At 43.9% G+C, this 288,358-nt stretch overlaps 1 protein-coding gene across 1 annotated transcript; it reads right to left on the bottom strand.

Annotated features, from left to right (window-relative positions):
* Positions 1-52,462: 52,462 nt before the first annotated feature.
* LOC309559936 (discoidin domain-containing receptor 2-like) lies at positions 52,463-259,319 on the bottom strand. Its single transcript, XM_082263409.1, has 18 exons — positions 259,127-259,319; positions 165,822-165,922; positions 102,712-102,854; positions 101,204-101,306; positions 92,453-92,681; positions 89,790-89,937; positions 77,956-78,061; positions 76,139-76,325; positions 74,897-75,143; positions 74,640-74,741; positions 73,363-73,520; positions 71,446-71,644; positions 70,923-71,167; positions 68,367-68,488; positions 64,078-64,275; positions 55,458-55,692; positions 55,213-55,362; positions 52,463-53,144 (listed from the first exon to the last, which is right to left on the bottom strand). Exons 3-18 carry the CDS (start codon positions 102,773-102,775, stop codon positions 53,004-53,006), a joined length of 2,634 nt encoding a protein of 877 aa, XP_082119535.1. The 5' UTR covers positions 102,776-102,854; positions 165,822-165,922; positions 259,127-259,319; the 3' UTR covers positions 52,463-53,003.
* Positions 259,320-288,358: the final 29,039 nt, after the last annotated feature.

Below are 288,358 nucleotides of genomic sequence, written 5' to 3'. Positions count from 1 at the left end.
GGCTGGATTCATCTCTTTTTCATGGATAGTGTAGGACCCACTGATAATGGGGTACTTTGACGCAGTAGTGGGCTTGAGCACGATATGGCCATATGGTGGGACCAAACCCCCATTTTTATTTATGGATTGTCTTCAGATTTGGTAGTTATTTCTTTTGCATTTGCGCGCTATTCTTTTTTAATATACATGTCTTTTGGTTCATAGCTGCAGCAGCTTTAGAAATACATGGGTATGCTGCCCCAAATTTCTTGCCTGTTTATTAAGTAATGTCCTATCACTCGTCAAGGCTTTTTTGTAGGCTTTTTTTAGAGTAGTGGAAGAAGTTGTCTTAAATCATCCGTCGCTTTTTGAAAGCTGGTTAGGTCAGTGCAATTTCGCCTTGCCCGAAGGTACTGGCCAAATGGAATGGACCGGACCAAAGTTTTTTGGATGGAAGCTCGAAGCGTGTAGGATGGGGTTTCCAGCAGTGGGTTTGCGATACAACCCACTGTGGAAAACAACATCCTCACCCTTGTAGATCTCCACATCCAAAAAGGTGATGTGATGTATATCACAATTCATGGTGAAGTTTAAATTGAATTCGTTTTTGTTCATTCTGTCCATAAAATTATGGAGAAGTTTCGTCGATCCATGCCAAAGCATGAACACATCATCAATGTAGTGGACCCACATCATGATGTGGTCCGTGTACATCCACATTGCATCATCATTGAGCAAAGCTTGTTCCCACTCCCCCAGGTACAAATTGGCGTAGGATGGGGCACAACATGTGCCCATCGCTACGCCTTGCACCTGGAGGTAGTGGGAACCGTTGAAAGTGAAGACGTTGTGTAACAGTATAAATTGAAGGATGGACAAAATGAACTCCCCGTAGGCATCCAGACTTTGGTTTTGTATTAATGCATGTCTGACCGCTGAGAGGCCACGGTCATGCGGGATAGAACTGTACAGTGCCTCAACGTCTATTGTCACCAATAGACAGTCTTCAGGGGCACATGCGTCTTGTATTCTCTGTAAAAAGTGTATGGTATCTTGTACGTAGGAAGGTAATTGGACCACGAACGGCTTCAAAAAAGTGTCGATCAGCTTCCTGACATTATCTGACACCGACCCTCGACCCGAAATAACTGGTCGCCCTGGTGGATTAGTGGCGTCCTTGTGTATTTTGGGGAGGGCATAAAAAGTGGGTGTAATTGGAAAGGCTATACGAATATATTCCCAGGTGTGCTTCGGAATGATTGCATTTAGGTACGCTGTGTCAACTATTTTATAAAATTCCAGTTGATATTTGATGACAATATCTGCTGGAATTTTCCTATACCAGTTCACATTCTTGAGGATTTTTAAGCACATGGTGATATATTGAGAGTTGTTCATAATTACCACGTTGCCGCCTTTGTCAGCTTGCTTAATCGTGATAGATTGGTTCGCTTTGAGTTGCTCAATAGCTTGCCTTTGGTCTACTGTAATGTTTGACTTCATAGGTTTTTTGATATTAAGTTTCTCTACTTCCTTTGTCACGAGTTTGACAAAGGCGGCAACGTGAGGGTTTGATGTTTGAGGAAATTTATCTGATTTCTTTTTAAGGGAAGTGCCTAAACTTGTCGGTGTAGGTTTTTTGGGGTCAAGACCCGCCAACAAAGAAGGCAAGTCAACTCTATCGATGAGATCATCGTTTTCCTCAAGAAGTGAAATGAGTGTATCAAGTACAGGGTCTTTTTGGGATTGCAAGGTCTTAGTGGAATTTTCTTTGTCAAATAAAAGTTTAAAGTTTAATTTTCGGGCAAATAAATGCAAGTCTTTGATAAAGTCGAATCTGTCTAGTTTCATGCTGGGGCAGAAGCTGAGGCCCTTAGAAAGGACCTCAATTTCGTCCGAGGATAAATTATAATCAGAGAGGTTGATAACTGATAGATCAGTGTGAGAAGAATCATTGGTAGGTGAGGCTGAGGATGTTGGTGATGGTGCCGGTGTAGAAATTAAATGGGAGTGGTTGGGGTGAAGTTCGGTGCTCTTGAGTGCATCAATTCTAAAAAAGTGGCATCCTGTAAATTAATTGTGGAAGCTAATGAGGATAGTGCTGGATTTGGATTTGGAGGATGTGCGTTTGTGTTGGGGTGCACGACGTTCGGAAGTGAACTTGTGTTTTGTTCGGATCTCTGTGTGGTGGGTTTAAAAAGGGATAAATTTGTGCCAGAGTCATGTTGAATACTAGATTTTTTGGTGGAGTGTCCTGCATTGCTCTCTTCTTGGTATGTGCGTTTTGTTGTTTTTTGTTTATTCATGTTTTGAGGCATAGTTTTAAATGTCCCTTTTGTGGGAAATGAGGGAAGAGAGGGAGCGGAACGTTGCTCTCTCTGATTGGACGAGTGAATCAGAGGTTTGGCAGTGTTCCATCTTTATGCTTTTTTCTGATCAAAAGCGATGGTATCACGTCCAAGCTTTTGTTGTTTTTTGATAAGAATGTTACGATTAAACACTTCCAGGTGCTCTTTTTTTTTTTTTTTTCCAAAAAGTTTTTATTGAAAGAATTATAAAAATATTAAGAATACATACAGTCTCTTATAAATCAACGTATAAACAGTACGTACAATGTACAGCAACATAGCTTATTTTGAAAGTTGTTACAAACAAAAAAAAAAAAAAAGACAAAAAAAAAAAACTGAGAATAAACAAATGTAAATGTAAGGCACGTATTGAGAGGTTCGACCTTTTAAAAAACGGGAGACTCAACAGGAGTGTCCATCAATAATAAGTCAATAGAGAAACTGAAGGCAAAGCGAGTGTCAACTTGAAGCTTAGTTTTGCCAAATTGGAAGAACTATTCTAACCATAGAACAATAAGGTATGGAACTGTAGTCAAATCTCGGTGTGTGTGAGTTTGAGGTACAACACAGGGGGTATGTTGCAGGATATCAACTGAATTGTTAGAGAAATGTTGATATGATAAAAAAAAAAAAGGAGGAAAAATGATAAATATTTAAGACTATATGTAGGAGTAAGACGATTTGGTGGGAGGTGTCCACTCCGGGGAGAAGAGGACACCTATTCATCAAATTTTGGGGGAAAAAAAAAACGTAGGGGGTGGGGGGGAGGAGGGAAGGGAAAGGAAGGGGGAAGGAGGGTAAGGAGTCATCGGTCTCCACCTTGCCAGTCTGGGGAGTTAGAAATGTTATAAAGACCGATAGTGAGTGATGGTAATATGTGGGGTTGGTGTTGGGCTTGCCGCGTTGTGCTCTGTAAACCCCTCTCACTTACAGCCCTTGTTTAGGGGTGAGAGGGGCTTACCGTTGTGCTACCAATCTTGGTGTGTGTGTGAGAAGCCAAGGGTTGCCATGATGCATGAGGCAAAGTATTCGATAGAGAGAAAGTCACGGGGTGGCAACTGATGGAACAGCTGTAGAGGTGGGAGTGTCGGCTGGAGATGTATGGCTTTGCGGGTCTCGAAATGACTTCCAGGGAGCCCAAGTGTGAGCATAGGAGACCGTTCTATCTCGAGCGATCGCAATAAGCTCTTCTAATCTAGCAATTTTGTCCATTTTGTTTAGCCATTCCCGTTTATGTGGAGTTATATCCGATTTCCAGTGGATCGGTATACATGCTTTGGCTGCATTGAGTAGGTGAGGGGAGAGAGATTTGCAGTACCTGTGAGGTGGGATAGTAGTATAGTTTAGGAGATATTGTGCAGGAGAAAAAGGAATATCGATATTTAGGTCTTTCGAAATGGTATCATGGATAGATAACCAGAATGGTTGTATTTTTGGGCAGGACCAATAGATATGGATGAGTGTCCCTATATCAGAGTGGCATCTCCAGCAAATGTCAGTGATGTCTGGGTTGTATTTATGTAGGATTGCAGGTGTCCTGTACCATCTCGTTAGCAGCTTGTAGCAATTTTCTTGTGTGGAAACATTGAGGGAACTTTTGTGGGCAATATGGCATAGATTTTGCCATTCTTTTTCAGACAAGGAGAGGTTGAGGTCTGATTCCCATCTGGGCTTAGCTTTATTGGTGTGTTCTTGGACCTCTGAAACCAGGAGATTGTATGTTACCGAAATTAGGTGGCGTTTTGGTGTGGTGCTTATACAAAGCTTCTCGAATGGGGTAAGGTCTCTGGAAAGGGCCCCATTATGGTTCAGGGATTGGAGAAAGTGTCTAATTTGAAAGTAGGTCCAGTTGGGTATGGGGGAAGGCAAGGTGGGTGACTTGATCTGCAGGCGTTCCAAGAGGGATCCTTTGTCGAAGAAGCGGAAAGCTCCGATGGAGTCATCCTTCCAGTATCCTCGTAGGAATGAAGCGGACATACCCGGAGGAAAGTCTGGGTTGTGTTTGATTGGTGTCAGGGGACCTGGGGTTGAGGAGATAGATGCTTGTTTGCAGGTATCTCTAAAGGACGTTAGGGTGGTATTCAAGAGGGGATGTTTCTTTACGGACATGGGTGTGTGTTCAGGATTGAGCCACAGTAAGGTCTTGAGGGGAATATTGCAGAAGGTTTTTTCAAGTATTACCCAATCTTTATTGGGTTCATGGAGAAACCAATCTAAAATTCTAGTTAGGTGACATGCCCAATAATATTTTTGTAAGTCTGGTAGGCCAATGCCTCCATCTAGTTTGGGTTTGGAAAGTAATGTGAAAGAGAGCCTGGGTTTTTTTTGGCACCAAAGAAATTTGGAACATAAGGATTTGAAGGAGTTGAAGAAGGATTTTGGGATTTTAATGGGGATAGCTTGAAGGAGGAATAATAGGCGTGGTAGGACATTCATTTTAAGGATGGCGGCTCGTCCGAACCAGGAGAAATGTGGTCTGGACCATTTCTTAATGTCGTCTTTGATTGCTTGTAATACTGGGAGAAAGTTAGTGGGGAACAGATCGTTCAGATTATTCGTTAGGTGAATGCCTAGGTATTTAATGGAAGATTGAGCCCATTGGAATGGAAAGTTAGACTTGCATTGGTCTACTAATCTTTTGGATAGGGTAATGTTGAGGGCGTTTGACTTTGAGAAGTTTATTTTGAAATTGGACATTTTCTGAAAGAATTTAAATTCTTGTAGAAGTGACGGGATGGAGAGGAGAGGGTCGCTAAGAAACAGTAAAATGTCATCGGCAAAAGCCGCTATCTTATACGTATGATGGGAGATGGTAATTCCAGAAATGTTTGGGTTTAGGTCAAGTGTACGTAAAAAAGGTTCTAAGGTAAGGACAAACAGAATTGGGGATAGGGGGCATCCCTGCCTAGTCCCGTTTCCTATGGAGAAGGCGTCTGATAGGCTTCCATTGACTCTGACACATGCCGTAGGTGTGGAGTACAGAGACAATATTAGAGTGATTAATCGGTCCGGGATGCCAATGTGTTGCAGGACTTGTCTCATGTAATTCCAGTCGAGCCTATCGAACGCCTTCTCGGCGTCGAGGGATAGCATAAAGCCCTTTACTTTATGAGAGGTCATCCAGTGATGGATGTTAATGGCTTTGACCGTGTTGTCACGAGCTTCGCGGCCGGGGACGAATCCCACCTGATCTTTGTCTATTAGTATCGGAACCAGGGGCAGTAATCTATTCGCGATAATTTTGGCGAAAAGTTTGATGTCGACGTTAAGTAGAGAGATGGGTCTGTAGTTAATTACTGAGGTTGGGTCCTTATTTTCCTTTGGTATCACTGTTATATGGGCGTCAAGCAATCTGTGATGGGGATATGGGGGAGAAGCCAGTGAGTTAAAGGCTTTTAGTAACGGAGATGATAGAAGGTCTGTGAAGGTTTTGTAATATGGGGCTGTGAAACCGTCTGGGCCTGGGCTTTTGCCTGCTTTTAGTTGAGAAATAGCTAATTTGAGCTCTTCCTCTGATAGGGGCTGTTCCAGGTTTTGGGATTGGGAGTTATTAAGAGTTTTAGTGCAGGATTTCTGGAGGAAATCTTGTATGAGGGAATTCTGGGTTTGAATCGGGATTGGATGATCTAGATTATAAAGCTGGGTGTAGTACTTCTCAAATTGGGTTGCGATGTCTGGGGTTTTGACAAAGGTGTTTCCTTGGGTGTCTTTGATCGAATGTATGGAGGACTTTGCTCTTTTTTCTTGGAGGGCTTTGGCGAGGAATTTACTACTCTTGTTCCCGAACTCGTAGAATAATTTTTGTTGGAGGAGAAATTTACGTTTTATTTTAATGTGAAGCTCGTCTAGGAGGAGTTGTCTGTTATGTACTAGTTCAAGGTATGTGAGATGTGCTCTGGTGCTTTTGTGATTTTTTTCTAGGTTTTGAATTTTGTTAATTATTGCTCGAGTATGTGCTTGGTGCGCTTTCTTCTTTGAGGATTTGAGAGAAATAAGAACTCCTCTTAGTGCACATTTATGCGCTTCCCAAATTGTGATGGGGGAGATATCGCTAGTGGTATTTTCAGAGAAGTATTCCGCAATCTTTTTCCTCAGATACTGGATGTCGGGTTCATGAGTGAGAAGCGTCGAGTCTAGCCTCCAGAACTTGTTATACGAGAAGTCTCCAGGGATTGCGATTGTCAGGGATACTGGGTGGTGATCAGAGATTAGCATTGGTTCAATTGTGGCCTTTTTGATCAGGGGTAGGTCTTTTTGTGATAGGAAGAGGTAATCTAACCTGGAATATCTTTGGTGAGGAGAAGAGAAAAATGTGAAGTCTTTTGTGGAGGGGTTTAGAGTACGCCAGGTATCGTGTAGGAGTAGTTCTTGGAGGGATTGACGAATTTGTTTGAGGGCTTTGTACGGGAGGGATGATGTGCCTGAGGAGGAGTCTAGGATAGGATACAACGCTACGTTGAAGTCCCCTCCCAGGATTGTGATTCCCTTTTGGTTTTCAGCCAGTAAGGAGGCAATTTTCCTAAAAAATGGTACCTGCGCAGAGTTGGGGGAGTAAATATTAGCTAGAGTGATGGGTTTTTGTGCCAAGAATCCTTTCAGGATAATGTATCGCCCGTCAGGGTCAATGAGGGAGTCAGTACATTTCCAATCAAGGTTTTTAGATATGAGAATTGCAACTCCCTTCGTTTTTCCTAAAGGATTAGTGGCCAGGTAAGCTGTGGGGTATCTGAAGTTGCTAAGTTTCGGGGTGTTTTTTGAAAGAAAGTGAGTCTCTTGAAGGTATACTATATCCGCCTTTGATTTGTGCATAATCTCGAGGACTTGGCTACGTTTCTCGGGTATATTTAAACCTTTTACGTTTAATGACACAACCTTAATTTGGAGTGAATTGGAGGGAGTCTGTGGAGAATTCATCATGAAGTTGGATCAGGTACCTACCACTGGGGGGTGTTGTGGGTGTGGTCTGGTATGGTAGGCTTAATGTGTCTGGGAGGTAGAGACCGATGTGGGAAGGGGATGGGGGGGAGAAGGATGTAGGAGGATGGGGAGGTCAGAGGGGAAGGGGGAGAGGGGTGGGATAATTAGGAGGAGGGGGAGAACCGAAGTATAGAGTGTGAAATACAATCACACCTATCCAAATATACAGGTATCGGAAGTGTTGACAGATGAGGTGATCAGATCAACTCTGTCTGTCTTGTGGGGTGAATGGTTGGTAGTCGATCGAGGTACGTGAAAATGACGGAAACATGAGCCGGCCGGCTCGAGAGGTAAGGGAAAGAAAGAATTTGATGATCTTTCGTGTTATCAGGAGTAGAGGTGAAGGAAGTGAGATTATGGGTATTCAGGAAACAGACCCAGCAGAGACATTAATGCAGGGAGGGGATAAAAAATTGACTAGAAGCCGTTAGGGGAGAATAAAAATATCATATGCATCATGGGGAGCCCGGAAAAAAAAACAAAAAAAGAATTGGGAGCCACTAGGTATGTCAGGGTTATGGGGGGTGAGATAGGTGGGTCAGTCAGCACACTGCCGATTGAGGTGGTGTAGCCTTGATCGCAGGTTGTGGTAGAAGCGGTAAGTTGGATAGGTAGGGAGTGGAGAAAGACAAAGACATTGGCATGAACATATAATACTTTGAACTTTCAATGATACCATAAAATATTATACCATATATTATAACATAATGCCATAAAATGTCTGATTGGATTACATCGAAATAGTCTGAAGTGTGCATGGTAAGAAGAGGTTCCCTGGGAATCCTCTCCTGGGTGTGGGGAGCGAGCGTCAGAGAGAGAGGGGAGCGATATCACTTACTCCTTTCTGTATAGTAGAAGACCGGGCAAATGGGAGTGTGCTTTTAGGATTGAGACCATGAGTGGCACGAGACGTGTGGTAATTTGATCCGGGATGTTCTTGCCCTCCCTTCAAGGTGGACGTTCGAGGTGTAGCTGTCTATGGACAATGCTTGTACACAGGGCGAGGCTACTTTAGAGGTGTGTATATGTAAAGAAGGTTTTTTCCCCCTTTTTTTTTTTTTTTTCTTTTTTCCTTTTTTTTCTCTCTCTGAAAATCCGTCCCTTTTCTTTCCAAGGGGCTTTTATTTTCCCCTCCTCCCTCTCTCATCACTCTCATCCTGAAAAGAGGTTTCAGAAGCAGGGTACATTTTACCCAAAGCATATCATGTGTGTCATAAGTAAGAGATGAAAACATTCAGTTAGGGCTAAATAGGTAAACCCCTTAGAATAAACTCTATAATAAAATAAACTCGGCCCCAAAAAAAAAAAAAAAAAAAAGTTAAAAAAAAAGAAGCAAAAGAGGGGGGAGGGGAAGTGGAGGGCATGTGGAGATATGGTGGACAGTGGCGTGGTAGTCTCTGTTATAAGGAGTGCATTTAAAGAGGAGGGGTACATCCATTTACTTAGGTTGTTCGTGTGGTGTAAAGTACATTACCCATCCTTAACCACGATCTTCGGGAATAGAAGGAGATGTGTGTGTCCGGATGAATATAGGTTGAGGTGATGTTGCTGGCGCAGATCCGGGCTTCTGTTCAGGTGCAGTTCAAAATCTGTTGGGAAGAAGCAGACGGGGGCAGGTAGAAAGTGTGGACAGGGCTAGAGAGAGAAAGCGAAAAAGTAAGAGAAAGGGCATGGGGGGGGGGGGGTGACAAAAGGTGTAGGAGAGTCAGACCATTTGGGATGAGGTACTTTATTCTTGTCTTGGGCGACGGTGCGCTGGGGAAGCTGTAGGGCTCAGGAAATCTTGGCTCCTGTGTAGGTTGGATGAACCGTTGCTAGACGATGATGTTCTGGGACGTCTGATTTGGAAGTCATCCCTTTCCGGAACTGCATCCATTGAATTTGATCTTCGCAGCCTTTGGGTGTTGAGAGGTCTGTACCAATCAGGCAGGTTAATGTGCGGTATGTTCAGTGCGTTGCAGAAATTAGCGAGTTCTTCCGGGACCCTCAGGTTGATGGTACGACCGTTTGCCGAAGCAGATAGGCAGAACGGGAATTTCCATCGGTACTGGATATTTCTGGATCTTAGAGAATCCAATAGGGGTCGCAGGTCTCTTCTACGTTGTAGGGTTATCGGCGAAAGATCCTGGAAGATTTTTATTTCCGTGCCATGGTAGGTGCTCTTTTAGTTGTTTTTCTTTAACCACTTTACCACCGGAGGATTTTGCTGTCTTCCGTCCAGGCCACTTTTTGCGATTCGGCGCTGTGCGACTTTAACTGACAATTGCGCGGTCGTGCGACGCCGTACCCAAACAAAATTTACGTCCTTTTTTTCCCACAAACAGAGCTTTCTTTTGGTGGTATTTGATCACCTGTGCGATTTTTACTTTTTGCACTATAAACAAAAAAAGAGCGTTTATTTTGAAAAAATAACAATATTTTTAACATTTTTTTTATATGAAATTCCCCCCCAAAAAATGTAAAAATCAAATTTCTCTAGAGCTCATCGACAGACGTAGTCCTCGGTGATACACCACCTTCGGGTTATGTTACCTCCGCAGGAGCAGGACTAGACAGGAAATTAAAAAGCTCTGGCCACACCCTAGGGGCAGTCCCAGAGGGTATATCCTCTCTCTCTCTGCCTCAGCAAATCAGTTATTTTCTGTCTAGTTAGGAGTAAGGACCTAGATACCTTGCTGGGATCTTAGGTCCTGGCAAGAATTTTTTTCTAAAAGGATTTTTAGACAGCTTTTTTTCTCCAGTGTTCCTGTGAGATCTTCAAGCAAGAAAGCTGAACTGGGCGACGGGCTGGATGTTGAGATCCGGTGGTCACCCCAGTTCAGCCTACGAGCGCGTGCAGGCCATAGCTCCGCGCTGGGTCGGCCGCGACAAAGTCCCATTAAAAGGACTGAACCCGCGAGTTAAACGTCTCGCTGAAACGCCAAAGACCATGAGTCACGGCGTCCGTATCGGTCGACAGCCCTCCCGCCCCGGTGGAGAGGGGTACTGTCAGGAGTTGGTGCCCGCCTGGTTCCGGTATGGTGAGTAGTATGTTCCCCCTTTTTCCCTGACGGGTTTTGTGGTGAACGCGGGCCCCTCTCTGTATGGTAAGAAAGAGTTCTTTCTATCCTATAACATGTCACAAATCCTCCTACTTTGAGTGTGATTTTATGTGTGCAAAAAGCCAGGAGGCTTGGTTTGGGAGCTAACAATCTATTGTATACATGTTTTAAAGATGTAATCTGTGGCATTCTGGGAATCTTATGGGTTAAGTATAAGCTACCTACCAGTCAGAAGCCACGGACATGTAGACTGCCTTCCAAATCAGATCTCCAGCTATTAGCAGGCCTCCCGAACGGCCATGCGGTCCGCCAGGGCCGGTACCGCCAACCACGCCATATCCCCATGCAGAGAGAGTGTTGTGTGCCCTGCAGCACACCGCTAGTCAGCACAGGCCGCCGCCATTTTTTTTGCTGGATCGCACGAGCCGCCATTTTGGCGTAGCCTCGTGTCTCCAGCATGGGGGCGGCCATGTTTGAGGTGATCCTACACCTCGTGGAGCTTGGGGGAGGCGCCGGAAGGCGTGCAGAGGGGCGGAGCCGCCTCCCTTCTTCCTGGGCAGCCAGCCAAAAGACTTCCTGTTTGTCAAGACAGCGCTGTAAGCTGTTGCAGTTTAACTCTGAGCATCAAGTGGTGAGCCTGGGGGTCTATCTCTCTCTCTCTCGATCGATAGGGATCCCTAGCAGGTAACACTAAGGGGCTTTTTTGTGGCGCTGGGGGTCAAAAAAAAAAAAAGTTTTTTTTTTCTTTTGAATTATATTATCCAGGAAGTAACTGGAGTTATCATGGACCCTGCCACACATATTCCCCCACCTGTTTCCCTCGAGGGGGCCTCGGGACCCGCCGGTGCACAGAGTATAGAGTCATTTACAGCAATTTTGGAGTCTATGGTGGCTCGGGTGGAGGCGGCCTGTCAGGGACGGGGGTCAAGGAAGCGACCCCCGCCTACCCCTATACCATCTGACACCTCTGACTCAGATTCAGAGATGGTCACGGCAGTTGCAGGTTCCTCTGCAAGGGCTGTTATCCCAGGTAAAGCCCCCTCAGACAGTGAGGAGGACGCTTCTTCTCCTGCTATAATTCAGGAAGAAGCATTGGTGGACGCACTAGTTGTGGCAGTGCAAGAAACCTTAAAACTTGAGGCTTTACCGGCAGAGGCAACTGAAACAGAGAGGCCTTTCGGTACTAATAAGCCCATCAAGATGGCGAAGGCTTTTCCGGTACCTAAATGTTTTGGTAATCAGATTAAAGGAGAATGGGAGCATTCTAAACGTACCTTTACTATTTCCAAGCGTATTGCTAGACGCTATCCGTTTGAGGAATCCATCATTAAGAAATGGACGGTACCACCAGTCGTGGATCCGCCTATTTCCAGGCTGAATAAAGCCACGGTTATTCCAGTGGAGGACACTTCGTCCTTTAAGGATCCGGTGGATCAAAAGATAGAAGCAGAGTCCCGCACTATCTTTTCTCTGATAGGGTCAGCATTTAGACCAGTAATTGTTATTGGTCTAGTTTCCCAGACACTTACGGAATGGGCGAAAATGGTACGCCAAGATCTTAGGGGAAAAGATATTCCCCAGGAGACATCTGATTTGATGGAACAGATCATACAAGGGCTACGGTTTATCTGTGACGCAGCCTTGGACACAACTCCCTTATTAGGGCATGCATCTAAGTTAGCAGTGATCCTCAGACGTGTGCTGTGGTTAAAATGCTGGTCAGCTGACCTAGGTTCCAAAAAGACCTTGACCAATCTCCCCTTTCAGGGGAATCGTCTATTTGGGGCCAACCTAGATGAAATCATTAAGGATGCCACTGGGGGCAAGAGCACTTTCTTGCCACAGGCTGCAAAAGCTAAGGGACCTCGCAACAAGCGAGGACCTTTCTTTACCGCCCATAAAGGGCGCCCGGCTGGTACTAGCGGGAAAGGCAAGACTCCTCCAGGAGGATTCAAGAAGGGCTGGTCGGACAAGCAGAGGACCAACCCAGCCAAACCCGAAGCAAAGGAGTACACAGCCTGAAGGTGCGCCCCCACCCGGTTTCAGGGTGGGGGGACGTTTTCACCGGTATTCAGGACATCAGATCGAGCATCAACCACTACTACCGGTGCGATTCTTCCCTTCCAACATTTAAGTACCACAGGAAGCGGTAGTTACCGTTCCCTGAATAGATCTTTTCCTTTACCCTTTCCTAAGATTAGTCCCGATACCTCACAGGAATCGGATCTGGTTGACCAGATAGGCCAAGTAGCCTCTAGTCGGGTGACTTCGGTCCCTGAGGTTCAACCAGAAAAGATCACCCTTCCTGATAACTATCAGGTATCTGATAAATGTGTGGAAACAGAAAACGACCAGACTTTCTCGGATGGTCGGGGCCAGATAGCTCTAGGGACGCCTGGTTCAGATCCAATCAGCGCCAGTGGTCCTAGAAATTCTAGGCTGGCCTCCTCAAGCCGGCCTGGCCGACTTGGACATGCTAGTCGCAGACGTTCCGTGGGAACTTCGTCTCAGGGAGTGTCTGTGGTCTCAAGGACCAAGTTACCTTCGTGCTTTACAGTCGCTGGTTTTAATGGCCTGGCCATTGAGATCCAAGTACTGAAGGACAGAGGGTTGTCTACTTCAGTCATTCCTACCCTTATTAAAGCAAGGAAAGCGACTTCCAGCAAAGTCTATTATCACACATGGAAGATTTATATTGCGTGGTGCGAATCTTTAGGATTTCCTCCACGTACCTATTCGGTGTCTCGAATATTGGCCTTTTTGCAACAAGGGGTTGAGCAGAAGCTAGCCTTGAGCACCATCAAGGGTCAAGTTTCAGCATTAGCAATCTTCTTTCAGAAGCCGTTAGCTACCAAATCCTTGGTGCGGAATTTCATCCAGGGGGTGCGGCACCTGGCTCCTCCAGTCCGCGCGCCCTTACCGCCCTGGGATCTTAATTTGGTTTTGTCGGTTCTACAGAAACCTCCCTTTGAAAACATCAGGGAGATTCCCTTGCTTACTTTATCCCAGAAGGTGGCCTTCTTGGTGGCTATTACTTCTGCTCGCAGGGTGTCAGAACTGGCTGCATTATCATGCCAGTCACCATACCTAGTGATTCATAGGGATAAGGTAGTACTTCATCCTAAGCCATCTTTTCTTCCTAAGGTGGTTTCAGATTTTCATCTGAATGAGGATATTGTACTACCTTCCTTGTGTCCTCAGCCCAAGCATCATCGGGAACATGCGTTGCATTCCTTAGATGTGGTTCGGGCAATCAGGGTATACCTGAAAGCTACGGAATCTTTCCGTAAGACGGATTCACTTTTTGTGATCACGGATGGCCCCAGAAAGGGTTTGCCTGCATCTGCCGCGACCATTGCCAAATGGATTAGACAAACGGTGGTACAGGCTTATTCTATTAAGGGTCAGAGTCCTCCGTTCCCTGTTAGGGCGCACTCCACTCGAGCGCTCAGTACTTCCTGGGCCTTTCGCCATCAGGCGTCAGTGGTCCAAGTATGTAAGGCGGCCACCTGGTCGTCGGTACATACCTTTACTAAATTCTATAAAATTGATGTGACGGCATCGGCGGATGCCTCATTTGGCCGCAAGGTTTTGCAGGCCGCAATTTGAGGAGACCGGTGGTCTACCTCGAGAGTTTTTTTCTGTTTGAAAATTTTTTTGTTGAGTCTCATCATTAAGGATGAGCATTGTAAATTTCTAGTTGGCACCGGTTGGGCCTTCTAGATTGGGATTTGATTTCCATTTTCCCACCCCTCAGTTGTGATACTGCTCTGGGACGTCCCGAAGGTGGTGTATCACCGAGGACTACGTCTGTCGATGAGCGCTAGAGAAAAATGGATTTTTGTAAAATCTTACCGTAAAATCCTTTTCTCTTAGCTCATCGACAGACGTAGTCCCCGCCCCTCTGTTTTGGAGTTGGGTTGGGTTAAATTCTCTAAGCACTGCTTTTTCACATAACTGATTTGCTGAGGCAGAGAGAGAGAGAGGATATACCCTCTGGGACTGCCCCTAGGGTGTGGCCAGAGCTTTTTAATTTCCTGTCTAGTCCTGCTCCTGCGGAGGTAACATAACCCGAAGGTGGTGTATCACCGAGGACTACGTCTGTCGATGAGCTAAGAGAAAAGGATTTTACGGTAAGATTTTACAAAAATCCATTTTTTTTTTAATTTTTGGCCAATTTGTTTTCTGCTACCTATGTTTGGTAAAAAAAATCGCAATAAGCGTATTTTGATTGGTTTGCGCAAAAGTTATTGCGTTTACTAACTAAGGGAAAGATTTTTGTCATTTTTGGTGTTTTTTTTTTTTAACGCGTAATGGCGGTGATCTGCGATTTTTTTTTTTGCGGGACTGCGACATTGTGGCGGACAGATTGGACCCTTGACTGACATTTTTGACACTTTTGGGGGTACCAGTGACATTACTGCAGTAATCAGTGCTATACATATGCACTGTTACTGTAAAAATGACACTGGCAGGGAAGGGGTTAATTTTATTGGAGAGGGAGGGGTTAATGTATGCCTGGTGCTTACTGACGTGTGGGGGGGGAGGTGACTGTGTGACAGAAGGACAGATCGGATGTCCAGCTATGCTGAACACTCCGATCTGTCAGTCCCTGTCACTATGGAGATCCGCCCGCTCTGTTTACACAAGCGGGCGGATCTCCTCACTCGATTCCCTGACGATCGGCGATCGCCGCTGCTCCTCCCCTGGCCCGACTCCCGCTGTGAATGAAAACAGCGGGAGCGCACCTCCGGCGGCGCGCGAGCGCCGCCTACAGGGGGAGGAGTCCAGCGACGTAGGTCTACGTCGCTGGACGGGAATGAGCCACTGTGCCGCAGTAGCAGCACAGTGGCTGGTTTGTTTCAGGTCCGAATCACATGGGCGGAAGCCCTTACCACTCTTCTGAAAAGTGATTCACAGAGGAAGGTGCAGCAGCAGTTGCCAGGCAGGCGATTTTGCTGCCTCTTTAATACGGTTTTTCTTTTTTTGACAGTCAAATAGGGAATTTGTATGATGCTGTACGGCAGAGGCAAAAAATATACCCCCTGTAGCTAGGCTTGAGGTTGCGGATCGATTCACTGGAATTGTTTGTATTTGGTTACGGTACTGCCAATCAAATGTGGGGGGAAGGGTATACCTTTTGCCATGACTTGTGTCAACCCAGAGCAGCTGTATGATATCTTTTAGGTTGGAGGTTGAGGAAAGGGCTGCCCGTGTGAAAAAGAGGCCCTTATGAGGGTCAGGATTCAGGAATTGATTTTCAGCACCAGAGCTTGTAGGCACCCTAATATGCCCTTATTAACCACTTGCCGACTGCAGTGGCGGCTGGTGAAGTTTTAAGATGGGGGGGCGCAAGACCCCGCCCTTCTATTTTACCCCTCCCATTTCTCAGAAGCCCCACCCCTTATCGACTCCACCCATTTTGTCCCCTGTATTTTGCTTGCGTGAACAAATTCTCACAATGTATCACATATTAAGGGGTCTCTCAGTACTAGTATATCCAATAGGGAGCAGGGGCCCTATTATGGGATATACTGTGAGAGACACCCTATTATGGGATACACTGACTGAGAGTGGCACAAACCCCACAGTACAGACCCCCTAGCACAAACCCCACAGTACAGACCTCCTAGCACTAATCCCACAGTACAGACCCCCTAGCACAAACCCCACAGTACAGACCCCCTAGCACAAACCCCACAGTACAGACCTCCTAGCACTAATCCCACAGTACAGGCCCCCTTTCAATGTAGTGACCAGCGTACATGCCCCCTTTCAATGTAGTGACCAGCGTACATGCCCCCTTTCAATGCAGTGACCAGCGTGCCCCTTTCAATGCAGTGACCAGCATACATGTCCCCTTTCAATGCAGTGACCAGCGTACATGCCCCCTTTCAATGTAGTGACCAGCGTACATGCCCCCTTTCAATGTAGTGACCAGCGTACATGCCCCCTTTCAATGTAGTGACCAGCGTACATGCCCCCTTTCAATGTAGTGACCAGCGTACATGCCCCCTTACAATGTAGTGACCAGCGTACATGCCCCCTTACAATGTAGTGACCAGCGTACATGTCCCCTTTCAATGTAGTGACCAGCGTACATGCCCCCTTTCAATGCAGTGACCAGCGTACATGCCCCCTTTCAATGCAGTGACCAGCGTACATGCCCCCTTTCAATGTAGTGACCAGCATACATGCCCCCTTTCAATGTAGTGACCAGCATACATGCCCCCTTTCAATGTAGTGACCAGCATACATGCCCCCTTTCAATGTAGTGACCAGCATACATGCCCCCTTTCAATGTAGTGACCAGCATACATGTCCCCTTTCAATGTAGTGACCAGCGTACATGCCCCCTTTCAATGTAGTGACCAGCGTACATGCCCCCTTACAATGTAGTGACCAGCGTACATGTCCCCTTTCTATGTAGTGACCAGCGTACATGCCCCCTTTCAATGTAGTGACCAGCGTACATGCCCCCTTTCATCCATCCATGATGATATATATAATGATATCTGCACACTCTGGTCTGGGCCCGGCCTGGGTAACTTGATAAATCTTGCACCATGACCTGCCTGTACCTACCTGTTCTGGCCTGGGTCCATCCATCCATCATGGATGGATGGACCCAGGCCAGGCCAGAACAGGTAGGTACAGGCAGGTCACGGTGCAAGATTTATCAAGTTACCCAGGCCGGGCCCAGACCAGACTAGTGCTGTGCTTCATCATGGATGGCGGCAATGGCATTGGCAATTTGGCATGGCAATGGCTGCTTGCTGGCTGGCTGGCATGGCAATGGCTGCTGGCTGGCTGGCATGGCAATGGCTGCTGGCTGGCTGGCATGGCATTGGCTGCTGGCTGGCTGGCATGGCAACGGCTGCTGGCTGGCTGGCTGGCATGGCAACGGCTGCTGGCTGGCTGGCTGGCATGGCAACGGCTGCTGGCTGGCATGGCAACGGCTGCTGGCTGGCATGGCAACGGCTGCTGGCTGGCTGGCATGGCAATGGCTGCTGGCTGGCTGGCATGGGCTGCTGGCTGGCATGGCAACAGCTGCTGGCATGGCAATGGCTGGCTGGCATGGGCTGCTGGCTGGCTGGCATGGGCTGCTGGCTGGCTGGCATGGGCTGCTGGCTGGCTGGCATGGCAACAGCTGCTGGCATGGCAATGGCTGGCTGGCATGGGCTGCTGGCTGGCATGGCATTGGCTGCTGGCTGGCTGGCTGGCATGGGCTGCTGGCTGGATGGCATGGCAATGGCTGGCTGGCTGAGGCCTGAGGACTCACTTACCGTTACCGCCGCGCTGCTGCACACAGGTCTGGAGACCTGGTCTGGATTCGGATTCCGGATGGATGCACGGTCTCGTCTCTGCAGTACCACTGCCGCCGACGCCGTCCCGTCCGTCCACGTCCACGAAGAAGAAGGCCCGGCCCGCCGCCACCCGATCCGACTCGCCGAGTCCTGGACTGGTCTCCGACTCCGTCTCCTCTTCAGTGAGTCCTCCTGCTCCAGGCTCCTTCCTGTCACGGTGAGTGGTGACTGGTGGTGAGTGCGGAGCTGCGGATGGGACCGACCACCGTCCACCGAAGTCTTCTCCGCTGCTGCTGGGCTGGCTGCGCGACACATTCGGGCGGTCGGGTGGCAAGGAAGTCAGTCTGAAGGCGGATTCCGGAAGCGGTGATCTTGACGCCGGCTGATGTCCCACTGTGATTGGTCCAGGCTGGAGACTGGACCAATCACAGCCAGGATATCACGAAGGTGGGGGTGGTCAGGCGTTCCTTCCGGCGCCCAGGTTACGCCCCCAGAAGGCAGCCAATCGGCGCCTTTTCTGGGTCGTAAACCCCACCCCCCCTTTAGCCACCACATAGGTCGGCGAGTCCTGCGAACCGATTTTTTTTTTTTTTGTAACTTTATTGTTCTTTTTGTCTTTTTTTTTTTCTCCTTTTTTTTTAGGGGGGCGGCGCCCTGGCGCCCCCTATGCACGGGCCGCCACTGGCCGACTGCCTAACGCCGATCTACGTTGGCAGTCAGCCCCTCACAGGCAAAGTGACGTAGGGCTACGTCACTAGCTTGTGAGGGTCTTGGGAGCGAGCGCGCGCCCCCGGAGGCGCGCTCCCGCTCCCGCGTGGTCACGGACCCCCCTGCGCGTGTGACCAGCGGACCCGATGTCCGCCGGTCACTCGGCGATCGGCAGGGGAGAGGGAGAATGTCAGGCAGCTTGTGTAAACAAGCCACCTGTCATTCTCCTCGCTGTAAAGACACTGATCACACGGATCTAGTATGTAGATCCGTTGATCAGTGTCCTTACAGCTCAAGCCACAGCCAATCACAGTAGAAAGCACACCCCTAGGGATACACACAGCCCCTCCCTCCCAAATAAAGTTAACCCCTTCACTACCAGTGTATTTTTACAGTAACAGTGCATATGTATAGCACTGATTACTGTAGAAATGTCACTGGTAACCCCAAAAGTGTCACAAATGTCAGTCAAGGGTCCGATCTGTCCGCCCCAATGTCGCAGTACCGCGAAAAAAATCGCAGATCGCCGCCATTACGCGTTAAAAAAAAAAACAACAAAAATGACAAAAATCTTTCCCTTTGTTAGTAAACGCGATAACTTTTGCGCAAACCAATCAAAATACGCTCTTTGCGATTTTTTTTTTACCAAACATAGGTAGCATAAAACAAATTGGCCGAAAATGTTAAAAAATTTTGATTTTTACATTTTTTTGGGGGAATTTCATATAAAAAAATGTGAAAAATATTGCTATTTTTGCAAAATTGACGCTCTTTTTATGTTTATAGCGCGTGATCAAAAAATCGCACAGGTGATCAAATACCACCAAAAAAAAGCTCTGTTTGTGGGAAAAAAAGGACGCCAAATTTGTTTAGGTACAGCATCGCACGACCGCGCAATTGTCCGTTAAAGTCACGCAGTGCCAAATCGCAAAATATCCCCTGGTCGGAATGGGGGTAAAATCTTCCGGGGCGTAAGTGGTTAACAATTGTCCGTTAGGATCACTTTGTTTCCTGGTCCAAATTTGACTTAAAATATTGTGATAATATGTACTTAAACTTATGTAGCACCCTACAGGTAGGTGCTAGGCAAAATATATAGTGGGCCTTGTCTGCCTAACAGCAGGGCTGTGATTTGTTTGGTATGGTGTCAGGACTTCCAGATGTGCCTGCTGAGGGGAGAAGTATCCCCACTGGCTCCTGTGAGAGGCTTCTCATAGGGCAGTGTGGGAAGCCCAATCAGGGGACACATCCCAGCTTGTAACTACCCCAGAAGGCAGATTAGGCTGCAAAGGATTCTGGGAGTGGGTATAAGTTTTGGGGGAAGTGCGTGACAGATTGTCTTTGGCAGGGGGAGAGTCCCAGGAAGGAGAGTGCGGCTGTCTCTCCTCCTGTCTGAGGAAGGTGGATGTCTTGGGGTGTCGCCTGAGTGTCCAGAGAGTGCTGAGTTGAGCTGAGGGGATCCGGTGTGCCTAGAGCTTGCGGAGAGAGAGAGGTTCAGTCCCAGGAAAGCTTACACAGGTCGTGAGTACTGAGGATTGCCCCTGGGGTTCGCCTGAAGTGTTAGAGGGGACCACTCCGGAAGAGGTTTTGGGATCCAGTGTCAGCTACCTGTAAAGGGGGTGCCTAGGTAGAGGACCGTGAAGTTGCAAAGGGGGTACCGGCAGTCTGGGCCCTGAATTGCACAGAGAGTGTCAGTGAAGCGACAGTTACACAAAGTTCTACAAGATACTACCTCAAGCTGTACCTAGCGGGGGGACAGTATTTAGTGACTTCTACAGCACAGCAGTGTCAGGAGTTCTACAGCTCAGTCTTGGATCTACAGGACTATAAGTCGGGGATTCAACGCTTCTTCAGCTACTCAGAGAGTTCTCAGAGTCAGTGAGCGTTGGCTGGCGCCGGTTGGTGTCAAGGAAGCGCCAACGGCCATTTTTCAGTAATAAAGTCCCATGTGTAATTAGTTTGAGCCACAAGGAGTATCCCACTCATTCCCTTCTCCCATCCCTTTTAAATCAAATAAAAACCACAAACACATGGGCTGTAGAGAGTACCGGTTCTAATGGCAGACCCACATCAGGCCACAGGCCTAGAAACCTTGCTAAACTTATATAAGATGACTTATTCTACTGATGCTGGAAAAAAGTTATACTGTATAGGGAAAAGTTTGCAACAACGGGTTGAGGGAAAGAAAATTGTTTGATTCCAGTGTTGATGGGGGAATCCCTCCCACTGCGCTATTCAGGCAGCAAGAGGTTTCTTCGCCATCATAATACAATGATTACTGCTGCCAGCTATAGCCAATGGCAGTGATTATATAAAAAGAACTACAAAAAAAACAATAGATCAACTTCAGTACAACCAGCCTGCCCATAGATGGATTGAAAATTATCCTGTTCCTGCTAAACGGTCCAATTTTTGATCCATCTCTGGCTGGCTTTAATAGCAGAGCCCTTTACCTAAAGGAAGGATGTCGCAGAGTCTAGCATCCTTGAACAGGGGGTGTGATAAGTCCCAAATGACAAAGTCCTCTCAGACCATCTGGCTTCCCCAGAAGGGGAAGCAATGTAGTAAAAGCCTTGCAACTACATGCCAAGCCTTGATGGTCAAACACCAAAGGGAATACAGAATACGGAAGACCACTTCTCCCAGTAATGGCTACCACTCTTCTAGCTTGGCTCCCTGGCTCCTCCTCCCAGCCTATGTACATAAAACGTCAGAGCCGAGGAGGAAGGTTCTGTACAGTGTAGTCAAAAGGGAATATGGAAGACCACTTCTCCCAGTAATGGCTACCACTCTTCTAGCTTGGCTCCCTGGCTCATCCTGCCGGCCTATGTACGTGAAACGTCAGAGTCGAGGAGGAGGGTTCTGTACAGTGTAGTCCGCTCTGTGGTGAGGGCTCGTGCAGGCAGCCAGCAGGGAGAGTAATACCTGCTGCCATGGAGAGATACAGTTGCGGCTGGCATGTGAGAATCTGGGCACCATACAAGCGATGTCGGTTTGGTGTCTCAGGTGCGCCTCGCTAGCACTTCCCTGTCAGGCAGGTTAGTGGAGCCAAGTGCTGGAACCTGCAGGTCCAGAATGGTTGGGAGGCATGGGTAATGCAGTAGACAAATTTGGCAGCCGCAAGGCCTTAGGCGATCTCCTAATTTGCCTAATTAAAGAGTCGCCTCTGCTGAGCCCCATCTCGATCCAGCGATGTGCATGAGAGCAGCTACTCTCCGGGGTTGCTCTTTCCTCATTTGCCAGTGAGCGAATGAGGCGAGAGTGGGGGTTGGGGTTGAGCCACACCCTGTGTGTGCATGAACACACTGCATGGCTTGGGAGCGTGCTTGCTCGAGTGCCCCCATAGCAAGGGGCTTGCTTTTATGGGCATTTGGCAGAAAGGAGGAGCCAGGACTACTGACAGGGGACCCAAAAAGAAAAGGATCAGGGCTTTTCTATGCAAAACCTTTGCACATAACAGGTAGGTATAACATGTTTGTTAATTTTTTTTATCTTTCCTTCAGAAACACTTTAGGACACCAGGAGCCTGTTTTAGCTCCCCTCTGGGGATACAGAGAGCAGTAATACCCAACCTTTCCTTTCATGTTGCATATTAAACTGTTCTGTACAACACCTGCATATACTTTGATGGATTGTCTTAGACATTTAAAACAATAAAGCAAAAGCAGCTTGTCAACAGCTTTCAGTGTAAATAATGTGTCACACTGCCCGGGATACCATGAAGAATCAGAAAAACACATCATTGTTTGCCGAGGAACTAAAGGATTGTGCTCGCCGCTGCCACCCACTCTGGATTTTTAGATGTTGAGCATCCAAAGGTCATAGCCCATTGTACCCTTTGGTTTCAACAGAGTTGATGAGACTTTATCCACCCTGAGGATCACATGGGCTTAATGAGAGATTCAAGTAGTAGTGTGACCCGCCCTGACAATTAAATGCTGGGTTGTTCGATTTCGTCAGTAAGAAGTTGGCATCTATTGCAGTTTCTGTATATTGCATTCTCGGCTTCTGTATTACAACTCCTGACAAATGACTAACTTTTAGCTTCTTCTCTCTCCCAGGGACCCTCTATATATGTGTCTTACATTTAAAGGTGAGATCTATCAGTGAGATTTTTGCGCTGAGTTCTCAGGTCTGCACACTTAACGTAACAGGGGGAGCTGGAACACACTAAGGTGGGTAGGAACACCCAAAACTCCCAGGTGGACAGGAACAGTTGGGAATTATGAAAGGGAGATCTCACTGTTAGAGTATCTATGACTTATAAAGATCCTGGGGCTGACTCGCCTGGTCCAATTTACAACCAAATATGACTTTTAAATGAACTGGCCCTTCAACCAAACACAATCTATTACCAAATTGGAACATGTATTTAATTTCAGGACTAAACATGCTAAACAAGTCAAACAGATTGCTTCTGTAATGTTACCTATTGCTCAGTATAAACACATTCATAGATGTGCATAGTGCTCACCTCTCCTGCAGATTTTTCACCCCTGAAACGTGGCTAAAAAAATCTTTTGTCGATGTTTCTCGTAAACATTTCTAGTAAGCTTAATGCAGAAATTTCATAGTTTCTAATAAATTTAATGCAGAAACAAGTTTAAAGAAAGCAATTTGTCTAGCTATTTGTCTGTTAACTCCTTGCCATGGTGCCCCTCAGGACTTTACGCCCGCTGTGCCCATCATGAGGGGCTCTTACCTAATATTTTTTATTATGGAGAATGTAACAGGGGGGAGCTGGAACACACTAAGGTGGGTAAAAACACTCAAAACTCCCAGGTGGACAGGGACAGAGATGGGAATTATGAAAGGGAGATCTCACTGTTGGAGTATGTATAAGGCTCCTTTCACACACTCCGTCCGTCGGACGGAGTCCGTTTTTTTTCAGCGGGGGATTGATAGAAGCGTATATTTCTAATGGAAAGATATTCAGTGGGAAAGGTATGGAGATGACAGGATGGGGTGACCAAGAATCAAACAGATCAGGTGACAATAGGCAGCAGATATAAGTCAACAGTATGAAATTTGCTTTAGGGAAGTAAATTGTGCTTCAGGTTAGTACATAATGCAAATCAAGTGCAGACAGAAAACATCATTAATTAGTCATACAAAAGGCAAGAGGAAATAAGAATGAAATTAAGTTATGTTACATTTATTTAACCTTTAGGACCCTTTTCACACTGCTCTGCAGGAAATGTGTTTGTCTTGCGATTTTCCTGTGTTTTAGCTGCATTTTTGGGTTGTCCATATTTTTATATTTTTAACATGGATTGTTTCTTATGTCTTCATCCCTTTTGGTTCTGATGAAGGGGGAGTCTTTGAGCCCCTGAAATGTGTTGGCTGATATGTGGAAGAAACATATAGACTGTTGATACTGGTGTGGCGCTCTTATTCCTTCTGCACTTCAGTGAACAAATTTTTTTTGAGCTGTCACAGGAACAGGAGGTGAAGGGAAATAATCCAATAGGGAAACCTGTTCTGGTGACAACTGTTTAAGTTTCTGTAGCGAGATGTCCTTTTATTTCCAGATATCGTAGCCATTCCTTGCTCTATCCCAAATTTAAAGGAAAAAAAAAACATACATTTTAGGATCCAGACATCTCTGCCACACAGTACTGTCTAGTCCAGAAACTCCACACACTACATTGTATTTGACCAATATATTATGGTCTAAAGTGGGGTACACACTAGTAGAAAATCTGCTAGTGTGTACAAAACTTTCAGCAGCCAATGCCGACATTTTCAACGAAAAAAAACGGAGGGACAAACACCGACATTTTTATCGTCCGTCCCCAGACGACAAATTTTCGTTTAATGTGTATGTCGGACGTGAAAAATCAGATACGAAAGACCGCGCATGATCTGAAATTGCTGACAACCCGGAAGTCTAGGAACAAATGTCCCAAAAAAAAAAAAAAAAAACGGACGAGAAATTTTGTGAACATTTATGCACTGTCAACTAAAAACGGTTATGAAAGCTTAGCAAGAGAGAGAAAAATCGGAGGATATTTCGTCTGATTTCGGTCATGTGTGTACGGACCTTAAGACTTTTCCTAGGCTGTGACTGCACAATAAATTAGCAGCAGCACACTGATAAGCTTATTATTCTACTAAAGCCGGCCATACATCAATCAAAATTCAGCCGGTTCAGCAGGAACTGGCCGAATTTCAATCCATGCATGGGCACCCTAGTGGAATGAAAGAGAATTGCACAATCTATAGCCCACCTTACCTTGGTGGTAGTGTGTAGGGGATTCTGGGAGCCTGCTCTATTGTGGTCATAGCTGGACAGCACACATACCATTCTCATTATTACCTAATCTGTGTGATATGAAAATAATATTCATGAAACTTATGATGGCTAAAGTGCATACAATACAAGATGAGACTCTCATGTAGATAAATGAGAAGTCAATGTATTTAAACAGGGTTCCACTATATGATCAATACATATAGAGCACGTATGACAAACACACGGCCCGCGTGCCGAATGTGGCCCTCCTGGCCTAGTCATATGGCCCTCATTCCTAGTTCTGCAGCTGGAACATGGCCAGAACTCAATTTGGCCACTCTCACCCTCTGCTCCCACTCCCCGCTTCCTCTTCCCACTGTCAGGTAAATTATTTTCCCGGCATAGATCTACCATCTGACTCCTCGCGCTTTACATTCTGTGTGCACAATAAGTCCTTATCTGATCGAAGACCACCACATTGGCTCCCGTTGCTATCAATCTGCCCAGGGAGGAGGGAGCCAGCAGCGAGAGCTGCTGCTCTCGTGTACATCGCTGGATCAGATTAGGTTCAAGTAAGTATAAGAGAGAGCTGAAGGGAATTTTGCAGCACAGAAGGTTTTTCACCTTTGAATGCGTTAAGGTGAAAAACCTTGAAATGGTTGTATAGCCTACACATTTTTTACCCTAATGCATAATTTGCATTAAGGTAAAAAAATGTTTAGGCATCAGCATCCCCCCCTCACCCTTATTTACCTGAGCCCTCTTTCGATCCAGCACCATGCACATCTGCAGCCCTTCTCTCCCCTCACTTCCAGGTCTCGTTGGCTTTGCTGGGGCACCAGGAGCCATTGGCTCCCAGTGCTGTCAATCAAAGCCAGTGAAGGGGGGGGGGGCAAGTCCCTGTTGTCTGTGTTAATAGACACAGCAGCAGGGCTTGAGTTTTCGAGCATGCACTTTGGCAGAATTTCAGATTAAGCCTTTTGTTACATGTTCTAACACTGGAGTGTTACAGTACCCATGTGGGCTCCAATATGTGGGCAGGACTAAACGTTCCCTTCAGGTTCGACCCAATGAACACATCAGTGATATAGGAAAGCACTTTAGGCAACATTCTGTATCTAAACAATATTTGTTGGTACACAATAAAGACCCCCACAAATACCATTTTTTAGGGGAAAGATAAATACAGTCCTCATTGGAACGGGAGCTCCTTAGTGAGGGAGATCTCTAAACTTGAGATGTCCTGGATACATAAAGTTAAATCATATGTTCCCTTTGGGTTGAACATAGATGTGGATGTCAATGCCTTTATAGACTGAGGTTTATCTTGTTGAGTAACAAATTCTGATTATGGTGTATAATTTAAAATTATGTTGTCATTTTAGATTATGGTATGTGTAATTTGTAAACTCGGTTTAAGTCTCTGTATATAGTCCTATAAATTGAGATGATATTAAAATCCAATTCTTTTTATTTGATTTGTATTTATGTTTTAATAAGTATGTTACGCAATTATGTTCATAATTGAACTACCATATTTATCGGCGTATAACATGCATTTTTTCCTCCTAAAAATGGAGGGCAAAGCAGCAGTGCGTGTTATACGCCGATATATAAAAAAAAAACGAAAACCCCCCCCAGGCAGCGCCGAGAGGCAGAGGGGGGCGGGCCGGGCAGAGGAGGAGGAAGGATGAGCGGTCGCTGTCAAAGGAAGTCACACCTCCTATGATAGACAGCACAGTGACCGGGACGTGTGACGTCTATCATAGGCGCTGGGACTTCAGATGAGAGCGGCCGCTTGTCTTCCCTTCTACTCGGCCCGCCCCGCCCCTGCTCTGTGTAATGGTGCTGGTGAGGCTGCAATAAATGACACTGCTCTGGTGAGGCTGCAATAAATGACACTGCTCTGGCGAGGCTGCAATAAATGACACTGCTCTGGCAAGGCTGCAATAAATGACACTGCGCTGGCGAGGCTGCAATAAATGACACTGCACTGGGGAGGCTGCATTCATAGGCACTGGTGAGGCTGCATTGCTGGACACTGCGCTGATGAGGCTACATTCATGGGCACTGGTGAGGCTGCATTTGATTAAAAGAAAAAGTTCTGAGTTCAAAGCTGTTTATTTCAAATGTAAACTTTTTCCCTAAAATTTCCCTCATAAAATTGAGATGCATGTTATACGCCGGTGCGTGTTATAATCCGATAAATAAGGTAATTGGTTTAGTGCAAATTGGGGTTAATATTTAAAAATAGTCTATTATACAAATGTATTAATTTTTACTAGTGATTAAAGGGTTTGGTTTTATTATTGATGACTAGGGGTTCCCTGCATTCAAATGTAGGGATTATGTGTCCCCCTGTTCATTTATGAGACACTTCCTGTCCCTGTATTTGGGTGGTTATATGGTAAAATGAAAAGTCTTTTTGTAAATGTTTTTATTTAAAATAAATTATTAAATAATTAATTTAATTTTTGGCTAGGAGTTGGTGATTTATGGTGTATACATTAATGAATTATAGGTTCCTATATTTGGCTTCGTGGTCTGATCCCGAGAATGATTTTCTACGATCTGTACATTGATGGCCATGGATTGATTTCGATTTGCGACTTCCTTACTCTTTGCCAATGGTGGTAATATAATTTTTGCCTCCTTGTTTTAAGTAGATGGGTTTTTTTAATTTTATGAGTATTTAGGGGAGATAAGGTTAATACGGATGGGATAACTTCCTTTGTCTAAGATGGCAGAATTCGTGAGGACTGCCCGAGGCTCAGACCGAAGTGCGGTTGTTGTGCATTTTAGTATTTAATGCGGTGAGTCAGCACGCTGCCCGTGCCCCAGGACAATGTCAGATTGTGACGAAACACATCGGGTTTAGTGACGTGCTAACGTCACCTCGCTGCCGTGATGCGAGAAGGAGGGGCAAGTGTGTACTAGCCAGCCGGCTTTGCTGTTTCCATGCAGTTACATTCCGCACCACTGTTAGTGCAATCTTTTAATTAGCGATTAAAGTTTGCAATGTTTTTACATTATGGGGAGATTTTTATTACTTTTTTGGGAAGTGTCACTCTATGAGATTTTCTGAAGTTGGACCATTTGCCGTACGGGTTTCAAGGGAGACCTTTTCATTTATTGGTATCCCCTCTGGAGAAACAAGGCCCAGGCTGGGTTTAAGTCACAAGCGCTATTGACCTCTTTTTTGTAAGAGGATGAGGTCCAGATCATCGGTTTCGGCAGATCATCAGAAATCGGCAGGCGTTTATTTGCTTTGGTGGAGGATATCACATTCTGGGTGGTGGAAGGTGTTAATACCACGTAGAAGATCTATCTGGATTATCTTGTTTGGACACTATTTTGTTAAATATTTGTGCACTGGTTTCGCATCACTGGTGTGGAAGGACTCTTTTCCCCCTTTTTCTTCTGTTTTTATTATTGTTTGTTGTCTTTATTGCACAATTTCTTTAATGATTTACTGTATATGATTCAAGTCTTTTATGCACAGCGCAACTGCATTTTTAAATTGTTTGCTTTTGTGTCTATCTCACATTTGAGTTGTTGCTTTTTGAATATATTTTTTATAGCGCAGTTTTTTTCTTCCCCTTTTTTAATGTTACCAACAGTGGTCTATACATCCACTGTATTCCATCCCCAGGGCCCCTAATAGGGGGGGGGGGGGACCACCAGTCGTCCTGTAAGGGGCCTTGGCACACAGGGGTCCCCAACATCACAGGGAATCGGTGCGGTTCGGGCGGAGGACAAATTACAGAAGGAAGCCCTGTGTGGTTCTCTGCAGCAGCTGAAAGTTAGTTTCACCCCCTCTGGCCAGCTTTCAGCTGCTGCAGGGAAAGACACAGACACAGGGCATCATTCCTGTAATTGCTTCTCTGACACCAATCCCCCTCCCTATTCTGCCTGTTTCTGATCCCCCTATCCTCCCTGTGTACTCCCCTTGCACTGTGCCCCCCCCTCCTGCAGCGCTGCAGGCTTCCCTGTCCTGTAAAAAAATAAAAAAATAAAATTGTAGAAAAAAAAATAATAATTAAACAATGTAATAAATAATTTAAAAAAATGTAAAATAAAATAATTGTAAACATTTTTAACATTTTTAAAAAAAATTCTTTTGATTTTTTTAATTGATTTTTTTTTTTGTTTTTAAATGTAAAAAACAATTTAAAAAGGCTAATTCACGCAGGTTCTCTGTTATGTTTGTATCCACTAATAATGATTTTAGTGTATTTTTAGTGGAAATACTGACTTGATATATTTTAGGGGGGGAGGGGGCTGCCAGGTAGGCTGTACGGGGCCCCATGATTTCTAACAGCAGCCCTGTCCATCCCAATAACATTTTCTTCTACTGACTTACAATGATCCATTCATAGGAGAACAGAAGGGATGCAGTGACAGTTTATTCATTTGTACAGGTACAAGCAGTGTTACACTCACATTAATACTGTACATACCACTACTCCCCATAGATGCAGATGGGACAAAGAGCACATGGACATATATGTTTGATGCAGCTCTGCGGAGTACCTTTTATCCAGTGTAAGACTTCTTGAAAAATTAATTTGTACATCATTATCCGAAAATGTCAACAATCATTTAAAGCGTATCTAAACCCAAAATCAAACATTTACTATATATTGCAGTTTACCAATCCTTAGATATGGTGACTGTTACTTTTCTTGTTTTATGCACACGTCCTGTCTTAGGATGGCTACACTCAGTCCTCTACGTTATCTATGGAGAAGTAATGTAGCCATCTTTGGACAGCAGCGTTGTCAACCTCTGGAGAGGGAAGTGTTAGATGGACTTGTAAATTCATAATAAAGCCTTACTCCAGTTAACTGTTTTAGGTAGTTACAGAATTTTTTTTTTGTTCCTTTTGGAATAAAAGCTTTATGTAAATCAATAAGGCTTCTTTTATACTGATCAGTTTTTATAGCGCTTTTGTTCAGCTTAAAGCTGGGTTCACACATATGAGATGCGGGAACTTGCGCGATTCCTGTGCGGGTTCCCGCATCTCATGTCTATCGCAGAAAGTTCACGCTGCCCTATGCGAAGTGCTGTGCGTGTCAATACAAAGTTAATGACATCCCCAGATTGGTTCGCAGATCGCGTGGTGAATGTGAAATGGTGCAGGAATCGGATTGCATAGGTGTGAACACCCATGTGATCCGATTCCAGTGTGGGCCAAAAAAAGGGTCCTGTACCATTTTGGTCCAAATGAGATATGAATTTACCCATACAATCTGCATGGCTGAATTTGCATTGCACAGACATCACATGTGATCTGCATAGCAATGCGAATCAAATGCAATGTCTGACATCACAATAGTGTGAACCCAGCCTAAGGGCCCTGTCACACTGATCAGCTTTTTAGTTAAAAAAGCAGAAGAAAAGCGGAAGAAATAGGCATCCATTTAAATCCTATGAAACTCTTTAAATTGTTCAGTTGCATTTCGGTTGCATTTTTAAAATTCCTGCTTGCTGCATTTTTGGCACGGGTTAGGTGCGTGTTTTAGCCCTCGTTCACACTAAACGTGGCTTTTAAGTCATGCGAGTACATTTGGACTCACACGATTTCAAAGCTGCATTTCAGTCCGACTTTGGGGGCGTCTTGAAAAACATCTGTGTGGTTTCATGCACAGATGTCTATTGAAATCACTCCCGATGTCGCTAAAAGTGGTGCAGGAACTACTTTTGGAATTCATTGTGGTGCCGGAAAGTCGGTGTCGCACAGTTTGGGACATTCAGATTGCTGGCAATAGGCTGCAATTTGACACGCGATTTGACACGCGATTTGACCTGTCAAATCGCATGTCAAATTGTGCCTATGTGAATGGGGGGTGGGCTTAATGTCCCTTTCCCATTGATCAGTTTTTAATGTGCTTTTGTTTAGGTGTGAATAAAAGCTTACCATTGTAAGCAGCTCTATCAGTGGTAAAAGGTTTATCCCAACCCTTAAACTGCCACTTTTGCTGGACAGCTTGGTCTGTTAAAGTAAGATGAATTATAACAGATTTACTGGATCAACAGGTGAAAATAAAGGGAAGAAGCCTAAAAAAAAACCAAAGCATCCACCACATCTGAAAACTTTGAAAAAGTTGCAATATAATAAATGTTTGCTTTTTGGGTTTAATACAAGTTTATCATTTACATAACTATGTGTTATTAAGCAGAACCTATAATCAATCCACCAAAACAGAGATTTATTTCCCAAATCGCAACAAATGGCTCAGGGTTGGGTAGATTGGAACCAAAACAGAGAATTATTTCCCAAAAAACAATAAGAAATGATTCAGGGTTGGGTAGATTTTGAACCCATTACCGTCCCCTTTATGTGGGTAAATCTTATTTATTTTCTGGTAACAAAGATGTGCAATTAGGTGATCATTAAACCTGAGAATATGCTGAATATGAATATGAAAATGAATATGCCCTTTTGATTCCTGTTCATTGTCAGGTATATCTATGGAATACAATGTGATGAATGTGATGTTCTCTGCACAGAAACATGTTTTGATTCTCTGTTTTTTGTAGGATTAAGATAAACCTAAAATATTAAATGAAGGGCGATCCTTAAAGATTAAGACGTTGAGTCAAAGATTCTTTGGCAAAGATTTATTTTTTTGCTTACACAATCCACAGGAGCCTTATGGTGACATCTCTAATGTTCACAAAACCCTTACTTGGTTTAGTGAACTAGTTTATTTACACCCTTTAAAGCAGATCTCCAACCTAACCCTCAAGTTTTTCACAGTTGTACAGGTTCCTCTCCTGAACTGCTTACTGTGATTACATTACATATTGTAAGCTTGTCCCAATGGGCACTAGAAGCAGCAACAAGTAAGAAGTAGCTCGCTCATTTCCTGGCTGGAGGACATCTAACATCAACTAACTTTTTATTTCCATGGTGCTGGTACAAGGTCATCCAGTGTCTAGGTTGAAGATTGGAAACCACAAAACTACAAACACTCCCCACCCCTTCCCACCCCTGGAGAAGTAAAAAGGGGACAGAGCAATAGTAGCACATGCCAAAATGTATGCAATGTTTGTTGCATGCATTTAAATAGTATCTATGCTTGTAGCTACTTTGCAACAAACTGAAGAGTTGTACACAAGGGTGCACAAATATGGAGCTGAGAGTGGCTAAGGAAAAAATGTCTTTGCATCGGTGGTGTCACTGAAAGGAAAATATGCCCCTGCATTGGCGGTGTGACTGGAAGCAAATACCATCCCAGCATTGGTGGCACAGATAGAAAAGAACAGTCCAGCATCACCCAGCATCAGTGGTGTCATTGAAATGAAAACATTTCCCAAAAAGAGCTCAGTAGTGCATATCATGCAAGGCACAGGGCCCAGAAGCTTGTACTGCACAAAGCACGGGACTTATGAGTGTAAGTTGCGTAAGGGTGGGTATCACATGGGGCACAGGGTTTAGGAATGAGTCTTTACATCTAGAGAAAAATAGATTTCATCTTAAAATACGTAATGATTCCTTCACAGTAAGAGCGGTGAATATGTGGAATAGACTCCCTCCAGAGGTGGTTCTGGCCAGCTCAGTAGATTGCTTTAAAAAAGATTCTTTCCTAAGTGTGTATAATATATACATGATACTAACATTTATTGGTAAAGTTGATCCAGGGAATATCTGGATCCCCCCCTCTTGGGGGATCAGGAAGGAATTTTTTCCCCTGCTGGAGCAAATTGGACCATGCTTTGCTGGGGTTCTTCGCCTTCCTCTGTGAGTATAGGTTTGTGTATATGGGATTGTATGATTTCTTTTTTTTATTGGTTGAATTAGATGGACTTGTGTATTTTTTCAACCTGACTATGTAACTATGAGTATTGCGCAGGGCCCAGCAGTGTCTATACACTATAGTACAGAGCCCGCCTCAATCCCCAAACTACGAAGCCCCCCCCCCCCTACAGTGCAGAGCCCTTTTTTTACTCCCCACCCCTTCACTACAAAGCTCTCACCCTCTAGTACAAATATCTTCCACCAACCCCCACCAGCTACTCGCTCAGTCCTCAGTGCAGGAGATGCAGCTGCCACAAGGCTGGACTCTGCTGGCATGTTCTATGTTAGGGGCATCCTGTGTGAGCCTAGGAAAGGCACACCGCCACTTGTCATATACACAAAAGCCAGCAGAGGAAGCCAGCTTTGGTGTTTACAATAAGTCACAGGGGTGAGTACAAGGACAGTGGCGAAGGTGCCACTCTCAGAAAAAAAGCCCCGCTGGAGAAAGTGACACTACTGTCAGTGAGGTGCAGGGAGAAGGGAGCGATTTAAGGTTACAGCATGCTCCCCTTTTACATAGCAACACTGCACCCAAGTCTTGCTGTCGCAGGCCCACCCCTATCATTCATTGGATTTCAGTTTTTCACTTGTGAGGGCTCAGTATCGCATATGGGCATTACCACAGATTTACCACAGCAGGAAGCTATGTACAGAACAGAACAGAACCTGGATGGCCGTTCCCTCTAGCCATGATATGCCTGCATTACATAGAAAAGCATATACGTATACCAATTGATGATGTCACTGGGTCTAAAATATATGTAATAAAAACAAAAAAAGTTTTATATAAAGTATACAAAAAATGCACAAAGGTATATATCACAATAAATCGAATACAATAAGCTAAAATACGGTGTGATGAAGTGCGAAAACCAGTAAGGTGTTTAAATTAATAAATAATAAATTAAAGTGGCCAAGTGCATACAAAAGAACATATAAATAAAATAAATATGTATAAATGACAAATATAAGTGCAGAGTGTCAAAGGACTGAACAAAATATTGAGCAAAAAAGGTGATCAGTGCTGATAAATACTAAAATCTAAATTAAAGTGACACAGTGCCAACAACAATGCTTAATATGACTAGTGGAAAAAAATGAATAAAATCAAATAAAAGTGGCTGAATAGTATTGCTGGTGGTGATCAAATAAAGTGCCAAAGTGACATATTTAGTCCATATAGGTGACAAAAATCTTCATAAAGAGGTAATGAAAATGAACCCTTGTGGTGGGTGATAGGTGAGGTGCTCGGTGACCCCTAGGGTAAGTAGCCCACTCACCGGACGTACCCACCCCACGCAGGGGTAAAGAGCGGGTATATGGGTATGGATATTAATCCTTCTGATGGGTCCTGTTCCCCTCTGGAGGTCATTGGGTAAGGGTATATCAGGAGTTCCCAGTAGGTCCTATGGAAAGGCCCAGGAATCAAGGGGGTCCGCTCTCTTATGGGGTATGTACTCCGGTGTCAGCCAAGCGTAGCGGGACCAGGTATGGGTAGATGGGTCATGTAGGGCAAAAAGATGCCAATAGTGTAATACTGCATAAACTCTTTATTGATAAAAAGTAGATAGATGCGTACTCACAATCGAAGAATGTAATACAGGCATAACACAGAGCTTTGGAACACAAATGCCGGAACCAGAAGTGATGCGATGGCGCTGTACGCGTTTCGTCATCCAACGTCTTCAGCAGCTTCGGGTCACCTCGGGTCATCTCCCTATTGTGTATTGTGGTTACCAGGCAACAGATGACACGGACACATTCAGAGTCCGGTCTGTGGGAATATTAGATGCATTGGGTTACAAAAATATGGCGGACAATCCAATATATAAGGGATAAGTACATAAAGTATATTAGCATAAAAGTCTGATTGGATGTATTTATATAGATAAGCACTAACCCGGATATCCCTGCATAGTTAGAGTGGTTATCAAATAGATATATATCTATGCTGGTCAAATGTGTATATAACTATGCTTGGTAAAATCACATATAAACACGGCCAGGAGAAATAAATATACAATCATGACAATTATAAATTAATAAGTCTAAGTAAGATATACATGATTGAAAACAAAGAAAAAAATATGTGAATATGTGTATAAAACGTGTATGTTATAAAGAAAGGCTATTGTGGGAAGGAGGACACCTAGTGGATGGTTGAGAAATTATAGTGTAGTTGTATAAATATAAATAAACTAGGTGCATGCATCAGGTAACAGAGAATGGATGGTAGAGAAAATAGCTTTTGATATTTAAAATGACTAAAAAAATATTTAGACATAAATTTATGCGATAAATATATGTATGACGGACCTAACTATAAGTAAAATAAATAAATAAAACGATAATATTAATAAGATGGAACCATATGGGAAGGTATAAAATCTCTATATATTATAAATGTGTGGGGTCAGAGGAGGCAATATAAATATATATTAAAATAATAATATTGTATAGTATATTATATTAAAATCAATAGTAATAAAAAATTATTAAAACAAATTTTATATTAAAAAAAAATATTAATAAAAAATATATATATGTAAGGGGCATGGAGGTTAAAAGTTGGAAATAAAACAATTGAGATCTATATCCAAATTCAAACCTTTGGGCTGAAGTGTATTGAGCCTATATACCCAAGCTGTTTTGTTTCTAGAGATTTTAATATTTTTATTTTCTCCCCTCCAGTGGCCAGAGATGGAATCTATTCCAAAAAAGGTAAGACCACTAAGGATCCTTGTTTTGTGCCTCCGCAAAATGTCTGGAGAGGCTGTGCTTAGGAAAGCCTTTTCTTATATTGTTTATATGCTCTCGTATTCTGACAAAAAATAAAAAATAAATAAAAAGATTAAAATCTCTAGAAACGAAACAGCTTGGATATATAGGCTCAATACACTTCAGCCTAAAGGTTTGAATTTGGATATAGAACTCAATTGTTTTATTTCCAACTTTTAACCTCCATGCCCCTTACATATATATATTTTATTAATATTTTTTTTAATATTACATTTTTATTACTATTGATTTTAATAACGGGCATCACTAAATGGCGGCCCGCGGTCCGTTTCAGGCCCGAGCTGCTGCTCTACCAGGACCGCCGCGATCAGCTGCTGGTTTTCTTCCCTGCCTCTGCTGCTGTCATTAGCAGAGCAGGGCGGGAGGCGGGACTGGGGGCGGGACCGGCATTGAATGGAGGGAGGCAGCTGCCTGAATTAACCTTTCAGGCTGGAGGTGATTGGCTGCTGTGAGGCGGAAGGTGATTGGCTGCTGGGAGGAGGGAGGTGATTGGCTGGGAGGCACACAGTCGGCTGCCTCTCTGCATGCGGTGCTGCTGTTCCTCTGCCTTCCTCGAGATTGTCCCGCCTCCTGCTCTCTGCTCTGTGTAAGGTAGGAGAGTGAAGGGAGGACAGGGCTGTGAAGTTGTGAAGGATGATTGGGGAGCAGGGGTCATGTACAGGGGGGTAGTGTGGTGTGTGGGGATTCATGTAAAGGGGAGCAATGCTGTGGGGGTGATATGTAAAGAGGGTAGTGGTGTGTGTTGATGTAAAGGGGGGCAGTGCTATGGGGGTGTATGTTAACAGGGCAGTGCTGTGTATGTGTGTGAGGGTGATGCAAAGCTCTGTGGGGGTGATATAAGGGGGCAGTGGTGTGGGGGGATGTGTAAGAGGGGCAGTGCTGTTGGGGGGATATGTGAAGGGGACAGTGGTGTGGGGGGATGTGAGAGGGACAGTGGTGTTGGGGGGATATGTGAAGGGGACAGTGCTGTTGGGGGGATATGTGAAGGGGGCAGTGGTGTGGGGGGATGTGAGAGGGACAGTGGTGTTGGGGGGATATGTGAAGGGGACAGTGCTGTTGGGGGGATATGTGAAGGGGACAGTGCTGTTGGGGGGATATGTGAAGGGGGCAGTGGTGTGGGGGGATATGTGAAGGGGGCAGTGGTGTGTGTGGGGGGTGGTGATGTGAAGGGGGATAAGCAGCTGCACAGAAAACGTGCAGGGGTACAATTGACTCTTAAACGCAATGAAATACAAGGTGCGGTTTCTCACACATGGAAATTGCATGGTGCAAACGCACCATGCAGTTTCCATGCGACAGAGTTTTAAAAAGGTGCCAGGGCCTTTTTCCAGCAGAAAACGCAGACACAACAGCCCATTCAAATGAATGGGCTGTCGTGCCTGCACACCTGGGCTGTGATGTAAAGAATCCGAGTCATCATGCAAAAATGCAATCTGGACCTCTGCTGGAAGAAAATTTTACTAATCGGACCTCCATGAATTTTAATTCACTACCCCTGCTATACAATATTATTATTTTAATATATATTTATATTGCCTCCTCTGGCCCCACATATTTATAATATATATAGATTTTATACCTTCCCATATGGTTCCATCTTATTAATATTATCGTTTTATTTATTTTACTTATATTTAGGTCCGTCATACATATATTTATCGCATAATTCTATGTCTAAACATTTTTTTAGTCATTTTAATATCAAAAGCTATTTTCTCTACCATCCATTCTCTGTTACCTGTTGCATGCACCTAGTTTATTTATATTTATACAACTACACTATTATTTCTCAACCATCCACTAGTGGCACTTTTCCACTGCATGGAACCGAACGGTTCGGCTCGCTTTTGTGCTTTTCCACTGCATGGTACCGCATGGTACGGTGTAGGAACGGTTCGGTACGGCACGGCGGCGCTTTTCCACTACATGGAACCGAACGGTACGGCTCGCTTAAACAGTACCACCTTGGTTGTGGTTCCAAGAGGGCCGTACCGGTACCATATCCCACAATCCTTTGCATGCAGCCTTGACTGTTTGTCACTACTAGCCACTGATTGGTCAGAGAATTGTTGTTATCCCACCCACTTACTTTACTACTACTTTAGTGGAAAAGCAAACCATACCGAACAGTTCCAACACCGTACCATGCGGTACCATGCAGTGGAAAACCAAACCGGGCCAAGCAGGGCAGAGTAGAGCCGAGCCGGTACTTGTAGTGGAAAAGTGCCATAGGTGTCCTCCTTCCCATATTATCCTTTCTTTATAACATACACGTTTTATACACATATTCACATATTTTTTCTTTGTTTTCAATCATGTATATCCTGACTTAGACTTATTAATTTATATTTGTCATCATTGTATATTTATTTCTCCTGGCCGTGTTTATATGTGGTTTTTTCCAAGCATAGTTATATAAACATTTGACCAGCATATATATCTATGCAGGGATATCCGGGTTAGTGCTTATATATATAAATACATCCAATCAGACTTTTATGCTAATATACTTTATGTACTTATCCCTTATATATTGGATTGTCCGCCATATTTTTGTAGCCCAATGCATCTAATATTCCCGAAGACCGGACTCTGAATGTGTCCGTGTCATCTGTTGCCTAGTAACCACAATACACAAAAGGGAGATGACCGGAGATGACCTGACGCTGCTGAAGACGTTGGATGATGAAACGCGTACAGCGCCGTCGCATCACTTCCGGTTCCGGCATTCGCGTGGAGCGCATTGCGTTCCAAAGCTCTGTGTTACGTCTGTATTACATTCTTCGATTATGAGTACCCATCTATCTACTTTTTATCAATAAAGAGTTTATGCAGTATTACACTATTGGCCTCTTTTTGCCCTACATGACCCATCTACCCATACCTGGTCCCGCTACGCTTGGCTGACACCGGAGTACATACCCCATAAGAGAGCGAACCCCCTTGATTCCTGGGACTTTCCGTAGGACCTACTGGGCACTCCTGATATACCCTTACCCAAGGACCTCCAGAGGGGAACAGGACCCATCAGAGGGATTAATATCCATACCCATATACCCGCTCTTTACCCCTGCGTGGGGTGGGTACGTCCGGTGAGTGGGCTACTTACCCTAGGGGTCACAGAGCACCTCACCTATCACCCACCACAAGGGTTCATTTTCATTACCTCTTTATGAAGATTTTTGTTACCTATATGGACTAAATATGTCACTTTGGCACTTTATTTGATCACCAGCAATACTATTCAGCCACTTTTATTTGATTTTATTCATTTTTACCCACTAGTCATATTAAGCATTGTTGTTGGCCCTGTGTCACTTTAATTTTCGATTTTAGTATTTATCAGCACTGATCACCTTTTTTGCTCAATATTTTGTTCAGTCCTTTGACACTCTGCACTTATATTGGTCATTTATACATATTTATTTCATTTATATGTTCTTTTGTATGTACTTGGCCACTTTAATTTATTATTTATTCATTTAAACACCTTACTGGTTTTTGCACTTCATCACACCGCATTTTAGCTTATTATATTCTATTTATTGTGATATTTATCTTTGTGCATTTTTTGTATACTTTATATACCGGTCCTGCCAATACATCACCATATTTCTAGTAGGCAGCGCCATTCCCATACTCTTACTTTCACTTTTTATAGCCTACGGCTATTTTTCTGGGAGGCTGCAGCCTACTCCTATACCCATCACATATTCCACAGCGCTGAGTCCAACACCTTCATAGCCGAAAGATTGCTACAGCGTGGGCCTAAATTGCCAAGAGGACATACCTTGACGTCCTCCCATTCTCGCACACCTCAGGGGACCTCTTTAGGACTCGGCTGATCACAGAACGGAGAAATAGGGCTGATCATGGCCCTTTACCACGTGATCAGCTGTCAGCCAATGACAGCTGATCATGTGAGTTAAACAGAAGCCAATCACTGTCTTCTGTAAGAGGGACATCGGTTCCATGCTGTCCCCACCAGTGCTGCCAATCAGTGCCCATTAGTGCTGCCAATCAGTGCTCATTAGTGCCACCTATCAGTGCAGCCTCATCAGTCCCTACCAGTGCAGCCTCACCAGCGCACATCAATGAAGGAGAAAAATTACCTGTTTGGAAAATTTGATAACAAACAATAATAACTGTTTTTTTTTGTTTTTTTTCAAATGTTTCCGTATTTTTTTTTATTTATTTAGCAACAAATAAAAAACCCAGTGGTGATTAATTACCACCAATCGAAAGCTCTATTTGTGTAAAAAAAAAAAGATAAATATACAGTATCTCCCAAAAGTGATTACAAGCCTCATATTTTTGTAAATATTTTATTCTATCTTTTTATGTGACAACACTGAAGAAATGACACTTTGCTACAATGTAAAGTAGTGAGTGTACAGTTTGTATAACAGTGTAAATTTTCTGTCGCCTCAAAATAACTCAACACACAGCCAATAATGTCTAAACCGCTGGCAACAAAAGTGAGTACACCCCTAAGTGACAATGTCCAAATTGGGCCCAATTAGCCATTTTTCCTCCCCGGTGTCATTTGACTCCTTAGTGTTACAAGGTCTCAGGTGGGAATGGGCAGGTGTGTTAAATTTAGTGTTATCGCTCTCACTCTCTCATACTGGTCCCTGGAAGTTCAACATGGCACCTCATGGAAAAGAACTCTCTGAGGATCTGAAAAAAAGAATTGTTGCTCTACATAAAGATGGCCTAGGCTATAAGAAGATTGCCAAGACCCTGAAACTGAGCTGCAGCACGGTGGCCAAGACCATACAGCGGTTTAACAGGACAGGTTATATTTAGTACAGGACTTGCCATGGTTGACCAAAGAAGTTGAGTGTACATGCTCATCGTCATATCCAGAGGTTGTATTTGGGAAATAGACATATGAGTGCTGCAAACATTGCTGCAGATGTTGAAGTGGTGGGGAGGCCAGCCTGTCAGTGCTTTAAATTAGTCTGCATGGCTGTCGTCCCATAAGGAAGCCTCTTCTAAAGATGATGCACAAGAAAGCCCACCAGCAGTTTGCTGAAGACAAGCAGACTAAGGACATGGATTACTGGAACCATGTCCTGTGGTCTGATGAGACCAAGATAAACTTATTTGGTTCAGATGGTGTCAAGTGCATGTGGGGGCAACCAGGTGAGGACTACAAAGACAAGGGTGTCTTGCCTACAGTCAAGCATGGTGGTGGGGGTTGTCATGGTCTAGGGCTGCATGAGTGATGCCCGCACTGGGGAGCTACAGTTCATTGAGGGAACCATGAATGCCAACATGTACTGTGACATACTAAAACAGAGTATGATCCCCTTCCTTTTTTGAGACTGGGCCACAGGGCAGTATTCCAACATAACAACCCCAAACACACCTTCAAGACGACCATTGCCTTGCTAAAGAAGCTGAGGGTAAAGATGATGGACTGGCCAAGCATGTCTCCACACCTAAACCCTATTGAGCATCTGTGGGGCATTCTCAATGGAAGGTGGATGAGTGCAAGGTCTCTAACATCCACCAGCTCCGTGAAGTTATGGAGGAGTGGAAGGGGACTCCAGTGGCAACCTGTGAAGCTCTGGGGAACTCCATGCCCAAGAGGGTTAAGACAGTACTGGAAAATAATGGTGGCCACGCAAAATATTGACACTTTGGGCCCAATTTAGAAATTTAGACTTAGGGGTGTACTCGCTTTTGTTGCCAATTTAAACATTAATGACTGTGTTGAGTTATTTTGAGGGGACAGCAAATTTACACTGTTATACAAGCTGTACACTCACTACTTTACATTGTAGCAAAGTGTAATTTCTTCAGTGTTGCCACATGAAAAGATATAATAAAATATTTACAAAAATGTGAGGGGTGTACTCAATTTTGTGAGATACTGTAGGTATAGTGTAGCATGGTTGCACCATTGTCATTCAAAGTGCGACAGCGCTGAAAGCTGAAAACTGGCATGGGCAGGAAGGGCGTATATGTGCCCAATAAGCAAGTGGTAATTATTAATGTGGCTAGTAGACTATGTATTCTGATATTCACATTTATGTCATTTGTTAAAGTATGCATGCATGTAAAGACAAGATTTTGTTTCCATTTTGGATAGAGTGGGCCAGCGTTAGAACCTCTGACAGGTTTTTAAAGCCGCCTGTGCCCCATTTTGCAGGATTCTTATTTTATTGTAATGGAAAATTAAAAGAAATTCAATATATTTAAATCATCACTACAACAGCAATAAAGCTTAACTTTTAATAAAGGGGATGCTTGTTCCAGACAACAATGGACAATGGAAACAGTCAAGTTTGACAGGGATGGGTACAAAGACCCCAATGCAGAGCCTGTGCTGCCAGAGCCATGCACCCATCACTGCATATCTGTTAAACTTGGCTGTGTGGGGTTGAGTCTGTACAGCTGAGGTGTGTCCAATTTGGGCTGCCTGCATGCAGCTCATTATTAGGACAGAGGAGTAAACAACCCTATAGGGTTGCAAGCCCATGTGAATGAGCCCAAAGAGGAGAATTTCCCCTAGTTTGGAGACATTTTCCATGACTCCCTGATGTGTCTCTCGAACAGGGAGTGTAGTAGGGAAAACATCAGGTGTGTTAATGTACAAATAAGTAAAAAAAAAAATGTTGCTCTGCATAAACTTTAACCACTTTACCACCGGAGGATTTTGCTGTCTTACGTCCAGGCCACTTTTTGCGATTCGGCACTGTGCGACTTTACCTGACAATTGTGCAGTCATGCAACGCCGTACCCAGACGAAATTTGCGTCCTTTTTATCCCACAAACAGAGCTTTCTTTTGGTGGTATTTGATCACCTGTACGATTTTCATTTTTTGCGATATTAATTAAAAAATATCGACAATTTTGAAAAAATAACAATATTTTTCAACTTTGACAGTTAAAAAATATCCAATATATTCAATTTTTGTCATATATTTAGGCCAAAATGTATTTAGCTACATGTCTTTGACAAAAAAATTCTCAATGACCATATTTTTAACCGCTTTATGACCGGAAGGTTTTACCCCATTCCTGACCAGGCCATATTTTGCGATTCAGCTCTGCGTTACTTTAATGGACAATTGCGTGGTCGTGCAACACTGTACCCAAATTTTTCCCCACAAATAGAGCTTTCTTTTGGTGGTATTTGATCACCTGTGCGATTTTTACTTTTTGTGCTATAAACAAAAAAAGAGCGACAATTTTGAAAAAATAACAATATTTTTCACATTTTTTATATGAAATTCCCCCCAAAAAAATGTAAAAATCTAAATTTTTTATCATTTTAGGCCAATTTGTTTTCTGCTACATATTTTTGGTAAAAAAAAAATACAATAAGCGTATTTTGATTGGTTTGCGCAAAAGTTTTTGCGTTTACTAACTAAGGGAAAGATTTTTGTCATTTTTTGGTGTTTTTTTTTTAACGAGTAATGGCGGCGATCTGCGTTTTTTTTGCGTGACTGCGACATTGCGGCGGACATATCGGACCCTTGACTGACATTTGTGACACTTTTGGGGGTACCAGTGACATTACTATAGTAATCAGTGCTATACATATGCACTGTTACTGTAAAAATGACACTGGCAGGGAAGGGGTTAATTTTTATTGGAGAGGGAGGGGTTAATATATGCCTGGTGCTTACTGACGTGTGTGGGGGGAGGGGACTGAGTGACACAGGGACAGATCACAGGTTCAGCTATGCTGAACCCTGCAATCTGACCCTGCCTGTCACTTAGGAGATCCGCCCGCTTTGTTTACACAAGCGGGCGGATTTCCACACTAGATCCCCGACGATCGGGGAAGAGCAGCGGTGATCACCGCCGCTCCTCCCCTGGCCCGACTCCCGCTGTAACTGAATACAGAGGGGAATGTCTGGTGACGTAGGTCTACGTCGCCAGACGATAACGAACCACTTTGCCGCAGTACAGTCAACGTGACTGGTCGGCAAGGGGTTAATATCTGAGCTCTGTGTCTACAGAGCCTTTTATTGTCCACAATTTCTTTTTTTTTTAACATATGAATTATTATTTATTTAGTTTGGATTTCCTACTGTTAGAAATCACAGGGCCCTGTACAGCCTTCATGGCAGCCCCCCCCCCCCCGCCCCAAAATTTATCAAGACAATATTTTCACTAAAGATACACTAAAATCATTATTAGCAGACACAAACATAACCGAGAACCTGGGTAAATTAGCCATTTTTAATTGTTTCTTTACATTTGTTTTAAAAAAAATTATAATTTTTTTTAAAATGTTAAATAATCTAAAAAAGGGTAAACGAAAATAATAAAAATTTTTTTTATTACAATGTTTATTATTTTTTTTTACAATTTGTTATTTATTCTTAGGATAGGGAAGCCTGCAGAACTGGAGGGGGATCGGTGTCGGAGAAGCAATTACAGGAATGATGCAATGTTTCTGTGTCTCTCTGAAAGCTGGCAGGAGGGGGGAGAAACTGGCTTTCAGCTGCTGCAGAGAGCCACACAGGGCTTCCTTCTGTAATTGCCCCTCTGCCTGACTGCACGGTTCCCCGTGCTGTTGGAGCCCCACTGTGTGCAGAAGGACTGGTGGTCCAGCCCCTATCAGCAGCCCTGCTGGTCACAGACAATCTTCTTGCAGACTTCCCAGGCTAATTGTAAGATGTAATTCACTCCCCTCTGGGTCTGTACTAGTTAGATGTTCTTGCAGCAGCTCCAATGATAACCTCAGAAGAGTAATATTTGTGAGATAACTACCTTAAATGTCTTCTATTCATTCAGAGAAGTGGCAGCTTTATTCATCCATGGTATCCTGGATAGGTAATTGTATAAAAATAAAGCTCAGTACAGAAACCTAACAAGGAAATATAATTTCTGCTACCTGCACACACAACAGGTTTATTTTGTTGCTAGCTATGAGAAATGTGTTTGTTGAATCCTTAGACAGGGTTTATTTTTTCACTGGTCAGGCTGCATGCTTACCCGCATATGGCACCCTAAGCTATGCGATAATGACTGAAGGAAGCAGATCTAAACCTCCAATTTTTGCATTTCTTCATCAAGGAAGGATGACTCATGTGCGGGCCTGATGTCGTATCTTTCATCATCAAGGGAAATTGAGTCTTAGCGCTGGCTGTAACAGGATGGCTCATGTACTTTAACCTCACTGGCGGTCTGATTATGTCCAGATTTCTGTGCTAAAAGCAGCACATTCTTTTGCATGGAAATCTGTTGTTTTATATTTAAAAACTCACCTTCCCAGCCGATGCAGGCACCTGACTTCTGGTTCTCTTCCCTGCGAGGCGTTACGATGCAGGGGGTGGAACCGGCGGCAACTTCAAAAGTGTAAATACACAAATGACATTAAACAAATTTGTGATTCTAACGGATTACACTTTACCATGCCATTTCACCACAGGATTGATCCTGGTGACTTTCCCAGTGCCCTGCCTGTGCTTTTCCAGTTCTTTGTGCCTGGAAAATTGAGAACGACCTTGGAGTCCAAAAAGCTTTCTTTTTGTGCAAAAGCGATTTTAGCTGTCGCTGTTTTCCAGTTTGTCTAAAAGAACGCTTTTTGGACGCCATGGTCATTCAAAATTTTCCAGGCACAAAGCACTGGAAAAGCACAGGCAGGGCACTGGAAAAGTCACCAGGTGCAATCCTGTGGTGAAATGGCATGGTACAGTGTAATTTGTTAGGATCACAGCTTTGTATCATGTCATTTGTGTATTTACACTTTTGAATTTGCTGCCGGTTAAACCCCCCTGCGTCGCAACGCCTCGCAGGGAAGGGAATCGGAAGGCAAGTGTCGGCAATCGGCCATACACAGAGCGGGGAGAAAGTGTGAGGATGGCGGGGGATCGCAGGGAAGGTGAGTAACATTGCGGGGTAATCCCGAGTGTGGCTCGGGGGTTACCGTTTTTGGTACTGAATGTTAACCCCGAGCCACACTCGTGAATACCGCCAGGGAGGTTAAGGTCTTCTTCCTGTATTTATCTTTTGAAATACCGGATATGATTTTTTGATGTGACTCTGACGTTTTTTACCTGCTTCCTACTATCTACCTCCTGACATAACCTCAGCCTATCCTCTGGTTCCACCAATAATCCTCTGGCTTATATATTACTTTTCTCCTATATCCAGCTATCTGCTCTAATTTTTTTTTCTATTCATTTCTAGTGTCTGCCTGGCTTAACTTCGACTTCCTGTCCTGACCTTGGCTTTCCTTCTAATTATTGCTGGAGTTTCTCTGCTTTGGCCTTGGCTTTTCCTCAGATGGTTGCTGGTGGTTGTCTACATTAAACATGGCTTCTCTCCTGCTTCCTACAGTTTGCTGCCTGCCCTGGCCTTGGTGTTTGTTCTACTCCTTGCTGGCATCTGCCTTTATTGACCTGGACTTATCTCCTTGTTCCTAATGTTTCCTGCTTACCCTGACCTTGGCTTTCCCTTTAGTCCTTGCTTTTGACTGTTGCTCTCAGACTTTTCTGTTGGATCCTGCTGTTTTCCGTCTGTCCTGACCTTGGCTTTTTCTTTTTATAACTCTTAATGGAGTGTGCCTGCTCTTGACCTGGACCTGTCTACTTGTTTTCTCTTTTGGCAGTTTGCCTTTTCAAAAATGGGACACAGATGAAAAAAACCCAAGAGAGCTTTTTATCATTCCCTGCTTTACCCAGAATGAAAAACAAATGTCTTGGCTTTAGAATACTGGAGTTACTTCTTGGTTTGTTTCTCAGTACCTGCTGTTTGCACTCGTCCTTATCTTAGCTCTTCTAATTTGGCTTGCCAATTATCTGCCCTGACTTTAAATTGACTCCTGGTTCATGCAGTTTACCACCTAACCTGTTTTTTTTTCTGCTCACTGCTGGCTACTGCCGGTCTTGATTTTGGGTTGTATCCTGGTTCGTGCTGTTTGTTGCTGATTCTAATGCTGGATAATCCTCTGGTGCCAGTTTTCTGCTGCCTCCTTATCTCTGGCCTGAACTTTTGGCATTATACATTGCCAGTTATAGCCAAGCATGTGATACAATTTCAATAATATAGTTTATGGTGTCATTATCATGTTCATTTTTGATCTGATTGACAAGTCATAGAGATACAAGATACTCAAATAAGATTATTTGTTTAATAGAGTGATGAGGTGATGAGAAAAAACCAACACTCAGTTATGTCCACATATCAGGCTCATTTATTTCGGCAATACAGACTCCATTGCACTTCAGTCCAGTCTGGCTACAGGTAAATAAAGATTAATCAGGGCTCACAGATAACTAGCTCAAAAAGAAAATGGAGTTTTCCCATAACAACCAGACTGCAGCTGTCAGTTCTTAAGTGCAGGTTAGAAAATGAAAGCCCGTCATTGGTTGGTTGCCACAGGTGACAGCCATATTCTTTTTCTCTTGATGCTAGCGTTTTTTTTTTTTTTTTTATAAGCCCAACTATCTACAGAGTGACAGTAGTACAGTATTAGCAATTACACAGACCCTGCCCTCCCGCCCACCACATTTCCAGGTCATAACAGCATTTTATCATTTCAAAGACCTTACAACAATCATGTGTAACACAATAACAAACAAAATCCAGTGTGGGAGAAAAAAAAAGCAATCTTATTATAAAATAATAACAAAAGTGAGAAGGCAATAGTAGCATAACGAGAGATAGTTTAGGGCTTTGTCTCCCCTTGGATGACTGCCAAACTCTTGCGTGGAATAAAGGCGACCATATTGTTCTCGGAATCAAAAAAGATGATTGCAGTAGCTTAGCAGTGAGTCAGAAAGCAATAGAGCTTTGACAACTTTAATACTTTCTAATTTATTGACAAGCTGACAATTGGTTACCACCCTTTAGTGTCACATACCTGCACCAATTGAAACCTAATATATTAACCTACACAGTGAATATCAGAACCGTGCACATTTCTTCTTACTCATTAATAAAGCATATGTAATTTGCAAATTAGGATTTATTTTTGAAATCTACTATATGAGCATAGGCTCATTTTGGTAGACAAATAGTGCAGCTCTGCAAAGAAACCAATCAGCTTCCATGTTTTATTCTCAAAGCTGAATTTATAAGCTGATTGGCTACCATGCACTGCTGCACCAGATTCTGAGAGCTACAGTTTTAGTAAATCTCCACCAAAGATAATTTTTTTTTTGCTATACAGTAGTCCCCAAGCCCCAAGGAATATTTTCCTGTGGGTTGATAATACCTACCTATTTTATGGATGGGAGTCCTAAAAATTATTAGACATGCTATTTACTCTTTTGGTGTCTATAGAAAAGAACATCTTTTAGAGGTTTATGAAACAATGTGCACTCATACCTGTGGAACAGATTTAAAAATTATCGGCCATTTCTATTCTATGACAACCCTCCTTGAACAATGTCATTTGTCAGGATTGAGTCTACCAAACAACGGTAGTTGTATTTACAAAGGGGTTGAGGGAACCCCTCTACCTCCAGGTTAATTTGTAAAGGCCTCATGCTTATAATAGAATGTCTTTAAAGAAAATCTAAATTTTTTTTATCCATTGTTTGTAATATGTGATCAGTTTAATAATACTAGCATTGCTCTTTACATTTTTCTCCTTTGATAGATATACAAGGACATTCTTCCTAATTATTAATGAAGCACAGTGTCTGTTCTTCATTCTCAACCACCCCCCCCCCCCCAAAAGAAAAAAAAAAGTCAGATTAGACTGCTGAAAAACAATATACTGTACCCTCAATCTGATTTATCATGTACTTGATTCTGCCTTGGCAGTCATTCAGCAAGAGTGCCAGGGGAGTTGCTCAAACATACAGAAAGTTCTACTTAATATTACACTACAGTTTTTCTTTACCAATGCAAAATGTGTACTTATTGAAAACAAACTATTATAAATATTAGGCTACTTTTAAGAATGTCTTGATCAAACTCACAGGTTTTATATAGGTTCACCCACATGAAAAGAGAAATCTGTTTCATTGTGGTCTTGCCCTGGCTAGCTACTGTGTCACTACTGTACGATGTACATTAATCATTTTTCTTTGGACCAGACATATATCCTACTAAAAGCAGTAGTATGTAGTGCAATTCAGACCCAACTATTTGAAGCAGTCCAGTGGGACATACAAAATGCCTTCCAGTTGTTACATGGGTTATCTCAACAGTATACAATCAGCCTACCTATAGATTGTTAGAATCTTAGCCAGCTTAAATCAGAGAAACTAATTGGTCATCATGGGATCTGCTTTCATGAAAAAGACCCTAAGGACAGCTGCAGAAATGTACTTTTGCTAAAGATTTTGCAAATTGAACGCAAGGGACGTGTCTATACTAACCAGCTGTTATTACTGATCCTAACTTAATAACTAGTCTTTCTACCCACTTATCACTTCAAAAGAAAATCCTGGATGAAACCAAAACAAGTGGCTGCCAAAAAATAACTATGCCCAATATAACCATCAAAACCTTGAGCACAACCAGGAAAGAGACAAACAACCCTAAAATATGGAGATGTTACTGGGTTTTCCAAACTTCCATGGTCCAAAATTCTACTAAGCAAAAAGGTTAAGTCTTGTGGCTGCAATATTCCTCTACTTCGGGCAGGTGTATTTTAAAGAAAATCTGTACTGAGAGGCTGCCACTAATGGCCTAATTAAAACACTTGTTGCCTGGATGTCTTTGTATCTAGCATTTTCTGAATCACTGACCTGAAACACTCTGTCAGCTGGTCTGCATTCTGGTTGCCAAACAATGACTTAAAAGTTGTTAAAGCCACTAAATCAGCATGATTCCAGGGAACTATAAATTTTAGAAAGAGAGGTGAGCAATAGCCTATACCAAGGATCTTCAAACTATGGCCCTCCAGTTGTTCAGGAACTACAATTCCCATCAAGCCTAGTCATGTCTGTGAATGTCAGAGTTTTACAATGCCTCATGGGGTGTGTAGTTCCGCAACAGCTGGAGGGCTGTAGTTTGAAGTTCCCTGGCCTATACATTTCTCCTCCAAATGGTTTTCTTTCATTTTAATGTTAACTTACTATGGTAACACAATTCCAATTGTTCAAGTCAGGTGTAAATTTTAGACTTGCTTTAGGAGTTGCCCTTTGGAGTTAACCTTTAAAAGTTTTTTGGGTGTATGGAGATTACTCGAAGCATTGAAACAGAGTACAGCTCCTATTTTTCTAGAACAGATTAGAAAAGGAAGAGTAGTATCCAATGCTGCAGACAATCGCTCGGGTGGTATTACTAATGTCACTAGCTTTATTGCCATAAAAAAACAGAGAACAGCATTCGGTTTTCACCACTTTAACCGACTACACATGTTAGGCCCTGTCTGCACCTTAGTTAGATTGTTTTTCATGGCCATCACAGTATGTGGGGGCCAATTTTGATGTAATGTTTTGTTATAATGTTGCTAGATAAGACTCGGGCATAATTGAAGGATTTGAACCCTTCTTCATCCACATGATCATAATTAATGGTGTTACTGTACTGTATAATTAAATGTGTTACTGTACAATCCTTTACCATCAAAATTATTAGTAGTCTTATGTTTAGTTTTGTAATTAAATCTTAAGAGGTCTTTTTAAAGGAGATGAATCTAAAATTTTGAGTGCAATAAATGGAAAATATTTATCCTGTGTGTGATGAAACTGTATTTTTAAGAAATTATAATTTATAATAATTCTAACATGTAGCCTGCTTTAGAATGGCCATTCCTAAATATAGATTTTTATAGGGAAATGCACACTAATCAGATCCATATTACCTTGTTGCCATTAGAAATATACTCTTTGCCACCAAAATGGTGTCATTTTATTGCATGTAATGTTGCGCAAAAACAAATGTGTTAAATATAATAGTAATCCATTTCATGTGGCAATATGAACTACACATACAATTGAAATATACATTTTTACATTTCTCTTGACCATCCAAAACGATCCCCTAAAGGATTTTATCAAGTTAGCCCACCTTTTGGTCCTTAGTATCACAAGACACATATAACACACTCACTCATACACACTCAAATAGGCAGTAAATTACAGTGTCCTTTGTTATTTAATGCAAGGGTTCATTGGGTTCTCAGAATTTGTTTTCAGCTACAATTTTGTTGGTTGTATTTTAATTGTATATCTCCTTTTGGAGAAATGGCACACCTGCACATACTGTAGACTGCAGTACAATGATGCATTGATGCTTGAAATCCCAGGACAATCAAACACTTATACCTTGGATACAACAGATCTGACACACTTAACACCCGCGGTCCCAGAAAACAATACACTGACCCTAGTAAACCAGGAACAATTGCAGACTGAAAGTTGGACTCTAAAAACAATCGTTTGTAGTCCTAAGTGACACACTGACACTTGAGTCTGGTACACACTAAGCCGATCAGCTGGTCATGCCTAACTTGATTAATCAATCATCTTGGGTACATTCAGCCTGCCCATACATGGTTTGAATATTGGGCAGTTCCTGCTGAACCGGCCTAGATTCAAACTGTCTATGGCTGGGCTTAAGTTGGATAACAAAGTAAAATACACTGACACTTGGGATCCCAAACAATGGCACACTGAAACATAAGGATCTAGAAAAATAACAGGCTGACAAAAAAGGGTCAGTCAGAACAATGACACTCTGTGGTTTTTGTACAATGACATGCTGACATTTGGGGTCCCTGAACTATAGCATCCTGACATTTGGAGTCTTTGTATAATGGCATACTGACACTTTGAATGTCTGTACAATGGCACACTAATATTCAGGGTCCTAGGACAGCGGTAGAATGACACATGGGCTACTATTACAATGGTACATCAACACTTAGGGTTCCAGAACAATGCCATGATGACACTTTGGATCCAAAGTTGGTTTCCCAGGATAAGGACACTTGGAAACCAAGCACAATGACTCACTGTCACTTGGGGTCCCTGTAGAGTGACACACTGACACTTGGCAATCACGTATAATGGCACACTGACACTTTGGGTCTTTGCACAATGGCACACTGACACTTGGGAGTCCTTGCACAATGCCACATTGACATTTATGGTGTCTGTACAATGGGGCAGAGACACTTGGGGGTCCCTTCACAAGGGCACACTGATATTCGGGGTTCAAGAAATATGACACACTCACTGTTTGCATCCCAATAATATACGGACACTTGGTTTCCCAGCACAATGGCACACTGACACTTGGGTTCCCAGAATTATAACACACAAACACTTAGGATGAGATCCCAGAACAATGATACACTCACAATTGGGATCAGTACAATGACACCTGGGTCCTAAATCAATGCATGGAATCATACTACCTTACACAAAGAGACCTGTGCAATGTTCTGCATTAGAATGGGAAACTGTTACACTAAAATTAATATTAATAAAAGTGAAGGAATAAGTCTAATAACTATGTTTTCTGTACAGTAAGAGTGCATTGAAGAGCTTTAACATAAATGTATAAAACAGAAAACATTCTCTTATCTCTCCTATACAACAGAGACATTCTAGTAAACTAAAAGGCATATGAAAATAATTACGTTTCTCCATCATTTATTAACGTGGTAACAGCTCAGATATGTGGCAAACGATGCCTGCCAATGGCATGTCAGCTTTGTGCAGTCTGTTTTGGGCTAAATATTAAAAGCTGATATCTGACAAGCCAGTGTGGTATTGCACATATAGGAGTCTTTTTACCAAGTTATTAAAAAAAAATCATAGTCCATATATCATTGTATTTGTAACCACCTTTGTACAACTGCAGCAAATACAGTCCTTAGGGCTTCCAGACAATTAGGAGGGTTAAAATAAAAGCAAAACAAAATGCAGTCTAATGTATAGTAGTTCTATGAGTAAACCGAAATAAAGGTCCAATTATGTTATATAACTATTTCATAGCATTTCATAGGGTTAGGTGTTATTACCACCTAAAGCTTGTTCACTCAAAGTCTTTATTGGTTAGTATAATGTAGTTTAAGGCATACCAAACAAAAAACATGTTGTACCTTACACAAGGGACTGCATTAGTTATACATATTGTTATCCTAATTTAGAAACTCAGGGGTGGGACATTAGGCCACACCCCCACATTTCTATATTGTGGCAATATTAATAGAACTCAAAAAGAGTCAATGGGAAAAAAAGGGATTACTGGAAGTGTATGTAATGATTGCTATTACTTGCCGTTGTCCTAACACCTTCATAGAGATAAGCAAAGTCCTTTGGGAATTTAAAAGTAACCTTATAGTTACTTGAAAACATTTTTGAACTAGTGACCCTTTAAATAATGGCTGACTGCAGTCAAAGAAGTATTCAAAAGTGATCACATAAGATTTCTCATCTCTGTTTCATAAAGCTGATACCGGTCCCTTAGTTTATGTACACAACAGGGCATAATAAATAGACCACAATTTCCTCTGGATCTGTGTAATGGTAATATGCTCACTTGATATTTGGACACACATAACCCCCCACCCCCACCCCCGTACACTTATATACACATACACAGAATGTAGTGGTACTCTTTAGTGGGACATTGTCCTACTTCTCACATCTTAATTCCAGTCTTCAATCCCAGCTGGGTGCTCCCCTTTGGGGGAGATACCGCCTTGCTTCATCACCCTAAAATCAGTTGCATCAACTGCTGGGGAAGCCGGAAGCCATGAACAGGCAGAGGTTTCCGGTGAAGTCTACCGGCGCCACAGGAGAACATTGTCTCTTGGTCCTTCTACATCTACATCTAGAAAACTAAGGCTTTGTCCAGTATAGCTCCAGATGAGTTGGGTACAATGAGAACCTGCATCTTCCAGGTTGACTGTTCGGTGGCAGTTTACACAATGGCATCCAGTTGCTCTATCAGAAAGTGGTGGATCAACTCAAACGTAGGTCGGTCCTTTATGTCTCTACTCCAGCATTTCATCATCAGGTCAAAGATGGGGGTGGGGCACAGGGGCGTCTGGGAGAGATAGATCTAGGGTACAAATCAATAAAAATGTATATAAATACAAAGAGCTAGGCACTATTCCAGAACTGTGTTATACTCGAATCTTAGTAGTATGCTATTTATGGTTCTCATAACTTCTTATAGTGAATCTTTTCTTAAACTGTACAAACTGTATAGCCAAAATCTTTTATTTTTAGTTTTGGAGAGAAGCAAAGGGTAACAAAAGCCAGTATAATTTTTGTGTCTATGTTCTTTTGGGAAGAATTCCTTACTTGAGACACAAGTGAAAATTACCACTTAAACTGTTGTCATCAGAACAAATGTCTCCACAGAAAGATTTACCATCACCTTTGATTCTGGTGACAGCTCTAACATTTAACATCTAAAACTTAAAATGTGTAATAATTTTCTGTCTCAGTGGCAATGGTCATCAAGCCAATTAGAAAGGGTAGATCTACATAGAGACGATAAAAAAAAAAAAAACTTGACGGGGGTTCTGATCCTTCCTGACTCTATCCAAAAGTACAAAAAAAATGTTTGTGGCAATACATACACTTAAACAACCATAAAGTAAAAATCATAGGTTGTTTCCATGTGGTCATTAGTTACATATATTCAACACACATGCAGACTACACATATAAATTTTATTTACACATTTTAAATATATATGTTGGTAAGTAATTATCTGCCTTTATAGTGTATGTGTTTGTGTGTTAGGGATGTTTGGTTTGTGAGCCCCTTCAGGTGATAGCATTTAGTATATGTACTCTGCAAACTGTTATGTACCATTAACATGATTAATATATAATACTGGAAATAAATAAAACAGAGAAAAAATATTTTTATTAAGGGTTCTTAAAAGGTTCCTACTAGGGATAGACCAATCATCGCAGGCCGATATGCACTTACCCCGATATATCGGTATCGGCCCTGGAACTGGCTGATATTTTTGTGACATCATTCTGCCTTCTTAGGCCACCTCCCTCTCCTTGGACAGCCTCGTCTGGAGTCGGGACTAATCTCGAGGGAGTGTATCACAGCCATACACCCACCCACAGCAGCCCGGTGCCAGCCAGCCACCCACAGGCCCTGTGCCAGCTAGCCACCCACCACAGGGTGCCAGCCAGCCACCCACCACAGGGTGTCAACAAGCCAGCCATTAAGCATTAAACAAAAATTAACATGTTCAGTACCAGATTTGTGTCAAAAATTGTTTATTTTTTAAAACTTTAAATATACAAAATATCGGCCCAGATCGGCTGATACCGATACATTGTAACCAAAATATCGGTATCGGCCCTGGAAAAAACCATATCGGTCTATCCCTAGTTTCTACACTTTTAAGCATAATTTGCCCAACCAAATTGTGAGCTTCTGTCACTGGATCCTGACTATTAAAATAAGAACATCTCATTTAGTATTAATAAATGGATCTTAGATTGTAAGCGCTAAGGAGCAGGGCCCTCTGATTCCTACTGTATTAAAGTGTATTTGTACTGTCTACCCTCAAGTTGTAAAACGCTACATAAACTGTCGGCGCTATATAAATAATAATCAGTTCTGAGTGATCTTTGATCTTACAGCTGGTAGGGGACAGTAGTTAAGTATGATTTAAAAACCAAAAACAAATTTTTCTTTTAATGACCAACTAAACTCTTGCGAGATTTTAAAACACCTATCCTAAAGGAGGAACAATGAATAAAAAGTTCCTCCAAGAAATTCATATTGTACTACTGTTTAAATCAATGTCATCCAAAGAGTCATTTACCTACCCTCCAGGATCCACCTCCTTAAAAATGCTGTTCCCTTTGCTGCTGCCATAACCATTGTTTTCTGTTTTAACAAGACTGTAAAGGTTTCAAAAACCTTTACTGGTGATTATAAGCAATAAATTATGAGGATGGGCTGTGAAAAAACTTGCCAGATTTAGAAAATGTTAATGGTGGAAGCAGATATGACAGTTTGGGCATCATGATATCACAGGATATCCAGTAACCCACTAAACCAAATGCATTTTTAGCAACACATCTAATATGGCTGAGATGAGAATCTATAACAATTATACATTTAATTAAGGAACACCATATCATTACCTGTCTTCCTTGGTCCCTGAAAAATTCCCCTGTGTTTTCAATCACTTGCTCATCAGACAAAACGCTGTATGGTTGTTCTTTACACAGAGTAAACATCTCCCATAGTGTGACCCCAAATGCCCAGACATCACTGGAGGTTGTGAACTTTCCCTAATGAGAAAAGAAAAGCATGAAGGTGAGGTCCAAGTCCATCAAAGAGAAATGATGTAATGTGAGCTAGGATAGCAAAGCAAAGTGTGACGTACTAGGAGAATACTTTCCCAAGCCATCCAACGAATTGGGAGCACCGCTCGGCCCTGGATACGATAATAGTCTCCACTGTATAGGTTCCGACTCATCCCAAAGTCTGCTATCTTAAGTGTGTGGTTGTTACCCACAAGGCAGTTCCTTGTGGCCAGGTCTCTGTGCACAAAGTTCAGGGAGGCCAGATACTTCATTCCAGACGCAATCTGTGTGGCCATGTATAAAAGGTTGTGGAGGCTGCAAGATGACAACAAAGAGGCTATAAAATCACTTACTTCCGAGGTGTACAAAACATGCAGTGTTCCTATCCTAAAACCATGTTGTTTTACAATGATTGCGCATTGATTTCAGACCTCCCAATAGTCTGCGGTAACCTTAATGAAATGAAAGGACCTAAAGGCTCTGGATGTAAACATTTTCACAGGCACTCAATATAAGTAACAAAAAGCTCTACATTACCTGGTTATTTGAAAAACTTAGTTAACAGCAGTTCCTAACCTTCCGGAACTCTGGTACTAACCTGCATGGTTAGGCATGCTAAAAGTGTAAAACTGCAGATTTAACTGCATTAATATCAATGGGTTTTATAGGGGAGAAGTGGCAATAGACTAGAGTGGGAAAATGTATGAAATTAACAAGTCTTCAATACAGTCAGAGACTGCATACCCTCCAACTGGAAAAAACTGGGTACCCCATCTATGGAGGTGTGTTCCACTAAAGTTATTATTATAATCCAGATGGAAGAGCTTAAGGCCTCCTTTTACCACATAGGAGATATGTTTAGAAACACTTGGCGCCCTTGGTTCACTTTTACTTAATCTACAGAATACTAACATCTGGCACCCTTGGACACTGGATGAGGCGAGACTGCCCTATTTAACTGTGCTGGAGATAGTCCCATAATAAATGGATAGCTTAGTCAATATATTCTTTGAAAACCACCTGCGATCTTTTGAAGAAATCCAGCTTGGGGTCACAAAGACTATCCAGTCTCCTATGTCTTCTCACCCCTCTCCCTTGTCCTTATCTTTTAAATGTCATTTCTCTTTATTTTCTTCTTTTTACCGTGCTCTTACATCTTTTCTGCATCCTCTTTCTCTCACCTCTATCTTTGTCTTCTGTTTATATTTCTTGTAGTATTAGTGTAGTCCCTTAGCCTGATTTTTTTCTTACCTTTTCCCCTCCCCATTCTTTCCTATGTTATAAGTTCTATAAATTCTAAAATCAGGGACCATACAGATGATGTTTGCATAAATCTAGAATGTTTGTCTGCCATCCATCGGGTCTCCGACCCTTGTCACATCATAGGGCAACAGACTTCATTACAATAATTGTTTATTAACGGCCTGGACATACTTCCCATGACCATATTAATACTTCGGCTGTATGTTAAAGACTTGCTTCAGCTGTGACTAAAGGTTTGAACCCTCTGTATAACTTTTACATATTCATCTGTATCTGTATCCTAAATAAAGAAATGTAAAAAACACACAAACAAGTCTATGCCTAGCTTAGTTTAATGTTCAACTTTTATGTTGAGTTCTGTTTTGTACGGGAAAAAAAAAAAAAAAAACACAAATAAGACACCTTTCAAAAAAATGTATCAATGGCTAAAGTTTTTTTTTCCCTAAGCCCCCGTTCACACTAAGGCGACCTGTGAGGCGACCTGGTCGCCTCACAGGTCGCCGTAGGTCGCCTCCCATAGGGAAGCTGCGGACCCGTTCCAATAGGAGCGACACAAGTCGCTCCGACTTAGAAAAAGGGTCCGGAGCTTCTTTGGGGCGACCAGGAGGCGACCACCATAGACTTCAATGTTATGAAGTCCATGGCGGCCGCTCCGAGGTCGCGGAGCGCTGCTCGCACCGCGACCTCGGAGGTCACGGTGCGAAGTAGCGTCGCCTGCATGTGAACGGGGGCTAACAGAGAACGGCTGGACTACTCACTTCCTGATCCAATGACAGTAAGCCGGGTTAAAATTTATACCATAACCTTTACAAACCTTTTTTTATTTACATCTCCTTTGTGACGGTCTTCACCGTCGCTGGAAGTGAAAAACAGATAATTAATGGTTTGAATTGCTTCAGATGGGACAGTCATATTTGTCAGCAATATCTCCATATAGAAATATGAAGATTTATTCCCATTGCCATGAAATCTGTAATTCCTAAATAATGTGTGTATTACATATCCCTCAATGTCAGACAGGTTTTCCCTATTGTTTGTGGATTGGGATAATGTGTATTCCAGCTTCAAAATGAGACACACAGACTGTCACTGGCAGCCTTGTCCTATTGTTTGTGTATTGGGAGGGAATGTGGATTGTGCCGTCCCATTGTCTATTGTTAATGACCTCACATTGTTTTGTGCAGATAGCTAGATAATTAGTTTAGGTTAGGGGGGAGGGATTGCGTACACTGTATGGGAATGACTGAGTGTAAAACCCTGTTTCTATTGGATTGTGAATGTCATGTCCAGTTCTCCACAAGGTCCACCTGGGCGGTAACCTAGTGTGGGAGAACTGTATAAAAGTCTATGTAAATGCTACAAGGGATTGCTATGGTCTTCCATACTCCCTTGGATAATCACTAAGCTCTTGTAAGAGCTTGTGTAGAGCTTGTTCCTGCTGCCCTCTCTGGGGAAAGAGAGGTTCACCCACGGGAACCTGGAGCCTTGTTGTCGTAGGTCCAGGGTGGGTAGGAGACGGCGAGACCCTAACCAAGCTGCGGCGCTTCGAGGAGTCTGAGGCGGATATGGTGTCTGGTGGAGTGTTTGGAGCCCTCGGGAAGCACTAGGAGCATCCGTCAACGGAGGTACCCAGTCGGGTTGTCGGTTGATCTGTTACATCCTTTATGCTGCTATACCAATGTCATTTTCATGTTTATTATATTGTGTGTGTGTGTATATATATACACACACTGCTCAAAAAAAATAAAGGAATACTTTTTATTCAGAAAATGGCATCAAATATCAAATCAATTAGACTCCTGATATATTGATCTGGTCAATTAAGTAGCAGAGGGCGTTGTTAATCAGTTTCAGCTGCTTTGGTGTTAATAAAATTAACAGGTGCTCTAGATGGGCAACAATGAGACAACCTCCAAAACAGGAATGGTTTTACAAGTAGAGGCCACTGAATTTTTTTTTCCCTACTCCTCTTTTCTGACTGTTTTTCACTAGTTTTGCATTTGGCTAGGTTCAGTGTCACTACTGGTAGCATGGAAGGAAAACAGGGAAAGTCGGGACTTTAAATGAGGTTACAAAAACTTTTGTATCTCCATCCCTAAAATCATGTGAGACAAGGGGGGGGGGGGTTTTGGTGGGACTTTGAATGAGGCGTGTGATTGTCTGGCCATAAACTATACAAAAATGTGTTGTGAGGTATCTATGTGTGCATACCATCAAAACAAAAACATGAGTAAATACACATGTAACTTGATTTATTATGGATGCACATGTAGTAACAACATGGGGACAATAGATGACATACAATGGTCCCAATAACAGAGCATATGAAAAGTACATATTCAAATGGAGTATAAAAACAACATGAAATGATTTGTAACAAAATAGTGCATAGTCCACAGAGATTGCATCATGATTACTCTTGGTCATTTGTTATGCTTTTCACTCATCCTCACTAATATTTTATTTCTCTCAATGTCTTATTTGCACATCCCTCTGATGTTCTAGCATGTATACACCATAGGGATACTCTAAATCGGGTCTGTCACTTGGGTTTCTTTCTCTATCTTGGTACCCATCTATCTGGTATACTCAATATTTGTTTACTATACTATCATACAACTCTATATACAAACGATTGTTATTACTACTCTGCTCATACTACATTATATATATAATTTAATTTTAGATATTATATCGAATGTCTATTGAGACAATTACCATTCTCTCTACTATCAAGATTCAGTCACTGCACTTCTATTGTTGCCCCCCACACTTGCCTGGCATGTCTCCCTCAGCTCCCGGGTCAGATGGTACACAGGGGTCCTCCCCTGGTGGGTCCTTTGAGGCACCAGCTTCATCTTATTGTAAGCAACCCTATATAACTAATACTCTTCTCAATGGACATGTATACCACTATATGTATTACTTCATGATATTTTCTTTTTTATAGTTAATCATTTTGCACCAGCTCCTGAGGAAGTGTTGTTTAACACGAAACGCGTAGAGCAATCATGATGCAATCTCTGTGGACTATGCACTATTTTGTTACAAATCATTTCATGTTGTTTTTATACTCCATTTGAATATGTACTTTTCATATGCTCTGTTATTGGGACCATTGTATGTCATCTATTGTCCCCATGTTGTTACTACATGTGCATCCATAATAAATCAAGTTACATGTGTATTTACTCATGTTTTTGTTTTGATGGTATGCACACATAGATACCTCACAACACATTTTTGTATAGTTTATGGCCAGACAATCACACGCCTCATTCAAAGTCCCACCAAAACCCCCCCCTTGTCTCACATGATTTTAGGGATGGAGATACAAAAGTTTTTGTAACCTCATTTAAAGTCCCGACTTTCCCTGTTTTCCTTCCAATGATTAGGGATGGAGGCGTGCGGTTCTCTGGACCACCCCTTGTACAAGTGCATACGTTTGTCACACTCAGGGGGCTGACCCTGTGGACCATTGGGGTCGGCTTACTATTTACCCTGTACCAGTACAAACGTGGTTGTCACCTCCAGGGGGCATGGCCCTATTTTTATATAGGATCGGTCACTATAATTACCAATGTTTATTACTATTGCAACCTATACAATTTGTCATTATTATCTCATTGTTAGAGGTCTCACTCAGGGCACACTGTTGCTTTTTCCCTTAGGACTTGCCGATTGGTGGTTTCTCCTGTCCTGTTTGTCCCGGGAGCTGCGATGCGCTCCTGCCTCCCTCCCCTTCCTCCTTCATCCTTGTGATGCGGGGGTGGGGGCGGGTTTGGCAGGGCAGGTCCCGGGCCACTGCCCGGGGGCTGCGTAGTGCTCCTGCCTCCCTCCCCCTTCTCCTTCATCCTTGTGATGCGGGGGTGTGGGCGGGTCTGGCCGCGGCGCATCGGCGCCACGCCCCTTCCGTGCTGATTTATGACGCCACTGGCTTGGCCGTCAGACCGGCACGCTGACACACCATCTACCTTCCTCCACGAGGCGCCGACTTCCGCTCAGCTGTTCACTGGCGGTCGCCGGTGTCTCTATTCGGGAACGGCTGCGTGACGCTGGGAGCCTTCCCGGCGGGTTTCTGGGCGCAACAACTCTTTATTCTTTCATTGATCCTCACTCCAGGCACCTAGTCACAATCGGTAATATTCCGGATTTTTTCCTTTTACTTTACACTCTCTATCCTCACTCATCTCCACACTCTTCGGAATATGGGTCTAATTTCTTACACTGGTATCACCTTCACTATTATTTAATTTTCATTTTTTCCAATACCTCGGTTCACAACCTTCACCTCGGGTCATTTGTTATGCTTTTCACTCATCCTCACTAATATTTTATTTCTCTCAATGTCTTATTTGCACATCCCTCTGATGTTCTAGCATGTATACACCATAGGGATACTCTAAATCGGGTCTGTCACTTGGGTTTCTTTCTCTATCTTGGTACCCATCTATCTGGTATACTCAATATTTGTTTACTATACTATCATACAACTCTATATACAAACGATTGTTATTACTACTCTGCTCATACTACATTATATATATAATTTAATTTTAGATATTATATCGAATGTCTATTGAGACAATTACCATTCTCTCTACTATCAAGATTCAGTCACTGCACTTCTATTGTTGCCCCCCACACTTGCCTGGCATGTCTCCCTCAGCTCCCGGGTCAGATGGTACACAGGGGTCCTCCCCTGGTGGGTCCTTTGAGGCACCAGCTTCATCTTATTGTAAGCAACCCTATATAACTAATACTCTTCTCAATGGACATGTATACCACTATATGTATTACTTCATGATATTTTCTTTTTTATAGTTAATCATTTTGCACCAGCTCCTGAGGAAGTGTTGTTTAACACGAAACGCGTAGAGCAATCATGATGCAATCTCTGTGGACTATGCACTATTTTGTTACAAATCATTTCATGTTGTTTTTATACTCCATTTGAATATGTACTTTTCATATGCTCTGTTATTGGGACCATTGTATGTCATCTATTGTCCCCATGTTGTTACTACATGTGCATCCATAATAAATCAAGTTACATGTGTATTTACTCATGTTTTTGTTTTGATGGTATGCACACATAGATACCTCACAACACATTTTTGTATAGTTTATGGCCAGACAATCACACGCCTCATTCAAAGTCCCACCAAAACCCCCCCCTTGTCTCTACTGGTAGCATGAGGCGATACCTGCACCATATAGAGGTTGTGCAGGCATTCCAACTCCCCCAGGATGGCACATCAATACGTGCCATTGCCAGAAGGTTTGCTGTGTCTCCCACCACAGTCTCAAGAGCATAGTGGAGATTCTAGGAGACAGGCAGTTACTCTAGGAGAGCTGGACAGGGCCAAAGAAGGTCCCCAACCCATCAGCAGAACCAGTATCTGCTCCTTTGTACAAGGAGGAACAGGATGAGCACTGCCAGAGCCCTACAAAATGACCTTCAGTAGACCACTGGTGTGAATGTTTCCAACCAAACAATTAGAAACAAACTTCATGAGGGTGGCTTGAAGGCCCAACGTCCTCTAGTGGGCCCTGTGCTCACTGCCTGGCAGTGTGGAGCTCAATTGGCATTTGCCATTGAACACCAGAATTGGCAGGTCCAACACTGGTGCCCTGTGCTTTTCACAGATGAGAGCAGGTTCACCCTGAGCACTTGTGACAGACATGAAAAGGTCTGGAGAAGCCATGGAGAACGTTATGCTGCCTGTAACATTGTTCAGCCGGTTTGGTGGTGGGTCAGTAATGGTGTGGGGAGGCATATCCATGAAGGGACGCACAGACCTCTACAGGCTAGACAATGGCACCCTGACTGCCATTAGGTATTGGGATGAAATCTTTGGACCCATTGTCAGACCCTACGCTGGTGCAGTGGGTCCTGGGTTCCTCCTGGTGCACGACAATGCCCAGCCTCAGGTGGAGAGAATATGCAGCAAATTCCTGGAGGATGAAGGAATTGATACAATTGAATGGCCCCCATGCTCGCCTGACCTAAATTCTATAGAACAACCCTGGGACATTATGTTTTGGTCCATCTGACGCCACCAGGTTGCACCTCAGTCTGTTCAGGAGCTCAGTGATGCCCTGGTGCAGATCTGGGAGGAATTATCCCAGGACACCATCTGTTGTCTCAAGAGGAGCATGCCTCAACGTGGTCAGGCATGCATACAAGAATGTGGGGGTCATACAATCTACCCCTAAGTGAAAATTCCTAATTGGGCCCAAAGTGTCAATATTTTGTGTGGCCACCATTATTTTCCGGCACTGCCTTAACCCTCTTGGGCATGGAGTTCACCAGAGCTTCACTTGTTTCCACTGGAGTCCTCTTCCACTCCTCCATGATGACATCACAGAGCTGATGGATGTTAGAGACCTTGCGCTTCTCCACCTTCCGTTTTAGGATGCCCCAAAGATGCTCAATAGGGTTTAGGTCTAGAGACATGCTTGGCCAGTCCATCACCTTTACCCTCAGCTTCTTTAGCAAGGCAGTGGTCATCTTGGAGGTGTGTTTGGGGTCGTTATCATGTTGGGATACTGCTCTGCGGCCCAGTCTCAGAAGGGAGGGGATCATGCTCTGCTTCAGTTTGTCACAGTACATGTTGGCATTCATGTTTCCCTCAATGAACTGTCGCTCCCCAGTGCCGGAAGCACTCATGCAGCCCCAGACCATGACACTCCCACCACCATACTTGACTGTAGGCAAGATACACTTGTCTATGTACTCCTCACCTGGTTGCCGTCACACATGCTTGACACACTCTGAACTAAATACATTTATCTTGTTCTCATCAGACCACACGACATGGTTCCAGTAATCCATGTACTTAGTCTACTTGTCTTTAGCAAACTGTTTGCGGGCTTTCTTGTGCATCATCTTTAGAAGAGGATTCTTTCTGGGACAACAACCATGAATCTATTTAATCCATGTAATTAGCTGTTTGCCTGATGTTTGTATTAACAAAAATAAAATAAAATGAGATGTGACAATCTTGGTGTAGCAGCATAAAGGAAGTGTAAAACAAAAATGATCATTGATTTCAGCCTATGAATACAAGTCTTCAGGAAGTGCAGAGCTTGTTATCATGCCATGCCATGCTATCTTGTAGGCACAAGATCTGATATATGCATTACATTTAGCTGCTTGAGAAGTACTTTTGCCTGGAAGGTAAAAAAAACAAAAACAGCCTGCATACTGTCGAAAAAATAAAAACCAACCTTAGGCACAGGTTCAATGGCAGATCTTGTGTAAGACATATACAGTAGGTACATGGTGCTACATGCCTTTTCCCTAAACCAATACCAGTTTAACCTTTTTCTTAGCTGAGCTTTCAAAAATACTAATTTGTAATGGCTGAAGAAAAACTGTTCATTGCATAAATACAAGGATGAGCAATGGAAAAGGGGGGTAAAGCCACTTACCTGACAGAAGGTATGTTGTTAGCGGTGGTGAACTGGCTGCGGATTTCTCGTTGGGAAAGGAATTGGTTGAGATCTCCGTTCTCCATATACTCAGTTATCATACATAAGGGGTCATCCCGGACGCAGACACCAAGCAAACGAATGATGTTTGGATGCTTCAACCTTGAGATGATCTTTATTTCTTTTAGAAAGTCGTTTCTGGAGATGTAGAGATAAAAGTGGGGTTAATAAAGTAATTGTAAAGTGTCGTTTTTTTTTTTTTTTTTAAATAACAAACATGTCATACTTACCTCCAGGGCTGCTATTAGAAATCATGACAGCCCCCCCGGAAATATCTAATTGCTAAAATACCATGGTCGCAATGGTATGCTTTGCAGCCATGGCAGAAATTATGGCCTCGCTACTGCCGCCTCCTGAAACCTTTTTTTTTTTTTAACTTTTTTAAATTGCTGAATGGTAATTTTACATTGCGAGACCGCATTGCAACTGTGAGCCAAGTATTTGGCTTCAAGGTGTAGAGGGGCCCCATTGAACTCAATGAGAAGTTTGACAAGTGGTGCCAACTATCAAACTCTGCAGCCTGTGTTAAAAATGCTGCAGCTGTGAAGTAAAGCATCATAGCCATGACATGTATACAGCCCTTCCTGACTATATGACAGCTGGCTTTTGAAGGGGGCATGACCAAAAAGGTCCACTGGTTGGGAGAGCTGACTGCAGTGTTTTGGGGGGGGGGGGCGTTCGAACACAATAGAACAGCAAGGGAGATCACTGTACTAACATCAGATCGTTAGTACAGTGGCTCTGACCTGAGGTGTCAGTTTTTTTTGTTCAGGCTGCTGGGTTGAATGAAAAAAAACTAGCAGTGTATACTAGGTATGATCCCATCCTTATGAATAAAGTTGGGATCAAAGGTTGGGTTGAAAGATTGTATTAACGTGCCTTATTATATTTCATAATACATTTCAGCTCATGCCCATTCTGAAATGGAATGTGGGTGCTTGCAAATGACATTAACTAGCCATTTGACACACCTCATTCATACACCCTGGACATCAGACAGCTGTATTTTGCATATAAACGACAAGACATTGATAGGAGTTTACATGTCAAACAGCTTTTCATTCATTCATTTGGACACTTGACAAAGTTAAGTCTGCGCATAGAGATTACTGACACCACCTAAACACATTTGACAATTGCTTACATTAAAACATGACAGCTGAACACAGACGGAGCGGCTCTCCCACAAACACAATCTCCAACACACGACACCCCACACTTACAGAGATGTATAGGGAAAAGAAAAGCCTTTCATGTATTGTTTCTGTGAGATATGTTCTATTGTTAAATTGACTCATAAATTGTAACCAATTTAAAGCAGTTTTTGCCGCTCAAAACTTCCCTTAAATATGAGCGAAACTTGCAATAAAATCAGATGTGTCTACACCTTGCTTAAGTGCGCTGTGTCCTCGCATCTCCCAGCTGGAGAGAGGGAATTCACTATTCAGGGGGATTTGCAACTGAAGGGCCGTATATCATCTTGTAAATTGCCTCCTGACGAGATTTGAGCTAACAAGGTATTAGGCCACATTCACATTTGACGTTTCCTGGATGTGTGACAAAATGCACAGATAAGGGGCGTTTTGCAGTGCATTTTTGAAATGCACTGCAAATGTGCATAGCGCTTGTGGTGCCAAAATTTTTAAATATCTGTTAGTAGCACTGCTGCATCCATATCCTGGAGTTCATACTGAACACAGAGCAGCGAGAGCACAATATAGAGGGAGGGGGAGCAAGCTTCCTGCTCATTCACCACTGATGATAGGAGATAACACTGATGACAGGAGATAACACTGCCAACTACTGGCCAGGGGGGTTTTGGAGAGGGAGTTTCTGGACCCGGCAGAGGCACAGGCAGAGACTCTGCAGCTGTCTCCTTCTGCTTCAAATCGGGACACTTTGCAAGTATATAGAACTGATTTCACTGCAGAGCTGCTGGAGGGAGAAAGCTGGCAGTGCTGCAGAGGATCAACAGGTGTTACAAAGCAGATCAGCTGGCTCTCCTCTCCTGCAGGTCCCTGGGCCCCTCTTCTGAAGTGACAGAGCTCAGGCCCGGAACAGGAGGGCTGGTTGTACTGCCTTATCAGCAGCCCTGGTTACCCCCTCTGTGCAATTGTTTTTGCACAGGGCAGCCTAGATCCTCCTCTTCTCGGGTCCCTCTTTGCTGCTCCTGGTCCCTCCTTCCTATGGAGTGCCCCCACAGCAAGCAGCTTGCTATGGGGGCACCCGAGCTGAGCTGCAGCTATGTGTGTCCATTCAGACATGCCCCCTGTCTCTCCTGATTGGCTAACTAACTTTTATTGACAGCCACGGGAGCCATTGGCGTCGCTGCTGTATCTCGGACGACCAAGGGACTAATGGACATCCCTGGACAGAGATGGGGCTTAGGTAAGTATTAGGGGGGCTAAAGGGGGCTGCTGCACACAGAAGCCTTTTTATCCTAATGCATATGTAGCACCCTCCTAGATAGGTGCTAGGTAAAGGCATCTAATGCTCCTGCTGCTTATCAGGGGAGCCTGATCTTTAGTTAGGCCTGATCTCTGTGCTCAGTGTGTATTCATCTGGTCTGAGGGAGTGTCCCCACTGTGTCCAATGGGGAGGCCTGTTGCACAGTGGAGGAAACCTGGCCAATGATACATAAGCTTTTGTAACTGTCCCAGTGGGTTGGCACCTAGAGAGGTGCATGATGGGATTGGTGATAAAAGCGGGGAGCGCATGAGGCAGGGTGTCTTTTGGCGGGAGCAGAGTCCCAGGAGGAGGTGAACGGCTGTCTCTCCTCCTGTAGGTGTGAGGAAGGTGGTTCAGGCAGTCGGTCTAGTGAACCAGGTGTGTGGAGCTGAGCTGTAGAGGATCCAGAGCGCTGACAAGTGGAGCTGCTGGCAGAGACTGTTGGTAAAAACAGTATCATGAGTACCAGGATTTCTGCCTAAGGGTCTGCCTAAGAGAGGGGACCACTCCAGAGGAGTCAGGGGATTAAGGAGCTAGCTCACACAGGAAGTTTATCAGTAAAAGGGGTGCAGTGTAGTTGACCCTGAAGAATAGGAACAAAGGGGATGCCAGGAAGGGCCCTGAAGTTGTTCAGCAGTACAGTACAGATTACCTCAGAAAGCTCATTCACTTATACTTCACAGCTAAGGGCAAAGTGAAGCAGCGGCCTAGCTGTGACTAGCGTTACTCTGCGTTACTCAGCATTTTCAAGTCCTCCCAGCCAATTGTGCATAGTTGTATAAAGTTGGAGTATCCCACTCATTCCCTTCTTCCATCCAAGTTCCAAATAAAAACCAAAGATACTGGAGCTAAAACACTTGGGAAATGTCAAACTGTCATGTTCTTGCTAATGGTAACCCAAGGGAACCCGGTAATCAGCAGCTCCCAAGGGAGTAGTGCTACAAATAGAATGCATTAAGATTAAAAAAAAAAAAACCTTCTGCCTTTACAACTCCTTTAAGGTTAACACGTTTTTGAGTCTTTAAACAGATTGTTTGCTTAAAACATTACATGAGCCCACCTCATAAGCTTTACTAAACCCTGCAAGCATCGTGTGTGCAACAAGCAATGTTTGGATGGCCTCAGAATGTACTGCAACCCTAAAAAAAAAAATAATACCAGTAAAAATTATTATTGGCCACTAGCTCGGAAACTCTTTGCCTTTCCCAAAGCCAAAGAAATACACCTTTATTATGATTTTCATGGCTTTAATTAGCTTTTCACGGCTGTATTGCAACTTCTTGTGATATAATAATGTGCGAGAACTACAGAGGAGGGTGTCTGAAACTTTGAAGTCTGAAGCATTTCAGCATCCTCCAAACTTAGAGCAGGCTAGTTTCTAACTAGCTAATTTGAGGTAACGATTTGTCATTTCTCATAGACCAGTGTTTCTCAACTCCCGTCCTCAGGACCCACTAACAGGCCAGGTTTGCAAGAAAACTGAAATACAATCACAGGTGATATAATTTGCTGCTCAGTGATTGCAGTATTCAAGTCTGCATCTCCCCAAGATGTGATACTTAAAATCTGGCCTGTTAGTGTGCCCTGAGGACCAGAGTTGAGAAACACTGTCATAGACCTTGTGCTGTATGTAAACCAAATCATTCATATAAGGGTGCTCCGCGAAAAACGGATATGTTTTACTATCTCATGAAAGATGCATTATAGTTTGACACAAAGGAAACAGTCCCCTTACTATAACAACTTTATGTTTAACACAGAGACATTGGCAAATCTCCTACCTTGCAGTTTTGGTAACGTCGGCTCTCAGCATTTTCACGGCCACCAAAACCGGCTGATTGCTGCAGTCCCTTGAGGACATTTCCAGAAAGTCTTGCAGTCCCTCCACCTCACACAAATGGACCTGTAATAGGAAGGAACAAAAACAAAGACAGTATTACTGGAAATTTTTTTTGGAACAATGCAAAAAAAAAGTCCCCATGTCAACCAATCAGAAGGAAACATCCTGCAGCTAACAGTGGGTATACTGATGAGCGCACCTTACTAGTTCTCTCTGATTTGTCTACCATTATTTTTAAATGTATTCTTTTTGCTGTACATGGTAAGCTGAAATTTCTTTCCTGTAAAGGAATTGATTATTAGTGACATCTGCAAGCTAAAACTAGTACTGCAGCCAACTAAATTTAAAGGAAGAGATTCGGTTGTGGCATTCTCCTTGTCTGTCTGTCCACCTGCAAGGTGATTGATGTGACCAGTCTCTGGTTGGAGACCAGACCTGATTTAACCACTTGCCGACCGCCGCACGACTATTTACTGCGGCGGTCAGCCCCTCACAGGCAAAGCGACGTAGTAATACATCGCTTGCCTGTGAGGCTCTAGGGAGCGAGCGCGCGCCGCCGGAGGCGCGCTCCCGCTCGTTTACCGAACACCCCCCCCCTCCGCGCGAGTGACAGGCGGACCCGATGTCCGCCGGTCACTCACGATCGTCGGTTACACCGGGAGAAAGGCAGGCGGCTAATGTAAACAAAGCCGCCTGTCATTCTCTCCTGTGTAACAGCACAGATCATACGGTCCTGCTATGTAGGACCGTTGATCTCTGCTGTTACACACACAGCCACATCCAATCACAGTTAGAATCACGCCCCTAGGGACACACTTAACCCCTCCCTCTCAAATAAAGTTAACCCCTTCCCTGCCAGTGTCATTTTTACAGTAATAGTGCATATGTATAGCACTGATTACTGTAGTAATGTCACTGGTAACCCCAAAAGTGTAAAAAATGTCAGTCAAGGGTCCGATCTGTCCGCCGCAATGTCGCAGTCCCGCAAAAAAAAAAATCGCAGACCCCCGCCATTACTCGTTAAAAAAAAACAATAAAAATGACAAAAATCTTTCCCTTAGTTAGTAAACGCAAAAACATTTGCGCAAACCAATCAAAATACGCTTTGTGAGATTTTTTTTTACCAAACCTATGTAGCAGAAAACAAATTGGCCTAAAATGTTAAAAAATGTTGATCTTTACATTTTTTTGGGGGGGAATTTTATATAAAAAAATGTGAAAAATATTGTTATTTTTGCAAAATTGTCGCTCTTTTTTTGTTTATAGCGCATGATCAAAAAATCGCACAGGTGATCAAACACCTCCACAAGAAAGCTCTGTTTGTGGGAAAAAAATGACGTCAAATTCGTTTGGGTACAGCGTCGCAGGACCGCGAAATTGTCCATTAAAGTCACGCAGTGCCGAATCGCAAAATAGGCCCTGGTCAGGAAGGGGGTAAAATCTTCCGGGGCTTAAGTGGTTAAGCCAGCCAAACCTTCAGCCTCATGCTTGTAATAAAGTGTGATAAGGTGTGCAATATCTGATCAAGCTCCCTGTCTGTCTGCCCTGCTCTGCTAGATTGGATTTCCCTGTATATGACCTGATAATGACAATTCTCTAAACTCTGCTGGCCTTTTACCTAGACTGTCATTCTCATTGAACCACTCTACCTGTATGCCAACCACAAGTACCAGCTTGCTTTGCTCCGTTCGCCCCTCCCTGGCATGGTAGCCAGGCACTATAGCATTGTGTATAAGTCCTGGGGGCAACCGAGTACTAGTAGGCCTGCTTGCCTTAGGGAAAAGGGGCTGCTATGGGTGAAGAACACAGTAGCCAGCTATTAGTGTCTGACCAGCTGCATTAGGGGTAGGCGTGACAGAAGCATGGAATGAATGAAAGTAAGGAAGAAACTAGTGCCAACTGTCTAAGAGGGACTATCCCCTCATTTTGGGGAGAGATCATCTCCTAATTTCTGCAGTGTCTTTGGGACAGGAAGTCTAGAGAAAATACAGACAGAACGAAAAATGTCATCTTAACCACCCCCTACTCTATTCAAAACTGAAAAAAGTGCTTGCTTTAAATACATTATAAAGTCCAGCTCCAGGTTTGAACTGTATGTCTTTAGTCTTATGTACAGTAAATTTGGCAGATAACATGTAAATGATCTTGTCAACTAACAATCACTCTATAGTGATTCCAATAATGCAAAACATGTGTATTGGGCATAGGCAAAAAAAGCATATTGTGACATAGGGTTGCTGTATCACTGTAGGGCATGCGGAGACCAATGGAGAAGGTAAAAAGGTTTCCCTTCTCCTGGACATCCATAAAGTTTATTGTAGTTGGCACCTCCCCTTATGAAAAATAATTTATTAAGAAATATTACCTTTTTCGTGTAAAGTCTCCTTAAAACTCCCATAAAATTAAAAAGCATCAGAGCACCATTCACTGTGTATCAAGGAGAACCTAAAACAACTGTCTAAAGGAGCAAAAAGGAGGACTTAACTGTTCAACCTACCTCTCCAAACTGACCCTCGCCAAGTTTTTCTTTCAGTCGCAACTGGTTGCGTGGGAATTCACCTACACTGATGTCCTTCTTAGTGAGTGAATCTACAGTGAGGGCAGGCACAGCATACATGTTGTTCCCAGTCACCCCTTGAAGATTGACAATATCCGTTTCTGCATAGTGTGGAACACTATTCTGAAATCCCTGGTGTGGGGTGGACTTGGTCAGATCTGGCTCAGCGTAGTCTCCGCTGCAAGCTGAAAACACAATCAAATAAACATTAATGCCTTTGTGACTTGAGGGGGAATGATTCTGGTCAGAAGGTTTTAGATAATTATAGAAACAGACTGATGTAATTCAGGAAAATAGATGTTGGATAACATGAGCCGAGGCTGCAAAAGTTTATGACAAAGCAGATTTCAGGCAATGCTGCTCTGTCAGCTGGGATACCATGGTTTCACACCTTAGTGGGTAAAGATGCAGAAAGGGGTCTCAAACAACCCACCTAAGCATCAGTGAGAGCCAGGGCTCTTACCTGAATCCTCTGCACTCTGTGACAGTTCAGGAAGCTTGCGTAGTGGTTTGGTTGGTTGCTGGTAGTCGAGATCTAGAGGGAATATCCTTTCATATGTTGGGTTGGATTGATGGATTTGAGTCTGGTTGTTGCTGCCAATAGTGTAGCTATAGAAGGAAAGGCGAACAGTGGCATCTTCTTCCAGAATCCGGCGTGGAGCCTAGAAAGTCAAAACGTATCAGTTCTCCCGATACAGAAGGACACTTCCAACCTACTGTATATTGAAAAGTGCATGTTCATTTAAGTAACAAAATATTTTAAGTAACTTTTTATTGCCAAATGGTTACTCAAAAACCTAGCAGATAAATAATGTTTTAAAGGAAAACTATAACTTCCTTCAAAGTTTTTATTTAGTAATACTATGTGTAGCCAAGTAATGGGCTACGCAAGTATGGAGGAGAGGAGACAGTAAGGTGCCCAACGACTTTCATTTTCACTTTGCGTTAAATACTGGTGCTGTGATACTCTAGTGCTCTTTCTTGATCAGTAGAGAGTGGATTACCACTGAATACTAAGCTTAGAATTTTAGGACTTGTAGGACCGAAACGACCTTCTAACATTGTATTATGGCCCAAATAAACTGCAACTTCCAGGGAGCCTTGTGGCAGAAGGAGGGTCAGTAGGGCTTATATGGAATAACTGTAAGTTCACACACTTGGATCACACACTTCACAGCGCGGGACCGTAGTAAGCACTTCAGGGTATACCAACATCTCCAGGAGGGAAGGCCCTCAGTTACATAGCGGCTGTCCCCTCTCAGCTGTCATCACACCAGTGAATGCCTTCAGAGGTGCAATGGTCATCACACCAGTGAATGCCTTCAGTTACACAGTGAGCATCATTAAAAGCACAGGAGTCGCAGCAGGACTACCATCACATCTGAGGATTGGTGAGAGGGCCGTGTGCCCAGTTATATCGCATCAATCTAATAGCAGGCCAGTTATATTACATCATTCTGACAGCAAGCCGTTTATACTATTCGTATTCGGAGAGCAGAACAACAAAGAATACTGCTATTCCTCAGAATTGCTATCCTCCTTCTCCTCCTCTTCCATAAGGTGGTAGTAAAGTCAGCAATGTACAAATCTGCAGACAGGCAGGCTTTTTATAACAGAAGTGACCCCTCTGTCTCCTCTGCCTGTCAGCGGGTAATGTGATCTGAGACACATGTGCAGATCAGACCACATTTACGGCCTGCTCTGTGCGCCACAGCGATGTGACTCCTGCGCGCATGTGCAGGGGTGTTGTCACATTGATCTGACCAATGAAACGTTCGAAGATGCAAAACCCAGAAGGAAGACCAGGTGAAGATGGAAGCGCCGGGGACTGGGGAGAGCCCTGACAGCGCATCGCTGGAGGGCTCCGCTTGTAGGTAAGTCGGTCATAATGTACTAGTGTGCAGTGCATACTAGTACATTATGACTTAAACCTGAAGGGGAGCCATTTCTTTTATGTTCCTTTCAAGATTTTACTACCGCTTTAACTACAGCCTAGGCCTAGCATATCCCTGGGTGCTCTGAAGCAGCATAGCCTCCTGATCCAGTATTTTCCTTATCCAGCTGCCATAGTCACACTCCAGGGTTTTTGTTACAGTATTTCTTTGCCTAATGCTTTTTGTTGTATTCTGAAAGCTAGTTGTGACAAACTCCCTTGTGTGGTTGCAAGAAGCATTACTAAACCTAGAGTATCAGAAGGGTCGAAGTGTTCTGAAGGTCAGAGCAGGCACAGAGGTCCTATGCTATTCAGTGGCCCCTATGGGGTTAGTGCTACATCTTGTTAAAGTTACTAAAAACAATTTACTAATTATGTGCCTTTCTTTAAACTGCGTGGCACATTTAGCGACAGTTTACTAAACCGAAAGCTGTGTTTTCTGTTTACCTTTTCCAGACGCTTCTGTATGTATTGCTTCCATAGGATCAAAACAATTATAACAACAAGCAGAAGAATTATGGCCACCAAACAGCCAATCAGAACAGATGTTTTAGGCTCATCACTTCTGGTCACTGGTCGGCTGATGGTAAACGGGAAAGTGGTTTCTGGGAAACAGAACAAAGAGACAAAGGGAGGTATTAATGAGATATGTAAGGATGTGGGCAGTGAAGCTCCAATTCATTACCATAGTTTACACAACAAACTTAAACAAAGGCAATCCATAAGAAGGGCTACATAACAATGTACAGTATTGGCTTTTAAGACCAACTCCTTTATTGCTATATCCTTATTAAAGAGATTTCCCTTGTGAGGACAATAAATGATGAAGAATTCCTCCAATGGGGGTCACAGAGAAAAAGATAACTTCAGTAGAGCAAGGAAAGGTTAAAACTTCTAATGATGTTTTTTGCCTTTCTGTCCCAATGACAATCACTCTTCTACCAGTTCTTGTCTTGAAGTCAAAGGGGCAGAAAGTGAGCAAATATCTAGCTAATGGGGTACAATTAAAGATAAAAACTGATTAGAACGTATCCCCAATTGAACCAAAATTTAAAAAAATGGATGCAGTTAGGTTAAAAAAATAGGCGATTACCTTAGACTTCAGTGGGAAATAGAAGTTAGGAAGGGGGTAGATCAATGTGTTGCTTATAAAGATTCAGTTGGGCCTTATTCATTAGGAGGGTTGTAGCCTATTTTGGTTTAAGTTTCTTTTAGACACCGGAGTGCTAAAGGTCATAGTTAAACACGTAGTGGTGGCATGAGTTGAAGGTCATCAATAGGTAATTTATTGTCAAAGGTAATAGTTGGTGACCTTGAAGGTAATACATTTTGCACTTCACCGAAGAAGGTCATAGAAAGGACATTATGGAAGATCAAAGGGAATTGATTACTGAAGGAAATAGCCAGGCTTTTAATTGTTAAAGGTCGGTCATTTGATAGCTCAAGGCCTTTATTAAACACGTGAGTATTTTGGCTCTAAATGGCCTCTGGGGGTTATGAAAAATCCATTTAACTATCAAGGACCTTTTCTTGTACCACAAAAGCCCCTCTTTAGCCTCACTATTTTATCTTTTTTTTTTGCAAAAAGAAAAAAATAGACAATAAAAAATGTAAAGTAAAACATTTCAAGTGAAATTTATTGGAAATTTTACCTAAACAGCTCATTTGCAAAATTAGTTGACGCTTATCCTTAGTGAGGACCTTAGACCGTGTTTAACACTCACCTAAATTTCTCTCAGTAGCATTCAGGAATGGAGTTTCATTGGTGGCTGTCTGGACAGTAGTAGGAGCCAGAGTGACACTAGTGGGCACTGCAATGTCCATATCTTTAAAACAGTAAGACGTTCAATAAAATTTCAACATGGGTTTCAATAATTGACTGAAGAATATTTTTATTTGCATTTATCTAAATAAAAAGTTTGAGGTCTGACTCTCTAGCTAAACTGTAGGTGCACATACACAATGGTTAGCAATGCATTACCTGACTGGAAGGAGATCTCACTGAACATCATCCACGTGTCGGCAAAGTAAAATTTACAGAGGATGAAGCTCCCCACTCGTTGCTGTAATGGGATTATGACAAACCGCGAACTTGGGTTCTTGTCATCCAGCACGGTCGCCACCCCCACAGACTCTGATTCCCAGTCAGATTGTTGACGTGATTTAAAGAGGCACTCAGCCCTCTGAAAAATCTTCACCCTTTTAGTGAACATGTTGTTACAGTGGACCTGTGAAAAAGGATATGTCATCATTCATTTTGGGCTTTGAGACTATAGGCCAATAAAGTGATTGTGAACTATCGTCTTGTAAAACAACCCTTTCAGTTTGAACTGAAATGGAAGGTAAAACATTTGTGTATAGAAAAAAAGTCATATTATACTGTAATTACCTTTTTTTCCCCTTTTGTTACAAGTTAACAACAGAGGGAACTCTGTTCCCAGATGCATAAGAGCTGGGAGAGGAGAAGCAACAGTACACTGAGCTTCCCTTTGAAAGGTTGTGCAAGGAGGGGGGTGAGAGCGTGTCAGGACAAGTCTGACCATTGGATGAGAGCACACTGAGTTCCTAGCATAGCTAGAAAACTGACCAGGGTGTGTTCTCCTGCTTAATGTGGTCATTTTTTATTAGGAAAGCAGAGGGACTGGCAGGAACACCAGGGATTACACGCAAAGGAAGCAATACAAAGAGGACATGATACTTTTTATTACAGGCACATATCAGGAAAATGAAATGCAGGGGTAACAAACACTTTAAATTTAATCAACATCTTAATAACTAAATATTAAAGATGGATGTTGATTTATGTTACAATCCAGCAAAGAAAGTGGAAACACTTCATAATGGCCACAATAGGAGAGCAGACCTGGGATCCCAGAGCAGGCACAGAGATCTCACCAATAGAGCCCTCAAGAGATAGCAGCTACTGTCAAGTAGTATAATTTTCCAGTATACACCAAACACTGAAATATTAATTTTGGGTTGACTAACCCCTTTAAAATTAAACCAAGTTGCCTAATTTTCCATTCTGAAGGCCTTAATTATCAAAGAACTGGCTATATTGGTCAATGAAACAGATATTTCCTTTCAGTTTATGAATCTGAACAGTGAGAAAAAAAACAAATGTTTGATTGCCTGCTGTGGGCAATACATTTCGAATCCAGATATGATGAATAAACAAGACAATTGATATAAATGTAGGTAGTTCAGATAGGTAGGTTTTTACCTTCATAGAAGTGAAGTTTCTCGGCCTATCAAACTGGAACTCAACCTCTACATATCCATTGCGTGTACTTTCGTTTTTCCAGCCAACGTAATCATAGCCTGGCCAAACGCGATACTGGTGGCTCAGCATGAAGTCATCTAGGCCTAGCACCCCATCGGTCAGCTGGCCCAAACCGTCAAACAGCCTCCTGCATTTTTAAACAAATCAGATATTAGAGGATGGTTTTGAATGAGAGATTGGATAAAGATGCCATGCAAGAAGGCATGTTTGTAATATAGTACGGTAATAAAATCAAACAATCAGAATTGTGTGTTCATTGTATATCCTTTGATAATGACCACTGAGATTTGATAAGCAACGGAAATACTGTAATTGAAAGAGGCCTGTCACTTTAAAATATCTTATTCATTAGTCAAACTAATGGCGCAACTGTGGTCAACGTGGCACCTTTTACCACACCTGGTGGATTTACCTGGCTCTCATCATGTTCTGAAGTGATGCTGATGCTAATAAGTTCATTGACTCTGTCACCCACACTCCTTTGCTTATTTCCTCATGTCTGGCCCTACTTGGAGTCAGAATAACCGATATGCCTCAATCATTTCAAGCATTTATCACATATGTCGTCATAGCAGCCCGACTGGCTTTAGCAAGGAGGGAGAAATCTTTGAACCCACCACAACTGCAGGACATTATCTAAATCCTTAATGCCCATTTCCTAACAGAGCATTACTTTACCATACCCCACATACAACGCCCCAGATTATTGATACACTGCGCCCCGGACTTAAAGATAGCAGAAGTGTTTCCCTCAAGTGAAATACACCATACCAGTGGTCCCTGGGAGACCCCCTGATTCATACCCTTCAAACCCCACTACCCTGCTGCACATCTCATACCTGCAGTTTCAGGAACTATCTTCCATACTCCCTCCGCCTCCACCCCCACCATTCCTAAAATGACTCTCTACACTGATCCGCCATCCTAACATTATGCCCTGTACTTGGTTTACATTGTTCCATTTGTATGTCATACTGTATGCTAGAGGTATCTTCAATTTCTATTTTTGGTTTTCTAGCAACTGGTCCTTTGCCACATGGCTATCATGCTATCATAAGGAAGCATTGGGAAACTGAAAGTTTAGAAATATCCCTACACATTTCTTACTAAGAATATATTATACTTTATTGTATTAGATACAAAAACCATGGAAAAAAAGCCTAAATAAATAGTGTCACACAGCACTAAAAGCATTTTAATTGGACCAGGGCCATGTATCCACCAAAAAGTCTGCCCTTTGAGTCTGAGCTTTAATAAGAGAAAAATCAAAACCATTGTCCCAGTGATTCCATCACAGAAATTGAAGAGACTGTACTTCAAACTATAGTGATCAATAAGTCTCAAGGGGGATAAGTGCAATAGAAATATCTATAGATGATGTATGCCAAACGCCAAGGCATCCCTTAATATATTAATAAACCAAGACATATAGCACCTGGGGGGGGGGGGGGCAGGAACTTTGCCTCCCATTTATAAGTTTTTACCTCTTTCTTTGACCCCACTGGGGGTATTTTTCTCTTCTGTAGTCAACAAGGCTGAAAGTCACAGACCATAGTCAGGAGTTCTAAACCTTCCCCACTGTTACAAAAATGTTTTTTGTCTGTGTCTCCCCATTGGTGGGGGAATATATCCCCTACAGAGACACAGTAAACAATAAATTCCTGGCAGAGGCTATTTTCCTTCCATACTTTAACCAGAAGTAAAAAGTTTGATTGGAGTTGGGCTTTTGAACCTCAGTTGTCAACAAGTTGGCATACCTCTTCTCCAGGTATCCATCATAAGTTGAGTCATTTAAATATGCTATTGGATGTCCTGGAGCCATATAGATCTCTCCTTCTGGAATACTGTAGGACTTCAGACCATCTGGAACAAAAGAAATAATTTATAATAGAAATTTCAAATGCATGCTTTTGTAGCACCACCCCCGCAGGGGCTGCTGATTATATTATTGGGTCTACACCCTGCCTAACAACCCAATCAAATTGGCTCGATCCCTCCTCAGGCACAACTGACCCAGAATAGGACTGGACTATCAAATAGATACACAGGTTGGAATACAATACTTCACTATGCAACAATACCTTGTTACCTTCTTGAATAGTAGTCCTTCTGGGTGACACAATGGAACAACGCACAAGATTGTAATTAACCAAACTTAGTTTACTATATATCAAATTGAATAGGGGAGATACAATACAATACAATACAAGTCCATAAAAGGTTATTTAAAACAGCTTTAAAAAGGTAAAAGAATACCCCCACACTCCTCCTGCATTAAGGCTAGACACAGTACCAGGTAGGTGGGCCTATCTGAGTCCCTCCCCCAGAGTTCTCTTCTTTCTTGTTGATCTTCGCTAGCAAGGTTATTGAATAGAGCTCATTTGTAATCCAGATTAGGAATAAAGATCAAGAGAGAGAAAACAACGAGCTGTTAGTTGTCACCGCAGGGTGTCTGCGTAACTGAGCAATAACTTCTGCGAGAGAGATAAGCCTCTGGCGACTCCTTTACAGACCTTATTGTTTGTCTATGAGTCTCCTGAGAGAGTATGGTGATAAACCCCGGGGTTTTATCACCTCCTGCTGCGCTACCGCTATCTGTAGATAAAACTGTCTCTTCAGCAGATAAAGTCAGTTATTGGGCATGTGCCCTCTCACCAACAGAAGTTTCTCCTTCGCGCGCTTCCACTACGGTCTCAGTCCTTTGGCTATATGCCAGCCGCGCGGGGTCCTTCTGGCGGATGACTTCCGGTCTCGGCAAACAGCAGTATGACCTCCAGGAATGTGCCTCGTGCTTGAGATGGGACGGTTCCACGTCGTCCCTCCAGGCTAAAAGGCTCTGGCCCAATATCCAGTGTCAGTCCTTCACTCTCGCTCGCTGGTTCCTCAGAGTCCAGCGCAGAAAGGCCCCCCTTCGCGCGCTTCTCTCTTCCTTTAAATAACCTCCCCCATAGTGCCGTGCGGTGCAGCCGTGCACCCTGGATCTTGCAAAGCAGCCTGGGAGATGTAGTTTCTTCATCTTGTGAAAAGGAAGTCACAGCCCGGGAAATTCCATGCAGCTACCACTAGAGGGAGCCTAGTTCCTGGATCTTGCAAAGCAGCCTGGGAGATGTAGTTTCTTCATCTTGTGAAAAGGAAGTCACAGCCCAGGAAATTCCATGCAGCTACCACTAGAGGGAGCCTAGTTCCTTCCCACATATCAAACAGTGTCTTTAGGCATGTTTAACCCCGCTACACACTCCCCCCACTTGAGAAACTTTGGTCCCCAAAGAGGTCAACAGTATGTACCCTAGTGCATAGGTTGGCATTATACAACAAAAACATTAACATTTTGCTGAAATAAGTCAATCTGAATATATCCAATTTTGTATTCTAATAGCAGTGCAACAGTAAAACGATAAAGTGCAATTAATAAGCAAATAAGTGATTTCTACAGTGTTAATATAGTGCTGATTTCTAGTGCTTTTATATAGTGCTCCTTTAAAAAGCACATGTGCCTTTGCAATTTCTTAAACACTTACATCTTAAAGTTTGTGTTGAAAAAAAAACATCAAAAGGTGAGAAAGAGAAAAAAACATATAGTGAGGTCAGAGCAACAAAATGTGCGCAAACATTAACTCACAAAGTAAACCAAATTGTGAACATCAAAAACTGTGCTTATTATAATGGCCAAACCCAATATCCTTATGTACAAACTTAAATGCAAACGTTTTCTACTTCAATACTTTGTTCTCATGATCTCTCACAGACCCCCCAAAACTTGGGTGGCTTGTACAGTTGTGCCTGGTGGTGAGCTAGGGTTGTCCCCCACCAAATCTACAGTGGAGGAACTAGGCTGGTCAGGAGACCTTTTGGAGATAAAAACAGCTTCTTCCGAACATTCACCCAATTGATCATAGGTCAGTCTCTTAGGTGGGTGAATGACTCTCCTTTCCCTCTGTTCCCGTGGAGGCATGCTCTCAGAGGTACTAGGATCAGGCACTTCTGAGGATTCTTCCATGTCCCCCTCCTCATGTTCCAACACAGAGGCACCTGATGGTTCAAGAGAGGTCAGTTCTTCTTCAGAGAAGGGTGCAACCTCCTCCTCAGGATCTTCATCCTCAGCTGCTTCTTCTGGAAGCATATGAAAGGGTATGAATTCAGGGGCTTCTGCCCGAAGGGCTCCTCTATCAGCCAAGTCAGACGAAGACAGGGAGGCAGGTGTGGGTTCTGGCAACTGAGATGACCACAACCAGTCGGGTACCTCCTCTTCATCTTCCAAATCTTCAGATGGAGAACTTCCCTCTCCCTCATCTGGGAGCATCGTCTGAGATCTGGTAACTGGTCTGGACCGGCGAGAAGTCGAAGGGGCCGCTGACAAGTCTTCCACAGGGGGCATACGAACCGCTTCAGAGAGAGGCAGCAAATGGTTCCGATGCCAAGCCTTCAATGGACCCACACTTCCCTCAGGCCGAATTTGGTACACAGGAAGGTTTGGCAGTTGCTTACAGATAACATAAGGTTGGGACTTCCAGCGGTCTGCCAACTTGTGTTTTCCCGGGACACCCAAGTTTCTCAACAAAACCCTGTCCCCTGTTTGCAGGTCATGGATCCGAACTTTTAGGTCGAAATTTTTTTTATTCCGCAGTCCACGTTGATCAGATGTGGCCTGAGCCTTGTCATAGGCCACTTTCAGACTCTTCCGCAGTCGGTCCACATATCCTCTATGCGATGCTGAAGAGGTATGATCAGGCGAAATGCCAAAGGCCAAATCCACTGGCAACCGAGCCTCCCTTCCAAACATCAGCCGATAAGGGGAATATCCAGTAGCATCACTGACAGTGCTGTTGTAGGCATGCACAATGGCAACTACGTGCCTGCCCCAATGCTGTTTCTTCTCTGAGCTCAAAGTCCCCAACATATCCAAAAGAGTCCTGTTAAATCGTTCAGGCTGGGCATCCCCCTGTGGATGGTAGGGAGTGGTTCTAGTCTTTTGAATGCCTAACATATCTAACAGTCTCTTGATCAGTCTGCTTTCAAAGTCCCTTCCCTGATCAGAATGGAGGCGCTGTGGTAACCCATAATGTACAAAGAACTTCTCTACAAGAACTTTGGCTACCGTTGAGGCCTTCTGATCCCTTGTTGGGAATGCTTGAGCATATCTGGTAAAATGGTCTGTTACCACAAGGACATTCCCCTGGCCACTCAGATCAGGCTCTAAGCAAAGGAAATCAATGCACACCAGCTCCATGGGTCCCTGACTTTGTAGATGGCCCATTGGGGCTGCTTGACGTGGCAGAGTCTTCCTCTGTATACACCGGACACAAGAATGACAGTATCCTTCAACTTCGGCCCTCATACAAGGCCAGTAGAACCTGTCCCTGACAAGCTGAAAGGTTCTTTTGGGCCCCAGATGGCCATGATTATCATGAAGAGCGGCCAGAACTCCCTCTCTGTATTTAGCTGGTAAGAACAGTTGCCACTTCTCCTCCAGATCTTCAGATGGACCTCTCCGGTAGGCCACTCCTTCTCTGATCTGTAACCGGGTCCACTCTCTATGCAACAGACGGGCCCCCTGAGGGGAGTCAGTTAGAAGCAACTCAGGGCTCTGGATCTCCAGGGCTTCCAAGAGAAGTTTTCCCAAAGGGTCTTCCAACTGCTCCTTCCGCAAGTCCCTTTTGGACAGCCGGGGCAAACCCTCCCCTTCAACTTGGGTCACCTGGCAGTAGCATTTGGGTACTCCGATAGCCGAAACCCCAATCTCTTCTGCTCTTGACCCTCCTCGGGATCGAAATTCAGTTCCCTGATATAGGGAACCCCTTCTGGAGCCAAATGAGTCCATTCTTCCGCAGGTTCCTGTGGAACATGCAACCTTCTGGATAGGGCATCTGCATCCCTATTTCCGATTCCTGGCCGATACTTCAGGCTAAAATTGAAGCTAGAGAGGGCAGCCAACCATCGATGTCCTGTTGCATCCAGCTTGGCCGTAGTCAACAGATAGGTGAGGGGATTATTATCTGTCTTGACAATGAATTCAGCTCCGTACAGGTAGTCTTTCAATTTGTCAACCACTGCCCACTTCAAGGCCAAGAATTCAAGTTTGTGAGTAGGATAATTCCTTTCAGCAGGCAGTAGGCTTCTGCTCACATAGGCAACAGGTCGCAGATGACCCTCATGCTCCTGATAAAGTACCCCCCCCAGCCCATCTCGGCTGGCATCAACATGCAGTTCATATGGTTTTGTGGGGTCCGCATAGGCCAACACAGGGGCAGTGGTTAGGGTTTCCTTCAGCTGGACAAAGGCCCCTTCGCATTCCGGGGTCCACTGATCCTGGATGGATTCCTTAGCCTTCCGGGGGCCTATGGTGGACTTCGCCGGCTTTACCAACTCAGGGACATCATCTTCTTCATTCTTCAGGAGCTCATTTAGGGGTCGGGCAATCTGGGCGAACCCCTCCACAAACCTCCTGTAATAGGAGCAAAAGCCCAAGAATGACCGGAGTTCGGTCACATTTGTGGGTCTCGGCCAGGAAGCAACAGCATCCAGCTTGTCCGGGTCAGTGGCCACCCCTTCTTCAGACACGATATGGCCCAGGTAATGGACCGAGGACTGATAGAATTGGCACTTCTCAGGAGAAAGTTTCAAACCTTCTTCATGTAGCCTCTTCAAGACCTTTTCCAACCTCTCCTCATGTTCTTCTAAAGTTCTGCCAAACACGATATCATCCAAGTATACCAGTACCTCTATCAAATTCATATCTCCAACGGTCCTCTCCATCAGCCTTTGGAAGGTAGCAGGGGCCCCGGACAACCCCTGAGGCATGCGATTGAACTCAAAGAACCCCACAGGGGTGATGAAGGCTGTTTTCTCCCGATCTTCGGGGTGCATGGGGATCTGATAATACCCACTCTTTAAGTCCATCACACTGAACCACTTCGCCCCTGACAGACTCTGTAGGGCATCTTCGATTCGAGGAGTGGTATACTGGTCTGGGATGGTTCTTCTGTTCAGCGTTCGGTAGTCGATACAAAGCCTCAAAGATCCATTTTTCTTCCGGACTACCACTATCGGGGAAGCATACGGGCTCCTGGATTCTCGGATAATCCCGATCTTTTTGAGCTCTGCCAGCTGTTGACGTAGATCTTCTAAGTCACCTAAGGGGACTCGCCGGACTCTCTCCCTGAAAGGCTTGTCCTCACTCAGGCGGATCTTATGAGTGGCGCTCCTGGCACATCCCACGTCAAACTCGTCCTTAGAGAATATTTCCCTCCATCGAGCAAGTTGTGCCTTGGCCCTCTTCACCCATTCCGGCGGGAGGGCAGCGTTTCCAGAGCAAAGCTCCTCTATAACCGCTTCACCCTGTTCCTTTTCTTTGAAATCAATGGGGGCAACTGGGGTAGCCGGGTTGACTTGGCCCAGGAGCACTCTGGCCGGTACCTTCACTGGTGTAATAGAGGTGTTTCTGACACTCACTAAAACCCTTCCACGGTTTTCCTGTAACACCTTCAAAGGGATCACCTCAGGGATCACTTCTATCCCTCTCTGTCTCTCCTTTTGACCTGATTCAAAGATAATGAAGGGACCCGGCTGTTGCCATGTGAGTTTAACAGAAGCCTTAAAACAGGCCACCTCTCCTGGCTGTAAGACCTTTTCTGCTCTATCCAGCTTCCAGAGTCGTCCAACTCCTTCTGCGGGGGTCTCTTGCTCCAACACTAATCGTTGGTAGGCCTGCCGTAGCATGGGATGGATCCTTGGCGCCTGAGCATCTTGTCCCTGGACCAGTTGTATCAGAAGGCGCCTTACCAGGTCAGTGTTTGTTCCTACGATGAGAGAGCTTTTGTTGGCCCCTGGTGGACGAGGACAGACCACCGCTAAGGTGTCGAAGGTTTCCGCTTCACCAGCCACTGATGGATCAAAGGTCAACTTGATTGGCAGATACCCGTCATAGGGAAAACTTTGGGTCCCAATACCCCATATCTCCAGATCTTCCAACTTCTGCAAAGGTAGATGGGTAAGATATTTATCATAGAAGTCTGTATACAAAAGAGTCACCTGGGCCCCTGTGTCAAGGAGGGCTCTTGTGTAAATTCCTTCCACCTGAACCGAGACCACTGGGGAGGGCCCGACCAAGTTAGTTGGGAATTCTCTTGATGTAGCCTTGTTATCTGATTCAGTTCTCTGTACCCTGGCCCTCTTCTCCTTTTTCTTCCTTGATCTAGGCCCCCGCCGAATCCGGTGTGCATTGACTTTCCTTCCCTCAGTAACCCGGAGTCTAGAACTGGGGGTGTTATATTTGGGTCTGACCCCCTGACTCAGTTTCCCTGATCCTGCACCACTTCTGGAGTCCCTTAAGACTGGCGGACACCCGGTTGACTCCTTCACCGGTGTCCTCTGAAGTTTCCCGCTGGCTCGCGAGGTTTCGCGGCAGCATTTCCTGAGCTGGGACATACCCTTCTAACATGCCCAACTCCCCCGCAGTTGAAACAAGTTAACAATCTTGCAGGCCGTGGCTCTGGATCTGTGCTGAGACTAACAGGTTCATCTGGCCTCTCCGATATACTCCCCTTGGGTAGAGTGGATACCTGACCAGTCAGGATGGACACCATTTCTATCAACTGAGACACTTGGGTCTTTAGGAGTTCAACTTGAGAGTCACCCTCTTCCACACTTATCACTCCAACCCGGGCAGTTGAGTCAAACTGCCGACTTTTCTTCTTGTTGTCCAACATGACCTCTTCCTCTCTGACCATTCGAATCAGATCGGGGTATTCTAGAATGCCGCCATCTCGACGAGTTCGTAACAGTATGGCAATGGGATCTAAAGGTTGAGCCCCTTTCAGAACCTGTCGTGCACGAGTCTCATCTATTTTCCGGGGGTCTATTCCTTTCTTTAACAGAATCTGGTGGATAATCCTATCCAGACGTTTAATGAATTCGGACAACTTCTCCCCCTCTTCTTGATAACAGTGGTCCAACTGGTAGAGAAGTTCAGCCGCGTTCTCCGTCCGACCAAACACATCTTGCAGAATGTCCAAATAATCCTGTGCAGTGCAGTTCTTCTTGCTAAGCTTTAGATTACGTACAGCCTCTAATGCAGGTCCCCTTAAACTCTCTGTGATCCTCTGCTTCTTGTGCTGTTCTGGTACCTCCCATTCCTCCAAAGCCTGAGTGGCGGTATCTAGCCACTCTTCGAACCCATCTTCTGCTGAAGGCACAGGCTGTTTCCCAGAGAATGTCCAGAGCTTCCTATATCCAGTCATCAGATAGCTCGAGGAGTCCCTGCTACATTTTGCCACAATCTCCCCAAGAACAGCACACAGTTCTGAGCTAAAAGTCGACAAAGGTGATGACTCAGGATGCCCTTCTTGGACACCTTTTTCTTGGCTGGATACCCCAGGGGTGGTGGATGAGGGACCCGCAGTAGGAACTCCTGGATGTATCAGGAAAAGTTCTGTTTGGTCAATAGTTTTTACACTGTTTCCATTGAAATAATCAGGGACCCCTTTCCTCCACTCACACAGTGCATACGTGTGTGGGGCAGTGGTGTCAGTTTTTATGTCAATCACCCAGAATTTCCTGTCTGTGGATAGTGCCCTTAAAACAGGGAGGAGCTTTTCTTCAGTCCAGGCTTCTCCCTTGATTTCAACCACCAGGCCATTTTCCACTATGACATTCTCTTCCTTGCACCACTCAGCAGCAGCGACAGGATCCATTTCTGCGTGGGAGGGGATTCTGGGGCTGAGAGGGTTGTGTTGCAGGACTGTAGAAATCCCGGACGAGCCCCCACGTGTAGCACCACCCCCGCAGGGGCTGCTGATTATATTATTGGGTCTACACCCTGCCTAACAACCCAATCAAATTGGCTCGATCCCTCCTCAGGCACAACTGACCCAGAATAGGACTGGACTATCAAATAGATACACAGGTTGGAATACAATACTTCACTATGCAACAATACCTTGTTACCTTCTTGAATAGTAGTCCTTCTGGGTGACACAATGGAACAACGCACAAGATTGTAATTAACCAAACTTAGTTTACTATATATCAAATTGAATAGGGGAGATACAATACAATACAATACAAGTCCATAAAAGGTTATTTAAAACAGCTTTAAAAAGGTAAAAGAATACCCCCACACTCCTCCTGCATTAAGGCTAGACACAGTACCAGGTAGGTGGGCCTATCTGAGTCCCTCCCCCAGAGTTCTCTTCTTTCTTGTTGATCTTCGCTAGCAAGGTTATTGAATAGAGCTCATTTGTAATCCAGATTAGGAATAAAGATCAAGAGAGAGAAAACAACGAGCTGTTAGTTGTCACCGCAGGGTGTCTGCGTAACTGAGCAATAACTTCTGCGAGAGAGATAAGCCTCTGGCGACTCCTTTACAGACCTTATTGTTTGTCTATGAGTCTCCTGAGAGAGTATGGTGATAAACCCCGGGGTTTTATCACCTCCTGCTGCGCTACCGCTATCTGTAGATAAAACTGTCTCTTCAGCAGATAAAGTCAGTTATTGGGCATGTGCCCTCTCACCAACAGAAGTTTCTCCTTCGCGCGCTTCCACTGCGGTCTCAGTCCTTTGGCTATATGCCAGCCGCGCGGGGTCCTTCTGGCGGATGACTTCCGGTCTCGGCAAACAGCAGTATGACCTCCAGGAATGTGCCTCGTGCTTGAGATGGGACGGTTCCACGTCGTCCCTCCAGGCTAAAAGGCTCTGGCCCAATATCCAGTGTCAGTCCTTCACTCTCGCTCGCTGGTTCCTCAGAGTCCAGCGCAGAAAGGCCCCCCTTCGCGCGCTTCTCTCTTCCTTTAAATAACCTCCCCCATAGTGCCGTGCGGTGCAGCCGTGCACCCTGGATCTTGCAAAGCAGCCTGGGAGATGTAGTTTCTTCATCTTGTGAAAAGGAAGTCACAGCCCGGGAAATTCCATGCAGCTACCACTAGAGGGAGCCTAGTTCCTGGATCTTGCAAAGCAGCCTGGGAGATGTAGTTTCTTCATCTTGTGAAAAGGAAGTCACAGCCCAGGAAATTCCATGCAGCTACCACTAGAGGGAGCCTAGTTCCTTCCCACATATCAAACAGTGTCTTTAGGCATGTTTAACCCCGCTACACTTTCATCTGGGGAGATCTGTTTTTCATTGGTTGAGCTATGCATTACTGGTGCTTTTACTAATTGCGTCATAGTTTATACAGCTGTGGCTTATGCACAGTGAGCAGACCTTTCTTGTGCGGGGCAAAGATTTCCTTTTTCAGCATGCTAGAAAATTACACTAGGAAATCGCTCCCACGGACCTAGTCCGTGGGGGCGAGACGTGTGCTGGCAGCCATCTCCCTACCAGGAGAACACACAGCGATTATTGCCAGCAGCTATAGCCTGCTGGCAATAATCAAATGAGGAATCCGACATGCCAGTTGTTCCCAAGTGATCAGTGACATGACTTGGGTATAATCAGCCTGCCTATCCATGGTTTGGTCCCTGCTGAACCGGCATAGATTCTGTCTATGGCCGGCTTTAGAGTGAGGCAAAATAACTGAAGTGTTTAAAACCCGAAAAAAAAAGATGCTACTGCCTCTTTAAAGCAATGTATTATGTTTTTGAATATTGCCATTTAATTCAGCCCTGCCTGTTTTGTTCAATACCTGGTTGATCCTGCCTGTTCACCTCCTCCTGAGAGTAAGCTGACCTTGCTAGTATGGCTGCCAATCCATGCTAGCGTGGTCAGTTTACGTCTTGTGTCATGCCGCTGCCAATACAGGTACGCTGTGCCTGTATCTTCCGTTGTCTGTGGAAAGCCACACCCTCTCCAGCCGTTACTCCCTTCTTTTCACTGCAATCCGCTGGGGAAATGGGGAATTGGCGTTTTCCTGCAATTATGTCTCACCCGCTCTCTTGGCATGCCCACCAGCAGGTCCGTGGATCGCTCACTAAGCTTGAGCAATCATGTGACCAGCAATTTATCAAGGAGTGATACTATAGCTACATAGAAAATAGCTACGTCAAGAAAAAAAACTTCATTTAGAACAGTGTAGCATTTATCCTTGGAATAATGTATCTGTCGTTAGTTGACTTTACAACCACTTTAACCATTGATTGCATCAACTCTTCCACTGAAAGTCTTCCTGTATGGCACCATTTTGCTAATCTAGTTTGTCTAGGTTTGTGAATGCAGAATGGTGGTGCACATTAGCAGAGCTGGAGAAAATTAGTTTGTGTGGTAAAACAGAAACCCTAAAACTAGGGATGCACCGAATATTCGGCGGCCGAACATTATTCGGCCGAAATTAGAGAAAATAGCACTTTCGGCGTTCGGCCGAATAAGTCAAAAGGCCGAATAATTTTGAGCCGAACAATGTCAGCTTCCGCCCTGACCGCTCACCTTCCTCATTGCGGCTCGCGGCTCCCTTCTCACACGCCGCCGGTGTCCTGTCCGGCCGCGAGTAGGGGGTGTGACGTCACGCGCGCGTCCCGCCCCCTGCTCCTGACTGCGGCTCCTTCACACTAGGTCCACGCCCCGCCCCCCTGTTCGCGGCTTTTGGCTCCGGCTGCAGTTCAGGTATGTGATGTGGAGCTGAGCACATTTGGGGGAGAATACGGTAGCTGGCAGCTGCACAAGCATTAGTGTGCAGACTGCCATATGTTGTTGCCACTTGCCATGCTCATTACATTAGAGTGCCCTATAAAGTGCCCCTTAAAAAAAAAAAAAGAAAAAAAATGTGCCCAACAGAGTGCTCCCTTGACATAAAATGTGGCCATCAGCGTGCCCCTTATTTTATGCTAAGGGACATGCTGATGAGCATATTTTATGTTAAGGGGCACTCTGATGAGCATATTTTATGTTAAGGGGCACTCTGATGAGCATATTTTATGTTAAGGGGCACTCTGATGGGCATATTTTATTTTAAGGGGCACGCTAATGGGCATATTTTATGTTAAGAGCAACGCTGATTTAAATGTTTTGTTTTGCCCATCAGAGTGCCCCCTAACATAAAATGTGCCCATCAGCGTGCCCCCTAACATAAAATGTGCCCATCAGCGTGCCCCCTAAAAATTGGCAAAATAAATGGAAAAAATGCGAAACACCGCGTTCGGTATTCGGCCTTCGGCCAAGCATTTCATTATTATTCGGCTTCGGCCAAGAATTTCATTTCGTGTGCATCCCTACCTAAAACATATTTCAATACTGGAACATTCTTCTACTTTCACCTATTCACAAGTGGACAGGGCAACATGTTGAGTGTAGATGTCAGCAATTTTATGTTTTAATTCGGCATCTGTGATTATAAAAAGGGGCAGGTACATTAACACGAAACACTGTGCTAATGGCTGTATGTTTTTTTTCTTGCTTTTTTGTCAGGTAATTAGGAAACACTACATACAAATATTCCATATATTGTTTTGGGCTTTCTTTTTTAATTCATATTAAAATTTCATATCATGTACTGTACATAAATGGCAATTCTGTTCTGTGAAATATTTTAAACAAATAATCTAAAAATTTGCAAAATATAGTTTTTAAATTTGTAACCTTTTTTTTTCCAAACGTAAATGAACGTGATTAAAAAAAACATTATATTTAGTGTAACGGTTTGTATCTAGTACAAATGAATCTACTTACCATGCCAGGCACAGCCGTAAAGCTCCACCCTCATACACACTGTCATGGGGACCTTGGTGACAGGGATGACTCGGATGTGACTGGCAATAATTGGGGGTCTTAGGTCGTTCAGGACCACTTCATATTCATCAACATTGCCTTTGATTATCTGAGAACATAAAATACAGTGATATTTATATTATCTATCTATCTATCTATCTATCTATCTATCTATCTATCTATCTATCTATCTATCTATCTATCTATCTATCTATCTATCTATCTATCTATTGTGACAGGAAGTCAGGTAAATCTGTGGATGTTGTCACAGACAGGAGATACATTTCCACCTGGTTTAGAAAATTCACCAATTACTATAGGGTGTCGGCTACAGAGGTAGCCAGAAAGGTGTAAGGACATTGAAAAGACTTCAGCTGTTCAGGATGAGGTAATTAAGGCCTCTATAAGTTATCCAGAGGATGACTACTGATCGCTGCCTCCTGAAGTGATGTGCGCTGAGGAGAGCAGTCAGCTGAAGACTTCTCAAGGTGAGGTAATGGATTTTTCTGTGTGAAGAAAAACAAATGGACATTTTCTGTTGGAAGAGAAAATAAATGGATTATTGATTGTCTGCTGCATGATCAGCAGTGTCTGCCCAGCAGTAGGTTGGGACAGACTCGCTAGGTAGGTTCCTGTGTGTGAAGGTAGACGCCCACAGTGGCCAGGGTTTATTTTATTTTATGTTTGTTTTTGAATTATGCTGTTTTTGATGCTTGCACTTGTGTGATGAAAATTGCAAGAATAAACCATAGACTGTTGTTTTCAACTACTCCTCGGCTATTTCTCTGTGTAACGAACCCCCCCAAGGGGTCGTCCACACCCGCCACCGAGCTAATCCCTCACTCTATCTATCTATCTATCTATCTATCTATCTATCTATCTATCTATCTATCTATCTATCTATCTATCTATCTATCTATCTATCTATCTATCTATCTATCTATCTATCTATCTATCTACCGTATCTATCTGTCTCTTGGTTGTTTATTGACAGTAATTTTTATTCTTTTCTCTTCACACATCTAATGGCAAACCCTCTCTCCATCAGAAAGTATTTTGCGTAAACAATTAAACATTTTTATTGGGAAATTCAGTTAGCTGGTTACTAACAAACAAGCAAGGTCATCATTCAATTTGGCTTAATGAGAATTATCAGAAGTTATGTCAAGGATACATGCAAGATCCGTCACCTCTATACAGTAGTGAAAATTCAGGGCCTTTCTGCGGTTATAAGAATCGCGAAAGATGTTGTAGTTTGAATATTATTTTTGAAAAGTTGTGCGCAGTGTTTGTTTCTTAGTTGGCCTACATGACTGAGGAATGGTCATTTCTGTGCACAACAGAAGAATGAGGTGTACCCTTTGAGAAGGAGGCATTGTTCCTACACGGGCATCACAGAAATGTCATGGGTCTTGCTCATCTAATCTGTATTGTTGAGAGCAAGATGATCATTCATATTGTGGTTTGAGGGGCCAGATGGGAAGCTAAAGTTTTCACTAGCTGTGCTGCCAGGGTCTACAATGCTACTAATTAATTTGAAATGTTATATTTGTAAAGGAATAAACATTTTCATTGGCAAATTCAGTTAGCTGGTTACTCACAAACAAGCAAGGTCATCATTCAATTTGGCTTAATGAGAATTATCAGAAGTTATGCCAAGGATACGTGACAGATCAGTCTCTACTATACAGCATTGATGATTCAGGGCCTTTCTGCGGTTATAGAAATCGCACAAGATGTCGTAGTTTGGATAATATTATTTTTGAAAGCTGTTTGCAGTGTTTGTTTCATATTTAACCTACATGGCCGGGAATGGTCAATGATGTGCTCAACAGAAGAATGAGGTGTACCCTTTGAGAAGACATTGCACCTACACAGAAATGTCATTGGTCTTGCTCAACTAATCTGTATTGTTGAGAGTAATATGACCATGCATGTTTTGGTTTGAGGGGCCAGATGGAAAGCTATAGACTTTAGACTGTGTCTTCAGAGTCTTTCAAACACCATGCATGATTAATAAAGTAGATATAGTTAACCAGAGGCTGTGAAGATGTGGAATAGGCTCCCCCAAGGCCTGGTTTGTTTCCTAGATGCGCATAATATAACTGGATACTAATTTTTATAGGTATAGTTGATCCAGGGAATATCCGATTGCCTCTTGGGGGATCAGGAAGGAATCTTTTTTCCCCCATTGGAGCAAATAAAATCATGCTTCATTGCTTTTTTTTTCAGTTCACATTTAGTTTAGGCAAATTTCCAGATTGAACAAAGACAACGTGGTATAAGGGCCAGTTCATACGGGGAACATGCGTGTTCCCATGTGGTCTGGTTTTAACAATGCACTAAAACGTGGAAAAAGTAGTGCAAGAACCACTTTTTATTATTGTATTGCAGGACCATGCGATTTAGTGTTTACAAATGAGCAAAATTTGCGAGATGCATTAAGGGTGCCATTAAGAATTACTTGGCATCTGCCTGCATCTCGCAGGGGGAGCGCGTTCACCTGCGGTACAGGAATCGCGCATGAAAAGCAACTTTCCCGCACCACGTTTTGGTGTGAACAGGAATTTACATGTTATTAAAAAAATACATTTTTCTGCTTGTAATGCTACTATTCGTCTCACCTGCTGGCCTTGATGGTCCTTCCATGAAAGCCATCTATCTCCATTTCGGCTGTAGTCCACACGGTAGGATCTGGCAAATTCCTTACCAGTAGCTCGAGCATGACGTCCTTGCGTTCCAATCAATGTGATAAAATACAGCTTGTGTAGATGTATCTGTAAAAACTGGACATCCTCTGGCTGAAGCAAACCCGCGGGGCACCAAGCTCCATCGCCTTCCTCCCGTTGAAGCCTGTAGAAGAACAGAATTTAACTTTACTGGAGTTCTAAAAATTAGGTCACCGTAATACTTTTCATATTGTTTTCCTACCTAAAGTAACATATTATGCGATTCAATAAGGCTACATTCACACCTGAGCGTAGCGTTTTCATGCGTTATTTACCGCAATTTTACCGCAATTTTTACCGCGATTTACAGGCGTTTTTACAGGCGTTTTTTGTGCAGGCGTTTTTAGATTGAATAGAGACCAATAGAAAACGCCTGTAATCTGCCCAAAAAGAAGCTCAAGTACTTTTTTGAGCGTTGGGCGTTTTGCTCACAGCGTCAAAATGCTCAGATGTGAAGAGGGGCCATTGAAATTAATAGGATTTGTCTTGTTGGGCGTTTTGAGAGCTGATCCTAGAGCAGAAAAACTCCCCCCAAACGCCTACATGTGAACGGAGCCTAAGATGAATGTTATCTAAATGTTTATTAGGGACCAGTGATACCACTGAGCATTCAGTCTACCCATTTACTAGAGACCAGTGACATTATTGAGTATGCGGCTCTTTCCATTCACAACAGCCCAATAACATTACTAGGAATACAGTCTACCTATTCATTAGAGGCTGGCGACATTTCTGAAAATTCCGTCTATCCATTTACTAGATAGTAATGACATCACTAAGACAGCATCACTAATTGGTAGTGACATCACTGGGATAGCATCATTTTCATCCATAGAGACTGGTGAAATAACTGGAAATTCAATTGATCTATTCACTGTAGACATCAATATGAATACAACATATCAATTTACTATGACAGCCTTTATCAACCTTTTTTTACACAGACAAACCAATGAAATAACTTTCTCTTCTGAGAAAACCCTTTCTAACTCAGTCTAATAATTACTATATCTACAGTTCACAATACATGAGCATGATGGTCACTGCTTTTGCTTTGCATCTAAAAGTCTGGCACTTATTTACTGTACACATATTGCTCCACTCTTGCCGGGGACTTCTCCCAGTTTTGGGCTCCTGCCTTTACAGGTCAGGGAGGTGTTACAGAAGGAAGCTGTGTTTAATATGAATAGCAGGTTTTTTGTACAGCAAACATAGAATTGTTTATCTCTGTACACAAAATCTAGATGTGTATTTTTAAGTCTGACTATTCTTCTCCATGGAACATTAACATCTAGGCATTAAACCAAAACTTTTTTTTTACATTAAAGCGGAGTTCTGGGCACAAAATCGACCTTTTTTTTTTGTGCCCATCCGCTTGGTCTCCTTCACCTGAAAAGGAATTGGATAGTTAGGTATATTTTTTTTTTTTTACTCACCTTGTAATTGTAGGTAATTTCACCTATTCTCCACTTCCTCCCTCTGTGCCGCGGCTCCGCCGTCACTTCCTGTCTTGCGATGATTCCTGGGACCTGAACGTCATCGCTCCCAGGAATCAATGCGACGGCACCGGCCCCGCTCGTCACTTCCGGGGCGAAGCCACATTCCCTGCTAAACAGCTTCTGGGCATGCCCAGAAGCTGTGGAGGAATGCGGCGCCGCACCGGAAGTGACGAGAGGGGCCGGTGCAGGCGCATTCTGGGAGAAGAAGACACGGAAGAGGACACAGAAGAGGACTGCGCCGGCTTCAGCTGCCCACAACAGAGATGGCAACGCTGGAGAAGAAATTTTATAAGTGAGTATTTCTTCTTGCAGCTAAGTGCGAACCGGGACAGATCAGAGGCTAGCCATTGTGGAATGCACTAGCCCTGACTGTCCCGGGGGTATGTTTATTGAAAAAAAGTTTTCGTGCCCGGAACTCCGCTTTAAATAATATATTACCCAAACATTTCATATTCTGATATGTGTCTGTTGTGCTATGTACTTGTATGAAAAAGTATCCTGTTCTCTTTGTATTGCTTCCTTTATGTGAAATACCGGGTGATCCTGCCAGTCTCCCTGCTTTTCTATTTCAAAATGACCACGCAAGGCATGAGAGCACATCCATCTCAGCATGGTCAGTTTTCTGGCTGTGCTGGGAGAATAGCCTGCCTGTCCTCCAATGGTCAGACTTGTGCTGACACGCTTTCTTGCACAGACATTCACTGGGGAGATCAGAACTGCTGTTTCTCCATCCCCACCTCTCCAAGCTCTGTATGCAGCTGAGAACAGAGAATATGCGATCACTTAAAAAGAAAAAGGTGTTTATTACGTTTTTAAAATGTTTTGCCTTTCATTTCTATTTTAAAATGAATGGGCTGTTTTATAAGGTAAGGGTTCACATATACTTTACATGCTAGAGTTCATTTACATCATTCTCCTGAACTAATATCCTATTCTTACCCAAAGAAAAAATGACTCTTTACATTGTGAGTTGTGCCAAGCCTGGCAGATCAGTATACACTAATGCAGTCAAAATAAAATGAATAAATGATTCAAATATGAGACACTATCTGAGACACTCAACCTTGCATATTCACTCTGTTTTGAGTGAACCAATGCTTATCAGTCAGCAAAATACACTATATTGTCAAAAGTATTGGGACACCTGCCTTTACACGCACATGAACTCTAATTGCATCCCAGTCTTAGTCCGTAGGGTTCAATATTGAGTTGGCCCACTCTTTGCAGCTTTAACAGCCTAAACTCTTCTGGGAAGGCTGTCCACAAGGTTTAGGAGTGTGTCTATGTGAATGTTTGACCATTCTTACAGATGCGCATTTGTGAGGCCAGGCACTAATGTTGGATGAAAAGGCCTGGCTCGCAGTCTCCTCTCTAACTCATTCCAAAGGTGTTCTATTTGGATGAGTTCAGAACTCTGTGCAGGCCAGTAAAGTTCCTCCAACCCAAACTCACTCATCCATGTCTTTATGGACCTTGCTTTGTGCACTGGTGAACAGTCATGTTGGAAAAGGATGGGGCCACCCCGAACTGTTCCCACAAAGTTGGGAGCATGAAATTGTCCAAAATGTCTTCGTATGCTGATGCCTTAAGAGTTCCCTTCACTGGAACTAAGGGACCAAGCCCAACTCCTGAAAAACAACCCCACACCATAATCCCCCTCCACAAAATGATTTGGACCAGTACACAAATTAACCAATTAATTCTGTGATTGGCTTTTGGTTGGTGCATGTTTATGAAGACTTGGCTCAGAGGACGGTTGGTGGATGACAGCAGCCCACTTTTATTCTGACATATAAGGGATAGGTCTGTGATCTTAATAGGACCCTTTTTAATTTACAAAAAGCCATGGGCCCTTTTGTCAAATCTGAGGCTTAATGTCCACACACAGCTTTGTAGGCCCCGCTGCACAAATCAGGACCCAACTCACTGAGGATCTACCAGAGATAGAGAAGCCGACAGCAGGGGAATTTTGAAATATCTATTATTATTAGGGATGCACTAAAACTGAAGAAGGACCAGGTTCAGCTCCCACTCCAACCGTCTGCCTTAACATCACAGTGGGTAGGTCCTCAGTTACAAACTGGGGGTCTAGATGCTCTGGGGTGGAAAAGGCCTTTTCTTCAGGCGATTCTTCCTCGGAGGAAGAGGAGAGCCATTTTGATGGGTTTGTCTTCGGCTGGTCCAGCCTTTCCTTAAAGAAATCAGAGAAGCTCTACTCTGGAAAGATCCTACAGTAGAACCACAGAGGAAGCAGAGGAGATACTTTAAACACATTTAAAGAGAGCTTAAATTTGTCTTTCATGGCGGAAAGTTAAAGACATCAGAGAAGAGGATTGGAAACAGGCAGATAGAAATTTGTCTTTTAGGAACCCCTGTACAAAGTTCTATCTGATAAGAAGAAAAGATGTCAAGTTTCTGGATGAACTGCCAGTAGTGGACGTGTCCTTGATGCAGTTGGCCCGTCATGTAACATAGCCTCTTTATGATGTTTTCACGTTCAGAGATGTCTTAGATAGAAGGATAGATCTAGATCTTAAGATCTATTTGATGGTGGGTGGGGTCCTGTAAGCTCTCAGTGGCATTGGTGGCCATATCTAAAGCCATGGAGGTTGGCGGAAGAGATCTGAGGCGACTATTTTGGACAATCTCAGTAAATCCCAGATATTGACCTCCTTCAATAATTTGAAGCTAACTGGAGGTTTTTTGGCAGATGCAGCTATCGATCTGATAAAAAAAACTCTTCCCTGGGTTAAGCTAAATGCAGTAACGGGAAGAAGAGATTTATGACTGAAGCCATGGGTAGCAAATCCTTCATCTAAGCAAGGATGGTGTAGGATACCCTTTGATGATCAATCCCTCTATCCCTCTTTTGGAACAAACTTGATGCGGTAATAGCCAAGGCTACAGATGACAAGTCTGGATTTATTTTAACAAGATAGACAATTACTTTATCAAAAAGGATCTAACTTTACAGATTCTTTCAAAGCCAGGAGGAGAAGGGCTAGGTCTTATAGACCAGACAGTGAATTCCAAAGACCTTGGAATAACACGTCAAGAGGACAAAAGTCTAAGAAGTCTTCTTCCTCCACAGGACAGGAATTCAAGAAGTCTTTTTGATGGTGTGTCTTCCCATGTTTGCCAGGTAGGTGTCTGGCTCTTCAATTTTTGTCAGGTATGGATGGTAGCGATCAAGGACCATTGGGTAGTAAACACCATCAGATCTGGTCATTTCTGAAAGTTTGGAGCTTCTCCAAAGCAGTGTTTTGTGCTCACAAAGCTGCTCCCATCCAGCCAAAAAAGGGAAATTCTTTAATCATATGTAGAGACCCTGCTTCTGCAGGGGGTGATAAATCATGGCAAGTGCTTTTCAGGTGTTTACTCTCTACTTTTATGGTCCAGAAAAAGATGAGAGGGTGGAGGCTTATGACAGACCTGAAGTATTTCAACAGGTTTATCCAAAATTATTTTTTCAAGATGGATTCCTTACAGTCGATTCTGGAGGTGGAGATAGTAAGGCAGAAGGAATGGATCTGAAAGACACATATTTCCATGTTCCGATTGCCCCGCAGTTCCAGAAGTTCTTGCATTTCGTGGTTGGGCTCCTTCACTACCAGTTCTTATGCCTACCCTTTTGGATTAACTATGTTTCCAAGGGTCTTTACAAAGGTGCTCCTAGCTTTATTTGCTCATCTCCGGGAATTTGGCATATGCATCCACCATTATCTAAACAATATACTATTGCTGCATCAAGACAGGCTGCTACTTATGTCACTCCAAGACCTAGTAACCTTGACTTTATTGAAGTTTAGTTGGGTCATCAAGTGGGAAAAAAGTCAGTTGACTCCCTTTCAGGTACTGGTGTATCTAGGTGCAAATGTAGATACTTGAGAGAACATGGTCTCTCTCCCACCTTCAAAGATTTTTTCAATCCTGAATACAATTTGATTGATCCAAGCAGCCAAGTCATTAAACAGTCCTCAATCCCTTCACGAGACAAGGCTTGAAGTAACAGATGGATCAGCAGATTCTTCTGAGGTGCCACTCGCTCTAACCAGTCACTTGGATAATGATAACAACAGAAAGCATGAAAGACTGGGGGTGGTGTATCAGAAGAACTGCTCTCAGGGACAGTGGTTCTTTCCAGGGGAGAATTGTCTCCAACGTCTTGCAATTGAGAGAAGTTCTTCCAGCCCTTCTGGCTTTCAACCAGTTAGTCCAAGGCTTCCCAGTGTTGTTGAGAATGGACAACAAGATGGCTGTGGCTTATATCGTTCCTTGATGAGAGAGGTGGCTTCGATATTAGATTAGGCAATCTTTTAAATCTTTCTGCGGTATATTTTCCAGTTAAGGACAATCTTCAAGCTGATTTCCTATCCAGGACAAACCTGGAATACAACAAGTGGTCCCTACTGCCTCAGGTGTTCCAAGATCTGACAGTATGGGCAGGTAGACCTCTTTGCCTCTCTGTCCAATGCAAAACCCCTGAAGTTTTACACAAGGTTCTACTGTATGTGATAACAGTCCAACTAGATGCTCTGAGCATGGAGTGGCTCTTTTGAGCGGCCTATGCCTTTCCACTAGTTCCTCTAATCCTTGGCTTCTTCAGAAGACTGTTGAGGGAGAAAGTCACAGTGTTGGCGGTAATTCCTAATTGGCCAAACCACCCATGGTATCTGCTCCCCCTTCGACTGAGCACAAAGACTCAGACCACCTTCTGACACAGGGTCCCATACTTCATGCTGTACATGTCCTAGTTAAGAAGATTCTCCCTCTCTATTTGTCCTGTTTACCAGTATCATTGAAAGTGAAAGTAACAGAAAATCACTAATTTTGGGTTGTCCCCAGAAAAGTAATAGAGGGGAAATATTCTAATGGGGACACTAGTTCTGGTTACCTGGGGTCTCAAGAAATTCCCTAAATTTGAAGGAATTTCCTCTCACTTCCTGTTTGGCTATGGGACAAAGATGGCAAAAATAAACCTTACAGGGGTTTTAACCTTCCCTTACTCTATCCAAAATGCAGAAAAAAAAAGTTTTGCTTATAGTTCTACTTTAAGGGTTGTCCTAAAGACATTCTGATGCTGCAATTGGCTACAAATTGGACTAGTCCAACAAATGATGTAATGTTTCCACCTACCTAACTTCAGTCTACTCCTGCAAAAACCTAATAATGCTTGGTTAATCTTGTGCTTTGAATGTGAAAATAATATTGTCAGACAAAATTTCGAGTTTTTTTTTATTTCTGTATGGAGCGAGGTACGGGTGGGACCTCTATTGTGTTTTATTGCTGTCAGGGACTCCATTGGGGTAATTTCCTGCCACTTCTTGTCCTGGTGACAACATTGTCACCAGGACAGGAAGTGAGGGGAAACTTCCAACAAAGACAACAGTAAATACATTTATATTTTTTACATTTTTTTTTTTAAGTGTCATTTGGGTGAAGTCTGACCCATAGTGTTGCAATACTACATTCCTAAAAAAAACAAAACTGTAACATTCACTTTTATCATATACACTGCTCAAAAAAATTAAAGGAACACTTTGAAAACACATCAGATCTCAACTGGGAAAAATCTCATGCTGGATATCTATACTGATATGGACTGGGTAATGTGTTAGGAACGAAAGGATGCCACATTGATGGAAATGAAAATGATCAACCTACAGAGGGCTGAATTCAAAGACACCTCGAAAATCAAAGTGAAAAAATGATGCAGCAGGCTAGTTCATTTTGCTGACATTTCATTGCAGCAACTGAAAATGGTACTCAGTAGTTTTTGTGGCCCCCCCACATGCTTGTATGCATGCCTGACAACGTTGGGGCATGCTCCTAATGAGACGACGGATGGTGTCCTGGGGTATTTCCTCACAGATCTAGACCCGTACATCACTGAGCTCCTGGACAGACTGAGGTGCAACCTGGTGGCGTCAGATGGATAAAAACATAATGTCCTAGGTGTTCATTTGGATTTAGGTCAGGTGAGCGTGGGGACAATTCAATGGTATAAATTCCTTCATCCTCCAGGAACTGGCTGCATACTCTCGTCACATAAGGCCAGGCATTGTCGTGCACTAGGAGGAACCCAGGACCCACTGCACCAGCATAGGGTCTGACAATTGGTCCAAGGATTTCATCCTGATACTTAATAGCAGTCAGGGTGCCATTGTCTAGCCTGTAGAAATCTATGCATCCCTCCATGGATATGCCTCCCCAGACCATCAATGACCCACCACCAAACCGGTCATGCTTAATGATGTTACAGGCAGCAAAACATTCTCCACGGCTTCTCCAGAGCCTTTTACGTCTGTCACGTGTGCTCAGGGTGAACCTGCTCTCATCTGTAAAAAGCACAGGGCGCCAGTGGTGAACCTGCCAATTATGGGGTTCAATGGCAAATGCCAATCAAGCTCTACAGTGCCAGGCAGTGAGCAAAGGGCCCACTAGAGGATGTCGGGCCCTCAGGCCACCCTCATGAAGTCTGTTTCTGATTTTTTGCTCAGAGACATTCACACCAGTGGCCTGGAGGTCATTTTGTAGGGTTCTGGCAGTGCCCATCCTGTTCCTCCTTGCACAAAGGAGTAGATACCGGTCCTGCTGATGGGTTAAGGACCTTCTACAGCCCTGTCCAGCTCTCATAGAGTAACGGCCTGTCTCCTGGAATCTCCTCCATGCTCTTGAGACTGTGCTGGGAGACACAGCAAACCTTCTGACAATGGCACGTATTAATGCGCCATCCTGGAGGAGTTGGACTGCCCGTGCAACCTCTATAGGGTCCAGTTATCACCTCATGCTACCAGTAGTGACACTGACCCTAGCCAAATGCAAAACTAGTGAAAAACAGTCAGAAAAGATGAGTAGAGAAAAAAACGTCAGTGGCCTCTACCTGAAAAACCGTTCCTGTTTTGCAAGTTGTCTCATTGTTGCCCATCTAGAGCACTGATTGTTAATTTCATTAACACCAAAGCAGCTGAAACTGATTAACCAACCCCCTCTGCTACTTAATTTACCAATTTAACTGAGGAGTTTAATTGACTGGCTGCTAAACTCTGACTCAAAAGTGTTTCTTTAATTTTTTTTGAGCAGTGTATTTATACTGTATAAGACAGCATGTATCTACACATACATCTGTATACAGCAGATGACATACCTTGCAAACTGTGGTCCAGTTGACTCATACCATTGACTAGAAGCGGTGATATCCTCATCACGAATTGTCCGGTCATACATCCCTAGCGCATAGCGACATATAGCTGCAGACATGAAAATAGGACAAATAATTAGTTGTTGAATTTTATAATTTGTTGAAATATACTATATATATATATATATATATATATATATATATATATATATATATATATATATATATATATATATATATAACTTGGGCTCAATTCACTTTGAAAAATTGGGGAAATGGAAGAGCATTTGTGTATGCTTTCATTTCCTGATTTGCATTAACCACTTCAATACTGGGCACTTTCACCGCCTTCAGCTTTCAGTGCTGTAGCACTTTGAATGACAGTTGCATGGTCATGCAAAATGTACCCAAATTCGTTTTTTATCATTTTCTTCTGACAGTTTTGGTGTTATTTAATCACCACTGGTTTTTATTATTTTTTACTAAAGAAAATTAAAATAGGCCAACATTTTGAATCCAAAAAGGTTTTTCTTAATTTCTGTCAACATTTTTTGTAAATAAGTAATTTTCTAATTCACTGATGTGTGCTTATGAGGCTGCACTGATGGGCACTGATAGGCTGCACTGATGAGGTGGCACTGATGAGGAGGCACTAATTTGCAGTACTGATAAACGGCACTTATGGGCACTGAGCGGCAGCACTAATTGGCCTCACTGATGGTCACAGAGTCGCATCACTGATGGGCACTGTTGGGGCTGCACTGTAAACCCGGCGAACCGTCATATGACAATTCAATTTGTCAATACAGCAGACGGGAAGCAGCTAAACATACGTTAGTAGGTGTCTTTTTTGGTAGGAGCATTTTGTACTGTCCTGGCATGTTTATTTTATTTGTTTTACAGCAGAAAAAAGAAAAAAAAACATTCATTTGGGTACAGTGTTGCAAGGCTGAGTAATTGTTAGCCAAACTATCAAAAGACTAAAAACTAAAAAATGGCTTGTTAATAAAGGATGTGTAACATGCTTTATGATGTCACATTGTATTATACCATCTAGTATTGTTTATGCAATATCATCTAGTGTTTTCATTATACCCTAGGCCAGTGGTGGTCAAACCTCTTGATAAGGGGGTCCTCAATTGCGGCCCACAACATCACCAAAGGGCTGCACATAAAATTCAGTGAATATTTAGTGTTAGAGATAGCAGACACACAACATCATATAGTCAAAAACTATGGGCATGATACAATAGATGGTCAGAGACTGCAAACAAAATACAGGAGATGGTCAGAGACTGCAAACATGCTGCAGGAGAATACCAGATACTGTGAACACGCAAAAGGGGTAATTGGAGACTGGGGACAAGCTTCAGAAGACATATTACATGAGACTGCTAGAATTATTATTATAACAGGGCAACAGGGAAAAGCAGATTAGTATCTACATTGGAACAAAATGGCCACAGGTTGAGCACCAGGACCCCAGGCTATCATGTATCTTATAAAGCCCTCACATAGTATAACTTCAGATGTTGAGTGTCCAGTCAGCAGGGTCAGCAGGAGGAGGCGGAGATACATTCTGCGGAGGCCGGACGTGCACAGACTCCGCCCACTTTCCAGTTTTCTTGTACGCTGTCCTCGTAAGGCAACTACATTTCTGCAACAATAATAAAAAAAAAGGAATTTCAAGTTAGATGTAATCAAAGTGACATATGATATGATTCTCTATAGCTTTCAACTTTCTAAGATGGGAAAGAGGGGCATTCTTTGCACGATAGTTGAAGGCGAAGAACACCCCCCTGCCACCTCCTAAGGAGACCATGGAGAAACCATATGCAAAGAAGGGTTGCTGAAACACACTAGTTATTTTGCTGCCCTCTTTTCTCATAACATATGTATTCATTTAGTGCCAGAATAAAAAGTTTAGTGCACATTAATGCTTTACAACAAGGCAAGTTGGGAGCTAAGTCTAAGAGAGAGTAAAGTAAGGATGTATCAGTTGCACGAAAGCCAAGTACAGCAGATTCAGCAAGTAGATTAAATAGCAATAGACCCCTGTTGTGGGCCTGTGGGGGTGGTGGATAGAGCACATTTCCATTGTGCAAACCTCGAATATAAATTGGTCAACTATTCCAACATGTATGATGCAATCCTTCTTTATGTTAGCACAAACTTTTTTGCAGCCACTAGATGGCAGTAAAGCTGCACCGTATTTTTTGCTGCCAATCTAAAAAACAAAACTGTCACTCCAGGTCAACTATACAGTATACCTTAAAAGAAATGTATCAGGCATTATTACATGAAGTTAAATTGTTGAAATCTTTCAAAAGTGCTATGTGGAAGATTTGGCCTTTTTCTGTAAACCTTTTGTCTTTATACAGAAGCCAGTAAAAAATGAAAAGAGGGGTCTTTCGTGGTAATATATATCAAAAATGTACTATACGAAATGGTGAGAAAAAAAACTTTTTTCTTAAATTTTTTCCACGCAATAGTAAAATCACTGCCAAACAATAATAATATATTTTTGCATGATATTTAAATATAGACTAATGTAATCATAGTTTATATCCCTTCACCCATTGTGTCACAGTGTTAGGGCTCATTCAGATTGGCAATTGCCCCATCCTCTGTGCAGAGCCGCTGACGCATGCGTGTGCATCCCCCTTGGGTCTGAGTGCAGGCAGCCCATAGAAGTGGATGCACCCACAATCGCATGCCAAAGTTTGACATGCAGACAGGAGCGGGTGCACAGATCTGAATGCAGACACTGTGTGCGATTATGTGCATTTAGAGTCCTGGTTTTCTGCAGAGGATACTAGCAACCACCACTGCGTATGTGCAAGGGAAAAACGTACAGACCCGCAAACCATCCCAATAGCAAAAACAATCAACCCACTGCATGGAAGTTCCCCTTGTGCCTGGGCAGTTGTACTTCACCTATTTGTGTCAGACGTCCCCCTCTACAACTGTGGTAGATATGCCTGGCAGGGCTATGACTATGGTGTCAATCAGTGTACCTCTGAAACGAAGACTGCCGTGTCATCACAATTTAAAAATTTGCTTTATATATATTTTTTTGGGAATGGGGGAGAGAGACTTTTCAATGAAAGCTGAAGTTTAGGTATTTTACATTGGTACAGCTTGGACCAGGTAAATATGTATGTGGTTTACCTGTGGAAGCTGGGAATCACTGTAGTAGATACTTCTACTCCAGTGGTCTCCACTAGCTTCCAGGTCCTCTGACAAGTGGCTGCCTTGCTACCTAGTAGACACGGGAGGTTGCTCACTCGGCATGGGTGCCATTCACAGAACACTTTGCATTTTCCTAATTTTTTTTTTCAAACAAAAACTATAAGAACTACGTGGAGAAGGAAAGATGGAACAAAAGGTGAAAGTGGTTTCAGCCTGACTCCTCCCATGACACACCCCTGAGACGGGCTTTCCTAAAGCCGGCACCGGCCTTTAATGTGACCCACCAAAGTATTACTGGGTGAGTGCTTGGAGCAGCACCTGAAGCTTGTATGGTTCTTATAAACCCAACTATACTTACCTACTCTCCACCGCTGCAGTGTTCCAGCACTCCCTGCCGGCCGGTAACATCCTTCGCCGTTTTCATTGGCTGGGCAGAGATGATGTCACTCCTACGTTCATCTTAGCATTGCCGCGATTGTAAACTGAACATACAGACAGAGAAGGAGCTTTAATACAGAAGACACGTAGTATGTCTCTTTTGGATTAAAAATACCCCATAGGTAGGTGCTAGATTAGGTTAATTTGGTTTAGGTTTACTGTATTCAGTGGAGCTGTATTTCATTGCTATGTAAATTTAGTTCTGGCTCACTGTAATCAGTGGAGCTGTATTTAACTGTTCTGGTCTGTTCTGTGTTTCAGTGGCTGCAGGATTCACTGCTTCCCCTCTGCTTGTCTGGAAATGTTCTGAAAGATAGAGAATCTAATCAGCAGCTAAATATTTATGCAGCCTTAGCCAATCCCTGGAAAGAGGATCCCAGATAGTGGCTGGGAGTCTGTATAAATACTCTGAGACTGAGAGCAGAGGTGTCTTTTTCCCTGCGGATGTGTTCATCCATGCCATGCCATGTGTCTGTGTTGGAATACATTGTTCATGTATTTTGTGCAATAACTACTGTACATAAGCCAGGAGATGGCAGTGTTTATAAGCTTGTAGCTGATTTCTATAATTAAACTCTATGTATTTTATGTATAATAAAGTTTCCTGCTTCCTGTCTGCAGTTAAGTAGCAAAGCCCATGTAGACGGTGTACTGTTTGTTCTGTAGAGCTATAAACTATAAATGTTCCATGACATATATTGTTTTGATTCTCTTTCCTGGCCATATTTAAAGTGCAGAATATTACAAGTCCAATTGTTGAGAAATGCATTTTATCCATCATCACTTAAAACAGCGATTACACAGAGAGATCTAGCATCTGTTTTATTGTTTAATGCTATGAAGAATAGGATGCAGACAGCATGACAGGACTTTCCTGTAGTCTGATCTCTTGAGAGAATATTTGTGTTATTATCTATGACTGATAACAGCAGGAAACTGTCCAATTTTTCTGTCAGGTCAGTGGAATGTAGTGTGGTTCTAGGCTCATAGGAGAGGCCAGATCTGCTCCCTGATCCACTTCCTGTTGCAGCCATGTTGTCATTCATGTTGCTCTGTGACATGAGGTCAGCAATGTGTGGAATTCAGATTAAGGAATTCAGAAATGTGGACCACAGCTGAACTTGCATCTGTAGTACTCCATGCAAGCTGCCATTTTGAGGCCTGCAAATCACTGAAGCCTGTCAAATCCATATAGGAGTGTGATTGATGTGAGATTAAAGAAAGTGAAGTAAAGAAAACCTGAACTCCTGAACTAATATCCATATAGTTCATATTTAATTTCTTCATATCAAGAGGATGAATGATGACTAAATGCTTTGAGTATCAAACAAATTGTATTACAATCATGGCCAGATTTCTATTATTGGAGACTCTAGGCACAGTCTTTGGTGTCCAAAGCAAAACCCTCTGCTGGGATCACATTCTTTGAGGAGAAATTACATTATTTTCCTGCTACTTACTGTGTTACTATATAGTAAAAACCCATTGCTAGGTTTCTAATAGTTTTCAATGGAAAATGGGAAATGATGTTTGATGGACATGCTATCGTGGTCAGAGACTGGAAATTCTACAGGAGATAGTCAAACGACTATGGACATGCTACAGGTGTGGTTAAGAGACTGTGAAAAATGCTTAAGGTGTGGTCAGAAACTGTGGACATGCATGCTACAGGTGTGGTCAAAGATTGTGGAAAGGCTGCAGATGTAACCAGATAATATGGAAATGTTTGAGGTGTGTTAAGAGATTGCAGACATGCTATAGTTGTGGTAAGAGTCTATGGACATGCTGCAGGTGTAGTCTGAAATTGTGGACATGCTACAATTGTGATCAGAGACTGTGGACATTCTGCAAATGTTGGTAAAGGCTGTAGACATGCTACTGGTGTGGTCATAAAATTTTGAACATATTACAGATGTTGCTAAAAGACTGTGGATGTGCTAGAGGTGTGGTCAGAGACTGTGGACATACTACTGACCAATTTTTAAACACCTTTAAAACGACTTTTACCAACGGAAACTTTTTTTTTGCTAGTAAATACCTTATTTTCTGCTTTATTGATCCTCTCCTCACTTCCGGTTCCGGTCGGTGATTACATCATTCGGCGATTCGCAGGGTGTGCTGGGATGTATCTCAGGGCATGAAATCTCGCATTATTACACAGGAGATGAGCTGTACTGCGTGCTCTGCCCCACCTCCGCCCCGCCTCCACCCCACCTCCTCTCAGTGAGCTGTACTGTATGTATTGTATTGAGGCCGTGCTCCGCCTCCGCCCCGCTTCCTCTCAGTGAGCGAGGACTGAAAGCATTATATCCTCACTGAGAGGAGGCTGGGCGTAGGCGGGGCAGAGCACGCAGTACAGCTCATCTCCTGTGTAATAATGCGAGATTTCATGCCCTGAGATACATCCCAGCACACCCTGCGAATCGCCGAATGACGTAATCACCGACCGGACCCGGAAGTGAGGAGAGGATCAATAAAGCAGAAAATAAGGTATTTACTAGCAAAAAAAAAGTTTCCATTGGTAAAAGTCGTTTTAAAGGGGATTACATACATCTAAAGTTACTAAAATGGGTGGAACTCCACTTTAAGAGACTGTGGACATGCTAGAGGTGGGGTTATAGACTGTGGACAAGCTACAGGTAAGGTCAGAGACTCTAGACATGCTATAGTTGTGGTCAGAGACCCTTGACATGCTACAGTTGTGGTCAGAGACTATAGAAACACTACAGGTGCAGCCAGAGACTGTGAGCATGTTACATGTGAAGTCAGAAACTGTGGACATGTTACAGGTGTAGTCAGACACTGTGGACAAGCTGCCGATGTGGTTAAAGTCTGTAGATATACTCAAATTAAAATCATAGACTATGGGTGTGCTACAAGTGTAGTCGGGGATTGTGGATATACTAAAGTTGCTGTCAGAGATTATGGACATGCTGCTGATGTGGGTAGAGTGTGGACATACTATAAAAGGCCATCAAAGGCTGCTGGCAAGCTACAGAAGACTGTCAGAGCTCATTGCCATTTCAGCTTTTTTATAGATTAGTCAGGGGGAGATGTTCTTGTGTCTTGCCTATGTCCCAGGCCACATGATACAGAGTCATAGATGTAGTCCAGGAACTCTTTTCCTCAAAGGAAAATCTTGACTACTGGCTGCTGAAGGCCTGAGGGCCACACAATAAGTACTAAAGGGCACCAAGACTCTATAAGCATAACCCAGCAGAGGTCCTGTACAGAAAAAACCCACAAAAGGGTACAGGAGGGAATTGGGACTATGCAATACCCAGGAGATAATAAAGATAGATGAAAATGATGTAGAAGCAAAAGATTACAAAATGTATTGAAGCAATATAAAAAAACCTCAAAAGAGGAAAAGCGTTTTACCAACACTACTAAAATTGAAAGTCACATAGTAACTCCAAAGGCAAAAGGGGAAAACCCAATATATGTAGAGTAAAGCTGAACTGAGCAGACAGAGACTCCAACGCGTTTCAATTGTCTTCTTTAGGGAATGAAGATGTCCACTTGAAAAAGATATCTACAAAATATACATGCAGGATAAATTGGAATATTCTCCTTTTCAAGTAGACATCTTCATTCCCTGAATAAGACAATTTGTTGAAACGCATTAGAGTCTCTTTGTCTGCCTTTTGCCTACTCATGAGTAAGGACCTAGTTCCTTGCTGGGATCTTGGGTCCTGGCAATTTTTTCTTTTTAGATAGAAATTTTTTTCTCCTGGATTTTTTCTGTGAGATCTACAATCAATTGCCGGACTGGGCGATGGGCTGGATAATCTAGACTCCAGTCTGGCCAGTGAGTGCGCGCAGACCTCAACTCTTTGCTAGGTCGGCCACAACATAGCCCCACTGGACGGGGGCTGGCCTGCGAGTAAAACGCCTCGCGAGGTCGCGTACGACTGGGTCTCGGCGTTCCTGCTGGCCGTCAGCCCCCCATTTCAATGGAATGGGGTTTTGTCTGGAGCGGTGCCTGCCTGTTTCCTGGTATTAAGAGTAGCTGTCCCCCCTCTCCCACTGGAGGGTTTTCGGGTGGACGTGGGTCCCTATTCGGGACGGTCGGACCCCCAAGTCCCCCTCCTTCCCATCACAAACTCCCCCTTGTCATCTGTCCCCCATCCTACACCCCTCCCCCTCCACATATGTTGGGGCTGTTTGGTCTGATCCACCTCTTGGGGTGGGGGCAGGGTGCTAGGCTGGCAATGGGGGCTGGGGGGTGCACCGCCGGCGACTGTACGATCGACTGTGTGGGGGGGGTTTACCTAGTGGGGGCTATTGCCAGGGCCCCCCATCCTGCCTGGGTTTGTCCTTGAGACCTGGGTTCCCTCCTGGGTCACTGTAAGCCTTGTGGTGCAGCTTGGGGCCACCATTTTGTTGTAGCCTGTGTATTTCTATACAAGGCGGCCATGTTTGTGTAGTCCGGTGGCCATTTTGCGGTGGTTTGCCATTGAAAATAGCGGCATCCAAGACAGTGGAGCCCTGTGTGTGACGATTTTGGTGGTGGGAGCCCCTACTCATCCCCTGGTGCTGACTCCTGGATCCTTTCACTTCCTGATCGTCGTGCGTGGAGTGCAGATTATCTTGGTGGCTGCAGGTGCCTGTTTCTGCTGGGTGGTGAGTCTGGTGGGGTTCTCTCCCTCTCTGCTGAGGATCGCTTGGTCCTTGTGCCTGGCAACTGGGTGGTGCTGCCAACATGGTGGGGGTTGTCCCTTGCAGTGTTTTACACTTTTGGTGGGGTCCCCCTGGTGACTCAAGGAGTCTTTAGAGCACATCTCCCCACCTAATCCACTCTCTGGGGCCTTCCCCTGCCTCATCTGTCTCATTAGACCCTAAATCTAAATTTGGCCGCCACAGACGTGGGTCACCCTGCTGGGTCTGCAACCACGCACTCAGAATCCTCTGATAGTGAGAATGATTCCTCCATGTCTGCAACCGTGTGCGAAAAGGCGCTGATGGAAGCACTGATTGTATCACTGTGTGAGACCTTGAAGATGGAGGATGCAGCATCAGATCTTCAAAACCATTGCGTTATACTGCCCCCTACAGGAATAGGACACTAGGCAGAAAAAAAAACATCAAGTCAAAAATCCAATTTTTGGTCTCATCTGACCAGAGCATCTTCTTCCACATGTTTGCTGTGTCCCCCACATGGCTTCTCGCAAACTACTAACGGGACTTCTTATGGCTTTCTTTCAACAATGGCTTTCTTCTTGCCACTCTTTCATAAAGACCAGATTTGTGCAGTGTATGGTTAATAGTTGTCTTGGGGACAGATTCTCCCACCTGAGCTGTGGATCTCTGCAGCTCTTCAAGAGTTACCTTGGGCTGCTTGGCTGCTTCTCTGATTAATGCTCGCCTTGCCCAGTCTGTCAGTTTAGGTGGACGGTCATGTCTTGGTAGGTTTGTAGTTGTGCCATACTCTTTCAATTTTTGGTTGATGGATTGAACAGTGCTCCATGATGTGTTCAAAGCTTGGTATATTTTTCTATAAGCTAACCCTGCTTTAAACTTTATCCCTGACCTGCCTGGTGTGTTCCTTGGCCTTCATGATGCTGTTTGTTCACTAAGGATCTCTGAGGGCTTCACAGAACAGCTGTATTTATACTGAGATTAGACTCTGTTTACTAATGAGGTGACTTCTGAAGGCAATTGGTGCCACTAGATTTTAGTTAGGGGTATCAGAGTAAAGAGGGCTGAATTCAAATGCACACCACACTTTTCAGATATTTACAGTCAGGTCCATAAATATTGGGACATTGACACAATTCTAATATTTTTGGCTCCATACACCACCACACTATATTTGAAATGAAACAAACAAGATGTGCTTTAACTGCAGACTTTTTAGCTTTAATTTGAGGGTATTTACATCCAAATCAGGTGAAAGGTATAGGAATTACAACAGTTTATATATGCGCCTCACACTTTTTAAGGGACCAAAAGTAATGGGACAATTGGCTGCTCAGCTGTTCCATGGCCAGGTGTGTGTTATTCCCTCATTATCCCATTTACAAGGAGCAGATAAAAGGTCCAGAGTTAATTTCAAATGTGCTATTTGCATTTGGAATCTGTTGCTGTCAGCTCTCAATATGAGATCCAAAGAGCTGTCACTATCAGTGAAACAAGCCATCATTAGGCTGAAAAAAAAACAAAACAAACCCATCAGAGAGATAGCAAAAACATTAGGTGTGACCAAATCAACTGTTTGGAACATCCTTAAAAAGAAAGAACGCATCGGTGAGCTCAGCAACACCAAAAGACCCGGAAGACCACGGAAAACAACTGTGGTGGATGACCGAAGAATTCTTTCCCTGGTGAAGAAAACACCCTTCACAACAGTTGGCCAGATCAAGAACACTCTCCAGGAGGTAGGTGTATGTGTGTCAAAGTCAACAATCCAGAGAAGACTTCACCAGAGTGACTACAGAGGGTTCACCACAAGATGTAAACCATTGGTGAGCCTCAAAAACAGGAAGGCCAGATTAGGGTTTGCCAAACAACATCTAAAAAAGCCTTCACAGTTCTGGAACAACATCCTATGGACAGATGAGACCAAGATCTACTTGTACCAGAGTGATGGGAAGAGAAGAGTATAGAGAAGGAAAGGAACTGCTCATGATCCAAAGCATACCACCTCATCAGTGAAGCATGGTGGTGGTAGTGTCATGGCGTGGGCATGTATGGCTGCCAATGGAACTGGTTCTCTTGTATTAATTGATGATGTGACTGCTGACAAAAGCAGCAGGATGAATTCTGAAGTGTTTCGGGCAATATTATCTGCTCATATTCAGCCAAATGCTTCAGAACTCATTGGACGGCACTTCACAGTGCAGAAGGACAATGACCCGAAGCATACTGCGAAAGCAACCAAAGAGTTTTTTTTTCCTCTTTTTTTTTTTTTTTTTGCTAATTCAGCCATTTACCATTATGCATCATGTCACATTATGTTCATCATGTCTGTATTTTATGCTACATCATTAAATATGAATTTTCAACTGTGCAAGCCTTGTCACTGCCATGTCTCTCATTCAAAGTCCCGACCCTTTTTCTTTTATGCAATTGAAGTTAGGGATGGAGACGCGCGGCCAATCCCACCGTGCGCCTCATTTAAAGTCCCGTCCTCCCCCCCTCTTCCTAAAGAGTTTTTTAAGGGAAAGAAGTGGAATGTTATGCAATGGCCAAGTCAATCACCTGACCTGAATCCGATTGAGCATGCATTTCACTTGCTGAAGACAAAACTGAAGGGAAAATACCCCAAGAACAAGCAGGAACTGAAGACAGTTGCAGTAAAGGCCTGGCAGAGCATCACCAGGGATGAAACCCAGCGTCTGGTGATGTCTATGCGTTCCAGACTTCAGGCTGTAATTGAGTGCAAAGGATTTGCAACCAAGTATTAAAAAGTGAAAGTTTGATTTATGATTGTTAATAAATACATATACAAACTGTTGTAATTCCTACACTGTTCACCTGATTTGGATGTAAATACCCTCAAATTAAAGCTGAAAGTCTGCAGTTAAAGTACATCTTGATTGTTTCATTTCAAATCCATTGTGGTGGTGTATAGAGCCAAAAAGATTAGAATTGTGTCGATGTCCCAATATTTATGGACCTGACTGTATTTGTAAAACATTTTGAAAACTATTTATTATTTCCTTCCACTTCACAATTATGTGCCACTTTGTAGTGGTCTATCACATAAAATCCCAATAAAATACATTTACGTTTTTGGTTGTAACATGACAAAATGTGGAAAATTTCAAGGGGTATGAATACTTTTTCAAGGCGCTGTATTGCTTTAATAAATTTTGTAATCCTTTACTTTTACATAATTTTCATCGATGTTTATTATCTCCTGGGTATCGTATAGTCCCACATCCCTCCCATACCCCTTTGTGGGTTTTTCTGCATTGTATTACAGCAGCCTTTTCAACCTTTTCAACACAGAGGAACCCTTGAAATACATTTCTGGTCTCGGGGAATCCCTGCTAAAAATTAAAATCTACAACTCATGACACATTAGTGTGATAGTCAGTGGGAAGAATGCTCCTTACTCTTGTCATCATTGGGAAGAATTACCCCCTTACAGGTAGCTAAAAGGAACAATGGTGTCATTGGAAACTTATCTGAGAGGCAGAAATTGCCCATTGCTCAAGTAACCCCTAGCAACCTCAGGAGGAACCCTAGGGTTCCAGGGAACCCTGGTTGAGAAACCCTGTAACAGGGAAGATAGTCCCCCCCCCCACACTTATTTTTGGGCCTAAGAACCTAGCTGCACATATACAGTGGGGATTGAAAGTTTGGGCACCCCAGGTAAGAAATTGTTTTAATGTGCATAAAGAAGCCAAGGAAAGATGGAAAAATCTCCAAAAGGCATCAAATTACGGATTAGACATTCTTATAATATGTCAACAAAAGTTCGATTTTATTTCCATCATTTACACTTTCAAAATTACAGATAACAAAAAAATGGCGTCTGCAAACGTTTGGGCACCCTGCAGAGTTAATATCTTGTACTGCCCCCTTTGGCAAGTATAACAGCTTGTAAACGCTTTTTGTAGCCAGCCAAGAGTCTTTCAATTCTTGTTTGAGGTATCTTTGCCCATTCTTCCTTACAAAAGTCTTCCAGTTCTTTGAGATTTCTGGGCTGTCTGTCACGCACTGCTCTTTTAAGGTCTATCTATAGATTTTCAATTATGTTGAGGTCAGGAGATTGTGAAGGCCATGGCAAAACCTTCAGTTTACGCCTCTTGATGTAATCCCCCGTGGATTTCAAGGTGTGTTTGGCATCATTATCCATTTGTAGAAGCCATCCTCTCTTTAACTTCAGCTTTTTCACAGATGGCATCAAGTTACCATCCAAAATTTGCTGAAATTTTATTGAATCCATTTTTCCTTCTACTCGTGAGATGTTCCCTGTGCCACTGGCTGCAATACAACCCCAGAGCATGATTGATCCACCCTCATGCTTAACAGTTGAACAGAGGTTCTTTTCATTAAATTCTGTGCCCCTTCTTCTCCAAACATACCTTTGCACATTCTGGCCAAAAAGTTCAATTTTAACCTCATCGGTCCACAGAACTTGTTTCCAAAATGCATCAGGCTTGTCTATATGTTCATTTGCAAAGTTCAAACGCTGATTTTTGTGGTGAGGACGTAGAAGAGGTTTTCTTCTGATGACTCTTCCATGAAGACCATATTTGTACAGGTATCTCTTTATAGTGGAATAGTGTACCACAACTCCAGTGTCTGCCAGATCTTTCTGGAGGGATCGTGCAGTCAAACGTGGGTTTTGAATTGTTTTTCTCACAATCCTGCGAGCTGTTCTGTCTGATATTTTTCTTGGTCTTCCAGATCTTGCTTTAACTTCCACTGTTCCTGATGACTGCCATTTCTTAATTACATTCCGAACAGAGGATATTGACATCTGAAAACACTTTGCTATCTTCTTATAGCCTTCTCCAGCTTTGTGAGCGTCAATTATTTTCAGTTTCAGTTTTCTAGACAACTGCTTAGAAGATCCCATGGTGCTGATTGCTGGGGCAAGGTCAGATGAGTCTGGGCTTTTAAAACCTTTGAGATTGACATCACCTGGTCTTTCCAGATGATGATTGAGAACAATCCATGACGCTGGCAGGTCTCAGCCTTGCAAAGGGGGCAGTGCATGCTATAAATCCTGCAGGGTGCCCAAACTTTTGCAGACACCATTTTTTTGTTTTCTGTCATTTTGAAAGTGTCAATGATGGACATAAAATCTTACTTTTGTTGACATATTATAAGAATGTCTAATCTGTAATTTGATGCCTTTTGGAGATTTTTCCATCTTTCCTTGGCTTCTTTATGCACATTAATACAAATTTTTACCTGGGGTGCCCAAACTTTCGATCCCCACTGTAGGTCCTGTATATCACACCAGCGTGCTAATATTTGCCCCTATGTGAGCCAGCAAGTGTACAGGGTGTACTTTGGCACAACAATTTATTTTTCAGCCTGTTAAAGTCACATGAAAGCCATTACTGAAAATCTGTTCATGACGCACATTGGTTTAAAAGAAATAAAAAAGACATTAGGATTGTGCCATCCTGCATTTGGATGGGGTTTTGGCTTAAAGAGGAGGAAAATTAATTATGTGCAACTTGATCTGCACCAAAAATCTGGGTGTAGACGGTCTCTTGAAAAAAATAAACTTGCTATATAAAAAAAAAATAGAACAACAGCAGAGACGGAACCAATAGTGCTTAGATACTGTTCAAGCGAACCAAGGATTTGTCTGTGCAGAGCAAAGCAATATGTTCTCAACACTGTCCAACACCCCCCCAGCCCACTGCTGTTAGTACTTACCTTCCGACCACTCATCTCCTGTAGAGAAAGATGTGAAGTACCCAATACTAATGAGTATGAAGGAACATAGGGCTCTGTTCCCCTTTTTTCCAAAATGAATTTCCAGTGTAAATAATTAGGTGAACCTGTTTTGCCTTGCATGAGCATAACAGAGGTTCAATTTAAAGTACAGGTTCACCTTTTGTAGCATATTTGCTCTTTTTTTTTTTTTTTTTTGTTTTCTATCTTTTTTTGGGAATTAACATAGGTTGCGAAACCAGCTACCACAGATAATGCAGAATTGTGTGGATTTACTACATTTAGCACTGTCGGTTTTGCTGTATGGGGCGAGCAGCTCGCTGCTTGGAATTGCTGTATGTAAACTGCTGCAGCATAGGTTGCTACAATGTGTAATGTAGATAGTCAGAATATTGAAGAGGTGTGCGCAGGGTCGCTGATGGGGGGGGGAACCACCGGTCCTCCTGTAGGGGGCCCTGGCACACAGGGGGGACCCAACAGCATAGGGAATCGTTGCGATCGGACGGAGGGGCAATTACATAAGGAAGCCCTGTGCAGCTCTCTGCAGCAGCTAAAACACAGTTTCTCCCCCCCCCCCCTGCCACTTTTCACTTTCTGCAGGGAGAGACACAGACACAGGGCATCATTTTATAATTGCTTCTCTTACACTGATCCCCCTCCTTGTTCTGCCTGCTTCTTAAACCCGCCTCTTTCCCCTGTGCCCCCCTTTCACTGTACCCCCCCCCAACCTCCTGCTGCGCTGCAGGCTTCCCTGTCCTGTAAAAAAATAACAAATTGTAAAAAAAATAATAATTAAATTGTAATTGTAATACATAATTTAAAAAAATGTAATATAAAATAATTGTAAACATTTAAGAAAAAAAAAGGTATACATTTAACCACTTGCTGACCGCTCACTCCAGCTCTACTGCGGCAAAGTGGTTAGTTATCGTCCAGCGACGTAGAGCTACGTCGCTGGACTCCTCCCCTTGTGGGCGGCACTCGCGCGCCACCGGAGGCTCGCTCCCGCTGTATTCATTCACAGCGGGAGTCGGGCCAGGGGAGGAGCGTCGGCGAGTTTGGAGATCCGCCCGCTTGTGTAAACAAAGCGGGCTGATCTCCTAAGTGACAGACAGTGACACATTGCAGGGTTCAGCATAGCTGAACATGCGATCCGTCCCTGTGTCACTCAGTCACCTCCCCCCACACATGTTAGTAAGCACCAGGCATACATTAACCCCTCCCTCTCCAATAAAATTAACCCCTTCCCTGCCAGTGTCATTTTTACAGTAACAGTGCATTTTTATAGCACTGATTACTGTAGTAATGTCACTGGTACCCCCAAAAGTGTCAAAAATGTCAGTCAAGGGTCCGATCTGTCCGCCGCAATGTCGCAGTCCCGCAAAAAAAATCGCAGATCGCCGCCATTTGTTAAAAAAAAAAAACACCAAAAATGACAGAAATCTTTCCCTTAGTTAGTAAATGCAATAACTTTTCAAAATACGCTTATTCTGATTTTTCTTGCCAAACATGGATAGCAGAAAACAAATTGGCCAAAAATGTAAAAAAATTTTGATTTTTACATTTTTTTGGGGGGAATTTCATATAAAAAAATGTGAAAAATATTGTTATTTTTTCAAAATTTACGCTCTTTTTTTGTTTATAGCGCAAAAAGTAAAAATCGCACAGGTGATCAAATACCACCAAAAGAAAGCTCTGTTTGTGGGAAAAAAAGGACATAAACTTCGTTTAGGTACAGCGTTGCACGACCGCGCAATTGTCAGTTAAAGTCGCACAGTGCCGAGTCGCAAAAAGTGGCCTGGACGTAAGACAGCAAAATCCTCCGGTGGTAAAGTGGTTAAAAAAAATGTAAAAAACAATTAAAAAGGGCAAATTCACACAGGTTCTCGTTATGTTTGCGTCCGCTAATAGGGATTTTAGTGTATTTTTAGTGAAAATACTGTGTTGATAAAAGGGGGGCTGCCAGGTAGGCCCTGTGATTTTTAACAGCAGCCCTGGGTGTGCGGGTCAAACGTTTTTCAGCTGGGCTAGCTCCAGTCTCCTTTCCACTGAAGGGACAGGACAGGACATAGTAATAAACGCACATTCAGCGGGACTGTGGAGCCTGTTGAGAAAACAGCTGTTGTGTAATATGACCCTTAAGAGAAATCCTAATAGTTTTCAGCATCATGAACAAGATGAGTTTCCTGCAAGCATGCTGGGCATTCCTGGGCCTCAAATTCCACAAAGCTTCTCCCCTGTGCTGAACAATAGAATTACGCTGGAAAAAAAAAAAGAAAGTTCCCCATCCCTGTAGAATATCTGCTGTCCATACACTGCTGCCATCTGGAACTAACAAGACTCTACCAGGGGAATATTAAAATTTAAAAAAAAATATTCTTTGGTGGGAAGTAGGGGGAGAATCCAAATATTCTCTCTTTTTTTTAGACAAAAGCACATGGTTCCCTTGCTCCCCATCAAAGCTACACAAATTTAGGAAACAGGACAATATACTTTGCAGGAGATTTACCATAACTGGAGCATGCAAAACCTGGTGCACCTCTGAATGGAAACACTTCAGATTCCACATTTTATTGCCAAAGTGTAAAGTGTTATTAAACCCACGTTATTAAAAAGTATTACAGAACAAGTACAATGTCTATGGACAGTCTCAGCGCAGATTGATGTTGCATATTCGGCTCAGAAATTCATTTTTTTTCTTTTACAATTACCTTGGCCTACATACAACAGCACCCTAATCTGACTCAGTTGAGTTTGTGTAGCACCATGCAGGGTAGGGGCTAAGTAAAAGTATAGTGGGCCTTGGCTGCCTAACAGCAGGGCCATAATTTCAGCTGTGCTGTCATGTCTCCCAGGTGTGTCTGCTGAGAGGGGAGTCTCCCCACTGGCTCCATGAGAGGATTCTCATTGGGCAGTGGAGGAAATCCGATCAGAGACACATTCAGGCCTGTATCTACTCCAGAAGGCAGATTCTGCCGCAGAGGATTCTGGGAGTGGGTATATGTTTGAGGGGAATGCATGACGCAGCATCTTTGGCGGGAAGCAGAGTCCCAGGAGGGAGAGTGCGGCTGTCTCTCCTCCTGTCAGAAGGATCGAGTGTTCCGGGTGGCTGCCTGAGAATCCAGAGAATGCTGAGTTGAGCTGCAGAGGGGATCCGGTGTGCCCAGGACCAGTGGAGGAAGAGGGGTTCAGTTCCAGGAAAGCGTGCCAAGGTCGTGAGTACTGTGAACTGCCTCTAGGGGTCTGCCACGTGTAGAGGGGACCACTCCAGAGAAGGTTCCAGGGATCCAGGAGTCAGCTAGCTGTAAAGGGGGTGCCTAGTCAGAGGACCCTGAAGTGTTAGAGGGGGCGCCAGCGGTTGGGCCCTGAAGAGCTAATGTGTACAGTGTGTAGTGTACAGAGTTAAGAGTTGCATCAGCACAAGCAGTGACAAGGAGCTACGGCACAAGCAGTGACAAGGAGCTACCTAAGTCAGTGAAGGGCTGAAGGGAGCTGTTCAGTGACTTTTGAGCTAAGTTGAGTGTCAGGAGTCAAGTGTTCTACATTCCTGGATCTTCTGAGTTAACAAACAAGTTAAAGTCGAGGTTCCAGCACTAGTTTAGGAAAGCAGTATCTTCAAATTTCAGGAAGCGCTGGCCGGCATTCAGCTGGCGTCAAGACAGCGACAACGGGCATTATTGTATAAAGTCCCAGTTAACCTAGTTGAGCCAGAGGAGTATCCCACTCATTCCCTTCTCCCATCCCCAAAATACAATAAACAAAACCAACCAAAGATGCCGGAGTGGTCAATGTCTCAATTCTCACACTTGGGTTCACAACTTAACTGTGTTGGAGGTGTCACCGATAACAATGGCAGACCCACATCAGGCTCAAGGCCTAGAAATATTGCTACATTTGGGGGCTTGTCCGGGATTATGCCATTGGTTACTGGGCCAGTTGCCCCTGGCAATGGCGGAAGAAAAAGTAAAAAAAGTCAATTTGTGTACCTAGAACTGTTGTTCAAGTGCCAAGTCAAGTGTGAGACCGGAGCTGCAAGAAGAAGGGAGAGTGGGATGAAGCCAGAAGCACATATGGAAGGTTGTTCATGGCAATGAAAATGTTCAAAGAAAAATTGCAATCTGATGAGAAGCTTTAATATGGACTATGAAATGTACTCTGCTGTCAGAACATGGAGAGCAAAGGGAAAAAGAGTGAGAGTGCATGAGTGCTGCAACGGCTTAACAGGGAGAGGTCCCAGTGAGGACAGTGAAGATGGCGTCAAGGGTCCCAGTGAGGACAGAGAAGAGGACGGCGATGGTCCCAGTGGGGACGGTGAAGATGGTGGCCGAGGGCACAGGAAGAGAGGTGCCAGGGGCCGGGTGTGTGTGCATGCTATGTGGACTGATGTCGACCGTGCGTTTGACAGCGGAACATTTATTCTATATAGTAATTGCACCGATACTGTGAGGATTGTAGTCAGCCATGCTGAGAGGGGCAGTGGGGCTAGCTTCGGAGACAGTATGGAAGAGGAAAATTGCACATGTGTGGCTAGGAAGAGGATTATTGACCATGCGACCGACAGCGGGATATTACACTTTCAAAGCAAGGAGGGACAGCTGGCTTCAGTGCAGGAAGGCGCAGTTGTGGCCCTAGTGCAATTGAGAAAAGTGGATGCATGTCTGGCAAGTGGCATGATCCACTTAGCAGCTACTTCCCTGTGGGCTATTGTAGAAGAGCATGGCAGGGGAAGAGTTACAGCACCATGCGGGAAAGTGCGCCACAAGCAGATTTGCCTATAAGGAGGAGTCATCGCCCAATATGGCGAAAAGGTGGAGACAGCGGGAACATCCAGCCAATCTGGATTGACTAAGGGGACCCTATTAATATCCCCTACTTCGGGTGTGGCTGTGCGGGAGACATGTGTAGGAGAGAGGAGCATGTCGTTTGTGAGAGAAACGAAGAGTTTACCCGCTATCACTGCCACCATGGGTGATGACTCTGCAAGGCAGAACCTGGAACAGATCCACCAGCCCGATCCGTCCCTAGTCTGGGACACCGGTATCCGGATAGTGCAGGACGGCGGACTCGCACTGTGCACGGGAGGCGGCCGGGAGTTCCTAGGAGCGGTATGTCCTCAGTGTGCTACTGTTACGCTAAGAGTACAGGCATGGGTCCAGTGTGGGCAGTGTGGTTATCTGCTGCTCCAGGCAGAGAAGAGTGAGGGCCGGCCCAAGCTCTCTGTTACATGGGAATCAGGCCTTACTCAGGAGGGGACCGGGACGGAATCCAAGTTCCTCCGCGGAGGCGGGAGGGGCATGTTGCGGCTAATGATGCAGCTGGAGGCCCTGCCAGCAGTCAGTGGGCCTTCAATATGTGGAAGGGGGACTCGGTCGCAGAGTTCCTTAGGGAGGGGATCCATGCCCGCACCGGGAATCGGAGGGTGGCCGGAGAACAGAACTATGTCAGTGGTCATTGCAGGATCTGCCCCCATTGGCATACGGCAGCCTGAAGAACCTGCAATAATTCAAGCCTCACCTACTAGCACTAGCAGTGAGAGAGACAAATGCCCCATACGCATCGATTCCCCATCTTTTCAACACCGATATGGATGAAGAAGGGGTTGATGATTGGGGGTCCGTAAATGTAAATGAGTGGGACTGGGGGTCAGAAGCTGGGAGCAGCGCCCAGGTCCTGACATGGCAGGGACACTTGATCAAGAGGCTAAGGAAGCCATAGAGAGGGGGGACTTGGCTCAGAAATTGGGATTCTGCGATGCATATGTTGAACGGGTCCCAGACCTCACCCCTCCAGGAAACATTGCCAGTGCCAGAGACCAGAACGCGGCCTATGAACACATGATACAAAAGGTGTGTACTCCATTTTCTCTTGAATATAGATTTGATTATCCGTATGCACCCTGGTAAGTGATGCTTATGATAGAGAAATTCAGAGACTTTTGGTGTGAGGAAAAGATCTGGGATTTCTTGTTTGTCCCCAAGCCTTACAGGGACTCACCGGAGGAAAAATTAAAGGAAAAGTTCAACAGTGTGAAAGCTCAATGGATCTTTGGGCGCTCCATTTACATAGACAAAGTGGAGGTTCGTCACCCGAATGGATCAGGTAGTGCCTGGTCCATCAGAGTCAAGAATGAGCAAGGAGTCTATGTTCAGGTCCCTCACCCTGACTACTATATTTGAGGGTAGCAGGTGTTTTTTTTTCAAAAGCAAGAAAACTGTGTTGGCCGGCTGGCTACCACAACTGACCAAGGAACTGTAAAAGTGTAATGATGAATTCACAAGTTTGCAAGTGTTCAAGTTTCATGTAGACCCCTTGCGCCATCGGGCCAGGGTCTTGGAGAGAATGTTGCTATGCTAGACCCCTTGGGCCATCGGGCCAGGGTCTCTGTGGATTACAAATAACTGTGTTCACAGTTCTGACAAAGTTGTTGCAAAGTTCAAGTATCCAGGAACTTTGGTGGGGGGTGTCCTGCAAAACCCCTGTGCTACTTCCCTGACTCAGCAGGACTGCAGGTCATACAGAACTGTGACTTGTCCTGTTCCTTCAAGAAGTACTTTGAAAGACAGCAAGAGGGCGCTGTATTTCACTTCATTAAAGGACTCTGAATAGTTAGCCAGTGACAGGGTACAGACTTCTCATTGGAAAGGAGTACACCTCGGCGAGTCAAGATACTGGGCAGCAGAGGTTGTTACATAGTTACATAGTTACATTGTAGGTGAGGTTGAATAAAGACAATAGTCCATCCAGTTCAACCTGTGTAGGTGTGTGTGGCTGTAATCATCTCACATACCCCTGAATGTTCTGATCCTTGAGATGTAAGTCTAAGAGTCTTTTGAAAGCCACCATACTACCCGCAGAAACTACCTCTTGTGGTAGAGAATTCCACAATCTTGTAGCCCTAACAGTAAAGAACCCCCCACGTTGCCTGAGGTTAAAACGCTTCTCCTCTAATCGCATTGTATGCCCTCGAGTCCTCATGCAATCCCTTCGAATGAACAGCTTTTTTTCTAAGCTGGGATCCCCATTAAGATATTTATAAATTGCTATCATGTCCCCCCTCAGACGTCTCTTCTCCAGGGAGAATAAATCGAGCGATTGTAGACGCTCTTCATAGTCAAGGTCCTCCAATCCCCTAATTAGTTTAGTTGCCCTTCTCTGGACTCTCTCCAGCTCCAACACATCCCTCCTGAGGACTGGCGACCAGAACTGGACAGAATACTCCAGATGCGGTCGGACCAGAGTTTTATAAAGTGGAAGGATTATAGTCTTATCTCTGGAATACATCCCTTTCTTTATGCATGCTAATATTCTGCTGGCTTTGGCAGCTGCCGCTTGACATTGCATGCTGTTGCCTAATCTATCATCAACCAAGACTCCCAGATCCTTCTCCATTGTCAGGGAATTGAGTGGAAAGGTCTTTCCACTCAACTGTCAAGAGAGTTAGGCTTGCATTTTCCTATGTCTATGCAGTTGACTAACTTTTGTTTCCATTTCTCTCCATAGGTGGGATCATCTTAGAGATAGTTAGTTACCATAGGAGATTTGCATTGTATTTTTCTTCATAGTTCTCACCAAACGAGTTTGTTTGGTGGGGGGTGCATCAGTTCTCATGCACGTAAACATTGTTTGTATATTTGTACAGTAGAGTGTAAAGCTATATTTTTTTCACCTTAATTAATTTGTACATTCGTTTTCCCTTCTCCCCCTTTCCAGGTTTGTGGGATACTCCTGTTTTTTTTTTTTTGGTAGTGTTTTTGATAGGAGGCTGTTGCCTCAAGACAGAGGGATCTGACTAATTTTGGTGTGGGGTGGATGTAGCAATAGGCCCTCTTTGACTGGTGAATAGAAATTCACTAGTTTACTGAGGCTGTCCGTTTTAAAAACATTTTATGCATTAAGGCATAGCTCCCAACTGTCCCTGATTTTGAGGGACTGTCCCTCTGTCCCTCGTTCCTCCTCACTTGTCCCTCATTTTGATCTGATTTATATAATTTTATATAAAATGCACTTTTTAGCTTTTAAAAAGTGTTCCCCAGTGCTTAACCTTCCATCCAGTTTCTAAAATGCTGCATTTGTGAATTTAACAAGCCATTATGAAGGAATAGAAGCACTCGTGGGCTTAACTAATATTTATTTTGTATAATTCTCCTTTAAGGGGGCGTGGCAGGGGGTGTGTGCCTTATGACTACTTCCTTTTGCTAAAAAGTGTCCCTCATTCCCATCTCAAAAAGTTGGGAGGTATGATTAATGTGAAAAACCTTCTGTGCTGTAGCTGCCCTGCAGACCCCCCTTTTCCCTTACCTGAGACCGATCTGATCCAGTGATGTGCACGAGCACTGTCTATCCTCCTCTCCTCCCACTGCTGTGAATCAAATCCGATGACACAGCAGCGGGACTCAGGAGCGAGCACGCATGCATGGGTGCTTCCAGGGAAAGGGGCTTTCCCTGGCAGGGCACCCAATGAAGAAGAGGAGCCAGGAGCGCCAGCTGGGGATCCCAGAAAAGGAGGATCCTGGTTGCTTTGTGCAAACCCATTGCACAGAGCAGGTAAGTGTAGGCATGTTTGTTTTTTTTAATTTAAAAAAACAAATCCAGAAGCTTTATAACCACTCTAATCTCTCCCTAGTTTTTCAGCTTTCCCTGCATCAGCTTTCATTTTACTGACTGTATGGCTGCCCTGCCCCCCCCCCCCCCGCCTAACCAAAATCCTGCTTTTTGACCGCTAGATGAGCTCAGATGTGTTTGGGATCGTAGTCCTAACCCAACTGAGCACAGACTGGAAAATGCGTCACTACCCATGATTGGCAGTGTGCAGTGTCGGCTTCCTGGCGGGACTGCTCAGGTGGGTTGAGACTACGATCCCGAACACTCCTGAGCCAATTACTAGCCCCTATAAGCCTGTTGGCCAGTTTAACTGCCATGCAGTGCTTCATGGTATAAAATAAACTCTAGATAAATCTGCACCTAAATTATATGGGACAACATATTTTGAACCTGTAGAATTTGCCTCAAAATTCGAACATCATTCCTAGAATAGGGGGATCAAAACTTTATCTATACTGACAGTTCTCTGCAAATATACTTGAATGTTGCACTTTTTTTACCTGAAAAGGGATGGGTGGCCAATGTGGACTGACATCTAGATAGATGGCTTCTGACTGCCACACTGCATACTACACCTAGGGGGTGATTTACTAAAACCGGAGCACTCAGAATCTGGTGCAGCTGTGCATGGTAGCCAATCTGCTTCTAACTTCGGACTGGTTCAATTAAGTTTTGCCAAGTTTTGCCAATAAAACCTAGCAGCTGATTGGTTTATATTCAATGCTGCACCAGATTCTGAGGGCTCCATTTTAGTATGTCTCCCCCACAGAATATACTGTATCTCATGCACACTCACAGGATCATACATTTGTTTCTTGTAAACTTTTTACTGTGTGCCTTCCCAGCATGAAGTGCAAGACATGGTCCACAGGTGAAACAAAATGTACAAGAAACAGTCCAAAAGAAGTCATGCCATGCCCTGTACTGACATGTAAATAATTCAACCCACATGGTGTGCTTCAAAAAACAGGTCTATCAGAAAGAATGTATTTATTCAAAATTAGTGGAAAAAAAAAAGGAAAGAAAAATATATCAATGATTTCCTAAATACTTTAGAAGAAAATTTTGGCTGTTGTTGGCATTGTATGGGTACATCGAATTACATCGAATTTCCTATTTATTTCAAATTATTCTGAGTCACGATGGCCACCCAAATCTTGTGGGATTACAGTATCCAGTAAGACTTCCATTCTTCCCAAGATGGCTGTCAGGAGCCCATAGTAGTGGACACTTATTCCTCAATGGGCTCTTACCTGCCTGAGGTAAAGGCACAGTGCCACCTTCAGGTTGGAGGAAATACAGCAGCCTACACCTGCCTACACATTTGGAAGAGTGCTGAATGTTGAAGATCTTTCACCACATTGTCTTTTGAATTCAGTGTTATGGGTAGTGGGTCAGATAGGTTAGGGATAGGTTGTATTTCAGGGAATGTCACTGTTCAACTTTTACAAAAGCCAGAAGTGTTGGTAACAATATTTTTCAGACAGCTTCTAGGGTGCAATAGAAGGTCTGAAACTGAAATTCTTTGTTAGGCAAGGAGCAACTTATCCTTCTAGAGTCATGGTCCCACCGGCTCCACCTCATATCGCTACCTCCATCGCCAAATTCTTTGTTCAGCACTATGATGGGTGGCCTTAACCACCTGCCGACCGCAAGTTCGTGGTTTGCAAGTGGTTTACTGGGGTTGTGGCTGAAGCTATCAGCCATAACCCCCCGGTACTTTTTTTTTTCAGCCGGTGGCTGGCTTTCTCATGAAAGTGGTCTGAGCGGCTCATGTGCCGCTGGAATGCTTTCAGAAGCGGCGGGAGGGGATGTTTCCCTCCTCCCACTGCTCACTGGTGATGCTCGAGAAATGATCTGATGGTGCGGCCGGCCTGTCACAGAGGCGATAAAAGACTAGATCATCTTTGATTGCATCTATGGCCTTGGAGGACTGGAGCGATGTCATGACATCACTTCTAGTCCAGGGTGGAAGTAAAACATTTTTTCTTCTTTTAAAGCAAATGATTCAAATTTTTGTGATCTTTTTCTTTTAAAGGTAAAGGAGAGATTTGGGGTCTTTTTAACCCCAGATCTCCATAAAGAGGATCTGCCATCCTTCTTTCTATATAAGGGATGTTTACATTCCTTGCAATAGGAAACAAAGTGCTAAAAAAAACTAAATAAAAAAAATAATAAGTTAAAGGGACAGTGTAAAAATAAAAAATAAAATAGGAAGGAAAAAAAAAATTAAAGCGCCCCATCGCTCCGTACTGGCGCGCAGAAGCGAATGCAAACATAGGTAAACAATGTTTACCACACACTTGAGGTATCACCGCGAATGTTAGAGTGAGAGCAATAATTTTAGTGCTAGACTTACTCTGGAACTCTAAAAACGTAACCTGTAAAAATGTTTAAAGAGTTGCCTATGGAGATTTTTAGGTACCATAGTTTGTTGCCATTCCACGAGCATGCACAATTTTAAAGCATGACATGTTAGGTATCTATTTACTCAGCGTAACATTGTCAAATATTACAAAATATTACAAAAAATCGTTTTTTGTTCGTTTTTTTTTTAGATTGATAAAAGTATTTTATTTGCGAAAAAATAGCATTTTAAAAAATGCTGCGTAATTACCATGTGACATAAAAAATTGCAATGATCATCACTTTATTCCCTAGGGTGTCTGCTAAAAAACAAAAAAACTAATATATATATATATATATATATACTGTATATATATATATATATATATATATATATATATATATATATAAAATGTTTGGGGGTTATAAGTAATTTTCTAGCAAAATTAAACCTGCAAACAGTAGTCTGCAAACTATTGGAGGGGATTATAAGGGACTATATACTAGAATGTAGTAATGAAAATGGTATTATTAGTAGTAATCAGCATGGATTCATGAAGAATCGTTCTTGCCAGACCAATCTATTAACCTTCTATGAAGAAGTAAGCTGCCATCTAGATAAAAGAAGGCCTGTGGATGTGGTGTATCTGGACTCTGCAAAGGCATTTGACACCGTTCCCCACAAACGCTTACTGTAAAAACTAAGGTAAGTAGGTATGGACCATAGGGTGAGTACCTGGATTGAAAACTGGCTCCAGGGGCGAGTGCAGAGGGTGGTGATATATGGTGACGGTGAGTACTCGGATTGGTCGAGTGTGGAAAGTGGGGTCCCCCAAGGATCTGTCCTAGGACCAATCCTGTTTAATTTATTCATAAAAGACCTAGAGGATGGGATAACCAGCACAATCTCGGTATTTGCGGATGATACTAAGCTAAGCAGGCCAAAACCTTCTATACAGGATGTAGAAAAACCTTACAAGCAGACCTGAACAAAATAATGGGGTGGGCAACTACATGGCAGATGAGGTTTAATGTTGAAAAATGTAAGGCAATGCACTTGGGTGTCAGAAATACGAATACAAGTTACTCTCTAGGGGGTGAACCTCTGGATGTATCTAAGATGGAAATGGACCTGGGGGTCCTAGTGGACAACAGGCTTGGCAGTGGCATGCAATGCCAAGCCGCTGCAAGCAAAGCCAACAGAATACTGGCATGCATAAAAAAGGGGATTCACTCCAGAAATAAAGAGATTATTCTCCCACTCTACAAGACTCCGGCCCGGGTACATCTTGAAAATGCCATCCAGTTCTGGGCGCTGGTCCTCAGAAAGGATGTGCTGGAACTGGGGAGGGTCCAGGAAAGGGCAACAAAGATAATTAGGGGAATGGAGGACATCAGCTATGAGGAAAGACTACAGGCATTGAACTTATTTGAACTCTGGAGAAGAGATGCTTGAGAGGGGATATGATATCAAATACCGTACTAGTGACCTTAGCATAGGAAACAAACTTTTCAGAGAAAGTGAATTCAATAAGACACAGTGCCAATCACTAAAACTAGAAGAAAAGCGGTTTAACGTTAAACTGGGTAATGGGTTCTTTACTATCAGAGCGGGAAGGATGTGGAATTCTCTTCCACAAGCAGTGGTATCAGCAGGAAGCATTGATAGTTTCAAAAAACTGTTAGATGGGCACCTTAAAGACCACAACATACAGGGGTATACAGTGTACGTTTAACAGCTAACACACACACACACACATCATAGGTTGAACTGGATGGACTGGTGTCTTTTTTTTCAACCTCATTAACTATGTATGTAACAAAGAGCAAAAGTGCCAGAAAAAGCTTGGTCTTCAAGTGGTTGTGGAAGGAGATAGTCCAGCTTCCAGAACTGTAGGTGTATAACTGAACTTCCTAGTTTAGCGGTATTTCCAGGCCTCTGGCCTGATGTGGGTCTGCCATTGTTACCGGTTACCTCTCCAGCCCATGTGATCTGCGGCCCTGGGTGTGAGAACTGAGACATTGACAACTCCGGCATCTTTGTTTGGTTGTTTTATTGTAGTTTTAGGGGATGGGAGAAGGGAATGCGTGGAATACTCCTTTGGCTCGACTATGTACAATTCAGGGACTTTTATAGCAAAAATGCCCGTTATTGCTGTCTTTACGCCAGCTGACGCTAGCCAACGCTTACTGACGCTTTGAACACACTGTATCTCTGAAAGCTGTGCTGGAACTCCGACTTAAGTCTAGAAGATCCAGGACTGTGGAACATTGAACATCTGACACTGCTTGCACTGCAAAGTCACTGACTACTCTCTCCAGTCTTGCCCTGGCTTGAGGTAGCTTACTGTGTATTCCTGTATGGCTGCAACTCCTAACTGATGCACTACACACTGTGCTTAACTCTTCAGGGCCCAAACTGCAGACGCCCCCTTTACCACTTCAGGGTCCTCAACCTAGGTACCCCCTCTATCACTTCAGGGTCCTCTGACTAGGTACCCCCTTTACAGCTAGCTGATACTTGGATCCTAGAACCTTCTCCGGAGTGGTCCCCACTGACTCTAGGCAGACCCCCAGGGGCAATCCTCAGGACTCACGACCTGTGTAGGCTTTCCTGGGACTGGACCCCTCTCGCTCTTCGCTGGTTCTCGGCACACCGGATCCCCCTCAGCTCAACTCAGCGCTCTCTGGATTCTCAGGCAGCACCCGAAACATCCGCTTCCTCTGACGGGAGGAGAGACAGCCATCCTCTCCCTCCTGGGACTCTGCTTCCCGCCAAAGATGATGCGTCATGTGTACCCACTCCCAGAATCCTCTGCGGCAGAATCTGCCTTCTGGGGTAGCTACTAGCCTGAATGAGCCTCCAATTGGGTTTCCTCCACTGCCCAATGAGAATCCTCTCATGGAGCCAGTGGGGAGACTCCCCTCTCAGTAACCACACCTGGGAGACGTGACAGACCAACTGAAATTATGGCCCTGTTGTTAGGCAGCCAAGGCCCACTATACTTTTACCTAGCACCTACCTTGCAGGGTGCTACACTAGAGTTAAGGATCCTTGTCAAGTTATGACCTTCAGCAACTGATTTTGAATTGTGTAGATACTATGTAAAAAAAAAAAAAAGATTAAAAGTAGAGCTTTCCTTTATGTTGTGAGTCTATGGTCCATCGAACCACAAAACTCTGTTCTTGTTTTTGGAGAAACAATGTTGGTAGGTGTGTGAATTTAGTCTTCTTGTTGTACTTGGGAAGCAATGGCCTGCACTATGCCGATCCCCACAGCTACAGTACAGTAATAAGGGCCAGCAGAGGGTTAATGGTGGATGGTGTTCCAGATTACTACCATCTGTCTGCCTTGGAGTGAAATACATTACAGGCACCCAGAGAGAGCAGATGATTGCATAAAACCAGGAAAAACAAAATATTCACACAGAGAGAGTGTGAGAAACAGAACCCAGCAATGTCAGGGTATGGAGAGAGTGAGCTCACACAAATCCATTCTGTATTGTTTGATAATGGTATCAATCTACCCTCATTCAACGTTCTACTATTCACTGGATATTGAGGTGACCTGTAGGTTGGACATCTACTTCTGGAAGTTTTCCTTTTGGAAGATATTTTTTGACACAGTGTGCATTTTTCTTTTTGCAAAGAGGTAAAACATATTAGGACAAAAGAGGAGGAACATTACAAGAGGAAATGAAAGTCACAAGTACACTATATTGTCAAAAGTATTGGGACGCCTGCCTTTACACGCACATGAACTGTAATGGCATCCCAGTCTTAGTTCGTAGGGTTCAATATTGAGTTGGCCCACCCTTTGCAGCTATAACAGCTTCAACACTTCTGGGAAGGCTGTCCACAAGGTTTAGGTGTGACTATGGGAAAGTCTGATTTCAGGCACTGATGTTGGATGAAAATTACGATGCTAGGCACCTTGCTCCTGCGCTCATAATCAGGTTCTCAGGCTGCCTCTATCCCGGAACTCACACTTGGCATCCACTATGGCTAAGCTTTGCTGCCCTCTACGACCGGGGTGGTCGACAAAACACTGTAAACATAAACAAAAAGAAGGGCGCACCAGCCTAGCGCATTATCCTCAGTAGGCTTTTATTATTAAAATATTAAAAAGTGGCTACTCACAAACATGCGATGTAAACCAGCATATCAATTCCATTGAGCAAAGTCCATGTTGTAAAAGTCCAATGTCTCGTACAGACAAAAGGCTAACGCGTTTCGAGGCAGTGCCTGGCACGTAGCCTCCGCCCTTATTCATCCCAAAGGTGTTCTATCGAATTGAGGTCAGGACTCTGTGCAGGCCAGTTTCTCCACCCCAGATTCGCTCATCTATGTCTTTATGGACCTTGCTTTGTGCACTGTTGTGCAGTCATGTTGGAACAGGAAGGGGCCATCCCCAAACTGTTCCCACAAAGTTGGGAGCATAAAATTGTGCAAAATATCTTGGTATGCTAACGCATTAAGAGTTCCCTTCACTGGAACTAAGGGGCCAAGCCCAACCCCTAAAAAACAACCCCACACTATAATCCCCCCCCCCTCCACCAAATGATTTGGACCAGTGCACAAACCAAGGTCCATAAAGACATGGATGAGTGGGTTTGAAGTGGAGGAACTTGACTGGCCTTAACAATGAGTCCTGACCTTAACCTGATAGAATGCCTTTGGGATGAATTAGAGCGGAGACTGAACCAGGCCTTTTAGTCCAACATCAGTTCCTGACCTCACAAAGGCGCTTCTGGAAGAATAGTCAAATATTCCCATAGACACACTCCTAAACATTGTGCACAGCCTTCCCAGAAGAGTTGAAGCTGTTAGAGCTGCAAAGGGTGGACCAATTCAATATTGAACCCTACAGACTAAAGGCCCGTACATACGATAAGAAAATCTGTAGGGAAAATTCCTCCGACGACCGATCTGCCGATTTTCGGATTGTTAGTATGGTGCTTTCGACAGCCAACTCCGACTTTTCGGCTGACAAAATCCTGATGTGCAGGCTATAAAATTTTTGTTGTCCGTAATACAACGTCCGATTTTCGTCTCATTAGTACAGATTTCAACGGAAAAAAATCTTAAGAGCAAGACTAGGCATGCTCAGAGACGAAAGAACACATACAAAGCAATCCAGCACATGACATCACTTCTGAAGTAGAATTCTGTCGTATGGGAAAATTCGTATGAAAATAACCTCTTCACTTTCCACATCAGACTAGCATGCCACAAAAAACGGACGACAGATCGTTCGATAATCTGATCGTGTGTACGGGGCTTTAGACTGGGATGCCATTAACCACTTTACCACCGGAGGATTTTCCTGCTTTACGTCGAGGCCACTTTTTGCAACTTGGCACTGCGCGACTTTAACTGACAATTGCGCGGTCATGCAACCCTGTACCCAAACGAAATTTACGTCCTTTTTTTTCCCACAAACAGAGCTTTCTTTTGGTGGTATTTGATCACCTCTGCGCTTTTCATTTTTTGCGATATCAATAAAAAAATAGCGAAAATTTTGCGAAAAAATTGACATTTTCTACTTTTACAGTTAAAAAATATCCAATATATTCAATTTTTGTCATATATTTAGGCCAAATGTATTTAGCTACATGTCTTTGACAAAAAAATTCTCAATGAGCGTATTTTAAACCGCTTTTAGACCGGAAGATTTTACCCCCATTCCTGACCAGGCTATATTTTACGATTCGGCACTGCGTTACTTTAACAGACAATTGCGCGGTTGTGCGACGCTGTACCCAAATTAAATTGATGTCCTTTTTTTCCCCACAAATAGAGCTTTCTTTTTGGTGGTATTTGATCACCTGTGTGATTTTTAATTTTTGAAAAAAAAAAAAAAACAATATTTTTCACATTCTGATATATAACATTCCCAAAAAAAATGTATAAATCAAAATTTTTTAACATTTTAGGCCAATTTGTTTTCTGCTACATATTTTTGGTAAAAAAAATCACAATAAGCGTATTTTGATAGCGGATTTCCTCACTCGATCCCCGACGATCAGGGAAGAGCGGCGGTGATCACCGCCTCTCCTCCCCTGGCCTGACTCCCGCTGTGTCTGAATACAGCTGGAGCGGGTCTCCGGCGGCACGCGCGTGCCGCCGAGAGAGGGGAGAGTCTGGTGACAAAGGTCTACGTCGCCAGACGATAACGAGCCACTTTGCCGCAGTACCAGCTCAGTGAGCGGTCGGCAAGTGGTTAAAGTTCATATGTGTGTAAAGGCAGGCGTCCCAATACTTTTGACAATATAGTGTATCTACAAAATCGGAATAGAATACGTTCTCCTCCTTGGACGCCATATCACTGAAGGAAATGTTAATTCCAGATGTATAATAAAAATTCCTGGAGACAACCTGAAGGAGGAGAAGCATATCACCGCTACTCTAAGATTTAAAAATGTAATATATTGCAGTTTACCAGTTCTAATATAAGGTGGCTGTATTCATTTTCATTTTTAGGCTTATTTTTCTTTTTTTTTTTTCTTGACAATCCTGCCAATAACACATTTTTTGTCCTAGGGTCACGGGTGACAATGCTCGCTCACCCTGCTGTATCTATTTTTTTAACTAGTAATTGCGGCGATCAGCGATTTTTTTTTTTTCGCGGGACTGCGACATTGCAGCGGACAGATCGGACCCCTAACTGACATTTTTGACACTTTTGGGGTACCAGCGACATTATTACAGTAGTCAGTGCTAAAAATATGCACTATTACAAAATGACACTGGCAGGGAAGGGGTTAACAGTACTGGTGATCAGTGGGTTAAATGTGTCCCTAGGGGCGTGATTCTAACTGTCAAGGGGCGTGGCTAGTGAAGTAATCACAGAAACATGCGATCCTATATAGCAGGATCACATAGCCTCTGTGATTACTTCAGGGAGAATGACAGACGGCTGTGTTTTCCATCAGCTGTCTGTCCTTCCCTCTCTGCTGCGGGAGATTGTGAGTTGCCGGCGGCCATCGGAGCCGCCGGTCACACACACTGGCTCCCCAGCTGACAAGCGGGGCGGGAGCGCGCCTTCAGTGATGCGCAATCGCCCCCTAGCTCCACCCAGGCCAGCGCCATACATGTACGGCACTTTGCCTGGGAGCACCAGCCTGCCGCAGTACATCTGCGGTGGCTGGGGCTAAAGTGGTTAAGGGGTACCCGACACAAAAATGTGAAAAAAAGAAATTGCGTGGGGTCCCCCCAAGATCCATACCAGACCCTTATCCATGCATGCAGCCCAACAGGCCAGAAAAGGGGGGGGGGCGAGCGAGCACCCCCCCTCCTGAACCATACTAGGCCACATGCCCTCAACAGGGGGGGGTGCTTTGATTTCCCCCAAAGCACCTTGACCCCATGTTGATGAGGGGCATGCCAGGTCGATGACATCACAAGGGGATGACATCATCAAGTGGCCCTGCCCTTAGTTATTCAAGAACTGCCAGCTGGCGGAGTTTCTGTTTGATGCAGAGTATTTTTTTTCTTGGGTTGGTGGCCGGCAATCATCGTGATTGAGCTTGGATTTTTATAGTTTTATTTACTTGCACTTTTTTTGTAAATGAGTAGGGGTACTATGTACCCCATATTCATTCACATAGGTGGGCCGGGATCTGGGGGGCCCCTTGTTAAAGGGGGCTTCCAGATTCTGATAAGTAACCCTCCACACCCCCACAACCACCAGCCCGGGTTGCTGGGAAGAGGCCCTTGACCTCATCAACATGAGGACAAAGTGCTTTGGGGGAATGATCCCCCATACCCCAAAAGCACTTTCACCATGTTAAAAGCAAGTGGCCTGGTATGATCGCTCGTCCCCCCCTTTTTCCTGGCCTGCCGGGCTGCATGTTCAGATAAAGGTTTAGTATGGATTTTGGGGGCAACCCCATGCAATTTTCTATTTTTTAATTTGGGCAGTTTTTTTTTTTCTCGTTTTTTTTTTTTGTCTGCGATACTGTTTACACTCAGCTGTCAGCTGGGAACCCGCTGCTTTTTGTTTTGTGATCAAGCTTTTTAGTAGGAAAGGGTTCAAGATAAAGTGAAAAATGGCTCAAAGTCACACTGATATGGACACAGGTGCAACTTCATTGCAATGTACATTACAGTCTATGAGAGATAAATCACACTGAAGTCAGAAAAAATAAACTGCAGAAAAAGCTAAAACTCCTAACTGCCTCTAAAATCTACTAAAATGCTACTACTATTACCAGCGTTTTATTCAGCGTTTTTTAAGCTTAAAAAGCAGAACTGTCTATATCAACATTACTATTTTTATTTCCTATGCTCCTAGCATTAGTAAATAAGTAGGAAAGTATATCATATTTACTTGTTTAAAAACCCTTCCAGACCGGGCCTTTTCTGGCGCTTTTTGTTTATATGTAACAATCAGTATTTTTTGCTAGAAAATTACTTAAAATCCACCAAACATTATATATTTTTAAAGCAGAAGCCCTAGAGAATAAATTAGTGTGTTTTGCAATTTTTTATGTCACACACAATTTGCACAGTGGTTATTCAAACGCAATTTTTTTTAGAAAAAATACACTTTTTTCAATTCTAATGCAAAAAAACACAATACATGACCCATTTTGTTTTGTAAAATATAAAAGATGATTTTGCACTGAGTAAATAGATACCAAGTATGTAACGCTTTAAAATTGCGCACGCCTGTGCAATGGCGACAAACAACGTAAATTTTACTATCCATAGGTGGCACTTTAAAAGCCTTTACAGGTTACAACTTTAGATTTACAGAGGAGGTCTAGTACTAGAATTACTGCCCATGTTCTGGCATTCGTGGTGATACCTCACATGTGTGGGGTGATCGATGTTTGCATGCGTTCGGGACCAACGTGTGCATTCACCTTTGCGTGAAAGCACGGGGGGACAGGGGCACTTTTAGTGGCATCAAGAATGCAGGCCTATCCATTCAGTAGACAGGTGACATCAAAGAGAAAGGAGTCAATCTATTCACCAAAGAATAATCTGAGAGGAGTAGCGCACACAACGAGGAACACCCAGTCTGATTGCAAGATCCCCACAGAGGTGCCTGGGCACCTCTACCAGAACAGGACAAATGAATGGATTGAGCTGGCAACACTGTAGTTGGTATAACAATTTATTGGTGACTGGTTACAAAAGAGTGACAAATAAACAAAAAACTGACGCGTTTCAGGCGAGAGCCTTATGTAGCAGAATGGACACTGCGAGTGTGGATTGCTTCAAGGGGCACAGGGTGACCAAGATACGGGAGCTCCCCACTGACATCTTACTGGGGAACGACCTAGGCCAGTTGCCCTCAGTGTTCCTGCCGGTCCAGATCCCAGGCCCACATCACAGAGACCTACTGGCCTTCTGAGGTCCAGACGCTTCAATGTTTGGATTGGGAGCAGTATTGAGCCAGGCTGGAGAAGATGGCAGAGAACACCCCGTAACCTACTTGAGCAGGAAGCTTCACCCCAGGGAAGTAAGCTACGCCGCCATAGGAAAAGAATGCCTGGCTGTGGTGTGGGCCTTAAAGAAGCTTCAGCCCTACTTGTATGGACAGCAGTTCACCCTACTTACAGATCACAACCTGTTGGTATGGCAAAACTGAGTGGCAGGGGACAATGCCCAGTTGTTGTGCTTGAGTTTGGCGTTACAACTGTATGACTTTACTATTCACTACCGCCCCGGAAAACAGAATAGCAATGCCGACGGGTTATCGCGATAAACTGAACTGGAAAAGTGATCTGTGAGTACTGCCCGGACATCCCCAAGCCAATCCGTTATGGATCAGACTGTGTATGCCGGCTTGTGGTTAAGGGGGAGAAGTGTAGCAGAATCAATACTGTGAGTGTAGTTTGGATTGCTTCAAGGGGCACAGGGTGACCAAGAACCCCAGTTGGGTCTGCGCTAATCAGACTCGCTGTACAACCACACTGGTTTCAGCCTTTCATGTTACTCCCGTTATCCTGGGTTTTATATGTGTGGTTTGTGTTGAAAGAGTGGGGGGCTCTTTCACTTGTGACAATGATGATTCTGAGCAGTGTCACTCAGGAAATATGAGTATTGCAGGTGTGTATCAAAGACCCTTGCTAGATAGTGCGGTGGGGTGGGGTTTGTTATTGTTAAGTACCTGCATTCCATTGTTCTATTGTTTCTGTCTGCCTTAAGATCAACTTATTATGGGATGTATATGTGTATGTGGATTGGCTGCTAAGGGGGAGGGGGATTGTCCCAAAGTGTATATCTCTTTGTGCCTGTGTTTCAATAAAGAGTTCATTCTAGTTTACTCCCAGAACTGTGTGTCGTCCAGTTACTGGGGGGATTTTGCCTTGGATATTTTAGTATTTCCTCAGCTTCAAGGATTATACAGCGGAGATACCTAGACTGGGTATTGGAGCTCCGTTACACCTCATAGGCCACAACTAAGGCTCTCGCCGAAACAGCTTTTTCTCGCTGTCAGCTTTTTTGTTTTATTGTGACTCCTTTGTAACCAGTCACCAATACATTGTTATACGGACTACAATGTTGCCGGCTCAATCCATCCATTTGTCCATTTACCAAAGACCCATGAAATTGGTGAGAATGCAGCCTAAATATTCACTTGAGGTTGGTAATATCTCTAAGGATGCAGGTTACCCATTCACTAGAGACTAATGAAATTGCTAAAATTGCCTGTCTATTACCTAGTCCTAGTGACAACATTAGAGTGATTGTAAAAACTTGTTTTTTTTTTTATAACAAACATGTTATACTTATCTGCTCTTTGCAGTTGGTTTTGCACAGGGCAGTCTAGATCTTCCTCATCTCAGGTCCCACTTCGGTTCTCCTGGCCCTTCCCGTCAAGTGCTCCCACAGCAAGAGCTTGATATGGGGGCACCCGAGCCGAGCTGCAGCTCCGTGTATCCATTCAGACATGGAGCTGTGGTTTGCCCAAGCCCCCTGTCTCTCCTGATTAGCTAACTGACTTTGACAGTCGTGGGAGCCAATGGCACCGCGGCTGTGTCTCAGCCAATCAGGAGGGAGAGTCTCGGACAGCCGGGGGACTCATGGACATCGCTGGACATAGATGGGGCTCAGTTAATTATTAGCGGGAGGCTGCTGCACACGGAAGGCTTTTTATCTTAATGCATAGAATGCCTTAAGATCAAAAACCTTCTGCCTTTTCAACTCCTTTCAGAATGCAACCTATCCATTCACTAGTGATTGGTGGCACTATTGATAATGCAGCACATCCATTAACTTGAGACAGGTAACATTTCTGGGAATGGAGCCTATTTAGTCACAAAAAAACTCATCCCATAACAAGGAATGCAGCCTAGCTATTCATCAGTGAAAATGATAAATTCTATGTTATTTGCGCATACGTGCAAATATGGCAAACTACCATTTTGATGCCCATATCTGAAAGAAGCTTGTATAAGCTATTATAACATAAATTGTGCAATTTATGTTATATTTGGTTGCCATCACAGTCTGTTGGAGTGTCAGCGGCTATTTCTTCACTATTTTTGTTAGCGCAGTATTTTTTACCACAATTTTGTATAAGCTATTGTAGTATCATACCACGTTTTGTCTGTACAAGGCTGTGTCACACATAAACGCGTAACATGTTACGGGAAGGGTACAGGGGAAACTCTGAGTCACGTCCTTGTTTTTCATTTTAATAACCTTAATTTCATTATGTTCAGATCTTGCCTTGGATTGTTTTTCCTTTTCTTAATTTCATGGAAATAATTTGATTCCCAGTGCTACAGTCAACGACACATTCTATCAGGTACAGTATGATGGCAGTTGGACACATAGACAGCATGGGTGAGATAATCTCCACTGCTGTCTATTGTACTCAAACCACTTTGACACCCACTGCTGTCAAAATATGTGAACATTAAATGCATCTGAAAGGATGCGCTCACCGTTCAGCTGATAATCCTCCACTAGGCTCAGTTGATTTTAAATCGAATTTTGTCAAGCCGGGTGATGTCGACTGGGCCACCCACTCTTCAATACTCTGAACTTTGAGCCATTTTTGCCAGCTTTATAATCCACCAGGCTCCTTGAGATAGTAGACGTTATTTAAAAATGTACCAGGCACAAATTTGCCTGGTTTGAGGAATTACATGCCATACATGGCACTTACTAGTAATCTGCAGGAAGTGCTGTGAGGTTCTGTCATGGATTGTCATTGAAGACTAATGGTTTAACGATGGTCCTGCATGCCACCAACCAGAACTCTTCTTGACTGCTGAGCAGCATAGGCTTGAAGCCAGAAATCATATCAACCAATAACCTTGCTTAACCTCCCTGGCGGTATGATTCTTTTGGATTTTAGGTGTTGAAAGCGGTACCATTATTTTGCATGTAATTCTTGTGAATGAGCAGCCCAAACCAACTGTATACATTTATTATATATATTATATATATGTATGTATACAAATATTATGTATACATATATTATATATATTATATATATATATATATATATATATATATATATATATATATATATATATATATATATATATATATATATATATTGAATACAGTTGGTTTGGGCTGCTCATTCACAAGAATTACGTGTATATATATATATATATATATATATATATATACGTGTGTCTATATATATATATATATATATATATATATATATATATATATATATATACATATACATATATATATATATATATATATATATATATATGTATATACATATATATATATATGTATATATGTATATATATATATATATATATATATGTGTGTGTGTGTGTGTATATATATATATATATATATATATATATATATAATGTATATGTGTGTATATATATATATATATACATATATTTACATAAAAAGTACAGTAAAACTGCAGGAAAGGGCACTGGGGGGCAATGTAATGTGATTTTATTTTATTTTTAACGGTATCAGTGTGTTTGGTGCATTATACATTTGAATTTGCCGCCGGTTCCACCCTCCCGGCGGACGTCACGTCGCCGGAGACGGAAGTCGGGGCTCGCAGACGATCAGGAGGAAGATCCGCCGCCGCACACCGCCCGCAGTCTTCGCTGGATCCCGGAGAAAAGGTAAGTAAAACCTCCTCCAGCATCCAGCGATCTTCTTAGCGATACCCCGAGTGTGACTCGGGGTTACCGCTTTTGGCACTAAAATCTTACCCCGAGTCACACTCGGGAATACCGCTAGGAAGGTTAATAAATGACACTAAGACAGGTTAAGTTGGAAAGGGCAAGGCCACAGCTTTATTGAAATTTCCAACAAAAAAATGTATCTTATATCAGTCACAGCTGTACTGTGAGTACTCCTGAACATTAACTTCACCTAGTCTAAAAGGCCTGTCCTTACCTTGAGTGCCAGACAGGCATTAGACTGATTGAACTTTCCATAGCCCATTAAAGGAAACATTTATCACTGGCAAGGTAAAAAAAACGCAGAGAACGCTGTGACAACCGACCTGAAACAGAACAGGACGGGCAACTTTGTCTTTTATAGAGTTTGGGCCTTGCCCCCTCTCCCTGTGCCCAAATAGCCATTCATCTTAAGACCATTCAATCTCATAACTTACATCCATGTACAATCACTGAGCCATGCTTCTTGTGGTCATGGCTCCCTTTCCATATAGGCTCAAGGGGCCTTCATTCAACAGTGTAGAAAATACAGAACAATAAAGTATAAAGAAAGGGCGCTGCTTGGTAGCCGTGAGTAACTGCACCTTTGCTCTTTGCACTTTACCTCTGCGGTACCAATGACTTTCAAGTGTGATACCTAATACTTACAGGTAGGGGGTTCATGTGACCCACTCCTCATGTAACGTCTCTGGTGATTGGCTATTCAGACTACCAGTGCTGTCACCTGGGAGAGGGAAGAGAGTCCTCATTCCTGTGTAAGGGCTCAGTCATACCTTGGACCTTACACTGGATTCCCTCTCTTCCCTTCTAGCCACTAAATGGAGTGAATGGAAGGTATGTATATATAAATATTTGTTGGGTCCTTAAAATGAACCTGTGTCCAAAGTGTTTAAATGAAGCAGAAGAAAAACTTTTTATATACAGTGTCTTGAAAAAGTATTCATACCCCTTGAAAGTTTCCACATTTTTTTCATTTTACAACCAAAAACGTAAATGTATTTTATTGGGATTTTATGTGATAGACCAACACAAAGTGGCACATAATTGTGAAGTGGAAGGAAAATGATAAATGCTTTTCAAAAGTTTTTGCAAGTAAATCTGAAAAGTGTGACGTGCATTTGTATTTATCCCCCTTTACTCTGATACCCCTAACTAAAATCTAGAGGAACCAATTGCCTTCAGAATTCACCTAACTAATAAATAGAGTCCACCTGTGTGTAATGTAATCTCAATATAAATCTCAATATAAAAACATCTGTTCTGTTAAGACCCCATTCAGACTAGCGCGACTTGTCAGGCGACTTGTCAGCCTGACAAGTCGCGCTCGGTCGCTCGCCATTGATTAGCACAGGACCCGTTCCAATAGGAGCGACACAAGTCGCTCCGACTTAGAAAAAGGGTCCTGTACTACTTTGGGGCGACCTGGGAGCGACTTGCATAGATTTCCATTATGTGAAGTCCCTGCAAGTCGCGCCGAAGTCGCGGTGCACGCTGTGCACCGTGACTTCACAGGTCGCCCCTCGAAGTCAGATCGCGCCAGTCTGAATGGGCTGTTAGCCCTCAGATGTTTGTTTGAGAACCTTAGTGAACAAACAGCATCATGAAGACTAAAGCCCCGTACACACGTACCGATGGTCGGCTTACAAATGTTCCTCTTTTCTCCCCGGGATGTCGGTGTCTGCTGAAAAGTGCAAAGACAGCACAAGGACAGCACAAGAATTTTGTCCGCCGACTGCAGAAGTGATGTCATGTAATGGTTAACTTTCCCTGTGTTTTCTATTTTCTGAGCATGCCCAGTCTTGCAAATCTGCGGTCTGTCGGCCGAATTGTGTACTGACAGGCGAACAATCGTCCGTTCTGGTGTCGGCATACAAAAATTTTCATGTTTGCAAGAAAGACTTTTGTCCGCGGATTGTGCGCAGACATCTGTCGGAGGCACCATACTAACACGCGTACAATCGGCAGATCCTTCGTCCACCGACGTTTGTATGCCGACGATCGGTACGTGTGTACGGGCCTATAATGCCCCATACACACGTGCAGATTATCTGCAGACTTTTGTCTGCAGACTTACCAAAACCATATAATATGAGGTCAAACCTAAACACTTTCAATTTGTATGCAATCCGGCAGGCCCTTGCACTACATAGAAAAGGTAAGTCTGCAGACAAAAGTCTGCAGATAATCTGCACGTGTGTATGGGGCATAAGGAACACACCAGACAGGGATAAAGTTGTAGAGAAGTTTAAAACAGGGTTTGGTTATAAAAGAATATCCCAAGTTTTGAACATCTCGCGGAGCACTGTTCAATCCATCATCCGAAAATGGAAAAAGTATGGCACAACTGCAAAACTACCAAGACATGGCCGTTCCACCTAAACTGACAGCCTGGGCAAGGAGAGCATTAATCAGAGAAGCAGCCAAGAGGCCCATTGTAAAGGCCCGTACACACGTACCGATCGTCGGCATACAAACGTCGGTGGACGAAGGATCTGCCGATTGTACGCGTGTTAGTATGGTGCCTCCGACAGATGTCTGCGCACAATCCGCGGACAAAAGTCTTTCGTGCAAACATGAAAATATTTGTATGCCGACACCAGAACGGACGATTGTTCGCCTGTCAGTACACAATTCGGCCGACAGACCGCAGATTTGCAAGACTGGGCATGCTCAGAAAATAGAAAACACAGGGAAAGTTAACCATTACATGACATCACTTCTGCAGTCGGCGGACAAAATTCTTGTGCTGTCCTTGTGCTGTCTTTGCACTTTTCAGCAGACACCGACATCCCGGGGAGAAAAGAGGAACATTTGTAAGCCGACCATCGGTACGTGTGTACGGGGCTTTACTCTGGAGGAGCTCCAGAGATCTACAGCTCAGGTGGGAGAATCTGTCCTCAGGACAACTATTAGTCGTGCACTCCACAAATCTGGCCTTTATGGAAGAATGGCAAAAAGAAAGCCATTGTTGAAAGAAAGCCATAAGAAGTCCCGTTTGCACTTTGTGAGAAGCCATGTGGGGGACACAGCAAACTTGTGCAAGAAGGTGCTCTGGTCAGATGAGACCAAAAGTAAACCTTTTAGCCTAAAAGCAAAATGTTATATGTGGTGGAAATTGGAAAACTAACACTGCACATCACTCTGAACACACCATCCCCACCGTAAAACATGGTAGTGGCAGCATCGTGTTGTGGGGATGCTTTTCTTCAGCAGGGACAGGGAAGCTGGTTAGAGGTGATGGGAAGATGGATAGAGCCAAATTGAGGGCAATGTTAGGAGAAAACCTGTTAGAGTCTGCCAAAGACTTGAGACTGAGAGGTTCATCTTCCAGGAGGACAACGACCCTAAACATACAGCCAGAGCTACAATGGAATGGTTTAGATAAAAGCATAATTAGATGTTAGAATGGCCCAGTCAAAGTCCAGACCTAAATCCAATTGAGAATCTGTGGCAAGACTTGAAAATTGCTACTCACAGACACTCACCATTTAATCTGACAGAGCTTGAACTTTTTTGCAAAAAAAGAATGGGCAAAAATGTCACTCTCTAGATGTGCAAAGCTGGTAGAGACATACCCAAAAAGACTTGCAGCTGTAATTGCGGCGAAAGGTGGTTCTGCAAAGTATTGACTCAGTGGGGCTGAATATATGCATGCCACACTTTTCAGATATTTTTTTGTAAAAAAAATTGGAAAATCATTTATAATTTTCCTTCCACTTCACAATTATGTGCCACTTTATGTTGGTCTATCACATAAAATCCCAATAAAATACATTTACGTTTGTGGTTGTAGCATGACAAAATGTGGATAATTTCAAGGGATATGAATACTTTTCCAAGGCACTGTAGTTTTGGTTAGAGCCTCTATCTGTTTTTTTATTGCTGTCTGTGACCCTATGAAAGAGATTTTTCTACAGACACCAACATTATTTAGTAGAGTGGGGAAAGTTAGGACTTCTGACAATGCTTTTTTTGCTGCCAATCCTTTCTTGTCCCAGTAAGGATTGCGCCTTCAGTTTTTTGTAGGGCCATCACAGGGAGAGAAAGTAAGTGAAAAAGCATCCCACTGGGGTCATAGACACAAATACAAACCTAAAAGAAGTTTGAAGTCTCCCTTAAGGCCTGTACACACGGGCCGAATATTGGGCGGTATCCGACATTCGGCCCGTGTGTATGGCAGCCGGTCCGACAGAAACTATAGAAGGAGCATGACTGAAAAAGGTCTGCTGATCGGCATCCAATCAGCGATCTCAGCCAATGAATCAGAGCGCTGACCAGTGAGTTGTGGCGGGGGCGTCCCCCTGTCAGAACACAATACCTCAGCGGGGAGATCGCTGTACTAACACCGGATTGTTAGTACAGGATCTCCTCCCAAGCTCTTCAGCTTTTTTTCATTAAGCCCGCCGGGTTGAAGGAAAAAAAACTGATAGTGTGTACTGGGCTTTAATTTATCCAAAGCTACCAAAAGAGAAATAAATAAAGTTGGTAAGAGTTAGCCTATACATACAGGTCACCACTCTGCCCTTATGATGCAGATAAAGTGACTGAAGCTGATGAATGAGGCTATTGTGTAGCAAAGTAAAGGATGAACTCTGTCTAGACATCAGTCTGTGCAAGATTCTATAAACATTATTGTGCACATTTTGACTGTGAATGTCCTTATCTGCATTAATTACATAAGTTGAGTCTTTTGCAGTCTCAGTATTGGCCTCTTGAAATTTATTGTACATCAGAGCTCAGACTAGGTGAGGGAGAAGCAGCACAAGTAGCCAAATGGTCGTGCTGTGGTGCAATTAAGGACTTGTCGATAGCAAAAGAGAGCAGAGTGTCAGATGAACTCCTGAGTTTCCTGCTTCTCTTTTTACTGGCTATTCACAGACAGATTGAGAAGAAGTGGGCACCATGTATATATATTGGGAATATGTGGGCACTATATCTGTATATAAACGTTTGGGGAATATATGAGCACCATGTATATATATTGGGAATATGTGGGCACTATATCTGTATATAAACGATTGGGGAATATATGAGCACCATGTATATACTATTGGGAATATGTGGGCACTGTATCTGTATATACACAATTGGGGAATTTAAGGGCACCATGTATATAATATTGGGAATATGTGGGCACTATATCTTTATATACACGATTGGGGAACATATGGGCACCATGTATATAATATTGGGAATATGTGGGCACTATATCTGTATATACACAATTGGGGAATATATGGGCACCATGTATATACTATTGGGGAATATGTGAGTATTGAGATGATAATATATAAAAAGCAGTGCTCCAGTTTGGCCCACCCTTTTCAGCCCTCAATCCACAGATGGGTGCAGGCCCAGCTCATGATTGCATACATGTAAATATATGGAAACGGATGACCACACACACCAATGCCTTATAAAATTCCAACTTCTTTATTCAAGCATTTAAAATCATCATTATTAAACAGACCACATCACAGACACCCCAGGGAAGCCTGTTGATGCGTTTCATGTATGAGGCACTTACTTGTTATGAGTATTGGGGAATATAATGCACCATATATATAATATTGGGAAATATACAGGCACTATGTATATAATATTGGGGAATATGTGGGAACCATATATATATAATATTGGGAATATGTGGGCACCATGTACAGTATATAATATTGGGGAATATGTGGGTACCATGTCATTAATATTTGGGGAAGTGTGGGCACCATGTATATAATGTTGGGGAATATATAGGTACCATGTATATAATATTGGGAGTCGGACTATGTAGGCATCATGTATATAATATTGGGAACATGTGGGCACCATGGATATAATATTGGGTATTATGTGAGTACCATGTCTATAATATTGGGGAATTTGTGGGCACCATGTATATAATATTGGATATACATATAGGCACTATGTATTTAATTTTGAGGAATATGTGGGCATCGTGTATATAATATTGGGGAATATGTGGGTAACATGTCTATAATATTTTGGAATTTGTGAGCACTATGTATATAATATTGGGAATACGTGGGCATCATGTATAGTATACAATGTTGGGGGACATGTGGATATTTGTATATTTTGTATATACTGTAAATATGTGTGTACATTCGAAGCAAGGTTGATATAAGGATGTGACAATTTGCCTGCTATGTTTATGTTGTATTTGTATTAGAAAAATAAATAAAATATATTTTCTTTTTATGTCCTCCTTTTGATCTTTCAGTTCTTGTTAAACAATATCTTTCATTCCATTGTTGGACTGTCTTGGAAAAGCGTATTTTCTGGTTCCAAAATGTCTCTGTTTGCTTAACTTGCTTACCGCATCCAGACTCCATTCTAAATCAGTTTAAATTGTAGTACTTAGCTTTGTTTGCTGATAAACTGAGTTTAATCTGTGTTTGGATGTCCGCCAACATGTATTGATGTACATAACTCGGGAACGCAAGCAAGAATGTGCCCGAGTCATTTTATATAAATGACCCTTTAGGCAAGTAAGCATATAGAAACAATACCCAAGTGCAGCCAAAAAAACATTTTTTCTTTAGTTCTGGGATGGAATGAGGAAGGACTAGCTGCTTTTTTGGGCTCTTGCTGCTGTTTGTTTGTGTTGTATTCCACCCGGATTCCAAGTGTATGCTTAAACCAATCTTTTTTTAGTTTTGGGTAGAATGGGGAAGTGGTATACCCTCTGTCAGTCTGTGTCCCTGTTGGAGAGTTCCAGCCCTGTATTTGTACTGGTGACCATTATCACTGAGAAAGAAAGTGAGGGGAAAACCAAAAATGGTCGAGTTATCTCCAGAACAAGAGGTCCAATGATAATGCATGTTTCAGGGACAACTGTCCAAGAGGAGAATTACAAATACCTTGGAGATCTCTTATAATTTCCTGTTATGTCTCCGAGACAAGATGTGACCGGAAGTCTCCCCAATGGGACATATATAACAAAAAAAACCAACAGGGGTTTAACGCTTCCCTACATTATCTAAAACCCCAAAAAAAAATTTTTTACTTACCTTGTAATTGCAGAAAAATATAGTCACCTTTCTTCCACTTCCTCCCTCGGCGGCCGCGGCCCGCAACGTCACTTCCGCTTTGCAATGATTCCTGGGAGCTGAACGTCATCGCTCCCAGAAATCAATGCACCTGCACCGGCCCCGACGTCAGTTCCGGTTCAGGCGCGTCATACCTTGCTAAACAGCTTTTGGGCATGCCAAGAAGCTGTGCAGGGATGACGCTGTGGCCCCGGAAGTGACGGCAGGGCCAGCGCAGTGCATTGCGGGACCGAAGAGGACGGAAGAGGACGCAGAAGAGGATCGCGCTGGCTTCAAGCTGCCCACACCTGAGATGGCAGCGCTGGAGAAGAAATTTTAAAAGTGAGTATTTCTTCTTGCAGGTAAGTGCGAACTGGGACAGATCAGAGGCTATCCATTGTGGAATGTACTAGCCCTGACTGTCCGGGGGTATTTTCATTGAAATTTTTTTTGGTGGCCGGAACTCCGCTTTAAAGTGAAACTTCACCCAAAAGGAGACGTTCTGCTTGTTTGCATCCTCCTCCACTCCACCGCCACATTTGGCACTTTTTGGGGATGTGAGGTACCTGGATTGACAGGTACTCGCTCCCACTTCTGGTTAGATCACTGATACGATCTGTACGGAAATTTATCCCCTCCTCCTTTCCCCCACATCTTTCTGGGACACATCACAGGTCCCAGGAAACTGTGGGACCATTCACAAAGCCCAGCATGGTTTGCACTTGTGCAGTAGGTAACCAGCTGTGAAGCCGCAAGACTTCATTGCAGGTTTTCCTTACTAAGATGCTGACACCTGGATGGACCCCCAGCCGACTAAAGAATTGGTTTGGGTGAGGACATCACTGGATCCCTGGAAAGGTAAGTGTTTTTTTATTAATAGTCAGCAGCTACAGTATTTGTAGCTCCTGACTTTTAATTTTTTTGGGGAGAAACTAAAGCCTTAAGAGAAGAAGGAAAGTGCAAAAGCCTTTAGGTGAAAGGAGTTCTTAATGTGGGAGTCCTCCTATGAATTCAGATAAGGTTCTGCACTGTGCCAAGGAGGCTTTTGGAGACGTGGGGCAGGAGAAGAGGTAGGAGGGTGTTGTAGTAAGGGGAGTGGGAAGGTAATAGGGGAGCTAGGGAGTTAAACAGGGAAAGTAGTAAAGGTCAGCAGATCAGAAAGAGAGAGAAATGGGAAAATAAATATTAGGAGAATGAGAAATGGGTAGGGTGACGGGCCTCCCCACCCCATCATGTCTTCTTAAGGCCCCCTTATAAGAGCTTCAGAGAAGAAAAGTGTGTTCTAGTATGGTCAGTTCAAGTGTCTCATTAGCAGGGCCAATAGCCAATAGTCTGCCAAAGTGGTATAGATATATTCAGACCAATAGGGCCATTCTTTTTTTTTCTAAATGGCTCTTTGTTATGGAGGGAGAGTGTTAGGTCCTCCATTACTTGTGATTCATATACTTAGGTCAGCCATTGGACAATTTTGGGGGCTTGTGTTTGTTTCCACAGTTTGGGTATTAACAGTATTAAAAAAAAACTCAAAGCAAAACTTTTTGGATAGCATAAGCCCTTGACATTTTTTTTTCTTTGACCCATTGGGAAGATTTCCCTTCACTTCCTGTCCCACAGCCAAAACAGGAAGTGAGAGTAAATCCCTCCAAAGTGAGGGAATCCCTGGTTTCTGCAAGGATTACCAGAGCTAGTGTCCCCATTGGAAGATTTCTTTACTGCTATTGTTCTGGTGGCAACTAAAAATGTGGGATTTTTTTTAGGGCAACAATAAAAACCCGATAGGTGTTCTAATACCTCGCCACCCCCTCCAAAACTAGTGTTGCCTTCAGTTATACTTTAATGCTGTTAATACCCGCACTGTGGAAACAAACACAACCCCCAAAATTTTCCAATTGCTGACCAAAGTAAATGGGACGCAACAAATGCTGGACCTAACACTCTCCCTGTAAAGGCTAAAATATAAAAAAAACAAACAAACATGTAATACTTAGCCCCCGTTCACACTTAGTCACCTTCCATAGGGACCCGTTCTAATAGGAGCGACACAAGTGTCCGGAGCTTCTTTGGGTTTACCCGGAGGCAACCGCCATAGACTTCAATGTTATGAAGTCCGTGGCGGCTGCTCCGAGGTCGCGGCGCGCTGCTCGCACCGCAACCTCGGAGGTTGCCACCCGAAGTCGGATCGCCCCTATGTGAACAGGGGCTTACCTGCTCTTTGTAACAGTATTGCACAGAGCGGCCTGAACCTGCTCTTCTGACACACTAGGCTCCTCCTCTTCTGCGTGTGCCACCATAGCAAGCCGCTTACTATGGGAGTGCATGTGTAGGCTCAATCCTGGGCTAGGATGCGTGTTTCCATAGACACACACAGCCTGGCTCAACCCAACCCCATGTTCTCTGCTCAGTAGATTTGATTGACAGCAGTAAGAGCCAATGTCCTTTTAGCAAAAGGAGAGGGGAGAGAACTGCAGCAGAGAGGCACAGAGCTGGATTGAGATAGGACTCAGGTAAATATATAGGGGGATGAGGGAGTGATACAATTACTGGGAAATTGTTTTAGTTGAATGCAGGGAATGTGGATGTAAACCCTCACATATACCCAGTGAAGTGAACAGCCAGAGATGATACACAGGGATGAAACAGATTTCCCTACATACGTTTTATTTCTATATCTGCTGTCTTCAGCTATCTACACTGTTTAGAAAATGAACATTGTAACATTGTGTTATAATTTTTCCTGCCTGTTCTAGCACTAGGTGTGGGGTTTTTGCATACACTGTGTGACAGCTGATTGGAGGAAAGGCACAACCCCCCCCCCCTCCCGCCTAACCTTTCACATAGGCAGAGGAAGGAAGAAACATGCAGAGGTGTGTTGTGACTAGACCAGCTCTCTGCTAGTCTATCTCTATGCACCCATCCCAACACAAATTTCCAGCTGCTTTTATTTCCTGTGTCGGAGAACTTGTCAGAAGTTATCATGCTGATAACAGAGGAACTGAGCAGCAGAATGACACAAGAGTCACCACAAAAGCAAAATAAACGTCACAATGCATGTAAAAACAAAAACACACTGCGGTGCACATTGACATGCCTTTTTAGTTGCATGCGCTGTGGCATTTATTTATATATATGTGGCTTTCCTGATACCAAACCCATGCTGTGACTAAATGCTACCAGCCTCATTTTTTTTTACAGCGTGCACCAACGCAGTGTGCTGGTGTGAATTGTCACAATAAAAAACAATCCATTTTGCATGGGTTGACCCATTTAATGCAGCCCAACGCCTGTGGAATAAACATCCCTGCCATCAGAAATTACACAAACTTTTTCTATTTTATTTCAGAGTTCTTTAAACATTAGGACCGGTTTAAAAAAAAAAAAAAAAGTAATGATCTGCTGTCCAGAGTCTGAAGGGTTACATTTTCTCCTGCGTCACCAAGTTATTCTAACCTCCTCCCCCACTGCACTTAAACTTCTTTTCCGGAAACTTCTCTGAGCCAGATGAGATGCATGCATGGCCCAGCGCCCAGCTGGATTCAAGCACTGCCAGTGAAAATTCTTGGAGTGGCTTATTACCGCGCAACTTGGGGGCAGGGAGCGGGAATAAAAAATCCGGAAATTTCCATGGCTGCAGCCCTTGGCCGACTAATAGGCCTTTTCCCTTTGCGACGAGTGGAAAATGCTGACAGACGCTCCCTAAGTGTAGGTGGAAACCTCCCTTAGACCTCATCCTTCTTTGTTCCAATGTGTACAGTACAGCACTGGATGCATTCTTATGATATGCTAACACCAATATGCACTAAAACAAGACAGCGCTAATCACAGCGGCGGTACAAGCGTATCTCGCCGCTTGCTGGCAACCCACAACTATCCTTTCACCTGACACGCGGCATGCTGGAAGTTCTACTGTGTAGTTTATTTACAGTATAATGAGACCTATATGCTGAGCACAGTGTTTTTTTTTCCTTTTGGGATAAAAGTTTTTGTATAAATTAATAAAGGCTGATGATTGGAAGCACCCTGGATAGTGGTAAATGGTCTGTCTCAACCCACTAACTGCTACATCTGCAGGACAGCCTGTGCTATTAAAAAATAACAGCCTTACTGGCCAGATCACCAGGTGAAAACAAAGAAAAGAAAGCCTAAAAAGAAAACGAATGCAGCTATCCCTTTTAAGAATTGGTAAGCTGCAATATAATAAATGCCTGCTTTTAGGTTTAATACCGCTTTAAGGCCCACCTGTTCTGCCACCACATATATTGATATTGCGGTTGTAAAAGGTTTAGCCACTTGCCAACCGGCCGTCATGTATTTACTGCAGAAGTGTGGCTCTGTTGCACAAAACGATGTACCTGTACGTCGTTTCGTTCAATAGCCACTAGATGGTGCGATCACGCCATGATTGTGTGGCTCTGTTGCGCAAAACGACGTACCTGTATGTAGTTTAGTTCAATAGCCACTAGATGGCGCGATCGTGCCATGATTGTGTGACTCTGTTATGCAAAACGACGTACCTTACGTCGTTTTGTTAAATAGCCACTAGATGGCGTGATCACGCCATGATTGTGTGGTTCTATTGTGCAAAACGACGTACCTGTACGTCGTTTCGTTCAATAGCCACTAGATGGGAGAGGCACAAGGGCGGTCTGCTTATTTAAACAAGGCAGACCACCGTTCTGCAAGCGGACAAGATGAAAATCTTGTGTTCCTGCAAAGCAGGAACCCGGATTTCTGTCTTCCCTCCCAATCAGTGCAACCCCCCACCCCCACAGTTGGAAAGCACTCATAGGGAACACATTTAACCCTTTGATCACCCCTGATGTTAACCACTTCCCTGCCAGTGTCATTAGTGCAGTAACTGACTTTTTTTTTAGCACTGATCACTGTATTAATGTCACTGGTCCCCAAAAAGTGTCAGTTAGAAGTCTGATTTGTCGGCCGCAATGTCGCAGTCCCTCTAAAAATCGCTGATCGCCACCATAACTAGTAGAAAATAAATAAATAAAAATTCCATAAAAATATCGAATCATTTGTAGACGCTATAACTTTTGCACAAACAAATCAATATACGCTTATTGAGATTTTTTTTTTTTACCAAAAATATGTAGCAAAATACATATTGGCCTAAATTGATAAAAAAAAAATAGATTTTTTACATTTTTTCATTGGATAGGTTTTATAGCAGAAAGTAAAAAAATTTTTTTTTTTTTTTTCAAAATTGTCGATCTATAGCGCAAAAAATAAACACTGCAGAGGTGCTCAAATAACACCAAAAGAAAGCTCTACTTGTAGGAAAAAAAGGACATACATTTTCTTTGGGTACAGTGTTGCATGACCGCGCAATTACATAGAAACATAGAATGTGTCGGCAGATAAGAACCATTTGGCCCATCTAGTCTGCCCAATATATCTGAATCCTATGAATAGTCCCTGGCCCTATCTTATATGAAGGATAGCCTTATGCCTATCCCATGCATGCTTAAACTCCTTCACTGTATTTGCAGCTACCACTTCTGCAGGAAGGTTATTCCATGCATCCACTACTCTCTCAGTAAAGTAATACTTCCTCATATTACTTTTGAACCTTTGCCCCTCTAGTTTAAAACGGTGTCCTCTTGTGGTAGTTTTTCTTCTTTTAAATATGCTCTCCTCCTTTACCGAGTTGATTCCCTTTATGTATTTAAAAGTTTCTATCATATCCCCTCTGTCTCTTCTTTCTTCCAAGCTATACATGTTAAGGTCCTTTAACCTTTCCTGGTAAGTTTTTTCCTGCAATCCATGTACTAGTTTAGTAGCTCTTCTCTGAACTCTCTCTAGAGTATCTATATCCTTCTGGAGATATGGCCTCCAGTACTGCGTTTGTTAGGTAAAATAACGCAGTGCTGTATCGCAAAAAATGGCCTGATCATTAAAGTGGAGTTCCACCCATTTTAGTAACTTTAGATGTATGCAATCCCCTTTAAAACTACTTTTACCAATGGAAACTTGTTTTTTGGTAGTAAATACCTTATTTTCTTCTTTATTCATCCTCTCCTCACTTCTGGGTCCGGCCGCCGATCGGCGATTACGTCATTCGGCGATTCACAGGGGGTGCTGGGATGGCATGAAATCTTGCATTATTACACAGGAGCTGAGCTGTTTGTATTGAGGCTGTGCTCTGCTCCCCCTCCGCCCCGCCTCCTCTCAGTGAGCGAGGACTGAAAGCATTATATCCTCACTAAGCTCACTGAGAGGAGGCGGGGCAGAGCACGGCCTTAATACAATACATACAGTACAGCTCACTGAGAGGAGGCGGGGCAGAGCACCGCCTCAATACAATACATACAGTACAGCTCACTGAGAGGAGGTGGGGCAGAGCACGGCCTCAATACAAACAGCTCAGCTCCTTTGTAATAATGCGAGATTTCATGCCATCCCAGCACCCCCTGCGAATCGCCGAATGACATAATCGCCGAAGTGAGGAGAGGATGAATAAAGAAGAAAATAAGGTATTTACTAGCAAAAAAAAAAAAAGTTTCCATTGGTAAAAGTAGTTTTAAAGGGGATTACATACATCTATGTAATCCAAGTTATTAAAAATGGATGGAACTCCACTTTAAGTGGGGAAAAACTTCCAAGAAAACTTTAAACTCCAAGAAATTTGTTTAGGATGAGATGATGTCCAAAGTGGCACATAATTGTGAATTGGAAGAAAAATTATAAATGGTTTTCAACATTTTTTACAAATAAATATCTGAAAAGTGTGACGTACATTTGTATTTAGCCCCCTTTACTCTGATACTCCTAACTAAAATCTAGTGGAATCAATTGCCTTCAGAAGTCACCTAATTAGTAAATAGAGTCCACCTGTGTGTAATTTAATCTCTGTATAAATACAGCTGTTCTGTGAAGCCCTCAGAGGTTTGTTAGAGAACCTTAGTGAACAATCAGCAACATAAGGGCCATGGACCAGACAGGTCAGGGATAAAGTTTTGGAGAGGTTTAAAGCAGGGTTAGGTTATAAAAAATATCCCAAGCTTTAAACATCTCACGGAGCACTGTTAAACCCATCATCCGAAAATGGAAAAAGTATGGCACAACTGCAAACCTACCAAGACATGACCTTCCACCTAAACTGACAGACCGGGCAAGGAGAGCTCTGGAGGAACTGCAGAGATCCACAGCTCAGGTGGGAGAATCTGTCCACAGAACAACTATTAGCCGTGCACTCCACAAATCTGGCCTTAATGGAAGATGGCAAGAAGAAAGCCACTGTTGAAAGAAAGCCATAAGAAGCAGTTTGAACAAGCCATGTGGGGGGGACAAAGCAAACATGTGGAAGAAGGTGCTCTGGTCAGATAAGACCAAAATTGAACTTTTTGGCCAAAAATCAAAATGCTATGTGTGGCGGAAAACTAACACTGCACATCACCCTGAACACACCATCCCCATCGTGAAACATAGTGGTGGTAGCATCATGTTGTGGGGATATTTTTCTTCAGCAGGGAGAGGGAAGCTAGTCAGAGTTCATGGGAAGATGGATGAAGCCAAATACAGGGAAATCTTAGAAGAAAACCTGTTAGAGTCTGCAAAAGACTTGAGACTGGGGCAGAGGTTCACCATCCAGCAGGACAATGACTCTAAACATACAGCCAGAGCTACAATGGAATGGTTTAGATGAAAGCATATTCATGTTAGAATGGCCCAGTCAAAGTCCAGACCTAAATCCAATTGAGAATCTTTGGCAAGACTTGAAAATTGCTGTTCAGAAGCTCTCAATCCAATCTGACAGAGCTTGAGCTATTTTGCAAAAAATGGGCAAAAATGTCACTCTCTAGACGTGCAAAGCTGGTAGAGACATCCCCAAAAAGACTTGCACCTGTAATTGCAGTGAAAGGTGGTTCTACAAAATATTGGTTCAGGGGGGCTGAATAAAAATGCATGCCACACTTTTCACATATTTATTTGTAAAACATTTCAAAAAACATTTATCATTTTCCTTCCACTTCACAATTATGTGCCACTTTGCGTTGGTCTATCACAGGGGTCTCCAAACTTTAGGCCAGTTTACAGGTCCTTCAGACATTAGGAGGGCCTAACGGTGGCCATTGGTCGTAGAAAAGGTCCTGGTGTCAATGGGAAAAAACAACCCCCCATCTTTCGTGTCATTGGCAGTAATTGTGCCCCATCGTTGGTGTCATTGGGAGGAATTGTTCCCTCGTCATTGGGCCCCATTATTGATTTAATAGGGAGGAATTGGGCCCCATCGTTGTTGTCATTGGGCCCCATTGTTGGTGCCAAAGGGAGGGATTGGGCCCCATCGTTGGCCTCATTGGGAGAAATTGGACCCCATTATTAGTGTCATTTTGCCCATTTATTAGTGTCAGTGGGGGAAATTATGCCCCACTGTTAGTATCAATTAATGAAATAGTGCCCCAAGGGCCAGGTAAAAGCAAACCAAGGGCCACATCTGGCCACAGTTTGCAGACCACTAGTCTATCACATAAAATCCCAATAAAATACATTTTACTTTTTGAATGTAACATGACAAAATTTGGAAAATGTCAATCTTGCAACTGGATGGATAGGAATACAATTCTTTTCCCAGGTAAAACAGCAGCTTTGTATGTGATTCATTTGTGTATTTAGCAGTTTGCCTGAAGTTCAGCTTTAACTTTTTTTTTTTTTTTCAATTCCTAAAATGCTTTCAGATTTACTTCTAAATGTTACTACAAGCTCTTACTTAAATCAACGGGTGATTTATGATTTGGGGTTGTTTAAATGAAGACCCTTATGAGAAGCTGTGCAGAAATTCAGCGCAGAACACATGGCACGGTGCCCGGAACCAGTATCACTGAGACGATGTATTGCACATTTGTGTTCATCATCATTGTTTAATAGTGATGTAAACACGGAGATTAAATAGCAGCTATATTCCTTCTCCGAATAGAACTAGACACTTCTATTATATCCCTCTACCAGTCATTGGAAGATCCTCATCATGATTAACTGTTACCCGACCTGCTTCTTCCACTGATCACAAACATCATTTGCCCTTAGTACTCTTTTTTTTTTTTTAATTCTTTTTATTTCAATATGTGCATAAAAAGGAACATTCCAAAGGTTCTTTCAACAAAGGGACAAAACAATATGAAATAAAAAATTATACAATATCCAAATAATTATCTGTTTACTTAGTATTCATAATCTCTTTATGCCAAGGTATATCCATTTAGCTTAATTGATCGCCGTTGTCCTAGTGTGCCCCAACCCCTTGCTCCATTGCATTCATAGATTTATTTCCTCATCATACTATGTGCATCCCTCTATATCCTCTTGGTTATATCCTTATATTCAACCATTGGTTAATGTTGATTGACACCAATTATCCCAAATTTTATTATATTTCGTTGAGCATCCTCTATGCATATACAATACTTTTTCAAATGGTAAAATCTGATTTACCGCTCTTATCCAGTTCTTAACAGCAGGGGGCTTCACTTGAATCCACTTAACTGTGATTGTTTTCCTTGCCATAAACAGCGTTTCTCTAAGCATTATCTTGTGATATCTAGACCATGTTATTTCATCTAATATACCCAGCAAACAGCATATTCAGGACAGAGGATAATACTTGAATTATTTCCTGCCAGAATCTTGATATCACTGGACAAAACCACATAATATGTAGAAAGTCTGCCCGTTTAGCACTGCATCTCAAACATTTAGGAGATGCAATGTTTTGCATTGCATAAAGTCTACTTGGAGAAAGATCAGTACTCTTAAAGGGAAACTATTACATTGTTTCATCAAGTTCTTATAGTAATGTAAAATGTATCCAAGAGTTAGACTAATTATACATTTTCAATTTCTATGTGTTTGGTTAGTCTTATTTAAATGATCGTATACAGATTTGTTGGAAGAGCCCACTAATGGCTACCAGTCAGTGCAGGCAGCATTATTTCTGTACAGCTGGTGAGATAAAATCAATCACTGATAAAGATCTGTACAAAGCAAAAACATTTCTAAACACCTGGCCTATATTGTTTTTTTTAATGAAAACTTTGTAGAGCCTTTCAAGCAGCTTTAAGTGTTACTAAACCCTCAACAGTAAAAACAGCCTGTCTATGCAGATATAGAAATGAATGAATTGTGCATTACCAGGGGTGGCAACCTGAATACATAAGTAAAAGGATTGTGCCACGTCTTAATGGGGAATATTGGAACTAAGTGTGAAAATATGGACTTTGTAGGCACATGTATGAAAAAATACCAAATGTATTAATACAAGAAGGACATAAAATTTTAAAAAAAGAAAAGAGTCATGAATAATTACATGACCATATTATAAAACCATAAACGCTAATAATACCCATGGTCATAAAGCCAAATCCCCTAAGGGGACGATGATAAATACTAAAAACCCCTCGGGGGATATTGGCGTAGCCTGTATATGCAGTAAAGCATGCTTGTTATGCTCACTGTGGAACCCAAGGGGTTAACCCTCTGCATTGTGTAAAAAGGCTGTTTGATTCTGTCTTCTCTGATCCTTCTCTTCTTCCACAGTCCCCAATCCATCCCTGCATAGTACAGAGCCATGACGGCAAGCTACACATGCTCAGATTGGTGTGTATCACTAGAGAGTTTTGTTGGAAATGATGTGCATGTGATCAGCACAGGGCCAATCAGCACTGTCCAGACAGAGGGTCAGGGGTCCTGCATCCTCATAGGGCAATCCAGGGAGAATGAAAACTCCTCCTACAAGCTTTAAACAGACACTGATAGTAGTCATAATACTGCTATATACTGCTGATGAGAAAAGGGTATTTATCAGTTTATATTTACTAAAATAATTGCATTTCCATGTTCTGTGTACTGTGGGAGACCAGATTTAGTGAATGCAGGTTCCTGGGTTTAGTAACACTTTAAAGTGATTGTAAACCTAAAAAATGAAAAATGAACAGAACATATCTCACTATAGTGTGTACCTACTTAAGTCCAAAGCACCAAGTGTAATTTCTGTCTCCTCTATTTTCCCTCTGCATCAGTCAACACCACAGAATCTCAGCAGACAGCACACAGCAGGTGATTGACAGCCTCAGCTGTGCATGTTTCCCTATGAGACTCTTTATTGGGGGTGTCTTTTCTCTCCACTTAGGACTCAGATTACACTCAGTTCCCTGCTCTATGCTGTGCAGTGTGTGATGTCAGATCCACATCCTCTGCCTGCTGGAGTTAAGAAAAAGCCTTTGATTTGTGTGATATAGAAGATTGTAGCGGGGAAAGGGCTGCAGATAAACAAGTACAACTTATGTAGGAGGATTTGTGTCATCTCTGTGTATCATCTGGGGCTATTCACTTCTCTGGGCATATGCAAGGGGTTACAACCACTTTATAGAGCATTGTGGTGTTTTGGGGCTCTGACAAATCTAACGAGAGCATGTTTTAAACATTTTTCAACGTTTTAATGTGTTTTTATAAACCATAATTATTAGATGAAAGTGTGAGTTTGCTAGCAAAATGCTGCATGCGTCATTTTCAGAACATCCGTATGACAGCCAAGTGTGAACATAATGTAATTGCTGATGTCCAGGTAGTTTGCCAACATTTCAAGCAGCTGCAAAAACGTGAAATTGCTCGCCATAACATGCAGCTGCAAACAGTGTCAATTTTGCAAAAATAACAATATTTTTCACATTTTTTTTTATGAAATTCCCCCCAAAAAATGTAAAAATCTAAATTTTTTAACATTTCAGGCCAATTTGTTTTCTGCTACATATGTTTGGTAAAAAAAAAATCGCAAAAAGCGTATTTTGATTGATTTGCGCAAAAGTTATTGCGTTTACTAACTAAAGGAAAGATTTTTGTCATTTTTGTTGTTTTTTTTTTTAACGCGTAATGGCGGTGATCTGCGATTTTTTTTTGCGGTACTGCGACATTGGGGCGGACAGATCGGACCCTTGACTGACATTTTTGACACTTTTGGGGGTTACCAGTGACATTACTGCAGTAATCAGTGCTATACATATGCACTGTTACTGTAAAATGACACTGGCAGTGAAGGGGTTAACTTTTTTGAGAGGGAGGGGTTATGTGTGTCCCTAGGGGCGTGATTCTAACTGTGATTGGCTGTGGCTTGAGGTGTATGAACAGTGCTCAACGGTCCTACATAGTAGAACCGTATGATCACCATTCATACACAGGGGAGAATGACAGGCGGCTTGTTTACATTAGCCGCCTGCCTTTCTCCCTCTCCACCTGACGATCGCGAGTGACCAGCGGACATCGGGTCCGCCGGTCACACGCGCGGGGGGGTCCGTGACCGCGCGGGAGCGTGCCTCCGGGAGCGCGCGCTCGCTCCATATACCCTCACAGGCTAGCGACGTAGCCCTACGTCGCCCTGCCTGTGAGGGGCTGACTGCGGACGTAAATAGTCGTGCGGCAGTCGGTAAGTGGTTAATAGGACCCTTTTCTAAAGATATTAAAAAGAAGAAAGAATTAAATAATTGTGTACTGGGCAAAATGGGACCTGTCATTGTAGAATCCCTTCTGATAATGGTAAGGCAGTCATGCTGATCCAGTGGATTACAAGCTTCCATGCTAAGACCTACAGTATATAAGCCTTAGGTTTCACAGGTACTTATTTAGCACCGTCAATTTATGCAGCGCTTTACATATATATTGTACATTCACATCAGTTCCTGCCATCAAGGAGCTTACAATCTAAGGTCCCTAACTCACATTCATACATCCACATACTATGGCCATTTTAGACAGGAGCCAATTAACCTTCCAGCTTGTCTTTGGAATGTGGGAGGAAACCAGAGTCCCCCAAATAAACCCACTCATGCAGAACATGCAAACTCCAGGCAGGTAGTGCCGTGGTTGGGATTCAAACCAACAATACTAGGCGGAAGTGCTAACCACTTAGTCACTGTGCTGCCCCCTTATACACTAAAGCAATCTTTACATTTCCACTATGGGCCTATTTTTTTAGCAATATATTTGTCATAAATTAAAATATTTCTAAGCCATTTTTTATTTTAGAAAGCGTAGGGAATCTTTAAAACCTATGTCAGAATTTTTTTTCCTATCTGTCTCACTGTCAAACTTTCCCTTCACTTCCTATTCTGTAGACACAACAGGAAGTGAGGGGATATCTTTCCAAAGTGAAGGGAAAGCCCTCTTAGATAGCTCTCACCAAATCCCCATTTCTTTTGGCAATATTTTTTTTGCAAAAATTAACTTCTTTTTTTTTTTTTTTAATTCTATAGACAAAGACAATTAACACAATGTAAAAAAAAAAAAAAAATAGTACTTTTTTTCTTTTTCACACGTAGATTACATGTGTACATTATAGTGGAGGTTGTCCCATTTATAATCACACTAAAATGCTTATTCTAGTACAAAGCATGGTGAATTATTTACAAATAATATAAAGATTCTTTATTTTTAATGTTGCTATTTAAAAAAATGTGACACACAGTAAAACAAAATTAACAAAACAAAGGCACATTTATTAATGGCAAAAAAATTTAAATATAAAAACAGCAGAAAAATAATAACAAAGAGTAGAAGGGGAGGAAGGAGCTTGCTATAGCTGATGTTATGTTATGTTAAATAAGGTTGCTAGGCAAATAAATGGAAACACATTTCTTAATTTTTTTCATATTTTCAGGTCATATGCAGATCAAAGGTCACCCCTTTGATCTACACATTAAAACAGAATAGATACAATGCAACAATAATATTGTTACACCATAATTCTCACCAAACCTGAACCATTCCTATTTCCATAAAGTCTACTATTATATAGAACCATAACTATGATATGGCACCATAGCAAAATCAAAATCATTACATTAACTTTCCAGCTAAACTTAACAACACTTGTGGCCATGATCTATATAAGTATTAAGAATCTTATATAAAGGCACAGCAGATAGATAAGTTAAAACCCACTTCTATTACATATAATCAAACCATATTAACCGCTTCCATACAGAGCAGTTAGACACCCTTCCTGCCCAGACCAATTTTCAGCTTTCAGCACTCTCACACTTTGAATGACAATTGCTCAGTCATGCTACACTGTAACCAAACAAAATTTTTATCATTTTTTTCACACAAATAGAGCTTTCTTTTGGTGGTATTTGATCACAACTGGGGTTTTTTTTTTCGTGATATATGCAAAAAAAGAGCAAAAATTTTGAAAAAAAAACACTTTTTTTTTAGTTTCAATTATGAAATTTTGCAAAAAATAAATTTTTCTTCATACATTTGGGCCAAAATGTATACTGCTACATGTCTCTGGTAAAATTAACCCAAATTAGTGTATATTATTTAGTCTGTGTGAAAGTTATTGAGTCTAGAAGCTATGGTACCAATTACTGAAAATTGATCACACCAGATGTACTGACTGCCTATCTCCTTTCTTGAGGCCCTGAAATGTCAGGACAGTACAAATACCGACCAAATGACCCCTTTTTGTAAAGTAGACAGTCCAAGGTATTTAGTAAGAGGCATGGTGAGTTTTTTGAAGTTGTAATTTTTTCCCACAATTCTTGGGAAAATGAAGAAAAAAATTTTTTTTTCTTTTTTTTCCCACAAAGTTGTCAATTTATAAGCTATTTCTAACACATAGCATGTACACAGCAAAAATTACACCCAAAAATACATTCTGCTACTCCTTCCGAATATGGCGATACCACATGTGTGAGACTTTTACACAGCCTGGCCACAAAAAGAGACTCCACGTCCAAGAAGCACATTCAGGCGTTCTAGGAGCATAAATACACATAAAACTTTCTTACTACCTATCACACTTTTCAAGGCTCTAGAGCACCAATACAATGGAAAAGTCCACAAAATGACCCCATTTTGGAAAGCAAACACTCCAACGTATATTCTATGAGGCATTATGGGTCGTTTGAACATATCATTTTTTTCCACAGGTTTTTGGAAAATGTGGGAAAAAAATGAAAACTTTTTTTTTTTACACAAAGTTGTCAATTTATAGGATTTTCCTAACACATAGCATGTACACAGCAAAAATGACACCCCAAAATACATTCTGCCACTCCTCCTGAGTATGGCAATACCACATGTGTGAGACTTTTTCACAGCCTAGCCATATAGAGGGGCCTAACATCCAAGGAGCATCATCATGCATCCTAGCCACTTGCCTAGGCCTATTTTTGACATTTGGTGTTTACAAGCTAAAATCAGTTGTTTTGCTAGAAAACTGCTTAGAACCCCCAAACATTATATATTTTTTTTTAGCAGAGACCCTAGAGAATAAAATGGAGATTATTGCAATATTTTTTATCACACCGTATTTGCGTAGCGGTCTTCCAAACGTAATTTTTTTGGAAAAAATTCACTTTTTTTAATTAAAAAATAAGAAACCAGTAAAGTTAGCCCAATTTTTTTCCATAATGTGAAAGATAATGTTACGCCGAGTAAATAGATACCCAACATGTCATGTTTCAAAATTGCGCACGCTCACGGAATGGTGACAAACTTTGGTACTTAAAAATCCCCATAGGCGACAATTTAAAAATTTCTACAGGTTGCCATCTTTGAGTTACAGAGGAGGTCTAGGGCTCAAATTATTCCCCTTGCTCTAACGATCGCGGCGATACCTCACATGTGTGGTTTGAACACCGTTTACATATGTGGGCGGGGTTTCTGTATGCATTCGCTTCTGCGCGCGAGCTAACGGGGACAGGGCGCTTTAATTTTTTTTTTTTTTTACTATTTATTTTATTTATTATTTTTTATTTTTACACCGTTTAAAAAAAAAAAAAAATTGATCATTTTTATTTCTATTAAAAGAAATGTAAATATTCCTCGTAATAGAAATAGGCACGACAGGACCTCTTTTTTGTGAGATCTGGGGTCAAAAAGTCCTCAGATCTCACAAGTACACTAAAAGATAGAAAAAAAAAAAAAAATAATAATTATAATATAAAATGAAAAAAAAAAAAAAAGGACCTTTAAACCGGTTGCTAGGCAACAACATTTTCCGTAGCTCCGGTCCTCCAAGACCATAGAGTCAAGTGAGGGCAAGCTTGCCCTCACTCGACATCCTGTCTGTGAGGATTCGGGACCGGATCGTTTTCCCCGCTGCCGGCGGGTCCGGTAAGCGGGGAAAAGGACCGGAACGCGTCGGGAGGGGGGGGCACCTCTTCCGCCATCCCGGAAGGGTGATCCCACGGCGAATCCGCCGCTGGGACCACCCTTATCGGAAAGCCAACCGTCCACCGTTTAAAAAGATACCAGGGTTATGGCAGCTATCTGCTGCCATAACACCGGTATTTAGGTTTAAACGGAGGACGTATATAAACCTTTTTGGACTTGGACATGGTGGCTGTATGAAGGGTGACAGGTACTCGGGTACTTTGTTGGGCAGGTGACAGGTACTCTGGTACTGATGAGCAGGTGGCAGGTACTCGGGTACTCCGATAGGCAGGTGACAGGTACTCGGGTACTCTAATGGGCAGGTGACAGGCAGGTGATAGGTACTGATGAGTAGTACTCACTGACTGATAGGTGATAGGTGATACTGTACTGATGGGTACTGATGATCAGTACTGATACGTGATAGGTACTGATGAGTACTGATGAGTAGTGATGGGTACTGATGAGCAGGCGGCAAGTACTTGGGTACTTCAGGCGTCAGGTACTCTGATGAGCAGGTGGAAGGTACTCGGGTACTCTGATGGGTAGGTGACAGGTACTCAGGTACTCTGATGACGGGTACTCCGTTGACAGGTACTCAAAGTACCCGAGTACCTGTCATCAGAGTACCCGAGTACCTGTCATCAGAGTACCCGAGTACCCGTCATCAGAGTACCCGAGTACCTGTCATCAGAGTACCCGAGTACCTGTCAGAGTACCCGAGTACCCGTCATCAGAGTACCCGAGTACCCGTCATCAGAGTACTCGAGTACCTGTCATCAGAGTACCCGAGTACCTGTCATCAGAGTACCCGAGTACCCGTCATCAGAGTACCCGAGTACCTGTCATCAGAGTACCCGAGTACCCGTCAGAGTACCCGAGTACCTGTCATCAGAGTACCCGAGTAACTGTCATCAGAGTATCCGTCATCAGAGTACCTGAGTACCTGTCATCAGAGTACCCGAATACCTGTCACCAGCCCATCAGAGTACCCAAGTACCTGTCATCTGAGTACCTGATGGGCTGATGACAGGTACTCGGGTACTTTGATGGGCTAGTGACAGGTGCTCTTTATTGGGGGGGGGGCAATCAGTGTGTTTAGGGTGCACTGTAGTTGGTAACTAGCTGTTACCACAATCTCCTCCTCACACAGGATCCGTGTGTGAGGAGGAGAACACGGTGACAGCTAGTTACCGTGTTCTCTGTTGACATTTGTGACCGGCTGTGATTGGACACAGCCGGTCACGTGGTAAAGAGCCAATTTCATTGGCTCTTTACCTAGATCGGGGATCGACTCTGTCCGAGGGACGAGCCTCGTCCCCGATCGCTGCTCTGCGCGCCCCCGGGGGCGCGCATTGCAGAGAGAACGAGCGGCTCGTGCTGGAGCCGCTCATGTGATCGGCTGTGATTGACACAGCCGATCACGTGGTAAACAGCCAATTTCTATTGGCTGTTTACCTTGATCAGGGATGGGCTATGTCCGAGGGACGAGCCTCATCCCTGATCGCGCCGCTGCGCGCCGCCGGGGGCGCGCAGTAGCAGCTAGAACGGGCCGACGTCATATGACGGCGGCCCGGATCTAGACAACCACTTTGCCGACGTCATTTTACATGACTCGGTATGGAAGTGGTTAAAAAAGTAGCACCAGTGCATGTTACATCAGGTACTTGCACGTGACAAAAATATCTTAAAAATTAATATAAATGAATAATTGTACATGTTTCACAATATGTCATAAACTTCGATCATATCTAAATGATTAACTGGGCTGTAAGAAACCAATGGTCAAAAAAATGAAAATAAAAAAATAGCATCTTGTGCGAAGCAACCATAGTGTGACCCAATAGCTCTAAGAAGCCATAGTATCATTTAACACTAAAATATGCATTTGCTGTGCATTCGCACATCTGTCATAAATAATCCCTGTAATGTTTCTAGTATGTTTATTTCCTATAATCATCAGCTCCATCCATTGGCCATAATGCGGTATTTTCCTGATTGAGATAGTTCAGGAAAATACTGCATTATATCCACTAGATGGAGCTGTCAGTCATAGGAAATAACATATTAGACACATAACAGGGACTATTTGTGACAGCTGTGCGACTGCTGAGACATTCGCACAGCAATTTTGTATAAATAGACTTTAACTGGTTGCCGACAGCCGCAAGTACATATACTGCGGCGGTCAGCCCCGGCCAGGCAAAGTGATGTACCGGTACGTCACTAGCCTGTCACTGGCTTGTGAGCCAATAGCGGGCGAGCGCGCGCCCGCTGAGGTGCGCGCCCGCCCCGGCTCGTTCCCTAACAAGTCAGTGCGTGTGACCAGCGGACCCGATGTCCGCCGGTCACTCGCGATCGTTCGCCGGGAAGGGAGAAACACTCCCCTGTGTAAAAATGGAGATCAGACGGTTCTACTATGTAGGACCGTTGATCTCTGTTTTTTACACTAGTAGCCATGTCCAATCACAGTTAGAAACACGCCCCTAGGACACATTTAACCCCTCCCTCTCCAATACAGTTAACCCCTTCCCTGCCAGTGTCATTTTTGCAGTAACAGTGCATATGTATAGCACTGATTACTGCAGTAATGTCACTGGTAACCCTAAAAGTGTCAAAAATGACAGTCAAGGGTGCGATCTGTCTGCTGCAATGTCGCAGTCCCGCAAAAAAAAAAAATCGCAGATCGCCGCCATTACTCGTTAAAAAAAAAACACCAGAAATGACAAAAATCTTTCCCTTTGTTAGTAAACGCGATAACTTTTGCGCAAACCAATCAAAATACGCTTTTTGCGATTTTTTTTTACCAAACATATGCAGCATAAAACAAATTGGCCGAAAATGTTAAAAAATTTAGATTTTTACATTTTTTTTGGGGAATTTCATATTAAAAAATATGAAAAATATTGTTATTTTTGCAAAATTTACGCTATTTTTTTGTTTATAGCGCATGATCAAAAAATCGCACAGGTGATCAAATACCACCAAAAGAAAGCTCTGTTTGTGGGAAAAAAAGGACGTCAAATTAGTTTAGGTACTGCGTCGCACGACCGGGCAATTGTCCGTTAATTCACGCAGAAAAAAATCGCAAAAAACCCCCTGGTCAGGAAGGGGGTAAAATCTTCCGGGGCTTAAGTGGTTAAAGAGTTGTTGTATGCACTAAACTCTTCTACAGACACAAATCACTTATTTTTAGCGCAATTGTATAGAGGTTCCCAACATTTGATTTGCTACCTATATACATTGCTGTGTAGCCAGAAAGCTCTGGGCCCCCTGCGCTTTTTAACCCATTGCAGTTGCGTGGTCTGCTGTGGTAATGGTTATGCCCCTACATACCTCACTGCTTGTTAGATCCTCATCTCTCAGTTAAGGAAAGGCTTGCCACAGATGCAGATCAGTCGCTCTTTGACCACTTTCTTCTTTACATATAGTGCCTCCTAAATAGAAAATTAGCATTTAATTTGCTGAATTACATGTATTGCATGCGTATATGCATTTAGTGCTGGGTAATTTGCATAAAAATATAGTAGAAGGAAAATAATGACCATACTTAAAAAAATATATATATATATACAGAGAGAGAGAGTGAGAGTATCTCACAAAAGTGAGTATACCCCTCACATTTTTGTAAATATTTTATTATATCTTTTCATGTGACAATGCTGAAGAAATGACACGTTGCTACAATGTAAAGTAGTGAGTGTACAGCTTTTATAACAGTGTAAATTTGCTGTCCCCTCAAAATAACTCAACACACAGCCATTAATGTCTAAACCACTGGCAACAAAAGTGAGTACACCCCTAAGTGAAAATGTCCAAATTGGGCCCAATTAACCATTTTCCCTCCCCGGTGTCATGTGAGTTGTTAGTGTTACAAGGTCTCAGGTGTGTTAAATTTGGTGTTATCGCTCTCACTCTCTCATACTGGTCACTGGAAGTTCAACATGGCACCTCATGGCAAAGAACTCTCTAAGGATCTGAAAAAAAGAATTGTTGCTCTACATAAAGATGGCCTAGGCTATAAAAAGATTGCCAAGACCCTGAAACTGAGCTGCAGCACGGTGGCCAAGACCATATAGCGTTTTAACAGGACAGGTTCCACTCAGAACAGACCTCGCCATGGTCCACCAAAGAAGTTGAGTGCACATGCTCAGCGTCATATCCAGAGATTTTCTTTGGGAAATAGACGTATGAGTGCTGCCAGCATTGCTGCAGAGGTTGAAGGGGTGGGGGGTCAGCCTGTCAGTGCTCAGACCATAAGCCGCACACTGCATCAAATTGGTCTGCATGGCTGTCGTTCCAGAAGGAAGCCTCTTCTAAAGATGATGTACAAGAAAGCCTGCAAACAGTTTGCTGAAGACAAACAGACTAAGGACATGGATTACTGGAGCCATGTCCTGTTGTCTGATGAGACAAAGATAAACTTATTTGGTTCAGATGGTGTCAAGCATGATGGCAACCAGGTAAGGACTACAAAGACAAGTGTGTCTTGCCTACAGTCAAGCATGGTGGTGGGAGTGTCATGGTCTGGGGCTACATGAGTGCTGCCGGGACTGGGGAGCTACAGTTCATTGACTGAACCATGAATGCCAACATGTACTGTGACATACTGAAGCAGAGCTTGAGCCCCTCCGTTTGGAGACTGGGCCTCAGGGCAGTATTCCAACATGATAACGACCCCAAACACACCTCCAAGACGACCTCTGCCTTGCTAAAGAAGCTGAGGGTAAAGGTGATGGACTGGTCAATCATGTCTCCAGACCTAAACCCTATTGAGCATCTGTGGGGCATCCTCAAACGGAAGGTGGAGGAGTGCAAGGTCTCTAACATTCACCAGCTCCGTGATGTCATCATGGAGGAGTGGAAGAGGACTCCAGTGGCAACCTGTGAAGCTCTGGTGAACTCCATGCCCAAGAGGGTTATGGCATTGCTGGAAAATAATGGTGGGCACACAAAATATTGACACCTTGGGCCCAATTTGGACGTTTTCACTTAGGGGTGTACTCACTTTTGTTGCCAGAGGTTTAGACATTAATGGCTGTGTGTTGAGTTATTTTGAGGGGACAGCAAATGTACACTGTTATACAAGCTGTACACTCACTACTTTACATTGTAGCAAAGTGTCATTTCTTCAGTGTGGTCACATGAAAAGATAGAATAAAATATTTTCAAAAATGTGTGGGGTGTACTCATTTTTGTGAGATACTGTATATACTTACTGGCCACTTTATTAGGTACACCTTGGACCCCCTTTTGCCTTCAGAACTGCCTTAATTTTTCGTAGCATAGATTCAAAAAGGTGTTGGAAAATTTTTTATGAGATTTTGGTCCATAGTGACATTATAACATCACGCAGTTGCTGCAGATTTTTTGGCTGCACATCCATGATGCGAATCTCCCGATCCATCACATCCCAAAGGTGCTCTATTGGATTGAGATCTGAGGAATGTGGAGGCCATTGGAGTACAGTGAACTAATTATCATGTTGAAGAAAGTAGTGGTGAGATGATTTGAGCTTTGTGACATGGTGCATTATCCTGCTGGAAGGAGCCATCAGAAGATGGGTGCACTGTAGTCATAAAGGGATGGACATGGTCAGCAACAATACTCAGGTAGGCTGTGGTGTTTAAATGATGCTCAATTGGTACTGAGGGGCCCAAAGTGTGCCAAGAAAATATCCCTCACAGCATTACACCACCACCACCAGCCTGAACCATTGATACAAGGCAGGATGGATCCATGCTTTCATGTTGTTTACGCCAAATTCTGACCCTACCATCTGAATGTCGCAGCTGAAATTGGGACTCATCAGACCAGGCAACGTTTATCCACTCTTCTATCATCCAATTTTGGTGAGCCTGTGTGAATTGTAGTCTCATTTTTCTGTTCTTAGCTGACAGGAGTGGCACCTGCTGTGGTCTTTTGCTGTAGCCCATCTGCTTCAAGGTTCGAAGTGTTGTGCATTCAGAGATGGTATTCTGCATACCTTGGTTGTAACGAGTGCTTATTTGAGTTACTGTTGCCTTTCTATCTTCTGGAACCAGTCTGTCCATTCTCCTCTGACCTCTGACATCAACAAGGCAATTTCCTCCACACAACTGTCGATCACTGGATATTTTCTCTTTTTGGGACCATTCTCTGTAAACCCGAGAGATGGTTGTTTGTGAAAATCCCAGTAGATCAGCAGTTTTTGAAATACTCAGACCAGTCTATCTGCCACCAACAACCATGCCACATTCAACGTCAACGTCACTTAAATCCCCTTTCTTCCCCATTCTGATGCTCGGTTTGAACTCCATTAAGTCGTCTTCACCACGTCTAAATGCCTAAATGCATTGAGTTGCTGCCATGTGATTGGCTGATTAGCAATTTGTGTTACCAAGCAATTGAACGGGTGTACCTAATAATGTGGCTGGTGAGTGTGTGTATATATATATATATATATATATATATATATATATAGATATATATATATTTATTATAAGCAAAATGAAAATATGCTTCTTAAAGGGAACCTGTAAGATGAAGGAGAATTACATTCTTATACCCAACTGTTGGCTGCAAGGTTCTTTCAGTGTTTGTGTGGCTTTGCTCTCGAACTCCAAAAATGGATCTGTCAGAATATGGCAGGGACATTAGACTGTAAGCTCCTTAGGCTATGAACTGATGTGAAAGGCTCATTGTCCTTTGTAAAATGCTGTGGGAAAAATCTCAATGCTTTGCATGGAAGTAGACATAATGTATAATTTAGAGACCTAAAAAACCCTGCGATCAGAAACTACAGGAAAATTAAAAAATGTTTGTCTATCGGTCATCTCTTTTTATTCAGTTTCTGTTGATAAGCAGAAGCTTTCTGTAAAACTTACAGAACAAGATAGAGCAGGAGGGAGGGAGCTGCGGGAAGGGGGAATGGGGGGGGGGGGGGGGGAGTGCTGCGATATCAGGATCCAATTACCCTCCGGGGAGTGGGTGGGTGTAAGGAGTGGGCTTCAATGGGGTCACAGGTTTACAGCATGCAGTATTACATTCTGATGATCAGAATAAATTGTAAACTTAACTCCTTAGGAAATGTCAAAGAACATTTCTTGGAATATTGTTTAAGGAACAATCTTTTTTTTATTTATTTTTTTAGGTAACCTGTTTTTAAAATGTATTTAGGAGAAGTGCTTGCTGAGTGCAACTTTCAAAGCTCAAGGCCTGGCAAGCCTCTAAATACACACTTATATTAATGAGAGCTCATTCACCTACCAAAGGTTTTTTAATGCTCTTCAGCCAGTTTGTGCTCCAAGCATCCCAGTCACAAAAGTTCCTAGCCCACAGTGCAAAGGCAGCAGCACTGCTTGTTCAAGAACACACCCCTAGCCTGCCGATTGGGCAATGAAGGAGCAGAAACACATTGATGAAGTCATTCCTCTGCCCACTCTGCCATATAGGAACATTCTGATACTGATGAATGCTTTCCAGGTCAAATCTGGGACCAAATCTGGTGGGTCCAATCTCGGCCAGTTCAGCAGGCATCGGCCGAAATTTTACTCAACTATCAGCAGGCTCGTTGTACTGAAGACAGTCCATTGATGGGCTTCAGTACAACCGGCCTGTCAGATTTTTTTTTTTGCATTTGACCATCATGATCAAGCCGGAATTAAGATCGCAGGGAGAAATATCAACAACCTGAAATATGTGGATGATACCACAATAATGGCAGAAAGTGAAGAAGCACTAAAGAGTCTCTTAATGAAGGTGAAAGAGGAGAGCGCAAAAGCTGGCCTGAAATTGAACATTAAGGAAACTAAGATTATGGCAACCGGTCCCATCACTCCTTGGCAAATAGAAGGAGAAGAAATGAAAACAGTGACATATTTTATCTTCCTAGGCTCCAAGATCATGGCAGACAGTGACTGTAGCCATGAAATTAAGAGACGCTTGCCTCTTGGGAGTAAAGCAATGGCAAACCTAAACAACATTATAAAGAGCAGAGACATCACCCTACCAACAAAGTGCTGTACAGTCAAAGCAATGGTATTCCCAGTAGTAACCTTTGGCTGTCAAAGTTGGACCATAAGGAAGGCTGAATGCCAAAGAATTGATGCTTTTGAACTATGGTGTTGGAGAAGACTCTTGAAAGTCTCTGGCGCGCTATAGTTCAAGGGGTCACAAAGAATAGGACTTGACTAAACCACTAAGCAACAACAACAATCATGATTATTGTTTTCTGCTGGAAGGGATGGCTCTGCTCCGGTGTTCCGTGAAAAAAACCATACCCATAAAAATTCCATACCCTCGTCACTTCTGGTGCACCTACGTAAGCACCTACGTCAGTGAACAGCTGAGGAGCTTACTAGTGCGCATGCTCGGAGGGTATGGAATGTTCACGGTAGTGTGTGTAACGTTACATCGCATCAGCTGTTGCGGCGGTTACATTAAAACATCTCCGCTGCAACATGAATCATCTCCACTCCTACCCCTGTCACTTCCCTGATCTCGGCTACTAAATGTAAAAGCAGATCACGGAGCCGAGATCTCCGTCATTTAGATTTCATATACCCGCCGCCGCTTTTACATTTACTAGCCGAGATCAGGGAAGTGACAGGGTTAGGAGCGGAGATGACTCATGTTGCAGCCGAGCTGTTTTAATGTAAGAGCTGAGGCGGTGTAACGTTACACACACTACCGTGAAAATTCCATACCCTCTGAGCATGCGCACTAGTGAGCTCCTCAGCTGTTCCATTACGTTTCTGACAGGAAGTGACGTGGGTATGTAATTTTCACGAGGTATGGTTTTCTCACGTTACACCGGCAGAAACCAATAGCGCTGGGGGAGGAAGTCAGTGTTGATGGAGGAATCAAGCAATTTTCTTCCATCCACCCAAGGTGGAAAGAAAGAAAGAAAATGGTGTAATCTACGGCTTGTTTAAAGCTAATATAATTTTTCAATTTTTTAGACAAATTAATCTGAAAATGGTGATGCCACAATAGGATGACATAACTAAAATTAAAAATCAAATGTACCACTGTCAAATACTATAAATTGATAAGTGAATAAGTCAACTAATATTAAAAAAGCATATTATGCTCAAAATGTAGGATATAATTTTAATCAATAAGCATATTAATATATGTATAGGCAGTTTTGAGTAGCGTTGGGAAGGATCATCAGACAAAAACCACATCGCTCAGAACAGTGGAGACATCAGGTAAATGGAAACATCCATCAGGTGCACAGGCTGCGGTGATCTCTCCAAACACCATAGGACACAATACCAAGCAAAAGACAGCCGGCAACTCTGGGAGTTGGAAAGGATTAGAACCCATGCAAAGTTTTTATTGCTGCCTGTGCCCCCATCAGAGGGATTCACTCTCTCTATCTGTTCTGGTGACCATTGTCATAGTGACAGAATGAGATGGGAAATCCCAAATTTTACAGTTGTTACCACATCAGGAGGGAGAAGAAATCTTTCAATGGGGACACCCATTTTGGTAACAACTGTCCAAGAGGTTTCCTCTAACTTTCTGTTGAGTCCTTAGGAAAGGGAGTGAAAGGGAATTCCCACTAGTACACACACTGCAAAAAAATAAATTGACATGAGTTGTCACCCTTGCCTATGATATCCAAAACTAGTAAAAAAAAAAAAAAACGTTTTGGCTATAGATATAATTAAAGCTGAGCTCCAGGCTCCTACAGAAAAAAATACAAATACTGTAGCTGCTGACTTTTAATATTAGGACACTTACCTGTCCAGGAATCCAGTGGTGTCCTTACCCCAGCCAATTTTTCAATTGGCTCACGGGTTCTGCCGCCGCCATCTTAGCTAAGGGAAACTGGCTTAGCAGCTTCACAGCTGGTTCCCTACTGCACTGCACTTTGTGAATGGCCTGGCGGGGGGGGGGTTACTTCCAGCAGACTTTGCTGCGGTCAAAACTAGGTACCCGCTCCCCCTCTCCCCCTTCCCCCAAAAGGTGCCAAATGTGGCAGCGTAGGGGGGTAGGAGACAGACAATCAGAGCTTCCCCTTTTGGGTAGAGCTCCACTTTAATCTGCTAACAGACAAAACAGACTGTATGTATGGCAAGGAAATAAAAACCAATAATGCATTGAAAACTAGCTTCTCTAATTAAAGCGGAGTTCCGGCCACAAAATCGACCTAATCGATTTTGTGGCCATCCGCTTGCTCTTCTTCACCTGAAAAAGAATTGGATAGTTAGGATTATTTTTTTTTACTTGCCTTGTAATTGTAGATAGAAATACTCACCTATTTTCCACTTCCTCCCTCTGTGGCCGCGGTCCGCGCCGTCACTTCTGGTTTGCAATGATTCCTGGGAGCTGAACGTCATCGCTTCCAGGAATCAATGCAACGGCACCGGCCCCACTCGTCACTTCCGGGGCGACGCCGCATTCCCTGCTAAACAGCTTCTGGGCATGCCCAGAAGCTGTGGAGGAAAGCGGCGCCACACCGGAAGTGACGAGAGGGACCGGTGCAGGCGCATTCTGGGAGAAGAAGACACGGAGGAGAACACAGAAGAGGATCGCGCCGGCTTCAGCTGCCCACACCTGAGATGGCAACGCTGTGGAAGAAATTTTATAAGTGAGTATTTCTTCTTGCAGGTAAGTGCAAACCGGGACAGATCAGAGGCTAGCCATTGTGGAATGTACTAGCCCTGACTGTCCCGGGGGTATGTTTATTTAAAAAATGTTTTTGTGGCCGGAACTCCGCTTTAATAAGGAATCTGCCCATCATAATTCTAAAGAATTGTTAGAGAAAACAGTGATACGAGTGGATCTGTAATAGATGGATTTACTGTAATAAAAAAGGAGAAACATCTAGTCAAAGTTTAGAAAGGATGAAAGTGTGTTTAGGCTTATTCTTGGGAAGATGGAAACACTTCCCAAGAAGAGAGGATCAAGAGCACTGGGCGTTGGGGCATGTGCCCCGGGTGCCAGGACCTAGCACAGGCCCGGTGCAGGGTTTAGTAATGAACCGTATACCATTCCACAGTCTAAATATTCGGCATGGCAGCGAGACGTATCGGAGATGCCAGGCTCTCTGCGAGCTTTGGAAACTCGTGGCTGGGGAATAACGTCATCTCATTTCAGCTGTCAAAATAGTTCTGAATATGGGTTAGTATTGTGTTACACCATTACATCAGTTTCCATGCGAGTCACAGACGTTAATTGCTGGGGGAGCCTTTGGCAGATTAGGACGGGGGGCTTCATTCATTGCCTCAGTTCAAGGAAATCCCATTGAAACAGGAATAAAAGATTGAAATCACAACGGCCATGGTTTGCCAGTAAAATATTTTCTTTACTGTGTGGGTCTATTCGTTTCCTCTGTGCCATATGGCTGCAGTAATCCTTGTACTGGGGGTACTGGGTGAAGAAGTTTACAAGGCACTGGGCCACATTCTACTAGTCTATCTCAGCAGGACAATTCACTACAGCATCAGTTAAGGACTTGAAGCCACTTGTAATGTTCCCTGTAAATGTTTCATGAAATGCTCATGTGCAATAAGTCAATTGGCTCAATCTATTCTTTCTGTGCCAGCATCAGAGGCACACCCTGAGCTATACTCTTTAAGGCCTGAATGTACTAGGCCTTGCCCTAAAAACTCAGACTCACTTTCTAGAAGCTGAAATTATAATTCTACAGACACTAAGTTGTAATTTCCTGTTCAAAAGTTCCTTAATGTTGTAATGGCTAATGGGGGAAAATTGACGATTGATTTGAGAAAATTTGAAGGAGCAGGATGGACATTCTCGAACCAAAGTCGATCTTTGAATGTGATTTTCATTTGGGAAAAACATTGTGATGCGTATGGTCTAGACCAGGGGTCTCAAACTGGCGGCCCTCCAGCTGTTGCGGAACTACAGGTCACATCATGCCTCTGCCTATAGGAGTCATGCTTGTAATTGTCAGCCTCGCAATGCCTTATGGGAATTGTAGTTCTGCAACAGCTGGAGGGCCATCAGTTTGAGACCCCTGGTCTAGGCACAAAAGAAACCCCAATTAATATGTTTGGAATTCTAGCAGGCCTGGAAGAAATTTAAGGAGCTTTCAAATTAAATTAGTTGACTCAACGATGGCAAGATGAAATGCTTTGACAAACAATTTTTCACAATTTCTGTACAAAGATTTGAATGAAATTTTACTAGTATATGATCAGCTTAGCCACTTGACGACCAGCGAATTATCGGTCGATATACTGGGATGATGCAGGCATCAGGCACCTGGTTCCATTTTATTTTCGTTTTGTAAAAGCAATCCTTGCAGCTAACTAGCCACTGGATTTCTTTTACAGGCAGCGGGAGGGGACAACCCCCCGGCCACCTTCTGCAGGTTCATCAGGCTGTCCCATCCCACCAGGAGACCTGATCGACCAGCTGGTGCTTCCACCGGCTAATCATAGAGACAAACAAAGACCGCAACTGCTTTGTTCGTCTCTGTGATATAGGGAACTGGAAACAATGGTCTTACATCACTTCTGGTTTACCCAGATGTAAACAGCACCATTTTTAAGAAATGAAAAGCATTTTATCACCCTTGATGTGATCAAATGCTTTTAAGGGCAAAGGAGGCATCTGGAATCTTATAGACCCCAGATCCCTCCGTAAATCACATGCCTATTGCTGTCACAAGGTATGTTTACATTTCTTTTGACAGCAATCAAAGTATTAGGCCCCTTTCACACATACGGTCCGATCAGATCCGCCTGTCAGTTTTTCAGGCGGACCTGATCGGATGCCCTATGCATCTCTAAGGGGCAGCGCATGTCAGCGGAGACATGTCCGCTGACACCCGCTGCCATCCGATCTGATCCTGTCGGTCAAATCCGGACGGATGGAGACCCTATTTCCATCCGTCTGGCGGATCGGGTGAGAACGCACAGGCGGTCCATTCTCATCCGATTCCCCCATAAAGGACAGTGGGGATCTGACACCTCCATCTCCGCACACAGAGCGGAGACGGAGCTGTCATCTGCCTGCTCAGCGGAGATCGGCGGATCGATCCCCCGCTGAGCAGAACGGAGTCCGTCGGCGGAACGGACAGGTGTGAAAGGACCCTTAAAAAAAGAAAGCAACAGTTTAAAAATAAAATAAATAAATACATTTTAAAAAGTGTAAAGTGCTCCTGTCTCCCCCATGCTCACGCACAAAGGTGAACGCACGCGTCAGACAAGCACCCACGCAAACATCAATCATCACCATACGTCAGATCATGTATGTGTAAATCTAAAGTGGTAACCTCTAAAGGCTTTTAAAGCGTCACCTATGGATAGTAAAATGTACATTGTTTGTCCTCATTGCACAGGCATGCACAATTATAAAGCATGACATGTTTGGCATCTATTTACGCAATGTAACATCATATTTTATATTTTACCAAAAAATAGTGTTATGTATTCTGCATTCAAAAAAGTGAAATTGTGTAAAAAGTGTAAAAATTACAATTAAAAAACCACTGCGCAAATACCGCGTGACAAAAATTGCAACACACACCAATTTATTCATTTGAGTCTCTGCATTTCAAGGGAGATAATCGCATAATAGTTTGCATCCTAAACCTCCTGCAAAAAGGTGCCATACCCCAATAATGATAAAGATGTAATTAATAGAGTGATGATGTTGAGCAAGCAATATAACACCATAGTACTATTATTTGCTCAGATGAATATCAAATGTATACAGTATATACCTTTTTAACAGTGTGCCCTTTAGAACAAATTTCTGCCTTGTCAAAATTGTTCTGCTTGCTCTCCTCCTGTACTATCTGTAGCAGTGCTTTGCTTCTGGTTGCTCAGGCCAGTGTCCTCTGAGCCAATTGCAAGGCACTACCACCCCCTGTTTCCTTGGGCTCAAAGTCACAGTGACCTCCCAGGCCAGTTTTGGGTAGAATGGGGAAATCATAGAACCTCTGTCAAGTGTTACTGCTATCCAGAGCTCTGGTAGAGAGATTTTACCCCACTTTCTATTTTGTGGACAAAAACATTGGAAATACTGAAAGGCTTCTTCACAGTAAGAGCTGTGAAAATGTGGAATAGACTCCCTCAAAAAGTGGTTCTAGCCAGCTCAGTAGATTGTTTTAAAAAAGGCATGGATTCCTTCCTAGATACACATAATATAAGTGGATACTAATAATTATAGGTAAAGTTGATCCAGGGAATATCCGATTGCTTCTTGGGGATTCAGGAAGAAATGTTTTCCCTGCTGGAGCAAATAAGATCATGCTTTATTGTTTTTTTTTTTTTTTTTGCCTTCCTCTGGATCAACTGTGGGTTAAGATAGGTATATATATATATATATATATATATATATATATAGCACTGCCCCCGAAAGGACTGCTAGATATTCACTCTGCGGGTCCCCCTGGTTACCAGCACGCAGCTATAAGCAATGCAATTTTCTTACACACCTCTTGGCTCTATCTCTTCAATAATCAGTCCAGGGGTATTTGGTTGTTTTGTCGTTTATTTTGTGATGGGGATAGGAGAAGGAAAAAGTGGGATATTCCAAAATAACTAGTCACAGTATTTGAGGATTTCTATCTTCTCTACTTCATGTTTAGGTATGGAACAGACTGATTCTACCTGCCGCTTCAAATGAATAGGGATTAAGTCTCTTGTTTTCACCAAGATGACTTGGTGGACAATCTCTTATCTTATCTCATCTTCAGGACACTCTCCCTAGCATCCTCTTTCTGCTGACACCCATCCACTGACTATCCTATGAGCAGGGGTGGCCCCCCTCAGGTCAGGCCCCTTGACACAAGTCCCTGTACTCATGATACTGCAGCCAAAGGGTCTCCAGTGTCTCCCCTCTTAGTCAGCTTCCCTGGAACTCTGGGTTCAGCTCCTCTCAACAGCTCCTACGGCCCTCAGGACGACCTCCTGCGTCTGCATGGCACCTCTACAGAGGAGGAGGCAGCCTCCCCCCTCCCTCCAGGACTCCGCTCTCCAATGAAAGACTCCGAGCACATGTGCTCCTGGCTTTTATACAGTATCCCAGCATGCACTGAGGTGACCTTCCCTCTGCCAATCATCAGGACTGTATCAAAAGCCTATGCGCCCATTTGTTAGGTTTCCTCCCACTGTCCAACATGCCTCCCTATTGGACCACTATCCAGACAAAATTAATCGCATACTGAGCACAATGAGCAGACCTCACTAACAGATCCTGCTCTCTAGTAGGCAGAGAACAATATAGATTTACCTGCAGCCCCTCTGGTAAGCAGACAGAGAGCAAAACTATACTCTCTCAGTAGCAACTACCTAGGAGGGTGCTACATATATATAAATGTATTGGCTGGTCAGGGCAACACACCCTGCAAAAAAACAGATCCTTCAGATGCAAAGCAGGCAACAGAGATCACCCAAACTCCAATGTATAGAAAACAAAAAAAAGTCCAATCTGCAGCATCTTGTAGATTTAGTAAGAGAGTTACATACTCATCGGATTACAACAGTTTGGGATCTGTCAGTTTCCTTCATCAGGTATAACAAGTATACTGTATATATACAGTATCTCACAAAAGTGAGTACACCCCTCACATTTTTGTAAATATTTTATTATACCTTTTCATGTGACAACACTGAAGAAATGACACTTTGCTACAATGTAAAGTAGTGAGCGTAAAGATTGTATAACAGTGTAAATTTGCTGTCCCCTCAAAACAACTCAACACGCAGCCATTAATGTCTAAACCATTGGCAACAAAAGTGAGAACACCCCTAAGTGAAAATGTCAAAATTGGGTCTAATTAGCCATTTTTCCTCCCCGGCGTCATGTGACTCCTTAGTGTTACAAGGTATCAGATGTGAATGGGGAGCAGGTGTGTTAAATTTGGCGTTATCGCTCTCACTCTCTCATACTGGTCACTGGAAGTTCAACATGGCACCTCATGGCAAAGAACTCTCTCAGGATCTGAAGAAAAAAAAGTTGTTGCTCTACAGAAAGATGGCCTAGCCTATAAGAAGATTGCCAAGACTCTGAAACTGACCTGCAGCATGGTGGCCAAGACCATTCAGCTGTTTAACAGGACAGGTTCCACTCAGAACAGGCCTCACCTTGGTTGACTAAAGAAGTTGAGTGCACATGCTCAGCATCATATCCAGAGGTTGTCTTTGGGAAACAGACGTATGAGTGCTGCAAGCATTACTGCAGAGATTGAAGGGGTGGGGGGTCAGCCTGTCAGTGCTCAGACCATACACTTCATAAAGTTGGTCTGCATGGCTGTCCCAGAAGGAAGCCTCTTCTAAAGATGATGCACAAGAAAGCCCACAAACAGTTTACTGAAGAAAAGCGGACTAAGGACATGGATTACTGGAACCTTGTCCTGTGGTCTGAGGAGACCAAGATAAAACTATGTGGTTCAGATGGTGTCAAGTGTGTGTGGCGGCAACCATGTGAGGAGTACAAAGACAAGTGTGTCTTGCCTACAGTCAGGCATGGTGGTGGGAGAGTCATGGTCTGGGGCTGCATGAGTGCTGCAGGCACCGGGGAGCTACAGTTCATTGAGGGAACCATGAATGCAAACAAGTACTGTGACATACTGAATTTTAACATGATATTTTAACATGATAATAACCCCAAACACACCTCCAAGATGGCTACTGCCTTGCTAAAGAAGCCGAGGGTAAAGGTGATGGACTGGCCGAGCATGTCTCCAGACCTAAATCCTATGTGGGGCATCTTCAAACAGAAGGTGGAGGAGCGCAAGGTCTCTAACATCCACCAGCTCTGTGATGTCATCATGGAGGAGTGGAAGAGGACTCCAGTGGCAACCTGTGAAGCTCTGGTGAACTCCATGCCCAAGAGGGTTAAGGCAGTGCTGGAAAATAATGGTGGCCACACAAAATATTGACACTTTGGGCCCAATTAGGACAATTTCACTTAGGGGTGTACTCACTTTTGTTGCCAGAGGTTTAGACATTAATGGCTGTGTGTTGAGTTATTTTGAGGGGACAGCAAATTTACACTGTTATACAAGCTGTACACTCACTACTTTACATTGTAGCAAAGTGTCATTTCTTCAGTGTTGTCACATGAAAAGATAGAATAAAAAAAATATTTACAAAAATGTGAGGGGTGTACTCACTTTTTTCCCCTTCTTTTCCCTTCCCTTCTTTTGGTTGAACTAGATGGACTTGTGTTTTTTTTTTTTTTATTCCGCCAAACTATGTAACTATCTAACATCAGGTAATGGCACCAGCAGTAAGGCCCCATTCACACTAGTGCGACTTGTCCCGCGATTTTGGACCGCAAAATCGCATGACAAGTCGTTTTCCATTATTTTCAATGAGCCCCATTCATACCAGTGCGTTTTGAAGTCGCACCGACTTCAAAGTAGTTCCTGCACTACTTTGTCACGATTTTAATACGTTTTGAGGCATATAGCCTTGCCATTGCTTTCAAAATCGCGGCAAAATCGCGCCGCGAAATCGCGGCAAAATCGCGGTATAATTGCGTCGCATAAGTGTGAAAGGGGCCTTAAGCATGAGTTCTTCAGTGGATACACCGCAGGAAATCCATAATAGTCTTTGACATGTACATCAGGGGTTTATTCCCACTAGCTCCAAAACACTCAGTTCAGCACCTTAGGAGACTGCAGTGATCTCTAGAGTAGCAAACAAACAGGCTGCAGAGGGCACGATCTAAGTGTAGTAAACATAATTTATTGAATAAAAAGATCATTGGCAACTCACATGCATCAGAAGAATAAGTGCCTGTCAACAGTATCTCAATCTGGTGGTCTGCTGCGGAAACCAAGGTATCACAGATGCAGGGAAATGTGCAGCCAGCAGTTCTGACCCAGAGACAAGCAGGAAGCTCCTCTGACAGTGTGGGAAGTCAGACATCAGGAGACATCAAGGGAACGCTACGCATTTTGAGGCGGTCCTTCCTCTTTCCGCATTGTAGACTGGATTCCCTACACCTGTTATACTGTGATTTCAGCAGCAAACCACCAGCCTGAGATACTGTTGACAGGCACTTATTCTACTGAAGCATGTGATTTGCCAATTGTCTTTTTATTTAATAAATAAATGTTTATTACACTTAGATTGCGCCCTCTGCTTTCTGTTTGTCTGTTTTGGGGACAATCTTTTACCAGAGTGTAATGGAGGAAAAATCTGCAACAGGGAAAGAGATAACAATAAAAAGGGACAAAGGTTCTACCTTTCCCCTACTTAAAGCGGAGTTCCGGCCAAAAAATGCACTTTGGGCCACCCGCTTGCTCAGTGTCACCTGTAAAAGAAATGGATAGTCACGATTTTTTTTTGTTTACTTACCTTGTTTTTGAAGAAAATATACTTACCTTCCTTCCACTTCCTCCCTCGCCCGCGCCGTCACTTTCTGCTTGCATTGATTCCTGGGAGCTGAGCGTCATCGCTCCCAGGAATCAATGCGCCTGCACCGGCCCCGCACGTCAGTTCCGGTGCAGGTGCGTCATTCCCTGCTAAAGAGCTTCTGGGCATGCCTAGAAGCTGTGCAGGGATGACGCTCCAGCCCCGGAAGTGACGGCGGGACCGGTGCAGTGCATTGTGGGACCAAAAAGGACACGGAAGAGGACGCGCTGGCTTCAGCTGCCCACACCTGAGATGGCAGCGCTAGAGCACGAATTTTCAAGGTAAGTATTTCTTCTAAAAGGTAAGTGCGACCTGGGACAGTTCAGAGACTATCCATTATGAAATGTACTAGCCCTGACTGTCTCGGGGGTATTTTTATTGTAAAAACATTTTCGTGGCCGGAACTCCGCTTTAAATTAAAAAAGTGTTTTTACTCAGGTCTGTGTTGCTGTAGAGAGATTTTCCCCCATTTCTTGTTCTGGGGACAACCCTTTCACCAGATGGGAAGAGAAGGAATCTCCTGACATGAGTGTGAATTCTTCCCCACACTATCCAAAAGAAAAAAAAGAAAAATTTGGCTATAGATACATTTTAGAAGAGTTACATTGTCCCATAGAAAACATTCATTGTATACTGTACATGTATGTGCATTGGATAATAAAAATCTGTAAAAGTTTAAGTAAACACTATAATATAGCAGAACAAAGTCACTCTATAGAAGAGGCCGTAACAAGTAGAGTCCAGATGTGTCTTCATGAATTGGCTTGTCCTGTATTATTCTGAAACAATGTACTGTGTGATTACATATGATATCCAGATTGTATTATTATCCATTTCCCTGAGCTCCCCCGGTCCAGAGAAAAATATTCTTGGAATGAATTATCTTCACCAGATGGACATTCACAGAACTGATCCGAAACAGAGAACCAGGCACATCTGTGTAACACAACACATTATACAACAGATGTCTGTACTGACAAACACACTCAGATTGACTGTATAACACTATGTAAGAAACAGCCTTATTCATAAGAGATTAGTAAAATAAGTCAGAATGTAACCTATCCATTCATTACAGACCAGTGACATCATGAACAATGCAGCCTATCCATTTGCTAGAGACCGGTGACATCCCAAAGAATGCAGCCTATCCAGTCACTAGAGACTAGTGACATCACTGAGAATGCAGCCTATCCAGTCACTAGAGACCAGTGACATCACTGAGAATGCAGCCTATCCCTTCACTAGAGAGCAGTGACATCACTGAGAATGCAGCCTATCCAGTCACTAGAGACCAGTGACATCACTGAGAATGCAGCTTATCCAGTCACTAGAGACCAGTGACATCACTGAGAATGCAGCCTATCCAGTCGCTAGAGACCAGTGACATCACTGAGAATGCAGCCTATCCAGTCGCTAGAGACCAGTGACATCACTGAGAATGCAGCCTATCCAGTCACTAGAGACCAGTGACTTCACTGAGAATGCAACCTATCCAGTCACTAGAGACCAGTGACATCACTGAGAATGCAGCCTATCCAGTCGCTAGAGACCAGTGACATCACTGAGAATGCAGCCTATCCAGTCGCTAGAGACCAGTGACATCACTGAGAATGCAGCCTATCCAGTCACTAGAGACCAGTGACATCACTGAGAATGCAGCCTATCCAGTCACTAGAGACCAGTGACATCACTGATAATGCAGCCTATCCAGTCACTAGAGAGCAGTGACGTCACTGAGAATGCAACCTATCTATTCATTACAGACCGGTGACATCACAAAGAATGCAGCCTATCTATTCTTTAAAGACTGGTGACATCACAAAGAATGCAGCCTATCCATTCATTACAGACCGGTGACATCACAAAGAATGCAGCCTATTTACAGTATTCATTACAGACCGGTGACATCACAAAGAATGCAGCCTATCTATTCTTTACAGACCAATGACATCACAAAGAATGCAGCCTATCTATTCATTACAGACCGGTGACATCACAAAGAATGGAGCCTATTTATTCTTTACAGACCGGTGACATCAGAAATAATGCAGCCTTTCTATTCATTACAGACTGGTGACATCACAAAGAATGCAGCCTATCTATTCATTACAGACCGGTGACATCACAAAGAATGCAGCCTATCTATTCTTTACAGACCAGTGACATCACTGAGAATGCAAACTATCTATTCTCTATTGACCGCTGACATCACAAAGAATGCAGCCTATCTTTTCATTACAGACCGGTGACATCACAAAGAATGCAGCCTATCTATTCTTTACAGACCGGTGACATCAGAAATAATGCAGCCTTTTGTAAGATTCTGGTACCTCTGGTACCCTTATTTTCCATTTTCTTTCAATATGCGTCCCACCTTTCTAATTAGGTGGTACGCATACACCTTTAAGACGGATGACGTCATCGCCGAGCGCCGCAGGGCGGCTATTTCAACCGCCGGCGTTCTCTCTCACGTTGTTCGTTCAACCTGCCTGTGTGTCCACATGCTTACAAGCTTGTCTTGCTGCCGGAACCTCCAGCTATTCTCTTTTATTTGGAACAGACCGGAACCTCGCTACTGATCCCTGTATCTCGCTACTGGATCACTCCCTCACTACTGGACCCTTCTACTTCTAACTTACTAGTGATAAGTACCCCACAGGGGAATCCTCCATAACCTTACTTACACTATCTACCTCTGCACATTAAGGACTTTTACTATCTATGCATACTAATTCTATCATCTGCACTGTTACATAGATTGCTAGCTCTTGAGTCTACTACCATCTATCCTTGCACTGGGTTAGTCTATCCTGTATTTGTCTGCTGTCCTTACCACCTGTTACCATACTCGATTACTAACCTATCTGCATTCTACCTAATATCATCTAATACTCTCCTGAACATTTCTATCAAGTGCTTACCATCTCTGTCACTGTTCACACCTGTCCCTTCAGCACATCATCTTCATACTATCATATACAACATACATCCTATCACTCCAGGAACATCTTATTGAGTGTGTATATCTGTATGCTGAAGCTGACAAGCCCACAGTGATGAGTCTGGAGAGTTGGATCTGGTTATTCAACACATCTCTACATGACTACTGAGTGGAGATTCTGCAGCTGCAAATCCAGCCTACTACAAAAAACGCAGGAGCGTTACACCTTTCTATTCATTGCAGACCAATGACATCACAAAGAATGCAGCCTATCTATTCATTACAGACCGGTGACATCACAAAGAATGCAGCCTATCTATTCATTACAGACCGGTGACATCACAAAGAATGCAGCCTATCTATTCATTACAGACCGGTGACATCACAAAGAATGCAGCCTATCCATTCATTACAGACCGGTGACATCACAAAGAATGCAGCCTATCTATTCATTACAGACTGGTGACATCACAAAGAATGCAGCCTAACTATTCTTTACAGACCGGTGACATCAGAAATAATGCAGCCTTTCTATTCATTACAGACCGGTGACATCACAAAGAATGCAGCCTATCTATTCTTTACAGACCGGTGACATCACGAAGAATGCAGCCTTTCCATTCATTACAGACCAGTGACATCACAAAGAATGCAGCCTATCTATTCTTTACAGACCAGTGACATCACTGAGAATGCAACCTATCTATTCTCTATTGGCCGCTGACATCACAAAGAATGCAGCCTATCTTTTCATTACAGACCGGTGACATCACAAAGAATGCAGCCTATCTATTCTTTACAGACTGGTGACATCACAAAGAATGCAGCCTATCCATTCATTACAGACCGGTGACATCACAAATAATGCAGCCTTTCCATTCATTACAGACCGGTGACATCACAAATAATGCAGCCTATCTATTCTTTACAGACCGGTGACATCACAAATAATGCAGCCTATCCATTCATTACAGACCGGTGACATCACAAAGAATGCAGCCTATCTATTCTTTACAGACCGGTGACATCACAAATAATGCAGCCTATCCATTCATTACAGACCGGTGACATCACAAATAATGCAGCCTATCTATTCTTTACAGACCGGTGACATCACAAATAATGCAGCCTATCCATTCATTACAGACCGGTGACATCACAAAGAATGCAGCCTATCTATTCATTACAGACCGGTGACATCACAAAGAATGCAGCCTGTCCATTCATTACAGACCGGTGACATCACAAAGAATGCAGCCTATCCATTCATTACAGACCGGTGACATCACTAATAATGCGGCCCATCCATTCATTACAGACCTTGTTACATCACAAAGAATTCAGCCTATCTATACTCTAGAGACTGGTGACATCACAAAGAATTCAGCCTATCTATTCACTAGAGAGCAATGACATCATTGAAAATTTAACATATCTATTCTGGAGTCTAGAGGCTGGAGACATCACCAAGAATGCAGCCCATCCATTCTCTAGAGACTAGTTATATAACTCAGATTAGAAATCACCAAATTAAAGATTGCAACCTTTCCATTCTCTATAGACCGGTGACATCACTAAGAATGCAGCCTATCCATTGACTAAAGACCTGTGACATCACTAAGAATGCATCCTATCAAATCACTGTGATCTGAGACCTATGATATAACTGAGAATACAGACTATCCATTCACTAGAGCAGTGTTTCTTAACTCATTTGGAGTTATGGACCTCTTTAAGGATCTGATGAAAGCTATGGACACTCTACCCTCTAGAAGTACTCACATAAACATGCATGCAATGAACATGCATACTTTATTTTATTGAAATGTATTTGCCTCATAAATTTATGACATACACAAAGTTTGAATAAAGTAAACAATCTTCACAAAAAAACTCCTTTTCATACAAAAAGTAATAACCACTCATTACAAAAATGAATTCCAAACATCTTGTGCAAATTAAACAAAACAATTTTATTTATGCTCAAATCTACTATTACTACTACTACTATTATGGAGGGGAACAAGAAGGGCAGAAAATAATGATACATATTTAAATGGTAATCATGAGCCAACAATGCGTCAAAAGACAATAAACGGTCGGCACTATACATATTGAGATGGGGGGGTGAAGGCTTTTTAGTGAATGTAAATGTTATTTTTTATCTTACCTTCACGGACCCCCTTAAACCCATCATGGACCCCAGGTTAAGAACCCCTGCACTTGAGTGACATCACAAACCTTCTTGTTTTTGTGTTTCTATTGGGGGTAATATTATAGATTTTGGTACAGGCAAAACAGTAGGGTATTACTAGCTGTACCTTTCCATGGCTGATTTGAAAGCACACAGCAGAGATCTTAGTTTGGGATAAAACCTGGCCTCAATCATACATAATCTGCTCCCTGGGAATCTACACCCCCACTGAGACTGCAATGTAAATAGAGGCCTTGCAGGGGAGCCTGTCAGCTGCATAAATGCTTTCCGTCTGACATTTCCCCAGCGAGAAGCCATTGTCGAGTGTTCTGGAATTGATTACCACTCATGCTTTCTGCGTACTTATCAGGATATGCTGATAAACGTTTGTTAACAAATCAAACATTTACCTAGAAACATTTCTCTGTTTTTAAAGGGGCACTAACATAAATGATAACTTAAACCCAATTCCAGCCAAGCCGCTTAATTTGCAGTTGAGATACATAGATGTGAACTGTTTCAGTTGCTTAAACATCTGTAATTCTGTTCAGCCGCTGTTGCGATTTACACATCCCTGCTGCATTGCTTTGCGAAACAGGGTGACACCACTTTTTCATGTTCCCAGCTTACTGTGTTATCTATTATTTAATTATACTACTAGGCTCCTCCCTGTGCTCCCTTCTTCCTGTAAGCTGTCTGGACACCTTACCCTTTTCGACCCCCCATTGCCTGAAGCATGTGAGTTTGGCACCATTCTGTGATATAATTTACTCATTTACTCATGTAGCACCCTCTAGCTAGTATGCTAGGTGTAAATAGGTTTTGTTCCTGTAGGTAAATTGGCCTGGCTGAGAGCCAGGTCTGGCTTGAATCTGATTCAGGGTTGAGTGACTCATGTAGGCTGGATTACTAAGCGGGCAGCATCTCTGGTGACACCCCCTGCTTTCTGGACGCTCTGGAGAAGCTTCCGGAAGTAGAGGTGGGAGTCTAGGAGGATCTGCTTGGAGTATTGATGAGGGCCCCAGCAAAATGGGCTGGAAGGGGACAGGCCACCTCAATGCTCATAGGTCCTGCCAGCAGGAGCAGTCGGGTGGAAGATGGAGATGGAGAGCTGAGGAGGCTGTTGGTGGCCCTTGAAAGTGTCCCCTAGTCTATGGGGGGGGTGACCTTGGGCCTGGGGCTCAGGTGCTGGAGGGACCCTCTACAACACAGAGAGGAATCCTTCCTGGAGACACGGGAGCAAGAGTGGGGACAGCGGGATCAGGTCAGCACGTCCAGGAGGTCTCCTGAGAAGTCAGCCGGATGGGCTGGTGAGTGATCTGTCTGGGAGGACTGTGGAGTGAGCGAGTGTCAGTCTGGGAGGACTGTGGAAAACTAGCCAGGAGGGCTAGTGAAAGGGGTAGCTGCTGCCAGGGGGGGCTGGCAGTGCCTAAAGAGGTGGTGCTGGGATCAGTAGTCACGGGAGTGATTAAGATGGGCACTGCATTTTTGCTACACACTTAAATGGACCTCGGGTTCCTTCCTGTAATGGGCCTGTAATTTATCAGACCTACAAACGGTGTTCCAGCTGCAATTATGCAAGTAAGCGTGCTGGTCTGGAGGAAGTGAGGACTGGAGTGTATATAGAAGAAGTTGTCCCTGAAGTTGTTTGAAGTCAAGTGGACACCACATCATTTCCCAATTATATCCAAGTTTTAATTCCTTAATAAAACAAAAAATAAAACAAGCAATGGACTGTTCTCTGACTCCTGTGAAAATTCGGTGTACCTGGCTGTGCAGGGTGGGGAATCCAATTTCACTTTTGGCTCCTTAGGGAGTGCGCTACACCCACAATGAATTACCCCCTACCCTCACTGGCTCCTTAGGGAGTGCGCTACACCCACAATGAATTACCCCCTACCATCATTGGCTCCTTAGGGAGAGCGCTACACCCACAATGAATTACCCCCTACCCTCACTGGCTCCTTAGGGTGTGTGCTACACCCACAATGAATTACCCTCTACCATCACTGGCTCCTTAGGGAGTGCGCTACACCCACAATTAATTACCCCCTACCATCACTGGCTCCTTAGGGAGTGCGCTACACCCACAATTAATTACCCCCTACCATCACTGGCTCCTTAGGGAGTGCGCTACACCCACAATGAATTACCCCCTACCATCACTGGCTCCTTAGGGAGTGCACTACACCCATGATGAATTACCCCCTACCATCACTGGCTCCTTAGGGAGTGCGCTACACCCACAATGAATTACCCCCTACCCTCACTGGCTCCTTAGGGTGTGTGCTACACCCACAATGAATTACCCTCTACCATCACTGGCTCCTTAGGGAGTGCACTACACCCACTCTGAATTACCCCCTACCATCACTGGCTCCTTAGGGAGTGCGCTACACCCACGCTGAATTACCCCCTACCATCACTGGCTCCTTATGGAGTGCGCAACACCCACAATGAATTACCCCCTACCATCACTGGCTCCTTAGGGAGTGCACTACACCCACAATGAATTACCCCCTACCATCACTGGCTCCTTAGGGAGTGCGCTACACCCACAATGAATTACCCCCTACCATCACTGGCTCCTTAGGGAGTGCGCTACACCCACAATGAATTACCCCCTACCCTCACTGGCTCCTTAGGGTGTGTGCTACACCCACAATGAATTACCCTCTACCATCACTGGCTCCTTAGGGAGTGCGCTACACCCACAATTAATTACCCCCTACCCTCACTGGCTCCTTAGGGAGTGCGCTACACCCACAATTAATTACCCCCTACCATCACTGGCTCCTTAGGGAGTGCGCTACACCCACGATGAATTACCCCCTACCATCACTGGCTCCTTAGGGAGTGCGCTACACCCACAATGAATTACCCCCTACCCTCACTGGCTCCTTAGGGTGTGTGCTACACCCACAATGAATTACCCTCTACCATCACTGGCTCCTTAGGGAGTGCACTACACCCACAATGAATTACCCCCTACCATCACTGGCTCCTTAGGGAGTGCGCTACACCCACGATGAATTACCCCCTACCCTCACTGGCTCCTTAGGGAGTGCACTACACCCACGACGAATTACCCCCTACCATCACTGGCTCCTTAGGGAGTGCGCTACACCCACAATGAATTAACCCCTACCATCACTGGCTCCTTAGGGAGTGCGCTACACCCACAATGAATTACCCTCTACCATCACTGGCTCCTTAGGGAATGCGCTACACCCACAATGAATTACCCCCTACCCTCACTGGCTCCTTAGGGAGTGCGTTACACCCACAATGAATTACCCCCTACCATCACTGGCTCCTTAGGGAGTGCGTTACACCCACAATGAATTACCCCCTACCATCACTGGCTCCTTAGGGAGTGCGTTACACCCACAATTAATTACCCCCTACCCTCACTGGCTCCTTAGGGTGTGTGCTACACCCACAATGAATTACCCTCTACCATCACTGGCTCCTTAGGGAGTGCACTACACCCACGATGAATTACCCCCTACCATCACTGGCTCCTTAGGGAGTGCGCTACACCCACAATGAATTACCCCCTACCCTCACTGGCTCCTTAGGGAGTGCACTACACCCACGATGAATTACCCCCTACTATCACTGGCTCCTTAGGGAGTGCGCTACACCCACAATGAATTAACCCCTACCATCACTGGCTCCTTAGGGAGTGCGCTACACCCACAATGAATTACCCTCTACCATCACTGGCTCCTTAGGGAATGCGCTACACCCACAATGAATTACCCCCTACCCTCACTGGCTCCTTAGGGAGTGCGCTACACCCACAATGAATTACCCCCTACCATCACTGGCTCCTTAGGGAGTGCACTACACCCACAATGAATTACCCCCTACCATCACTGGCTCCTTAGGGAGTGCGCTACACCCACAATGAATTACCCCCTACCATCACTGGCTCCTTAGGGAGTGCGCTACACCCACAATGAATTACCCCCTACCCTCACTGGCTCCTTAGGGTGTGTGCTACACCCACAATGAATTACCCTCTACCATCACTGGCTCCTTAGGGAGTGCGCTACACCCACAATTAATTACCCCCTACCCTCACTGGCTCCTTAGGGAGTGCGCTACACCCACAATTAATTACCCCCTACCATCACTGGCTCCTTAGGGAGTGCGCTACACCCACGATGAATTACCCCCTACCATCACTGGCTCCTTAGGGAGTGCGCTACACCCACAATGAATTACCCCCTACCCTCACTGGCTCCTTAGGGTGTGTGCTACACCCACAATGAATTACCCTCTACCATCACTGGCTCCTTAGGGAGTGCACTACACCCACAATGAATTACCCCCTACCATCACTGGCTCCTTAGGGAGTGCGCTACACCCACGATGAATTACCCCCTACCCTCACTGGCTCCTTAGGGAGTGCACTACACCCACGACGAATTACCCCCTACCATCACTGGCTCCTTAGGGAGTGCGTTACACCCACAATGAATTACCCCCTACCCTCACTGGCTCCTTAGGGAGTGCGTTACACCCACAATGAATTACCCCCTACCATCACTGGCTCCTTAGGGAGTGCGTTACACCCACAATGAATTACCCCCTACCATCACTGGCTCCTTAGGGAGTGCGCTACACCCACAATTAATTACCCCCTACCATCACTGTTATGTAAAGGATTCTGAAATCATAGATTTTGAAAAATAAAAAAACACAAAAACATTTTTTAACACTCCTTTTAAATAAATATGTACAGTAATTGATCAAAGGGTGGATTTTGTAGCATTTCCTAGAGTTCTACTTTATGCATTTCCTTTGAATTCATGTGCAAACTATAATGGACCAAAAAATAAAAAACCCCATAAAACTTTAAACAGCTGCAGGCAAAGTCTAGTGAGTGATTGTCTCACTCAAGTACTCCCAGCATGCCGCTGTCATGTAAATACTTAAAATACCAGAATTATGGAGTAAAAGCTCAGCACAAAGAGAGAAAACAAAAACACTGGGGTACATGTGCCAAAACAACTGCATTGGTAGTAAAGGGGGCAACCAAATGAATAATTTAAATGCCAGCTGGTATTTTTCTGGAGCAGGCAGGAGAAGCAAACTGCATTGATCTTTTCACATGGTAGCAAGGAAGCTGAACATTTATCCATGGGCGCAATACACACTTCTAGATCCTGTACAACCAGAATGAAGCAAAACAGGTAGTATATTTGCTATTTACATACCTGACCATTTGAATGAACCAACCATATTAGATTTATTAGCAGGGCACAAAGGCCCTGCAAAGAGATTCTCCACATAAAGGCAATCTATTGTGTTTTAGTGTACATTTATTTTATTTTTATTGTACAGGAGCAAAAAAAAAAGAAAAAAAAAAAGGGTTTTGTTCTTACTAATAAAATTTTTTTTCCCAGGAATCTATTAGGGACACAGGATTAGTATACAACCTTAGACCAATGGGGTGTAATACTTCAGGAGTTTGGGACAATGGCAAGCAAGAAACATTAAAAAAAAATATATGTGAACCCAAAATGTCATATTCCTAATATGTGGCTGCTGTACCATGTATGTACTTGTTTGAAAAAGTATAATGTTTTCTTTGTATTGCTTCCTTTGTGTAAAATCCCTGGTGCTGCTGCAGATCCCTCTGTTTTCCTATTAAAAACTGACCACACTAGATGGGTGAACACAGAGTAGTCAGTTCTGTAACTGTGATGGCAACTCAACCTGTCTTCTTCTAATGATCAGACATTTTTTCACATGCCCCCCTGCTCAGCTATTCACTGGGAAGGGAAGACCAGGGTACTACTGTTTCTCCTCCCCTAGCTCTCATGCAGCTGAGAACAGAGGGATTATAAAAACAAAAAAAGGGAAAATGTTTTAAGTTTTTATAACTTTTTTTACATCTATACACAAATTTTTTTGCCTTTCATTTCTATTTTATACTGAATGGGCTGTTAGACATAATGGTTAGAGGCAGGATTATACCGGCACTAGCTTATAGTATATGAAAACTCTCACCTTGTAAAAGTCCCCATTCACATTAGCGCAACTTGTCAGGCGACTTGTCAGCCTGACAAGTCGCGGTCCATGCAGTGCTACAGGACCCGTTCTAATAGGAGCGACACAAGTCGCTCCGACTTAGAAAAAGGGTCCTGTACTACTTCGGGGCGACCTTGGAGCGACTTGCATAGACATTCATTATATGAAGTCCGTGTAAGTCGCGGCGAAGTCGCGGTGCACGCGAATTCACAGGTCGCCCCCGAAGTCGTGCCGCTTCAGTGTGAATGCGGTCTTAGACTTGCTAGCAAGGAGTACATAAGGCCAAACACACAGAGAGGTTGGACTCTCAACAGACTCCAAAAAAGAAAAAGATTTTACAGTAAGTTAAAATAGTGGATCATGTTAGAGTCTAAGACTTAGACCATTGGGATGTCCACAAGCAGTCCAACTAAAAGACAGTCACAGAGAAAATGTACAAAGAAGAAATCACACTACACATAGTATAGATCAGCCTTTCTCAACCTTTTCAACACAGGGGAACCCTTGAAATACATTTCTGGTCTCGGGGATCCCCTGCTAAAATTAAAAATCTACAACTCATGACACATTAGTGTGACAGTGAGTTGGGAAGAATACTCCTTACTCTTGTCATCATTGGGAAGAATTACCCCTTTACAGATAGCTAAAAGGAACAATGGTGTCATTGGAAACTTATCTGAAAGGAAGAAATTGCCTATTGCTCAAAGAACCCCTAGCAACATCAGGAGGAACCCTAGGGTTCCACGGAACCTTGGTTGAGAAACCCGGGTATAGAAGAACTCAACACCTGAAAAAGAGAGGACACCTAGAATGAACTGGTGTTACAAATTGGGACAAAACCAAAATAAAGGAAGACTATACTCAACAACCGTAGGACTGAAAAGTAGAAAAAAAGATCAAAAACAATTCACCAAAATAGAGGTGGAAACTGAGTAAAACAGAAGAACTGGATCAAGTAGAAATGTGTTCAACTAAAGGAAAGATAGAGGCAAGCCTAGTGTACCAAACCTTTGACTTCAGGGCAAGGAAACTTGGAAACAGGAGATATGTCTACTACATAAAGTGTTAGTTCACCTTTTAAAAAAAAAAAAAAAAAGTAAAGGTAAACTAACACCGGACACCTTCCCCAATCCCTGGTCCCCATTGTACTTACTTCCAGGGTTCCTGAGCTGTCAGACTCACCAGTGCTTCTTAGGTCTAAAATCCCTGCTATTCCAGGACTGACCAGATAGATTCTGACTGGTCAGTGCCGTCAATGTGATGGTACAGACCAATTAGAATGCATCTAGTCTGTCCTGGAAGCGTTTATGGAGTTAAGTACAGCGGGGACGGGTTGAATGGGGAGGATGTTCAGTGTTAGTTCACCTTTACGTTTATTCTATAAAGATGAACTAAGCCTGTAAATATCTAATAAGGCTGGGAAAATATGCTTAAACCTTGACTTAAGGGAAAGGAAAAGGAAAAGTCAAAGCAAGATCATTTAAAAAAGTTATTTAACAATATAATCTCTAGGTCCTTCCAGAATACAGTAACCAACAACCCTTGCATACATAACAAAGCTGCTTTTGACAGAACACAAGCCTGCACCTATTATATTAGTTCATATTTAAGATTTGAAGCCAGAAAGTGGACCTCTAGGCCCCTTTTTACACATGCACATTCTTTTTGGGCTAGAGTAGGGAAAGGGAAATACCAGACACCAGAGCAAATGTCAACGTTAAAACATTAAAAGTTTTAACCCAACCTCTGGTGACAACTCAAACATTTGGATTTTCTCTCCTGATGACAATGATCACCATAAAAAATAGAGAGGGTGAATCCACCTAGGGAAGCCAGGTAGTAATCAATTCTTGACCGGGGTTATAGCCATTATTTACTCTGTCCAAACCTACAAAAAAAATCTTTATACATACCTTAGATCTCAGTAGTTTAAATTAAACGTGGAAATGAATTAATTTAAGCAATGAGATCCCTGCTTACTCTCCTTCCCGTCTACTCTGTATGGCTCTGCATAGACTGGCAATTATAGAGAGATAAACTGAAAGCAAGCAGTTTCTGTTTGTCTCTGTCTTTAGAAAACCTTCTTGGACAGGCAATTTTAAATGAAAAATGTGAAGAAAGCATAAAAGCATTTGATGTTTGTTAACCTCTTGGCGCTGACAGTACGCAAATATGCGGTCTCTCGGCAAGTGAGCCTTAGTGCTGAGCACCAGCACATATGTGAACCAGAATCGCTCCTGGTACAGTTACGGGTGGGTATCAGAAAGCTCCTGATCGCTACTTGCGATCAGAAGCTTTCCAATCATGTAACCACTGTGACAGGCAATCACGGCAGTCACATTACTAACCCCGCCCTGCCTACCGGCATTTTAAGCCTCTTAAAGTTCCGGGAGGCGGCAGCACCAAAGGACTAAAGGCCTGTAAAAATTAATTGTGTAAAGCTAAATCCACTCCTATTTAGAACTCCCAGAGTTGAGCGTGTGGACGGGACCTAATTGCCCAGTGCAAACGGAGCCTTTTTGCAGATAGCAGATAGCTGAAGCAGGGATGAGCAGACCCCCTCCTGGCTGTGGTGAGCTTGAGGATCGGGTTACCTAGCAGCTGACAGCCTGTCTTTGCTCCCATGTGGCTGGAACTCCCTAAGCTGATTTATATGCACAGGGAAGAGAGTGGTAGAGCCTAGCAGCAGCCTGCCAAGGGAAAAGACCAGGAAATACGTTACCTCTTTCCCTTCCATTCCGGGCAGCAGCTAACTTGCAGTTTCAACATAAAAAAACAGTGCAGTGCAGACAGGGCTGTACTCACTGTAACCCTGTCAGCACCTGCTTACAAGCTGAAGGGTGCTGGGGTGTTTAACGAACCCCCTTTTTTTTTTAAGAAGAAGTGGGTCTTATACTCTTAACCTCTTTTAGAATTTTTCAAGTTCACTAGACAGCTTGGGGATGAACTCCCTTGATGACAGATTCTTCATTACTTGAATTTGGAGCGTGTTTGTTGCATGCATTGCATTTCCATATTTAACAACCTCTCTCCTACATTTGATAACATATTAGGACGCTTCGAAAATCATTCGGAGCTCCTTCGCAGGTGCATTTGACCACTTTCTAACCTCTATTTGTATTAACTGCCTTCTAAGCCACATCAATATGTATAAGCTGCTCTTGCATTCTCATAGACTTGTGCGGCAAGAGAAGCAGTTTGGATATAAACAAAAACCTGTTGACACTGGCCCTTAGTGGAGCTTGTGATCTACCGTGGTGCTAGAGGGACACTGTCTAACTTTTAGTCATAACTTGATTATTCTTGTATTTGTTAGTATGAGCTTTTAAAGCTAGGCCTGCCCGCCAAGAGGCCACATATTTGTGTGTGCTTGGAGCCATGAGGTTAATATGTTCATTTACATGATGGGTGACCCTAATAAACACTGCTGCCATTTGATGCCAACAATTTAATTGTATCTTTAATTATTTATTTGGTTTTAGGTCAACGTGTTTTTATATGTGTTTTGTGTTCCCATACCATCAGGTCTCCCAATCTCTGGAGTTGAGAAAGAGGGAAGACATGGAACGTTCAAGTACCTGACTGGTGGTAGGACTCTGGGGGATGGTGGGATTTTGGCAAAATACTGGGACAGTTGGGAGCCATATTATCATCCATGCTTTAATTGGCATTTGGCATAACCTCTTTGAAGGCTCACACCTCTAACATACAAATACCACAGCCATTTCATCGTCTTTTTTTATGTCAGCAGCCCCCCTCCCTGTAGCTCCTGCTCTCTGGCTGGCTTCAGGCCGGCAATCAGCTGGGAGTAAGGCCATATAAACAAAGAAAAATAAGCTTGGATCTAATAGAGCAAAACCACAACACAAAGAGTCTCTCAGCTCCAGGAAACGGGACTCTTGTAGGGAAGAAACAGCTACAGATGCATTCTTTAATCCAGTTCTGAAATCAGCACTTTTAGGGCTAAGCGACATGATTGTTATGGGAAGGATTCTTGCCTAAGTCACCTCGTTAAAATTGCCACTTATAACTTTAGATTGCTAATAATTTTGGTACAGATCGTCATTCATATTTCCACCTTTATTTACTTTGTCTAAGTCTGATTGTTCAGCTTGAGAGTTGAGAATTGGAGGACACATACAAAGCTAAATTCTTGCCCTAGGTGCCCCTATTGGTACCTCATGGCTTGAAAAAAGCTTGAATGTTCAATCAACAGTTTCTGGGTGGAATATTGTCAGCTGAACAGTGACCATATCCAGAAAATGCAGCCGATGTTCAGGTATGCTGACAGCCGTGGGTGCTGGCTGTCAGAATGCAATATCTGTCAGAGGAGATTCCTCCCTCCGTGCTGTTTAGCGTGGATGGAGGTATCAGCATAGCTCCCAACAGTCCCTGATTTCAAGGGACTGTCCCTAATTTGGAAACAAAGTCCCTCTGTCCCTCTTTCCTCCTCGTTTGTCCCTCTGATCTATATAGTTGCATATAAAATGCACTAATTTTCTATCAGCAAGTGTTTCGCAGTGCTAAATCCTTCATCCAATTTCTAAATGCAGCATATGTAAATTCCGAAAGCCAAGGAAATGAATAGTAGTGGTAAAAAAAAAAAAAAAGCAGTTGTGGTTTTAACCAATTTTTTTTTTTTTTTTTGTCCAATTCTCATTTATCCAAAAAAAAACCAAAAAAAACCCCAAACCTGAAAGACAAAGGCATAATGAGCTAGTATGCATAACCTGAAAGACAAAGGCATAATGAGCTAGGATGCATCACATACCAGCTCATTATGAAATATTTACCTTATAAAGAAAACCCCGCAGTTCCGCCCACTCACCAGTAACACGGCCGACATGTTCAGCCATTTTACTTCCGGGGTCGCGTCATCCGGCCATCTGATTGCGCATGCGCGCGGGAGCCATCGTTCACAGAACAGGGCTCTGAAGGAATGGCACGGCCAGCCGTTCCTTCAGAGCACATGCACTGATGACGTCATCGGCTGCATGCAATGTAAATACCTCCTAAACGGTGCAGGTTTAGGAGATATTTACAGTACCTATAGGTAAGCTTTATTATAGGCTTACCTATAGGTACAAACACTACCTGGGGGTTTACAACCACTTTAACCACTTGCCGACCGCCGCCCGACTATATACGGCGGCGGTCAGCCCCTCCCAGGCAAAGTGACGTACCGGTACGTCACTAGCCTGGGAGCGAATAGGGGGCGAGCGCACGCCGCCGGAGGCGCTTCCGCCCCCGCTCGTACCCGACGAAGCCGGAGCGTGTGACCGTCGGACCCGATGTCCGCCGGTCACTCGCGATCGTCGGGTAGAGAGGGATAAAGGAAGGTGGCTAGTGTAAACAAAGCCGCCTGTCATTCTCCCTTGTGTAAAAGCACAGATCACTCGGTCCTGCTATGTAGGACCGTTGATCTGTGCTTTTACATCACAAGCCACATCCAATGACAGTTAGAAACACGCCCCTAGGGACACACTTACCCCTCCCTCTCCAATAAAGTTAACCCCTTCCCTCCCAGTGTAATTTTTACAGTAACAGTGCATATGTATAGCACTGATTACTGTAGTAATGTCACTGGTACCCCCAAAAGTGTCAAAAATGTCAGTCAAGGGTCCGATCTGTCCGCCGCAATGTCGCAGTACCGCAAAAAAAATCGCAGATCGCCGCCATTACGTGTTAAAAAAAACAACAAAAATGACAAAAATCTTTCCCTTAGTTAGTAAACGCGATAACTTTTGCGCAAACCAATCAAAATACGCTTATTGTGATTTTTTTTACCAAACATAGGTAGTAGAAAACAAATTGGCCAAAAATTTAAAAAAATTTTGATTTTTACATTTTTTTGGGGGGGAATTTCATATAAAAAAAATGTGAAAAATATTGTTATTTTTGCAAAATTGTCGCTCTTTTTTTGTTTATAGCGCATGATCAAAAAAATCGCACAGGTGATCAAATACCACCAAAAGAAAGCTCTGTTTGTGGGGAAAAAATGGACGTCAAATGGGTACAGCATCGCACGACCGCGCAATTGTCCGTTAAAGTCACGCAGTGCCGAATCGCAAAATACCCCCTGGTCAGGAAGGGGGTAAAATCTTCCGGGGCTTAAGTGGTTAAGGACCGGATGGTCTTACCTTCTTAATGATCAGGCCATTTTTTGCAATACGGCACAGCGTTACTTTAACTGACAATTGCGTGGTCGTGCGACGCTGTACCCAAATAAAATTTATGTCTTTTTCTTTCCCCACAAATAGAGCTTTCTTTTGGTGGTATTTGATCACCTCTGCGATTTTTATTTTTTGCACTATAAACCAAAAAAAGCGACAATTCTGAAAAAACAACAATATTTTTTACTTTCTGCTATAAAACATTCCCAATAAAATTTTTTTTAAAAAAATCTAAATTTTTCATCAATTTTGGCTAATATGTATTCTGCCACAAATGTTTGGTAAAAAAAATCCCAATAAGTGTATATTGATTGGTTTGCACAAAAGTTATTGCATACACAAACTAGAGGATAGATTTATGCCATTCTAATTTATTTATTTGTTTTTTCCTAGTAATGCTGGCGACCCTAAAGATTTTTAGTGGGACTGCAACTATGCGGCGGAGAGATTGGATACCTAACTGACACTTTTGAGGGGACCAGTGACTTTACTACAGTAATCGGTGCTAGAAATATGCACTGTTACTGTAATAATCACACTGGTAGGGAAGGGGTTAACACCAGGGGCGATCAAAGGGTTAAATGTGTGCCTAGGGGAGTGTTTTCTAACTGTGTCGGGATTTACTCACTGGATGGACACAGAAACCTGTGTTCCTAAATAGGAGGAACACAGTTTCCCTGTGTTCATCACTGAGAGAACAGCGGTCTGCCTTGTTTACTTTGGCAGACCGCCATTCTGTCTCTCTGGGGAGCGATTGCGGGTGCCCGGCGGACCCGTTGATTGGCTCCTCCTCCAGCCAATCGGCGCGTGTGCACGCCCCCAGTATCTGCTACACCAAGTGACGTACAGGTACGTCTTTTTGTGTAACAGAGCCGACCTGCCATAGTAAAACTACGGCGGCTGGTCAGCAAGTGGTAAAAGAGGATGTGGCAGGGGGTGTGTCCTATGCCTACATACTTTTGCTAATAGCTGTCCCTGATTCCCATCTCAGAAAGCTGGGAGGTATGGATATCTGTTATATTCCTTTCATTCAGCCCATTCAGTAGAATAAAAGGAATTTATACCTGGAAGCTGAGTTTTAGCCAATAAATGTCCAGCTCCTGAGGACCCATAACAACGGCAGATGCCATACCTATGTAGTATCAAAGGACCAACTAGAGGGCTCTGTTATAATGTACAATTAGAAGCTGGGAGACAACATATGGCAGGAATTTGAAAGAACAGTAACTGTCAGACTTTTGGGGACCTCTAACTCTGAAGCTAAAAGTAGAACTATACGCAAAATGTTTTTTTTTTCTCATTTTGGAGGAAAGTTTAACACCCCTATCAGTTTTTATTTTTTTGCCATCAGTGTCCCATTGGGGAGATTCCTCATTCACTTCCTGTACCATAGCCAAACAGGAAGTGAGAGGAAATCCCTGCGAATTAAGAGAATCCCTTGAAGCACCCCAGGTCACAAAAACTAGTGACCTAACTGGAAGATCTTTCCTCTATTACTTTTCTGGGGACAACTCAAAATTTGGGATTTTTCTTTTATGGCTTGTTTACACTTGCTTCAAAACAAGGCTTCAGACATGCTTTTTTAAAGCTCTGTTAACACCAGTCAAAATTCTTGTCACAAAAAAAATGGGTAGGTTACAGTCCTGTTTACACTTTGCATCTGCTATGCTTTGCTTCTGATGCGCTTCAAAAATTATACCCCATGTCATGTTAGTGGTGCTTCAAAGCCTCTATAAAAGTCTATGGCAAAGCTCACTTGAAGACCTTCCAGCTTTTGAGAGGCTTTAATTCAGCTTAAGCTTCTCTTTGCTTTAGGGAAATCGCAGATATGACACACACACACACACACACACTTCAAAAGAGCATCACCGAAGTGGGTGGCTAAACTGGTAACCCGAAGACTATAGGGGCATATTGCTTCCTAGACCAGACTCTATCACTTATGTCTCAGAACAGCAAGCCATCAATTTAAGGATTTCAAAAAAACAGTTACATTCCTGGAATGGTGGGATTGCTAACTGTTATTTACTTGCATCCTCAACCATCAAACCATCAAATGGCTGGTGTCCTAACTCATCACATGTGCAGCACCATGGCAGTTGCAGATCAAACAGAAGCAGCTTCCCTGGCTGTAAAGGATAGGGGGGTTTAATTCCACTTTAAGGCTGTCAGCAGAACGGCCTCTACAAACTCGCAAGTGCCTAAAAATGAAGAGCAATTGAGCATGTGCAGAACAGCATGAAACAGTGTATTACTCGGTTTTAAACAGGACTTTTTTAATGTTTTACATTATGCTATACCTGCAAAATTGGCCACCCTGAAGTGATCTAGCAAAACCTAATTTTCTGGATAAAGTTCCACTTTATGTATTGCGGGCATCCAAAGAAAAACTTAATCCATTGGTGCCTCTCAGATACCTAGCATTAGTATGATCACTCAGGCAACCCAAACATGATGCTCATGATGTTATGACATTAGAGCAAAAACAATTTTAAGGGGATAGGATCACACCTCCATGTCTATGGCTAATTTTAAGCCTGACATGTATATGACAGTGGTGTATTTAGGTTTTGTGCTGCCCTAGGCCTGACTAAACTTGTGCACCCCCTAATTGAAATATGACCCACCCCTTCCTGTAAAGGCCACACTCCTTCCTGTTTATGACCCTCCCTGTCATTTGTAAACCACCAACCACAGTCTATCAGAGCCCATCAGTGCAGCCTCATCAGTGCATTATATCAGTGCCGCCTCATCAGTGGCCATCAGTGCAGCCTATTAGTGCCCATCAGTGCAACATATCAGTGCCCATCAGGGCACCATATCAGTTCAGCCCCATCAGTGAAGCTTATCAGTGCCGCCTCGTGCCCATCAGTGCAGCCTCATCAATGCAGCCTCATTAGTGCCCATCAGTGCAGTTTATCAGTACCCACCATTGGCAACTCATTAGTGGCCATCAGAGCAGCATATTAGCGACCATCAGTGCAGCATATCAGTGCTGCCATATCAGTGCAGCCCTATCAGTTCTTTTAAGATATTTGAACTTGTGTTTGCTGCCACTGATGGTAATCATAGAATTGTGTAACTTATTTGTATAATAAATAGAAAGTCCATAGTCCTTATACAAATAAGTGAAATAATCGGTGGCAGCAAACACAAGTCCAAATTTTTTGCTGCCCCCCCTACAAAGTGCTGCCCTAGGCCTGGGCCTTGTTGGCCTAGGCCAAGATACAGCACTGGTATATGAGCCATTTGACCGCCTCACAAGCCCCAATGGACTAGTTGTCCTTGCCAAGTTAGAGCAGTGAAGAAGGAAAGTAGCAGCTCAACACAGACAATTGCTAGGAAAGCAATAGTGATTGGACGGGTGGGTCATTGAAAATGCTTGTACTGGGAAGTTGTGCACAATGTCCTAGACAACCAATCCTAATCCAGTCAAACATGTTATCCCGTGATGACCTTTCATTCAGAGTGCCTTTATTTCATGAATGAATGCATGTCCTTGCTGTGTTTTCCTACAGCTGATAAAGTCTCAGTTGTATCAAGCTGTCTCAGCTGTTCAGGACAAACATTCCCAGGGGGTTTCACTGCCCAGGCTACACCACCCTGCTGATTAACAGTTGTCAAGTACAGTCCGAAGAAAAAAAAATAAAAGCATAGGGCTAGCATGACTAGGTAGACAGGGTAATCAGGGAAAGTTCAGGTTAATGAAAGTTTACTGGGTCTCCCACCCAGTTAGGGGGTTTTCCTTTAGTAGGTAGGATGGGCTGCAAGAAGGTCATGGAGAAGTCAGCACATCTTCCCAGGATTCCGTGAAGCACGTGGGGAAGAACATTCCCGCCCTCCCTTATCCTGAATTTATGCATCTATACGTTGTCTTCATGATTTGGCTGTTGGGGTCTTTGAAGGCGTTTAAAATAAAACCTTCTGCGCTTATCAGTTTAGGGACCCATAAGGTATGGAGTCACCTGTGGAATGCCAGTTAATGGTGGGTAACTGGTAGGTTAAAATTGTGAGGTATCTGCTGAATGTTTGTTGAGGTCGTCCCCGAGCCGGTGTGGTGTGGCTGGGGACCGAGTAAGTAGTTACGCAGATACAAAGTAGAAAATTGATACTTGGTGCCTCCAAAGATCGGCAGCCTCATGTTTCTTGTTATTTTATTATCAGTTTGGTTCCTGTTTTAAGGACTGTTTGTTATATTTTGTTTGGTTTTAATAAATGGCCGTTACGGCCAAAATTTTACTCCAACAATTGTGTTTTAGCATTTTTTTATACAGATAGTTGGGGTAAAAGGAGGTTGGGTTGGTTAGAGGTTATGATGAGGTTGAGGATTACATCTGGGGTGCCTTAGTCATGTGTTTACACAGGGATCACATTGCCGAGTTGGCTGGTACCAGTGTACATTTCCTTCCTCCAAGAATATAATCACCCAATATAAACAACAGCACATTTACTTCCCTTACATGCAATAAGAGAATGACTAATAAGCAATGGTAGCATCTAACTCCCTCCCATTACTAGGGTATTAAAGAATTTACCTGCTCTGCTGTCTGACCACCACTCCACCACACATCAATATCTGTATAACCCACACATGACACATATTAGAGTTTTAGACCCGGTTCACATTAGCGCGACTTGTCAGCCTGACAAGTCACGCTCCCTCGCGGTCCATTGACTGCTACAGGACCCGTTCTAATAGGACACAAGTCGCTCCGACTTAGAAAAAGGGTCCTGTACTATTTCGGGGCAACCTCGGAGTGACTTGCATAGACTTCCATTATGTGAAGTCCCTGCAAGTCGCTCCGAAGTCGTGGTGCATGGGAATGCACAAGTCGCCCCCGAAGTAGTAAGGAGTCGTGTCGCGCTAATGTGAACCGGCTCTAAAGGCCATAGCAGCCTTTTATTATCAACATACATACAGTAAATAGCAGAATAATATTTAATACAATAAAGCCTAGTAGACACGGGCCAAAGGTCGGGCGGCATCGGCCGGTTCAATAGAAACTGGGAAACCTTTGGCCCTTGTGTACTGGAGTCAATCCCACAGAAGCCGGCATAACCGAAAAAGGTTTGCCAATCGGATCCAGCCAATGGTTTAAAGCGCTGACCGCAGTGTTCTGGTGGTAGGGCCACCCCCCTATTAGAACACAATAGAACAGCAGAGGAGATCTCTGTACTAACGTTGGTTAGTTAGTACAGCGACTCCTTCTAAGCTGTCGATTTTTTTTTTGTTCAACTCTGCAAAAAAAATCTAGTAGTGTGTACTAGGCTTAAGAATGAAGCCAGAATTCAAAGTAGGCATTTTTACTTAATGAGTACCTGCGCAAGCCCGTAAGATAGGCTTCCAGCCCCACAACACCAACTCTGAGGCAATTGCACAGAAACCGCAGATATTACTGTGAATGACGCCCAGTTTACTATCTCTGAACTGTACAAATTAAGAGGAACTGTACCTAAGATGGGTCCCTGCCAATTTACATTTTACCGTCATGACCACCTTCAAGGACCTTGAACCAGCTGCTATAATGTTGAAAAGCGCTATAAAAATCACGTACTGTATAATAATAATAATGACTAAGCATAATAGTCCACACCTGAAGGACAATGACTGTTAAATAAAATTAGGAGGGGAGTGTGGGAAGCTTTCCAGACGCCAGCTATCCTTTAACTAAAGACTCTCCAGGGACCTTCTTGTAACCATCCCTTGAAATCCCTCCTGTTCCTCTCTGACTCACCAAGTTCCCCTACGTCTCTTTCTCTCTGTGCTTTTACTCCGGGCCTAACATTCCCATTGCGCTGACCGGAAACACAGCCCTTGCAGTGAACACTCTTTTTGAAAATTAAGAACCTAAAGCAAATATTTTCCAAAGAGGCATGTATGTTTTTTACTTAAATTTGGCACCTTGGTGTACGTCTTCCAGATCCATGCACTAATCCGGCCTGAAACAAATTCTGCTCTGCCCACGAGTCTCTTGTAATAAAGACCAGTTACTGGTGCAGTTTCTCCTTGTGCAGGATGACAGGTCTGGTCTCCGCCCCCTCTGTACCTTTCTGCATGCATCCTGTAGTAGGTTAACCTGCTGAACCCCTCCCACAGCTCTGCTCTCTGCACCGCCTATGAGCAGCACAATGATATTTTCACCACTACTTTACAAAGTAATATCCGGCATTGCAAGGGAATTTGCTGTATACTAACTGAGGTTATATATCCCTAGTGACTATTGAGAAATAGGTTTAGATTAAAGTGTTTGGTTCAGACCATCTCGGCAGACAAGGTCAGGCACATGTGGTTATGTTATACAGCAATGGTGCATAGAATTCTTCTTTAGCTCAAGATGAAGGCAAGTCTGCCTTACCTGTAATAATTATGTTAATACAGTACATAAAATGGTCAGCCCTCTGAATTTACACGCTGCAAATCTCCCAGCTAATCCCTGGAGTAATTCTAGTCCAAGCCAATGTCTTTTAAGTAGACATTACACTGAGCCCCTGATGGCAGCGTTCCAGGGGATCTTAGCTGCTTGTTAACTGCCAGCAAGGAATGGGGTGACAGTAACCGATCTTAAAATCAGATTTTAGAATAACTTGCTATTGCATTACCTACAACGGACTTGTCAGCAAGCTAAAACATGCTAATATACCGGCAACTGATAACCCCAGAAACTATATGCCTGGGTATCTCATCATACAGAAGGGTCTGAATGTCCTCATAGATCAGTATGAAATGTCATCCTACAGCCTCTGGAGAAATCTTGTCAGGGTTCTATCTGAGTCCCTCTTACATCAGGGTTCCTATCCGGGTCCCCCTTACATCAGGGTTCCTATCGGAGTCCCCCTTACATCAGGGTTCCTATCCGAGTCCCTCTTACATCAGGGTTCCTATCGGAGTCCCCCTTACATCAGGGTTCCTATCCGAGTCCCTCTTACATCAGGGTTCCTATCAGAGTCCCCCTTACATCAGGGTTCCTATCAGAGTCCCCCTTACATCAGGGTTCCTATTGGAAGCCCCCTTACTAGGGATCGACCAATATCGGTTTTTTGTTGCCATTTGGCCATTTTCGCCATTGCATATTGGTATCGGCCAATATGGGCCGATATTTTGATTATTTAAAGTTTTGCAATATAAACACAATTTTCAACACAAATCTGTTACTGAACATGTTAATGTTTGTTTATTAACATTTTTGGTGGGTGGCTGGCACCCTGTGGTGGCTGGCTGGCACCCTGTGGTGGGTGGCTGGCTGGCTGGCACCCTGTGGTGGGTGGCTGGCTGGTTGGCACCCTTTGGTGGGTGGCTGGCTGGCACCCTGTGGTGGGTGGCTGGCACATTGTGGTGGGTGGCTGGCTGGTTGGCACCCTTTGGTGGGTGGCTGGCTGGCACCCTGTGGTGGGTGGCTGGCACATTGTGGTGGGTGGCTGGCTGGCTGTCACCCTTTGGTGGCTGGCTGACTGGCACCCTGTGGTGGGTGGCTGGCTGGCACCCTGTGTGGTGGGTGGCTGGCTGGTACAGGCCCAGGGCCTGTGGCTGGCTAGCTGGTACAGGCAGGGCTTGTGGCTGGCTGGTACAGGCCTGTGGGTGTGTGGGTGTCTGGCTGGCTTGCACCGGGCAGCTGTGGGTGGGTGTACATATGGCGGCTGTGTGGCTTATGAATTTATTTGCAAACGTGTGCAAACTAAACCCCAGTTTTTAACACACACTGTTAGACAGGATAATTTGGATGGTTGCAGGCTGGTTGGTGAGTTGAGCTGGGAATTTTCTTTGGTTTTGCTTGACATGTGTCACCCTCCCATGTGCTCCTTTTTGCGAAGGCCAGTTATAGGTGGGGTAGTGACCATTTTTTATGTAGTCCTAATGTCTCTGAGGCCTGTCCACCATACCTTCCAACTTTTTGAGATGGGAATGAGGGACACCTATTAGCAAAAGTATGTAGGCATAGAACGCATCCCCTGTCATGCCCCTGTCCTATCAGAATACTGCTACTCATCAGAAAATGTAACGGAAGTGACGGTCTGAGCAAAATATGCTTACTGCGCATGCGCTATGCATTCCAACATGGCCGCTATGCGTTCCAATAGGTTTCCTAATCTGAAAGAACACGAAGCCAGCAGCTGACATCTTCTTACACCCGGGCAAGTCTTTAATTTCACACTTATTTTAGCAGTAAACTCACCCTATAACCTGAAATACAGTATTACATTTTTATTATCATAGTATTATTAGTATTATAGTAAATACAGCGACAAGCCTGCAGGCAGAAGGTGGCGACGGCCATCTTGGTACACCCCACACTGCTCAGTGCCAAACTGATTATATCGTGAAATAGACTATTTCACTCGGTCGCAGGGAAATAGTCTATTTCAGCATATAAGGTGAGTTTACTGCTAAAATAAGTGTGAAATTCAAGACTTGCTTGGATGTAAGAAGATGTCCGCTGCTGCCTTCATGTTCTGTCAAATTGGGAAATCTATTAAAACGCATAGTGGCCATGTTGGAACGCATAGCGCATGTGCAATAATCAATTTTGTTTGCAACGTCACTTCCGTTACATTTTCCGATGGGTAGCGGTGTTCTAATAGAACACCACCTTAACCAGTTCTGGACCGGAAGGATTTGCCCCCTTAATGACCAGGCCATTTTTAGCGATTTGGCACTGCATTATTTTAACGGAAAATTGCGCGTGGTTGTAAAATCTAACATTTTTCATCCTTTTAGTTATTTAATATTTTGTATTTTGTATAATTTATATTCTGCTATATATTTTTGGTAAAAAAAAAAAATCACAATAAGTGTATTTTGATTGGTTTGCGCAAAAGTTACCGCGTCTACAAACTAGGTGAAAGATTTATGTCATTTTTATTTTTTTTATGGCCGCGATCAGTGATTTTTAGCGGGACTGCGACATTGGGGTGGACAGATCGGACCCCTAACTGACATTTTTGACACTTCTGGGGGGACCAGTGACATTACTACAGTAATCAGTGCTAAAAATATGCACTGTTACTGTAATAATGACACTGGCAGGGAAGGGGTTAACACAGTGGTGACCAAAGGGTTCAAGTGTGAGCCTAGGGGAGTGTTTTCTAACTGTTTGGGGGCGTGGCTTGTGAAATGATCATAGAGACCTGTGGTCCTATATATTTCAGAGAGAACAACGGTCGGCTATATTTACAACAGCTGACCAGTGTTCTCTTTCAGCGGGGATTGATCGTGGGTGTCCCGTGGATCGGCATCCCCGCTGCCTAGTGGGTGTGGGAGCGTGCTGCCGGAGGCCCCCCAGCAATGCTCCCGCGAACTGATGTACTCATACGTCGATTCGTGCAGCCGAGCTAGCCTGCCGCAGTATATAGTAGGTGGCAGGCGGTCTGCAAGCGGTTTACGGTTTACATGTAATAAAAAATCCTGTAAAATGCGTAAAAGTGCACCAAGAAACCTGAAAATGCAGATTTAGGAGTGTCAACCTAATTCGTGGTGCAGGCAAAAGCAGATCAGACGCAATCCCTGCACCAAACACATGCATCTGAGTGAAGCTGCATTCACATGCAGCATCCCTAACAAAGTCCAGCTACAACGGCCCATACTGATGTGTCTGCAGAAAACTGTTGGCGGTTTTGGGCTTTGTTGAGTGTTGCCATGGGACTTGATTTCTGTTGATTAGAACTGTTTTGGCAGCTGTAGCTACACTCAGCCGCTCCATCGCCTTCTATGGACGTACACGGCGATTCTCGTGTTAATTTACATTGCTGCAGGCTGAGTGATGGAGATGGGACAATCTGCTTTCCTCATTACACAACAGGCCGGGGCTCCGTGTGGCTGAAAGGACGGCTTGTCTGTTTACAGAAAAAAAAAAGGCATTAAACATTTGTGCAACCGCTGCGGGACGTCGCAGTTCTGTCAACAGATGAATGAGTTTATTCCGATCACATAAACAGTGCAGTGTTTTTATTATTATTGTGCATAGGGAGGTGGTTTTGTACACAATATCCTAGTGAGTGTTTCCATGTGTGGTCCAGAGAGGACGGAGATACTTCCAGTGGTTCCTCTTCTGGACCTGAATCCTTCGGTCACTCTTACCTCCACCACCGTCCCTCTTTTGCCTTGTTTCCACTGAGTGGTACGGTTCGGTACAGTTCAGTACGGTACGGTTCGGTACAGTTCAGTACGGTTCGGTTCAGTGCGGTACGGTTCGGAACGGTACACCTTGCGTTTCCACTGCCAATAGTTCATGATAGGCGTGGTGTAGCAGGAAAGCTGTGATCGACGATTCTCTGTCAACCAATCAAAGTTCTGCAGAGTGTAGCTCCACCCTGTTGCTTGGTACCCCAACGAAAGGGTCCCAAAAAAGTGGTACAGTATGGTTTGGAATTAGGGTACCATTCACAATGGAAACTGCAAAAATTGCGTACCGTACCGCTCAGTGGAAACGAGCCATTAGAGCCCAGGTATAGACAGGGCTTTTTTTCTCAGAGAATGGGTGCAGGTATCCCCCCGTTCCGAGTCAACCCTTGTCCCCATCCCCTACCCCCCTCCAAGCACCGCCCCTTGGTTCCACTCCCTACCTACCCCTAAGTACCACCTTTTTTAGAGAATACAGAACCATTCCTTTTGTGGTGCTAAGTAATAAGTATGGAATTTGTCATTGATAACAAGAACTACAGTAAAACAAATCCCCTTCAGTCAGAAACAATAGATCCCTCCGGCAACAATAGATCCACCAGTAACAATAGATCTACCCGAGCAACTATAGACCCCAACAACAATAGTTCTCCCAGCAGCCAGCATCAATAGACCTTCCAACAGCCACCAACAATAGTCTCCTCCCTCAAGAGGAAATCCCTCCCAGCAACAATAGATCTGCCACCAGCAACAATAGACCATCCAAAACAATAGATCCCCCAGCGGCCAGCAACAATAGGCCCTTTAGCACACCCCAACACACCTTACCATTACATACATTCAGTGCTGGAGGTGCCAGAACTACGTTCCCACTAAAAAAAGGGCCTGGTGCTAAGTCATTTGTATGGAAATTGTTAATGATAACAAGAAAAACAGTTAAATAGATCCCCTTCCGTCAGAAACAATAGATTTCCCAAACAACAATAGATCCTCCAGCAACAATAGACCCACCAGTAACAATAGATCTACCCGAGCAACTATAGACCCCAAAAAACAATAGTTCTCCCAGCAGCCAGCATCAATAGACCCTCCTATAGCCACCAACAATAAACTCCTCCCTCAGCAGGGAATCCTTCCCAGCAACAATAGATCCCCCACCAGCAACAATAGACCCCCGAAACAATAGATCCCACAGCAATCAGCAATAATAAGCCTATCAGCACACCCCACCACCCCTTGCCATTACATACATTCAGTGCTGGAGGTGCCAGAACTGCGTTCCCCACGTTCCCACTGAAAAAAAGTCCTGGTGTTAAGTAATTTGTATGGAAATTTGATAATGATAACAAGAAAATCAGTAAAATAGATCCCCTTCTGTCATAAACAATAGATCCCCCCAGCAACAATAGACCCACCAGTAACAATAGATCTACCCGAACAATTATACACCCCAAAAACAATAGTTCTCCAGGCAGCCAGCATTAATAGACCCTCCAGTAGCCACCAATAGACTCAACAGGATATCCCTCCCAGCAACAATATATCCCCCACCAGCAACAATAGACCAACGAAACAATAGAGCCCCCAGCAACCAGCAACAATAGACCCTTCAGCACACCCCACCACCCCTTGCCATTACATACATTCAGTGCTAGAGGTACCAGAGCTGTATTTCCCACATTTCCAGTGAAAAAAAGCCCCTGTTCTAAGTAATTTTTATGGAATTTGTTAATAACAAGAACAACAGTAAAATAGATCCCCTTCCGTCAGAAACAATATATTCCCCCAACAACAATAGATACCCCCAGCAACAATAGACCCAACAGTAATGATAGATCTAAACGAGCAACTATAGACCCCAACAAAATAATAGTTCTCCCAGCAGCCAGCATCAATAGACCCTCCTATAGCCACCAACAATAAACTCCTCCCTCAACAGGAAATACCTCCCAGCAACAATAGACCCCCGAAACAATAGATCCCACAGCCACTGTCCACAATAATCCCTTCAGCACACCCCACCACCCCTTGCCATTTAATACATTTAAAGCTGGAGGTGCCAGAACTGCGTTCCCCACGTTCCCACTGAAAAAAAGCCCTGGTGCTAGGTAATTTGTATGGAAATTGTTAATGATAACAAGTACAACAGTGAAATGAATCACCTTCAGTCAGAAACAATAGATTCCCCAGCAACAATAGATCCCCTCAGTAACAATAAATCTCTTCAGTAACAGTAGACCCCCCTAGTAACAATAGATCTACCCAGAGATGTATAGTAACGAAGTAGAACTACTTAAGTACTGTACTTAAGTACCGAAATGCGGTATCTGTACTTTCCTAGAGTAGAATTTTTTTCTCCTACTTCCACTTTTACTTCACTACATTTTTTCGATGATTTCGATACTTCTACTCCGATATTTTTTTTTTGTGCTGCATAGTTACTCGTTACTTTGAAAAAAAATTACCACTGCCAGAACAGTAGATGGCAGGTTGCATAAAGCTCAAAAAAATGTGTATAATGTCATTTGTAAATCAGCGCATAGGAAAATAAAGGCTGTGTATAATAAAAGCTGCTATACCAAATCTTTCCAATAAAAAGAAAATATGAAACAAACAAATAAATGGTGCTACAGCGCTTAAAGTGCATCAAGAAACTACTAACAAACACAGGTTAATCATTTGAATAAATCATTTGAATAATAAAAAACAATATGATGTTCAAACTTTTGACTTCTTTCTTTAATAACTACATAACACAGTACTTGTACTTCTACTTTCAGTACTTGAGTAGAATTTTTTTTTCAAAACTACTGGTACTTTTTACTTTTAGTACTTAAGTAGCAACTTTTTTGAAAAAACTACTTGCAATACTTAAGTAAAAAAATGTTGAATACTTTAGTACTTCTACTTAAGTAACTTTTTCTGCGAGCATTTCCACTTCTACTCAAGTCACTTTTTGATCGAGCACTTGTACTTTTACTGAAGTAGAAATTTCGAGTACTTTATACAAGTCTGGGCCACAATAGACCCCCAACAACAATAGTTCTCCCAGCAGCCAGCATCAATGGACTCCTCCCTCAACAGGAAACTCCCCCAGCAACAATAGATCCCCCGCCAGCAACAATAGATCCCCAAAATAATAGATCCACGGCAACCAGCAACAATAAGCCCTTCAGCACACCCCACCACCCCTTGTCATTACATACATTCAGTGCTGGAGGTGCCAGAACTGCATTCCCTGTGTTCCCAGTATAAAAAAGCCCTGTGTATAGATAAATACATACTGTGCAGTGTGTTCGCTAGAAGTGTTTAAATGTTTCTCCAAGCACCATCCAGGCAAATCTCAGTACCCAGATTTTAGTCCAGTTATGTAGTCATTCAGAAATCATAATACAGTGCTACCACTGGAAGGAGCCACTGGTAAAGATGGGTCCTCTGTTTCTGGACTCGACCTTCTCAAAGACCTCAGCCCCTGTGACATACCAGGCTGAGTATACAGACACACAATATCACAGAGGAATCACTGACAGTGACATTAGTACCCAGCTATAATGCTAGTTTAACCCCTTGCCACCCACAAACAGTACATTTACTTCTGATAAGCGGCTCCACCAGGCACCGCAACGTACCCGTAAATCGCGGTGCACATGTGCACTGGTGCCCCCCGGGGCGCACAGCGGGTGCAATCTGCAAGGGTAAACAATATCAAAATTGTGGGTGCTGCTCGAAGCCCTGGCAGATCCTCTTCTGAAACCAACCACTAGGAGTGCAGGCAAGGATGGAGCTCGTCCCAGCTCCAAATGCCAATATGGGGAAAAAGAAAAGTCCTGTAAGCTACACATCACTGAAAGACCCTGTGTGTAGGTATGTACAGTGCATCTGGAAATTATTTACAGCGCTTCACTTTTTCCACATTTTGTTATGTTACAGCCTTATTTCAAAATGGATTAAATTAATTATTTTCCTCAAAATACTACGAACAATACCCCATAATGACAACGTGAAAGAAATTTGTTAGAAATCTTTGCAAATTTAATAAACATAAAAAACGAAAAAAAACTCACATGTACAGAAGTATTCACAACCTTTGCTCAAATCTATGTTGAAGCACCTTTGGCACCAATTACAGCCTCAAGTCTTTTTGAGTATGATGCTACAAGCTTGGCACACCTATTTTTGGGCAGTTTCTCCCATTCTTCTTTGCAAAACCTCTCAAGGTCCATCAGGTTGGATGGGGAGCGTCGGTGCACAGACATTTTCAGATCTCTCCAAAGATGTTCAATTGGGTTCAAGTCTGGGCTCTGGCTGGGCCACTCAAGGACATTCACAGAGTTGTCCCATAGCCACTCCTTTGTTATCTTGGCTGTGTGCTTAGGGCCATTGTCCTTTTGGAAGATGAGCCTTCACCCCAGTCTGAGGTCCAGAGCGTTCCAGAGCAGGTTTTCATCAAGGATGTCTCTGTACATTGCGGCATTCATCTTTCACTCAATCTTGACTAGTCTCCCAGTTCCTGCCGCTGAAAAACATCCCTCAGCATCATGCTGCCACCACCATATTTCACTGTAGGGATGGTATTGGCCAGGTAATGAGCGGTGCCTGGTTTCCTCCAGACATGACACTTGCCATTCAGGCCAAAGAGTTCAATCTGTGTTTCATCAGACCAGAGAATTTTGTTTTTCATGGTCTGAGAGTCCTTCAGGTGCAGGGGCACACTGGCAATTTTCGGCCAAGGGGGCAAGTAAAAACCAGAGGCCCATGGTGCAGCGACTCGGCCCCCCCCCTCCCACTCTCCCTCTTCCCGTCCTCCTCCTGACCCTAATTCCAAGCTGAAGCCCTGCTCCAGATACTCTCTACTTACCGGCTGAATCTGGGTTCCTGGCCAGCAGGGGGCGGGTGGGGGAGCTGGGACAGTTCGGTCAGGGCTGGCCAGGGGAGGAGAGTCTCCAGTGGGGCATGGAACCGGCCTCTGCTCAGACACAGTTTGCACCATAAATGCTGGGGGAAGGGGCCGTGCTCCGTCCTTGTCTTCAACCAGCACTCAGTAGGTCAGTGACAGGGACTTTTTACTTCTCTTCACCAGGAATCCTTTAGGCATGTCTGTGGCAGAAGCAGTGCAGCCTTTTTACGGGGCATCAGAGCAGCCCAGGGGGAAATTGCCCCCTGCCCCCTGGCCCAGTCCTCCCCTGTTCAGGTGCCTTTTGGCAAACTCCAGACGGGCTGTCCTGTGCCTTTTACTGAGGAGTGGCTTCCGTCTGGCCACTCTACCATACAGGCCTAATTGGTGGAGTGCTGCAGAGATGGTTGTTCTTCTGGCAGGTTCTCCTCTCTCCACAGAGAAACGCTGGAGCTCCATCAGAGTAACCATTGGGTTCTTGATCACCTTGCTGACCAAGGCCCTTCTCCCCCGATCGCTCAGTTTGGCCAGACAGCCCACTCTAGGAAGAGTCCTGGTTGTTCCAAACATCTTCCATTTACGAATGATGGAGGCCACTGTGCTCATTGGGACCTTCAATGCTGCAGAAATGTTTCTGTACCCTTCCCCAGATCTGTGCCTCCATACAATCCTGTCTCAGTGGTCTACAGACAATTCCTTGGACTTCATGGCTTGGTTTATGATTGGACATGCAATGCTAACTGTGGGACTTTATATAGACAGTTGTGTTCCTTTCCAAACAATATCCAATCAACTGAATTTACCACAGGCGGTCTCCAAGCAAGTTGTAGAAACATCTCAAGGATGATCAGTGGAAACAGGATGCATTTGGGCTCAATTTTGATTGCCATGGCAAAGGCTGTGAATACTTATGTACGTGTGATTTTTTTCTTTTTTTCCTTTCAATAAATTTGCAAAGATTTCAAGCAAATTTCTTTCATGTTGTCATTATGGGGTGTAGCAAGGTTTCCAGGCCTGTGGCCTGATGTGGGTCTGCCATTAGTACTGGTACTTTCCCCAGCCCATGTGAGCTGTGGCCCTGGGTGTGACAACTGAAGCAGCGACAACTCCGGCATCTTTGTTTGTGGTTTTTATTGTAGATAAAGGGGATGGGAGAAGGGAATGAGTGGGATAATCCTTGAGGCTTGAACTAATTACATGTGGGACTTTACTCCTGAGAAATGCCCGTTGGCGCTTCCTTGACGCCAGCCGGCGCCTGCCAACGCTCACTAACGCTGAGAATACCTTGATGAACACAGAAGTGCTGAATCCTCAACGTTTAGTCCAGAAGATCCAGGACTGAATACTCTAGCACTCTTGACACTGTTAAGCTGTGTAAGTCACTGAATACTGTCCCCCGCTTTGGCCAGCTTGAGTTAGTATGAAGTAGAACTCTGTAGAACTGTGTTGGCAACTGACACACACTCTGCACTATTCAGGGCCCAAATGTAGGTACCCCCTTGGACTTGAACTCTTCAGGGTCCACTGACTATGTACCCCCTCTGTAATTTCAGGGTCCTCAACCTAGGCACCCCGTTTACAGCTAGCTGACGACCGGATCCCATAATCTCTTCCGGAGTGGTCCCCTCTGACACTAGACAGAACCCCAGGGGCAATCCTCAGTACTCACGACCTGTGTAAGCTTTCCTGGGACTGGACCCCTCTCTCTCTCTCCGCAGGCTCTCGGCACACCGGATCCCCTCAGCTCACTCTGGATATTCAGGCGACACCCCGAACTATCGGCTTCCTCAGACAGGAGAGAGAGACAGCCACACTCTCCCTCCCGGGACTCTGCTCCCGCCAAAGACACCCTGTCACGCACTTCCCCCAAACTTATACCCACTCCCAGAATCCTTTGCAGCCTAATCTGCCTTCTGGGGTAGTTACAAGCTGGGATGTGTCCCCTGATTGGGCTTCCCACACTGCCCTATGAGAAGCCTCTCACAGGAGCCAGTGGGGATATTTCTCCCCTCAGCAGGCACATCTGGAAGCCCTGACACCCTACCTAACAAATCACAGCCCTGCTGTTGGGCATATAAGGCCCACCGTATCTTCACCCAGCACCTACCTGTAGGGTGCTACAGGGGTATTGTTTGTAGAATTTTGAGGAAAATAATTAATTTAATCTATTTCGGAATAAGGCTGTAATATAACAAAATGTGGAAAAAGTGAAGCACTGTGAATACTTTCCAGATGCACTGTATAGCCTCAGCCTAGGCTCCAACCAGGCCACGGCCCCAATGCATTTTGCTCCACCCAGAGTAGGACAGTGTCACTATGGTGACACGGAACTACTCTGATAACACTTTTAAAAAAAGAAAAACAAAATTTATAAAAAAATGATTTAATTATTTTTTAAATACTGCCATCAGTCAGTATCTCTAATCACCACCACACCAGTCATATGATGGCGCTGTTCTGCTGCACAGGTGATAGTATGCAAAAAAAGAAAAAAAATTGTGAAAAAAAAGCCAGGTTATACACAATGCAAATCCCATAGTCCACAGTCCATAGTTTATCCCTTGAGTGTGGCTATGCTCTTTCATACGGTGGGATCATGGAGAATGAATGCAGCCACCCTTCAACAGAACTACGGATCACAGCATTAAAAAAAAAATGAAATTTGGAAGATTTACAGGAGGCAGATAGCAATAGAAGGTACTTTTTTGATTGGTTCTAAAGGCAGAAGGTTTTTTTTACCTTTAAGTGGAAGTAAAGGCAATTTTTTTTAAAATGTGCTGACAGGCAGGGCATTTATGGCAGAAGTGACCGTTTTAGTCTCTTCTGCCATAAATGCTTCCTTGTGCCTGTCAGCCATCATGTACACTGAGCTGCGCATGCACAGCTCAGCGAACATTTACAGACCAGATCTGTGCTGCGACGGTGTGACTCCTGCGCGCATGTGCGGGAGTGACGTCATTGCAGCCTAGCCTATCAAAGGACTGAAGGCACAAAACCCGGAAGACCGGGAAAAGATGGAAGCACCAGGGGCCATCTGGATCGATCGGAGGGCACCTTTTGACAGGTAAGTCTGTTATAATGTACCAATATACTGTGCATACTAGTACATTATGACATAACCCACCCAGGGGGTCCTAAAACAAAAATTATATAGTGGCGTTTCCTACCGCTTTAATGCATTCTCTGCAAAAACCTTCTGTTTATAGCAACCCCCCTAATACTTTCCTGAGCCCCATCTTGATCCAACGATGTGCACAAGAACCTTGGCTGTCCGGCGTCATTGGCTCCCACTGCTGTCAGTCAAATTAAGTGAGCCAATGAGGAGAGAGAGGGGACTGAACCGCAGCTCTGTATCTGGATGGACACACACAGAGCAGTGGCTCGGGAGCAAGCCTGCTCGGGTGCCCCCATAGCAAGCTGCTTGCTGTTGGGGCACTCAGCAATAGGGAGGGGTCAGGAGCATCGGTGAGGGATTCAAGAGAGCAGGATCCAGGCTGCTCTGTTCAAAACCACTGCTCAGAGCAGGTAAGCATATTATAAGCAATATATCACCTTTTTAACCGCCCCCCTCGCTATCCTTCACCGCCCTCCCTCCTCTTACCCTTTTTTTTCCCCTCCCCCCGCCCGCCCTCTTCCTTCTTTTTTCATAAATGTAGTCTGTGTATATATCCATCACCCTTTAGATATGCTGATAGGAATTATCTGGTGTGTATCTTGATGAATTTACCATTTGTATTTTTTAGTGTAATTATTCATGTAGTGATCATATTCAGTTTTGATGTCACCTTTTATATAGTCATTAATTGATGTTTTACTATTTATTATAAAATACTATCATAGATCAGATGTTTTTTGTTTAATTATTTTTAAAGTGGAGTTCCACCCTATTTTTATACTTACCTCCATCTTCTCGCTCCAGGTCACCTGAAAAAGAAATGGATAATCGCATATTTTTTTTTTTTTTTACTTACCTCGTAGCGAAGAAAAAATACTTACCTTACTTCCTTCTTCCTCCTTCCTCGGCCGCGGCCCGTCGTCACTTCCTGGCTCTGCAATGATTCCTGGGAGCTGGACGTCATAGCTCCCAGGAATCATTGCGCCTGCGCCGGCCCCGACGTCAGTTCCGGGTCGCGCGCGTCATCCCCTTCTAAACAGCTTCTGGGCATGCCCAGAAGCTGTGGAGGGATGACGCGCGCGACCCGGAAGTGACGTCGGGGCCGGCGCAGAGCATCGTGGGACCAAAGAAGGCGGAAGAAGACGCCGAAGAGGATCTCGCTGGCTTCAAGCTGCCCACATCTGAGATGGCAGCGCTGGACAAGACGTTTGCAAGGTAAGTATTTGTCCTAACAGGTAAGTGCAACCCGGGACAGATCAGAGGCTAGCCATTGTGGAATGTACTAGCCCTGACTGTCCCGGGGGTATTAAAAAAAAAAAAAAAAAATCCAGGGTGGAACTCCGCTTTAAGGATTTTCTGTAATCATGCCCATTTTCCTTTATTCTATTTTATATACTTTTTAGATCCTTGCCCGCTCTGCTATAGGTACACTTGTGGTATGCTATGACAGTTATATACTTTGGACATTGGTTCGCAGCTATAAAAGCCGGCCAGTATTACCCTGTTGATTGGATGACTAGCCACGCCCAGTCTTCCTGCTGATTGGCTGATTTTTTTTTTTAAATTCCGTCCAGACAGTATATATTTACCCCCTCCAAAGGGGGGACGGGTTTGCCTGAAGAAAGAGGCGCCGCCTCAGAAATGCGTTGCGGCCCGCCCCCGTCCTGGTTTGGACTCTTGCTAGCTCTGTGAGAGCAGGTGTGAGAGCTGGAGATGCCGCCAGTTATAAACCGCCATACGGCGGGTCCAAGCTTATCCCCACAGCGGTCTTCTCATTGATGGCTGGCTGATTGATTGGTGATCCACCCTGCGTGCAGTTTGCAAGCTACTTTGATGTAAGTGTATCTGAATAAAGTGTTACTTGTTTTTACTATCACACTGACCCAGGTGCCCTCTTTCTGCTGTTTTGGTAAGTATAATATTTTTGTTATTTTTACACAAAAAAAAGCAGGACTTTAAAGTGACACTAAAATTAATTTAAAGTGGTTGTAAACCCACTCTGATAATTTGTACCTATAGGTAGGCCTATATTAAGGCTTACCTATAGGTACTGTAAATATCTCCTAAATTTGCAGATATTTACATTTCATGCTGCCGATAACGTCATCGGCGCATGTGCTCTGAAGAAACGGCTGCCCGTGCCATTTCTTCAGAGCCCTGTGCCGTGACCGGCGGCTCCCGCGCACATGCGCAGAAGTGAGGTCACCCGGCTCCCGGCCAGTAGCATAGCCGGAGTCCGCACACCAGGAAGGAAGACGGTTGAAGATGGATGCGGCGATGACCAGGGCTTAGTTTTGAGGTAAGTGTCACATAATGTGCTAGTATGCTATGCATACTAGCATATTACGCATTTACTTTGCAGGGAAGAAAAAAAAATTAAAAGAAAAGGAAGAGTTTACTTCCTCTTTAAGGGTTCCAATGGAGAACATGAAGGTAGGAAAGCAAAAGTATGAAAGGGTGAGAAAGAGAAGGGGTTAGGAGGCTTTAGGAGAGAAAGGAGAACTTTACAGTCATTATCAGGCTGGTTTATAATAAGAAAGTTGGAGGATGGGAGATGCCACAGGAAGCTGCAAGCTGTCAATCATGGTGTCACCCTTTGGGGACATAGTAAGGCACTGATGTGTGATTTACACTTCTTAGTGCCTTGGGAGTCCCGAAACCTGAAGTGGTCTAACATGCATATTTTTACTTTTGCAGATAAATCCCTCTGTTGTTCTGCTATAGCATATTTTTTATACATTCAGTTCACCTATGTCAACTAAAGACCAGGGCCAGGGACAGTCACAAATCTTGGAAGTAGGATGCTGGGATTTTTTTGCCCCTAGAGATACCTCAGCTTTTCAAATTTGCCTGGTAAAATTCTCTTTTATCCTAGAGCCCGACTCCTTGACACAAGAATGGGTTTGTGAGGAATAGAGGCAGCAGGCTTTATCTGCGAGTCCCAGCTAGACGGCGGTTCAAAGCAGGTCAATGTAACCGCATTAAGCACTGGAGAAAAATGAATACCAAAGAGGAAGCCAAGATAGATTGTATTACAGAGCAATACCTCGGGAAGGAAGACAAACTTAAAGTCACCGCTCCTTCCATTGCTGTGTTCCATGCCACGGTACAAACAGCAGGTGGAGGGTGGAAATATTGTGCCTGATCCATCAAAGCTACAAGCTAAATAGCACTTAAAGCATGCTAAAATGACACACGGTAATACCAATTGACAGCCCACTTTACCATAACATAAACAGATCTGGTTACTAGACCTAATGGTATTTTAAAAGTAAAGGTCATAAACTTTTACTTTATTGTTGCCCACTCTGGGTTATATTTTTATTAGTATTATTGGTTTTCATATTCTGAGGTTGTGCTCAGGAGAATGTAAGCAGGTTGAAATAGGCAGAAAGGTGCTGTCCCGGCCTGGGAGGGTTGGAGTTAATGCCTTTTGGCAGGTTCTTCTCTGGATCCGGCCCACTAATCTTCGGACAGTTGTCCAAAAACTGAGGGAGGGAGAGAGGTAAGGAGAGGTTAGCCCCTGAGAGAGTTCCGTCTGGGGGACAGAAAACTCAAAGAGTTTCCCCGTGGGGAGCCCAATGGAGAGACATAACTGTAACCGGGGCCCGTAAGGGAGAGCTACGTAGAATGTTATCCATGAGGAGCAGGAGGTAATTTATTACCATAGGGATGTAAAGTCATCTGGACCTGGGGTTCTCCCCAAAGACTCCAGCACTGGAGCATGCTTCTGAAGGACTGCATGAGGGTGCATCTAAAGGACTCTAATTGCTTGGACTTCACCTTTGCAGGTTTGCCAGGGCAGCAGTAGCCTGTAGTTAGCAGTAGGGACGTAGAAAAAAACTAGCACGTGTATGCTGGACTTTAGAATGTCCATTTTGCACTTTTCTTAATTAAAGTATTGAAAAGTTGTCCATGCCTGGTGTATTGCAAGTGTCCAGCACACATAGTTTTTAGAGTGAGACTTAACACACTGGGGTATCAATGTGGAATGTAGTAGTGTGAAGACACAAGTGGTTACCTAGGCTAATGGGAGTTTAACAAGCAGCCTGCTGGTAGCATGTACCTGTTATAGGTGGAACAGCCTCTAGTAGTGAGGGAGATGTTGTCGGCTAATCTTCACCCAGTTGTCTCCCAGAGATAAGGGAGCAGATTCACGCCAAAGAGATTCCCATCCTGTACAGAGGTTCAAGAGTTAAGTTAAGTGCACAGCGGAGCCCACTCCGCTACTGGGGGGGGGGGGGGGGGTAGTAGTGGAAAATGCTGGACAGGTGGATGTGGAAATTAGCTTTGCATGTCCCTCATAATTGAAGTTTACAGAGAAGGTGTACATTTGCACAGGAAAACCGAGAGCAATTGCAGTGTGAGTGTACATGTTGTATATTCCTCTCTAAGTGTAGAGGCCCACCTTAAGGTTGAGTATTCCCCCAAGGGCATTGATGAAGACAGCACAAAGCGAAGGTACCCCATGTGTAGTAAAGTGATCCTGTACAGCAGGGCTCAAAATTTCAAGTCATGAGCTACTAGCCAGGCCTTAAGAGTTACTCGCCACTTGTTGCCCCACCCAAACCCTACCCTGCTCCGCCCCTAAACACGACCTCGTAAAATATCTCATAAAATGACACTGTTAAATGTACCCCCTTCAATGCAGAGTGACTACAGCATGCCCCCTTCAATGCAGAGTGACCACAGCGTGCCCCCTTCAATGCAGAGTGACCACAGCGTGCCCCTTCAATGCAGAGTGACCACAGCGTGCCCCCATCAATGCAGAGTGACCACAGCGTGCCCCCTTAAATGCAGAGTGACCACAGCGTACAGAGAGACCAGTGCACTTACCTGATGCAGCGGCGGCTTCTCCTCAATCCTCTGCGTCTCCCGAGTCCTCTTCCTCCTCCTTGGCCAATGTCAATTGTTCGCCTTTCAGCCAATCAGGAAACGGGGCTTTGACCCACTTCCTGATTCTCCAGGAGGAGGATCAGGAGGAGGATCCGTGTGACAATAGCGAATAATTATTCGCTATTGTCACACAATGGGTAGGCTCAGGGCGCACTGCTCTGCGCCCCGGGTCCACCCTTTTCTGAAGCCACCGCACCGCCGGCCACTGATGCTCGCGCTGCGAGCCTGTGAGGGGCGGGGACGTGTATCAGGTGGGGGTGGAGTGGGGAGGTCCCAGGCGCCCAGTAAACTTAGTGTAATGCTCGCGCTGCGACATTCAGGAGGCGGAGAGGGGCAGTCCCAGGTGCAGGAGGTGGAGAGGAGCTGTACTAAAGAATGCAGGCTGCGCTGTGAGTGGTGGCAGGGGCAGGCACTGGGCTGTTACTATACATTCCCCATACAGCACAGCCCTTACTTTTTTGAGGGCTGCTGTACAGGTGCCTAGTGTAGCCCAGAAAAAAGAACCCACAACAGAGGAGGCCTCTCATGTGACCATTGCTTGGTGCCCAGCAACATGATGACCAACCACCCACCTACTCTTACAAGCTGATCAGACCAAAGTGACATAGTGGCTGTAAAAATCAGGAGCCGCCATTGCTTCATCTTTTTGACTTGAAACAGGTAAACCTGTACCATTTCAAACTTTACATGTCATATCATTTGGCAGAGTTAGGCTTTTCTTCTACTTCAAAGTGGACCTAGTTTCATATTTTTTTTAATCTGAAGTGCATGCATGCTAAGTAACATGTAAGTATAAGGACTGTCATTTTTTGATGGCCCTGCCAGCACCAAAGTAGCTATCCTATACAGTCACAGTTTGGCAGTGCTACTGCTCTCCACCTGCTGGTTAAACGAGAGATAATTTAGCTGTGTGTGGTCCCAAGGCTAGGTTCACATCTGAGCAGGTGAACGAAGGAGTGTAATCGCACGCTTCTTGCACCGGCAGAGAAAAACACACCACTAGATGCGCGAAGTTACCAATAATCCTAGTGGCACTCCCACGCACTGCAAACTGCAGTACAGTTTCCCTTACTGGGAATCACACTGCTTTATGCGGTCTCCCTGTGGCCGCATTTATGGAAAAGTTGCGTTTTCAGGAGGTACAGCAGCTGCCAGAAACTGCATAAATATGAACCAGTCCTAAAACTTATAGGTACTTATTACCTCACAGTCTCCCCCCCCCCCCCCAATCTAAGCAATAATGCCATCATCTGCTTTTCAAACTGTGCAATGTAAGCATTGACTTCCTTAGCCAAGAATCTGACCCAGAGATGACACAATCATGTAATCCTGGTGCCTGTGTACTGTTTTCACAAATGTCTGACATGGATCAGCTCCTTGCTGCAGCCTCTCACCTTGTGACCTGCTACATGGTTATGTAGCACTGCCCCCTTGAGGACTGCTGGATATTTCACCTTCGGGTTCCCCTGGGTTACCGTTAGCAACTGCAGCATGCACAATTTAACTCTTTTCTTCTTGGCTCAGGGTTGTAGTTGGTTTATGGTTTTATTTTAAATAGGGATAGGAGAAGGGAAGAGTGGGATACTCCAGAATTGAACTATTCACAAAAGATGAGGACTCCTGTCTGTAGATGCAGCCAGGCTGCTGGTTCACCTTGCCACTAGATGAACTTTAAGATTAAGACTTGATTTAGTTACTATCTTCAGGTCACTCACCAGCACCCCCTTTTCACTCCACCAGCTGACACCCATCCTCTGACTATTCCACTCCGGGGTGGCCCCCTCTCAGGTCAGGTCCCTAGACACAATCCCCTGTACTCACGATACTGTTTTTCCAGGCTCTCCAGTGTCTCAACCCCTCCAGTCAGTTCTCCTGTACCTCTGGGTTCAGCTCCTTCCTTCTGGTCCACCAGGCTGACTGCCTGTAACCATACACCAACAGCTACAGAGGAGAAGGCAGTCGCCACCCTCATTCTGGGACTCTGCTCACCAGCCAAAAGACCCTGAGCACATGTGCTCCTGGCTTTTATACCACACCCCAGAATGCACTGATACAACCAGTCTGTATCAAAACCTGTGTACCCATTGGCCTGGTTTCCTCCACTGTCCAATATGCCTCCCTATTGGACCAGTGTGAAACACTCCCTAGGCCGGATGAATCACATACTGAGCACCATGAGCAGACCTAACTCACAGATCCTGCTCTCTGTTAAGCAGAAAGCAATATTGAATTTGCCTGCTGCTCCTCTGATAGGCAGACAGAGCCAAAAACTATACTCTCTCTCTAGCACCTACCTAGGAGGGCGCTACAGTTACAATGTACAGTCTGAGTGATCACTTGAAAGGAGGAGACTGAGGAAAGACTTCCTTCTGTCCTCGGCAGACTGATGGAAGCATCACAGCCTAGGTAAAGTCACTTGCAAGGAGCTCAAGAACTGCTTTTTAATAACAAAAGATAATGTGCTTTCTCAAAATGTAATGCTTTAAAAAAAAAAAAAAAATTAGACTGTTGCTGCGGGAATGTCTTCATGCAAACTTGTAAAGTAACTGACAGGTCCATTTTAATATTTTAGAAGCAATTTCTGTGTTTTGTGCCTTTTGCTAGCACAACTCAACTGGTTCACCAGAAATAGTACACACCTGTAGCAAACCCCATATATCTTTTTTTGCTGGTTATAAATGAAAGAGCTGTGTACTGGCCAGTCTTTTTCTATGTGATGTTCCCCAGAAGAGGCGCACAGTGGAACTATAAAGGTCTTGTAGCTGAATAGCTGGTGACAGTTCTGGGTCACACCTCTACACACAGGATCTTAGTCACATCCAGATTCCTAAACACGCCGACTATGTTATCACATATCTGGGAACCCTGGGCCTTTCTAAGCAGTTATCATTCTGGAACAGTCCCATTTAAAAACAGGACCTTTACTGGATTCCCCAGAAGGCAAAGGCTGTGGAAACTGACTAGCCTGGCACAGGAAGGATGCCGGGGGTGATTGCATTGTTTCATGCTGATTAATTGGGCCGACTACAGACATTGCAAGCTTCATTGTGGGTTTGCTCACTGCAGATTGTCTGAAAGGGGCCATTGTATTCCGGAACAGGGGCTGGATTTTTATATTTCCCATAGTCTACTCTGCCCTTCAAATAAAATAAAATTGTGAGAGATAAAAGGGCCGGTCCACCCACACTAAAGAAAACCAACCATAGCTGAAAAAATCTGAATATCTAGTCTTATATTGTTATAGTTGTGCAGGCTACCTATTAAAGAGCTGTATTTGCCCCCTTGGCTTTGTGCAGTTGCCAGGCAGGTAATGCTCTGGCCACTTGTGAACTTGACAGTTTCCTTGCAAGACAGCTTTTGTGGGTTCTGACTTGTGCCTGAACACACATGAGCCCATCCTTAACCTTTACATACATCATCTGAGTCTCAGACTTCAACCTTCAGGGGTTAAAAGTCACCTTTAGGCCCGGTTCAAATATATGCAATGTCAGACATCGCATGTGATTCGGAGCGCACTGCTCTGCAAATCACATGCGATGTCTGTGCGATGCAAATTCAGCCATACAGATTGTATGGCTGAATTTGCATCGCATTCAGATGCAACTCACACAGGACCCTGTTTTGGGTACACACCAGAATTGGATCGCATGGGTGTTCACACCTATGCAATCTGATTCATGTCCAAACTGACAGTTCGCACTGCGATATGCAAACTGATCTGGGGGTAACTTTGTATTGACACCCCCAGCGATTCGCATATGGCATTGTGAACTGCCTGCAAGTTGAATGCAATGTGGGAACCCGCAGTGGATTTTGCAGCCTCAGCTTTACAGCTTCAGCCTTGTCCCAGGGCATTGATGAAGATGGCACCAAGCAAAAGGTACCCCATGTGTAATAAAGTGATCCTGTACAAGGTGCCTAGTGTAGCTTAGAAGAACCCACCCCGGGTAGGCCTCTCATGTGACCCTTGCTTGGCGCCCAACAACATGATGACCAACCACCCACCTACTCTTATAAGCTGCTCATACCAAAATGACGTAGTGGCTGGGGTGGGGGATGAACAGCAAATATCCACTGTGAAAGAAAAAGAAACAAATCAGGAACCACCAATGCTAAAAATTCTAGCTACCTGGTTGTCTGTAACTTCATCCTTTTGACTTGAAACAGGTAAACCTGTATCATTTCAAATTTTTACATGGTTTTCATTTACAAAAGTTTTTATTAAAGAAAAGGCATAAACATACATCAGATCGAGGCATGTAAGTACAATGCGAAAAATGGAACATATAAACAGGTAGCATCAAAAAGAAAACACAAACATAAGGAGTGAGCCAACAGTGGATGCCGTGAACGTGATGGAATTCGTAAGCAAAAATTAAAAAAAGCGGGGACCAAAAGTCCCCCGGGTACAAATAGTACAAACCACAACTTATGCAGCATTCCGAGAATGTTCCATCGATCATGAATAGACATGGTCATATAGTACAAAGAAAAAAGAAGGATCAATACATGGTAGACAAAGAGAAGAGAAAGGAGAAAAGAAAGAAAAAAGGAGACAAACAAAAGACGGAGAAGACGAGAGAAGGAGGAAGAGAGGAGAGAGGGGAAAGAAGGGCAGGTCCTGTGGGGCGAGCATTCAGGGGGCATTTAAATGGAGAGGAGAATGGCCTGAAATCTAGAAGGGGCAACATTCGAAATCCAGGGATCCCACACCTTGAGAAATTTGTCATGAGAATCGGAGGCTATTGCTGTCAATTTTTCATTGGTCAGAATATCATTCATACGATTTTTGACTGCCTCAAAGCTAAGCAACGGGGTCTTCCAGGACCAGGCTATTGTCAATTTCGTAGCAGTGAACAAATGCTGGGCCAACTGATGATGCCTACGGGATAGGTCAGGTAAAGGTTTGCATAGAAGTGCCTCATATGGGTCCCTTTTCAATGTGACATGAAAAATGTTATGAAGCAAAGCGTAGATCCTGATCCATAGTCTGCATACTTTAGGGCACGTCCACCAAATATGCACCATAGTCCCCTCCTGAGCGCAACCCCGAAAACACAGGGGAGAATATGCAGGTATAAATTTAGCCAGTCTAGCCGGGGTATAATACCATCTGTAAAACCCCTTATATGCATTTTCCAAAATTAAAACATTACGAGAACATTTTGAGAGAGCAGCTGTCATGTACTGCCAGTCTTCCCTGTCCAACCCACCCTCCAATTGCAGTTTCCAGTGGGAATGATAGGCAGTGAACGGGGGCGTATTGCAAGAAATAATAGAGGCATATAGGAGAGTTATGAGTCCCGGCGAGTGGGGTCGTGCCCTGCAGAGACTTTAAAAAGGCGTAAGCGTATAGGGTAAAGGCTTATGTCTAGTAAATTGTTGGAGAAAATGATGAAGTTGCATGTATCGGTAGTGTTCCCGCAAGGGGATATCATGTGAGGATCGAAGGACCCCAAAAGGGAGTATCCTAGTGGGGGTAAATAACAAATGAACATCCACAAAGCCATGGTCCACCCACCAGGAAAATTGCCGGGGGTCATCATAGCCGGGTTGAAACATAGGACATGGAAAAAGCTGCAATAGGGGCAAGTGAGGAGAGATCAAATTGGCCGAATATTTAACAGAATCCCAAAGGCGAAGAGAATGAAGAAGGCGTGGGCTCAGATCCGGTGGACGAAATTTTGAGGGAAGCCCAGGAATAGAGGAGAGGGGAATCGGGCAGGCATCCATCAGATCAATTGTGGCCCATAATGGCATTTGAAACGTATCATGTAGATGAGAGAGCGGGGCTATGGACGCTGCAGTGTAGTAAGTGCGTAAATTAGGGACCAAAAACCCACCAGAGATCCTGCGGGCATACAAGATGCTTTTGCTAATTTGGGGTCTGGAGGATACACAAATGAACTGCAGAATCTTACGTCATGGCTTTCATATATTGTAAAAGCTTTGCAGGTTGCCTATTAAAGATCTGTATCTGTCCCCTTGGGTATGTGCAGCTACAGGGCAGATAAAACCTTGGCCACTTGTGATTGGCTGTCTACAGTGACAGTTTCCTTGCAGGATAGCTTATATAGGTTTAGACTTGTGCCTGAACACACCTGAGCCCACTCTAACCTTTACTTACATCATCTGAGTCTCAGACTTCAACCTTCACTGTTGCAGTGCATTGATTGCTGATGATTGGCCAAAGCAGTCACCTTTACAGAGGAAAGGAACCCATCAATTTAGCGGTTTCCCAGAACAGTTACAATCAAGGCATGCCTTGAATGATAACTCTCATAGTTACTTGTTGTGATGGCACTCACCATCACTGGGAGTGAAAGACAGATGCTTAATGGTTTGGATTGCTTTAAATGAGTTCTGTGTTTACACTTATGATAATGTGTATTGAACTTCAATGTCAGAGACAGACTCTCCCTATTGTTTGTGTATTGAGGTGGGATGCGTATTCTGTTAAGCCTGTCTGTCCCATTGTTAATTGTTAATAATTAACTCACATATTGTTTCTGTCCAGATGGCTAGATAAATAGTTAAGGTTAAAGTGGAGTTCCACCCTAATTTTATACTTACCTCCATCTTCTCGCTCCGGGTCACCTGAAAAACAAATGGCTAATCGCATTTTTTTTTTACTTACCTCGTAGCGAAGAAAATATACTTACCTTACTTCCTTCTTCCTCCTTCCTCGGCCGCGGCCCGTCGTCACTTCCTGGCTCTGCAATGATTCCTGGGAGCTGAACGTCATCGCTCCCAGGAATCATTGCGCCTGCACCGGCCCCGACGTCAGTTCCGGGGCGCGCGTGTCATCCCCTTCTAAACAGCTTCTGGGCATGCAAAATAAAAATTATAATTATACTTACATAGGTGGATGCAGCATTGGTCCAATACTGCATCTGTCCCCCACCCACTCGAAGATTGAGAACCAAGAGATCAAAGACCACTGATCACTTGGTTCTCAGTGCTCCCTAAGTAGAGAGCTGGTGACTGTCAGTCACTGCTGTCTGCTCTGCCCCCCCCCCCCATGCTCACTTGAGTGCTGGGCTATGGAGGGGGTGGGCGGCTCAGGCTCTCAGTGGCTCACTGAGAGGCTTAGCTGGGTGCCAGTCCATGCATGTGGGTGGATCACGACCATAATGTCACAATCCTTCCTCAGCCTGGACCAGCTCTGTGACATCAGCCGACAGTGGGCTTCAGCCTCTGTCTGCTGAAAACAGGTCACAGGAGTGCAGAGCGAACTGCACTCCTGTGATTTACAGGAGAAGTACAGCTGAGCTTTGGCTGTACTTCTCCTTTACCTATAGTGTACTAGTCTTTGATACTCAGCAGCAAGGAAACAATGTGGAAGGTTAGATCATATTAGGTTAGGTTATATTATTAGGTCGCATAGTTTATATGTGACCTAATGCCACTCGGTGTGCCGGTCAGGTTCCCTATCCCTTGATTAAGCTCCGGCGGCAGAGCGAAACACATCGGGGGCCTGGCCTGGTTGGAGTCTAGGCTGAGGTTTCCACTCTTACACCAATCCCAGGGACAACATAGATTTGCGGCTATGGGGATTCCCACTTTTGTCTTTAGATAGTTTACATGTTAGCTGTCAGATTTCAGATGACATCTGACACCAGATTATCAAAATTAAAAACGTAGCCATAGATGCAGTAACCCAGCACTAGCATCTCCTGTCCGATATTTATATTAAGGAGCTTTTCATTTGAGTCTAAAAGACACTGTTGCCTACATTGTCTAAGCCCTGATGAAGCTGGGTTTTGTTCCCCCGAAACGCATTAGCCGACTTTTGCCTTCCTGTTCTTTCTTGTGATAACACCAATAAAGGTTTTTTACTTGATTATTTGGTTCTCTTTTTATATTTTCACATAGACCTCTCAGTTTGGGTTACCCCTATCATTCTGGGGGAAGGGGAGGTGTTTTGTGGAGAGCTGCTGAAGCCAAGCCTTTGGGCTTCTAACAAGGATGACTCCTTGTTACAAATTTGCAATCTGTGTCCAACACCTCACCTCCACCTCTCCTTGAAGATTGGAACAGAGGAAACAAAAATGGTAAAAAAAAAAATTGCAGCCTCAATGAACCACTTTTTGTTTGGGTGCAGTTATGGCTTTAGACCGAGTACGTGGATTATTTTATGCCCAGTCATGACTGGTTCTCTTTAAACTAATTCCCTAGACATAGATATATCTAAAGCCTCGTACACACGATCAGATTATTGAACCAACTGTCGTCCGTTTTTTGTTGCATGCTAGTCTCATGTGGAAAGTGAAGAGGTTATTTTCATACGAAAATGCCCGTACGCCAGAATTCTACTTCAGAAGTGATGTCCTGTGCTGGATTGTTTTGTATGTGTTCTTTCGTTTCTTGCTCTTATGATTATTTTAAGACGAAAACTGTGCTAATGAGACGAAAATCAGACGTTGTGTTGACGTACGATAACATTTTTTTAGCCTGCACATCCACATTTTGTCGTCCGAAAATCCGTAATCAGCTGTCGAAAGCACCATACTAACAATCTGAAAATCTGCAGATCATTCGTCGGTCGAAATTTCCCTTCCGATTTTCGTATAGTGTGTACGGGCCTTAAGGGGTTCTAAAATCTTCTTTACCTGGATCGTTGAATGTGAGCTTGCAATGCTTGCCTGTCATTGCTGTGTGGAAGCTTTCTATTGTCTCACCTGCGTTCCCCCAGCTTGTGCTGTTCAGCGGCAGAGCAGACATGTCTGGCGGTATGAGATCCCACAAAGCAATGAAGTCATGTGTTACCAAGCCACAGGAATCAGGCTTAGTCTGTCTCATCCACTTTTCTAAACCCTGACACTTCTCTGGTCCAAAGACAAATCGCTATTGCCTGGGGAGCACACAAAGACATGTTCTCCTGTCTTTGTTACCCATGTCACCCAAATGGATTCCGCCAGATTTTCTTTTCTGCAGAGCAAGTCAAAAAATAAAAGATTTTTTAACTGCCTGCTATGAGAAAAATACTATTAAAGCTGAATTACAGGTATTGATTTTATAACATGGTTACATTAATCCAACTTGGACCAATGTAAGGCTGGCCCTACAGTATCTCACAAAAGTGAGTACACCCCTCACATTTTTGTAAATATTTTATTATATCTTTTCATGTGACAACACTGAAGAAATTACACTTTGCTACAATGTAAAGTAGTGAGTGTACAGCTTGTATAACAGTGTAAATTTGCTGTCCCCTCAAAATAACTCAACACACAGCCAATAATGTCTAAACCACTGGCAACAAAAGTGAGTGCACCCCTAAGTTAATGTCCAAATTGGGCCCAAAGTTTCAATATATTGTGTGGCCACGCTTATTTTCCAGCATTGCCTTCACTTATGGGCATGGAGTTCACCAGAACTTCACAGGTTCTGCCCCTGGAGTCCTCTTCCACTCCTCCATGACGACATCACGGAGCTGGTGGATGTTAGAGACCTTGCGCTCCTCCACCTTCTATTTTAGGATGCCCCACAGATGCTCAATAGGGTTTAGGTCTGGAGACATGCTTGGCCAGTCCACCACCTTTAGCCTCAGCTTCTTTAGCATGGCAGTGGTCATCTTGGAGGTGTCTTTGGGGTCGTTATCATGTTGGAATACTGCCCTGCGGGCCAAGGGGATCATGCTCTGCTTCAGTATGTCACAGTACATTCATGGTTCCCTAAATGAACTGTAGCTCCCCAGTGCCAGGAGCACTCATGCAGCCCCAGACCATGACACCCCCACCACCATGCTTGACTGTAGGGAAGACACACTTGTCTTTGTACTGCTCACCTGGTTGCCGCTACACACACTTGAACCATCTGAACCAAATAAGTTTATCTTGGTCTCATCAGACCACAGGGCATGGTTTCAGTAATCCATGTCCTTAGTCTGCTTGTCTTCAGCAAACTGTTTGCAGGCTTTCTTGTACATCATCTTTAGAAGAAGCTTCATTCTGGGATGACAGCCATGCAGACCAAATTGATGCAGTGTGCGGCGTATGGTTTGAGCACTGACAGGCTGATCCACCACCCCTTCAACCTCTGCAGCAATGCTGGCAGCACTTATACGTCTGTTTCCCAAAGACAACCTCTGGATATGACGCTGAGCACTCAACTTCTTTGGTTGACCATGGCGAGGCCTGTTCCAAGTGGAACCTGTCCTGTTAAACCGTTGTATGGTCTTGGCCACCGTGCTGCAGCTCAGTTTCAGGGTCTTGGCAATCTTCTCATAGCCTAGGCCATCTTTATGTAGAGCAACAATTCTTTTTTTCAGATCCTCAGAGAGTTCTTTGCCATGAGGTGGCATGTTGAACTTCCAGTTACCAGTATGAGAGAGTGAGAGCGATAACACCAAATTTAACACACCTGCTCCTCATTTACACCTGAGACCTTCTAACACTAATGAGTCACATGACATCGGGGAGGGAAAATGGCTAATTGGGCCCAATTTGGACATTTTCACTTAGGGGTGTACTCACTTTTGTTGCCAGCGGTTTAGACATTAATGGCTGTGTGTTGAGTTATTTTGAAGAGACAGCAAATTTACACTGTTATACAAGCTCTCACTCACTACTTTATATTGTAGCAAAGTGTAATTTCTTCAGTGTTGTCACATGAAAAGATATAATAAAATATTTACAAAAATATGAGGGGTGTACTCACTTTTATATACACACACATTCAAAAGTATTGGGACACCAGCCTTTACATGCACATGAATTTTAATGGCATTCCCAGTCTTAGTCCATAGGGTTTAATATTGAATTGGCCCACCCTTTGCAACTATAAAAGCTTCAACTCTTCTGGGAAGGCTGTCCACAAGGTTTAGGAGTGTGTCTATGGGAATGTTTGACCATTCTTTCACAAGCGCATTTGTGAGGTCAGGCACAGATGTTGGACGAGAAGGCCTGGCTCGCAGTCTCCGCTCTAATTTATCCCAAAGATGTTCTATCAGGTTGAGGTCAGGACTCTGTGCAGGTTAGTCAAGTTCCTCCACCCCAAACTCCCTCATCCATGTCTTTATGGACCTTGCTTTGTGCACTGGTGCGCAGTCATGTTGGAACAGGAAGGGGCCATCCCCAAACTGTTCCCACAAAGTTGGGAGCATGAAATTGTCCAAAATGTCTTGGTATGCTGACGCCTTAAGAGTTCCCTTCACTGGAACTAAGGGGCCAAGCCCAACCCCTGAAAAACAACCCCACACCATAATCCCCCCTCCACCAAATGATTTGGACCATTTTCAGAGTGGCATTAACATAAATGTGTGTTGTTTTTATTAGCAGCTCGTTCATGTAAAGTAACTTTTTGTTTTCTGTTGCTCCTTTAAGTTATGGTCTTAATCATGCAAACATAAACCCCGTTGTCCCGTGTATAAACAATGTGCACATTTCTTAACATGTTTATCTATTTAAAAAAAACCTCTCTTATTTGGAAATGGCGCACACATTTCTTTGTCCATGGCGCAGTGAAGTTGTGCGATCACAAAGCACTTTGTGTGCGGGGTCAGACGGTCTTGGAAGACGTTCAAGAATGGTTAATGTACTCAGCTTGTAATTGAAATTGTGGTCAGCCTTTTGTTTCTTCGCTGCATTCATCAAGTTCTTAGTGTCCTTTTTCATTTTATTTCAGGACGGGAAAGAAAAAGCAGGAGATGATGGAGCAATGACAGGTCAGCTAACTGAACGTGCCCCTAGGTCTAATTTATTAGCTGGGCTTATACTGATTTATGGGTGGATGGAAAAAAAGATAAACTCTGCACAAATGTAAAAGAAGACAATTAATGCAGCTCTGTATTATTTGTTCATTATCATTATTTTTATTATTTTGCATGCAATCAGCCACTTTCATCTCCTCCGCTCAGACTGGAAGAGGGAGAAGCAGCGCAAGGATCTATTTAGTTGAGCTGCAATACAAGGAGTGTGCTGAGAAGAGAGTAGAGTGACAGAGAGATGGTCTCATCAGTCCACTGCTTCTCCTTTTACTGTCCATTCACAGGCTGGGGGGATTTGAGACCTGTACATATAATAGAACAACTGTAATCAGTTCTCCTCCCTGGACAAGTTGTGTTCTGTCTCAGGGCTATATAGGGATGATTGCCAGATACATAAATCTTTTGGCAGTTAAAGCAGATCTTAGAAAACGTTATTGTAGATCTTAAAGCATTTGTTACCCCAACACTTCATATTCCTGATATGTGTCTGCTGTACCATGTACTTGTATGAGAAAGTATCCTGTTCGCCTTTTATTGCTTCCTTTATGTGAAATCCCTGGTGTTCTTGCCCATCCCTCTGCTCTCCTAATAAAAACTGACCACACTAAGCAGGAGAGCACAGCGTGCTCAGTTCTCCACCTATGCTCGGAACTCAGCCTGCTCTTCTCCAATGACCAGTCTTGTCCTGACATGCCCCCGCTGCACAGCCATTCACTGGGAAACTCAGTGTGCTGCTGTATCTCCTCCCCCCAGATCTTATGCAGCTGAAAACAGAGGGAATGTATTCACTTATAAAAAAAAAAAAAAGGAAAGAAAGGTGTTTATAATGTTTTTTTTTTTTTTTTCTATACAAAAATGTTTTACTTTTCATTTCATATTTTAAACGGAATGGGTTGTTTTACAAGGTGATCGTTTGCAATCACTTTACGTTTTATTCTGAATCATTTAATACAGGCACAGTGCACAGTATATGATGTGATGTTCTGAACATACTAGTAAATCTGCCTCTAAATGTTGCTAATGTGGTAACACCCCTAAGGCTGCATTCACACCTGAGCGTAGCGTCTTTAAGCACTTTTCCGGTGTTTTTTGCACATTTGAATGCTCGGTTTTGGTGCATTTTTATGCGCGACTTGTGCTGTTTTATACAGCATTTCTGAGCTTTGGCGATTTTTTTATTATCCAATAGAGAGAGTATTATATTTTTAGGGCTCTTTCACACAGGCGGACCGTTCAGATCTGCCTGTCAGTTTTTTTGACGGATCTGAACGGTCCCCCCATGCATGTCTATGGGGCATTAGATGTCAGCGGAGACATGTCTGCTGACATCCGATCCGATCTGTCAAATCTGAATGGATGGAAACCCTATTTTCCATCGGTCCTGCGGATCGGATCGGATCGGATGAGAACGGACCGACGGTCCGTTCCCATCCGATTCCCCTATAGAGATGTATGGGGAACTGACAGCTGTGTCTCCACACACAGCGCGGAGAACAGCTGTCATTGTCCTGCTCAGCGGGGGATCGGCAGATCCATCCCCCGCTGAGATAAACAGAGTCCGACGGACGGATAGTGTGAAAGGGGCCTTAAGGTTAGGTTAAAATTAGGATTAGGAGTTAGGGTTAGAGTTAGGATTAGTGTCGGTTAGGGCGACACGACTTCGGGCGAGTTATGCCGTCGCCCGTGCACCGCGACTTCGGCGTGGCTTGCAACGACTTCACATAATGGAAGTCAATGCAAGTCGCTCCGATGTCGCCCCGAAGTAGTGCAGGAACCTTTTTCTAAGTCGGAGCGACTTGAGTCACTCCTAATAGAACGGTTCCAATTGCACAGCACGGTCTGCTACTTGTCAAGCGACCAAGTCGCCTGACAAGTCGGAACAGTGTGAACTGGCACTTAGGGGTCAGGGTTTTTTATTTATTTATTTTTGTTAGGGTTAGGGTGTTAAGACTACTACTACTAATAATAATAATAATACATTATTGTAAAATACACAAATAAATAAAAATCATAAATACATTCAATAAATTAATACCAAGTAATAATAAATAATTAACCCCTAGCAATTAAAAAAATAGTAATAATACATGACTAAACACCCTAACCCTAACACAAAATAAATAAATAAATTATTAAATCGTGTATTTTTTTTTGTTTGGGTTTGGGTGTTTATTATTATTATTATTATTATTAATAATAATAATAATATTAATAAAAATAATGTATTTATTTTTTATAGCTAAGGATTTTTATTTATTATTTATGTATTATTACATTTTATTCATTTATTTGATTTATTTATGATGATATTTAGTTATTTTGGTATTTATTTTACATTTATTTATTCATAAATTAATACTATTTTATTTTTTAAATAAACATATCATATGTGCAACACCAGTAGTGCAACCCACCGCTAATTACTGGATAAATTTTAGGGATATTAGTGATTCCCATATATCGTGATAAATACTAATGAAGTGAAAACAATTCTCAAAGAAAAAACATAAAAGCATATTCAATGCAGTATATAACGTCCACATGAAAAAACGAAAATGCAAATGATAATAGTGAGTCCAGTGAAGATCTTTCCAATAGGGTCACCGCTAAGTTCCACCGCCACTTTGTGTCTTCACACCCCACTCCCATCAGGGGGTAACTCACCAAACAATGTTGCCCACCATTCTCATGGCTGGGCAAATACTCATTATAGGTTCAAGGGATAATGCAGGATCCTTTAGTGGGCTTAGTCACTCATCCACCCCTTTCATGTTATGTTCACTCTCCTTGCTACAATGTTTTTCAACCCTGCTTCCTTTCACATGTGTGGTTTGGCTTTGCTCACCTATCATTTTTAAAAATTAAACAGATAATAATATAACTTACACGTATTTGCTGTTTTTCCTAAAAATTCTTCCTCTACATTTACTTCTAAAAGTGTCCCCAGCCGTGCGGATCTACTTCCCTTTCTATATGTTCCCCCTGTGCCGCCAGGACGTATGGGGTCTCGTAGGAGTCCCCTCTACATGTGTGTGTTCCCGCTCTGTACTACATCTGTACATGTAGCTTTCCGAGCACCGCACACACAGGCAGAATGAGAGGGATATTTTTACATTTTATACCACAAACACAATCACTGTGACCCAAGTGTAATCGCAGATCTGTTGACCTTGGCACGGGTAGTTATTGGCATACGGCCTCTTTGGTTCTGACACGCCTGATCTTGGTGCTGGATAAGAAGAAATTACTGCAGATGGTATTAGTTTAGAGGTCAATTTAGGGTAGTGTTAGGATCAAGGATTAGGGGGGTTTAGTTTCATATTTTTAGGAGTAAAGTTAGATTTTAAGGAGTTAGTTAACCACTTGCCGACTGCCTAACGACTATTTACGTCGGCAGTCAGCCCCTCACAGGCAAAGTGACGTAGTACTACGTCGCTAGCCTGTGAGGCTCTAGGGAGCGAGCGCGCGCCGACGGAGGCGCGCTCCCGCTCGCTCACGGATCCCCCCGCGCGAGTTAGTGGCGGAGCCGATGTCCGCCGCTCACTCGCGATCGTCGGTTACACCGGGAGAAAGGCAGGCGGCTAATGTAAACACAGCCGCCTGTCATTCTCCCCTGTGTAACAGCAGAGATCATACGGTCCTGCTATGTAGGACGGTAGATCTCTTCTGTTACATCACTAGCCACATCCAATCACAGTTAGAAGCATGCCCCTAGGGGCACACTTAACCCCTCCTTCTCAAATAAAGTTAACCCCTTCCCTGCCAGTGTCATTTTTACAGTAACAGTGCATATGTATAGCACTGATTACTGTAGTAATGTCACTGGTACCCCCAAAAGTGTCAAAAATGTCAGTCAAGGGTCCAATCTGCTCGCCGCAATGTCGCAGTCCCGCAAAACAAAATCGCAGACCGCCGCCATTACTCGTTAAAAAAAAAAAAAACAATAAAAATGACAGAGATATTTCCCTTAGTTAGTAAACAAAATAACTTTTGCGCAAACCAATCAAAATAGGCTTTTTGCGATTTTTTTTTTACCAAACTTATGAACCAGAAAACAAGTTGGTCTAAAATGTTAAAACATTTTGATTTTTACATTTTTTTGGGGGGGAATTTCATATAAAAAAATGTGAAAAATATTGTTATTTTTGAAAAATTGTCGCTCTTTTTTTGTCTATAGCGCATGATCAAAAAATCGCACAGGTGATCAACTACCACCAAAAGAAAGCTCTGTTTGTGGGAAAAAAAGGACATCAATTTCATTTGGGTACAGCGTCGCATGACCGCGCAATTGTCCGTTAAAATCACGCAGTGCCGAATCGCAAAATAGGCCCTGGTCAGGAAGGGGGTAAAATCTTCCGGGGCTTAAGTGGTTAAAGAAAACCTATTCTTAGAGAATCATGGAGGCTGTACTTGCTAACTTACCACTCTACCACTACCTCTTATATCAGGTCACAATTGACCACCACTGCCTTAGAGTTGAGTAACAGAGAAGCTATACAATGTTGTCCTTGTACGGATAGTCCCACACTGAAAATGTTTTTTCAGGAACTACAATTCCCATGAGGCATTGTAAATCTCTGCCATTCAGAGACATAACTAGGCATGATGGGAATTGTAGTTCCTGAACAGCTGGAGGGCCATAGTTTGGACATTAAATACAAGACCCTTATTTATGCCTAGACCTACACATACAACATCAGAAGAGAATATTGTAAACATGAAGTAATACAAGGAACTAATAATACAAGCCAAAGATCATTTTGGGATAAGGGTTATGTGGGAATATAATGTATGAATACATGGGATGCATCTGGGGTAAAAAAATAGATTAAAGAATGTTGGGAATTATGAAGCTCTACCTAAAAGCATCCATTCCATTTTGCTGCCAGGGGTTTGACAAAAATCAGACCGGCTGTGAGGCTGGACCCCGAAACGAAAGAATTCCCAAAGGAACATCTGGATATTGGCATTTGTGTTGTCCGTGTCCAGGGCTAGTGAGGTATTTACACAAGGACAAGGCAGATGAGCTGATTCCCCAGATGACCCATAACCACAGGAATCTTTCCTGCCTGCCAGGCAGCCTTACCATAACACACAAAAAAAATGAAAACATGGCTGCTGTCATTTTCCAATAACCTCCCAGGACACTCTGCTGCTAATCTGCTGGTTTAAAGTGGACCTCAAGGATCCACACACATACTGACTAAGCTGTTTTCAGCCAATCCCATGTCTACCACTACCACCAGCTGTAAGATACTGGAAAAAAATTGTGATTATTTTACCCCACTCCATGGCATTAAAGTAGAGCTCCAGTGTCAGGAAAGGGAGCAACAGTGTTCCTGATTGCTGGCACGCCAGTGCCAGTTTTACCAGCCCGGTGCATCCAGCAAGAGTGATCTTTCATCACACCTGTCCCGTTGTCACTGGACCAGTGTAAGCCAACTGCAGTGTTCCTGATCATTAGACACACTAGTCCCAGTGTCACCACAGCAGAACAGCCATCAACAGTGTTTCAAATCGCTAGCCACACCAATGCCAGTGTAGTCAACAATAGTTTCCTGATTACTAGCCACACCCATGCCAGTGTTGCCAGTTCTAGTGTAGCCAGCAACAGTATCTTGATCACTAGCCACACCGTGCCAGTGTCACCAGTGCCAGTGTCAACTAACTACAGTGTTCAGATTGTCGCCACACCAGTACCAGTGTTACCAGACCAGTGCAATCAGCAAGAGTGTTCCCGATCTTTAGCCACACCAGTCCCAGTGTCACCAGACCAGTGCAGCCAGCCACAGTGTCCTTGATTGCCACCACACCAATGCCAGTGTCACCAGACTAGAACAATCAAAAAATAGTGTTCTTGATCGCTGCCACACCAGGGCCAGTTTCACCAGATCAAAGCAGTAAGCAACAGTGTTCCATTTCGCTAGCCATACCATGCTAGTGTAGTCAACAGTAGTGTCCTGATTACTAGCCACACTGTGCCAGTGTTGCCAGTGCCAATGTAGTCAGCAACAGTATCTTGATCACTAGCCACACCCGTGCCAGTGTCACCAGTTCCAGTGTAACCCAACAACACTGTTCTGATAATGGCCACACTAGTACAGTGTCACCATGGCCAATGTAAGCCAGCAATAATGTTCTGATCGCATGCAATACCAGTGCCAGTGTCTCCAGAGCCAGTGCAAAGCAGCAGCAGTGTTCCTAATTGCTACACTAATGCAGTGGCACCGTATCAAGAACAAAAAGAGGGCGCACTGACCTTATGCATTTCCCAATTAGAATATATTAGGTAAAGCAAAGTTATGGCCCTGTTCTGCTTAACAGGAGGGTCTGATCTGTTAGTTTAGCCTGTCACATGTTTCCAAGTGTAATTCACTGGGTCTGAGGGAGTGTCCCCACTGCAGCCAATGAGGGAGCTCATTGGACAATGGAGGAAACCTAGCCAGTGGCACACTCTGTTTTATGTCAGTTCCAGTGGGAGGGCATTCCGGCAATGCATCCTGGGATTGCACATAAATAGGAAGGGAGCATGTAACAGGGTGTCTTTGGGCGGGAAGCCAGGTCCCAGGAGGAAGGTGATGGCTGTCTCTCCTCCTGTTGCTGTGGAAGGGGGTCCAGGCAGTTGGCCTAGGGACCAGGGTCAAAGGTCATTATAATTCATGTGTTATATATATATGTGTGTGTGTGTGTATATATATATATATATATATATATATATATATGTGTATGTGTGTGTATATATATATATATATATACACACACATATATATATAACGCATGAATTATAATCGAATCAATAATATAATATATATATATATATATATATATATATTATATAATAAAATTATATTATTGATTAGATTATAATTCATGCGTTTGTGTTTCAAATTTATCACATCTGGGATGTCTACTAGAGTCTTGTTTTGGTCAGGTTTAAGTCAGTAATTACTAAAGCAGGCCATAGACGATTCGAATTTTGTACGATTTATCGTTCGATAAACGAAAGCGGCACTCGTGCACATCATCGAGTGTACCATCAATGTGAGCCGAAAATCGTACGACAAAACACTATTTTTTGTGCCTTTTAACCACATCTCTACCGGACACACTCCCTACTGTTCTGTGTTTTGTTAGGCGAAATCATACAACTCCCCCACTAATGATACGAAATTCGGCCGATTTTCGCAAAAAAACCCAACATGTTGGATATGTGAATTTTTGCTGTCGTACGAAAATCGAACGTTTTACATACCACACTAACGATACGAAAATCGTTCGATAACACTGCCATTTACGATTTTCGAAGGAAATTCGAATCGTCTATGGCCTGCTTAAGAATTGTAGGCCTATAATACATAACGCCAAATTTCCATGCAAAAAATTGTACCGCTTTTGGTACATAATTCCTGACATAATCATACCGCCAGGGAGGTTAATCAGCCACAGAACCTGTGTAATTAATGTGTGTCCTGGTTTAAAGGGATGAAGTGGCAACCCTAGCTGTGAATAGTTCAGCTGTTTTATAGTAATAGATTTTGGCCATGTTTAAAAAAGGTAGAATGGGTTAGAAGGCCATCATAATCCAGGAATAGTGTAATCAAACATAGCAGAAAGTTTTGTCAGTTTTTAATTTCACCCCGGCAGTCAGAGCGATTTTAACGTAACGTAAAGCACGTGTTGTAGCTGCCATCATTCCTGAGCCCGCTCATTGAACCAGTTCATAAACTGACATGTGTCTTCAATCACCTCTCCCCCTCCCCCTACACAACAGCCCCTAGGGTCCGGACAGGCAGAAAACAAAAGCCAGAGCACACAGCTTAATAAATTCTTTCCAAAAATTTAGAAGACTCTACGTGTCCTATATTATTTTATTCCTTGTACACTACTGTACAAGAACACTGAGTGCTTTGACTGAGGAGGAATTCACAGTCCGATATCCCCACCAAGAATAATGAAATCACGCAAACATTTGGCTAGTTTGGAGGAAGTCATTAAAGCGGAACTGCACTACAACTGAGCACCACAAACCCAAATTATTTTTTTCATTTTCAATATTCAAATCAAAATCACCCATCAGAGGTATAACTAGAACCTTCAGGGCCCTGGTGCAAGAAACCATGAAGGGCCCCCGGACCCCTGGCTGGGGCCCTTCCCTTCAAGCCTGGGGCTCTTCCCACTGATCCTGGGGCCCTTTACTCTTGTAATGGGGCCCTTTATCATGGTCCTGCAGCGGGACCCTTTCACAAGTTCTGCAGTGGGCCCCCTTTCCTGCCATCTTGGGGCCTCCCCACGGTGGTAGAATGCTAGGGCCCTGTCGCAAGTGTGACCTTTGCGATCCTGGAAGTTCACCCACTGCTGTCAGTAGTTTTTATTTTTTGGTATTTTAAATTGTATTATTTTTTTATCATTTTATTTATTTTTTTTACAATGTCACTGACTATGACTCTGTCCATTCAGAAAAGGAAGGAGCTGGTAAATTACATATTTACTGATCCCTTCCTGGTTCTCTATTGTGACACATCCCCTGCAGCATCCGGCAGGAGAGGGAAGGAAGCATAGTGGGGCGGGGGGGGGCGGCACAGTAGGGGGGGGAACGGGGGAGCACACAGGGGCCCAGAGACAGCAGAGCACAAGTGATCTGGATAGTAGGAGTGGCAGGGGAAGCATACAGAGGAACCAATCTCCTCCATTTTCCTCCTGCAGCTACAGAAGGAAAAAGGAGGGCAGTGATTTCTCTACATGCTGCCCCCGCCGCCCCTCCTATTCATTTGTACAGGGGAGCTGCATGGGCCCCCTGGAGCATGGGGCCCAGTTACAATTGCAACCCCTGCAACCCCTGTAGTTACGCCCCTGTCACCCATCCATCCATGTCTCAATGCTGAGAAATCACTTTGAAAAACAACCCCTTGCATTTTGTGGCCATCCTGACTATGGGTAGATGATTCATGTAGCATTTACTTCCTGGAATCCATCTGCCCTTAGCTCAGGCATGAATGCCTAGCTGGGAAAACCCCTCCTCCCCTCCTGAAGGTTCGTGGGATGTATGACATTATTTGCCTGGGCCTGAAAACCAGCAAGTAACTGAAGAAAGTTTAAAAAAAAAGTTGTCAAAAGTATTGGGACGCCTGCCTTTACACACACATGAACTTTAATGGCACCCCAGTCTTAGTCCGTAGGGTTCAATATTGAGTTGGCCTACCCTTTGCAGATTTAACAGCTTCAACTCTTCTGATGAGGCTGTCCACAAGATTTAGGAGTGTCTCTTTGGGAATGTTTGACCAGAAGTGCATTTGTGAGGTCAGGCACTAAGGTTGGACGAGAAGTCCTGGCTCGTAAACCTCCGCTTTAATTCATCCTAGCTATTGTATCAGGTTGAGGTCAGGACAGTCAAGTTCCTCCACCCCAAACTCTCTCATCCATGTCTTTATGGACCTTGCTTTGTGCACAGGTGTGCAGTCATGTTGGAACAAGAAGGGGCCATCCCCAAACTGTTCCCACAAAGTTGGGAGCATGAAATTGTCCAAAATGCCTTGGTATGCTAATGCCTTAGGAGTTCCCTTCACTGGAACTAAAGGGACCAAGCCCAACTGCTGAAAAAACAACTCCACACCACAATCCCCCCTCCACCAAATGATTTGGACCAGTGCGCAAAGCAAGGTCCATAAAGACACGGATGAGCGAGTTTGAGGTGGAGAAACTTGACTGGCCTGCACAAAGTCCTGGCCTCAACACAATGGAACACCTTTGGGATGAATTACAGCAGAGACTGTGAGCCGGGCCTTCTCGTCCAACATTAGTGTCTGACCTCACAAATGCGCTTCTGGAAGAATGGTGAAACATTCCCATAGACACACTCCTAAACCTTGTGGACAGCCTTCCCAGAAGAGTTGAAGCTGTTATAGCTGCAAAGGGTGGGCCAACTCAATATTGAGCCCTACGGACTAAGACTGGGATGCCATTAAAGTTCATGTGCAGCATGTAAAGAAAGGTTTACCAATACTTTTGACAATATAGTGTATTTTCCTATCTAGTTACTTATGATAGCAGAATAAGGATTACAAATAGTCTGTGTTGATATAGAGAGTAAAGTTCTGCTTTAACGTCTCTACAGTGAGAATGGAGAAAGCTTACCTGAAGGTCATCCCATCCCCTCTAAAGCTATAGGGTCATACATAATGATACAGACTGTATCACAACCATAGGCTTCACATATGTATACAAACACAGAAAAGGCACGGCACATAAATTTATAACCAAATGGGGAGCTACTAAAATACTGATGAACAACTTTTTTCATTGGTTTTGGAAATTATTCAAAAACACAATAATTCCCGTATTCCTTTTTTTTTTTTGCTAAATGTTACATTGTACCAATATATTCATATCCTTTGATTTTGTCTCGCTTAAAAAGAGAATTTAAAATGCACAAGTAAAAGTTTTTTTTTATTGACTGTAGTGTGACACAGGTTGGCTTACATGAAGAAAAGGAGGAGTAATGACATAAAGGAGTTAAAATGTATTTATACATAAAACTTTTCTTTTTAGTATTTAATTAAAACCTCATTTATGATTTTTTTTTTTGTTGCTGTTTGTGTCCAGTTGGGAGATTTACCTTCACTTCGTGCACTGGAGTTACAGGAAATGAGAAGAAATCCCTACAAAATTAGGGGAAATCCCTCCCATCATATGCAGAATGTTTAGCTCATGTGGTAGATCCGTCCAACTCAGTTAGGAATTCTTTTTGGCCCACTTTGATTGAAAAGGAAAAGAAAAACTCAATACCCCAGTTGCCTATGGAGGGTTTTTCAGTTTCACACAGCAAAATGTAACATAAAAATAGCGAGCCATGTGGCTCTTTCTCTCTAGTTATCCCACTAGAGTGGTGGTTTCAACTGCGTAGGGGTCTCCACATAATTTAATCCAATACTGGCCTCCGTGTAGGAAAACGCTTGCGGTAATGCATGCAAAGGCGTAAATAGGCCGTAGATATGGTATAGTTATTTGCCATACAAATGGCGCGCAACTGAGCTCTTCTTTATTTGTATTTACAGCTGTTTACATGAAATTAAATTACAGATCCCTACAATTCAGTTTGCACCTCCACCCACCTTTGAAATTAGGTATGTTCCACTATGCAACAGTGGAAATAGGACTTCACTCCACTGTGAGAGGAACAAATCTGCGATCTCCTGCTGGCCAATCGATACAAGAAGCCAGATTGGATGGAAGAACCCTTTTAGAGAGCTCAATAGTATAAAGTCGATTAAGCCTGAAATAATTTGCAGAATGTGCCTGCAGTGTGTTGGAGGGAGCTGTGCGAGAATATTTTGGATGAGAACACAAGATGACCTAACGTTCACAAGCCAACGCTCTTATATAACACATTGACCCAGCCAGAACAAAATAATCTTCCATGCATTTTACTGAGGAAGAATTCCACTGTTCCCGCACAGCCCTACTGGAATGTATTCTAGGGACCAACGCTATTCCACTGGAAATCACTGCTTACAGAGACTCACTGCTTACAGAGGAGCACTTCTAGGGATCATACCCCTGAAACAACCTTAAGTGGGGTACACACTAGTAGAAAATCTGCCGAAAATCGTAGGATTTTCGGCTAGTGTGTACACAACTTTCAGCAGCCGATGCCGACATTTTCAACGAAAAAAAACGAGGGACAAACACCAAAATTTTTATCGTCCGTCCCCAGATGACCAATTTTCGTTTAATGTGTATGCAGTACGTCCGTGAAAAATCGGACGAGAAATTTCGCACATGATTTGAAGTTGCTGACAACCCGGAAGTCTGGGAACAAATGTCCCAAAAAATAAAATAAAAAATCGGACGAGAAATTTCGTGAACATTTATGCACTACTAAAAACGGTAATGAACGCTGAGCAAGAGAGAGAGAAATCGGAGGATATTTCATCCGATTTCCATCAAGTGTGTACGGGCCTTTAGGTTTGGACCAAACTTACTTTTGTTGTCTTTACCCCAAAAAGTATTCTTTGGTCCCTCTGAAATCAAAGTATTACAAACAATACAAATATAATTAACAGCTCCTAAGAGCCGGTTCACACTGGGGTGACCTGTCAGGCGACCTGGTCGCCTGACAGGTCGCCGTAGGTCGCCTGCTATAGAGAAGCTATGGACCTGTTCTAATAGGAGCGACACAAGTCGCTCCGACTTAGAAAAAGGGTCCGGAGCTTCTTTGGGGCGACCCGGAGCGACCTGCATAGACTTCAATGTTATGAAGTCCGTGCCGGCCGCTCCGAGGTCGCGGTGCGAGCAGCCCCGGCAAGTCGGATCGCTCTAATGTGAACCTGCTCTTATCGTAAAAATGGGGAGATTTCCCTGTCCCAAAGATACAACAGAAAGTAGGAGGAAATCGCTCCAAAGTGAAAAGAAATGTCCTCTTAGATGACAAAAAGTAATCTTTGGTCCCTCCAAAACCTAACATGCACAACACACATATCATAAGTACCTCCTCATTCTAAAAATATGGAGATTTCTCTGTCCCAGACATACAACAGGAAGTGAAAGGAAATTGCTCCAAAGTGAGGAAAATCTCCTCTTAAACAACTGTCACGAAAACAGGGTCCCCATTGACCATCTCCCCTATATTCCGACTGTGGTGACTCCTGAAAAATGTGTAATTTCCCAACACTTTCTGCCTCCTTACCAGTACATATGCATTAACGTGAGCACAATAACATATTGGAAAGCCCACAAAGACTGCTATGCTGGTGGTAATTTGGTTCCTTTTTTACATCCGGGTAGCTCACACCTTTGAATAGGGAGTGTTTCTATATTGTGCCTCCTCCTCCCTCCTGCTGCTTTCCTTCTTCTACATCTGATGTATAGGTCAGTATAAATAAATGTCCTATTTCTCTGCTAAAAGATTTTAAAATTGAAGTAAAGTCTAGATTAGGAGGACTGTACTGAGAAACACAAAGGCTGCCATTGCTGATCTGCTTCTGAAAATGCTACCTACACTGATCAATTAATAAGTATGCTGATGATGATGTCACAGAAAAGTCCTAGCTTGCTTACTTTTCAGGTCAGTAATGGCCAAAATTTTGAATCCTATGGATTGACATTACAGTCAGGCAAATATCATTTTAAAATAAAGGGTTCAGCTGGGGCAGTGGTCTCCAAACTGTGGCCCAGGGGCCGGATGCGGCCCTTTGCTTTCCTTTATCCGGCCCTTGAGGCACTATTCCTGCCACTAATACAAGGAACTATCCCCCCACTGACACCAACAATGTGGCACCATTCCTCCCACTAACACCAGCAATGAAGCACTATTCCTCCCACTGATGCTAGAGATAGGGCACTATTCCTTACCCTGATACCAGCAACGGGGCTCTATTCCTCCCACTGATGGGGCATTTTTTTTACTCCCAGGGCATTTTCTACTCACACTGGCCACAGTCTGGCACCCCAAAGTCTGAAGGATGGTAAACTGGTCTTTTGTTTGGAAAGTTTGGACCCTGAGCTAGGGTAACCTATATCATTTTTCATTTCAGGCTTCCTTTAGGCTTCATGCACACAGCCATACACGGGACAGGCAGGGTGCAGAGCCTGCGTAATATGTAATTCCCGGGACATTCTGCCCATCCAATGAGTTGCATGAGAAAAGCGTCTGTTTGCGTTTGTGAGCTGAGGGTTGCATAAAGCACACAAGTGCACACTAACATATATGCTCTAAGCTCAGATAAGTTGCCACCTCTTCCAATGCATCTCAATGGGTGGCTGTACGCATCGGCAGCAGGTTTTGGCAATGTCATTATGCTGGCAATGCACACTGTATGTCCCCTGTACATCCATGTGCATTAAGCCCCAAGTGATTTGTATTTTTGTAGTAAGCATATATTTTATTTTGTTGACCATTGGTGTCTGGAAAGAAATGAAAAGACATTATTTTTCTTTTCTTGGAATCTTTAGGAGAATTCTGCATGAAAACAAGCATGGCAACGGAGCATACTTAAATATTTTAATATTAAATGGTGTCCTTCTTTCCCAGCTTGGATAGTGGGTGTGTGTCCAGGTCTGCTGCTGACCACTAGGGGGCTCCACTTTCAGAACCCACACTCACAGCCCTACATCCTTCTAAGAACGAATAGATGGACATCTTTTAGCACAGAATGTATAGTAGGCAAAGATAACGCAAGCAAATGATCACCTAAACGCAATGAATAGTTAAAAAAATGCAATTATTTATACAGATATCTACAACAGAGCTAAACGATGGACATTCGAGGAGAAAGGAAGAACAGTGCGATTCGGTTCCCTAAAGAGGGACAGTGCCTCCAAAACGAATGACAATTGAAAGATATGACATTTATTCAGATGATTTAAAGAAAACATGTCAAGAAATTCAGAGGCTGCCATTGCCAACCTCCCCCTTCTGAAAATGCATGTTTGCTGGCTGCCATGTTGACCCTCTGAATTCAATACAGGTATGTCAATAAGGAGTTCAGACCTTTCTCTGACTTTACTGATCTGGATACTAGTTCCAGGTCGGTGACCTCAAGAAAAATAGATTACAAGACAAATAAAGCAGTAATAAAACCAAAAGCATACATTTATTATACTGCAGCTCACCAATTCTTAGATATAATATCTACATTCATTTATATAGGCTTTCTTATCTTTATTTTTACTAGGTGATCCAGCCAGTAAGTCTGTTGCTTTTCAACAAAACAAGCTGTCTAGTAAACAATGGCAGAGGGTTGAGATAAATCATTTACCATTGATAGGGGTGCTTACAATAATCAGCTTTTATTTATTTATGTAAAACCTTTATCCCAAAAGGGAAAGAAAAACTGAATATAAAGTGTCAGACAGAGTTCAGCTTCAATTTGTTAGTGTATCTAAATCTGCTAGTGCATCTTACACAGAACAAGTACATACAAGAGGCTGATACAGTATCTCAAAAAAGTGAGTACACCCCTCACAGTTTTGTAAATATTTTATTATATCTTTTCATGTGACAACACTGAAGAAATGACACTTTGCTACAATGTAAAGTAGTGAGTGTATAGCTTGTATAACAGTGTAAATTTGCTGTCCCCTCAAAATAACTCAACACACAGCCAATAATGTCTAAACTGCTGGCAACAAAAGTGAGTACACCCCTAGGTTAAAATGTCCACATTGAGCCCAATTAGCCATTTATTCTCCCCGGTGTCATTTGACTCATTAGTGTTACAAGGTCGCAGGTGTGAATGGGGAGCAGGTGTGTTAAATTTGGTGTTATCGCTCTCTTTCTCGTACTGGACACTGGAAGATCAACATGGCACCTCATGGCAAAGAACTCTCTGAGGATTAAAAAAAAAAATTGTACCTACATGTTTGTCTAAATAAATATAATTTTCAATCTGGCTTCAACAGTCAAAATGTTACTGAAACCCATAAGTTTTTGGGGTTTCTCTTACACACCTTATGACAAAGAACTCTCTGAGGATTTGAAAAAAATAATTGTTGCTCTACATAAAGATGGCCTAGGATATAATGTGATTGCCAAGACCCTGCAGTACGGTGGCCAAGACCATACAGCGGTTTAACAGGACAGGTTCCACTCAGAACAGGCCTCGCCATGGTCGACCAAAGACGTTGAGTGCATGTGCTCAGCATCATATCCAGAGGTTGTCTTTGGGTAATAGACGTATGAGTGCTGCCAGCATCGCTGTAGAGGTTGAAGGGGTGGGGGGGTCAGCCTGTCAGTGCTCAGACCATATGACTCACACTGCATCAAATTGGTCTACATGGCTGTTGTCCCAGAAGGAAGCCTCTTCTAAAGATGATGCACAAGAAAGCCCGCAGTTTGCTGAAGACAAGCAGACTAAGGACATGGATTACTGTAACCATGTCCATTGGTCTGATGAGACCAGTATAAACTTATTTGGTTCAGATGGTGTCAAGCGTGTGTGGCGGCAACCAGGTGAGGAGCACAAAGACAAGTGTGTTTTGCCTACGGTCAAGCATGGTGGAAGTGTCATGGTCTAGGGCTGCATGAGTGCTGCCGGCACTGGGGAGCTACAGTTCATTGAGGAAACCACTAATGCCAACATGTATTGTGACATACTGCAGCAGAGCATGATCCCTTCCCTTCGGAAACAGGGCCGCAGGGCAGTTATCCAACATGATAACGACTTAAAACACACCTCCAAGATGACCACTGCCTTGCTAAAGAAGCTGAGGGTAAGAGTGATGGACTGGCCAAGCATCTCCAGACCTAAACCCTATTGAGAATCTGTGGGGCATCCTCAAATGGTAGGTGGAGGAGCGCAAGGTCTCTAACATCCACCAGCTCCGTGATATCATCATGGAGGAGTGGAAGAGGACTCCAGTGGCAACCTCTGAAGCTCTGGTGATCTCCATGCCCAAGAGGGTTAAGACAGTGCTGGAAAATAATGGTGGTCACACAAAATATTGGCACTTTGGGCCCAATTTTCAACATTTTCACTTAGGGGTGTACTCACTTTTGTTATACTGATTTTGTGATACTTTTTGTGATACTGTATATATGTATATATATATATATATATATATATATATATATATATATATATATATCGGGTAAAATTAGTATTGAACACGTCATCATTTTTCTAGGTAAATATACTTCTAAATGCCCAAGAGGGTTAAGACAGTGCTGTAAAATAATGGTGGCCACACAAAATTTTGACACTTTGGGCCCAGTTTGAACATTTTCACTTAGGGGTGTACTCACTTTTGTTGCCAGCGGTTTAGACATTAATAGCTGTGTGTTGAGTTATTTTGAGGGGACAGCAAATTTACACTGTTAGTGCCGGTTCACACTAACGCGGCACGACTTCAGGGGCGACCTGTGAAGTCGCGTGCACCGCGACTTCGGCACGACTTGCACGGACTTCATATAATGAATGTCTATGCAAGTCGCTCCGATGTCACCCCGAAGTAGTACAGGAAACTTTTTCTAAGTAGGAGCGACTTGAGTCGCTCCTATTAGAACGGTTCCCGTAGCACACAATAGACCACGACTTGTCAGGCTGACCAGTCGCCTGACAAGTCGCGGTAGTGTGAATGGACACTTATACAAGCTGTACACTCACTACTTTACATTCTAGCAAAGTGTCATTTCTTCAGTGTTGTCACATGAAAAGATATAATAAAATAGTTACAAAAATGTCAGGGGTGTACTTACTTTTGTGAGATACTGTATATGTTTGACCCTATTCATTTTTTTAATTATTACATGCTGTAATCACTTTAATAATTTTTATATTTGATATATATATATATATATATATATATATAGTTCAGAGTCACTGTAGTCACTGTAATATCTTTTGCAAAGTAAGAGGGACAGGAAGTAAGGACGCACAAATCGCCTTCCACTGAAAACTTAAGGAGCTAATCCCTGACCCGCTGTAACTTGTTAAGCGATCGGTCTGGGTAAATTGTAGCCGGGATGTCTCTGGATAAGATAGAGGATATACGAGACCCTCTATCTTCACCGCTTCATACTTGTGGCCTTGTTAAAATGCCTGACCTAAGCAGCTGGCAGAGGGGACACAATTTCCACTCGCTCAAATTACAGTGCAGGATCGTTGTGGTGGCTGCACCAAGTTAATGTGTCAGCACTACGCTGCGGCCTCGTCCTCTCTGGGGAACTGTGGACCCGGTGAGGCCCGGATGGTCGGCGCAAGGTACCATGGGAACAGCACAAAACGTTCCCCAAACTTTGCTGGGGAATCATAACTAAAGCTAGTTTAAGAATATAATAAGCCCACCGATGTGCCAGCAACTGGAGCCGCCAATGCCGGACCTGTTGGGATTCTTGGATAGGGAAATGAGCAACTCTTTGAAAACTTGTCCTTCAAAATCTTTGTCTCTGGTTTCCAGAATAGTGATTTTCCGGAAATTAGATTTTATTGCAAAATATGTCTTAAAAAATGTTCGCTTTTTTAAGTTAGCTTTATAAATGAGAGCAGTAATAACATGAAGACCAATGATATATTATTATTATTATTATTATACAGGATTTATATAGCGCCAACAGTTTGCGCAGCGCTTTACAATGTGAAGGAAGACAATACAGTTACAATACAGTTCAAAACAGGAGGAACTAGAGGGCCCTGCTCGTTAGAGCTTACAATCTAGAAGGGAGGGTCAAGTGAAACAAAAGGCAATAACCGTGGGGGATGGGTTGATGGAGAAAATGGAGGTATATTTGTTAGGTGTGGGTAGGATAGGCTTCTCTGAAAAGGAGGGTTTTCAGAGATCGCCTAAAAGCTAATAGAGTGGGAGATAGTCGGACAGATAAGGGTAAGGAGTTCCATAGGATTGGAGAGGCTCTGGAAAAGTCCTGGAGGCGAGCATGGGAGGAGGTGATGAGTGAGCTAGAGAGCAGGAGGTTTTGAGAGGAACGAAGAGAGCAATTAGGTTGGTATTTTGAGATGAGGCTGGTGATGTAGCTGGGGGCTAGGCTGTGGATGGCTTTGTACGATGTTGTAAGTATTTTGAATTTAATTAGTTGGGTGAGCGGAAGCCAGTGGAGGGCTTGACAGAGAGGAGCAGAATATATTATTCATATTCAAATAAGTATAGCATGTAGGTGGCTGTGTTCTCCTTTGGTCTTCCAAGATCAGCGTTGTGATAACTTTCTCTACAATTGGAACTCCAGGCAAACGGCTGAAATCCATAACGGAGCTTGCACAATATGTTCAAATCAATTCTACCATTCCTTTGATTCCCATACGCACAACACACTAAATAGCCAGAAGGTGACACACACCACTGTTGAGATTCTGCAACTGTACAGCTTCTTGTGGCAGCTCCATGCTGCCCGGCCCCGCTGAAAAGCTCCCTGCCACGCTGAAATTCTCCCTGGCCCGCTGAACTTCTCCCTGGCATGCTGGACTGCTCCCTGCCCCGCTGGACTTCTCCCTGCCCCGCTGGACTGCTCCCTGCCCCGCTGGACTGCTCCCTGCCCCGCTGGACTGCTCCCTGCCCCGCTGGACTGCTCCCTGCCCCGCTGGACTGCTCTCTGCCATGCTGGAATGCTCCCTGCCCCGCTGGACTCCTCCCTGCTCCACTGGACGGCTCCCTGCCCCGCTGGACTGCACCCTGGACCGCTGGACTGCACCCTGCCAAGCTGGGCTGCTCCCTGCCTTGCTGGACTGCTCCCTTGCAAGCTGGGCTGCTCCCTACCTCGCTGGACTGCTCCCCGCCCTGCTGGACTGCTTCTCGCCCACTAAACTGCTCCCTGCCAAGCTGGGCTGCTCCCTGCCTTGCTGGACTGCTCCCTGCCAAGCTGGGCTGCTCCCTGCCTTGCTGGACTTCTCCCTGCCCTGCTAGACTGCTTCCCGCCCCACTAAACTGCTCCCTGCCAAGCTGGGCTGCTCCCTGCCTCGCTGGACTGCTCCCCGCCCTGCTGGACTGCTTCTCGCCCACTAAACTGCTCCCTGCCAAGCTGGGCTGCTCCCTGCCTTGCTGGACTGCTCCCTGCCAAGCTGGGCTGCTCCCTGCCTTGCTGGACTGCTCCCTGCCCTGCTGGACTGCTTCCCGCCCCACTAAACTGCTCCCTGCCAAGCTGGGCTGCTCCCTGCCTCGCTGGACTGCTCCCCGCCCTGCTGGACTGCTTCTCGCCCACTAAACTGCTCCCTGCCAAGCTGGGCTGCTCCCTGCCTTGCTGGACTGCTCCCTGCCAAGCTGGGCTGCTCCCCGCCCTGCTGGACTGCTTCCTGCCCCACTATACTGCTCCCTGCCCCACTGGACAGACAATGCTACTGTTAATTGTGAGGCAGTGGCTTAGCATTGTAACACTGCAACAGGAAGCACTATTGCTGGCAGGATCTCCAGGCAAGAAACTTTGCAACAGATACGAAAACAATGATTTGCTTTAGAAAACTGTATAAGGAAACATTTCTAGACAGAAAATGTAGGCTGTCATCAATGACCTCCTGACTGAATTTGCTGGCTGTCATGGTAATCAGGCAGGCAAATGGGGAACCAGAACATGTAGTTGATTAAAATAGGGAATCCAAAGTGCTAAAGGGTAATATAGACAATTCCTATACACTGACACTGATAAAGGATGCTTGAACCAGCAGCTGATGGAGGCTGTGCTAACTCAAATACCCCAACCATACCCAACTACACAGCGATCATTGAGTCAACATACACTATATCATTGTTTTATTCTCTAAAGCCCTGGGGTGGAGTTACAACCCCTGAAACGCGTTGGATTTGCAAGAAAGTTATCAATACACTTGTATTTGGACTTAAACATAACAGTGTGACATTCAAGGCCAACTCCAGGAAAAGAATAAATCATCCCTTGCAGTGGGACTGCCACTGCACTGCAAGGGTTAAAGTGTTACTATTCCCACAACAGTAAAAATCAGTGTGTATATGCAGTAAAGCATGCTTGTTATACTCAGGTGGAACCTAAGGGGTTAATCCTCTGCAGTGTGTAAAAAAGACTGTTTAAACTGTCTTCTCCCATCCTCCCCTAATTCCACTGTCCCCAATCCATCTCCTGATAGAACAGAGCCTTTGGAGTCACTCTGCACATGTTCAGTTTAATGTGTATTGTTAACGAGTTTTTTTTTTTTTAATTAGAAAAAGTGCATGTGATCAGCTCAGGGCCAATCAGCACTGTCCAGACAGGCGGTCAGGAGTTCTGCAACCTCATAGGATAGTCAGAAGAGACACATAGGTTACCATGCTGCATAGGATTCACTGGCTGGAGAAAAAAACGCCTGACGCCAAAAACAGCCACTGTAAAAACCTCCAGTGTGCATGAGGCCTTAACCACTTAAGCCCCGGAGGATTTGGCTGCTAAACGACCAGGGGGTATTTTGCGATTCGGCACTGCGTGACTTTAACGGACAATTGCGCGGTCGTGCGACGCTGTACCTAAACGAATTTGACGTCCTTTTTTCCCCACAAACAGAGCTTTCTTTTGGTGGTATTTGATCACCGGTGCGATTTTTTGATCACGCGCTATAAACAAAAAAAGAGCATCAATTTTGCAAAAATAACAATATTTTTCACATTTTTTTATATGAAATTCCCCCCCAAAAAAATGTAAAAAACAAAATTTTTTAACATTTTCGGCCAATTTGTTTTATCCTACCTATGTTTGGTAAAAAAAAAATCGCAAAAAGCGTATTTTGATTGGTTTGCGCAAAAGTTATCGCGTTTACTAACAAAGGGAAAGATTTTTGTCATTTTTGTTGTTTTTTTTTTAACGCATAATGGCGGCGATCTGCGATTTTTTTTGCGGTACTGCGACATTGCGGCGGACAGATCGGACCCTTGACTGACATTTTTGACACTTTTGGGGTTACCAGTGACATTTCTACAGTAATCAGTGCTATACATATGCACTGTTACTGTAAAAATACACTGGTAGTGAAGGGGTTAACTTTTTTTTAAAGGGCGGGGCTATGTGTGTCCCTAGGGGCGTGCTTTCTACTGTGATTGGCTGTGGCTTGAGCTGTAAGGACACTGATCAACGGATCTACATAGTAGATCCGTCTGATCAGTGTTTTTACACTGAGGAGAATGACAGGTGGCTTGTTTACACAAGCCGTCTGACTTTCTCCCTCTACCCCGACGATCGCCGAGTGAGCGGTGGACATCGGGTCCGCCGGTCACACGCGCGGGGGGGTCCGTGACTGCGCGGGAGCGTGCCTCCGCGGGCGCGCGCTCGCTCCCCAGACCCTCCCAGGCTAGTGACGTTAATTAACGTCACTCTGCCTGGCCGGGGCTGACCGCCGCAGTAAATCTACTTGCGGCGGTCGGCAAGCGGTTAAAGAGCGATTCCAGGCAAAAAGTGAAAAAAATGTATGCTTTTAGATTGTAAGTTCATGTGAACAGGGCCCTCTTAACCCTCTTGTATGTCATTGTATTGTAACTGTACTGTCTCCCTTTTATATTGTAAAGTGCTGCGTAACCTGTTGGCGCTATATAAATCCTGTATAAGAATAATTTAAAAAAATGTTATCCAGCAAATTCTGCATCTGTGATAAAATCAAAGAGTTCATTCAAGTTTCCGTAAAAAAATATTTTTAATCCACTTCAGCATGAATCCAGAGAACACTTTACATGGTCACTGGAAAGGTACTTCTATTACCAATCACAGTCCAGCTTCCAAGGCTTAAACCTTGTAGCTCAAAAGGAGATCATGTCCTTTCTTTTCACCCTTCAATCATCATGTGACACTGTGCTCAGGTGTGAACAGGCACAATTGAAAACCATGGGATTTTGGAAGTTGAGCATTTTGGACCTTTGAGCTGTGAATTGGGGGTAACCTTTGGGGTAACATACACTTTAAAGTAGAACTGAAGGCATTTTTACAACAAACTGTGAGCAGGCAGGCTATTATCACAGAAGAAACATGCATGCAGTGTCTCTTTTGTGATAAAATACATCTGCCTGCCTGGATCTATAAATACCTGCCTGCTCACAGTCTTCTGCGGCATGTAAACTGAGCTGCACATGAACCGCTCAGCTTACAATCGCAAGCACAGTCCCTGTATGCCGGGATTACTGACCCCCTGCGTATGCACAGGAGATGAGTTATGTCATCCTGTGCTGGCCAATGCAGATGCCCGAAGACCAGCACCTGGGTGAGGGACTTGGACCATTGGGGCTGCTTCAGTGCAGGGAAAGAACGCACATTGCAAATGGTACCTTAAACACAGATGACAAACGCACTCCGGCACTGTGCGCTTTTTCAAAAGTAGTGCATGTACCACTTTTTGTGCGTTCTCTTGCGATTTGCAGCCCATGCTGCAAAATGGCACTGCAGGAATGGCATAGGAATGAGGATCACAAGCCTGGTGTGAACAAGATTTTGGGGTAGATGTAAACGTGCATCTACACCTTCCTTGTCTCTGAAGTCTGATCTGCTTCAGGATTGCGCTACAGAGGCTACTGACAGGCGGTGGGGAAGAGATGCAACGCCACCTCACCACCTGTTTTAACCCCTTTTTCCCACAGTCGTGCCCCAATCCAACCGCGTGTGTTGAAGGGCATTTGTGGTGCTTCCCCATTGACTTGCATGTGTAGTGTTCGGCGGGCGGCACATGATCGCTACATGCCAACTAAGGCTGGCCATACATGGGTAAAATTTTGAAAGAATTTTCTTTCGAAAATCTTATCTAAGAATTTTCGTCCTAATTTCGCACCATTTGTGGGCCGCAGCAAAAGCTGATTTTCATGTGGTCATCGAATTTGAGAGATTGGGCATGTTGGAAATTTTTTGAAAGACGAGCGATTTTCTAATCAATGGTGGGAGAATCGTGCGAGAAATATAATTGAAAAAGAAATGCGCATGAGTGCAAAAGAAAAGAAAATTCACGGAAAGAAAAGGAGATTCCCAGCTACGAAAATTATTTTCTGTAGCAATATGAGTTGAAATTGAAGGCTTGGTTTGTCAAATTTCGAAATCAATGGTGGCCTCATCGAATCATAAAACGCACAAAACTTCTGATTGTCGAAAGAATATTCTTTCGAAATTCAACCCATTTATGGCCTGCCTTAGCCAAAAACGTTGCGGCCACAGCATGTAAATTTCCCCGTCCACTGCCTATTGCAGCTTAAAATGTTAATAAACCCAGGACTCTGCATTCACTATATCTGCTCTCCCACAGTACACAGAACATGGAAATGCAATTATTTTCGTAAATTTCATAAACTGCTAAATACATTTTCTCATCAGCAGTATATAGCAGTCTTGTGATTTCTGTCAGTGTCCAGCTGAGCACTGATAAAACTTGTAGGAGGAGTTTTCATTCTCCTCCTGCATGACCCTCTGTCTGGACAGTGCTAATTGGCTCTGTGCTGATCACAGGCATCCTCCCAAAAAAAAAAAAAAAACAACTCTCTAGCAATACACACCAAACTGAGCATGTGCAGAATGCCTCTAAGGCTCTGTTCTGTCAGAAAATGGATTTGGGACAGAAGGAGCATGTGCAGCCTGACTCCATAGACTCTGTGCTATCAGGAAATTATCAGGGGACAGAAGAAGAAGAGGAGGATCAGAGAAGACAGGATCAAACAGCCTTTTTACACAATGCGGAGGCTTAACCCCTTACGTTCCACAGTGAGTATAACAAGCATTCTTTACTGCATATACACACTGATTTTACTGTTGTGGGTATAGCAACACTTTAAGGGGGGATTGGAGGGTGGAAAAAATGCAGCACAACTGTGCATTTTTGCCACCCCCTAACTGCAAGTCTGTATGAGGCCTTAGAAAGGAAGTAACTAAAGTGCCTTTATTTCCACTTTAAGTTCTTTTAAGAGGCATTTTGTTTGCATCGCAAACTTCTGGTCATGACCCCATTCACACCAGAGTGTTTTTCACACGTTAACAGACTTCATGCCTAAGGCAGCCCATCCACTTGAACAGGCTACTCTACATGCGACAAACACCACAAAGTAGCTCCAGAACCTTTTTGTTTGCTGAGCGATGGGAGTTTTTTCAGTGCAATTTTGGCACACAACAAATACATGGCAAAACGCGCATCTGCTACAGTTAATGGCAAAGCAAGCATCACCCGTGATGATAGCGTTTTTTTGTTGCCGATACTGATAGCGATATTTTGGTCAATGCATATCGGTATCGGCCGATATTTTTGTACATTTAAAAATTCTTTTTCTTTTTTTTTTTCTTTACAGGTACTCTTGTGGAGGGATCTGGGGGTCTAAAAGAACCAAGCTTGGCTGTTTTGAATGCTGTCATTTTTTTTAATTTGGCGCCAGACAGTTCCCGGAAGTGATGTCACTCATGACATCACTTCCAGGTTTTTGCATGGAGACCCAATCAGAGCCGAATGCGGCTTTGATCGGGTCTTCGGCGGCAGTGCAGGCTGGTTGCCCGGGTCTTCCGGTGGGACGGGAGACCGGGGCAAGCCGCGGAACGCGGCGGAAGGGGGGGGGACGTCCCCTCCCGCTCCTTGTAATGACAGCCGAGCGGCTTCTCAGCCGCATCGGTTGTCATTACAAGACAGCCGACCGTCGGCTATGGACGCCGGTACCGGGGTGAATCCTCTAGCTGCAGGCATCACTCCGGTACAAGCACTTTCCCGAAATATCGGTAACCTCAGGATCCGATTCCGATATCGGGGAAAGTGCATATCGGCCCTCGATATATCGGCTTTGCCAACAATCGGATGATCTCTACCCGTGATTGCAAAGGGTTTTCCCGAAACGCGGAGCAAAACACACATTTCTTTGTGTGTTTTGTCGCACATTTGTGAAACACACAAGTGTGAATGCAGCCTAAGGCCTCACGCACAGGGACGTTTACCAGCTTACAAGTTCTTTAGCATAAAGGGCAAGGGATAGCATCGGGGATACGCAAGTGCCGCGTACAGCCGCCAATAAACGTAAATGGCTGTACACAGCTGTACTCGTGTAAACGCTGAGGGCGTCTGCATTCGCATTTACCTGCTCATACGTGTACAGAGTGTTTCCCTAAACATGCCAATTTTGCATTTGGGGAGCTACGCTTCCATGCAGACAGAATCTGGTGCACCCTCTTTAGCCTAAAATGGCTGATATCGGAGAATAAGTGCACTTACTTTTCTAACACATGGTAACCAAGTGGCAGATTGCTTAATTCTTTACAAATACCAGAACAGCTACAGATGTATTAATGGACGGGGATATTAATAGCTGTTTGACATCCTCTTTGTAGGATAATCGTGGGGTTATCACAGCTAGTATTTCTAGTATTTTTTTTATTAATTACAGCCTCTGTTTATGCAATTAATAAAACAATAAAATAAAATGTATATAAAGTGCAAGACAAAGTTTGCAAAACAAATAAACCTGTACTTTAGAACAAGCCGCAATAACCATAATAAAACAACAGAAAAGTCACCATTTGTATTTTTACCACATTGCACAAATAAACTTCCATCACCAAACTTGTAACCAAATATTGAACAGCCAATTGTATTTTATGGCAGGATGAGTTTTATCCCAACGCAATCCACTGATCACACAAACAAGTCTAAAAAAGTTTTAAAGCAAAATGTTAAAAAGATAATGAATCAAAATCTTTCCATTTCTGCCTAAAATGGCCATCAGAAGTCTCATTTTTGGTCTAATGAGCACATTCTGTGCGGCTCCCATCCTTCGCATTGTGGCACATTACAAAAATCTGTGTTTGTCATTCTGAGCACACAACAGCCCAAACTTTCCCACTGACCTGGAGTAAAGTTTGACTAGTCCGGGCCCTTCTTTTGTTCCTTATTTGGTCCACGGCAAAGTCGATTTTGTGCTTAAAAGTCCACCGAGCGGCTTTTTGGGCTGGTTTGGCCGGTGGTTTTTCTTTGCTTTTTGCTGTAATTTTTTCGGGATCTTCCAAAGGTTTTCTCTATGAATTCATATCACATACTCCTTCCGGCTGCAGACAAGGAGAGGTGGAGGAGGAGGAGGGAAGGGGGGGGGGGGGTGGGAGAACGAAGGGGGGCTTTGCATCTACTTTGCCTTTTAAAGGGGCAGTCAGCTAGAATGCAGAGTATTAAGCTGGCCATAAGCTAGTACATTTTGGAATTTACATTCGTAGGAAATTTCTTTGATGACTTATCAAATGTTGTTCAAAAGTTTTGTTTGCTTTTCTCATTCAGTTTTGGAACGAATAGACTTTCCCGAATGAAAGCCTCATACATGTTAGAAATTAGTTTGTTCAGCAAAAGTTTCCCTCACACTCATTTCTTATTTTTTTTGTCACTGAAGTTGAAAATGAATGTCAATTTGGCCTCACTAATGATTAGAAAATGGAGTGAAAGTTCTTAAAATAAAAAGTTACTAGTTATAGTCAGCTTTAGTAATTGGATTACCCTTACATAGATTATCCCCCCTTCAATCCATAATGAATGCTGCTGCAAGACTTACCCACCTTACCAACCGTTCAGTGTCCTCCACCCCTCCCTGCCAATCCCTTCACTGGCTTCCACTCACCCAACGAATAAAATTCAAAGTGCTAACAATAGTTTACAAAGCCATCCACAACTCTGCCCCCAGCTACATCACTAACCTGATCTCAAAATATCAACCTAGCCGCTCTCTTCGGTCCTCCCAAGACCTCCTGCTCTCTAGCTCCCTTGTCACCTCTTCCCATGCTCGCCTCCAGGATTTCTCCAGAGCTTCTCCCATTCTTTGGAACTCTCTACCCCCCAATCTGTCCCACTGTGCCCTAATCTATCCATCTTTAGACGATCCCTGAAAACCCTTCTCTTTAAAGAAGCCTACCCGGCTACTAACTAATAACACTGTTTCACTTGCTCCATCAGCTCATCCCCCACAGCTATTGCCTTTTGTATCAATTGACCCTCCCTTTTAGATTGTAAGCAGGGCCTTCTGATTCCTTTTATTCCAAATTATAGTGTAACTGTAATGTCTGCCTTCATTTTGTTAAGCGCTGCGCAAACTGTTGGCGCTATATAAATCCTGTATAATAATAATAATAATTACATACACTGTGCTAATTTCTCCTAGTGGGTGGCCCTTCTGGACAGTTGGCCGACTTTTGTCATTAAAGCCCTTTGGAAATATTTTGGCCAGACAGGAATTGAATCCAATCAGATGCAGCTGCTGTTCAAATATTTTGACAGCCAACAAGACCGGCTGTCAAAATTCAATAGTTACAGTAAGTGATTCGTTAATTTGCGCTGTATGGCTTGGATGGAAGAATCGGTTAATGTTTTTTATCAGTGTATGGTGAGCTTTAGTTTGATAAACATTTAAAACTCCAATAGTCACTAAAATGGCACCACGACGTAAAGCCCATTTCATTGTAGAACATACACTCTTTGTGTGCATCAAACTCAATTTACAGCACAACTAAGGCTCATTACACCTGAGCGTATTGTTTTCAGGCATTTTTTCGAGTGTTTTTCAGGCTTTTTTCGGGCGTTTTCAGGTGTTTGGGGGCAGGCATCTAACAAAAACACTTGTAAGCTACCAAAAAAGAAGCTCATGTACTTTTTTGAGCTTCAGGCATTTTGCTCCAGGTGACCAAACGCTCATATGTGAACAGGGGCCATTGAAATGAATGGGATTTTGCTTGTTGGGTGTTTTGAGACTTTAGAGATGAGCGTTTTACAAGCCGAAAAACACTCAGGTGTGAAAAGGGCCTAAGAGCAAAGTAAAAAATGACATAATGCAGTCCGTCAATGGCATCAACACAGCATAGTGTTTTTAGCTGTTGATCCTGCCAGTAGATCCTTTTTCCACTGCCTATAACAGACCAAGCTGTCTGATTGGATGCAGCCACTGTTTGGCTGACAATTTTTGGTCCAGCTCCTTTGATTTGTCAGTCGAAGGATGTTAGGTGGGAGGGGGGCTGACAGGACCAACTGCTAAGTGAAGTTGGGATGGGTAATCAGGAACCAGCCAAAATTCAGCTTTAGCAAAAGGGCCTTTGACCAGTTAAAAAAATCTTTATTTGAAACACATACCTTGTCCTGTTGATGAGTAATTAAAAGATCCACAAGGTCCTCTACCTTAAACCTGAACTTCAAGAAAATTCTAAGAATTTTCTCTTGCATTTGGGCTACTTCCACACTCGAAGGGTTAACTGCTGTTTAGGCCTAGATGGTATGGAAAAGTAGATTTACATACCCGCTCCTCCATGCTGATAAACTGGTCTCCACAACATCTTCTCCTTCATGTTCCAGCAGTCTAAGGTCCTAACATCATCCATTGCCCTACACTAGACATGATGATGATGAGGGACAGTCCACTACTGGAGTGTGGGGGAGCATTGCATGCCATGCCGAGGATTGGATAAGTAAAAGTGTTTTTATTCTTCCCTAGGACAAATGAGCAGTCAACCTTTGGAGTGTGTATCCAGCCCCTACTGCAAGGGAGAATTTTGTAATTTCTGAAAGTTTGGCTTTAACTGTCTCTTAACTGGATCTATTGTGTGAAAAATAACACATCTGAGTTTAATTTTTGAAGTACAAAGCTCATCCATATCTTCAGAACCCCAGGGTGATGAGTTCTAATATGGGAAATTCCCACAGCCTAGTTCCCACACTGTCATAGTTCTTCAATGTACAATTTTACATGTTTGTTATTTTATCTGATTATTTTCGCAACAAAATGAATTCATCCCATATAATATTCTAAATGTAGCACTAACCCCCATAGGGGTTGCTGAGTGTGTTCAGATCCTCCTCCTGAGTCCCTTCCGACCCGACTGACACTACGGGTTCTGACATAGTGAGTAAATAGTCAACAACAACGGTTCGATAATGAAAGATCAGTTTTACTATCTTATAGCAGAAAAATTAACAATTGTGAGTTCAACACAAACAGGAAATATAGGTAAAGATAACCAAACTAAGCCTCTGAGTTCCAAAACCCCAATGTCAAAAGGGCACTCAAGACTCAGAGTCCCAAATAAACAAATGTAAATATATTACTGCTTTGAATGAGGAATAATATATAAGTTGCTACTTCAATAGATCATTCCTACTTTAAAGATATGAGAGTGACCAAACAGGTATAAACAAATATCCTCATGTTATTAAAGAATAATGTAGTCAGTATGAATCAGCTCAGCTGCTCTAACACTATATTGCAATACAAACTAATGGAGTGCACTCTGTCACCTATAGGGGGCCCCCTTCTCTATGGATTATATGAGTCTCCTCCTGGGCAAGGCCTTGCTTATCTTCGCCGGCAGTGAAGCTCTTTAATCATTCCAACAATGATATTTGTAATCCAGTATGAGAAAGGGATATATTTGTAATTCAACAGGGAAAAGGAAATATTAATATTCAGGCTCTGTCTAGGATGTATACAGTCTAAGGGCTGGCGTGTGTTTAGTTGAGGCCTTCTGGTTCGCCACGCACTATTACAAACTGCAATGTCCTATGGAAACTGTTGGAGTAGTAGAAAAGTTCCCTCAGCATTTGTACTGCATCACAGGCCTGTCATGGTACTGTATTTGTAAACTACAGTGTTTGCTGTAATCAGATGTCTCTCACCCAAACCGTTGGTGTCCTTGCTCAGCAGTCCTCCACACCAGGCCGGTTATCCCTGGTAACACCCGCCGCCTCTCTCCGGTGTCTCTGCACTCAGTAAGTCACCTTCCTCCGTGACACACGCCACCTCTCCAAGGTGTCTTCCGCTAGGCCCACGGCCTCTCCTTCTCTGCACTCCGCAGAAGCTCTTCCCTCCATCTACCAGCACTTTGGTCCCGCACAATTTTTTCATTCTAAGTCCATGTATGCTATGTAATTGATGCACACATGTTTTCTGTAACACTTACAAATATTTATTATGGCCTCTATAATAAAGCCTATCTTTGTTCAAACATCATTCAAGGTTACTATCTGCTTACTGGACTAAGATGCCGGTTCATTCTTTTTTTATTGAACCCGCAGTGGTGCGCAAAAACTAAAAGTACAAAAAAGTGCATGTGAAAAACATACACAAAAAAGTGCACTTAGTGTCTGTAGTACACCTCTGAAGAAGCAGGACTCTACCCCGAGCTTCCCAGAAAACAAGGCTCCTGACATGAGCAAGGTTCAACATGATCCAACTAGGCCTGGTGGACCCCTCGCCTTATAGTTAGCCGAAGCCCACCACCAAATACTAGATGAGGGGCTCTCCCCAAAAGAGACCCCCCCCCACCAGCTCAGGGGAGGGGGGGAGTTAAGGAGAGTTTGGGGGAGGAAGGAACCTGATGGCCACACATCCTTTCCCTAGACTACAGGGTAGGTCTGAGGACCCATGCCCTCTATCCTAGTGAGAAAAAAGAAACTCAGACAAAAGTGAAAATTACAAAGCAGAAAAATAAATAGTGCAGATGCATTGGCTAGGCCTTGTGGCCTGGTAGCAAAAATTACCCCAAATTTAGGCAAAAAGCCTAGCCCATAGAGGCGCAGTGCAGTGGCCATGTGCCCTTTCTCGCAGTGGGTTTCCCACGTCCAGGTGATACCACAAGCACCCTGGGGCAACCAACTCCCAGGGGTACTTACACCATGGGCTCTCTGCCTTCCCAGGCCATGGACAGACCCGGTAGACCCATCCAAATCAGGAGGCATTGGTCCCCTCTAGTCTTCCTGGGGGAATTACTCCCATGCCCCACATCATGTGGATGCCACAGTCTCTGTTCAAACCTTTAGTCTCCCCCCCCATCATACCAGCAGAGATACTGTACATCCAGCCAGTCCTAACAAAAAGCCAGAATAGTGGCATAGCTCCCCTACTGGAAAATAATAAAAACAGTTACACTTGATCTTAGCCAAAAGGTCGAGAAGAGGCTGGTTCATTAATGACCTAATCAAGTAAATACTGGTGCCTGTGCAGTTCTTTACAGTGTCTAGCATATCCTGCCATGAAGATCCATGCACTTCCAGTTATGGGGTCATAGCTGTCTACCAAATGTGCTCCTGCTTGTCACCCTCTCATAGGCCTCTGGTGGCTGTGCCGGCATTCACTGAGCAGACACGGTCCTTTGTTGTTGTAATTTCCAGGTATCAACCAAATGATTATGCAAACAGCAGTATGCAATTTGAGGTTCACTAAACAAACACAGAATTAATTATCAATGTGAGTAAGATGGTAATGGAAGAGTGCAATAAGCAAAGAACAAATGACAGGCAATGCAGCTAGTACAATAACAGGAGTCGCCTAGAAGCAGTTTTTCAGTAAGGGCAGCGGATGGCAGCACAGTACTGCATGTAAGATTCTCAGAGTATAAATGACTACATGTGTTTCCTTTGTGCCAACACCTCTCTTACAAGGAGGTAGACTGTCTCTAATAGTCCAGGTGGACGGCTGGAGGGTTCCCTGGACGTGTTTTACAGGCAAGTGGCATGAAGATTCTATTGTCTGGACACCAGAGTAAATGGTTTTGGTAGCGGGACCACCCCACTGGAAACGCCTGAAGACAGTGGAGGCAGAGCCCTCTGCAGTAACTGGGTCTTTATCAAAGCTGCATGCTGCTGTGCCCAAAACAGGCACAACAGGTGGAGGACCAGACACCAGTCACTTGTGTCTGATTAAGTATAGTCTCTCAGGACTGATGGAGACAGGAATCAAGAAAGCTTATATTCACTATGAGTACTAAATTGTCAAGGACCTTGTGGAAGGCCCACTGGATTGTGGCAAGATTAAAGGAGCTTGCACTTACCACCGAGCTGAGTTACCACCCCCTACAGGTCAACCAAGATAAGAGAGGCAGCCTTAGAGCTCTTGGGACGATTCCTGGGGAAACACTGCCAAAATGTAGCTGGTTACTCTGCTGGAGTGATCACCTCTTTGGGGGGATGATAGGAGCCTAATTGGGGTTCCTGGAGAGGGTCTCAAGCCTAGGAGACCCTTTGGACTTGTAGCTGTTGATCTGCCTTTATGAATTACTGCCATTCATGGACTCTAAGGGACTCAGAGTGCTTCTCAAGGACTTAGGGGACTTCGCTAGAGAGGAAGATACAATCCATGAGTCTAACACACAGAGCTTTGGCCAATTAAATTACTGTGTTATGCACTACAGTGTTTGTGTCACATGCAAGGCAACCAGGAGATGGGTGACTGGCAGGGGTGATGGTTCCTATGGAAGTGTAGGGAATTAAGTGCTTGGCACCTCCACTAGGGAGGCCAGTTCCCCACTCTTTGGGACTGGAGCCATGGCACAGAGTGCCTGGGGACCCAGCCTGGAGTCACGAAAGAGAGTATGTAGAGCTGCCCCAGGAAAAGAGAGCAAACACGAAGGTTGGGAAAGGAGAGAGAGAGTGTTTTCTGTATCCCATAGCAACCATAGGATGTGTAAATGGGAGGAAGGTGACATGAACTGCTGGATTGGCGGAGCTTGGTACAGTCTCAGCGGTACCAATCTCAAAATGCTGCACACCTGGGAAGTGCAGCATGCACATCTAGAGAGTGACATTTTTGCCCATTCTCCATTACAAATCAGCTCAAGCTCTGTCAGATTGGATGGAGAGCGTCTGTGAACAGCAATTTTCAAAGTCTTGCCACAGATTCTCAATAGGATTTAGGTCTGGACTTTGACTGGGCCATTCTAACACATGAATATGCTTTTTGTTTGATCTAAAGCATTCCATTGTATTTCTGACTGTATGTTTGGGGTTGATGTCCTGCTGGAAGGTGAACCTCCGCCCCAGTCTCAAGTCTTTTGCAGACTCTAACAGGTTTTCTTCTAAGATTGCCCTGTATCCATCTTCCCATCAACTCTGACCAGCTTCCCTATCCCTGCTGAAGAAAAGCATCCCTACAACATGACGCTGCCACCACCATGTTTCACGGTGGGGATGGTGGTGGGTGATGTGCAGTGTTAGTTTTCAGCCACACGTAGCGTTTTGCTTTTAGGCCAAAACTTTTATTTTGGGGTCATCTGATCAGAGCACCTTCTTCCACATGTTTGCTGTTTTCCCCCACATGGCTTCTCGCAAACTGCAAATGGGACTTCTTATGGTTTTCTTTCAACAATGGCTTTTTTCTTGCCACTCTTCCATAAAGGCCAGATTTGTGAAGTGCACGACTAATAGTTGTCCTGTGGACAGATTCTCCCACCTGAGCTGTGGATCTCTCCAGCTTCTCCAGATTTACTATGGGCTTCTTGGCTGCTCCTCTGATTAAGGCCCCTTTCACACTTATGCGACCGAAAAGTTGCGCGATTTTACCGCCATTTTGACATGATTTTGCCAAGATTTTGACTGGACTTAAAGCAATGCCTATGTCTTTGCACCTCAAAAAGCATTTAAATCGTCCCAAAGTAGTGCAGGAACTACTTTGAAGTCATTGCAACCTCAAGTCATACAGATATGAACGGTACTCATTGGAAATCATGAAGTACGACTTGTCATGCGTCTTTGCAGTCCCAAATCACAGGACAAGTCGCACAAGTGTGAAAGAGGCCTAATGCTCTCCTTGCCCGGCCTGTCAGTTTAGGTGGACGGCCATGTCTTGGTAGGTTCCCAGTTGTGCCATACTCTTTCCATTTTCGGATGATGGATTGAACAGTGCTCCGTGAAATGTTCAAAGCTTGGGATAATTTTTTATAACCTAACCCTGGTTTAAACGTCTTCACAACTTTATCCCTGACCTGTCTGGTATGTTCCTTGGCCTTCATGATGCTGTTTGTTCACTAAGGTTCTCTAACAAACCTCAGAGGGCTTCACAGAACAGCTGGATTTATACTGAGATTAAATTACACACAGGTGGTCTCTATTTACTAATTAGGTGACTTCTGAAGGCAATTGGTTCCACTAGATTTTAGTTTGGGGTATCAGAGTAAAGGGGGCTGAATACAAATGCACGCCACACTTTTCAGATATTTATTTGTAAAAAATGTTGAAAACCATTTATCATTTTCCTTTCCATTCACAATTGTGTGCCACTTTGTGTTTGTTTATCACATAAAATCCTAATAGAATACATTTAGGTTTTTGGTTGTAACATGACAAACCGTGGAAAGTTTCAAGGGGTATGATTATTTTTTCAAGGCACTGTATATTGAATGCCAGAGAAAGTCAGGCCCGGAGCAAAAAAAAAAAAAAAAAAAATAGGCGCAGGGCCTCATGATAGGGTTGATAGGGGACACAGGAGAAGGAGGCAGGATAGGGTTAATAGGTGGGCTGTGGCTGGTGGTGCCTGTAAAGGATTGGGCTAGGCCAGGTTGGGTGGGGGCTTAGGGGTGGTGACTCTGGGTGGGGCTGCTTTGGGGTCAAGCAGAATCGTGTGAGCAGCCAAGAAGAAGGAGGAATCAGGAATCCTCTGTGCTGCCCCTTACTACCATGGCTGACTCTGAACTGCTGCTGGGGAGGCTTCGGGAGGCTGCCGCTTCGCGCGGCTCCTCCTGGCTGCAGGCGCAGGTCTCCGCTATGCTTGGCGGGGAGCCTGCGGCAGCGGGGGACGGGCGTTCCCGCGCTCGGAGGTCACGGCCTCCGGAGCGTTACAGCCCGCCTGTGTCCCCTCGTGCTGAGCGCCGTTCCGGGAGCCCCCCTGTGGACCCTCCAGGCTCGCCGGCCCGGCGCTCTCCTGCCAGGGCCGGCGGTGCGGCTGGGAGGAATCCCCCTCTTCGGCGGAGCACGTACGGGCGGGGCCCTGCCCGTTCTTCCTCTCCGGCCCCGCCCGCTCGTCGGAGCACATCAGGATCTGCGGCCGCCCCGACTGGTGAGGACCGATCGGTCGGGGCGGCTCGGCGTGGGAGACGGCCGTTGGCGGCCTCCAGCCAGTCGGGTGGAGCGGCTGGTGGCTTGAGGCTGCGGGAATCCCGGTCGGGGGTGGAGCCTGGAGAGTCGGCGGTGGATGGCTGTGGATCGGGGCCTAGTGAGAAGCGGCCCAGGCGCGCCGAGGCTGGAAGGTCGGCATGGCTGCGGCAGGGGGGGGGTGGCAGTCGGTCAGCCCCCTCGGTGCTTGATGTTCCTGTTCCGGTGGAGGATCGGGTCGGTCTGGAGGAGCGATCGGAGGGGGAGCTGTCGGGCTCGGATGTCGGTGAGGTGCCTGTTCCTGTGCCTGCGGGGGATGCCGGATCTGCGGCGGTGGGGCCTGGCCCTGCCCGGCCTGGTGAGTCTTTCAATGTACACTCTTCTTTGTTGTCTGTGTTGCAGGCGTTGTCCGGGGGGTCGGGGGCTGGGCCTGGCCGGGGGGGGTCCGGGGGGTCCGAGAGTGTGCCGTTGGGGTCGGGGGTCTCCTCCGCCCCGCGGGGGTCCGCGGGGCCCGCGGTAACGGGCGCCGGGGCCGGGCTGGAGGGCCTGCTGGCGGGGCTGCGATCTTTGGTGCAGCGCTTTGACGGGGGTTCGGGTGGCGTTTCCCCGACCGCGGCTTGGGGACAGGGGGCGGTCGCTCGCTCTGCGCGGGCGGGAGCGGCCTCAGGTGGATTGGGGGCGGCGGCTTCCGCCGCGGAGGTGCCGGGCTCTGCGCCGGTCGTGACGCCACCCGCGCAGGCGGTGGGGGACAAAGCTGCGGATCCCAAGTCCACAGGTAAGGATGCGGATGCGGTTCGGCTCGCGGATGCGGCGAAATGTGAGGTATATGTTTGCTTTGAGGGGCCCTTGGGGGCGCACCTCAAGCCCGAGGTCAGGGAGAAGATATGGAAGGACGAATACGTGGAGATCTTCACGCTGCTTCCGTTGGAGAAGTTCAACTTGGATCGGGTGAAGCCGGAGGAATCCAAGAAGGAGGATGAGGAGCGGCGGCGCTACAGGTTGATTCCGCGCACGTTTAGCAACTGGCTGCAGGCGTTCGCCATCTTTGCGAGCGTGGTGGGTGAGAAGCGGCCGGAGCATTGCTCCGCCTTATTCTGTTATTTGGACGCCATTGGCGAGGCGTACCGGGTTTATGGCGGGGTTGCTAGGCTTCGGTATGACGAGCAATTCCGCCAGCGCAAGGCGGTCCGCCCTGCGCTGCGTTGGGATCATAAGGACATTAGTCTGTGGATGCGCCTCATGACGTCGGCGCGGGCGTCGTCTTCCTTTTTTCCAGGGACGGCCGGAAGTCCGGGTGCCCCGGGACAGCCGGCCGCAAAACGTCGGGGGTTTTGTTGGCAATTTAACGAGGGGACTTGCAAGTTCGGGTCCTCGTGCCGCTTTAAGCACGAGTGCTCTGGCTGTGGGGGTGCGCACCCCCTCTCCCGTTGCTTTAAGCAAGGCAAGTCGCGGGCCGGAGATGCTCAGCAGAAGAGGGAGGACGCCGGTGATGGTGGAAAGGATGCGTCCTTTTCTAAGTAGGTATCCGGATCGGGCGGCTGCTCGCTTGCTGGAGGCCGGGTTCTCGGGGGGTTTCGTTATTCCTTGCGCCATGTCCGCCGTTCCCCCGTTGGCGGCCAATTTGCGGTCGACCCGGCTTAACCCCGGGGTGGTGTCGGACAAGCTGGCGAAGGAGGTTGCGTTGGGCCGCATGGCGGGTCCTTTTCTTCGGCCCCCGTTGGCCGACTTGGTGGTCTCCCCTTTGGGATTGGTGCCCAAGAAGGAATCTGGCAAGTTCCGCCTGATTCATCACTTGTCCTTTCCCAAAGGGGGGTCAGTTAATGACGGCATTGATCCTGAGGCCTGTGCGGTGTCTTACACTTCTTTCGATGCGGCCATATTTTGGGTGCGTCAGTATGGGCGGGGTGCGCTGCTGGCGAAGACGGACATCGAGGCCGCTTTTCGGCTGCTTCCCGTCCATCCCCAAAGTTTCCGTCTGTTAGGCTGCCAGTGGCTGGGTTCTTTCTACGTGGACTTGTGCTTGCCCATGGGCTGTTCAATCTCGTGCGCTTTCTTTGAGCAGTTCAGCTCGTTCGTGGAATGGGTTGTGCGTGATGTGGCCGGAGTCAATTCGGTCATCCACTATCTGGATGACTTCTTGTGTGTGGGCCCTCCTTCGTCCAATTTGTGCGGGGTTCTGCTGGCCACGGTACAACACGTGGCGGAGCGCTTTGGCATTCCGTTGGCGGCCGACAAGACGGAGGGCCCTAAGACGGTGATTAGTTTTTTGGGGATCATAATTGATTCCGAGGCCATGGAATGTCGCTTGCCCAGCGACAAGCTGCTGGATCTTAAGTCTGAAATTTGCTTGCTGGTGGGGAAACGGAAGGTGCAGCTTAGGCGCTTGCAGTCGCTCCTTGGGAAGCTGGCCTTTGCGTGTCGGATTATGCCGATGGGCCGGGTTTTCAGCCGGCGTCTGTCGGCTGCCACGGCTGGGGTGCGGTCGCCTCACCACTTCGTTACGTTGTCTGCGGAACATGTGGATGATCTGCGGGTTTGGCATGTCTTCTTGACGTCATTCAACGGGCGGTCGCTTTGGCAACGGGGCCCGGTCAGCAGCTGCGATTTGGAGTTGTATACGGATGCGGCTGGCTCTACGGGCTTTGGCGCCTTCCTCGGTGGCCGGTGGTGTGCGGAGCGGTGGCCGGCAGCATGGAGCGAGACTGGGTTGTTGCGGAATTTGGTTCTGTTGGAACTTTTTCCGGTGGTGGTGGCAGTGGAGCTGTGGGGGGCTGAGTTCAGGGATAAGAAGGTCCGTCTGCATTGTGATAACATGGGTGTGGTGCAGGTTATCAATCGGCTTTCCGGTTCGTCAGCGCCGGTTGTCCGGTTGTTGCGCCACTTGGTCTTGCGTTGTCTGCAGTTGAATGTTTTCTTATATGCTGTTCACTTGCCCGGGGTGGAGAATTCGGTGGCTGACGCTTTGTCTCGGTTTCAGCAGGTCCGTTTTCGGGAGCTGGCGCCGGAGGCGGATCGCCATGGGGAGCCTTGCCCGACGGATCTGTGGCACATTGTGTCGGGATCGCCGCTGGTTTGCTCCGGAGGTCGCTGAGTGATGTCACGTGGGCTGCGTATTCCAAGGTGTGGAGGGAGTGGTCGGTCCTTCTGGATTGGGCTGGATCGGATGCGGTGAGTATGCTTTCTCCATCCCTGGTGCTGTATTTTCTGTGCGTGAATTTTGAGCGGGGGGTGTCGGCGTCGGCCGCAAGCTGGCGGCCTTGGCCTTCCTGTTTAAGGTTTGCGGCCTTCCGGACTTTACAAAGGACTTTGTGGTCCGCCAGGCCTTGAAGGGTTATAGGCGGGGTTCGCGTCGGCCGGATGGCCGCCGCCCGATATCGTTCGAAATGTTGGGGGAGTTGGCACGGCAGGTGGGCAGCTCTTGCTCCTCTCCGTACGAGGCGTTGTTGTTCAGGACGGCCTTTGTTTTGGCCTTTTTTGGGGCGTTCCGCATTGGGGAATTGCTAATAGGAAGGTTCCTGGGGGCCTTTTGGTGGGAGAGGTGAGTCTCTCCGCTTCGGCGGTTGTGATCTTTCTTCGGAGGTCCAAGACCGACCAGGCCGGTAGAGGTACGTATGTTCGTTTGTATAGGGTGGGGGGTTCCCCCCTCTGCCCGGTGGCGGTGGTAAGGGAGTTTCTGGGTGCGCGCCCCCCGGTTGGGGGGTCTTTCTTGGTACACCTGGACGGCTCGTCCGTGTCCAGGTTTCAGTTCAGGGCAGTGTTGGGCAGGTGTTTGGCTGTGTTGGGCTACAAGACCGGGGATTATTCTTCGCACTCTTTCCGCATCGGGGCGGCTACGGAGGCTGCCAGGTGGGGTGTGGACGACTCAGTGTTGAGGCGTATTGGTAGATGGGAGTCTAACCGTTTCAAGTTGTACGTTCGTCCTCATTTGTTGTGATTTGTGGTACGTCGGGGGGGCTCTGTGGTGTGTCCTGTTTTGTCATGTTTTCTTGCTGTTTCATTACAGAGGGAGCAGCGTGCCTGATATGGATCGTGGGGCATTCATATGTGTTCTGGGGGGCCAAGAGGGCTGAAGTGCGGCCCAACGGGCGCCAATTGGGTTTTTCTCGGGAGGAGGCTGTTGTCCGCTGGATTGGGGTGCCGGGTTTGATCTGGTGCAAGGTCCTCCCGGAAGTGCATCGTTTTGCTCGGTTGGACCGGGCCCCGGGCGTCCTGGTGCTGCATGCAGGGGGCAACGACCTGGGGGTCCGTTCCATGCGCCTGCTCATACGAGACATCAAGTTTGATTTTCTCAGACTGCGCACATCTTTTCCCGACATGGTTATAGTTTGGTCGGACATTGTGGGTCGGACCTCTTGGCGTTTTGCCAGGTCCGCGGTGAGTCTGAACAAGGCCCGGATTAAGGTTAACAAGGCGGTTGGCCGTTTTGTTTGCCGTAATGGGGGTGTGGTAGTTAGGCATGGGGAGCTGGAGGTGGATACGTGGCGTTATTTGCGGGGTGACGGTGTGCATCTGAATGCGGTTGGTACCGACTTGTGGACTCTTGGGATTCAGGATGGAGTTCAACGGGCTCTGCGAGTGTGGCGGGGCTCACAGGTGTAAGGTGTCACACCTGTGTGCTGTGGCGGTTGGGGGTCTTTGGAGGCGGTAACAGGTTTTTTGGTCAGTGCATAGGGTGACCCATCTACGGTATGGAGCCCTATAGTGTATCCCGGTTAATAGGGGTTTAACCGGGATGTGTTAACAAAGGGTATCAGTGGAAAAGTGGGTTGTTCCTGAGCTGGTGTTTCGCGGCTGGGGACCGTTGGGTTTTCTTGGATACTGATACCATTTTTGAATTGGATTTTTGGTGCCTCCCAAGACCAACAACCCCTGATTCTCTTATGTGTACTGGAGTATTTATTGGTTTACTGTTTACTATGTTTAAATTGGTTCTTAATAAAATGGCCTAACAGGCCACAATTTTATCCAAAGTCGTTGTCAGTATCATTTGTTTAGAGGGTTAGAAGGTGGGTGGTTTTTTATGGTAAGAACAGGAGTGGGCATCGGTCATACCCTAATCAAGTCAGGCCCGGAGCAAAAAAAAAAAAATAGGCGCAGGGCCTCATGATAGGGTTGATAGGGGACACAGGAGAAGGAGGCAGGATAGGGTTAATAGGTGGGCTGTGGCTGGTGGTGCCTGTAAAGGATTGGGCTAGGCCAGGTTGGGTGGGGGCTTAGGGGTGGTGACTCTGGGTGGGGCTGCTTTGGGGTCAAGCAGAATCGTGTGAGCAGCCAAGAAGAAGGAGGAATCCCCGCCCTCCCGCCCTGAATTTGGGATTTCGGAATGTGCAAGTGGAGGATGTCGATTCGGATTTGGAGTTTTGGAATGCTGTTTTTTTATGGTTGGCGGTTGGGGGTCTTTGGAGGCGGTAACAGGTTTTTTGGTCAGTGCATAGGGTGACCCATCTACGGTATGGAGCCCTATAGTGTATCCCGGTTAATAGGGGTTTAACCGGGATGTGTTAACAAAGGGTATCAGTGGAAAAGTGGGTTGTTCCTGAGCTGGTGTTTCGCGGCTGGGGACCGTTGGGTTTTCTTGGATACTGATACCATTTTTGAATTGGATTTTTGGTGCCTCCCAAGACCAACAACCCCTGATTCTCTTATGTGTACTGGAGTATTTATGGTTTACTGTTTACTATGTTTAAATTGGTTCTTAATAAAATGGCCTAACAGGCCACAATTTTATCCAAAGTCGTTGTCAGTATCATTTGTTTAGAGGGTTAGAAGGTGGGTGGTTTTTTATGGTAAGAACAGGAGTGGGCATCGGTCATACCCTAATCAAGACTCAAGCTGAACTTGTAGGGGATGAGACACAAAGATCATTTTTGGTAGAAGATTCAAAGATTCTGGTTTTAGAGAAGATAACAAAGGAAAACTTGGCCCCCAAAATGTTATATTCTGTGTAAGCTAAGTCTTGCTGTTTACTAAAACTCAAACCCAATGAGTCATTGTTATGGAGCGCAAGGTTTTACAATCAGCAGCATTGCATCGCCTCTCATTATCTCTGGACTAGGCTCATTAACATCATAGAAACCCTGCTGGAGTTTTCTGCTGTTTTCAGCTGTTTAAATGTCAATTCTTTAGTCGATCCCAATGAAATGTCATTATCCTACCTGTTAGAGTCTTGTTGATTTAACAGTGCTGAAATGCCGCCCCCTAGTGTGCATGTAGAATAACTACATTAGGATAATGTTGAACTTAGTAGACCAGTGGAAAAGAACTGGCCTTTAATGGGGGGGAGGTGGTCATTTGTGACCCATAAAAAAGCACAGCACATTCTGCAGTGTGAAATTTCATATAATTTACACAGTCACGGCAAGGAGATGCTCAAGCGTTAAATTACCAGAGATGGCTGTTTATTAGGAAACTGATCGTGGCATTACGCATGCAGTGGAAAATATCTGCACTATTTATGGGTTGACATATGCGCTGTTTGGGGGGCTTGTCAGAGTCTGCAACAGGACAACATCTTCTGTAGCAGTTATAAAGATGATCCCTATAGAGGAAGGAGAGTTTATGGGTCAGCTTTTAAGACTGAGCTTATTTTGTTATAAGGTATAAAAGACTTCCATTTAATCCGGTCATATACTAATTAAAACTCATTAAACATATTTTAAATACAAGATAAGTATGTAGTGGTAATCCACAAACAGTTCTTCCAATTACAATCCTAGTACCTGCAAGACAAACACTCACCCTCCTGGGGGTTCTCACATCATAAGGCCCCTTTCACACTTCGACAACCTAAAAGTCATGCAACTTTGCTGCACAACTTTGATGCGACTTTGATGCGACTTGAAGCAATGTCTGTGTAATCTTGAGGTCTATAGACCTCAAATTGCATCAAAGCCAGACCAAAGTAGTGCAGGGACTACTTTGAAGTTGCTGCGACTTGAAGTTGCACAGATATTAATGGTACTCATTGGAAATCATGGGGTATCACTTGTCATGCAAAGTCGCAGGACAATTCGCACAAGTGTGAAAAGGGCCTAAAGATCAGTATGCCATTAGACAATGTCCGTGCATATTTCATTTTGTAATTATGCTTTAATGTCTTGTGCACTTAAGGCACTAATCCTTGATGCAGAATTTCCCACACTACCATGCGCGATTCACAATAAAAAAAAAAAAAAAAAAGGGAAATCCTTTGTTTGTGCCTTACAACAAGATTTATATACCTGTATATAGAAAACCACATAAACAATAAATAAAAACAGATAAGTCTATGTATAGCAGGGGTGGGGAACCTACGTTTCGGGGGCCGTATGCGGCCCCCAAAGTCATCTGGTCCGGCCCCCCATGCAGCTGAGTCTGTGTCTCTCAGCTGATCTGTCAGAATGGAGCCGATGCTTCCTATATAGTTCCTGCTCCGTTATTACCGTCTGAGTGAGTCACAGGCGGAGTGATATCAAATGCACTCCCCCTGTGACCAATATAGGAAACATCACCTCTTCCTCCAGCGTGGCGCTGCTACACTTCTCCTAGCCAGCAGTACCAGCCAGAGCCAGCAGTACCAGCCAGAGCCAGCAGTACCAGCCAGAGCCAGCAGTACACACAGCAGTACACACAGCAGTACCAGCCAGAACCAGCAGTACACACAGCAGAACCAGCAGTACCAGCAGTACACACAGCAGAACCAGCAGTACCAGCCAGAGTCAGCAGTACCTACAACAGTACCAGCCAGCAGTACCTACAGCACAGTACCAGCCAGCAGTACATGCCAGCAGTACCAGCCTGAGCCAGCAGTACCCACAGCAGTACCCGCCTGAGCCAGCAGTACCAGCCAGCAGTACCCACAGCACAGTACCAGCCATCAGTACCAGCCTGAGCCAACAGTACCCACAGCAGTACCAGCCAGCAGTACCTACAGCACAGTACCAGCCTGAGTCAGCAGTACCCACAGCAGTACCAGCCAGCAGTACCCCCAGCAGTATCAGCCTGAGCCAGCAGTACCATCCAGCAGTACTCGCAGGCGCAGCACAGTACAAGCCAGCAGTACCAGCCTGAGCCAGCAGTACCCACCAGCAGTACCTGCCAGCAGTTCTTTTCAAAACTTACCACCACAAAAAAGTCGACTGCGCTCCAGACTGACCGACGCAAACCTGGGAAACCTGTTGCGAGTAGCAACATCATCAATACCAGCTAACCTCACACACCTCACCAAAGAGAAGCAGTTGCAGCCATCACATTAGGGGTGAGTTAATTAAATGTCTGACCAAATATAACAGGCTAATTTTTAAGGTGATAATTTTGTACGGCCCCCGATTGGTTTTATAAATACCCAAATGGCCCTTGGCAGAAAAAAGGTTCCCCATTCCTGATGTATAGCATGCAACACCAATATCACTTAATCCCATGTGTTTTGCCCAACAGGATTTCTCCAGTTACAGGCCCTAAAAAAGCCCTGTTGTTGGGTAAAATGTATTGGTTCTTTTCATATATGCAAACTTTTGTATATACTCTGCTTCAGTATGTCACAGGACATGTTGGCATTCATGGTTCCCTCAAGTGCCGGCAGCCCCAGACCATGACACCCCCACCACCATGCTTGACTGTAGGCAAGACACACTTGTCTTTGTACTCCTCACCTGGTTGCCGCCACACATGCTTGACACCATCTGAACCAAATAAATGTATCTTGGTCTCATCAGACCACAGGACATGGTTCCAGTAATCCATGTCCTTAGACTGCTTGTCTTTAGCACTGTTTGTGGGCTTTCTTGTGCATCATCTGTAGAGGGAGCTTCCTTCTGGGACCACAGCCATGCAGACCAATTTGATGCAGTGTGCGGCGTATGGTCTGAGCACTGACAGGCTGACTCCCCACCCCTTTAACCTCTGAAGCAATGCTGGCAGTACTTATTCGTATATATTTCCCAAAGACAACCTCTGGATATGACGCAGAGCATGTGCACTCAACTCTTTTTGTCGACCATGGTGAGGCCTGTTCTGAGTGGAACCTGTCCTGTTAAACCGCTGCATGGTCTTGGCCACCGTGCTGCATCTCAGTTTCAGGGTCTTGGCAATCTTCCTATAGCCTAGGCCATCTTTATGTAGAGCAACAATTCTTTTTTTCAGATTCTCAGAGAGTTCTTTACCATGAGGTGCCATGTTGAACTTCCAGTGACCAGTTTAAAAGAGTGAGAGCGATAACACCAAATTTAACACACCTGCTCCCCATTCACACCTGAGACCATTCACACCTCACTACTTTACATTGTAGCAAAGTGTAATTTCTTCAGTGTTGTCACATAAAAAGATATAATAAAATATTTAAAAAATTTGAGGGGTGTACTCACTTTTGTGGGATACTATATATATATATATATATATATATATATATATATATATCGGGTAAAATAGGTATTGAACACATCACCATTTTTCTAGGTAAATATACTTCTAAAAGTGCTTTTAACATGAAAATGTCACCACATGTTGGTAACAACCCATGCCATCCATACATACAAAGAAACCAAAACAAATAGGTTCAGAAATTAGGTTATGTGTAATAAAATGGAATGACACAGGGAAAAATTATTGAACACATGAAGAAGGGGAGGTACAAAAAGGCATTAAAAGCCAAGACACCAGCTGAAATCTATCAGTAATTAGAAAGCAATCCTGCCCCTTGTCAGTGCAGATTAATATCAGCTGGTTCAGTCTCAACTGATGGCCTAAAAAAGGTATCTCATTACCAAGGTGTCACACAAGAAACATCTCATGATGGGTAAAAGCAAAGAGCTCTCTCAAGACCTTCGCAACCTTATGGTTGCATAACATACTGATGGCAATGGTTACAGAAGGATTTCTAAACTTCTGAATGTTCCAGTTAGCACTGTTGGGGCCATAATCCGGAAGTGAAAATAACATAATTCCACCATAAACCGGCCAGGACCAGATGCTCCTCACAAGATTTCTAACAGAGGAGGGAAAAGAATTATCAGGAGAGTTGTCCTAGAGCCAAGGACCACTTGTGGAGAGCTTCAGAAAGTCCTGGAATTAGCAAGTACAATGGTTTCAAAGAAAACAATAAGTAATGCACTCAACCGCTATGGCCTGTATGCATGCTCACCACGCAAGACTCCATTGCTGAAGAAAAAGCATGTTGAAGCTCGTTTAAAGTTTGCTGCGCAAAATTTAGACAAGCGTGTGAAATACTGGGAGAATATAGTCTAATATGGTCAAATGAGACCAAAATTAAACTTTATGGATGTCATAATACACACCATGTTTGGAGATCAAATGGCACCTCACATGACCCCAAAAAACACCATTCAACACCAGTTTGGAGGTGGGGAACTCATGGTGTGGGGCTGTTTTTCAGCATACAGTACTGGCAAACTTCATGTCATTGAAGGAAGGATGACTGGAAAAATGTGCCAAGACATTCTTGATAAAAATATGCTGCCATCTACCAGGATGGATGATGAAGATGAAACGAGGGTGGAGATTTCAACAAGACAATGATCCCAAACACAAAGCCAAGTAAACTCTTAATTCTTTCAAAGAAAGAAAATAAAGCTGATAGAATGGCCCAGCCAATCACCTGACTTAAATCTAAAAGAAAATCTATGGAAAGAACTAAAGATCAGAGTTCATAAAAGAAAGAAAAGAACAGGCGCCACTGTAAATAGCCAAACAATTTATTGCACAAAATACATAATAACTTACACATAGGTAAGCTGCAGTCCGTATCGCAGCGTCTCCAGCGCACGATCCGGCCGTCCACCGGTCCGGAGGTGACGTCACAGGAAGCTGGTCAGATACTTGGTTACACCGGAAGCCGCAAATGGGACGCAGGCTCCCGGAAATGACGCAACGCGTTTCGGAGCATGCGCACTCGGCTCCTTCCTCAGGCGTAAGTGACTGCCACCTGGTGCCAGGTTTAAATACGGCAGTCTATGATCAATTAGCATTAAAATCAACACAAGGGGCGGCGCAATACTCTGCAGGACCAGCTACACAGCCAGCACTTCTGGAGAGTCCGCACAATACATTTAGGTAATACAATGAATTTCATACCGGGGCAAATATTTTAAAAACAAATATTTTAAAAACAAAACAAGTATTATTACAAGTATTCTTACGTCCTCTATGATAGATGTGCTATAAGATGACTAGCGCACCATAAAGCTAAAAATTAAATATGTATATGCATATATCACTCTGTATTGGAGTACAAGAGAAAAGAAGGGCTGCCTAATAAATTAGAGAAAGGCACAAGCTCCTGAATAAATCCAAAGATCATGTGCTCACAAACAGAGGTTAATTTTCCATAATCCGTAAAATATATAAGCACAAAAACAGTGCCAGATAGCTAAAGGAAAAATACACTGGATAAAAAGCTAAATTTATTAAAAAACTATAAATGGTTTTAAAACACGTACACATATGTATGCAGGCGTAAAACACGTGCAGACACATGTATACGTGCGTACCCTCAAAAAACTAACAAAATGGGGATAATAGAAAAAAAGGGAGGGGGGGGGGGAAGGGAGAGAATGGGGGGAGGAAAGGGATGAGGGAAGAAAAAAAAAAAAAAAAAAAAAAAAAAAAAAAGAAGGGAAAAGGTTAGAATAATAAAAATGCACTGACTCACAGGATAGTATTAATATCTAGCTCCTCATTCAGTCCCCCGGGAGCCAGAACATTCAGGGCGTATATCCAGTAAGTTTCCCTACTGCACAGACGCCTGAACCTCTCGGCCTCGGAGGTACCTTTTGGAATCGCCTCAATCACCCAGACATATAGTCCCTCCGTGGACTTATCGTGGTGTTGCAGGAAATGTCTGGGGACGCTATGGTGGTCTTTACCCTCCTGAATATAACGTCGGTGCTGACCGAACCGTGCTCTTAAAGTCCGTATGGTCCTGCCGACATAGTGCAGGCCGCACGGGCATACCAGACAATACACCACAAATTCAGACGAACAGGTGTGGAATTCGTTAATTCCATACCTGTTGCCTCCAATCACAAAGTCCTTCTGTCCATGCTTGACATATGGACATGTCAGGCATTGTATTTTACGACACTGGTACATACCAGTGACGTTAAAAAACGTCAGGGACGGGGAAGCATATTTTTTGGATTTAAGTTTACTAGGTGCGATTTTCGTTTTTATATTAGGGGCCTTTCTGTATGAGAACCGGGGTTTGTCAGGGAGTACTGCCTTTAAATGAGGGTCTTGGAGTAAGAGTGGCCAGTGTTTTTTACCACTCGCTCCATTTGTCGGTGGTGATTATGGAATTGAGTTGTGAATCTCATCTGTGTGCCATCAGATCCAGTCTTGTTACGCTTAACAGTCTGAGGTGCTATATATAGGGAAAACGCCTGTTCAACAATGGTATCTGGGTACCCTTTTTCTAGAAATTTTTGTTTAAGGGCCGTGCCTTGCACTTTATAGTCCGAGGTCTTAGTACAATTATGTCTAAGTCTACAGAATTGACTTTTAGGGATATTGTCTAACCAACGGGGATGGTGACAGCTTTGATAATGCAGTAGGGAATTACCTGCAGTAGGTTTTATGTAATTCTTGGCCAGTATTTGCTGGTTATCATGGTGGAGATCAAGATCCAAGAAAGCCAAATGGTCAGGATCAATCACAGAGGTGAACCTCAATCCCATATCATTGTTGTTGCAGTGGGAAACGAAGTTCAAAACCTCTGCAGCCTCTCCATCCCAAATGATGACGATATCATCAATATATCGTCCGAAAAACACTATATGTGAGGTGTAGGGATTATTATTCAACACATATCGAGTCTCCCAATGTCCCATGGTGAGATTGGCATACGATGGAGCGAAATTGGCTCCCATCGCCGTGCCCGTAATCTGTAGGTAGTAGTCGTCATTGAACAAAAAGTAGTTGTGCGAAAGACAGAACAGCGTGGCTTGCATGATGAAGTCAGCCTGTTTGGGGTGGATGGTGTCGTCCTGACTGAGGTAGAACTCTAGGGCCCTCATACCAACTGTATGTGGGATGGATGTGTACAAGGATTGTACATCCAACGAAACCCACAAGTATGTCGGTTCCCATGTATACGGAATGAGGAGTTCTAATAGGTGTATACCATCCCTAATATAAGAAGGGAGCTCCTGTACTATGGGTTGTAAAAATATGTCAATATACTGCGAGAAGCCACTAGTAATGCTATCCATCGCAGCAACAATAGGCCTACCAGGGGGGTTGGTTGTGCACTTATGCACTTTGGGTAGGTGATAAAAATATGGAGTGTGGAAAAAGTCCCTGAAAAGAAAGGACATCTCGGTTTTGGAAATGACACCATTCCTCAAGGCTGTACTGGCTAGGGTCTTCGCCTCAACTGTGTATTCAGGTAATGGATCTTTTGGGAGTTTCATATATGTATTGCCATCAGATAGTAGCCGATTGGCTTCTTTCACATAATCACTCTTATTTTGGACGACGACACTACCGCCTTTGTCCACAGGCTTGATGATAATATTAGTGTTGGACATTAGTGTTTTAAGGGCCATATTCTCCACCTTACTTAAATTGCTACCATATTTACCGTTATTGCTTCTCTTGGCTTTTTGGCACATATCCAAGAGATCAGAATATACAATACGGTAAAAGGTTTCTATACAAGGGCCTTTGGAGTGAGTAGGGTAGAAATTGGACTTAGGTTTTAGTTGGGTATGCCTCATGGGGGGAGAGCTAGGAAGATGCTGAGTAAGTAACACCTCATCAACATCAATCTCATTCTGTCCCTCCCAAGGTGCATTACCTTCCATAAACAACTCCTCCAACATAGCCAAAGCTACTTCCGTATCTACACTAGATGACTGGTCTGATAACTGGGTGCTCGAAATGCACTCAGTATCATTGTGTGTAGTCACCTTGGCTGATTTTAAAGAAAAATGTCTCTTTAGCGTCAAATTGCGGACAAATTTATTTAAATCCTTAAATATTTGAAACGGATTGGGTTTGGTGGTAGGGGCAAAGGTAAGGCCGCGGCTAAGTATGGCCCTATCATTAGCAGTGAGTTCATAGGTAGATAGATTAAAGATCCTCACTGTTGGCATCTCATTTTCCTGACTCGGGCGTTTTGATCGATTTCCTCTTCCCCTATGTCCTCTGCGCCGTGTTTTCTTTTCTTTAGGCGCTTGGGGAGAGGTCCTGCCACTAAAAAAGGAACCGCAGTATTAGTAGTTGGCTTGCCGTCTGTGAGTGGACATTCTACAGGTGAATGACCAGAAGGAGGAACCTGAGACATGGGTGTTGGTGTTAATGTGGGGGTACCTCCATCAGCAGAAATGACTGGGGTATAAGCCTTGTCTCGTGTACCGGTACTTACCGGAATGCTGGGGCAACTACTAGAAGGTTCTAATAGTACTACACTAGGTGTAGGGCATGTTGTATTAGACAAGGGAGGAAACCCTCTAGAGGGTAATGTGTTTGCGGTTTTTTTCATATGGTCAGTATTGCTGGATTTTTTAGGAGGGTGGCTATTTTTGGTGGTATTATTACTATTGGTCACATTATTGGCAGGTACAACATTCATTCTCTTATTTTTATTATCTTTCCTGTTTTTGGGTTGCGAACAGGGCTTAGGTTTTTTATGTGAAAATTGAGGAGGATGATCTACATGCGCCCTCTTAGTAAACATATGAGGTACATGACATGGGGGAGGTGGGCAGTGCATGGTTAAAAGTGAGGGAAGAGTAGGAGGGGACAAAAGGGGGGGAAAGAGAGTGGAGTTTGTAGATTCTATGGAATGATCGGTACGTTGTTTCTGATTTTTATGTTTATTGTTCCAGGAGAAAACAATATTACTATTGTAATCATCCAAATCACGCCGAAATTTCCCTAATTTGGTACAGACTAGGCTATCTTCATTTCTTTTTGTGTTTTGTTTTAGGGTACGGAGCCATCTGTTCGGTAATATAGTAGTAAGGTCCATAATTTCGTTACTTAGGATCTGTATTTTATGGACCATTTGGTCATATTTGGCAGTTCTCTGTTCCATAATTATTTTTATCCATTTGTTTGTACAAAACTCAGAGATAGCAGAGTTCCCAACAAGAAACTGGAGCATCCCCTGCGCCCCCCTTACAGCGGTGGACCCCTTTCTCTCTTGCCTGGTCAGAAGCGCCCAACAACCATTTTTCCTGAGAGTTCATAAAAGAGGCCCACAGACCCTTCAGGATTTGTTTGTGTGAAAGAATGGTCCAGAATTACACCTGAGCAATGCATACGACTAGTTTCTCCATACCGGAACCGTCTTAAAGCTGTCACTGCCAACAAAGGATTTTGTACGAAGTAATAAACAAATTTCAGTTAGCATGTTCAATACTTTTTGTCATTTTGTCACATGTGTCATTCCATTTTATAACACATAACTTCATTTCTCAACTTATTTGTTTTGGTTTCTTGGTAAGTATGGATTGCACGGGTTGTTACCAACATGTAGTAAACATGTCATGTCAATAGCACCTTTAAAAATATATTTGCCATTTTACCCACTGTAAACATATATGTATATATATATATATATATATATATATATATATATATATATATACATACAGTATCTCACAAAAGTGAGTACACCCCTCACATTTTTTTAAATACTTTATTATATCTTTTCAAGTGACAACACTGAAGAAATGACACTTCCCGCTACAATGTAAAGTAGTGAGTGTACAGCTTGTATAACAGTGTAAATTTTCTGTCCCCTGAAAATAACTCAACACACAGCTATTAACCACTTTAGCCCAGGAGGATTTGGCTGCTCAATGACCAGTCCCTATTTTGCGATTCGGCACTGCGTTACTTTAACGGAAAATTGCGCGGTCGTGCGACACTGTACCCAAACAAAATCAACGTCCTTTTTTTCCCACAAATAGAGATTTCTTTTGGTGGTATTTTATCACCTGTGCGATTTTTATTTTTTTGCGCTATAAACAAAAAAATATTGACAATTTTTTTTGCGCTATAAACAAAAAAATATTGACAATTTTGAAAAAATTACAATATTTTCCACATTCTTTTATATGAAATTCTCAAAAAAAAAAAAAGTAAAAATCAAATTTTTTTTACATTTTAGGCCAATTTGTTTTCTGCTACATATTTTTGGTAAAAAAAAACACAATAAGCGTATTTTGATTGGTTTGTGCAAAATTTATTGCGTTTACTAACTACGGGAAAGATTTATGTCATTTTTATTGTTTTTTTTTTTACTAGTAATGGCGGCGATCTGCGTTTTTTTTTTTGCGGGACTGCGATATTGCGGTGGACAGATCGGACCCCTAACTGACATTTGTGACACTTTTGGGGGTACCAGTGACATTACTACAGTAATCAGTGCTAAAAATCTGCACTGTTACTGTAAAAATGACACTGGCAGGGAAGGGGTTAGCAGTATGTGTGATCAAGGGGTTAAATGTGTCCCAGGGGCATAATTCTAACTGTCAAGGGGCGTGGCTTGTGAAGTAATCACAGAGACATGCGATCCTATATAGCAGGATCACATAGCCTCTGTGATCACTTCAGGGAGAATGACAGACGGTTCAGCCATCTGTCCTCCTCTCTCAGCTGCGGGAGATTGCGAGTGGCCGGCGGCCATCGGAGCCGCCGGTCACACGCACTGGCTTCCCAGCTAACAAGCGCGCTCGCCCCCTAGTGTCTCCTGAGCGAGCGACGTAGTATAACGTCGCTTTGCCCAGGAGCAGCTGCCTGCCACAGTAAAACTGCGGTGGGCGGTCCTTATGTGGTTAATGTCTAAACCGCTGGCAACAAAGGTGAGTACACCCCTAAGTGAAAATGTCCAAATTGGGCCCAATTAGCCATTTTTCCTCCCCGGTTTCATGTGACTCATTAGTGTTACAAGGTCTCAGGTGTGAATGGGGAGCAGGTGTGTTAAATTTGTTGTTATCGCTCTCCCTCTCTCATACTGGTAACTGGAAGTTCAACATGGCACCTCATGGCAAAGAACTCTCTGAGGCTCTGAAAAAAAGAATTGTTGCTCTACATATAGATGGCCTAGGCTATAAGAAGATTGCCAAGACCCTGAAACTGAGCTGCAGCACGGTGGCCAAGACCATACAGCGGTTTAACAGGACAGGTTCCACTCAGGACAGGCCTCGCCATGGTCGACCAAAGAAGTTGAATGCACGTGCTCAGCATCATATCCAGAGGTTGTTTTTGGGAAATAGGACCAGCCCCGGCCCTATTTTCCCAATAGGACCGGCCCCGGCATTCCCTGCTAAACAGCTTGTGGGCATGCCCAGAAGCTGTGCAGGGATGCCGCGCTTGCACTGGAAGTGACGAGCGGGGCCGGTACAATGCATTGTGGGACTCCGACGTCATGGAAGAGGACACGAAGAGGGATGCTGTGGCTTCAGCTGCCCACACCTGAGATGGCAGTGCTGGAGAAGAACTTTTCAAGGTAAGTATTTCTTCTTACAGATAAGTGCGACCCGGGACAGTTCAGAGGCTATCCATTATGGAATGTACTAGCCCTGACTGTCCCGGGGGTATTTTTAGCTAAAATTGACCCCCGAGGCCGGAATTCCGCTTTAAGAGCATGCCCCGACCTGGTCAGGCATGCATACAAGCACATGGGGGCCTTACAAACTACGGAGGATGATTTTGAGTTGCTGCAAAATTGATTCGCCTGCTGCATCATTTTTTCACTTTGATTTTGGGGTGTCTTTGAACTCAGCCCTCTGTAGATTAATAATTTTAATTTTCATCAAGCAATGTTGCATCCTTTCATTCCTGGCACATTACCCAGTCCGTATCAGTATAGATATCCAGCATGATATTTTTCCCCATTGAGATCTGATGTGTTTTCAAAGTGTTCCTTTAATTTTTTTTGAGCAGTGTATATACTGTACTATACCTGTGACAACTTTGAATATTACAATCTGACCATGTAATCTTTGTAAAATCTTCGTTAGATTTACAAAAACTATAATATGAGGACCTACCTAAACTATCCAATCAATTTGTATCCAATCAAAACAGGCACTTGCACTATATAATTGTTGGTAAATCTAAAGAAGAGCTTATAGGGAGCCAAGGTTGCCCGCCAATAGTTACAACGTTCAGTGTTCAGGCTGTACGCAAAGCAAGTTCTGATGTCGGAATGTGCTGTTTACACAGGTATTATTTATAGTATTAGCAGTAGGTGCTTCTTAGAAGGGTAGTATATGCTAATATATTAATAATTTTACAGATGTGAATGTCCCCGCTTCTTGCTGGGTGTGTGGCCAACACATTACTGTTATTTCAGTGGAAGGAGATGTGATTCAAGCACAATGGTTAATGACATAATCACATACAATTAGTAATGTGTCAGGGGGGATCATACAGATAATAAAGATGAATCATAGCAGACTCCAATTTACTGCTTATTTCCAGCACTCAGGTGAGTCTGCAGTGTCCTGCCAATGTGGGATAAAGTTATGGTGGTATCTCATGAAAGTGTCACGCATAACTTTCCTCTAAGCGGCTAACCATTTCTATTGTTCTTTTTATTACTTTTTTTTTAACCCCGGTCTATTCCATTTCAACTTTTATTTTGTTCTCTTCTGCTATAGTGCAGTCATTTTATATTTTGATATAGTTTTTTCATAATACTTTGTGATACTACAGAAAGCAATAGATCAGTGGTTCCTAAAGAGCAATCTGCACCCCTTTGGTCACTTTTAACCAGCCCTTGGAGCATTATTCCTCCCACTTACATCAACTATGGGGCATCATTCCTCTCAAAAACACCAGTGATGGGACACTATTCCTCCCACTGACACCAACAATGGGACACTATTTCTCCCACTGACACCAACAATTGGGCCCTATTCTTCCTACTGACACTAACAATGGGGCACTATTGATCTTTTATTGAAAAGAATCAAGCAACATATTTTATACAAAAGTAAAAAACAGAACTATAGTACAATATTCCAACAGAAAAAAACAAAGGAATTCACATCCATGTGCAGAATATATACAATATATACATAATCCACTTCCAACATTCTTAGAAAACTATTTACATAAAGCAGCAGAGAGGGCCTAAGAGGCACAACCCATCACCTATGTATGCAGCCATTTATCAAAAACTGAACATTAAGAAAAAATCTAGGGTGATAAGAGACAGAAAGCCACACCCGGGAAAGAGACTCCTGGCAGTCAGGGAGGCTTGAAACCCCTCCACGCCTTCAGCCAAGCCCTGTGACCCCACTTGTCTCTCTCAAGCGCCCGAATCTTCCCCACCTCATGCAGAATGTCACACACCACCACCTGAACAGGAAGGATTTTACGCCGAAGGGTGACCTGACACCGTGCGTTCCATGTGTAATAACGGACTACTAAACTAACTAAAAAAAGTGTATCTAAACAAAAGCCCCCACCAGTATTGAATGCTCCATACACCCACTCAGCATAACCCAGCATGGAGAGGAAAGGAACACAGAGGGCCCGCCCAACCTGTTTGTATACCTCTATGTTAAAAGGGCAACGAAGCAGAAAATGGTCCATAGTCTCCTCCTCACCTGCACATTCCTCCCGAGGACAACCACGATCCATCCCACTGCGGAATTTCAAATTGCCCCGAACATAGAGCCTCCCGTGGAAGCACAACCAGGCCAGATCCCTGAATTTAAGGGGGACTCTAGCCAAATTAATCAATCTTAACCCTTCCCTCAAAATTGGGCCTGGGCAATCCCTTAAGGCCAGTGGGTCATGAAAGACTTCACTCAAGACTCGGCTCATAAGGACTTTCCTCGGAGCGGATCTGAGATCTTCAGCCGACAGTCGCCACTGCCGCAGCAACTTCAGACACGGAGCGACATAGGCTGGGAGCTGACCACGATGACCCCTGAGATTCTTCACTTGGCCACCTTCTTCCCAAAGTCGCAGAAAAGGCCTAAACCAAGATCTAAACATGCCTGCCCATCCAGGAGGTTCCACTGCAAGCATACTACCAATGTTAAACTTGAGAAATAGCAGTGAAAAGAAAAGAACGGGGTTGACCATACCTAAGCCACCCTCCCTCCTGGATAGATAGGTGACATTCCTCTTGATGGGGTTCAGTCTGTTCCCCCACAGCATCTGGAAGAACACACTATAGATCCTAGCATAGAGAGACACTGGCAAGATGCAGACAGGGCTGACATACAAGAAGATCGGTATCAGGTAAGTCTTAATCAGATCAACCCTTTCCCTCAGAGATAACTTCCATCTCT

This window comes from Pelophylax lessonae (assembly GCF_965119305.1).
Source record: "Pelophylax lessonae genome assembly, chromosome: 7".
In the NCBI taxonomy this organism is placed as follows: Eukaryota; Metazoa; Chordata; class Amphibia; order Anura; family Ranidae; genus Pelophylax; species Pelophylax lessonae.
This window is presented reverse-complemented; position numbering and strand designations above follow the sequence as displayed.

Bases quoted from the DNA above. Each gene is read 5' to 3' on its own strand.
- LOC309559936 (XM_082263409.1), bottom strand. From the start codon at position 102,775: ATGTATCTCCGCCTCCTCCTGCTGACCCTGCTGACTGGACACTCAACA. The intron at 101,307-102,711 runs GTGAGGGCTTTA...TCATGTCTGCAG, and splicing joins AACATCTGAAGTTATACTAT to CTATATGTCGCTATGCGCTA. The intron at 55,693-64,077 runs GTAAGTGGCTTT...GTCATCTTGCAG, and splicing joins AACAACATACCTTCTGTCAG to CCTCCACAACCTTTTATACA.